This window comes from Dryas octopetala, chromosome 1, assembly GCF_963921425.1.
Source record: "Dryas octopetala chromosome 1, drDryOcto1.1, whole genome shotgun sequence".
NCBI lineage: Eukaryota > Viridiplantae > Streptophyta > Magnoliopsida > Rosales > Rosaceae > Dryas > Dryas octopetala.
The window spans coordinates 20356785-20645142 of NC_141366.1; the positions used below are offsets into that span (position 1 = coordinate 20356785).

The 288358-nt window shown below is 35.7% G+C and overlaps 21 protein-coding genes, 1 long non-coding RNA gene and 4 pseudogenes across 39 annotated transcripts; 15 read left to right on the plus strand and 11 right to left on the minus strand.

The window, feature by feature from the left end:
- Positions 1-12384: 12384 nt before the first annotated feature.
- LOC147298988 (uncharacterized) lies at positions 12385-14253 on the minus strand. Its single transcript, XM_086229449.1, has 2 exons — positions 13608-14253; positions 12385-13314 (listed from the first exon to the last, which is right to left on the minus strand). Exons 1-2 carry the CDS (start codon positions 14251-14253, stop codon positions 12533-12535), a joined length of 1428 nt encoding a protein of 475 aa, XP_086085575.1. The 3' UTR covers positions 12385-12532.
- A 7822-nt stretch (positions 14254-22075) lies between these two features.
- LOC147298989 (uncharacterized) lies at positions 22076-23796 on the plus strand. Of its 2 annotated transcripts, XM_086229495.1 has the most exons (3): positions 22076-22171; positions 22607-22721; positions 23015-23796. In XM_086229495.1, exons 1-3 carry the CDS (start codon positions 22076-22078, stop codon positions 23794-23796), a joined length of 993 nt encoding a protein of 330 aa, XP_086085621.1. The 2 variants fall into 2 exon arrangements, with proteins under 2 accessions (XP_086085621.1, XP_086085620.1); XM_086229494.1 differs by having other exon boundaries at positions 22076-22721.
- Positions 23797-59573: 35777 nt separating this feature from the next.
- Positions 59574-60341, plus strand: LOC147298990 (antimicrobial ginkbilobin-2-like protein). The gene has a single exon (XM_086229135.1). The coding sequence runs from the start codon at positions 59574-59576 to the stop codon at positions 60339-60341; it is 768 nt and encodes a 255-aa protein (XP_086085261.1).
- A 3279-nt stretch (positions 60342-63620) lies between these two features.
- On the plus strand, positions 63621-73820 carry LOC147298991 (histidine-containing phosphotransfer protein 1-like). Of its 5 annotated transcripts, XM_086230151.1 has the most exons (9): positions 63621-63803; positions 64017-64084; positions 65376-65493; positions 68118-68626; positions 69025-69062; positions 69435-69565; positions 69666-69734; positions 71539-71610; positions 72376-73820. In XM_086230151.1, the coding sequence occupies exons 4-9, from the start codon at positions 68557-68559 to the stop codon at positions 72551-72553; spliced, it is 558 nt and encodes a 185-aa protein (XP_086086277.1). In that variant the 5' UTR covers positions 63621-63803; positions 64017-64084; positions 65376-65493; positions 68118-68556; the 3' UTR covers positions 72554-73820. The 5 variants fall into 5 exon arrangements, with proteins under 5 accessions (XP_086086277.1, XP_086086280.1, XP_086086279.1 ...); XM_086230154.1 differs by lacking the exons at positions 68118-68626; positions 69025-69062; XM_086230153.1 differs by lacking the exons at positions 63621-63803; positions 64017-64084; positions 65376-65493 and having other exon boundaries at positions 65507-68626; positions 72376-72448; positions 73397-73820.
- Positions 73821-75167: 1347 nt separating this feature from the next.
- On the plus strand, positions 75168-80003 carry LOC147298992 (NAD(P)-linked oxidoreductase superfamily protein). 2 transcript variants are annotated; one of them, XM_086229665.1, is made up of 9 exons: positions 75168-75673; positions 77091-77175; positions 77378-77494; positions 78033-78097; positions 78185-78273; positions 78378-78457; positions 78876-78987; positions 79408-79527; positions 79628-80003. In XM_086229665.1, exons 1-9 carry the CDS (start codon positions 75355-75357, stop codon positions 79808-79810), a joined length of 1170 nt encoding a protein of 389 aa, XP_086085791.1. In that variant the 5' UTR covers positions 75168-75354; the 3' UTR covers positions 79811-80003. The 2 variants fall into 2 exon arrangements, with proteins under 2 accessions (XP_086085791.1, XP_086085792.1); XM_086229666.1 differs by lacking the exon at positions 75168-75673 and adding an exon at positions 76241-76624.
- A 1321-nt stretch (positions 80004-81324) lies between these two features.
- Positions 81325-91990, plus strand: LOC147298993 (histidine-containing phosphotransfer protein 1-like). Of its 4 annotated transcripts, none has more exons than XM_086251156.1 (8): positions 81325-81454; positions 82263-82331; positions 85885-86514; positions 86912-87036; positions 87127-87195; positions 88833-88904; positions 89695-89767; positions 91756-91990. In XM_086251156.1, the coding sequence occupies exons 3-8, from the start codon at positions 86455-86457 to the stop codon at positions 91798-91800; spliced, it is 444 nt and encodes a 147-aa protein (XP_086107282.1). In that variant the 5' UTR covers positions 81325-81454; positions 82263-82331; positions 85885-86454; the 3' UTR covers positions 91801-91990. The 4 variants fall into 4 exon arrangements, with proteins under 4 accessions (XP_086107282.1, XP_086094061.1, XP_086100778.1 ...); XM_086237935.1 differs by lacking the exon at positions 91756-91990 and adding an exon at positions 89805-90279; XM_086244652.1 differs by lacking the exon at positions 91756-91990 and adding an exon at positions 89805-90279 and having other exon boundaries at positions 86912-86988.
- Positions 91991-100047: 8057 nt separating this feature from the next.
- On the plus strand, positions 100048-105496 carry NFD5 (pentatricopeptide (PPR) repeat-containing protein). Its single transcript, XM_086252141.1, has 2 exons — positions 100048-101332; positions 104196-105496. Exons 1-2 carry the CDS (start codon positions 100232-100234, stop codon positions 105237-105239), a joined length of 2145 nt encoding a protein of 714 aa, XP_086108267.1. The 5' UTR covers positions 100048-100231; the 3' UTR covers positions 105240-105496.
- Positions 105497-108597: 3101 nt separating this feature from the next.
- LOC147298995 (uncharacterized) lies at positions 108598-111491 on the plus strand (annotated as a pseudogene). Its single transcript, XR_015119893.1, has 3 exons — positions 108598-109535; positions 110262-110678; positions 110776-111491. The product of XR_015119893.1 is annotated as an uncharacterized LOC147298995 (transcript).
- A 1807-nt stretch (positions 111492-113298) lies between these two features.
- On the plus strand, positions 113299-117131 carry LOC147298996 (uncharacterized). Its single transcript, XM_086228946.1, has 7 exons — positions 113299-113410; positions 113625-113701; positions 114440-114589; positions 115095-115168; positions 115286-115404; positions 116105-116188; positions 116762-117131. Exons 2-7 carry the CDS (start codon positions 113695-113697, stop codon positions 116811-116813), a joined length of 486 nt encoding a protein of 161 aa, XP_086085072.1. The 5' UTR covers positions 113299-113410; positions 113625-113694; the 3' UTR covers positions 116814-117131.
- A 4287-nt stretch (positions 117132-121418) lies between these two features.
- Positions 121419-144242, minus strand: LOC147298997 (DNA polymerase epsilon catalytic subunit A-like). The gene is made up of 49 exons (XM_086235256.1): positions 144050-144242; positions 143400-143465; positions 143255-143314; positions 143054-143149; positions 141438-141598; positions 141132-141220; positions 140817-141034; positions 140261-140347; positions 139982-140116; positions 139096-139218; positions 138548-138631; positions 137545-137709; positions 137242-137418; positions 135234-135347; positions 134849-134953; positions 134376-134494; positions 134110-134251; positions 133938-134032; positions 133637-133742; positions 133387-133466; positions 133100-133276; positions 132789-132876; positions 132558-132638; positions 132333-132476; positions 131932-132027; positions 131590-131790; positions 130422-130476; positions 130202-130344; positions 129646-130097; positions 128584-128710; positions 128308-128499; positions 128125-128199; positions 127629-127819; positions 127102-127282; positions 126939-127003; positions 126700-126832; positions 126496-126597; positions 126325-126408; positions 126102-126176; positions 125866-125925; positions 125522-125784; positions 125311-125359; positions 124920-125080; positions 124746-124812; positions 124119-124229; positions 123793-123963; positions 123480-123692; positions 122873-122979; positions 121419-122017 (listed from the first exon to the last, which is right to left on the minus strand). Exons 1-49 carry the CDS (start codon positions 144212-144214, stop codon positions 121651-121653), a joined length of 6618 nt encoding a protein of 2205 aa, XP_086091382.1. The 5' UTR covers positions 144215-144242; the 3' UTR covers positions 121419-121650.
- A 2048-nt stretch (positions 144243-146290) lies between these two features.
- LOC147298998 (uncharacterized) lies at positions 146291-148576 on the plus strand. Of its 2 annotated transcripts, XM_086228731.1 has the most exons (3): positions 146291-146620; positions 147605-148071; positions 148339-148576. In XM_086228731.1, the coding sequence occupies exons 1-2, from the start codon at positions 146409-146411 to the stop codon at positions 148056-148058; spliced, it is 666 nt and encodes a 221-aa protein (XP_086084857.1). In that variant the 5' UTR covers positions 146291-146408; the 3' UTR covers positions 148059-148071; positions 148339-148576. The 2 variants fall into 2 exon arrangements, with proteins under 2 accessions (XP_086084857.1, XP_086084856.1); XM_086228730.1 differs by lacking the exon at positions 148339-148576 and having other exon boundaries at positions 146292-146620; positions 147605-148193.
- Positions 148577-150418: 1842 nt separating this feature from the next.
- On the plus strand, positions 150419-151340 carry LOC147298999 (major latex protein 146-like). Its single transcript, XM_086228942.1, has 2 exons — positions 150419-150609; positions 150992-151340. The coding sequence occupies exons 1-2, from the start codon at positions 150423-150425 to the stop codon at positions 151258-151260; spliced, it is 456 nt and encodes a 151-aa protein (XP_086085068.1). The 5' UTR covers positions 150419-150422; the 3' UTR covers positions 151261-151340.
- A 1401-nt stretch (positions 151341-152741) lies between these two features.
- On the minus strand, positions 152742-155437 carry LOC147299000 (large ribosomal subunit protein P2B-like). Its single transcript, XM_086241680.1, has 4 exons — positions 155110-155437; positions 154169-154258; positions 153111-153337; positions 152742-152978 (listed from the first exon to the last, which is right to left on the minus strand). The coding sequence occupies exons 1-4, from the start codon at positions 155327-155329 to the stop codon at positions 152952-152954; spliced, it is 564 nt and encodes a 187-aa protein (XP_086097806.1). The 5' UTR covers positions 155330-155437; the 3' UTR covers positions 152742-152951.
- A 1606-nt stretch (positions 155438-157043) lies between these two features.
- On the minus strand, positions 157044-159586 carry LOC147299001 (uncharacterized). Its single transcript, XM_086240085.1, has 4 exons — positions 159414-159586; positions 158452-158541; positions 157393-157625; positions 157044-157261 (listed from the first exon to the last, which is right to left on the minus strand). Exons 2-4 carry the CDS (start codon positions 158537-158539, stop codon positions 157235-157237), a joined length of 348 nt encoding a protein of 115 aa, XP_086096211.1. The 5' UTR covers positions 158540-158541; positions 159414-159586; the 3' UTR covers positions 157044-157234.
- Positions 159587-161341: 1755 nt separating this feature from the next.
- On the minus strand, positions 161342-163932 carry LOC147299002 (uncharacterized). Its single transcript, XM_086239781.1, has 4 exons — positions 163707-163932; positions 162773-162862; positions 161704-161936; positions 161342-161572 (listed from the first exon to the last, which is right to left on the minus strand). The coding sequence occupies exons 2-4, from the start codon at positions 162858-162860 to the stop codon at positions 161546-161548; spliced, it is 348 nt and encodes a 115-aa protein (XP_086095907.1). The 5' UTR covers positions 162861-162862; positions 163707-163932; the 3' UTR covers positions 161342-161545.
- Positions 163933-167372: 3440 nt separating this feature from the next.
- LOC147299003 (uncharacterized) lies at positions 167373-172337 on the minus strand. 2 transcript variants are annotated; one of them, XM_086227328.1, is made up of 5 exons: positions 172232-172337; positions 171997-172080; positions 170319-170452; positions 168800-170037; positions 167373-168564 (listed from the first exon to the last, which is right to left on the minus strand). In XM_086227328.1, the coding sequence occupies exons 4-5, from the start codon at positions 170031-170033 to the stop codon at positions 167516-167518; spliced, it is 2283 nt and encodes a 760-aa protein (XP_086083454.1). In that variant the 5' UTR covers positions 170034-170037; positions 170319-170452; positions 171997-172080; positions 172232-172337; the 3' UTR covers positions 167373-167515. The 2 variants fall into 2 exon arrangements, with proteins under 2 accessions (XP_086083454.1, XP_086113818.1); XM_086257692.1 differs by lacking the exon at positions 170319-170452.
- An 8218-nt stretch (positions 172338-180555) lies between these two features.
- LOC147299004 (uncharacterized) lies at positions 180556-182913 on the minus strand (annotated as a pseudogene).
- Positions 182914-187698: 4785 nt separating this feature from the next.
- Positions 187699-191756, minus strand: LOC147299005 (uncharacterized). The gene is made up of 3 exons (XM_086249508.1): positions 191679-191756; positions 189027-190159; positions 187699-188804 (listed from the first exon to the last, which is right to left on the minus strand). The coding sequence occupies exons 1-3, from the start codon at positions 191699-191701 to the stop codon at positions 187762-187764; spliced, it is 2199 nt and encodes a 732-aa protein (XP_086105634.1). The 5' UTR covers positions 191702-191756; the 3' UTR covers positions 187699-187761.
- Positions 191757-192883: 1127 nt separating this feature from the next.
- On the minus strand, positions 192884-194301 carry LOC147299006 (large ribosomal subunit protein mL54-like). Its single transcript, XM_086229391.1, has 2 exons — positions 194186-194301; positions 192884-193442 (listed from the first exon to the last, which is right to left on the minus strand). The coding sequence occupies exon 2, from the start codon at positions 193430-193432 to the stop codon at positions 193031-193033; it is 402 nt and encodes a 133-aa protein (XP_086085517.1). The 5' UTR covers positions 193433-193442; positions 194186-194301; the 3' UTR covers positions 192884-193030.
- Positions 194302-198928: 4627 nt separating this feature from the next.
- LOC147299007 (senescence-specific cysteine protease SAG12 pseudogene) lies at positions 198929-200394 on the minus strand (annotated as a pseudogene).
- Positions 200395-201325: 931 nt separating this feature from the next.
- LOC147299008 (pentatricopeptide repeat-containing protein At5g08305 pseudogene) lies at positions 201326-202262 on the plus strand (annotated as a pseudogene).
- A 4390-nt stretch (positions 202263-206652) lies between these two features.
- On the plus strand, positions 206653-216292 carry LOC147299009 (putative disease resistance RPP13-like protein 1). Of its 5 annotated transcripts, none has more exons than XM_086242798.1 (9): positions 206653-210202; positions 211420-211528; positions 211656-211747; positions 212859-212976; positions 214275-214375; positions 214476-214608; positions 214799-215357; positions 215704-215852; positions 215936-216292. In XM_086242798.1, the coding sequence occupies exon 1, from the start codon at positions 206714-206716 to the stop codon at positions 210146-210148; it is 3435 nt and encodes a 1144-aa protein (XP_086098924.1). In that variant the 5' UTR covers positions 206653-206713; the 3' UTR covers positions 210149-210202; positions 211420-211528; positions 211656-211747; positions 212859-212976; positions 214275-214375; positions 214476-214608; positions 214799-215357; positions 215704-215852; positions 215936-216292. The 5 variants fall into 5 exon arrangements, with proteins under 5 accessions (XP_086098924.1, XP_086098923.1, XP_086098922.1 ...); XM_086242797.1 differs by having other exon boundaries at positions 212859-212941; XM_086242796.1 differs by having other exon boundaries at positions 212859-214375.
- A 12658-nt stretch (positions 216293-228950) lies between these two features.
- CYP94C1 (cytochrome P450, family 94, subfamily C, polypeptide 1) lies at positions 228951-230724 on the minus strand. Its single transcript, XM_086255606.1, has one exon. It carries the CDS (start codon positions 230680-230682, stop codon positions 229159-229161), a length of 1524 nt encoding a protein of 507 aa, XP_086111732.1. The 5' UTR covers positions 230683-230724; the 3' UTR covers positions 228951-229158.
- Positions 230725-243239: 12515 nt separating this feature from the next.
- Positions 243240-244799, plus strand: LOC147299011 (uncharacterized). 2 transcript variants are annotated; one of them, XR_015119960.1, is made up of 3 exons: positions 243254-243978; positions 244331-244467; positions 244545-244799. It is a non-coding gene; the product is annotated as an uncharacterized LOC147299011 (long non-coding RNA). The 2 variants fall into 2 exon arrangements; XR_015119959.1 differs by having other exon boundaries at positions 243240-244467.
- Positions 244800-258848: 14049 nt separating this feature from the next.
- On the plus strand, positions 258849-265571 carry LOC147299012 (proteinaceous RNase P 2-like). Its single transcript, XM_086253981.1, has 6 exons — positions 258849-260588; positions 261207-261308; positions 261423-261598; positions 261896-262016; positions 263083-263151; positions 264832-265571. Exons 1-6 carry the CDS (start codon positions 259680-259682, stop codon positions 265102-265104), a joined length of 1650 nt encoding a protein of 549 aa, XP_086110107.1. The 5' UTR covers positions 258849-259679; the 3' UTR covers positions 265105-265571.
- A 14947-nt stretch (positions 265572-280518) lies between these two features.
- LOC147299013 (fatty acyl-CoA reductase 3-like) lies at positions 280519-285899 on the plus strand. The gene is made up of 10 exons (XM_086254956.1): positions 280519-280597; positions 280685-280788; positions 281089-281291; positions 281785-281885; positions 282371-282566; positions 282786-282947; positions 284192-284273; positions 284654-284920; positions 285428-285555; positions 285690-285899. Exons 1-10 carry the CDS (start codon positions 280519-280521, stop codon positions 285844-285846), a joined length of 1479 nt encoding a protein of 492 aa, XP_086111082.1. The 3' UTR covers positions 285847-285899.
- Positions 285900-288358: the final 2459 nt, after the last annotated feature.

A 288358-nucleotide genomic window follows, 5' to 3' on the forward strand; every position in this document is an offset into this window, starting at 1 on the left:
GTGTCACTAGCTAGTTTAGTTTAGTTTAGTTTTTTTTTTTTTAATTTTAGGAAAAGTGTCACTAGTTGAAAGACAAAAATTGTTGTTGATTGGCACTATTTGACACTATAGGTGTATGTTTGAATTGTAGGTATGCGGAAATTTGAGGTGTAAATGGTGACATTTGCATAGTTTATGCAAATTCTTTGGATGTATCATGTATGTATCTATGCAGGCTGATGAGAATATATATTGCTTTGAGAATTTTTTATTAGATAAATTGGTGTGCATGATTATTATTGCAGGACATGAGATTTTGGTGGAAACAAAATTGGAATTCATGTTTGAAATTTAAAAGAAAAAAAACAAAAAGATAAATAAGATGTTTTCATATTTTCAGAGTCAACTAGGAAAAAAAAAGTTTGAAACTTGGATATTGAGGGTATTTTGGAAATTTATCATATATGAATATTAAAAAAATGTTGACTAAGAAATCTAAAAATAGAAAGTTGATGAGTTGGCAAGCAGTCAAAAGGTTTTACTCATTACAAAAACATAGCATGAGTTTTTATAGAAGAAAAATTGAATTTGAAGGGGTTTTCTTTAATTTACTATTTAATCAAACAGTTAAATGGTTTCTGATTTATTTAATATCTGCAAAGTTGTTTTTTACAAAGTTGATCCTTTAAATGAGACTTAAATAGATGATTTCTATTGTCGAATTATAATATGGAATGAGCCCCACAAGAGATCTCTTATTTACCCTTAAGTGAGAGCTAGATCACATATTAGAAGGGCATGTATATGTATATGTATATATTTATGTATGCTTATCAGCTTATGTATATGACATATTGATACCAAAATTTCCCCAAACTAACAATAAAGAGTTTATGTGTACTCATTCCATTGCCTAGTGATATATATATATATATATATAATGAAGTATAAAGTAAAGTCATATATATAACATATTTATGATCTAAAAAATCGATAAAGTTCAAATCTAAGATAACAACTTTCATAATTAACACGCCCGCCTTTCCTTCCATGACTTTCTTCTTTAAGTTCGCTTAATGCTACATTAAGACAATTTTTACAAGAGCTCTTAGAAAGGTCCCCAGTGCATTGAGCCACACCATAAATTATTGAATCTTTTCTTTTGGATAACCCACTTTCCATAAATCCATGAGCAACAAACAATTGAGTATCATGACAAGCTTCAAAAATTAATTTGGTAAATAACTCATGAACTTTTTGGTCAAACATTAAGTGATCACCATTTATGAATTCGGTACTTTTCACATAAATCCCGTTAGTGTTGTCACTTATACCAAAAAAACTTTTATTTGAGTATTTTAGGAGGCAGTCATCATACCAAATTATAGCTCCTTGACTGTAAGGGCAACGTGTACGAAGCTCTTTGATTGCTGCACTCACACAGATTTTGCAAGGTGGGCGGCTAAGTGGCAGCCAACATTGCCTTATTCCATATACAGTTTCATAATTCGTTCCTATACGTTTACCTTTCACACCTTTTTTAAATCCTTTTACAGGAGCTGATAATTCTTTGAGTAAATTATTCAAACTAACCTCATAACTCCCATTGGATGAAAATTCTGGCTCATTAAAACATGTATTCTCTATAAGAAGATCTCCAAAAGCGGCATGTGAAAAAAATGAGAAACAACAGACACTCAGAGCTAGCATTATTAGTTCTGAGCAGTACATATTTAATGTATAAAATTGAAATTTAGTTATACCCTTTTAATTGATCTTTCTAAAAACAAATGCAAAACATTCGTTTGAAGTTATGGGCATATATATGCTTCTATATATATGAGTAGTATGCATATGTTATAAAGACTGGGAAACGCTTAATGTTGGTGTCTTGCAGACGTGTTTTGGCCAACGCGTTCTAGAAAGAGCCATACATTACTATATGTATTTATATATATGAAACAAAATTTTAAAATCCTCTTAATCACTATCTTTTGAAACGAATATTAATTAAAACGGTTATATATATAATCAAAGTACATGTTGTCAAATATATACAATTAAATTAAACTTACGGACAATTTGAGTGGTTGATAGATATATATATATATATATTATTAATTTATTCACTACCACCCTTTTTTTTTTGGCCAAATTCACTACCACCCTTAATTTGCTATTTGTTGAATCAAATCTTCCACCGTTACCAAGTACCCTTTGCTATACCATTTTTGTTCATCTATATGCTATCTACACTATATTGATGTCACACGCTATTGTGACATTTACATATTATTATTTTTTATATTTGTGGCAAATGAACGGACCGAAACGATAACACATGCATATTTCAATCTATGGTGAACTCAGATTTTTGATTATTTGAACATGAAGAATCTCTTTGAGGACTTGGCTTCTCTCCTAACCTATCTCTTTTAAAAAAAAACATCCTAAAGTTTTAACTATTGAATACCACCTATGCAGAATATAAATCCTAGGGTAATATATATGCGTTTCAAAATATTTTTTTAGTGATTCCTTCTCTTCTCCCAACTTGTCTCTTATTTATTTAAAATTTAGCAATCCCCCATGAATATAGGCGTTATTCTAATTTTCCCCCAAACTAAATAATTTGGTCTTAACACTACTTAAATTTTCAAAATGTTCTAATGTGTCCCTTACGTACCGTCAAATTTGTCAACTATTCTGTCAATTTTAATAATGTGTCCTGCACATGACTTTTTTTTTTTTGGGTATTTTTGTCATTCTCACACTGTTTTTGCCTCTTCCCTTCCTCCTCTCTTTTATCTCTTTCTTCGCAACAAGTTCAACGCTTTTGGGCATTTGAAGGTTGTTTTGCAAAACTAGGGGAGATTTGAAAAGAAAATAATTGTGGGAATTTATTGATTCAATAATGGGCTCAAGGTGGTGCACTCACCATATATGTAACTTGTGAAGACTGTGTTAATATTGATCAGAATAACATGGGACCCATATAATGACGGTTTGGAAATGCAAGATATGACATGCACATAATCTTACATTTAGGTATGTCATTTTGTGTTTTGCCCATGTGGCTTATCTGGTTGTTTATTGGAAGTGCTTCATTCCCCGGCCAAAAAAAGAAACTTTTAGTATTTGACTTAATGTGAAGCTATAAACACTAGGGTATAATCATATGATAATGGGGTAGCTAGTACAGTTATGTCGACTTTGTACATCGATCTATAAATAGATGTAATGCAATAGACACAAGCATATCGTTAGTCTGGTGCAGAAAGAAAACGAGAGCTAGTCTTCAAAGAAAATGTCTTGGTAGGTGTGTTCTTGGGAAATACAGTAAGAGGGTATACATGGGTTTTAAGTTTGTGTTATGTTGATTTAGCTCAAAGTGTGACTTGTACTTATTTGGTTTCTCTAATAATCTCTCGTGATAGTAAGCAGGATGAGTTTGGGCCTAGTTTTGCATATTTTTAAATAGGCCAGATATCACAAAGTTAATTGGGTCATTAACAAGATAGGCCCAAACAATATAGGGACTACATATATGACTAAATGGGCCGTGTGTGCACAAGACGAAGCCCAAACCAAGGAACCATGTGAAGTGTCATGGGCCAAGCCTAATAACGACAAAGAAGGATCTGACCCAAAAGAAGCCAATTCCCACTCAAGTAAGGAATCGAGGAATCCTGAAAAATCAAGAGTCATAATAATTCAAGATTCTTGCTGGTTAGAACCTCTTGAAGAATCAATAACTCTTGGGATCCAAGGCACTCATTAGGGTTTCATCACTATAAATAGAAGCCTCAGCTTTCCAGAAAGATAACTTTTGACTCCCACAAAATCCAAAGAAATTGAGAGCATCAAGCATCCAAGTTTTCGCATGATCATAGGTTGTTAATATGTTTCTTTTTATTTCCAGTTTTTAGGCAAGTTCTTGAGAAGATCTCATGGTTTTTCTGAAGAATCTAGGATTAAAACCCTTGTTTTCTTCGGTTTTTTATTGATATTAATATGAGTATGATAGTTTGATTCGCATATCGTTAATCTAGGTTTTATTTCTTGTTATTTACTTTTTGCCTAAAGTAGTTTTATTGTCTTCTTTATTGCTTTCTTAATTAGGATGAAGTAGTGTTAGATTATGCATTTTACAGTTCATACTTGTATTATTTTGATTAGTTTCGAAGATTGCTTGGGTTTTGCTTTTGTATTTAATGTTAGTTGCAATTTAATTACTTGATTTTGATTTCACACCTACCACTCGCACATTCACATTCACTCACCATATCACCATCACACCAACCCCGACCACAAATAATTATATTGTATGCGTGGCCTATGGTCATGTACTTACTAGCATGCCTAACGCATATTAGAAGGACGTGGTTTCCTTAATTGATTCTCAACTTAGACAACACGTGGCTATAGAGATTTTGAGACAAATATTTTTGGCATGCCCAGTGAGACAATTGTAGTGCATGCCCTAAGAGATTTGAGTGAGAGAATTGCAGAGTTAGTGTTCATGAATAAAGAACTTGAGGATCAGATTGCAATGGCACCCAGCCATGCACTAATCATATCAGTGGTCAAACTAGTTTGACCGACGAGCAATTCGAAAACATAATTTCATAATTAATCAACCAAGGCTTCGCTCGGCATAATACGATATTGACCGAGACCCTGAATCAACATACCAACGCCATCAAGGATCTGGCCAGTTAACTCTCAACCGTGATGTGTACATTTCCCGCAGCAAAACAGAGCACTAATACCCACTTTGAGACGATTGCCCGAGCATTGCAGGGAATAAATAATGAGATTAGGGAGTCCACCCATTTTCTCAGATAGTGACAAAATAACAATAAGCATAATCAGCCTAATGTGTCTTAAATATCCCAGCTCCGATAATAGCGACAAAATAGCAAGTGGCCCGGTCATAACGACCGTACTGATAATAGAGCCAGCTAGAGAACTCTTCAAAATACTCAGACAACTGCGGTTCAACCTGTTCATGTTGACAACAGTTGAACATAGGGGGTATTGTGATGAACTCTCAGCAGGCGTTCACATAACTGTTGAATATTCCACATCTCAACAACTTGAGTGGAGGAGTCAACAACGGTCTACCTAGGCCTCACCAAAAAGCCCAAGGCCCATTAGGCCCGAAGCCCGATTTGGCCCGAAATTTGGGTCGGCCCGGCCCGGCCCGAAAGTCTCTTGGGTTAGGCTTGGGCCATCCCCTTGAAGCCCATGGGCCGCCCGTAGCCCGGCCTGTTTAGGCCCGCCCAAAGCCCAGCCCGAAGCCCGACCCAAAGCCCAATTTGGGAATTATAACATATTTAATAGGTTTTTTGTTTGTTTACTCTAATAAATTATTAATATGTTTATTAAGTTATTATATAATACTATAATGTTAGTAAATAGTAATAGTGTAAACTATATAATACCATAAATAATAAAGTAATAAACTTTTAAAATTATATACAACATTACAACTATAATAAAACATAAATGTATATGTGTATATACAACTATAATTAAAAGTTATTAAACCACGATCATCAATTCATTAATTCAACGATCTGAACTGTTCATTTTCTATTTTCATAGTCAAAGATCATTCTTACAAAAAATCGGCTAAATCGGAATTCATCTACTCATTCGATTATCATTAGAAAAACCATGATCGTTCATTAATTCGACCACCGTTACGTCACTTTTATATCTCCGATTAAGCTAATTTTTTGCAAAAATTCTCTTTGAGTGGCGAACTAAAACTTGAACGGTTCGGATTGTTGAAAACACGATCGATATGTAAGCTTCTACATATAAATATACTTGAAGAAGATAATTCTAATAACTTTCCCGTTGAAACATTGTTGTTTCCATAATTATGAAGACCACAATGTGATTTCAACAATCTGACCCGTTCATTTTCTATGTTCATAGTCAAAGATCATCCGTACAAAAAATCGGCTAAATCGAAATTCATCTATCCATTCGATCATCATTAGAAAAACCACGATCATTCATTAATTCGACCACCATTATATCACTTTTACATCTCCGATTGAGCTAATTTTTTGCACGAATTATCTTTGAGTGAATAACTAAAATTTGAACGGTTTGGATCGTTGACAATACAATTGCATCGTTTGTTTATAAAAATATGTAATAAAATATATAATAAAACATATGTACATTTATGTTTTATTATAGTTGTAATGTTGTATATAATTTTAAAAGTTTATTATTTATGGTATTACACTATTATTAACATAATAGTATTATATAATAACTTAATAAGCATATTAATAATTTATTGAAGTAAACAAACGAAAGAGCTATTAAATATGTTATGATTCACAAACTTGACAAATAAATTAGTCAGCTCAGTTGGTTGAGAGTTGAAGCTTGTTATGTGAGGTCTCATGTTCAAATCACAACATAGCCAAAATCCTATATATTTTTTTTTAAGATATATATGTGTCTAAACAGGCTTTGGGCCCATTTTGGGTCGCTTGTTCAGGCCTAGCCTGGCCTGGCCCTCCAAGCCCGCAAGCCAAAGCCCAATGGGTGGGCCTTGGGCTTGTGTATTAAAGCCCAAGCCAAGCCCGGCTCGGCCCGGCCCGAAAGCCCTATTAGGCTTCTATAATTCAAGCCCGAGCCCGGCCCGAACCCAAAAAATTTGGGCCAGGCTGGCCCGACCCGGCCCATTGCCGACCCCTAGGTCTACCCTTACCGCTACCTAATGGTGGAAGGAGAACTCCCCCTAAAGGTCAATTGAACGCGAGCATTCCACCGATCTACCCTTGGAATGTTCCTCAGAGTCTGTCACATGTGCCGTCATTCAATCAGATGGGCCTACATGTTCACCCTGATGGGTACCAATAGTGCCAACAATGCCAACAATGCCCATCTACCTTCCGATCAACTCTTTCATTAGAAGGTAGATGAGAGAGTTGATCGGAAGTGCTAGCTTCCTTTCAAGTGCCGAGTTGATCGGATGAGATAGATCGATGATTAGCAGATAACGGCGGCCAATAATGCCATTAGTGCCGAGTTCTACCAGGACGACCCTGAAGGGCTGAAGTTAAGAAGGTTGGGAGAAAACCTACGGCCTATCATTGTTTCACCAGACAACGTTCTAAGTTTGGCGGCCGCAGAAGAAGAACAAAGGCCTGAAACCTTAGGCTTGGAAGAGTTCTTTGACAAGTTACTTCATGGATAATCTCCACAATAAGGAAAAAAGAGATTGCTGGCCTACCAGACCGAGTGGGTAATACATGAAGGCTCGGTTATCGACCTAATAGAATTCTTGACAAAGTGAAAACCAGGTGAAAAGATGAAGATTAAGGACTTGTGGCCGGCACCGGCCAAGCTTGAGGACAACAAGACAAAAGTCCAAGACCCTGTACAAGAAATCAACCTTGGAACGGCCTAAAGAGCATGACCACTTTACATCAGCAAATGTTTGGTCTTGATCGCTCATTAGTAGAATACCGACTTCAGTTACGGTCGAATTGCAAACCTTTTAGGCAAATACCGCAGAGGTTTTCAACTAAGGTGCAATTAGAAATTAAAGATGAAATTGTACGTCTTTTAAATAGAGAAGAAAGGTGTTGTCCTGTCAGGAGAACTAGAGAAAACCCTAACACAACAGCCTGAAGAAAACACACATGAAAGAGAAATTTCAAAAACGCCAGGTACGACTCGTGCATCTTCTTTAACTCCTCCATCAATAGTAGATGAATCTTCCTTTGAGTCACCTAGAAGAGTAAAATCACTCAGAGATATATATTAAACATGCAACTTCATAACTTTAGAACCTGAAAGTTTTGAAGTTGCAGTAAAACAAGAAGTATAGAGGAAGACTATGGAAGAAGAAATTAAAACAATTAAGAAAAATGAAACATGGGAGCTTGTAGAATGCCCACCAAATAAAGAAATCATTGGCGTGAAATGGGTCTATAAGACCAAAATTAATCATGATGGTTCAATACAAAAACATAAAGCAAGATTAGTAGCTAAAGGCTACTCACAACAGCTAGGAATAGACTATAATTAATGAAACTTTTGCGCCAGTGGCAAGACTTGATACAATAAGAGCACTTATAGCTCTTGCAGCTCAAAAGAAGCGGAAACTCTACCAACTGGATGTAAAATCAGCATTTCTAAATGGAGAGCTTAAAGAAGAAATCTATGTAGAGCAACCACAATGATTCATCGAGGAAGGAAGAGAAGACAAAGTCCTAAGACTAAAGAAAGCCTTATATGGACTTAAACAAGCACCAAGAGCGTGGAACAGCCGCATCGACAAATACTTCATCAATGTTGGATTCAAGAGAAGCAAAAGCAAGCCAACACCCTATACCAAAACTCAAGGTAACTCCATTCTTATTGTCTCTCTATATGTTGATGATATTATCTATACAGGAGACAATGAAAAATTAATTCAAGAATGTAAAGAAGATATCACGAAGACATTTGAGATGAGTGACCTTGGTAAATTGCACTATTTTCTTGGCATTGAGATAATCCAAGAAGAAAATGGAATCTTCGTATGTCAAAAGAAGTATACTGAAAATCTCTTGAAGAAGTTCAAGATATCTGGGTGCAAGACCGTGGCTACACCGCTCATCACCAATGAAAAGCTAAGAAATGACGATGGATCTGGAAAGGCAGAAGCATCAAAGTACAAAAGTCTCATTGGAAGCCTACTTTATCTAACAACAACTCGACCAGACATTATGTACGGGACCAGCCTACTTTCAAGGTTTATGCAAACTCCAAGTTAGATACACTATGGAGCAGCAAAAAGAATATTAAGGTACTTGCAAGGAACTATTGACTATGACATATGGTATATATAGACCTTCTACAGATACAAGGCTATTTGGATTCACAGATAGCGACTGGGCTGGAGTGGATGACTTCAAAAGTACATCAAGCTATACATTCACAATTGGGTCTGGCATATTATCATGGTCTTCAAGAAAAAAGAGACAGTGGCACAATCATCAGCCGAAGCGGAGTATATGTCAGCGTCAAGTTCAGCTTGCCAAGCTATATGGTTGAGAAGAATATTTGAAGATATGGGAGAACAAAAAAATAAAGCTACTAAAATATTTTGTGACAACAAATCTGCTATAGCGATGGCAAAAAATCCAGTGTTTCATAGCAGAACAAAACACATTGCCATCAAGCATCACTTTCTATGTGAAGTTTCAGCAAACAAGGAGATAGAACTCAAGTATTGCAAGACGGAGGAGCAAATAGCAGACATCTTCACCAAGGCACTTCCGAGACCAAGATTTGAAATGCTACGAAGCATGCTTGGAGTATGCCAAATGTGCATTAAGGAGGAGTGTTAAAAAAAGTAATGCACATTTGTGGAATTATCTACACTATTCCACACCAACTAGAAATTTATAGAAAATTCTTTTAAAGCCTATAACAAATTATGCTAGAGAAGTCTACATAATTCTACATAAAATAATAGTCTATAATAAGCTTATATAAGAATGTACTAGAATATAATTAAAAGTGTAGTATACTCTAGAACCTACTAGTAGCGTGTGGCTAATAGATGTTCTAGAGAAGTCAAGTAGGTTCATCTACTCTCTATATATATAGCATGTACCCATATCTAAGAGTAAGCAACTAATAGATGTTCTAGAGAAGTCAAGTAGGTTCATCTACTCTCTATATATATAGCATGTACCCATATCTAAGAGTAAGCAAGAGGCAATACTAAAAGCCACTACTCCTAAGTCCTATTGTCCTAGACATCTACTAAAGCCTTGTATTCCTTCTCTATTTCTAAATAAAATTGTCCTATTTATAACTAAGGTCTCCACTCCACTCTAATACTTTTCACCCAAATTTCTCATATCAAACATAAGTAGTTAATAGAAGCTTACACAAGCCATTAGCTACAAGTGTCCTAAACACCCTCTAAATTTCTAATAGTTTTGAATGAGGGAGAAGAGCACTGTACTGTGATATTTTATTGTTGATGCTTGCCTCTGCTACTTTATGGGGTTAATGGCTTATCACTCTCATCAACATCTGCTACTTAGTCTTACAATGATCAAATGGCGCTGCCTCCGATCTGGAGTTAGCTTCGACGGTGCCTTGTACGACGACAAGCTTGCCATCGGATGTATGAGATTAATTGGTCGGACTTTTCGAGGATGAGGATCGAGCGGAGGTTAGAGTCTTTGATGAAGGGGCTTTGGTGAGCTTTCGAAGGGCACGACAATGGTGGCAGTGAGGGAGGTAGAGGATGGGGGGAGGGAGAAGGTCTGCATTTCTCTCTCTCTCTCTCTCTCTCTCTCTCTCTCTCTCTCTCTCTCTCTCTCTCTCCTTCCCTCTCTCCTCTCACCTAAGAAGACAACCAAAAAAAAAAAAAATTGCAGCGGGTTCGGCGGACCAGTGCTGAACCCGGTGGTTTCGTTCGACAGGTACCCGCCGAATAGAATAGGATTGTTCAGTGGGTACCTACCGAACGAAACCACCGGGTTCGGCACTGGTCCACCGAACCCGCTCCAATTTTTTTTTTTTTTTGGTTTTCTTCTTCGGCGAGCTGGGTAGGTTAGGTGGTTGGCGTGGTCTTGGCGGCTCTGCATGCATGTGTGCAAGTTGGGTGGGGGGAGGAGCGAGGGAAGGGGTGGGCTGTGTATGGAAGTTTGTGGTCTGTGGGGGTGGGCTGTGGGGGTGCGGCAGGGGGATTGGAGGGGGATGGTAGAGGGAAGAAGAGAAATGGAAGGAGAAAAAGGAAAGGAGAGGGGGAGAGAGAGAAGGGAAGGGTTGAGCCGCCGGCAACCCCGCCGATGACCTTGCCAGCGGTGGGGGTGGTTGAGGGAGTTGTCGGGGTGGGGTGTATGTTGTCAGGGTTTTGGGAGGGGTGTGTATAAGTTGAGATATTTTGGTAATTGAGAGGAGTGTGTATATGAGAAATGTTAATTAAGGGAGGAGTGTAGGAGTGTGAAGTGAGAAAAAGTGAGGAAATGGTGTGCAAAAAGAAATTTAGAGGTGTGCAAATAGCAGCACTCAAAATAAGTTGTGAATTATCTATCCTTCAATTAATTAATGGTTCGGCCCTAGAAACTAGGAGAGTGAGAGTTGTTGTATATAACTCTCACTACAAACAACTCATGAGAATTAATCCAAAAAAGAGATATAATCTGCTTGTAGAAGAGGATTCAACCAAGCCAAACCCTCATCAAGCTAAAACATTCATTGGATGCTCACAATCTAACCCAAAATCGGGCCAATATATTCATAAGCCACTAGATTACAACTTTGAAATTGTTGAACAAGAGAAATAGAAGATTACGTACTTAAAGTTTTCCAAATCTTATATTGAAGTATAAATTAAGTGAAGCTATATAGATCATACTACACATATGTGATCTAAGTACTCTTACCATAAATAAATGGATAAATTTCAAATCTAAGATAACAACTACCATAAAAAGCACGCTCACCAGGCGCTTCCATAGCTGTATTGTTGAAGTTCACTGATTGCTACATCAAGACACTTCTTACGAAGAAAGATCCTAAGTGCATTGAACCACACTATAAAGTACTAAATATTGCACAAGGGATTTCATCGCCCAAAAAAACAAGGGATAATTCTTAGAAGCTCTAATACATAAGTGGTGTAATAACGCACAAACTCTATGATCAATGTTATTCTTCAAATAGAACCCGTTAATGCTGTCACTTTTACGAAAGAAATTTGCATTTGAGTATTTTATCACGCAATCATTGTAACAAATTATAGATCCTTCACTATGAGGGTGAGAAGCTCTTCGATTGCTACATGTGGATGGTTCAGATCATCAAAATACAATGTGGAGTGGTCTTCACAAGAGATTCTTTAAATAAGTTTATTTAAGAGATCCCTCAAATAAAATATAGGCCCCTTCCATTGAGAGATCTCTTAAATAATTTTATTTAAGGGATCCCTCATGGGACCCACTCTATATAGTATTTCAACGATCCGAACGGTCTATTGTTTAAGCCCAGTCCATATATATATATATATACCCATTCCGTTGAGGCCTTATTTTAAATATTATAAGATATGGCTTGTGGGACCCAGTTTGCATTGTAATTCGATGATTGAAGCCGTCTATTTCCTAAGTCTTTATAAGGGCTATCATTTAGGAGTTTACGGAATCACTTTGTTCGTCTATTTATTCAACCTCAATTAGATGTCTTAATATTTTCCGATTGACCTAAAAACAACAAATTAAAACGAATACAATTCTATAGCAGCAAAAAATAAAACGAATGCAATTAAATTATTTGAAAATCTCAACAAATTAGCCAATTAAGGCATAAGTGTCCTTTCCTTTTTATTTGAGGGCATAAGTGTCCTTAGCATTCTGCTTTTACAATTTAAATAAAAACTTACATTTATAAAATAATACTATGTATAGTCACCAAATTAACAATATTATTACACAATTGAAATTTCTAGTGCATACAATTTCTTCATGATCGGCCTTTATTTATTATGAGAGTGTAGGAGCTGCTGTAATTACCTCTTACAAACAACTCCACGACCACCCATCCCACTAGCACAATTCATAGCACTAGCATCCTTGAAGTTTCCATAAGAATTGTTGTTAGTAAACTCACCACTAAACCTTGCAACCTCACAATCTGATGCAAAGATACTAGAAGATGCAAATTCTTTGTCACCACCCAAAACAGGCATCACAACACCCATCTTAACCCGAGTCACATAGTTTTCAGCATAAGTCTGGCCCAACACACCATTTACTTCCCCACTTAGAGCATAAAACTTGAAGCTCAAGTCAAGGTGAGCAAAGCAATCCTCCTCTGTAATCCCATATTTGTGTATCAGTGCGTCTTTCTCTGTAATGGGCACCACCACTGCTTTGATCTTGAAGTTCCCTTCAGCCTCAATTTCTATGGCATTCGTGTTTTTCGTCCTGGTGATGCTGAGTCCTGGAAATAAGATTGATTCCCACTTTGCGCCTTTACTGTCGGTCGGGAGGTTTATGGGTTCGTCGTCAATGGCTAAGGACAGGCGGTCTCGGGAATCATCCCAAATTGACGTCGTTTTGGCACCAATGAAGAGTCTGTGGTTGTCAAAGAGGATTCCCAGAGACTGGACCCAAGTGAAGTCCCTCTTCATGTTTTCATTTCTTTTGCCAATGAAGTGGGCGTTGATGTGGAGATTGGAATCAGAAACTATGCAGAAATCTTGCTCTCGCTTACCATGGAAGTAGAAGGTTATTCCATCACCACCAATGAATCTGGGGTCTTGGCACACAGCACCTGGCCTGTTGCAGTCTGATCACATAGTCACATGCATGCATACATTAGTCAAAATAATTATGTTTATCGCTATAAGCTAGCACACAATTATATTTTTTCTGTATAGTTGATGTTTACTTGTTACGTTAATTGTTGGTATTGTTATGCTTACTGCAGTAATTAACCCATCATCTAGCTAATGTGGTCATAATGCAAGTTCCTTACATATGCTAGAAAAAGAAAAGGTTAGAGAAAATCATAGTATCCCTATACGTACATTTCTAAATATATACAATATTATATAACACAAGTAGGTTTTGTGAACTTACTACAAACGGGACTGCAAGTAACGCAGTCAACCTCACATTGCTCAGGGCAACCACTAGGACAAGTGTGCTCCAGGCCGTAGCAGTGAGGGTAATTCTTGTTCTTGCATTTTACTTTCTTTTCACCCGATGCCTCTGAAGAAGGGGGAGGAGGAGGAGGATAAGAAGGTGGTGTAGAAGTAGGGGGTGGCGGAGGGGACGGGGTAGGAGTTGGGGGAGGTGGAGATGAAGGAGTAGAAGTAGGGGGCGGCGGAGATGACGGGGTAGAAGTTGGGGGTGGCGGAGGTGGAGTGGTAGTTGAAGGAGGGGGAGTAGGAACAATCGAAGGTGGAGGTGGTGAACGATGTGCCTTTGGTGGTGGAGGGGGTGAGCGTCTTCGTGGTGGAGGGGGTGAGCGTCTTCGTGGTGGTGGTGGTGGTGGTGGCGGTGGTGGTGGCGCTTTACAAACAGGTTTGCATTTCTTACAATCCACAACACAAGTGCGGGGGCATGATGCAGGGCAATAGAGATCTTTGTGGTAACAATAACGGTACTTCTTGTCTTGGCACTTCACTTTCTTAGGCTTTTGATATTTAGGAGCTCCCTCTACTACAACCACCATCAAGAGAATGAGCAAAAACATACCTAAGCGCACCATAGCTTGAGCCATTTGGTACTCAAGGAATTGTGTTTTTGGAACTCAATTTGTAGATACGAGTACTGCTGCTATATGTGATGCTGGCCTTAATTTCCTTTTATAGAGGTTTTGAAAAGAGAACTACTGTTGCATCAAATCTACATCAATCATGCTTACATTAAACGTAAGGTGTTCTTTACTTTTCATTCCACTTGTGCTCTCACACATGCGCAGTCATAAAGTCAGAAGTTTGCCCTAAAATTAATCTGGTGTTGCATTGCTGGATTAAACGTAAGGTGTTCTTTACTTTTCAAACCAATCTTTCTTTGTACGTAGGTGTTGCATTGCTGGATTAATGTCAGATATTCTGTCATAAATTATATCTCTAACAAATGTGATCGAGGCTCAATTATGTAAGTGGAACGACCTTAATCAGCCAATGAACCAACTAGGTTGGGGGCATGCATGGGATGTGTAAGAATTATTTATATCAATGCAGTAATTTACATTCCGTAATGTAACAGTTGACATCTCATATGGCAGTTCAGATTACTTACTGTGCGGAAGCGTCTTGAATTAGTGTAACCACCACGATGTTACGGCCTCGACGTGCAGTAATCTACCCAGCTGCTGTGGAAACGCAAATCACAACTTCTGTGCACGTTCTTGTGTCTCCAAGGTAAGGGATTTGCTATGAAAGTCAGATCCCAAGATTTCCACGATCCCAAAGCTCCCAGACTCTTTTGGTGAATTGTCTAAGGTTGAGTTACTGTTACTGAAGAGTATATGAACGAGAGTTTTTATATAAGTCTACCATCAGACTTTCTTCTTTTCTTATGGTTTCCTAGAGAGAGAGTTATGGTGAGATTGGGTCTCTGTTTGAATTCAAATTCAAAGACCACAATCCTCATCTGCCATCCTTATCTCTTAACTGAGATATGGGATTTATCCACCCCAAGTGGGCGGATAATTATTGAAATTACATGTCAATAATTTCAGATAATTGTAACAGGATGTAGGCCAGCCCAAATTTTTTTTATAGTAAATTAGAAAACTCCCGTTTAAATTCATATTTTCTACACTAAAATTCATGGCATTATTTTTTCGTGTGTGTTAACTTATCATTTAAATGCATGGGATGTAGGCCAGCCCTTTGACCACTTGCCAACTCATCATTCTTTTTATTTGTAGATTTTTTAATCAGTATTTTTTAAATTTAAACTTGTAAATTTCTTATATGCCATCAATCCTATTTAAGACATTTTTTCCTTAGTTGACTTTTTATTTTTCACAACATTTGTATTTAATTAGTTTTTACAATTTTTTGTGCTTCAAATGTTAATGATTCTTGGACATTTTTTTCAAATGTCAATCATGAATGCCCTGATTTTTTTGAATTATATTAATAATTATAACAAATAAATAACCTACAAATAATTCTCATAAATAAATAATGAACTTAAAAAAAATTCTATATAAATAATAAATATAATGAACATACACACAATTCTAATGAACTAAATCATTAACAAATAAATTACCTACAACAACTAATGAACCTACATACAATATTTTTAGTAATAATAACCTACACAAATTTATGAACCTATATGAATTAAAACACCTACATTATAATGAACTTACAAACAATTCTTAGTTTTAGGTTCCTTATTTGACTCAATTATATATGTGTATATATATATATATCACACACCTTAAATTAAGTGTTTTAATGAATTTTAGGGCATTCATTTTCTAGGAAAATTGGAGAATTAATGGCAATTAAAGAGTGACACAATTTGAAAACAAATATATATTAATTACATAATGGCATAATTTATAATTAACTAGTATAAATCTAATGAAATATTGTTATCCTACGTAAAACATAATTTTAAATATGAGCTTTAACTATTAAAAGAAAAGCAATAGTGGGGTTAAATGTAAGCTTCTTTTTCTCTTGTAACCCTAGCCGTCATCTCTGTTTTCTCTCTTCTCTCTCCTCAAGCCCTCCCACAGTCGCACACTCCAGGGAGGAGGGGAGCTCCCCTCACCCTTCCCTCCCCTCCTCTTCCCTTCCCTTCCCTTCCTTTCTCTCCCTTCCCTTCCCTTTCTCCCCCCAACTCAGGGATACTCTCCTCCCTCAATTGTGAGAGTTTTTCCATACTTCCATTTTGGAAGTCTTTTCTACTACATCTTGCAACTTTATTTTTCTCCTTTATTTTCACTTGTTATGGCTTGTTTGGTGCTTTGATACTCTCAGGATTTCTTGGACGCTCATCTCAAATTGTTTGGTTGGCACTATTTTTGCCAATACCGGTCATGTTTCCACCGATTACTACTGCTTGATCTGCCATTATGAGCTACTATCGGCCTCGATTAAGAGTTGTTGGTAGGATCGTGGACCTTAACGTGATAAGTTCGCTAAGTCCTTCAGTGCCTCACTGGCTCCGTTTGGTGGCTATAATGTCTGCTCAATATCGCTATGATGAGATCGATCTTGGAATTTCTGTGGGCTTTGATGCTTCACTTCTGTAAGCTTTTGCCTTCTTGTAACCTTTTGGGCTCTTTCTTTGTATTTACTCTGCCTTTTGGCTGATCTAATACAATGAGATGCTTTATAACAAAAATAAAAAAATAAAAAAGTAATAGGGTTAGACTCTAAAAAAATTCAGTTTAATGAACTAATATCAAAATCACTCATTTTTTTTTTTATTTTTTATTTTTTTTTCAGTTTTTCCTAAGTTACTCTAACCGACAACCCAGTCTATTGTCAACTCCAGGCTAGTGACCACTATACACTAAGAATAGTACCGCTCAGTCTATTTTGTTCCAGTAGACACTAATCTCCTCTATTCTATGGTCAACAGTGATGTGCATGCGTTTTAGCGATCACACATTTCCTTCGAAGCTTACATTAGTGCATGCACATCAAAAATTAAATAATAAAAGGGACTCATAAATTCAGTGATAGAGTACTTTATTTCCACATTATTGAGTTAAACTCTATTCCTTTATAAAAATTATTATATGTGACAGGCACATGTGATATTTCTTGCACATCTATATAAATAAGAGCTATTTTTATATGAAGACTCATTAGTCATATGTATGTTATGGGAAGATCGAATGTCATATGTAAGGATCAAAAATGAAAATTCATTCTACCTTCATCTTCTTCTAAATAAAAAAACATTAAAAAATAGAATGACAAGTTCAACATTAATTATGGCTTTATCATATTCACTTGCAGTGCATGTGAACAGCCTGCCCGAATTGAAGTAAAGATCAAGTGAGATTGTTATTTTGTCAAGATCATGTGGGATGTTTTTTTTGTGAAGATCAAGTGGGATTATTTGCGATGAAGCTAAGTTAGGAAATTTTCCTTGGCCTGCAGTTGACGACGTAGCAATATGATGCCTTGCCCCAATTCATCAAAGTCTGGGCCTTGGTCTTGTTCTTGCATCTCATCACTTTTTAGTGTGAACTAAGTTTCAGTTCGCTCAAGATGCTTATTAAATGCTAAAGCACCCACTTTCTCTTTAAGACTGTATACCCAAGTAAAGTCCCAAAGAGGCATGTACAGATCTGATTAGTTACGTAATTTATTGCATTGACTTGGTTTCTATATTTTCTTTTGTTATAGTCGATATTAGTAATTCAAACGAAGGAAAATGCTATTATCTCAATTTTTATTCTGAAATCTTTTTTCTTTTTTTCCTTTTTTTCTAACAAATTAATGTAGTACATGATATGCACACTTCGTTATTACACGAGAATTCCATGCATCTTCCGAAAAAAAATTGGAAAGAAAAGTCGGACTAAATAACATTTATTGAGCTTATGATAAAAATATCACATATTAATTAATATCTATTTGATTATATTTAAAAAGAACATGATAGACTATATCTTAGACCCAATCATTTGGTTATTTGGTTATTTGATTATATAGAAAATTAGGATTAAATACTAAATATCAATAATTTTTCAGTAAAGTAGCAACACACTAATTTTTTTAATTTAGGTACTAACCTAGAGTAAGACATTTTGGATTAGGTTACAAATTGGTTTGCTATACAGTTGCGACTATTTCAAATTCATAAAAATTCAAAATTTATAAGAATTTAATGCTTTTAATTTAGGTTTGGGGAATGAAGTCCTCTAACCCAGAGACTAAATATTAAAGGTTAAGACATGCAAATATTGAAAAATAATAAATCAATAAAAAAGTTATGACTATTAATTAAACAACAGTCATAGCTCGGTATAACTATATTTTTTAAATTTGGTACATAAACTGAAATTTAGTATTTAAAGTGAACTGACATAAACGTTTTGGCAATTAAAATGAAAAAACATTATTTGGTACATAAAGTCAACGAACCTATTTTTTTTATTGTAGTGGCATGTGATGTAATATTTATGAATTATAGTACCCTTCACTATATTATTATGTTTGACTTTTCAATTAGTACTTAATCTTAAATATTATTAAATTTTGACATCTAAATTAAAAAACTATTGAAATTTGGTACCTAAACAGACTTTTAAAATAATTATTATTCACTCTTTAAAAATAAAATAAAATTAAAGGACAATGAAAATTTGGAAGAAAACAAATTCTAATTTAATATAATAAATGAATGTTAGGTGCCAAATTGTCTTCCAAAGATAAAATTAGATGGCAAATAGTAAAAAAAAAAAAAAATTGGATAGTAAATGTGCATACCTCCTATATTTTGGGCGGTGTTAGTGCAAACCATTCTATTTTATATATAAAATATCTGGTGAGTTATAACCTGTCGGTCTACATTGCAAGTACTCAACATGAAAGGTCTCTCAGATTAATTGAGGTTATAATAACGGAAGTTTTCCTGTCTAAGAAATCTTTGTTAAGGTCATGGCCCAAAGAAGAAACTTAGTAAGCTGGGGTGCCTCAAAAAGAGGGCTTTCCTTCCAACAGTTGGCTAGCTTCTACCTTTAATTACAACTCTACGCGATTGACCTTTACAACTTGTGGCCGTCAATCCATCAAAACCATAAATTAATGGGTTGCTGGGCTTGCTTTTAATCCTAGCAGTGCATTGTAAAGTTAAGGATTTAAATTTGGTATGTCATGGAGACACGGTACGTGGTGTTACCGGAACATTGAAACATTTATCAAGAGAGAGAATCTCATATTGATTAAATAAAATCTTGCATAATAGAATTTAAAGTCTTTAATAATGTTAGGAAATCTAAATTTGTATTTTAAATAAATATAATGTGTCATTATACATATAAGTAGTTTACTTGTTGGGAAATAGATGAGCCTTGAAGTGGGTCATGTATGAGTTAATGAAATACTGACGTATTATTTGAGATTCAAATTTGAGATCTTTGGGATCCCTAGCACATAAAATTATTATACTGATTGTAACACCACGTGATATGATGATGTGGTGTTACCAATATATTTAAATTATAATACGTATACAAGTTTAAAAGTATTTTTTAGAATTTAGGATTTTAAAAATTAATGATTGAACACGTGTTACAATTTAAGGTTAATTCCAGCAATGACCCCTCAATTATTCCACGAGTGACACTTGGGTCTATTCCGTCAAAACTGTTAAATATTCAATCAATATATAAATGGTTTTTTTTCTAGCAATGGTCCCTTATAACTATTCTAAGAGTGACACTTTAGTCTTTCAATTACTTTTTTAAATTTCTAAGGTCCTCAAACTTTTCCATTTGTCTCACTTTAGTCTATTCCTGTCACTTTTGTTAGTATTCCGTTTAAATTGTTGACATGACAATTATGGATCCCACAAATGAATGCTTACATGAATATAAGCATAATAAAAAAATTTAAACTTTAAAAAGTAATATTAAAATTCAATGATATAACAAAAGAAAACAAAAACAAAAACCAACTTAATGAACTTAGAGAGATATAATCGGGAGAGGGGAAGGAGAGAGGAGGGTCCGCCAGTGGTGGAGCCGACAGCGAAATGGGTGGGTGGTTGGTGGAAGGGATGTAGGGTTATTGTGTTATTTTATTGTTTTTTAATTATACTTTTTAAAGTTTAATATTTTTTTGATGCTTTTGTCCATGTAAGTATTATTTGTGGGACCCACAATTGCCATGTCAACAATTTAAATCGAATACTAACAAAAGTGAGACAAATAGAAAAATTGAAAAATTTGAGGGGCGTAGAAATTAAAAAAATTAATTGAAGGATCAAAGTGTCACTCGTAGAATAGTTAAGGGACTACTGTTGGAGAAAAAACCCTATATATTAACGGAATTGACCAAAGTGTCACTCGTGGGAAAGTTCGAGAATGGACTAAAGTGTCAACCGTGAAAATTTAAAATGTTGAGTTTATAATACTTTTAGATGGATGTGGGATCGGAATCCTTCGTATTAGAAGACTAAGAATAGTTAAGGAACCAAGATGTTACTTGTAGAATAATTAATTAAGGGGCTGAAAGTTTGTATTAGGTGATTTATCTACTTAATAAACTTGATTAAATCCACTGTCAGTAATTGGACCTCAATTTTTGTTTTATATGATCATTCAGGAACTAATCAAGCAGACATAACTCTGACGATACAATAACTAAAATCTGAAAACACAGATTGACCTGTAAAACCAAAACAACTTTTGTAAATACCACAAATCATAATATACTAAAGAATTGAACGACAACCTATGCAATCAAAGGATCCATCAATGTAGGCATCCCAGTGCTATCAACAACTAAAATGGTGTGTTGGCAGATTTATCAAACTTTCATTTAGCATTCAAAAGGTTAAGTTAACATGCTAAAGTGAAGTGTGTGATCTTGTGAAGTAATTTCCAGATTAATAATTCGCAACACAATGGAAATAAACAACAAACAAGGCACAAGATTGTTCACCCAGAAAACCACTAACGATTAAAAACAGGGGGTTTGTTTCAGCTGACCAAGCAATCCAATATCAAGGGTTTCAATACAAGCAATCACACAACAAGCTCAAACACTCTAGTCCTAATACTAAGCGGCAGCTTCTTACCATTGTGAATTCTTGTGCAAACACCTTGAAGCTAGCAATCAATCATTCATGTCGTTGGCAGCTCCTCCTTGAGCTCTTCAACCCACGGCACTGATCGCACCCAAGCAAGTGGATTCCAATGATAATGTAGTGAAATGATATGCAAATTTGGATTCTATAAAAATCAGCCTTCTTAAGCAAAAGACATGAAAAGGTTAATAGAGAATCTTAATCTAAAAATCTAAATGAATGTGTTTATAAATATGTGAAAAGATTTAGAACAACACTCAAACTCATTCAGATTTTAAAGGGTGAAAAACAAGTTAAGAAAATCATTTTAGATTAAGAAAATCAAGCACATTTTCTAACTTGAAAAATGATGAGCACTAATACAAATTACCCAAGCTGAAACATAGCAAGAATACCCACAGAAAATTATGCTCATCAACCCACTCAGATAAAGCAAGACCATTACACGCCTCTACCCCGTACAACACACACACGCTCACCGTGTCTGCCCAAGCCACATGGAAGCCAATCAGTGGATGTCCACAAGAGACAAATGAATGGCATATTCCTACACGATGAACGCCCCAGATTAATTTTGGGGCAAACTTCTGACTTTATGACTGCGCATGTGTGAGAGCACAAGTGGAATGAAAAGTAAAGAACACCTTACGGTTAATGTAAGCATGATTGATGTAGATTTGATGCAACAGTAGTTCTCTTTTCCAAACCTCGATAAAAGGAAATTAAGGCCAGCATCACATATAGCAGCAGTACTCGTATCTACAAATTGAGTTCCAAAAACACAATTCCTTGAGCACCAAATGGCTCAAGCTATGGTGCGCTTAGGTATGTTTTTGCTCATTCTCTTGATGGTGGTTGTAGTAGAGGGAGCTCCTAAATATCAAAAGCCTAAGAAAGTGAAGTGCCAAGACAAGAAGTACCGTTATTGTTACCACAAAGATCTCTATTGCCCTGCATCATGCCCCCGCACTTGTGTTGTGGATTGTAAGAAATGCAAACCTGTTTGTAAAGCGCCACCACCACCGCCACCACCACCACCACCACCACGAAGACGCTCACCCCCTCCACCACGAAGACGCTCACCCCCTCCACCACCAAAGGCACATCGTTCACCACCTCCACCTTCGATTGTTCCTACTCCCCCTCCTTCAACTACCACTCCACCTCCGCCACCCCCAACTTCTACCCCGTCATCTCCGCCGCCCCCTACTTCTACTCCTTCATCTCCACCTCCCCCAACTCCTACCCCGTCCCCTCCGCCACCCCCTACTTCTACACCACCTTCTTATCCTCCTCCTCCTCCCCCTTCTTCAGAGGCATCGGGTGAAAAGAAAGTAAAATGCAAGAACAAGAATTACCCTCACTGCTACGGCCTGGAGCACACTTGTCCTAGTGGTTGCCCTGAGCAATGTGAGGTTGACTGCGTTACTTGCAGTCCCGTTTGTAGTAAGTTCACAAAACCTACTTGTGTTATATAATATTGTATATATTTAGAAATGTGCGTATAGGGATACTATGATTTTCTCTAACCTTTTCTTTTTCTAGCATATGTAAGGAACTTGCATTATGACCACATTAGCTAGATGATGGGTTAATTACTGCAGTAAGCATAACAATACCAACAATTAACGTAACAAGTAAACATCAACTATACAGAAAAAATATAATTGTGTGCTAGCTTATAGCGATAAACATAATTATTTTGACTAATGTATGCATGCATGTGACTATGTGATCAGACTGCAACAGGCCAGGTGCTGTGTGCCAAGACCCCAGATTCATTGGTGGTGATGGAATAACCTTCTACTTCCATGGTAAGCGAGAGCAAGATTTCTGCATAGTTTCTGATTCCAATCTCCACATCAACGCCCACTTCATTGGCAAAAGAAATGAAAACATGAAGAGGGACTTCACTTGGGTCCAGTCTCTGGGAATCCTCTTTGACAACCACAGACTCTTCATTGGTGCCAAAACGACGTCAATTTGGGATGATTCCCGAGACCGCCTGTCCTTAGCCATTGACGACGAACCCATAAACCTCCCGACCGACAGTAAAGGCGCAAAGTGGGAATCAATCTTATTTCCAGGACTCAGCATCACCAGGACGAAAAACACGAATGCCATAGAAATTGAGGCTGAAGGGAACTTCAAGATCAAAGCAGTGGTGGTGCCCATTACAGAGAAAGACGCACTGATACACAAATATGGGATTACAGAGGAGGATTGCTTTGCTCACCTTGACTTGAGCTTCAAGTTTTATGCTCTAAGTGGGGAAGTAAATGGTGTGTTGGGCCAGACTTATGCTGAAAACTATGTGACTCGGGTTAAGATGGGTGTTGTGATGCCTGTTTTGGGTGGTGACAAAGAATTTGCATCTTCTAGTATCTTTGCATCAGATTGTGAGGTTGCAAGGTTTAGTGGTGAGTTTACTAACAACAATTCTTATGGAAACTTCAAGGATGCTAGTGCTATGAATTGTGCTAGTGGGATGGGTGGTCGTGGAGTTGTTTGTAAGAGGTAATTACAGCAACTCCTACACTCTCATAATAAATAAAGGCCGATCATGAAGAAATTGTATGCACTAGAAATTTCAATTGTGTAATAATATTGTTAATTTGGTGACTATCCATAGTATTATTTTATAAATGTAAGTTTTTATTTAAATTGTAAAAGCAGAATGCTAAGGACACTTATGCCCTCAAATAAAAAGGAAAGGACACTTATGCCTTAATTGGCTATTTTGTTGAGATTTTCAAATAATTTAATTGCATTCGTTTTATTTTTTGCTGCTATAGAATTGCATTCGTTTTAATTTGTTGTTTTTAGGTCAATCGGAAAATATTAAGACATCTAATTGAGGTTGAATAAATAGACGAACAAAGTGATTCCGTAAACACCTAAATGATAGCCCTTATAAAGACTTAGGAAATAGACGGCTTCGATCATCGAATTACAATGCAAACTGGGTCCCACAAACCATATCTTATAATATTTAAAATAAGGCCTCAATGGAATGGGTATATATATATATATATATATATATGGAGTGGGCTTAAACAATAGACCGTTCGGATCGTTGAAATACTATATAGAGTGGGTCCCATAAGGGATCCCTTAAATAAAATTATTTAAGAGATCCCTCAATGGAAGGGGCCTATATTTTATTTGAGGGATCTCCTAAATAAACTTATTTAAAGAATCTCTTGTGAAGACCACTCCACATTGTATTTTGATGATCTGAACCATCCACATGTAGCAATCGAAGAGCTTCTCACCCTCATAGTGAAGGATCTATAATTTGTTACAATGATTCCGTCATAAAATACTCAAATGCAAATTTCTTTGGTAAAAGTGACAGCATTAACGGGTTCTATTTGAAGAATAACATTGATCATAGAGTTTGTGCGTTATTACACCACTTGTGTATTAGAGCTTCTTAGAATTATCCCTTGTTTTTTTGGGCGATGAAACCCCTTGGGCAATATTTAGTACTTTATAGTGTGGTTTAATGCACTTGGGATCTTTCTTCGTAAGAAGTGTCTTGATGTAGCAATCAGTGAACTTCAACAATACAACTATGGAAGCGCCTAGTGAGCGTTCTTTTTATGGTAGTTGTTATCTTAGATTTGAAATTTATCCATTTATTTATGGTAAGAGTACTTAGATCACATATGTGTAGTATGATCTATATAGCTTCACTTAATTTATACTTCAATATAAGATTTGGAGAACTTTAAGTATGTAATCTTCTATTTCTCTTGTTCATCAATTTCAAAGTTGTAATCAAGTGGCTTATGAATATATTCACCCGATTTTGGGTTAGATTGTGAGCATCCAATGAATGTTTTAGCTTGATGAGGGTTCGGCTTGGTTGAATCCTCTTCTACAAGCAGATTGTATCTCTTTTTTGGATTAATTCTCATGAGTTGTTTGTAGTGGGAGTTATATACAACAACTCTCACTCTCTTAGTTTCTAGGGCCGAACCATTAATTAATTGAAGGATAGATAATTCACAACTTATTTTGAGTGCTACTATTTGCACACCCCTAAATTTCTTTTTGCACACCATTTCCTCACTTTTTCTCACTTCACACCCCTACACTCCTCCCTCAATTAACATTTCTCATATACACACTCCTCCCAATTACGAAAATATCTCAACTTATACACACCCCTCCCAAAACCCAGACAACACACACCCCACCCCGACATCTTCCTCAGCCACCCCCACCACCGGCAAGGTCACCGGCAGGGTTGTCGGTGGCTCAACCCTTCCCTTCTATCTTTCCCCCTCTCCTTTCCTTTTTCTCCTTCCATTTCTCTTCTTCCCTCTGCTATCCCCCTCTAATCCCCCTGCCGCACCCCCGCAGACCACAAACTTCCATACACAGCCCACCCCCTCCCTCGCTTCTCCCCCCACCCAACTTGCACACATGCATGCAGAGCCGCCAAGACCACGCCGACCCCTCAACCTACCCAGCTCGCCGGAGAAGAAAACCAAAAAAAAAAAAAAAAATTGGAGCGGGTTCGGTGGACCAGTTCCGAACCCGGTGGTTTCGTTCGGTAGGTACCCACCGAACAATCCTATTCTATTCGGCGGGTACCTGTCGAACGAAACCACCGGGTTCGGCACTGGTCTGCTGAGCCCGCTGCAATTTTTTTTTTTTTGGTTGTCTGCTTGGGTGAGAGGAGAGAGGGAAGGAGAGAGAGAGAGAGAGAGAGAGAGAGAGAGAGAGAGAGAGAGAGAGAGAGAGAGAGGAATAATGTGGTGGTGGCTGTTTGTAGGTGGTGCATGCGAGGAGGTGGGGAAGGAGAGGAGGGGAGGGGTGGTCGTGGAGTGGAGTGGAGTGGGATACTAGTACTATGAATTGTGCTAGTGGGATGGGTGGTGGTGGAGTGGTTTGTAAGAGGTAATTACAGCAGCTCCTACTCTCTTAATAAATAAAGGCCGATCATGAAGAAATTGTATGCACTAGAAATTTCAATTGTGTAATAATATTGTTAATTTGTTGACTATATATAGTATTATTTTATAAATGTAAGTTATCATTTGAATTGTAAGGCCATCTATAGCAATGAGATTGATAGTGAGTGTGAGAGTAAGGGGAAGTTTTAAAAATCCCTACAGTGGGCCGAAATTGTGAGAGTAAGAGTGAGTGAGGGTAAGAAGTGAGAGTGAAGGAAAGGTCTGGCTGAGAGTGAGAGTTTATGGCCTGGTTGGGCCCACCACGTGGGAGAAAAACCCTCATAGTGAAGGATCTATAATTTGTTACAATGATTCCGTCATAAAATACTCAAATGCAAATTTCTTTGGTAAAAGTGATAGCATTAACTACAACAAAAAACCTTTTCCATGATGTTTAAAAAACGTCATGAAAGGGTTTTCATGGCGTTTTTCAGGCGCCGCAAACCACGTCCTAGATGCCGGTGCCATAGAAAGGATAGCCCTACCACGGCACCCAAAAAACGTCATCTTAAATAGTTTCCATGACGTTGAAAATTTGTCATATTTCCACACTTTTTATGGCGTTTGATTCGTGTCATGTAAAGTCTTTCTATGACGTTACTGGAATGTCATTGAAAAAGGTTAGCTTTAGATTACTTTCAGTACATGTCATCTAAAGTGTTTATATAGCATGTATCAAATACCATTGAATACTATTAAGTTTATATGGCGTTTAAGACTTGTCATCTAAAACCTTTAGATGACATGTTTAGATTGTCATTGAAAGGGTGTGAAATTAGATGACATTTTCTTAATGTCATCAAAAGGCTTTCCATGACACATTTGAACTGCCATTGAATTTTTGACATTTCCTTTGATACCATTAAAACTTTTGTTATGACATTTTTTAAACGCCATTAAATAATATGAGTTTTTTAAAATAATAATAATATAATCAACTAGTCTCAATATTGAAAGTAGTTTTTTCCCTGCAAAAACAACTCATCCTTAAAAACAATGTTTTCATCAAATTCATCATCCCATTGCATTCCATAGAAATTCAAAAGCCAGAAATTTCATAGCATTCTTTTATTACTTCTAGCAATTAACCACCTTTACAAATATCTTTACATACCTTACATAACAATTCATAATTAGAGATCCAGACAAGCTACAAGAATACTAGATATAGCAAACTACAATAGTAAATATTAATTAAGTACAAAAGATGGTGGAATCCTATATGCTTCAAAAGCAATTGAGTTAAGCTTTTGATACCATATCTTTTCTCGAAAATGTCTGGTATGGGACTAGGAATTGAGTTTCTGCATGATAGAAAAAACATAACATAAGAACATTAAAAGTCTGCTTGAACAACCACTATAGATACAAATTGAAAGATTTGCAAGACTACTTGAACAGCCACTACAGATACAAGCATCATCTGTTTGCCACAAATCTATTTCAAAAAGAAAACAATGTTAGTCATATAAACAAACCTTGCAGCCATAATGTTAAAGAAATAACAAAAGATTTATAACTAAAATGACCAGCCAAGTAACGTATATGAGAAATCATTAAGATGTGAAACCCAGATTAACACACTGACACTTTCAACCAAAATAGAGTATCACCCTATCTCACATTTATGTTACCTACATCAGATTAAGGTTTGCTGTGCAATTCATGAAATCATTCAAACAATATGGACAACATGATTACAAGCATCCAGCAATATCAAGTATACACTCCCATTCTTAAAGCAGCAATAAAACAATGTAGGAACTAATTGACGTTGTTACTTTTGAGATGGTAAATACAATGGCACAAGTTATTAACAATCTACAATCAACTAACTTCTTTTACTGTCTACATGTACTAACAATGGATTAAAAAAAATTGATTTGTTAATTGCTATTAACATAAGATCTATAAACTCAACAATATGCAGTGTTTGAACATACCTTCCTTCCACCGGCGCCTGTATACCAATGACCAGCAACTTGCCCACTCGCACCAAGTGCATTCCGTTCACCAGAAGATAGCTTTCTCTTTGTTTCACTAGTAGTTACAGAATGGCCAATATTAGAGTGTTGCTTCTTTGAGGAAAAAACATATACATATACATATATGTGTGTGTGTGTGTGTATACAATTGAAGACTCAATTAAGGAAAAAACATTACCAGCGAAGTAAAAGCATGCAAGATGGAAGATACGTCTAAAATACAATCCTTTTCCCCTTGAACCTCCCAGAAAGTATGATCAATGCAGTTCCAACATTACTCTTATCCTTATATAATAATGGTTTAGGAAGCACCAGTAAGAGTTAGACCAAAAAAATGAAGCACCAGTAAGAGCAACATAGTATGTGTAAACAAAAAAAAAACAAAAAAACGATATATAATTAACCCCAACCATAACTAAAAATATATAATAAACCAAGTCTTTAGATTAAACTGGTAATAAATACATTTAATAACTCCTACTGATAAAAAAGAGAAACCAAAAAACTGCAAACAAAGAGATGTTTATTAACAAAGGGCTCAGTTGCTTTCTAGATAAAAAAAAAAAAAAAAAAAAAGAGATGTTTATGTTTTTCTCTATTGAAATAGCTTCTATTCTTACAGTCTCCAAAAGTATTGTTCATATCTTCTTGTTAGAAGGCTTAAACAATGAATTCAATAATCACAAAGCCATTACAATCGATTGAAATACCTCTATAAGCGTCTATTCTTACAGTCTCTATTGAAATACCTCTGCTAGTTTAGTGGTCAATTTGTCATGTGATGCTGGGAATTCCCCATTGAGGCTAATTTAGATTTATAATTTAACCCTATGATTCATTTAGTCCATAAAAGAGTGCCATAATAAAACAAGTACACACTAGAAAACATTAATTACTGCATCCCCAGTCCAACTCCACAAGAAAAAATAAATTTATTCAAACAAAACTAAACAAGTTGTACAAATACCCAGGAATAAGGCAAGAGAGCCAACTACAAAACCAAAAGAGAGCACAAACGAACAAATCCCCTTAAAAATAAAAGCAGTGAGGAATGCAGTCATCAAACCATCAAAGCAAAGAAAAATAAGAGGGCTACAAGAATGTGCTTACAATATTTATGGTACTACAAATGAAAACTTTCCACACAGCTTAAAATTGATTTGTACAACAATAACAAGAAATTGAATAACTGAAATAAATGAGAGAACCTTTGTTTCCTATTATTTTCTTGCAACAGTAACATAAAGTTAAACACACAAACTCAATTAAGGAAAAAGAGAATACCAATGACCAAAAGCGAGCAAGATGAAAAGTTGCTTCTAAATCACATTTATCTTCCTTGAACCTGACATTAATAATGATCAACAAAACACTGGGACGATTATGATCCCTACATAATACAAAGAAAGAAAATATATTTCATGGTCTATTAAGTACCACGAAGTAACAAGCAACACAAACCGTGAGTAAACAACAACAAATACAAGACTTTCTTTACAGGCATAAACCTGTAAATAAGTTCTCTCCTTATTGAATATAAGGTAAAGTATCAAATTCATAAGAATCCAAACATAATTTAAAGATCTCACCTCACGTAAATTATAAAGACCAAGTTATGAGCATTTCTAAAGATCTGACCTTTGCATAAATTTGAAAGGCCAACACAGAGTTGTCCTAAATCTTTGGGTCTTCTCAGCCCATGGAGTCTCTATCTCTCAGAGCCATATAGAATGTTGTAAATTTGACTCTCCATCCCTCAGACTATTTTTTGACGCCTCACTATTTTCTTATCCATGTCTTTCTCGAACTGAAAAGCCAACCATTTTTACAATTCCAAATGCATAAATGTAAACATACCTTGAGACAGAAATCGAAGCCTTCGATTCCTTTGCATGTAACCCTAACCCAAACATTCCTTATGGATCTTCAACTTCCCCTTCATCATTTTTATCAATAGCCCTCTCTCCAACATTTTTTCCTCATATTAGAACTAAACTGAAAAGCAATAGCGAGAGATTTCTAGGGAGGAGAGGGAAATCGGGAGGCAGAGAGGCTAAGTCGATTTTGGGTTTTGGAGAGGTCAAGACAAAAGAGCAGAGGATGGTGAGGACGATCGAGCCTGAGAAAAAAAAAAAGGGCGAGGTGAGAGGCATCTTTTGGGTTTCGATGGTGAGGACGATCTAGACCGAGAAAGAAAAGAGGGCGACGGCGACAGCGAGGTGAGAGGGGCGACGGCGAGGTGAGAGTGCGAGGTCGATCGAGGCAGGGAGGGAGCGAGAGAGTTTGAGAGGGAGCCAAGAAGGTGTACTGAAAAAGTAAAAAAAAAAAAACAAAGTGTGATATTTAGAATATATGCACACCAATTTCAGGCTTTTAAGCCAAGCAGGAATCAATCCCGCCCGTTGGAGGCAAACTTTTAGCTTAAATATTTTCATTTTACAAAACATTTGTGGCGTTTTAAGTTATGTCCTAAAATCTAATATCTATGACATCTAAAACACGTCATCCTTATTACTACAATGACATTTTTCAATCGCCATTAATTTTATGACATTTCTCAAACGTCATGGTTTTATTAAAATATCCATGGCATACAAAAAACGTCATCCTTTTTTTTCATTTTTATAGCACACATATGAATGTCATTGTATCAAGATTTAATGACTTTTTCTTTAGATGTCATTATTAATTAGGTATATATTATATTTCATGACGCAGTTTTTAAAAATGTCATAAATGGTTACTTTTCATGACTTTTATTTATAAAACGCCATGAATCAGATGTCATAAAAAGTCAATTTTCTTGTAACAGGTTCTATTTGAAGAATAACATTGATCATAGAGTTCGTGCATTATTACACCACTTATGTAGTAGAGCTTCTAAGAATTATCCCTTGTTTTTTTGGGCGATGAAACCCCTTGAGCAATATTTAGTATTTTATAGTGCAGTTCAATGCACTTGGGATCTTTCTTCATAAGAAGTGTCTTGATGTAGCAATCAATGAACTTCAACAATACAGCTATGGAAGCGCATGCTGAGCGTGCTTTTTATGGTAGTTGTTATCTTAGATTTGAAATTTATCCAGTTATTTATGGTAAGAGTACTTAGACCACATATGTGTAGTATGATCTATATAGCTTCACTTAATTTATACTTCAATATAAGATTTGGAGAACTTTAAGTACATAATCTAGTAGTATGAATTTATTGGGTTTTTTTTTCGTTCTATTTCTCTTGTTCATCAATTTCAAAGTTGTAATCAAGCGGCTCATGAATATATTGGCCCGATTTTGGGTTAGATTGTGAGCATCCAATTAATGTTTTAGCTTGATGAGGGTTCGGCTTGGTTGAATCCTCTTCTACAAGCAGATTATATCTCTTTTTTGGATTAATTCTCATGAGTTGTTTGTAGTGAGAGTTATATACAACAACTCTCACTCTCTTAGTTTCTAGGGCCGAACCATTAATTAATTGAAGGATAGATAATTCACAACTTATTTTTCATGCAAAATTCAAATTAGCCCATTTAAAATTCACAAAAACTTGCAGCATGTTTTAAATTATTTACACCATTACCACTGATATAAAGCAATAGTAAACAACGGCATCACTTCAAAATCTTGTAAAATCAACGACAGTGGCACAATTTTTGGCTATCAATTCACATGACCACCATAGCATTGACTAAACCCAAGAATATCATCATTGACCGACCCTGGTATTGACCATCTCTTCCATTTTTCACTTTCTTGCAAATCTCATCTTTCTTCTTAAGGAATTTAAGCATCTATCTCAAAATTAATTGGCAATAAGCTGAGGAGTAGCTTAACACTCCAATGTGGGGCTGTTTGGATACCAAGAAAATAAAAAGAGAAAGAAAAATCTAGAGTTTTTTATTCTCAATACGTAAGTTATAATTATAAGAATTGAAGCATATATAACCTTGCTAAGCAAACCAACTTAGCTAACTAACCTAATAGCTTAATAGTTGAATGTAACAGCATCACACAACTAACTGAGCTGACTGACGTGGCAATTATACAGCCAGACGAACTAAACCTATAACCTAACTAAATACACATTATGTGAGACAAAGGGTAAAAGCCTTTATTTAACCATGTTAACACCCTCCTTCAATCTCAAGGTGGTACAACCGACCAACTTGAGATTGCTCCGAAGCAACTTGATCTGGGGGGAAGGTAGACTCTTTCTTAGCAAATCTACAACTCGATCTTGTGTTGCAAAGTACTCCAACCTGATATCTCCACGAGTGACTCTCTCTCGCACAAAGTGAAAGTCAATCTCTTTATGCTTTGCTCGAGAGTGAAATACTGGATTTGAAGACAAAGCTATAGCATAGAGAATAGTGCATGATAGGTGGAGAAGGCAAGAATACATGAAGATCAAGCAGCAATTGGCGTAACTAAGCTATTTTAGTAGTTGTGAACATCATTTCCCTATACTATGCCTCTGTAGAAGACCGAGAAACGTACATGTTTCTTTGAACACCATGAGATAAGGTTGTTGCCTAAAAAGATGATGTACCCTGTTGTGGATCTTTTTCAATGGGATCACATACCCAATCAGCATCACCATAGGCTGTGAGATATAGGGTTCCAGATTTAAATTGAATGCCAAAATTCATAGTACCCTTTAGATATCTCAAGATTCAATGCATAGCTTTGTTGTGCTGATCAGTGGAAGCATGAAGAAATGGACATACGGTGTTCACATAGTAAGCTATGTTAGGCCTTGTAAGGGTTAAATATTGTAGGCCTCCCACCAAACTTTGATAAATAGAATGATCAGATAAAGAAACTGTTAGAATTTGACTGATTTTATATTACTTAATTATAGGATCTAAATTGATTGTAACATGATACTGGGGTTAGAGAGTTATTGACTTACCTAGAATAGCTATTATGTATAATACAAATTTGTTGTATTGCTGTCATATTGAATACAAGGAAAAACGTGAAATTCAATACTGTTGTTCTCACATCTTCACCTTCATCAACATATACCTTATTTTCATGGTATCATAGCACCAATCCTGGTGACTCTAATATATATTCCCACAGACTTCCGCAATAACCCATTCTTCCATGGCTATTGAAGAAGACACAGAGATGTTCTCAAATCCCAAACCTTCGGACTCTAAATCAAAGTCTAAATCGAAGTCACAAAATCTTGACACCATTGACATAACAGATCCTTACCACATCCACCATTCTGATCATCCTAGGATGGTCTTAGTCTCTAAACTCTTAGATGGAGACAATTATGCAATCTGGAGCCGCGCTATGACGATAAGCCTTAGTGCAAAGAACAAGTTAGGCTTTGTTGATGGGACACTCAAGGCACCTCCTTCAACAGATGCAAAGTATCCAATTTGGAGAAGATGTTGTGACATGATTCTTTCATGGATCCTCAACTCCGTTAGTGGAGATTTGGCAAATAGCGTGATCTATGCAGACACACTCGCAGAAGTTTGGTCTGACGGACCGTTTCTCACAAGAGAACTCTAGCCATATTTTTCAAATCAAGAAGAAAATTGTGGAGCATAGATAGAACCAACAAGCCATCACGGCATATTTGTTGTATGTTTATTAATATGAAGATCAATTGCTCGCAAGTGCACGAATCATTTGCAGTATAGCTTATGCAAGTGCGAGGTCGTACCCATAGAGATTTGAATAAAGACAATTATTACTACTACTTAATGTCACAACAAACATTAAATAAAAACATGAAATAAAAATGTTGTTTTGATGGGAAAGTAGGACAATAATAAAATAAAATAAAGAAAGTACACCCAGCCTATTTCACCTTCTAGTCTTTCTTCTTATGCTTATTTAGGGCATGAAGTGAAGTCTTCTTTATGGCATAAGAGTTTGGGACATCCCTCTAATATGGTGGTGTCACACATTATGCCTAATCATGAGATTGATTCTTCTTCCTCGAATGCACAATACTTAGTTTGTCAATCATGTTTAGCATGCAAGCTTTCTAAACTGTCTTTTCCCTCTTCTAGTCATAGGTCTATAACCCCTTTTAAGCTTGTTCACAGTGAAGTTTGGAGACCATCACCATCACTATTTTCTTTTCCTGTTGAAGGATATATACAAGTACTATGTTTCATTCATTGATGATTGTACTCGTTACACTTGGATCTTTCTAATAAGTCATAAAAAAAGATGTGTTCACCATATTTGTTTCTTTCAATGCTTTTGTGCATACTTTCTTTTCTAAATCTATTAGAATCTTTCAAAGTGATAGAGGAGGCCGAAAAATATATTAATAAACCATTCCAAATATTTCTTGCCTCAAAAGGTATCCAACACCATATCTCTTGTCCTTATACCCCTCAGCAAAATGGCATTGTTGAGAGGAAGCATAGACATATTGTTTAGACATCTATTACTCTTTTAACATAAGTTAATCTACCTCACAAATTTTGGTTTCATGCATTCTCTACCTCTGTCTATCTCATAAATAAAATGTCTAATGTTTTTCTTTCTCATAAATCACCATATGAATTGTTGTTTGGTAAACCTTCTTCTAATATTGATAACTTAAAGGTATTTGGGTGTGCTTGTTACCCTTTTCTCAGGCCATATACCTCTTATAAATTGCAACCATGAACTAGTCAGTGTGTTTTTCATGGCTACGCTCCTAATTACAAGGGATATATTTGTTATGATCCTACTTTGAAAAAGTTTTATGTCTCTAGACATGTTATATTTGATGAAACTATGTATCCTTTGCATCATAATTTTTTTAAATCACAACCATCTTAATATTCTCTTTTACCATATGTTATTTCTCTACCTATTCCTTCCACTGTTTTCCCAAGCCAACCACTACCTCATCCACCACAACCTACCCTTTCTTCACACTCAGAATCTGAGCTCTCTACTTCACCACCATCCACTCATCTTTCTCATGATTCTAAGGTCTCACCAGTGCCTATGCATGCTTCCTCTTATGATGCCTCAAGAGAGAATGTTTCATTACACTCCCTTGAGTTCTCTCATTCCCTTTCTCACCCTTTAGACACCTCTACTTCCCAAGACCATGCTCAATCACCTCTTGCTCATGTGCCTGCTCCATCACTCTTTGTTGAGCTTCCTCCTTTGACGCACTTCAACAAACATAGCATGCAGACAAGATCTAAGTCTGGTATTCATAAGCCAAAGGCCTTTCATGTTGTTGTTGATGTTACTCAATTTGAACATAAGTTTTACTATTAAGCTCCTAAGATTCCGGAGTGGCAAGCTGCTATGAATAAGGAGTTTGAGGCTTTACAGAAGCAAGGCACTTGGACTTTCCTTTGCCTTCTCATAAAAATCTTGTATGGTGTAAATGGGTGTATAGAATCAAGAGAAATCCAGATTTGTTGCAAAAGATTTCAGTCAGGAGGCTGGATTAGATTATGATGAAACCTTTCAACATACTCCATTGTTAGACTTACTCTTGTACTTGCAGCTCAGTATGGTTGGAAATTGAAATGGTTTGATGTTAAGAATGCCTTTCTACATGGCATTTTACATGAAAAGGTCTATATGGAACAACCACAAGGATTCATTGATTCTACTCATCCTACCTATGTGTGAAAACTTGAGAAATCCTTGTATGGACTCAAACAAATTAAGCACCTCAGGCCTAGAATGAATATTTGTCACTACTCATCTTCCAGGTCTTGGCTTCAAAGCTTCCACAACTGATTCTTCTCTATTTGTGAGGGTTATTGGTTTTTTAGTGGTTCTTCTTCTTTTGTATGTTGATGATATCATCATGACTGGTAATGACATTTCTCTCATTTAGAAGATTATGACTCAACTCTTTTTGGAATTCAATATGAAAGATCTTGGCCTGTGATCTTAGTTACTTTCTTGGCTTATATATATATTACCTCCAATTCTCAAGGTTTATTTGTGTTTCAAAAAATACATTAAGGACTTATTACGAGCGTAGGGCAGGAATGAAAGATTAATTGAAAACCTAGCTCATCTCATTCCTTACCAAATGTCAAGCTTTTAAAAGATGACGATGTTGCTGAAAATAAGGTATATGTTGATGAAGGTGAAGATGTGAGAACAACAGTATTGAGTTTCATGTTTTTCCTTATATTAAATATGATAGCAATACAACATATTTTTATTGTACATAATAGCTATTAGGGCTTCCCTTTGGTTTGGTTTTTATCGAACCGACCGAATTTTTTTGGTTAGGTATACTGATTTTCACAATTCGAAAATCAAAAATCCAAAACTAAAAATATCCGAAAAAAGTTGGTTTGGTCTTGGTAAAAACTGAAAAAAGTTGGTAAACCGACCGATTACCGAAAATTATTACTGAAAGAAACCGAATCAATCATTACCGAAAAAACTGAAACAATTACCGAAATTTAGTTATATATGCTTATATAATACTATTATGTTAGTGGTACAATAAATATTAAACTACTAATATCTTAAATAACTATAAAAAAAATATAATTGTATAATGTTATCATATTAAAATTATCAAAAGTGTGAGTTAAGATATAGGGTCATTCTTTAATAAAGTAAATGTTATTATTTTTAGGAAAATAAAAATCTCTTCTTTAGGTAAGTAATGCATATATATATATATACACACTCATATTTATCGGTATATATACATACTAAATTAATAGGATATGTACTAATACATATTATTAAACTAATTATACTAGTATATATTATTACTAGGGTAAAATACTAGTATTATACTAAACTACCAATACTACTTGTGCAAATATATATTCATCAAACATTATATTTTATGCATCATATTTGATTAAATTTTAATTTGTATTGGTATATAATAATTAGTATTATTATAATTAAACTGAAAATGAACCGAAGTAAATTGAAAATGAACCGAAAATATCCGATACCAAAATTACCGAAATCGAACCGAAAACTGAAATTTACCAAAAATTACCGAACCAAAAAATACCGAAACCGAAAAATATCGAAATCGAAAAATATCGAATTTTTTGTTTTTGGTTTGGTAAACCCCAATACCGATCCAAACCGATCGATGGGCAGCCCTAATAGCTATTCTAGGTAAGTCAATTACTCTCTAACCTCAGTATCACGTTACAATCAATTTAGATCATAGAATTAAGTAATACAAAATCAGTCAAATTCTAACACTCCCCCTCAAGTTGGAGCATGGATGTTTATAATGCCCAACTTGCAAAGGTGTGTATGAAAGGCTACGTTTCCAAGTGGTTTGCATGTTAAAAACATATGCAATTTGTTTACCCCGAATGTGTGTAAGCCGTTGATATCATGCCCGACTGAATCTTTTCACGAACTAGATGACAGTCCAATTCAATATGCTTGGTCTGCTCAGGAAAAACAGGATTGGCTGAAATGTGAAAGGTTGCTTGATTATCACAGTGGATACAAGCAGGTTGCTTATGAGGAACTTTTAAATCTCGAAGCAGATAACACAGTCATGTGAGCTCACAAGTGATTGCCGCCATGGACCTGTACTCTGCCTCCACAAATGACAGCAAAAATGTGCTTTGTTTCTTGGTTTTCCAGGAAACAAGTGAGTCACCTAAGAAGACACAATATCCTGTGATTGATCATCGAGTTGTTGGACATGATGCCCAAGATGTATCACAATAACCTTTCAGCTCTAAGGTGCTACATGATTGAAATACTAGACTTTGTCCAGAGGTCCCTTTTATATATCTTAATACTCGAAAAGTTGTATCTAAATGTGGTTTTTTGGGCTGTGACATGAACTGACTAAGAACTTGAACTGAGTATATTATGTACAAAGGAAGTAGGTGATATGGCTTTAGGTACGGGATAAAGACCTAAAGATGATGCTCCATGTGCACCTATCCTAAATGTAAAAAGATTAAACATCAAATATTAGTCTACAATTTTTATTATGACAAAATTTATGAACAGATCAACAACAAGTTGGCAGTGATCTTGGGAACATGTAGCACATTTTTAAGATGAAGAACATTACAGTTAAGAGGCAAGAAAGAATGACCTATGTTCTGCACACTAACTCCTTCACCATTACCAACAGTAAAAGCATTCTTGCCAGTATATGGTTTAGCATTAGAGAGATTGGCAAGCTCTGAAGTCATATGATTAGTGGCTCCAATGTCAGTAAGCCATAAATCATTAGCAAACTGGTGAGACTGAAGTGTAGCATTGAGAGCAGTGAGTGCCTGAGGAGGATCTTTGCCTTGATAAGAAAAGTTAGCTATGTGAAAACAATCCAGAGCAGTATGACCTTGCTTGGAACAAATTTGAAACTGATCAGTTGTAAGGGCATGAGGAGCAGCCATATCTGAAGTGTTCCTATGGTAACAAGTCTAAGCTGAATGACTTTTCTTCGAGCAAATCTGATATTCAACAACCAGTGAGACAGATGGTGAACCAAGAGTGCCTGGGGCAGATGTAGGTGGACTATAGTATTGAACATGAGAAAACCTGTGATCACCATTACCACCATGAAAGATTTGAAACCCTATATTGTTACCAAAATGCCTATTATTAGAATAGTTCATGTTGTCACTGTAGTTTTGACGACCATTATTGAAGCTTGGAAATAAGTTTCTACCCCCGACCTCTACCTTTAAAGGAAGAGCCATGCTTATCACCATCAAATTTAGAAAACTAGTCATTCTCAGAAAATTGATTTACCAAAGAAGGGTTCAACCTTAGCCATCATAGCTGTAATTGAGTTCATGTTAAACCCTATGGCTACCTGACTTAGAGTCTTTTCTTCAGCTAGAAGTCATAAAAGAAATTCTTTTAGACTTATAGGTGACTTTCTAGCTCCAATAACTGTCTTGATTGTATTATACTTAGCAGGAAGGCCATTGAGAATTAGAATAACAACATCGTCATCATTAACTGTAACTCCAACAGCAGATAGTTGATCTTTAACCTCTTTTATCCATTTCAAATATTGATCTATATAGTATTTGCCCCCCTTTGGATAGTTTGAAAATCAGTCTTAAGTTGCATGACATTCGACCAAGTAACAAAGGAGAACCTTTCCTTCAAATTTTCCCTGACTTCCCTAGATGACTTACTACCAATGACATAGGAAAGAACATCTGGAGAAAGGGTGGCAGTGATTAAGGACATAAAGGATGTATCACAACATTTCCATTCCTGATACTCAGGGGTTAACTCACTAGTTTTACCATCCTTATCAGTGATTTTATACATCATAGAACAAGTGAAAGTGCCATCAATGAAACCAAACAAATCGTGACCTTCAAGTATATATTCTAATTGAAAATTCCAGGTTACATAATTCATATCATTGATCCAAGTGTACAGTAACAAGGATACAAATGTTGGAGAGTAAAGAAATCGGAGGAAGGTAAAGAGAAAGCCATTATTAAACTTCACAAGATAGCACCAAGATCCAAGAATAAAACTAAACCAACTGTGATTAGTGTCAAGCACCAAGAAGTTGCACAAATATAAAGAATTGAAGATATGATCGATTTTCAACAAGAATAAAGATACGAAGACATATGCACAATTGTCTTCAAGCAAGAGTTGCATAAACCAGAGAAATCGCAGCAATCAACATAGAAACAAGAATTTAATCAATAATTTTAGAATCTGTAAATGGAAGAGGCGAGAATTGAAGAAACATGACCACATACTTCAAGAATTAAGAAGCTGAAAAAGCGATTGAAGTCAAAGAGCACCGATCACGAACAATAGTAAGTGACGATGAAGCAGAGATGAATATGAAGATGAAGCATCTAGCATAGAACGTGATCACTTCAAGAATCGAGAAGTTGAGAGAGCGATCAAATTAAGTCAGAGATCGCCGCTCAAGAACAATAGTGAGTGACGATGAAGTAATGATGAAGATGAAGCATCTAGCAGCAGAGAAGCGCCATGGATCATATATAGAGCGTGAGCTTTAATTCAACTCTAATACCATGTTTGGATACCAATAAAATATAGAGATAAAATAAAGAGAAAGAAAGAGAAAAAGAGAATTCTTGATTATGTTACTCTCAAAACGTAAGTTGCAATTACAAGAATTAAAGCCGATATAACCTTGCTAAGCAAACTGACTTAGCTAACTAACCTAGCAACTTAATAGATGTATTAATAGCATCACACAACTAATTAAGCTGACTGACGTGGCAATTATACAACCAGACAAACCTATAGCCTAACTAAATAAACAATAAAGTCGACAAAGGGTAAAAGCCTTTATTTAACCATGTTAATGTTGAATTATTGTTTTCTTAGAAACATTTTGAGGAAGAAAGAAAACAAAGTTGTGAAAGATGGAGTAGCTTCCTTAGCTTACTCACAATCAGTGTGTGAACATATATATTAAAAACAAAACCAATTCTCTTACAAAACTGCAAGGAAGGCGTGTGCCTATTACCTCACTCACTCCACACACACATTTGATCAATAATAAGATATCATCTGTCATATTCGATTACATCATTTTAATGAACTATCTAAAATGCCACATCAGCATTATTTTAACTTCTCATGCTAAAATCAGACTTCCTTCACCCGAGCATCAGTGAAAGCTTTACTTCCAACACTCCCTTCTAAAGCTTGCACTGATTTAACTCCAAGTTTGTTTCTCAAGAAAGAAAAATGATCCTTTGAAAGAGCCTTAGCAAAAATGTCTGCAATCTGATCCTTACTTCTTCAATATAACAGATCAATCACACCTTCCTGCAATGCATCTCTTATAAAATGGAATTTCTTTTTGATATGTTTCAATCTCTGATGGAACACTAGATTCTTGGTCATGGCTATAGCAGAGGTATTGTCACACATAATGGTAGTTGGCTCCACCTGTTCTTCACCAAAATCTTCTAACACAAACCTCAACCAAATTGCTTGAGTTGTAGCTTCTGCTGCACTTATATATTCAGCCTCTGCTGTGGATAGAGCCACACTATGCTGTTTGATAGAGGCCCATGAGAAAGCTCCACTCCCAAACGAAAAAGCATATCCAGAGGTTGATCTCATGTCATCCTCATCCTCATCTCCACTCCAATCACTATCACAATATCCAATCAGAATTAGTGAATCCCCTTTCTGATATTGAATGCCATAGTCTAAAGTACCTTTGATGTATCTTAAGACCCTTTTAGCTGTTCCAAGATGCTTCTCAGTGGGACAATGCATAAATCTAGCAAGCAGGCTGGCAGCAAACATGATATCTGGTCTGGTTGCAATTAAATATAGTAAACTCCCAATGATTTTCCTATATAACTCCTCATTGGCAGGCTTGCTTCCATCCTTTTTTCTAAGCTTGTCTGAGGTGGCCAATGGTGTTGATACAGATTTACAGTGTTTCAAACCAAACTTCTCTAGTAGGGTCATTGCATATTTCTTCTGATGAATAAAAATCTCATGCTCTTGCTGAATTATTCCAATTCCAAGGAAATGATGTAGAAGTCCCAAGTCTGTCATCTCATATCTTTGCATCATGTCTCTCTTCAATTGTTCAATTAAAACTTCATTGTCACCTGTATAAACAATATCATCAACATAGATTGACACCATTAGAGTCCCAAAACCTTCCTTGCACTTCATATATAGTGTAGCTTCACTAGGACTTTTCTTAAATTCACATTCCAGCAGATAAGCATCTATATTGTTGTACCAAGCTCTAGGGTCCTGTTTTAAGCCATAAAGAGCCTTCTTCATTTTGTAGACTTTGTGTTCAGCATTTTCAACCACAAATCTATCTGGCTGATCCACATAGACCTTTTCTTCTAACACTCCATTTAGGAATGCTGACTTGACATCTAACTGATACAGTTTCCACCCTTTCTTTGCAGCCAAGGCAATCAAGGTTCTGATGGTGTCTAATCTGGCAACTAGTGCAAAGGTCTCATTGAAATCCACACCTGGTTTCTGAGTGTATCCTTTGGCCACAAGTCTTGCTTTGTGCTTTTGTATTGTTCCATCCAAATTAAGTTTAGTTTTGAAAATCCATTTCACACCAACAATAGGTTTGTAACTTGGTCTTTCTACCAATTCCCATGTATGATTCTTTTCAATCATCATTATCTCATCATTCATAGCCTTCTGCCATGCCTTATCTTTTGCAGCCTCAACATAGTTCTCTGGTTCAATGACACTGAGTTTGCAGTGTGCAAAAACCTCAGTTAGATTCTTCCACTTCAGTGGTGTGGTGTCATAAGTGTCTGATACCTCAATCTCACTGGTTTCTGTACTTTCAACATCATATCCTTTTTGATTTTGTGCTTCAGTTTCTATATCTCTTCTCTCTGATCTAAGACTTGATCCAGATGAGCTTGGTGACATGGTTTGGACTTGCACAGCTTGTGTTGGAGTAGAAAACTCAACAACAGGATCAACTCCATTTGTCTCATCTTTGTTATCCCAAGGAACAGATACATAGACAACTTCCTTGGTTTCCCAATTCCACATGCCTGCTTCCTCAAATGTCATACTCCTTGAGACAATAACTCTGTCACTGGTCAAATCATAAACTTTATAGCCTTTTTCTCTTGTCCCATACCCTACAAAGACTCATTTCTAGCCTGTTTCATCTAGTTTGGACCTTTGCTGAGATGGAATATGCGTGTAGCATATAAAGCCAAAAACTCTGAGATGCTTGACACCAGGCTTTCTCCCACTGAACTCCTCAAATGCAGTCTTGTTGTCTAAAACTTGAGTAGGACACCTGTTTAAGAGGTAAACAGCAGTATGCACTGCTTCACCCCAAAACTTCCTTGGCATCCTTTTCTCATGTAACATTGTTCTGGCCATCTCAACTATTGTTCTATTTTTCCTTTCTGCTGGGGTGAGTATGCAACATTGAGTTGCTTGTCAATTCCCACATCTTCACAGAATTTGACAAATTCATGTGATGTATATTCTCCCCCTCTGTCACTTCTTAACTTCTTCAGTTTATACCCACTTTGCAATTCCACCATAGACTTGTATCTGACACCATCCTCATTTTCTATAGGAAGAATACATTTCCCAGTTGACTTCACCAACTCACCAGTGCCCATTTTCACTTTACATGTCATTGTTCTGTCAATATCAATGAGCATAACCTCATTGCTAGTCATGTGATTGCTGCAACCACTGTCTAGATACCAGACCTCTTTGTCCTTGTCAACAGAGGCCTTATGACATGCATAGAACATTGCAGCTAGTTCTTGTACCTCATTTGCATAATTCACTGACTGTTCCTTCTTAGGTTGATGGCATTCTTTCATCACATGCCCAAATTTATTGCAATTGTGACACCTCACTTTGCCTTTGAACCAACAGTCCCCAAAATGCAATTTGTCACAGATTCTGCATTTTTGTTTCCCTGCATCACTGTGACTTACTTGCTTTGCACTTCCTGTAAACTTGTTATCCCACTTCTTGGGCTTGCCTTTCCAGAGCTTTTGATTGTGCTTCCCTCCATCATAACCATAGGTCCTGCCTTGGCCATTTCGATTTTTAGAACCAATGCTCATGCTAGCAAAGGCCTTTTTAGAATTCTCATCATCCTCCTCATGCCTACTCAGTCTCACTTCATAACTTTTAAATGATGCAACAACCTCATGCACAGATACAATATTCATATCAACAGTTCTTTCAATTATTATACACATTGGATCATAGATTTTAGTCAAACTTATTAAAACCTTTTGAACCAATCTTTGATGTGACATAACCTCACTATACTTTTCCATTTGATTAGTTAAATCAAAGAAACGACTAAAATATGCCGGAGAGATTCATTATCTTTCATTTTCATGTATTCGAACTCCTTGCGCAAACCTTGAAGCTTCACAGATCTGGCTTGTTCATCCCCATGATATTCCTCTTGCAAAAAATCTCAAGCACCTTTTGCGGTCTCTTGGTTCACAATTCGAGGGAAAATTGTCTTTGATATAGCTCCTTGAATGATTCCAAGTGCTTTGGCATCTTCATGTTCTGATCTTCAAAATAGGCACTGACCTCATCGTCTTCATCAATACCTCCAACCTCTCCATCTTTCTTCTTCTTCTTAGAGTCAGGGACTGTGACCCCTTTCTCAGCTTCCAAAGTCCTTGAGACTTGAAAATTGTTACCATTCTCACCTTCCAATAATCAAATTCTGTTCCATCAAACACTGGAACCTTGTGTTCCATCAAATTCTCACCTCCCATTCGTAGCTCCATACTGCCAGATCCAGACATTTCTGAAAAAAAAAAAAAAAAAAAAAAAAAAAAAAAAAAAAAAAAAAAAAAAAAAACCTTCTGTTTTCTTCAGTTTTTTTTTTTTAAAAAAAACCTTCAATCACAGTAACACACCCAGCCCAAGGTCGAACCCAGGGCTCTGATATCATGTTGAATTACTGTTTTCTTAGAAACATTTTAAGGAAGAAAGAAAACAGAGTTGTGAAAGATGGAGTAGCTTCCTTAGCTTACTCACAATCAGTGTGTGAACATATATATTAAAAACAAAACCAATTCTCTTACAAAACTGCAAGGAAGGCGTGAGCCTATTACCTCACTCACTCCACACACACACTTGATCAATAATAAAATGCCATCTGTCATATTCTATTACATCATTTTAATGAACTATCTAAAATTCCACATCAGCATTATTTTAATTAACTTCTCATGCTAAAATCAGACTTCCTTCACCCGAGCATCAGTGAAAGCTTTACTTCCAACAGTTAACAGGGACAACAGTACTCTACATTCTTACACACCCCCGTATGTGTGGCATCACTTAAGCTTAACACGTGAACAGCTCATACTCATATTGGGCTACATGGAGCACATGTGGTCACTTGACCTAACACATGTAAGTGAATCTATTCTGATACCATAAAGAAATCTAGGCATCCATCTCAAAATCATTGGCAATATAAGGAGTAGCTCAAGAGTCAAGACCCTTATAAGTCAATATGCAAAGTTATAATATTTCAATGTGGGATAACACTCCACATTCTCACATCTTTAACCCTAATGTCAATGGAAGAAGATGTAGATGTGGTGTTGTTATTTAAATGCCATAGTTATAGATTAATTTAAGTAATGTTCTTGAGAGAAATACGTACCATTATACCACAAATTATTAGGTTTCAATAAAATACACTTGGCCTGCAAAGAAATAATAGAAATTTTAAGATAATTGAAGGGGGAATATATCTTGGTTGAGTTGTTCTTGATGCTTATCTTGAATTTGAGATAAGAGGTGTGGTCAACTTCGTCTTGGGACTAAAAAACATTTGCAGGTAGAGAGAGTGAATTAAAACTGGGTTTTGAAGTTTGGGTACGTACTGATCAACTTTTCAGTTTTGGATTTGAGAATCTATTGTTTGAATCTAAAGAAGCCATTAACTTGATTAATAGAATCCTACGTACCAAGTACCATGCAAGGTTAATTTAGGTCTAGACTTGGCTATGAAATAAAGACGAACTTTCTCCTTTGGAAAACTAAATTTGGTATCGAATAAATCCATGCCAAATAAGCTGATGGTCACTCACTTTTTCCTTTTCTTTTTTATATATACTCAAGTAACTCATGAGACTATTAATAAGATCAGAATGAAAAAAAAAAAAAAAAAAAAAAAGTTCTAGCTACTTCCTGGCACAAAACCTCGTGCACAACAGTTTTTGCAAAAGGTCCATAAATAAAATAAAAGTGAAAAAAAACCAAGTATATTTGGGGAATTGTCAAAGTCCAATACCACAACATATATAAAAGAGATGCAAAACCAAGTAGCTAGTACTAAATAACCACATTAATGTTCACATAATAGTTACCGAACTTATTCAAAAGTTCAAATACTGTTTTGGTCGTAAATTTCCCTACGCCACGTAGGAACTACAAAGCTGCCATGTGGAACACAGGAAAGCGGGCGTGCCACCTCCAAGGAGATACGGTCGTAGAGGTGGTGATCAGGTGACTATGGGCCGAGATAATCCGATTGTCTTGGCCGTGGTTCTTTTCTTGCCTAGTGCTGGCTAGCTAGGACTTCACCCAGATGTGCTTACGTTAACTAGCTCTATGCCTAAATTCAAATGAAGTACATAACAATTGGACTTAAGGTATCTTGCTCCAAGTAAAAGCAATAGCCCTAAAATGGAAAACAAATTCAATGTGGCAAGGGTGAGGGCGGTAGCTGATGGTACTTCTTAGAAAAGAATCTGACCATATTTTGCCCTATTCACACCATTCCTGAGAGATAAATATAAAAATAGACTTTTTGTGGTTTTCAAAACAGTAAATTAAATAAATCAAAGTTGGTAACTAAAGAGTGGATCTGGAAATCCAAATGGGTTTTTAACTAGCATGCAATATCCAGAGAATAAAGGTAATCATTAAATGCTTAAAAGAAAAAGAGAAACACAAACCAAACACTACTAATATGAACAATAACTAGTATTTAACTGAAACTCAAACAATAAAGAATAATATCTCTTTCTCACTGTTTATAGCAAAAGCTTACACTGAAAGGAAAGAAGAAAATAAAGACAAGCAACATAAAAACAAAATAAATGCAACAAGACTTTAGCTGAGAATAGTGTTGATCTATTGACTTTTCCTCTTTTACTTATACATGCTCACGGTAGTACAAAAAAAGAGACATGGCGATTTTTCTCTAGTACCAACAAATACCATACAATATATTCCATACAAAACTCATAAGTATTAATCAAGTCGTAAAAATGTTGAATTATATCGTATACTAAGTTGTTGTAATGATTATTGATCTTATTACACGACCAAACATGGTAAAGAAAACATTTGATCATCTGGAGAACTGGAGAAGACATAAAAGAGTGGACAAACCAGCTCTCTTCTTAGGGCGTGGGCATGACCGCATGACCTCATGTTTATAAATGACAATTGACAATACTAGGGTGTCCTAATTTTGTGCCATAATTAATTTAGTGCCCTATGACATGGAATTCCATATCATTTAAAACATTTAAAATTATTAAATCCACCTCATTGTTCATTTACTCAAAGACTATTTCAACTTTTGTTTTAAATTTTAGAAACCTTAATTATGAAAAAAAAAAAAAAAACAATAAAAGAACATTTTCACAGCCCGACCCAGATCAATTTTGATCAATTTAGATAATACAAAAATATTTGTTTGGATAGAAAGTAAATTAGGTTTTCATCCATCGTCAACTCTTCATTGAAGTAGGAAAAATTATGCATACGAGTGGAAAATCCCTCATTTATTGGGATTGGAATACTCATAAACTATTTTAAATTTTTAGGATATTAGGATATTAGCTCTTTAAACTAATTATTTATAGAGCCTAACACTATTACTTTTTTTAATAAGTAAAGCCCATATTCAAAAGGCCAGGGCTATTTCGACTACCCTAAATTACTGAGTTGACCACCCTATTTCAAAATTCCAACTTTACCCTTAAAACAAAAAATTTTAATTTTGTTAGTCGGATTATTTGACAGTTATCTACCGAAATATTTATGGTTATTCGACAGTTATCTGCTGAACATTGGTGGATTATTCGGTGGATAACTACCGAATGGAAATGAAAAAGGCATTCGACAGTTATCTGTCGAAATATTTGTATTTATTCGACACTTATCTGCCGAATATTGATAGATGTTTCGGTAGATGACCACTAAATGGATTTGGATGATTTTATCATGTTTTTGCCATAAAGAGTAAAATAGGAAAAAAGTTAGCAAAAATATGTTAGGGTGGTCAACTCAGCAGCTAAGGGTGGTCTGCATAGCCTCACTCTATTCAAAATCCTATGCCACGGAGGATAAAGATAATTCATTAGTTTCATATGATTTACAAGTTTTGTCATTATGTAATTAATGTTGATTTCATATTTCTCTCTTCGAAAAATCACTAAACTATAGGGAATCATTAAATTACTAGAATTATGAATGTTCGTATTTAAATATATAAAGTAATAGATATGTGAGTTTTTTTATTAGTTAGAGATATTTAAGTACGTATTTTATTTTTATTGGAGATGTGTGAATTTTTATGATATCTATATAGAGTAGCTTTTTTTTTGTTTGATGTTGCAGGTGTCCTCTCTATTGTATATTCATTAAATGTAGGTTCCTTATTCAATAATTCTAATGTAGTTTCCTAATTAAATAATTTTAGACTTATTTTACGATTTACCACCCATAACTATTTTCATTCCCACATTGCACCTGAAAGTTTTTTTATCTCAGTTTACCACCTGTAACTTATATCTGAATACATGGTGTTTGCATCTTTCGGACCAATTCCAGTTCCTCTCTAGCCACTTTATGCCACCGAGCGAGTTTCACTCTTTTTAAGACATACTCGCAGAGGCTGATGAAGCCCTTAAGGAGTCATAGACAACAAAGCGCACCCTACGGGTACCCGCTCGAGCCTTCGGTAAGTATGAGTGCGCGTGCACTAAGAAGTATGCTTTGTTCCATCAACAACTCTGTCAAAAATGCTGACATGGCCGGTGAGCTGGATGTGCGCCATGTGTCACATCTTTTCTTTTATTTTCAAATTTTTTCTATTTTCGTATTTTTATAAAATTTGAAAATTAATTAAAAATAGCTCCAAACTCAGAAAAATACACGGAAAATTCTTACGGAATCGTCTTGACTAGTACTAATTTACAATGGGGTGAAAATACAGATTTTTCCTATGAGTATTTCTAGAAAATTTGGGAAGTCAAAATTTATTTCTAAAAAATTAAAATACTCTAGACTCTTTGGAAATTCATAGAATAATCTCCTGAACTCCAAAAAATACGAGATCTACACCATTGGTCTTCTAAAAACTAACAATACCTTTCTCGTGAACACTTGCTACCCAAAAGACCTCTCGGTCTTAGAGGAAAATAAATTCCCCTCTATAATATAAATTCTAGAATTTCTATAAAGTCTCGAAAGAATTCTCTAAAACATGTTTTTGGTAATTTCCAAGATATTTTTGAGAATTCGCCCGAGACTTTACGAAAATTCTAGAATTTATTTTAATTTTTTAAAAATAAATTTGGACTTTCCAAATTTTTTGGAAACTCTCAGAGGGAAATTGGTAATTTAACTCTATAGTAAATTTAGTACTTGTCAAGACGAAGAGGGAAATTTATTTTAATTTTTTAGAAATAAACTTGGACTTTCCAAATTTTTTAGAAACTCTCAGAGGGAAAATTGGTAATTTAACCCTATAGTAAATTAGTACTAGTCAAGACGAGTTTGTAGAAATTTTTCGTGTATTTGTTTGAGTCCAGAGCTATTTTTAATTAATTTTCAAAGTTTACAAAAATAATAAAATAGAAAAAATCTGAAAATAAAAGAAAATATATGACACGTGGCGCACATCCAGCGCGCCATGTCAGCATTTTTTACGAAACAAAGTAAAATGGGACACGGATAAAATAATTACATGTAGTAACCTGGGACAAAAAAACTTTCGGTTGGTAATGTGAAAATGAAAAACAGTTCTGGGTGGTAAATCGTGAAATAAGCCATAATTTTAATGTAGGTTTCTTATTGAATGATTTTGATGTAGGTTTCTTACCTAAGTTGATTAATCCTATTCAAGAATTTGACTCTTACATCTTACTTGACAATAAACTTGTGAGCTTACTTGCTCTTGACTATAGATGGTTTAGTGAAACTAAATATTAAGAATTATGGATTGTACATTTGTGTTTGCTTTGCAGATGATGTAATTGTGATAAAAATCGGGTTTAACCTATTCACCCCTCTAGGTATAGTATTGGTACATACTTGAAATTTCATTATATATTGAAGTATAGTGTACGGTTAATTATGAGAACATATAATTAAACATATACATGGTCTAATTAGTTGTCTAAACATTAATATATATAAAGCGGTAAAGTTCAAATTTAAGATAACAACTCCCATAATAAGCACGTCCACTTCTCCTTCCATGATTGTCTTCTAGAAGTTCATTCATTGCTACATCAAAACACTTCTTACAAGACGCTTTAGATATGTCCCTTGTGCATTGAGCTGCACCGTAAATTGTTGAATCAATGTTGTTGAATGGCTTTTCCGTCCCATTACTAAACAAATTTTGACTATTATAAGCTCTTCTACATAATCGAGTTAACAACACTCGAGCTTGGTGATCAAACAATGAGGGATCACCATCAACGAATATGTTATTCCTCACATAAATCCCGTTAATGGTGTCACTTATACCAACAAAATTTTCATTTGAATATTTTATAAGACAACCATCATACCAAATTATAGCTCCTTTACTATGAGGGCAGCGTATAGGAAGCTCCTCGATTGCTGCAATCACACAAATTTTGCAAAGTTCATAGGAAAGTGGCTTCCAACATTGCCTTAATCCAAATACAAATTCATAATTCTTTCCTATACGTTCCCCCTTCATGCCACTTCTATAATATCCTTTAGCACGGGTTGATAATTCTTGGAGTAATGCATTCAAGCTAACCTTATAACTCCTGTTAGCTAGAAATTCTTGCTCATTAAAACATGTATGCTCCACAACAAGACCTCCAAAATCCGCAAGTAGAAAAAGGGAGAAATATAATACACACAAAACTAGGATTAGTGGTTTTGAGAAATACATATTGGATGTATAGAATTGAATTTAAATTGATGGATCTTAAAACATACGCGTATATAAATCTATTTTGAAGAGATGGTGATATATATATATATATATGAATTAGAAGCTCTTAATTAATGTTTTGCATACATGTTTTGGCCAATTCATGTAAGATTGAGTCATGCTTAACTATAACTATATATATATAAGAAACCAAGTTTTAAATTCTTCTTATCACCTTGTTTCAAAAGCAGCAAACACTAAAACGGTGATATATATAATCAAAATAGATGTTGTCAATCAAAGTATATATAATCAAATTAAACGTTTGTACTTTGAGGGGTTCAATATATAACTACTTACTAACACATTTTGCATTCTATTGAATCCAAACCTCCACCACTACACATGTTATTTGCAATCCATTTATAGGGAATCATTAAATTACTAGAATTATATATATGGTTGTTCGTATTTAAATATAGAAAGTAATATATATGTGAGTTTTTTTTTATAAGAGATATGTGAGTTTTTATGTTGTAGGAGTTTTTTTTTTTTTTGTCTGATGTTGCAGGCCCGTGTATTAGCTATTGTATTTTCATTAAAGGTAGGTTCCTTATTAAATAATTTTAATTGTAGGTTCCTTATTAAATAATTCTAATGTAGGTTTCTCATTGAATATATGATATATTTTAATGTAGGTTATTTATAGTATTTTTATTAAATGTAGGTTCCTTATAACCTTATATGGTAACGTAAGTTCTTACTGAGTAATTCTTGTTCCTTAATTTTTTTTCTTTTTTATACAACACTAAAATGGTGATATATATATATATATAATCAAATTAGATGTTATTGTCAATCAGAGTATATATAATCAAATTGAACTTTTGTACTTTGAGGGGTTCAATATATATAACTATTTGCTAACACCTTTTGCATTCTATTGAATCCAAACTCCACCACAACACATGCTATTTGCAATCCACTTTTGTTTATTTAGATGCCATTTACATTTTATTGATGTCACACCTCGATCTTGTCACATTTATATATCAATTTTTATATAAAGTAACTTTTTTTTCGATCTTTTTGGTTTTATTCAAATTTGGTATCCAAACTTAATTTGGCTCATATCCCAACTTGGTACGAAGACTTTTATTTGATTTAGTTGAGTGCCCAAACGTTTATTGTGTGTGTATCAATTGCAAGTTCCCAAGCCAATTTCTGTCAAATTGTGTAATTATACCAATATGTGTTAGTACATTTTAATTGTGCCAATACTAGTACAACTAGATAATGGCGAGCCGGGTAAACAACCAATTGTTTTGACATTGCATTCAAGAAAAACAAATAAGATTAAAGTCCTTGAAGTACCGAGAGACTGTTTGTGCGCCACACCTGTGGCTCACTCTCTCCCTTTCAGTTTTGATCTCGTGAAATCAAGGATTTCCATCAAGAATATAAGCAAGACATATTGGGTCATTCGGTCACTCCCTCGTATACGCTCTCCCTACCGCTTTTTGGGCGTACGTGAGAGCTCTATGAGTCCATTCCCTCACTCCCACTAAAAAGTCACCAATGGTTAAATTTATTTCTTGAGAAGGAAATAAAAATATAAAATTACTACCAAAATCACTAGACGTTCCAAGTTCCAACCAATAAAAAACCACATGAACCTAAAAAAATGAATAAAGGCCACACGCATGAAGAAATGGTAGATCAAGCATGCATTGGCAATTTCAATTGTGTAATAATATTCGTCAGTTTGGTCTGGTGACTCTAACATTATTCATTTAAAAACTCAAGCTAAAATTGTGAATTGTAGATGCAGTGCTGAGGACACTTATGTCCTACTTGTTAGGAAATTTGGCATGAGTTTTCGGGATTCCTTAGTCCAAAGTCCAAACCAACGAGCGAAAGTAAAACTTTTAAATAAACACTTAAGCAAACAAGCAATGATGATGAACACACGATATAATGTAGTTCACCCAAGATCAGGCTACATGTGTTTGGTGGATCTAATATTATCAATTGTGTAATACTATTGGTCAATTTGTTTTTAATTAATTTGGTTAAATACAAAAATGGTCCACAAACTTTACAGTGAATCTCAATTTGGTCAACTAACTTTAAAAAGTATCAATTTGGTCCACGAACTTTTCAAGTTGTACCAAAGCAGTACAAATGTTAACTTTCATTAAAAAATTTAACGAAAATTAGTCATGTGCACAGCAAGTAACCACATTTTCAAAAGCATTTTAGTCTGTTCATCACATTTTCATGTGACCAATTCCGTTAATTTTTTGATGAAAATTAACATTTGTACTGGTTTGATACAACTTGGAAAGTTTGTGGACCAAATTGACACTTTTTTTAGTTAATGGACCAAATTGAGATTCACTATAAAGTTCGTGAACCATTTTGTCATTATGTAATTAATGTTGATTTCATATTTCTCTCTTCGAAAAATCACTAAACTAAAGGGAATCATTAAATTACTAGAATTATGGACGTTCGTATTTAAATATATAAAGTAATAGATATGTGAGTTTTTTTTATTAGCTAGAGATATTTAAGTACGTATTTTATTTTTATTGGAGATGTGTGAGTTTTTATGATATCTATATAGAGCAGTTTTTTTTTTGTCTGATGTTGCAGGTGTCTTCTCTATTGTATATTGATTCATTAAATGTAGGTTCCTTATTCAATAATTCTAATGTAGTTTCCTAATTAAATAATTTTAGACTTATTTTACGATTTACCACCCAGAACTGTTTTCATTCCCACATTGCACCTAAAAGTTTTTTTATCTCAGTTTACCAACTGTAACTTATATCTGAATACATGGTGTTTGCATCTTTCGGACCAGTTCCAGTTCCTCTCTAGCCACTTTATGCCACCGAGCGAGTTTCACTCTTTTTTAGACATACTCGCAGAGGCTGATGAAGCCCTTAAGCAGTCATAGACAACAAAGCGCGCCCTACGGGTACCCGCTCGGGCCTTCGGTAAGTACGAGTGCGCGTGCACTAAGAAGTATGCTTTGTTCCATCAACAACTCTGTCAAAAATGCTGACATGGCCGGTGAGCTGGATGTGCGCCATGTGTCACATCTTTTCTTTTATTTTCAAATTTTTTCTATTTTCTTATTTTTATAAACTTTGAAAATTAATTAAAAATAACTCCAAACTCAGAAAAATACACGGAAAATTCTTACGGAATCGTCTTGACTAGTACTAATTTACAATGGGGTGAAAATACAAATTTTTCCTCTGAGTATTTCTAGAAAATTTGAGAAGTCAAAATTTATTTCTAGAAAATTAAAATACTCTAGACTCTTTGGAAATTCATAGAATAATCTCCTGAACTCCAAAAAATACGAGATCTACACCATTGGTCTTCTAAAAACTAACAATACCTTTCTCGTGAACACTTGCTACCCAAAAGACCTCTCGGTCTTAGAGGAAAATAAATTCCCCTCTATAATATAAATTCTAGAATTTCTATAAAGTCTCGAAAGAATTCTCTAAAACATGGTTTTGGTAATTTTCAAAATATTTTTGAGAATTCGACTGAGACTTTACGAAAATTCTAGAATTTATTTTAATTTTTTAAAAATAAATTTGGACTTTCCAAATTTCTTGGAAACTCTCAGAGGGAAATTGGTAATTTAACTCTATAGTAAATTTAGTACTTGTCAAGATGAAGAGAGAAATTTATTTTAATTTTTTAGAAATAAATTTGGACTTTCCAAATTTTTTGGAAACTCTCAGAGTGCAGGGCAAATTTGTAATTTAACCCTATAGTAAATTAGTACTAGTCAAGATGAGTTTGTAGGAATTTTTTCGTTTATTTTTTTTAGTCTAGAGCTATTTTTAATTAATTTTCAAAGTTTACAAAAATAATAAAATAGAAAAAATCTGAAAATAAAAGAAAATATATGACACGTGGCACACATCCAGTGCGCCATGACGAAACAATGTAAAATGGGACACGGATGAAGTTACATGTAGTAACCTGAGACAAAAAAACTTTCGGTTGGCAATGTGAAAATGAAAAACAGTTCTGGGTGGTAAATCGTGAAATAAGCCATAATTTTAATGTAGGTTTCTTATTGAATGATTTTGATGTAGGTTTCTTACCTTAGTTGATTAATCCTGTTCAAGAATTTGACTCTTACATCTTACTTGACAATGAACTTGTGAGCTTACTTGCTCTTGACCATAGATGGTTTAGTGAAACCAAATATTAAGAACTATGGATCGTACATTTGTGTTTGCTTTGCAGATGATGTAATTGTGATAAAAATTGGGTTTAACCTATTCACCCCTCTAGGTATAGTATTGGTACATACTTGAAATTTCATTATATATTGAAGTATAGTGTACAGTTAATTATGAGAACATATAATTAAACATATATATGGTCTAATTAGTTGTCTAAACATTAATAAAGCGGTAAAGTTCAAATCTGAGATAACAACTCTCATAATAAGTACGTCCACCTCTCCTTCCATGATTGTCTTCTAGAAGTTCATTCATTGCTACATCAAAACACTTCTTACAAGACGCTTTAGAAATGTCCCCTGTGCATTGAGCTGCACCGTAAATTGTTGAATCAATGTTGTTGAATGGCTTTTCCGTCCCGTTACTAAACAAATTTTGACTATTATAAGCTCTTCTACATAATCGAGTTAACAACACTCGAACTTGGTGATCAAACAATGAGGGATCACCATCAATGAATATGTTATTCCTCACATAAATCCCATTAATGGTGTCACTTATACCAACAAAATTTTCATTTGAATATTTTATAAGACAACCATGCATCATACCAAATTATAGCTCCTTTACTATGAGGGCAGCGTATAGGAAGCTCCTCGATTGCTGCAATCACACAAATTTTGCAAAGTTCATAGGAAAGTGGCTTCCAACATTGCCTTAATCCAAATACAAATTCATAATTCTTTCCTATACGCTCCCCCTTCATGCCACTTCTATAATATCCTCTAGTACGGGTTGATAATTCTTGGAGTAATGCATTCAAGCTAACCTTATAACTCCTAGCTAGAAATTCTTGCTCATTAAAACATGTATGCTCCACAGCAAGACCTCCAAAATCCACATGTAGAAAAAGGGAGAAATATAATACACACAAAACTAGGATTACTGGTTTTGAGAAATACATATTGGATGTATAGAATTGAATTTAAATTGATGGATCTTAAAACATACGCATATATAAATCTATTTTGAAGAGATGGTGATATATATATACATAAAAGAATTAGAAGCTCTTAATTAATGTTTTGCATACATGTTTTGGCCAATTCATGTAAGATTGAGTCATGCTTAACTATAACTATATATATATAAGAAACCAAGTTTTAAATTCTTCTTATCACCTTGTTTCGAAAGCAGCAAACACTAAAACGGTGATATATATATATAATCAAAATAGATGTTGTCAATTAAAGTATATATAATCAAATTAAACGTTTGTACTTTGAGGGGTTCAATATATAACTACTTACTAACACATTTTGCATTCTATTGAATCTAAACCTCCACCACTACACATGTTATTTGCAATCCAGAATCATTAAATTACTAGAATTATATATATGGTTGTTTGTATTTAAATATAGAAAGTAATAGATATGTGAGTTTTTTTTTATTAGAGATATGTGAGTTTTTATGTTGTAGGAGTTTTTTTTTTTTTTTTTGTCTGATGTTGCAGGCCCGTGTATTAGCTATTGTATTTTCATTAAATGTAGGTTCCTTATTAAATAATTTTAATTGTAGGTTCCTTATTAAATAATTCTAATGTAGGTTTCTCATTGAATATATGATATATTTTAATGTAGGTTATTTATATTATTTTTATTAAATGTAGGTTCCTTATAACCTTATATGGTAACGTAAGTTCTTACTGAGTAATTCTTGTTCCTTAATTTTTTTTCTTTTTTATACAACACTAAAACGGTGATATATATATATATATATAATCAAATTAGATGTTATTGTCAGTCAGAGTATATATAATCAAATTGAACTTTTGTACTTTGAGGGGTTCAATATATATAACTATTTGCTAACACCTTTTGCATTCTATTGAATCCAAACTCCACCACCACACATGCTATTTTCAATCCACTTTTGTTTATTTAGATGCCATTTACATTTTATTGATGTCACACCTTGATCTTGTCACATTTATATATCAATTTTTATATGAAGTAACTTTTTTTTCGATCTTTTTGGTTTTTTTCAAATTTGGTATCCAAACTTAATTTAGCTCATATCCCAACTTGGTACCAAGACTTTTATTTGATTTAGTTGAGTGCCCAAACGTTTATTTTGTGTGTGTATCAATTGCAAGTTCCCAAGACAATTTCTGTCAAATTGTGTCATTATACCAATATGTGTTAGTACATTTTAATTGTGCCAATACTAGTACAACTAGATAAAATTATTTCTTGAGAAGGAAATAAAAATATAAAATTACTACCAAAATCACTAGACGTTCCAAGTTCCAACCAATAAAAAACCACATGAACCTATAAAAATGAATAAAGGCCACACGCATGAAGAAATGGTAGATCAAGCATGCATTGGCAATTTCAATTGTGTAATAATATTCGTCAGTTTGGTCTGGTGACTCTAACATTATTCATTTAAAAACTCAAGCTAAAATTGTGAATTGTGGATGCAGTGCTGAGGACACTTATGTCCTACTTGTTAGGAAATTTGGCATGAGTTTTCGGGATTCCTTAGTCCAAAGTCCAAACCAACGAGCGAAAGTAAAACTTTTAAATAAACACTTAAGCAAACAAGCAATGATGATGAACACACGATATAATGTAGTTCACCCAAGATCAGGCTACATGTGTTTGGTGGATCTAATATTATCAATTGTGTAATACTATTGGTCAATTTGGTTTTAATTAATTGGGTTAAATACAAAAATGGTTCACAAACTTTACATTGAATCTCAATTTGATCAACTAATTATAAAAAGTATCAATTTGGTCCACGAACTTTTCAAGTTGTACCAAAGCAGTACAAATGTTAACTTTCATTAAAAAATTTAACGAAAATTAGTCATGTGCACAGCAAGTGACCACATTTTCAAAGGCATTTTAGTCCGTTCATCACATTTTCATGTGACCAATTCCGTTAATTTTTTGATGAAAATTAACATTAGTATTGGTTTGATACAACTTGGAAAGTTTGTGGACCAAATTGACATTTTTTTTAGTTAATGGATCAAATTGAGATTCATTATAAAATTCGTGAACTATTTTTGTATTTAACCCTAATTAATTTAATTCTATTGAAGGGTATAAGTAAAGTAAGATTTTTGTGTAATATAAATAAATGAAAATTTCCCTGCCTAAGTGTATTAGTCACAAGATGCGTTGTGACTGTGTTATAACCAAAAAGCCGGTAACTAAAATTCATAGTTGTGACTAAATAGGCTATTAGTTACAATAACTTTTGTTAATAATAGTTTTTGCTACAACCGAGGATTTAGTAACAAGAAAAAATTTGTCACTATATCTACATTTAGTCACAGCTTGTGATGAAACATAGCATTAGTTACAAGGTTTTTTGTTGTAACTAAAGAGCCTGTAACTAAAAGTCTGTTTTTTTGTAGTGTAATTTGGTTCTCCATAGATTGAAATCGTGTCGTTGAACCTGTGGATTAGTTTACTTCATATAAGGTAGCTTGTTCGTTTGGTGTTACAACTAAGTTCAACAGAAATTTACTTCCTATAAAAACTTATATATAAATGTGACAATAACATATATGTACATTACTATAGCGTAGATGGAATCTAAATGAACAAAAATATATACCAATGACTAAGTGTGGTGTTGGAGGGTTGAATAAATAGATGGCCAAGGGTGGTAGTGAATACATATATATATATATGGACCACACAATGTACAAAAGTTCAATTTATTATATATATTTTGATTGACAACGTCTATTGTGAATATATATATATATATATCACCCTTTTAATGTAGTTACTTTCGAAAGAAGGTGATTAATTAAGAGGATTTGAAATTATACATATATAAAAATTTTCAAGTAAGGGTGTCCTCATTTAAGAATAATAAGAACATCATATTTCGAGCCTACAATTCAATAATCGAAATCATCTATATTTAGAACATCCTTCAAAAATCTTTCCAGCAAAAAAATAACCCAAATAAAAAATTATTTAGCCATTTGATAACTATCAATATCATTTGAATTTTACCTCATGGACTATGTTTATCTACATATAATTTAGATGATCAAACAATCACTGATTTTGTTATTGTTTTGCACGGATCTTTAAGGAGATACCTAAAAATAGACAATTTTGATCATTAAACTGCATTTTCAAGTGATCTGAAAGAGACTGTTTTCATTTTCTTAAAATGAGCACATTCTCACTTGAAACTCTATATATATATACAGTCAAACATGGCTCTTTCTGGCATAAATTGGCCAAAACATATATATATATATATTTATATATTTATATTGTGCAAGACTAACAATAAGAGTTCTGATTCTTTTATAAAATATGTATACTACTACTGCTAAGTCTACTGTGCATACATAGCACATATATATATGTATGTATATTACTATATTTGCCCATAACTTCAAAATAGTTTTATGCGTTTATTTTAAGATAAATCAACGAAATAAAAGACAATTGAAGTTCAGTTCTATACATAATATGTATTGCTCACAACCATTAATCCTAACTCTAAGTGTCTTATATTTCTCCCTTTTTCTGCACGCCACTTTTGAAGGTCTTATTGTGGAGCATACATGTTTTAGTGCTCCAGAATTTCTATTCAAGAGGAGTCATGAGGATAGCTTGAATGCGTTACTCCAGGAATTATCATATCCTTCTATTGGATATAGAAGTGGCATGAAGGGTAAACCTATAGAGGGTGAACCTTTAGGAACGAATTATGAAATTGTATATGGATTAAGGCAATGTTGGATGCCACTTTCCCGCGAACTTTGTAGAATTTGTATCAGTAAAGCAATGGAAGAGCTTCGAAATTACTGCCCTCGCAGTCAAGGAGCCATAATTTGGTACGATGGATGCCTTGTAAAATACTCAAATTCAAAGTTTTTTGGTAAAAGTGACACCATTAACGGAATTTATGTGAAAAATAACATATTTGTTGATGGTGATCGTTTCTTATTTGATCACAAAGTTCGCAAGTTGTTGACCAAATTATGTAATAGAACTTCTGTTAGTCCACGCTTGTTTGCTCAAGGGAAGCAAGAACTTGGGCCACCCAAAAGCACCAATTTAGTCATTTATGGTGCAGCTCAATGCACGGAGGACCTTTCTAAGAGATCTTGTAACGAGTGCCTTGATGTAGCAATGAACGAACTTCAAGAAGATAGTCCGGGAATGAGAGGTTGGCGTGCTTATTACGGCAGTTGCTATCTCATATTCGAATTATACCCCTTTATTTATGTTTGAATGCCTTAGACCATATATATAGGTCTCTTTTTTTTTTTTGTCAATATTATATGGTCTCTTAACTTAATTTACTTCAATATGTAAGATCTTCCGTTATATGTAATATTAAGCCATGGAATGAGTACTTGAACTCTCATTATCGGTGTGGGGATAAATATTGTATCACTTGGTCATAAGTTTTCCATTAATATATAAAAATTACTAGAAGATTTATAAAGTGTGCTTTTGTTGTCAAATACTTCATAATATATATATAGGAATTTTCTTTTTGCAAAATGTTAAAGAACAGACGTATATATTTTATAGAAAATTAGGATTAAATACCAAATTCTAATAATTTTTTGGTATAGTATAAAGACCATATAATTTTTCATTTGAACTACTAAATTTAAATGTAGTTTTTTAGATTAGGTCACAAATATGTTGGTCTTTTTGATTTAAGTTTTTTCCATTTGACATTTTTGTCCTTTGGCCCACATATGATGGGTGTTAGTTAAAATTTATAAGGTTTTGACAAAATTGTCCTTGAGGCTTTTATATTATCTTGAAAATTTTCTAATGTAGTCTCAACTTCACATTTTGTTGTGATTGTACGACACACACAACTTCAAATTTAGTTGTGACTGAACGACAGTCACATCTAAGTTGTGACTTAATTGAATTTTTTTAAGATAAATTATACTACAGTATAGTATAAATAGAGGTTAAAACAATACTTTTACTCAAAATAATACATAGTATAGTTGTGTGAGTTCTCTTTTTCAATTTACTAAGATAGTCACAGTTAAGTTGTAACTGGTTTGATTTTGTTTTTTATTCAATATAGTATAAATTAATGTAATATTTGTGATGTAATATTTTTTTTATTTTTTTTTTGTAGTAGCATGTGATGTAATATTTGTAAATTCTAATACCTTTTATTTTATTATTTTGTTTGACTTTTCAACTTGTACTTAATCTAAAATGCTATTTAATTTTGATACCTAAACTAAAATGTTATTGAAATTTAGTAGTCTTAAAATCAATGGACCTTATCTTTTATGACTATTTTTTTACTTTTTGATCTTATTCTTGGCAGAGTTAAATACTTTAGGATATAAATCATTAATTGAGATTTGTTCCATGTTTTTTAGTCTTTTAATTTTAAGCTCTCTTTTCTCGGTTAATTTTTACGTTTTAACTCTCAAATTTTGGGCGTGATCGATTTACCATTGAGAGCATTAACCCCCCCCCCCCCCCTCCTCCCAAACTTCCAAAGTTAAAAACACAACTCATAGTTAGAATCTAAATTATAAACTCGAACAATAATTTCATACCCTAAAATAAAGAACCATATACCACAAAATACATACATAAACTATAATGGTACTGACAAGTTTGTACATGAGAATCAAAACCCTACAGGTACATAAGTTCTCCTCTGTTATACAATTTTATACTTCCGTTAAAAGGACTTTTAGTTTTGTCGATATTTACTAACATGATATTTGTACAGTCCACATATTTGATGACAAATACGCCACGTGGACAAAAGGTAATGCCACATGGACCTAATACTGATAAAAAATAATCAAATTTTATAAAAATATTAAAATAGAAATAAAATTAGAAAATTAATTGAATAACACAAAAAACAGAAACCCAATATTCTTCCCCAACCTCCCAAGCCCCGCCCCACCATGCTCCCATCCCTACCTCGAAAATTTATTGGGTGTATCCGATACACTGCCACATGGTGTAACCAATCCAACGTGTAACCCAGTATTATCCGCTACCTCCCACCCACCCACCTCGTTGTTGGCCTCACCATTTTCCAAACTCTTGAATCTCTAGTGGATGACAAATGAACTTTCTCAAGCACTAAGAGCAAGGATGACAGCTCCTCCACTTCTAAGTCATTTAAATTCCTTTGAAAACCCAGGTTCCAATTTGGTTGAGAATTAACTCCCCCTGCCATTTATGCCATTGATAAACCATGATGATCTGACAAATTATACAGCCTTGGGAAACAAGTTTTAAAAGCCTCCTCTCCTCCCCAAACATTCTCCCAAAATCTAACCATTTCGCCGTTCCCTACAGCCAGCTTACAACACACTATAAAGTTATTATAGCCTTTTGATATATCTCTCCAAGGGCTTCGACTTGACCCTTTCCTTACCTCTTTTGAATCCCAACCACTCTCTTGGTTTCCATATTTACTTCTAATCACTTCATGCCATAAGGATTCTCTTTCCAAGGGATATCTCCAAAGCCATTTCCCCAATAAAGCCATATTTTTTGCCCCCAGTTTACCTATGCCCAACCCCCCTAATTGCTTTGATTGAGAAACAAAATCCCATCTAACCAGATTAAACTTTCTCCCTTCCCCAACTCCTTTCCACAGGAAGTTTCTCATTAGTTTCTCCACCCTTTTAGCTACCCCCTTTGGTATTTTAAAAAGTGATAAATAGTAAGTTGGGATACTCCCTAAAACAGCCTGAATCAATGTAAGTCTTCCTCCTCTTGATAATCACCCTTTAAAGATCATCATTCATCTCTGTAAAAAATTAATCAAATCGAAAATCGTTGGTTATGAAACTATTTTTGAATAAACAAAAGAGTGAGTCTAACTGTTACCAAAATTGAATATTTATTTGGTAGCAGCTATATGACCAAATGATTTTCGATTTCGATTTGGTTGATTTTTTTCAAAGATGATCATTGAAGGGTAATCTAATAAATGAACGGTTTCGATCATGAGCTTACACAGTAAAATTACGTACTTTTGATTGATTATATGAAATTAGCAGAGTATCTAAATCCGTATAAAATATATAACGAATGAGAACTTGTGTAGCTAATTATAGAATTTTCTTTTACCAATTTGTCATGCCACTATAGCTATAGCTAGGTATTTTGTAATGGCTTCAAAATACTTGGGTAATTTCATTGAACAACCCTTTTTAATATTCAATAAGTTTTTTTGACCCTCCTCTCCCAAAATGTACATTTTTATATGATTGTTGTTGAATTTGTGGTAGACACATGGTGAAAATTTTGGTTGACACAGGGTTGAATACTTGAATGTGTGTCGACCAAAGATTCGATCCAGTCTATGTATCAACCACAAATTCGACTAAAGGATATTTTGGTCTCAAAAAATGAGAAGCGTTAGAAAAACTTATTTTAGAGGAAGGAAGTCAAAAAAGCTTATTTGGTGTTAAAAAGGGTTATTCAATTAAATTACCCAAAATACTTGTTGTCGAATGGCATATTATTCATTTCCTTAAACTTGAGGGGCAAAATCATCCAAACCTCCCATGCCCAGTTGCCCGTTGCTGCAGCCAAACGACAAAGAAGTAGCCTACCAGAACACACACAGCTCTCTCAAACTGGAAATGGCTATGGGTAATCAGAAAGAGGTTTACTTCGTGGCTTCATTCACTCCATGTATGACGAGGTATCAGTTTCTCTCGGCCTCAGGTTCGTCTTCCTCTCAAATCAATTTCATAGAATTTTGAATGGTAAATTCTATCAATGTTATAAGCAATTAGACTAGCTACTGTGTGGCTGCTCAAAATTTATTCTCTCAATTGGTTTTGATAAATTCTATGCAAAATGCAATTTAAAAAAAAAAAAAAAAACTTATTATACTTGGGTATGGCTTCATTACTTTTTCTTTATTGCTTTTTGTAGCATTGAGCAGGATGTTGATTTTCTTAGCTTCATGTTTCTGCTGGTGAACTGTATACAAAAAGAGGCAGGTAATATTGATCTTCATCTATTAATAAAGTCAATTCAGTTTTCTTTTGATGGTCCAATGAGGAACCTCAAATCATGACTGTAATGCATATATTTGATGAGTATTAGAGAGAGAAGCACTATGGAATCTACAAATATAATTCTGTATCATTTCTAAATTGCTAAATATGTTTCCTCTTTGGGTTTTTCTAAGAACATGTGTGCAATTTATAAATTGTTATATTGTTGTTTTTTATGACTGTTAACTAAATGAGTCCTTATGCAGAATTACAGATTCAATTAGATTGCAGATTTGGATGTTTTTAGGTAATGAAATTGTATCATTCAACCAAAAGGCAGTTTATAAGAGACTCATTTGGTTAATTCTCCAAAGTTAGTTGAACCATCACAATCCGAAAGACTCTTTATCCAAATTAGCTGTGTTGTTAGTTGCCACATACTTCTTCGCATTGCACTCATCCCCAACAATTGTTTGTTTGTTTATTTGGTTTTTTTTTTCTTCTTCTGAATAAATGATTTTTTTTTTGTTGCATATTTCTCTTGTGATCTTGACAACTGTAATGATTTCATTTCATTGTGTTATTCCTTTTGACATGAAATTCTTTGGTCGCAATGTATTTCCAACTCAAAAGTACCAGTCATAATGCTAGTGTTTTAAGCCGAGCTATATACTAATGTTAGTTCAATGAAAATAAATACTTACCTATGAAATATGCTGTTTTTGCTCCATTTTCTTCCTTGTATATCTGCAAAAGTTTCACATTCTCAATGGGAACTGTCTTTGGACCTTTTCTCTTTTCCATTGTTGTCTCAATTTGTATTCCTTTGGCTGGCCTTATATTTTCCAATTCTTCACCCCGTTCTCTCTCTTTGGTATACAACCCTGTAAATCAAAGGGATTTTAAAAAGTCAGAATTTTAGTGTTAGCATTTTCCTTTGTAATTCTTTTATTCAGGGGCCATTTGAAGTGTGGAGAGGAAGTTTATTGACCTAGAGAGTATGCACCGAAGGGAAGCTGGGACCTATCATTTAATAGGTCCCACAAGAACTCAGCTAATAATAGTCTGAGTGAAAACCTAATATGAACTTGTCTTGTAACTATCTGCTTTAGTCTCAGTCTTGGGAACAAGAGAATGTGAAAGATCAATGTTGTTATCTATATGCATTGTCTGTAATGTCGATTGGAATATATAAATTCCTATATGATTTTAGAAATAGCCATGAAATAATGTCTGATGCATGTGAGTGATCTCAAGTCAAACATACTAAATTATGTAAGTGTTCATTATGCAGGAGATCTAGGTGGCAATTCAATTTCTAAGGAATTGCATTGGTGACAATTTGATCAATTGTTTGAAAAAAATCTTGATAATTGCTATTCCCATGGACATCCTAATTTCCATGAAACATGGTAATCTCAAACTCTGGTCTTTTATTCCAGCTGGAAAAAAAAAAATCCCACTTTTTACATAGGAAATGAAAACTCCTATTTTTCTTCTCTAATGAGAATTATGAATATAATGCCCAAAATCATTTTCTATTGAAATCATATTTCATTAAAACTATATTGATAAATGTGTAAGGGTATATTTTTGCATTTTCAAAACTTTAGTATCTAACTTGGTTTTGGGGAGATATGCTGTGATGACAATATTTTGGGTGGTTTTTTGTAAATAAATAAGAGGATTTTTGAGCTAGGGGTGAAAAGGTAGATCATTTGTGGGATAGGTTTGTTTTTGGTCTTCACGTTGGGCTTCGGTATCCTCAGAATTTATAGATAGCTCTTGTCAAACCATCTTTTATGACTGGAGTGTAGCTGTACTTTAGATTTGGTAGTCTATGTCATTTTGTTTTGTTAAGGTTATGGTCGTAATCAGTTCTGATTCTTAGAACAGTGGACACCTTGTTCTTTGTGTACCTTTCCTTTTCTTTAATAAAAGATTGTTTCTCATAAAAAATAAAAATAAAAACTCTAGTTAACATGGCTTATTTTTTTTTATTTTTTTTTTCTTTCGAGATGATGATATAATCATTTGATACAGTAATAGCATGCAAGATGTGGTCTTAAAATTGTGAGAAGCTGAGTGATCTTTTGTGATGGCTTCATAAATTATTTGGAGAAGTAGCTTACTTGCTTGTCATGAAACTTGGGTTTCATTTGGTTACATTTACCAAAAATTAGCCCTGGGTATTCATCAAAGATGGTTTAGCAGTAAGACTCTTCCAAGTTTGCAGAGAAGAAGACAAAAGTTTACGAACTGGTAATGTGTTTTGTTGTGCCTCCTTGTATTTTAGTCAGGTGTTTTCGAAATTGGGAACCTGTAACATGCAAAATATTATGCTTGTAGCTAACCTTGTGATTTCTATTTCAATGGATTTCTAGATGACTTCTGTTGAAAACCATTAAAGTTGTGTTCTTATGGATGCAGCTATTTTCCTTCATAGGTTCCCTCAATGCTATTTTCCATTATAGAAAACTTATGATTGATCCTACATGAAATTGTTTCTCTCATGTTTTTCATATCTAGGGAAATTGTCAAGTTTCTGGAAAGTTTCTGTTTCCATTTACACCCCACGCCCTGAACCAAGAAAAAGTCAGCATAGTAATATATGGTATACCAAACTTCCTGATAGAGCATTTTCAAACTGGATATCAGAGATTCTTGAGATCTAAGGTTTTCAATATTCAGCTGGTACGTAGCACTGTTGGCAAAGAACAGAACCCATTTAGGGTTTGGTGATTTTGGTTTGATTCCATTAAAGAAAAGGGTTTAATTATTTTTCTAGATAATCAAAATGGTAACTAGAATTTCCTTTTAAGTCTATGATGTTTAGCCTCATCAAGTGTTCTTTTCGTTTACTTTGTAAAATTGATAAATCTTATGTGGAAATTTCATGTGAAAGAATCTCTTTTCATTTTCTCCCTTTTTCAGAATATTTTTACTTTTTATTTTGTCTTTAATTGAGAATTTTCTTTATATTTGTTTTGTCATGATTCTATATGGAACTCTGGTTACTTGTCATTAGTATTTTCTGTTTCTGTTATCTTTTAGCATTCAATTTGAGAACGCTTAATTAAGAAATGACAGCTGTCATTTCCATAATTCATTGCTTCTTTGTTTCATTTTTCTTATTGGTTTGAGTTCGGCAATCTAAGGGTAAAGGGAGAAAGAAGATAAAATAAAAAAGAAACAAAGAAGGTAAAAGAAGCAAAAAAAAAAAAAAAAAGAGTAAAGAGAATATAAGGAAAGATTATACGTTGAGAAACAAGGATAAACTAAAAAGGAATAGGATGACAGTTGTGATTTGATTTCCACTGGTTTCTCAACGTAGGCCCCGATCCCTTATTTTTTACTTTAAGTTTAATGGATTGAATTGTTTAGCTTCTTTTGTTCTGATCATATTTTTCATCTATAATTAATTTCCCTAAACCCACGTATTTTTTAGGGTTTACAGTATTTTAATGTACTTAATGCCATTGAATTACCAGGCCCACCCTGAAAAATTTACTTTGCTCCAATTTCGGTTTAAATTTATCTTGGCAAACCTGAGTTTCGTAAATTTAATAATGGGAATAATATCTTTTGGATTAGTTATAGCCTTATAGGACAACAAATGTTATCCAAACACAATAATAAGTGATGTATATGGTAATTTGATCAATATCATGATGATGATAGTTTATCAAAAAAACAAAATATATCATGATGATGGTATTTACGCCTTAAAAGTAATACTTCATTGTTTTTTGCTCCTTTGAAATTAATGAGGGATGGGGAGGAATCGGATTCCTAAATGGGTTCAGATCTTTCCTTTCATCATTATTAAGGAGAATGACATAATAATATAATTTATGTGTGCAATGTAATGGTTGTCATTATATATTTATACCTAGAGTTTGTTTGCTCAATGTTCATGTTCCTTGGGCAAAGTTGCAACAGTTTCCAGAGTATGATTATTTTTCAGTCTTTTGCATTCTGGACTTATCTGGTTTATACTAGTTGTGACAGAGTTATCGGTTTGGATCCTCAATAGATCATGGTGCAAAGGGACAATATCTGCATGAAGCAATTGGATTTAGTGGCTGTGATTATGGTGTGCAACACCATACTCATAAGAAGATTTTTTACAAATAAGAGCTAAAACACCATACTTGTAAAGCCAAGCTGAGAAGTATCTTAGTTCCTTCCATCTGCCATATTAAAGTGCAACTTGGACCAAGTTTTTTCAACCCACACTTAAAAGGTAGTGCTACAAAACTAGTCCAAGCTGACCCATTGTTAGAAATGAGCATGACTTAAGAAGGGTACAAAGCCTATAATTAAACTTGACATTACTAAATATCAGTTAATGAGGTGTTTGTGAATATAAGTAATGCTCCAGTATATATAGCATATCCAGCTCAGCATCTGTAAATTTATTGCCATGTAAGTTTGGAACCTCAAGACAGGTTATGTGACTCTCCTATTCTGCCATGTGGCATGGACCCTGCTTTTCCATTTTGTGTTCAAGGATGGGACAACTGTTATCATTCAGGCAGACTGGTATGGGTCCCACTCCATAGGGTGTAAGTAGCAATAGTTACCAAAGATGTGTCCATTACCATATTTAAAAATATTAATTAAGAGCATTATTTCAGAAAAGAACAAGGAAAGTATTTGCTTTAGCATATGTCAGTGACTGTAGCATAAATGTTAATTTACACACAATAGGTGTTAAATCCATTAGACATCATGCTAAACTCATGCCAGTCTGATGCACATTGTTTTTATCTGTCACTCATTGCCTATAAACCACCCACTGAAGCATATCTCATGCAGCATGGCTCTTCTCTCCATGTTTTAAAGTCCCCCCCCCCCCCCCCCCCCCCCGATCCCTGTCCCTTCTCTAACTGGATTTTGTCACTGTTTCATATCTGAAATGGCTTTATCTATTCTTAAAGGACTTCTCCGAGGATATGTGCAGTCGCTGTTCGATGAGGTGACAGATTTCTCATCAAGTGTTTTTCCATTTTGTTCCATGAGATCTTGTTTGCCAAGGGTCCCCATAGTTCTATTTTGCTTCCTGTTGTGTGTTATTATTGTGTGGTAAATGAATTGCAGTGCTTCTGGCTGATGGAATGCCATTATTGTTCTCTCTGCCTCCTGAGCTTGTTAAGTTATATTTTGATGTCTTACCACATAAATTTTACCTACATCTTGGTAGTGGAGTTTCAATAGCTCCATCAAATGTCACAGAATTCTTCTTTCAAGTGTATTTATTTGTATGAGATGAAGCAGATTTCTTGGTTAGGTAATGTTTGGAAGAGTGCTGATTTGGTTTTATAATGTGGGTTCATGTCATTTTGTGCAGGGGATAGTGAACGATCAATTTTCACAGATTCAGACTTTGAAGACTAAAGAAGAACCTGATGGTGCTTTGCGGTTGATCAATATGTACTTTGTTGATGTTGAAGCAATCTTATCAGAATTGACAAGCTATAGGTACCCCTGTATGCAATACAAATTAAAAGTAGTTTCAATTATGGTAGCTGGTTTCATGGATTCAATGAGTTACATCTCACTCTTGTTACCGTATTTTCAGTGATTTATCTGATGTTGAGTTCTTCAAGTTGGCTGCGCTGGCTCGCCAAATAGAGGAGAGAAGCTCAAGGTAATGTCATTTTATTAGTTTTGATTAGCATTCAGATTGTCTTGACAGTTTTAATCGATTAACATTCTTATCTGTTTGCATGTCTGATTATATATGGTTTATATTTGAAAATGAAAATGAACAGATACAAATCTAAGTGATAAATATCATTCCTGATTCATTATTTACTTTTTCCCTTCTCATTTCAATAGCTTTATACCATATGAATCCTTAAATTGTTAGAATAAATGGTGCATCACTATCTAGGGCATTCTATGAGGCCTGCATGAGTTATGTTGTATGAAAGTTCAGTATTTAGTGTTTTAGTTCCTGTGATGGATGCAACATCACATGGTTATGAGCAAGAGTTATGTTCCTTAAATGTCTCCTCTTCAGACATAATCATCAATCGTTATCAGCAGACTTTTTGCACTGTGACTTTTTATGGTTGTACTTATCTCTTTATTAAACGTTTCATACTATAAAGGATATATTCCAGAGGATCTGCATCTCACCTGAAGAGCAAGTGGTAATAAAATTGAACTCCTTGATAACTCTGGACTGCCCCTCATATTCCAGAGATTTTGATCCAGTGTAACTATGCACACCGCATATGTACCAAAGTCACGCAGAGGATGTTCTGTCCTAGTTATGTTGGAATATCTCCATGTTCCAACAATAGAATTTTTAGTAAGACTGATAATCATGAGTTCATTTAATGAGCAATAACTCTCTCTCCCTCTGTAGCACACATGCTCACAGACATGCATGCACCTCCGTAATACGGACAAAGACATTGGACACAGGTTATGACAAGATACGGACATGGACACGATAACGACAAATCTCAAAAATTTAGGACATGGGCAAGGCATGGACGTTTATAAGTAACTTTATATTTACTAAAAAAGTCCTCAAATCTAGGTAGAAATAGTATATAATTTTATGCTGTCACGTATTTGAGGTGTGTCGTTGTGTCCAACACTTGTCAGATACAAACATGGTCATGTTCTAGAACTTATCATGCTTCTTAGACGCACTGAGACACAAGCACACACATTCAAAATCAAGATCTGGGGTATTCATGCAAATATAGACTACCATAGATCATAGAGAATTTGAAAATATTTCATATTTTATAGTTTGATCTTGAGGCATGAATAATGCAATTCTTAGGTTGTTTTTTCCCTTGTCTTTTTAAGTAAAAATGGTCATTCTGCGAAATTGCTGATTACTTAGTTTAAATGTCATTCTTTGTGTTATTATATATGTGTTATTTAAAATATCAGCTTGATATACTTGTAAATAATACAGTAATTTGTGTTGTTAAAAAAAAAAATCCAAATTAAGTTTGTGGTCCCTTTAGTTTGGGCCAAATTTTTCCAAGGTCTCTGTAGTTTACTAATGGTTGCTATTCAAGACCACATCCTTAATTCAGTCAATTTGTTTGATGGAAATAGCATGTACGGTGCACAAGTGGGAGTATTTTAGACTTTTTGGATTGTTTTTCATTATCACTATTTATTATTTAAAATACCCTCACTCGTGTGTGCCACATGCTATTTCTGTTGACATTTTAACGATTAAATATGAGTCCTCATATTGCAACTTTTAAGAAACTAAAGGATCAGAATTGACATAATAGAAACTACGGGGGCCTTAGTGAAACTTTTCCTAAACTACATTGGATAATTTGACCTTTATAAAAATTTATTTTCATGATAATTAGTGGTGCAGTGATTTTTATTCTCTGTTCTGGCCGTTCCATCCCTCCTTCAACAATCATAAATTGAATATTGTTTCTTTTTTTAATCTTTTGTTACAGCATTGGTGCCGAGCATGTGAGACTTGCATGTGCTGATCTCATTCAGGCTTGCGATCAGATGCACAAACAAAAGTTAGCTTTCTCTTCTCAATCCATTTGTTATGTAAAATCTACGTGCTACTATTTTTGCGTGTTTTACAACTTGTATATATCTGGTATGTAGCATTTGGTTGAACCCACAGATCTGTTTACTACATGGTTTAAAGTCTAAACTACAAGATTTTTCTTCTTTCCTGTTCCCCAAGATCTTCAGATAAATGTCAGCTGCCAGTTTATTGGTTACTTGGATTAGCATCTTCTTGACAATGTCTGAGTCCCTTCGACATGGATCCTATTTTATATGAAAATTTATGTTTCTATTTATTCATGTGAAGGATACAGATTCTCTTGCATGTTTTGATTATCATTTCTACAAGTCAATCTCAGTAATGCAAATTTCATGTAATTTTCATTTTGCATTTAAGATCAATTATTTTCCACTGCCTATACTTGGTGCAATATTCAACTCAGAACTGGATTGTCATCTTCAAAATGTGGGCATGCATATTATGTTGTGGACCACATTGCCATATAAGGTAGAAATGATAGATTTGTTTGTGCAGTAAATCATGTCCTTTTTTGTGTATTGGCATTAATATTTTGGTCTTCCATTATTGTTGAGCTTGAGTGAACTGCTGGCTTTGATTTATATCATGAAAGTAAAAATGTTCTTTTATTACTTATAAAGAAAAACGTGTTGTTATGTTGAACTTTCTTTGCCTTGGCTAAGCCTGTTTTATGTATGCATAATTGAGATGTTTACCCCTTTTCATGTTGGAATAAATGTTTTTGTTTCAGTTTCAACCGAACACTGTGTTGGATAAAGAATGAATTCACTCATACCCGAAACAAGCTGGAGTCCTTTGTTCAGGTTCTGCACAACATGTCAACATTGATTTTTTGTCTTCTGCACTTTCAAGATATGTTTTACTTGGCAAGAACTTTGCATATTCTTCTCTTTCTTGAAAATAAATAACTTATGTCTGACTTTGTCACTATCATCTTTATCACTTTCATGATTTGATGCATTTTCCTTTTTTGATAATCTAGTTATTTATCTGAGATTTTAGCGTTTATCTCAGTCTAAAATAAACTCAAATTTTCATCTTAACAACATTACTAATATAAATATGGCAAGCTGTGCTCAAGTTCTTTGAGCCTTTGCCAATTTAAGGCATTCGCTTGATTGGTGGCAACCTGCTCTCAGGGCAGCACAGTTTATTCAGTAGGATATTATATTTCTTTCAATAGATTTTTTTTGTGATTCTTGGTTTCTTTGGGTTAAATACTTTTAGATTCAACGTTTTGGCATTTTGCTAGTGGTCTCATTAATTTAGGATTTACTGGTTTCCCATAACCAAAAGCGTGAAGCTCAAAAAGCACTTGCATTTCCTACCTGGAACCTTTTTCTGTTTAACTTTTTTCCCTTTTGGCTAATCCCCACTTGGGACCTTGCTTACCCTATTTTGGTGTCTAAGTCTATTTCTTTGTTCAAGCAACTCCTGTTATTATTGTATCATTTTCCCAAAAACCTAGGCTTGAAGAGGCAATTTCAAGCTCTTATACCATACTGAGGCATAGTTTGTAACATCTCCATCTTTGTCCCAAAAACCTACATTGTTGGGGAGAGGAGTATTATCAAACTTCTATACCGTACTAGAGTGTAGTTTATGAGCGATGTGAAATTCTACACTTCTGTTATTAGATACAAGTGAAGGTGATTGTCATAAATTGTTCTTGTAGTCTACATTCATATATATAATTCATTTCTTTCTTATTTTTTTTAATGCATGTTTCTCTCAAACACATTGGTATACAGATGGAGCGGAAGATCATCAGAGTTGAGAGCAAACAAAACAAGTAGAGCTTGTGTCCTGTCAAATCTCCTCCAGGAGTGAGAGTTCATAAGGATTTTTTTTATCTTAAAAACTTATGCAATTAATCTTGGTTGCTGCGTTTGTAATTGGATGCATGTTTCTTCTTGGAATGCTATTCTTTAATCTAATGGTTCATGGTTGGTCTATTTATTGCTTTTTTTCCTAATTATATTTGTGTTGTCGATTCCCACCAGCATAACCATTTAGATAGTTGGACTGCTTATGATTAAGCAGTGCCGGTTATAATATCTTTCTGTTGGACAATTTGTGCTAGCTTTTCCCATCGAGTCAACACTATGGCACTTCTTTCTTTGGGGACAGAAGATAGTGCAAAATATCTCATATATTTCAAACGTGCGTATACCTGTTGAACTATGTTTTGTTTCTCAGTTTGCTCCCGAAACTCATTTTGGCTTGCTTTGTCTTTTAAACTGTCTCGTGTTTTAGCTTTTCTCCCTGTCAAGATTGTCAATTTTTCTATTAGCCAAGTTGATGTGGCACCTATCAAAATTTTGCTTTGTAGCCGCTGCATTATCTTGGTTAACGGAAAAAAATGACAAACTTTATAAAATGAGGCAATTTAAAACATGGGATGGAGTTAGGGAACAAAGTGAGACAAAATGAGTTTCGGATGCAAAGTGAGACAGGAGGCATAATTCATGGGGCATCTATATATTGAGCCTTAGACTCTTAGCACATTTCCTTGTTGAGAGTATATCTCGAATTAGGAAGAGTCTTGTGTTACAATCCATAAAATTTTGGGCCTCTCTATTCTCTAAGAAATGATTTTGAGATAGATGCACTAACTTCTACACTTGAAAATGCATTGTATGAAATACATACTTGTGTAGTATTTTCTTTCTTTTTTTTTTTTTTTTGGTCAATACTTGCGTAGTATGAGTATGAGACAATAAGGCTGCAACTTTTTGGAAAGTAGAGCACAACGTAGTATATTATGAACGAATATTGCCAGAGTTTGAAGTAGTCATTGACTGTCTTCGAGTTTCTCTTATGCCTTTGAGGCTTTGAGAGTGGAAGCTATTAAACGTCATAAAAAAAGAAGAAAGAAGCAAAGAAAAGCTGTTGTCAAAGACTTGCAAGAATGTTAACTTCTTTGTTTAGTGGGCATTAAGCATTCTTGTTACTTACTTTTTTGGTTTTTTTTTTTTTTTTTTTTTCTATATAATGGAATAATTGATTATCTATTTATAAGATTATTTATCCTAAAATTCTCTTCACGTGAAAAATTGAATTTGCGTATTTTCCTTATCAATCTCAGTACTCTAATCTCTTTCTCCTTTCTCTATCATCTCTCTTTAATAAAAAAAAATTAAAAATGTTATAAAATGATTGCTAAAATATTTGTTAATGATAGTATTAAACAGATACATTGATTGCTGGCATCCTTACTCCTACAAAGTGGATCATATTTACCTAGAGGCAAATTTTTCAGTAGACTGACTTGCCAATTATACCTTCATCTCTTCCATTGGAGCAAGTATGGACTTGTGGGTTTCCTAAACCCTGAAGTTTGATTCAGTTGCCCTTAGAGTAGAGTTATGTTTTAGCACCTACAAGGCTGGGGTTGAAGAAGGCATACATCTTTAAACACGAAGGCATGTGAACAGGCATGTCAGGCACACCTTGGCCTATCAAACTGTTATGCCATGTGTGAAATGAATTGGTAATCAAAATTTGATGGTTTCTTCAGAATTATTGTCACTAGCCAGTAGCCACTACTCAATACTCGCTACTAGTCACTAGCTAACTTAGCGGGGTATAACCGTCAATTTTCAAAAATAAACACATCCCACGTACATCCACGGTGTCGGACGCCTTATCCTCTTCAGTTCCGAGTCTTCCGCCTATTGTTTTCCCTCCTTAATTACGTTACACGAAAATGGTAACTTTACACTTACACAATTTCCTGGCCAATCCGACGTCGTTGAAATCCACGCACACCAAGTTTTCAACTCGGCAAGAGTCACGCAGACTCCGAGCCAACTCGGTCGTAAGGTGCAGCGAGTCAACTCAGGTCAGCAGCGAGACCCGCCAAGTCACAGTGAGAAACGGCAACGATTCCTTGGATATATGCCGAGTCCTGAACGGAATGTGGCAGACGAGCGGCGGCTGGGGCAGAATCGACCGAGACGACGCCGTCGAGGCCATGCTCCGCTACGCCGACGCTGGCCTCTCCACCTTCGACATGGCTGACCACTGTAAGTTCAGTGCACTCTCACTCATTCACTCACCAATTCTCTGCAATTTTACAAAAATGCCCCTAGATGTATGTGTATTTTATAATCTAGTACGGGTCCGTCTGTGGAAATGTGTGTGTACGGTTTAAGGTACGTGGATGCAACAACTGTAATGAAGATAGTGGATAAATAGAAAATTGAAGAGATAGGGGGGGTTTTGTGCAAATATGCTCAAGTTTGCAAAAACTCAATATTTGAAAAATAAAAATAAAATCGATGGGGTGGAGAGCAGCATGACCGACAACTGTAAGTACGCTGTTCACTCACTCATTCACTCTCTAAGTCAAATAAAGAAAAACCCCCAATTATATGCTTTTTTACAATAATGCCGCTAGATATATGTATTTTTTGTAATCTAGTACGCTGTAGTTTGAAAAACATGTAACTGTAAGGGACTTGGATGCAACAACTATAATGTAGATAAATAGAAAATCGAAGAGATAGGGGGCTTTTGTGAAAATATGCTAAAGTTTGCAAAAACCCAATATTGAATAAAATCGATGGTGGAGAGCAGCATGTGAAAGCAGATAGGATAAACCGATAAAGTTGTCTGTGTAAAATTGGTGTGGAAGAAGAAATACTGCATTCATTTACTTATTGGGGCTGTCCCATTTGGAATGGCAGAGTTGTTGCACCATAGTTCTTTGAGCAAATTCACCATAAGTTCGATTACAAAAGCAAGAACCAAAAGGATTCAAAAACTCAGTTGGAGGCCAGTTCACTGTGTGTTAACTGAAGATAACCGGCGGGCTTTGGTTAAGAATGGCAAGGATTCGTTGGACATATGTCGGGTTGTTAATGGGATGTGGCAGACGAGCGGTGGCTGGGGTCAAATTGATAGAGACAATGCAGTTGATGCTATGCTTAAATATGCTGATGCTGGACTCACCACTTTTGATATGGCAGATATATGTATAGCACTCAGTTATCTATAGCTCATTGTATATGCGTGTTTGTTTGCTTCATCGATTTCTAATTTCTGTTTGTGTTACATTTAGAGTTTTGTACCATACTTTTGTTGAATAATCATATATGCTAGTGACACAAGTGGTAGTAAGGTTCTCAGTGCATCCGGTTACTGAAGTTTTGCGTATGAATATGGACTTCAATTGGGCAGTTATAGAGCATTTTTGTATCCTAATTTAAAGGCAGTAAACAAGTTCATCATTCTTTGTACTAGTTCTTGGACTGTCTTACATTGTGTTGCTTTGTGAATATATCCATGGCATTCTCTGTAGTACTTGGACTCTTTTACATTGTGTTGCTTTTTGGATATATCCCTGGCAGTCAATCCCTCTCCCCCCCCCCCCCTTTTTTCTGAATTTACATCCTGGAGTTGGGTGGAACTTCATATTGATTGCTTCTATGGATTCTGTAGATGGACCCGCTGAAGATCTATATGGTATCTTTATCAATCGAGTTCGTCAGGAGCGTCCACCAGAGTTCGTGGAGAAGGTCCGAGGGTGAGTTGCTTCCACTTAATTGGGTGTAGATTATGGGTCAAATGTTGTTTTGGAGTCTTCGGCAATTGCATAGAGAATTCCTTTTTGCATCTTTTCTTGGATTATAAACTGTGAACCTTTTTACTCACTATATTATATCTGCGGGAGGGTGTAGAATGGAAAGTCTTACTGTTTTGTTTCCCTACTGTATCATATGATGCAGTCTTACGAAATGGGTGCCACCTCCTGTTAAGATGACAAGTAGTTACGTAAGGGACAGTATAAATGTTTCACGGAAGAGAATGGATGTGGCTTCCTTGGACATGCTTCAGTTTCATTGGTAAGAATTATCTTTCTCAATGCAAATTATTATGGCAACCTTGTGTTTGTGGATTTTTCATGTGTTCTGGAAATATCACTATGTGTTGATGCTCGAATTTGAATATGTAAAAGAGCATGCTCGAATTGGAATCAAAGTTTGAATTTTGATTGATCCAAATCCGTTACTCCATTTTTTTGTTTATTTGGGCAAAGAAAAGTTGCAACATTCCCATTGGTTAGGAATATCTCATTGTATGGACTGTGACTTTATGTTATCATACCAGTTATGCTTGATGTGAGGTGAACTGGGAAATTTATTTCCAACATCAGATTTGTTAATTAAGAAATCGTCCTTGAACCATATTCTCGCTTTCTACTATCTTGTCTTTAGCTTATTCTCCCTTGCTACTATCTAATACATTGTTTATGTTTTAATGAACACTCCTACAAATTACAATTATAATTTATGACTCTTTACATGTAACTGATACTCTTTACAATGAGTAGTATTAAGTGAATGACTAGTGAGGATAAATTTCTTTTTCTACTTGAGATAGGTGGGATTATTCAAATTCTGGTTACATTGACGCACTAAAACACCTTACAGATTTGAAAGAAGAAGGTTAGCGTTTTATCTTTTCAATTTGAAATCAAAATGTCAACCCACAATTCAAAGTTTGATTGCATTACTCCAGCTACTGGTTCGCAGGTAAAATTAAGACTGTTGCCTTGACAAATTTCGATACGGAGAGACTACAGATAATCCTAGAGAATGAGATTCCTGTTGTAAGCAATCAGGTATATGGTTCATGCACTATACTTATTTGATTACTCTCCTGGAAATATGCTTTGTATCTCCCACCTTATGCTTTATTGTCACATCAATATTGCGATGTAATCAGGTCCAGCATTCAATTGTTGACATGCGTCCTCAACAGAAAATGGCAGAGCTTTGTCAGCACACAGGAGTCAAACTTATAACGTCTCTCTCTCTCTCTCTCTCTCTCTCTCTCTCTCTCTCTCCCTCCATCCCTCCCTCCCTCTACCTCTAAAATCATAAACAGGAGCACGCATGCATACACATGCAGAGTGCATTTAATTAGTCAATCATCTACCACTGGTCCACTACATTGGATGTAACTGGGATAGTCCTGTTTTCAACCACATTATATATAGACATTTGTGCTAGTGATTTCCTTGCTCTTGTATGCCAAAGGACAGGTTTTTGATAAAATCATTTCATTATGGTCATTTGGAGGAATTGTACTTATCCCAGAAAGAACTGATCCTTTGAAGGGATAATTAATTTTGTTGTTCGTATTGTTAATAATTTTAGAGCTGCTGGTAGGCTTTTAAGTATTCTCCTGTATTACTTCTGAATTTAATAGTTTCTGTTGCAGGTATGGAACAGTAATGGGTGGTCTATTATCTGAAAAGTTCCTTGACACCAATTTATCCATTCCCTTTGCTGGGCCTCCGTTAAATACTCCCTCCCTCCAAAAGTACAAACGGGTATGGAGTCTTGATCACATTGATGCTGGCAAGTTAATTGGTTTATAATTTTATTAAGCTCTGCCCCAAAATGCTGGGAAATCAGTGTTAGATACAAAATCCAGCAAGGATTATGGTTGTTGCAGTAAACAAGAATATTGTTAATTAGTAATTAGTTGGCATTTGACACTCTGTATAGTTTGTGGAACATTAGGAATGAAATTGGTTGGTAAAAGGAATGTGTGGCATAAAACAGAGTCTTAAGTGTCAATTCCACTGGTATTATTTTGAAAACTTACGGTCTACAATGCTAAGAAAAAATGCCATTGAAGTAATATGTGGCACAGTAATTAAAATTGTAATTCTGGGAATTTGAATATTGTCCTTGTGATATTTATCTGTTTAGATATTGCCTTACTAGATTTTTGTAATGTGTGGCAGATGGTTGATGCCTGGGGAGGATGGAGTCTTTTTCAAGCTCTGCTTCAGACACTCAAAAGAATTGCTACTAAACATGGGGTTTCAATCGCGAATGTTGCCGTGAAATATATACTAGACCAGGTACGGTCGGTTCAACTTGTTACATAGGAAGTTATATGATTTTCTTAACCTTCGAATTTTCTACATCAAGTAAGTCATCGTTTGGCATGTAAAATTGCAGCCAGCTGTGGCAGGATCAATGATAGGTGTTAGACTTGGGTTGTCAGAACATATCCAAGACTCCAATGCTGTTTTTTCACTTGCTCTTGATGAGGATGATATAAACAGCATACAAGAAGTCACAAAGAAAGGGAAGGACCTCCTTAAAGTGATTGGTGACTGCGGAGATGAATACAGGCGTTAGTGAAATTACACCCCAATGATCTTGTCATACTTTTCTTTACAATATGGAGAGTGAACAATTTTCTTTTTTCTCTTTTTCCTTTTTTGAGTATTGGTATAGAATTGCCATGGAGGCGGTAAAATTTAACTTTGTATAACAAAGGTTTATTATGAACTATTTTGGGTGTCTAAGCCAGAAAACTTTTTAAGGCTAATATTTTCCAATGACTTGAAGCTATAATTCATTTAATCATTTCTCAACCATTTAAAAGTTCAACGCTAGACGATTAAACTGCTTCCAAATATAAATCTAATTTGAGTAACTTCACAAGTGTAAGAGCGTAGCAGTGGCCTTACAAACACCATTGTTGCATTTTCGTTGTTTAACATGGTTTGTCCTCTCCTCAAAGCCAATCTCTCTTTCCAAAGCGACCTCGACTCTGTCCCCACACGTCTTCGCCAATACCAGCGCGTTGCAAGCGATTGCACGTACCTCCGATGCCAAGGGGCATCGTTGAAGGTGCTGAAACAGCTCCACAAGGAGCTCAAAGCGCCAAGGTCCGAAAAAAGGACATGGAGAGCACCATAGGAGGATGATTTTAATCAATGGTGAAAACTTCAGCAGCATTTTCAATAATGTATTGCAACATAATATATTATTGGACATTTACTTTACTGCGTGGATGAGTAGGCATTACAATGAAATGTAGAGCAAATTATAATTTACACTCCTGAGGTTTGAGGTGTTTTATAACTTGTATTCTATCGTTTCAATTTTTTCAATTTAGTTCTTAACGTTTTGGTTTATTTACAATTGACTATTGTCATAGTTGCATATCCCACATTTTGCCAACCTGTAAAGCCAAATGACCTCTCTGCATGTACATTTTCAGTATCTCAAGTTTGATATGAATTTTGGGAGGTCGTTTAAAAATCAAAAATCTATATCAAATTGCATAAGCACTTCTTATGGGGGGTCTAGTCAATTGTAAATAAATCAAAACATTAGGTACTAAATTAAAAAAAAATTGAAATGATAGGTTGTAAGAAACCACACAATTAGGGGTGTAAGTTGTAATTTACTGTAAAATGTATGCAACCTTGTTTTCCGAAAGGCTTGTACTTTTTTGAAGCTTACAGATTAACTGATTGACCTATCAGACAACATGATGGACCCAGTTATTTATATGTTTGAGAGCACTACTATGTATGATATCTCCTTATCAACAACAAGTTTGTTGAATATACATGAGGTTTTTTTTTTTTTTTTAATACTTTCAGTTTTTCTTGCATACCGGTCTCAACTTTGCAGCCAACTAATTTTGATTGTTTTGGTTTAAGTTTGGTTGACAGGTTGTTATTTATGGTGGCCTATACTTTAGGGGTATTTTTGCCAAATCAAGTAATGAAATACTTGTTGCTGTATGGCATTTTTGTCATTCCTCAAACTTGAGGGGCAAAAATGCAAAATCATCCCAAGTTCCTAACCCTTCCCATGCCCTGTTGCCAGTTACCCAGTCACCGCGTTACTCCAGAGTCCAGCCACAAAGAAGTAAGCACTGCCAGAACAAACAGAGCTCTCTCTCTCACTGTGAAACTGGAAATGGCTTTGGCTAATCAGAAAAGAGGTTTACTTTGTAGCTTCATTCACTCCATGTATGAGGAGGTATCACATTCTCTCTCCCTCAGCTTACCTTTCATATTCATCTTACTCTCAGTCTGACTACAATAACCTTTTGTTTCCAATCCTGCCAATAACAAACTCTTGCCTGCTTTTTTCTAGGATTTGTTTGCGTTTCCGAAACATATTTTTCTTCTCCAAATCGTTTCCTTGTAAATTCAATAAAATTTCTTGTTGCTGCCTAGTTTTCCATTTTTAGAAACTTTTGGAAACAACAGTTTACGTCTTTTTGACACATTCAAGCACGTGTTGCATTCTGCAAGTTACACCTCCTTTGCTAATTGCTATTTGATTTCGTTCACCGTTTTTGGTCTTATTCTTTTCTTGATTAGAAACAATTTTTGTTCAACATGCAATGCAATATAGTATTTTATTGTCTCCGCTTTCAAAAATTAGTATTGAATATATGTATATTCTTGGAAACTTGGGTGTAAATCTTTTTTGGTTCACAAAATAATCAAACCAAGCCTAAGATTTCAGAACATAGAAGTATTAGTTTGGAAGGATGCTTAAGTTTTTTTTTTTTTTTTTTTAATTAATATTGTGTGCACATGATGATTCTTAGTGTTTGGTGTAATCATATTCGGGGAATTGTGGATGAAGAATTCAATCAACTTCATGTTATGAAGGAAGAAATTAGACTAGACTATGATGCGAAAGCAATTTATTTTCTCAATTGATCTTTTATGTGTATTTCTGGCTATTCAAAAGGCAATTTGTTTTGATAATACTATCTGATTATACTTGACAAGGGTTCCTAACTTCCCTACCTTTTCTTTATTTCTTTTTGCAGCAATGAGCAGGATGTTGATTTTCAGAAGGTTGATGTTTCTGCTGGGGAACTGTATACAAGAACAAGCAGGTAACATTGATCTTCATCTATTAATAAAGTCGATTCATTTTCCTTTTGATGGTTCCACAAGGAACCTCAGATCATGACTGTATCGCATGTCTTTGATGAGTATCAGAGAGAGGTGCTTATGGAGTGTGCTCTTATAATTCTGTGTCATTTCTAAATTGCTAAATATGTTTCCTCTTTAGGATTTTCAAAGAAAATGCGTGAAATTTTTAAATGGTTATGTTGTTGTTTTTTATGACTGTTAACCGAATGACTCCTTATGCGGAATTACGGATGCCAATTATATTGCATATTTTGGGTTTTGTTTTTGGTAATTACGAATGTGAATTATGGCAGTTTATGACATGTGCATTTGGTTAATTCATCAAATTTAGCAGAACCATCACAACCCAAATGACTTTTGATCTAAATTAGCTGTGTTGTTAGCAGTCCACAGCTCCTTGTTTATTTAAAAAGTTTTAAGCTCTAACCAGTTAACAGATATATAGTTCTGGAGAGTGAAAATTTTGTATTTCAAAATTTCCTTCACTTTAATGGGCACGTCGGAGAGTAGGAACTACCTTTTGATCAATCCTACATGAAAGTGCTTCTCTCATGTTTTCTGTATCTAGGGAACTTGTCATGTTTCTGGGAAGTATGCTTTCCTTTACACTCCACACCCTAAACCAAGCAAAAGTCATCATAGTAATATATGGTATACCAACCTTATAGATAAAGCATTCATTTCCAATTTCATATCAGAGATTCTTAAGGTCTAAGGTTTTTCAATATGTAACTGGTAAGTGGTACCTAGCACTGTTGGCAAAGATTCAAAGAACAACGTGCATTTATGGGGTTGGTGGATTTTGGTTTGATTCCAATTGCTGAAGAAAAGAAATTTAAAATTTTTTGGATCATCAAACTGCAACTACAATTTCCTTTTAACTCTGTGATGTTTAGCCTCATCAAGTGTCCTTTTTGTTTACTTCCTGAAGGAACTTGTTCAGTACAAATTCCAGTAAATAGCTTTCTATAATCTTTTTTTATTGTTGTTGCTTCGTTTTTCTGTTTAAATTTTTCTTGGCAAACAGGAGTTTCGTAAATGTAATAATGAGAATAGTATATTTTGGATTCGTTATAGTACACCAAATGTCAGTCAAACACAAGAATAAGTGATGTATGTGGTATATAATGCTCAATATCATGATGCTGAGATTTACATCTTATCAGTAATTACTTGCTCTTTGTTTCTTGCTCCTTTGAAATTTGACTATGATTTAGGGGTATTTCTAGTGATCTTTGAGGTACTTTCTAAATTATAGCTATGCTTCTATTTCTTAAAAGAATATTCTTTATGGTGGTTCTACTTAACATTATCTGTTGGTGAGTTATGCTAATTTAAAATTTATATTACATTGGGACCAGTAATCTTATTGATGTCAGATTGTCTCTATGATCTGGAACCAATCACTTCTTTGTACATGAATTTTCCTATGCTTGAATCCTGTATGTAGATGGGGGTGTCTACTATGCTTTTATCAACCAGAAATGAAAAACAAAATATGCTCATTTCGAACTTTGTACCTGTAACTCAAACTATAAGTCTGTCACTAAGTTACTTTGTAGTTTGTTATAGTGCTCTATAAAGCCTTATTTTTATTTGTGGAAGTTTTTGTTTTTTCGGTATTATTTTTATGGTTGAATAATTTGGCACAATAGCTGAGGTAAGTGTCCATAAGTGTACTCACATAATTTAGTAAATCGATGATTTGGCCAAAACGGTTAGCCTATCATTAAGTTACTTTGTTGCTTACATTAAAGCGCAGTAAAATCTGATTTTTATGTGAGTGGTTTTTTGATTTAATTTCTATTATTGTTTTGGTTGAGAAAGTTGGCATAAATAAGTGATTGAGAAGAATCTTTTTATTTTTTTTTTGAAAAGAAAGAAACTTTTTATTGATCAAAACTCAAAGCAATACACGCAATAGACAAGATGTCCATTATTTAAGAGAAAAGATCAAAAAGAAAAACTTAGAGTTAGGCCTCATAAAGCAGAAACCATTTATCTAAGTGCTGCCTTCCAATCTAAAATTATATCGAATAAATATACACCCCTGAAGTCACTAGTGACAGATGCCCAAAGGGAGGACCAAAGAACTACTCGATCCCACAACTCTTCAACATCTGCTCCTCTATAATCCTCAAAAATTCTTCGATTCCTCTCCCATCCAAATAACCCAAAAAATGGCCATCATTCTGCAATTCCAAAACACCTTGGCCTTCTTAACCCCACCAAAACCAAAGAACTTTTCACTCAACAAAGAATAGCACCCTTCTGGCATTACCCACATTACCCCTGCATCTTTGAATAAATTTGACCACAGCTTTGCTGCTACAGAACACTGAAGGAAAATATGATCAACACTCTCCCCTTGAATCTTATACATAACACACCTGCTTGGAAATAAACAAACATTTGGCATTCTTTTTTGTAGAATATCACAAGTATTTATCTTCCCAAGAGCTACTAACCAAGCCAAAACTCTGACTTTTGGAGGAACTTTTGCTTTCCAAATCAAGCCTGCCGGTAGAAAAAGACTACCATCGCCATGCCCACATAGAAAAGTAAAAAAAGACTTCGAAGAGAAAAACCCTTTGGAGTATTCATTAACTTCTCAGAATGGAATCGAAGGTTCACAAGTGTCTTCAATGTCGACCTTTTGACGTAAAGAAGTAAAGTACTCATTAGTAATGTTCTGTATAAGAATTTAAAACTTTGATTTAAATTCTACGTGTAAAGTACATTTAAAAGTCTTAGAATTGAATTAGACCAAAATCAAGGTTTGATTAAATCAAAAGATCATTTGATACTTTTTTTTTTTCTCATTTGAGATATTATGTGCAATTAGTGGACCTTCTACTGAATCTAATGGGTTAAAGTCAAAGTGTTGGTCATTGTTTGTTCCAAAATATGCAAATGCTTTACCTGTAGACTCACTGAATGAGTCTGTCTCAATTAGGTCTGTTAGTTTTGTCATAATTTGTTTCGTATATGTATTATAAATATTTGTCAATAAATGATGGAAACTTTCCTCTCTCTTTTTTTTTTGTCAATAAATGATGAAACTTTCCTTATTTGAGCAACTCCAAGAAGCAAGTAAATAATTGCTAATCTAGAAAATGACCAAAAATATACTGATAACAAGATAGATATGAAGGAATTTCTTGGAATTGAAATCAATGAGGGTTAGTGAGGAATCCAATTCCTTAATGGGTTGAGATCTTTTCCTTTCATCATTGTTAATGAGATTGACATAATAATATAATTTATGTACAATACAATCATTATTAGCATGAGAAGTGTACAATACATTACATTGTAGTTCAAACTTCAAAACATATAATTTAACTTGACATTATACTAAGTATTGGTTAATAAAGTGTTAGTGAATATAATTAATGCTCCAGTATATATAGAATACAGCAAAAATAGCATAGCCAGCTCAGCATCTCATATTTTATTTCCAAATAAAGAAATTTGGACCCTCTTTACAGGTTATGTGACTTATTCTACCAGGTGGCATGGAGCTTGCTATTCCATTTTGTGTTCAAGGAGATTGATGGGACAAAACCATTACCATTTCAAGAAGATTGATAGGGGGTCCCACTTGATAGGGTTTAAGTAGCATTAGTTACCAAAGATGTGTCCATTATCATATTTAAAATGAATTTTTGATTAAGAGCAGTAATTTCTTTTCAGTGTTTTATTTTGTGCAATTGCCCATATGAAACTATTTATAAGCCTATTGTAGTAATTGCATATCGGATGCAATCGAACAGATCTGGGGTAGGCTGCTGCTTTTTTCTTTTTTCCTTTTGGAGTTTTGTAGTTAACACATGTCAGTGTCAGTTACAGTGGAATAAATGTTAATTTACACATTATGGGTGTTGAATCCATAAGAAGCCATGCTAAACTCATGCCAGTCTGACACACATTGTTCTTATCTGTTACTCACTGCCTATAAACCACCTGCTGAAGCAAATCTGATGCAGTATGGCCCTTCTCTCCGTGGTTTAAAGTCTCTCCCCCCCCCCCCCCCCCCCAAGTCTCTTATTATCCTAGTTCTGTCACTGTTTCATATCAGAAATGTCTTTATCTATTCTTAAAGGACTCCTCCGAGGATATGTGCAGTCACTGTTTGATGAGGTGACAGATTCCTCATCAACTGTTTTTTTTTTTTTTTTAAATTCATTTTCTCTATGATTTATTGCTTTCCAAGGGTTTCTTCTTTCTAGTTTGCTTTCTGTTATGTGTTATTTATTGTGTGGTAAATGAATTCTGGGGTTTCTGTCTGGTGGAATGCCATTATTATTGTCTCTGTCTTCTGAGCTTGTTCAAGGTATATTTTGAAGTCTTAGCACATATAAATCATTCATAGGTATTCTGATTGCGGGATTTTTAATAGCTCTAATTGAATGTCACAAAATGCTTCATTCAAGTGTATTTTGTATTTGTATGAGATGCAGGAGACTTTCTTGGTTGAGTAATGTTTGGGAGAGTGCTTACTTGGTTTTGTAATGTGGGTTCATGTCATTTCCTACAGGGGATAGTGAATGATCAGTTTTCACAAACTTTGAAGAGCAAAGAAGAACCTGATTGTGCTTTGCAGTTGATGAATAAGTACTTCACTGATGTTGAAACAATCTTATCAGAATTGACAAATTACGGGTACCCCTGTATCCAAAACAATTTAAATGAAGTTTATGGGTTTTCATGGATTCAATGAGTTGTGTCTCACTCTTGTTACTGTATTTGCAGTGATTTACCTCATGTTGATTTTTCCAAGTTGGCTGCACTGGCTCGCCAAATAGAGGAGAAAAGCTCATAGTAATGTCATTTTATCATTTAGGATTCACATTCAGATTGTCTTAACGGTATTAATGGATAAACATTCTGAGGAGTTTGCATGTCTGGTTATATATAATATAATAATTATATAAGGTTTATATTTGGTGTTTCTGTCCTATATTAGTATCCCACTATCCCTGCCACCCAAAAATACAACATTTGATAATTGTTCTTTGGAGGTTCAAATTTAATGTGTAAGCTTTCCGTTTCAAGTATTTCTATTAATTTTAGATCTACATGATTTCATATTATTTGATATCGTATGTAAATACTGCTAACTTACATGCATATGCACATAATTATGACCGTGCTCTTTGAAAAGTGACAATGTACTGATACAAATCTATCAATTGATAAATATATATATATATTTTTTTTTTCTCATTATTTTTTCTTTTTCGAGTCTCATTTCAATTGCATCTGTACCATAAAAATCCTTAATAAATTGTTAGAATAAATGGTTTGCCTAATACTATCTAGTTCATTTTATGAGGTCTCCATGGCAATTAATGTTATGTGAGTTCAGTGTTCAGTGTTTTAGTTCCTATGCTGGATGCAATGACATGGTTATAAGTAAGGGATATGTTCCTTAAAGATAATCGTCACCAGCAGACTTTTTGCACTGTTACTTTATTTGGTTGCAGAGGATCTGAATTTCACCTGAAGAGGAACTGGTAATAAAACTGAACTTTTCGAAAACCCTGAAGAGCCCCTCATATCCAGTTAGTTGGAAACAATGTAACTATGCACACGGCATATGTACCAGTCACGCGGAGGATGTACTGTACAAGTTATGTTTGAATATTCCATTTTCCACCAGTAGAATTTTTAGTCACACTGATAATCATGAGTTCATTTAGTGGGCAATCTCTCTCTCTCTCTCTCTCTCTCTCTCTCTCTCTCTCTCTCTCTCTCTCTAGCATGCATGCTCATAGGCTTGCATGCACCTACGTAATATGGAGTAACGGACACTGACACCGGACACAGGTTATGACAAGATACAGGACATGATGATCATAGATCTCAAAAATTTAGGACATTACACGTTTACAAATAACTTTATTTGTACTTCAAAAGTCCTCCACTCTAGATAGAAATAGTTTATTATTTTATGTGGAGACATGTTTGAGTTGTGTCGTCCAAGTATTGTGTCGAACACCTGTTGGATTCAAACATGGTCATCTTCTAGAAGTTTCCTTGCTCTATAGACGCATTGAGACACAAACACACACATTTAAAATTAATATCTGGGGTATTCATGCAAATATAGACTATCATAGATCCTAGAGAATTTGGAAGTATTTCATAATATATAATTTGATCTTTTGAAACATGAATTATGCAATTCTTAGTTTTTTTTTTCTTTTTAAGTAAAAATGGTCATTCTACATAATTGCCGATGATTTTAGTTTGAATGTCATTCTTTGTGTTATTATAAATATATATAAAATATCAGCTGTTCAAGATGATGTACTTGCAAATAATACAGTAATTTAATAAAATAATTTCTTTTTATGATGGATGGTGATGCAGTGTGAATTTTATTTTCTGTTGTGGACGTTTTTAGAAGTTAATCATTCCATCCCTCTTTTTTCTTTTTCAATCTTTTGTTACAGCATTGGCGCTGAGCATGTGAGACTTGCATGTGCTGATCTCATTCAGGCTTGCGACCGGATGCACAAGCAAAAGTTAGCATTCTCTTCTTCATCCATTTGTAATGTAAAATCTGTGTGCTACTATTGTTGCATGTTGTACAACTTTTATATATCTGCAATGTGGTACGTAGCTGTTGTTTACTACATAATTTAAACTATAAGATTTGTCTTCTTTCTGGTTCATCACGATCATCAGATAAATGTCAGCTGCCAGTTTATTGGTTGTTTGAATTAGCATCTTCTTCACAATTCCCCGCAGAGTCTCTTAGATAAATTATGGCCAACTTTGTCTACCTGGACCCTATTTGATGTTAAATTTTTTGTCTTAGTTATTGATCTGAAGGATACAGATTGTTTTGGATGTTTAACACTGACTCATGTAGATTTTATTTTTTACAAGTTAATCTCAGTAGTAAGTATTGTACATTTCATCAAATTTTCGATTTGCATCTAAAATCAATGCTTTTCTACTATATATGCTTTGTGCAATATTCAATTCATAACTCAATTGCCATCTTCATAATTTTGGCATGCATCTTATGTTGCAGACCACATTTCCATATGAGGTAGTACTGATATATTTGTTCGAGCAGTTAAACATGTCCTTTTTGCTTATTAACTTCCACTTTATGGTCTTCCGTTATTATGGCCTTTAATGAAACCTCTGGCTTTTATTTATATCCCAAAATAAAAATATGCCTGCATTATCTATAAAGAAATGTGTTGTTATTTCGTACTTGCTCTTTGCTAAGACCGTTTTCTATATACATGATTGAGATATTGACCCCACTTTTTCGTGTTGAAATAAATGTTTTTGTTTCAGTTTCAACCGGGCACTGTGTTGCATAAAGAATGAATTTACTCATACTCGGAAAAAGCTGGAGTCGTTTGTTCAGGTACTGCACAACATTTTTTTTTTTTTTTGGCCAAGAGGTACTGCACAACATTGATTTTGGTCTTCTGCACTTTCAAGATATGTTTTACTTGGCGAGAACTTTGCATACTCTTCTTGGTCTTGAGAATAAATAACTTAATTCTTTGACTTTGTTATTGTTATTGTTCTTTTGAGAGGAAAAGTGTTGGAGATTGGTGTTCATCCACTTTCATGATTTGATGCATTTTATTTTTTTTTTTTATAATCTAGGTATTTATCTAAGATTTTAGTGTTATCTCAGATTACTTCACTCATGTTTATTCCATTGTGTTGGTCTCTATAAATAAGGCCATTGTGTTTCATTGTTGGTAGACTTATGATTGGATAAACCTAAATTCTTTCTAAGTTTATGTCCCTCTCTTTCTTCTTCTTCTGATTTCTTCCTTCTCTTTGCTTTTATCTCTGTTCCTTTTCTTCTGTTCCTCTCTCTCTCTCTCTCTCTCTCTCTCTCTCTCTCTCTCTCTCTCTCTCTCTCTCCTTGGTTCTTCAATTTCGCTAACTGTTCTGTTCTCTTTGTCCTACATCAAAAAGTGTGAAGCTTTGATTCGTGAAACTGAACGCTTGCAATAGGCGTATTAGTTATTTTATTGTACACGTTTTGTTTCCTCATAAGCTCCCTTTTATTTTTCTATGATGAAGTTTTAATGAGTTTGCGAGGGTTTATGGTTCTAGTGGTAGAGGGCATGTACCCTACACAATGCCAGAATTTGAACCTCCCCCTTTTGCCTTTGTGCCAAAAGAAAAGCATTCCTCCATGGAAAACCTGCCAAGAGAACAAATGTCAAATGAAGGGTAGGATTGCAGATTCTGCTTCTTTGAAACAAGCCAATAAATATTCCTGAAGAACCATCAGTGTAGTTCTTGAATTCACTCTTTAATTATTGGTTCTTTTGATATGGAGATTAGTCTGACTCTAAATAGATATTTATATTTTTTTGCGTGTAGATGAATAATTTAAGGAATGAATTTTATCTAGTTTCAAGATTTATGAAAAAGAGCCATCTGAAATATCATTTGGCAAAAAGAATGGAATGATAGGGCGAAGCAATGGACGGGCTATGTCGTTACAATTTTAATAAGCAATATTGTGTATCCTGCTTTATAATATTACTAAATTTACATTAGCTCATCTGTAGTATAAGGGCTTGTTTGTTTCTCCACAGCACCCCCCATACCTTTTATTGTTCTACATTAGTTAAAGTCTAAAATGAACTCAACTTTCCCTCTTAACAGCCTTACTAATATAAAAGTGGCAAACTGTGCTCAAGTGCGTTGAGTTTTTGGTAATGTAAAGGAATTATATCATTTCATGTTGCCTGATTGGCAGCGACCTGCTGTCAGGGCAGCAAAGTCTTTCAATAGGATATTATATTTCTTAGAGATTTTTTTTTAGTGATTCTTGGATTCCCTGAGTTAAAGACTTATAGAGTCAATGTTTTGCTAGTAGCCTCATTTATTTCAGGTTTAGTGTTTTACTGGTTTTCAATAACCAAAAAGTGCAAAGCTTGAAACGCACTTCCTCTCCATACCTGGAACCCTCTTACTTTATTTTCTTTTCAACTGTTGGCTAATACCCACCTGGAACTTTGCTTACCCTATTTTGGCTTCTTAGTCGATTTCTTTGTTCAAGCTCTTCCTGTACTGCTCATATCATTGTCCCAAAGAACCAGGCTTGAAGAGGCAATTTCAAGCTCACATACCATACTCGGGCATAGTTGTAACATCTCTATCTTTGTCCAAAAAACCTAGACTGTTGAGAAGAAGCAATATAAATTGTATACTGTACTAGAGTGTGGTTTATGAGCGAGGTGAGGTTCTACACTTCTGTTGTCAGATATAAGTGAAAGTGATTTTTTAATAAATTGCTCTTGTAGTCTACCTTCAAATCCATAATTCATTTCATTCTTATTTTTCTGTATACATGTTTTTCTCAAACACATTGGTATACAGATGAAGCAGAGGATCATCAGAGTTGAGAGCAACCAAACCAATTAGAGCTTATGCGTGGTCAAATCTTCTCCAGGAGTGAGAGTTCATAAAGATGTTTGTTATCTTAAAAACTGATGTAGTGAATCTTGGCTTCTGCCTTTGTACTTGGTTGCATGTTTCTGTTAGGATTGCTTTTCTATAATCAAATGGTTGGTCTATGTACTTACTCTTCTTCTCTCTTCAATTACAAGTCTCTTATTTTTCAAATTATATTGGTGTCGACGTGTCGTTGATTACCGGCATCACCATTTTGATAGTTTGATTGCTTATGATGAAGCAGTGCCAGTTATATTGGGGGGGACTTAAAGGACTAGTTCCATGTCCACCTTCAAGTTTTCATCTCCACTAGTGTATGTATGTCTAAAATGGAACAGAAACCCAGACCCTTCTTGTGGGATCTTCTAGATTTCTAATGCCCTCGACCCTTTTTGAGGCTGAGGCTTGAATCCTTTTCCATACGCTTGTTTGGTAAAGAAATTTTTGAAGGACTATTTGTGCTACCTTTCCAATTGGGTAAATAGTTGGTACACTTTTTCTTTGGGGACAGAACATAGTGAGAGAAAAAAAAAATTCATATTTTAGAATCCCAGCGCTTTTCCTTGAACGTTACAGTAGTGACTGTGAGCAAGGAATTAAATTTTGAATTCTGAAATAAATTTTGATTTCGTTGAGAATTTAAATTAAAACAATTGAAATTTTTAACAAAATTTTGATAATATTTTGAAACTTAACAAAAAGATATGAAATTTAATTTCATGACTCTGAGTTTGAAGTAGACATCGATTTGATTGATTATCTTTGAGTTTATGTCATTGACCATCTTCTTTGTTTGGTGGTGGCATTCAGCATACTTGTTATTTATTTCTTTATGGGATGGTCTATTTAGAATTTGACCCACCTTTTTACTCATTGTGTCTATCCCTTTGATTAAATTTAGGATTTCAATTTGTTCCTAATGTAATTTGATAAATAAAGACATACACATATTTTTTTTTAAAACAAAATATCCACCCTCATTCCTACACATTACACTCTCAAACCCAACACTCGTCTTCTTTTTGAATCTGATCCCCAAATTCATTTTTTGGGTATCAAATGGGTATAACCACAATGGGCCGGAATGTGATTTTTATAATTTTTTAGACCCAAAAACTATCCCCAATTTTGAATATAGATTATACCCAAAATTAAATTAAATGGCTGACCCACCAACAAATAAAAATTTATAGAAAAGCTCATAATGTCAAGGCTGCATGCGGACCCTCACAATTAGAATAAAGGAATGGATAGTGATATGATGGGTGATTGAAAAGCAATGACTCATGCATGAAGTTTTGACTTTGTTTTGATTTACAATTCATGGCCCAGATCTACGTGCTATTGAAAATCAATGGCCTAAATCAGTTAAATTAATTTTTTTTTTTTAAAAATAATAATAAATATAGAAAAAATTGAAAAAAAATGTCAAAAAAATCTGAAAAGTTTCACAAATTTTTTTAAAAATTCACTTTAATTAAAATCTCATACTATCTTACTACATAATACATTGATGCAAATAGGTGTGTTTGAACATAAGGGTCACCAAAAAGCCCAAAGCTCGAAACCCGCCCGGCCTATTGGGCCCGAAGCCCGATTTGGTCCGGGCTGGGCTTGGGTCATCCCCTTGAAGCCCACGAGCCGCCCGAAGCCCGGCCCACTTAGGCCCGCTTGAAGCCCGCTCGCTTAGGCCCGGCCCAAAGCCCATTTACACACAGTATATCTTCAATAAAAAAATAAAAAATTTTGGCTATGTTGTGAATCGAACATGAGACCTCATGGAACAAACTTCAACTCTTAACCAACTAAGCTGACTGATTTATTTGTCTAATTGGTGAATCAGAACATATTTAATAGGTTTTTCATTTGTATACTATAATAAATTATAAATATGCTTATTAAGTTATTATATAATATTATAATCATATAATGTTAGTAAATAGTAATAGTGTAAATTGTGTAATACCATAAATAATAAACTTTTAAAATTATACACAACATTACAAATTTACAACTATAGTTATTAAAGTTATTATAATAAACTTTTATAATACAACTATAATTAAAGTTATTAAACCACGATCGTTCATTAATTCAACGATCTGAACCGTTCATTTTATATGTTGATAGTCAAAGATCATTCTTTCATACTCGTTCGAATGTTCAATTATCATTAGAAAAACCACAATCATTCATTAATTCGATCATCGTTACGTCACTTTTACATCTCCGATTGAGCTATTTTTTTGCAAGGATTCTCTTTGAGTGGGGAACTAAAGTTTGAATGGTTCGGATCGTTGAAAACATAATCGATATGCGAGCTTCTATATATAAATACACTAAGACTATAATTCTAATAACTTTCCCGTTGAAATCTTGTCGTTTCCATAATTATGAAGATTACAACGTGATTTCAACAATCTGACCCATTCATTTTCTATGTTCATTGTCAAAGATCATCCTTACAAAAAATCGGCCAAATCGAAATTCATCTACCTATTCGATCATCATTAGAAAAATCACGATCGTTCATTAATTCGACCACCGTTATGTCACTTTTACATCTCCGATTGAGCTAATTTTTTGCACGAATTATCTTTGAGTGATGAACTAAAATTTGAACAGTTCGGATCGTTAAAAACACAATTGCATCGTTTGTTTATAAAAATATGTAATAAAATATATAATAAAACATATGTACATTTATGTTTTATTATAGTTATAATGTTGTATATAATTTTAAAATTTTATTATTTCTGGTATTACACTATTACTAATATAATAGTATTATATAATAACTTAATAAGCATATTAATAATTTATTGAAGTAAACAAACGAAAGAGCTATTAAATATGTTATGATTCACAAACTTAACAAATAAACTAGTTAGCTTAGTTGGTTGAGAGTTGAAGCTTGTTATGTGAGGTGTTATGTTCAAATCACAACATAGCCAAAATCTTAAATTTTTTTATTGAAGATATATATATGTGTCTAAACAGACTTTGGGCCCATTCTGGGCTACCCGTTCGGGCCTAACCCGGCCCAGCCCTCCAAGCCCATAAGCCAAAGCTCGATGGGCGAGCCTTAGTCTTATGTATTAAAGCCCAAGCCCAGCCTGACCAGGCCCGAAAACCTTATTGGGCTCCTATAATTTAAGCCCGAACCTGAAACATTTGCCCCAACCTGACCCGGCCCATTGCCGACCCCTATTTGAACATATAGATGCTCAAATCATGATTTTGGGTATCAAATTAAGTATGACTCCTTGGCCAAAAAAAAAAAAAATTAAGTATGACTCATTCTTTTTAGTGTAGTTAATTTTTATGTCTTTATTATAAATTTGGAATCTCAAATTTTCGGTACATTAGTATGTGTTGCAAGAAATAATTAAACTATGTAGTGTCAATTCGACAAGTGCCAAAAGGCTTAGAAACAAAAAATTTCACAAAAAAGATTAAGGTGTTCCGTAGATAATCACCAAACAAATACCACCGTTGGTGTTCGACACATTAGGACCAAGTTATTAAATTTTGAAATTTTTCGCCAAAAATTTCGTTTTTTCAGGGTTCCGAAATCGAAACGCATGTTTAATAATTTTTCAGGAAGATTTCGCCGAAATTTGGGCAAATTTACCAAAATTTATCGAAATTTTAATATTTTTTATTTTCTCCAACTTCAGAAATTCACCAAAAATAGCTCAAGACTCTAAATAATTCACCGAAAAATTTTACAGACTCGTATTAATGAATACTAATTTCCTATAACCTTAAAATAATCAAATTACTTTCAAAAAAATTATGAAAAATCCTACTCTTATAATTTAATTCTGAAAAAATAATAATTGTCAAATTCTTGAATTTTCATTTTCATTTTCTAAAATTCATTTCCACACAACTAAGCTCTAGAACCACAACCAAATGTCTAAGTTAGTTAAAATAAATTTAAAGAAAATTTTAATTCCTTAAAACAAATTTGAAAAATTTAAGTAACAAAATTACCATAAGCCAAAATTTGGGTTGTTACACTTAGTGAAGACAAAGCTTGGATAGGTGAGAGGCATGAGAAAAAAAAAGACTGTAGAGAAAGGCACGAGGAAAAAAAAAAGTAAGGAAAGAAAAAAAAAAAAAAAAGGAGGGTGGGTTTGGGCCTTTGGGCAATTGGAAAGAAAAAAAAAGTTTGGGATTTCGTTTAGTTATTTTAAACTTTAGGCTTAATTATCGATTTACCACCCAAAACTGTAACTCATTCCCACTTTGCCACCTAAAAGTTTTTTTGTCCCAGATTACCACCTGTAACTTACATCCGTGTCCCATTTTATCTTGTTCCGTCAACAATTCCGTTAAAAATGATGACATGGCCGTTAATGATGACGTGGCACACTGGATGTGCGCCACGTGTCACACCTTTCTTGTATTTTCTGATTTTTTTTTGTTTTTCTATTTTTATGAACTTTGAAAATTAATTAAAAAATAGCTCCGAACTTAGAAAAATACACGGAAAATTCCTACTGACTTGTCTTAACTAGTACTAATTTACTATGGGGTCAAAATGCTAATTTTCCCTCTAAAAATTTCTAGAAAATTTGGAAAGTCCAAATTTATTTCTAGAAAATTAAAATACTCTAGACTCTTTGGAAATTAATAGGATAATCTCCCGAACTCCAAAAAATATGAGGTCTGCACCAGTAGTCTTCTAAAAACTAACAATACCTTTCTCGTAAACACTTGCTATCCAAAAGACCTTTCAGTCTTTGAGGAAAATAAATTTCCCTATAAAATAAATTCTAGAATTTTTGTAAAGTCTCGAAATAATTCTCTAAAACAGGCTTTTGGTAATTTCCAAAATATTTTTGAGAATTTTTCCAAGAGTTTACGAAAATTCTAGAATTTATTTAATATAGGGAAATTTATTTTAATTTTTTAGAAATAAATTTGGACTTTCTAATTTTTTTTTGGAAATTTTTAGAGGGCAAATTGGTAATTTAACCTTATAGTAAATTAGTGTTAGTCAAGACGAGTCCGTAGGAATTTTCTGTGTATTATTCTGAGTTCGGAGCTATTTTTAATTAATTTTTAAAGTTTATAAAAATAAAAAAAATCCGAAAATAAAAGCAAAGATGTGACACGTGGCGCACATCCAGCGCGCCACGTTAGCATTAACTGCCAGGTCATCATTTTTAACGAAATTGTTGACGGAACAAGGTAAAATGGGACACGGATGTAAGTTACAGGTGGTAATCTGGGACAAAAAATCTTTCAGGTGGCAAAGTGGGAATGAGTTACAATTTTGGGTGGTAAATCGATAATTAAGCCTAAACTTTAATACATTTCTATATAAAAAAATAATTAAAAGTATCCTAAAGGGCCTAAAATCTAATATCTTAAAGAATATAAAGTATATTGGGTTTAATGTATAGATTATATAGTATAAAGAGGATTAGGGTATATAGAATATATAAAGTATTATAGTTTAGATTTTAGTGTATAATTAAATTATGGGGGAGGCTATTCAGACCACCTTAAAATATTGAGTTAACCACCCTAAAATACTGAGTTAATCACCCTAAGATTTTTTCCCCATTTTTTCCTATTTTACCCCTGCCCCTACTTTTTTCCCCATTTTTTCCTATTCCAACTAATTCCGACCAACTGCCACCACCACCCCTCCCCATATTTGGTTCAAACCAATCTAACCAACAGCAAGAACACAACGAGAGGATCGAAAACCATACATGGATCGACCCAATTCGTCGTCGGAATCTGTCGGAATTGGCGACGAAAGCCGCGGAGCGTCACGACGTCGATTAGCCGCGCACGGTGGTCGGATGAGCAAGGGAAGACCAGCGTTGGACTCGCCATGACCTGGGGAACAAAACCCAAGTGGTCCGGCTTCTCAACTCTGCCGGAAAAGGAAGATCGCCGACGAAGGGGCCGATCAAGTCTTCGCCAGGGTTCGAGTTTTCCGGGCTTTCCTGGTTTGAAGGCTACCATGGGGAGAGAGAGGAGAGGTAGGCGATTTAACTGGTGGTGGTCTCACCGCCACTGATCGCCGGACGACGGCACACTGAAGAGAGAGAGTGACTGGTCGGGTCGGGTGGGTGGGAGGGATGGGGTTTTGTGGTTTTGTGGTTTTTTTTTATTTACATTAAGGGTATATTAGGAATATTTGTAAAATAAATAAGGAGAGTGGTCAATACAGCATTTTTGAGTGGTCTGTATAGCCTTCCCCTTAAATTATACAGTATAAAGAATATACTAATTTTGTTTTTTCATTATACTAATTTTATTTAATAGTATTTGCTCCAGCGCGCATTATATTCACCTTATATGACATGAAACCTATTATATAATTTGATTTCTTCAATATTTTATATTAATTTAGTAGATAATATGTTAAATAAACATATAGTAAAGTTTCATTAAAAATTTTCCTATTTTGATAGTAATTTCCGTCGTTTCCGTCTAATTTTTGTCGAAATTTAAAAATTTTCAAAATTTTCATCAAAATTTCTTCGAAATCCAAAATTTAATTCCTTGATTAGGACCAAAGAAAACCCAATTTCTCATCCGCAATTTCCACTTAATTACCAATCCAATTTCCATTTATTTCTTTATTCCGACAAAAAAAAAAAAGGCATAAATTCAATTTAGACACATAACTATATATGTTATTTCAACGGGGTCCACAAACTTTCAAATATTTCAAATATACACCTGATTTATTATGTAAATTGAAAAATGAAATTTCGTCCATCAATTTATTGAGAGATCAGTTAAATGTCAGCTTGGATTTTGCTAACGGAGATTAATTGGCAACGTGGCACCAACTCAGCATACATTTCCCGCCAAATGAGCAACACATGTCCACTTGACACGGGCCCACATACCCATCACCTCTTTCCCGCTCGTCAAACGCTCTCCTGACCATTTAGTCTCCAAAAAACATCACGTTTTCCCCCAAATTCGAATATAAATCATTCACTTGTGTTCAACGAGCGAGAAAGAGATGATGAGTTTGTGGACCCATGTCAGGGGTTAGGTGGACCTGTGTCGCTCATTTGGCGGGAAATGAGCGACACGGGTCCACCTAACCCCTGACACGGGCCCACAAACTCTCTCTATTATTATTAAAATGTGGGCCCGTGTTGTTCATTTGGTGGGAAATGTTTGCTAAGATAGCGCCACATCGTCAAGTAATCCTGGTCAGCAAAAACCAAGCTGTCATTTAACTGATCTCTCAATGAATTAATGGACAGAAATTCATTTTTCAATTTAGATAATAGATTGGGTGTATATTTGAAATATTTTAATGTTAATGGACCCTATTGAAATAGCTTATATAGTTACGTGTCTAAATTAAATTTATGCCAAAAAAAAAAAAAACTTATGTGTTTAACTGTTTACGCCGTTTGTGACTTAGGCCCCGTTTGGGATTGCAGTAGAGGAACCAAAAGCTGCTGTGAATGACAATTCTCAATCACCTACAGCAGTTTTGGTGTTTGGTAAAAAAATAAAAAACTGCTTTTCCCCACAATTCTCAACTCCCCACAACAAAAACAAAAAGCAGGTTTCTATGTATTTTTGAAAGCTGCAGTGACTCACAGCAATAATGAATATTTTATTTTACCCATAATACCATCATTGATTTCTATGATTTTTATTTGTTTATTTTAAATTAAAAAATATGTCCATTCTTAGTTATATTTTATATTGTGATAATTAATTATAATATTTTATTTATAGAATTAAAATTATAATATACCTAAAAAAATAATAGGCATACTTATTTAATAATGTTGTTCCTAAAAAAATTAATGCTAATAAAAATTTGTAGTAAAAAATTTTAAAAACAAGTAAAAAATATATATTATTTTTACCAAACAAATAAATGAAATACACTTTCAACATTATGTCCATTTTAGTAATTATATACAATCACAACATTTTTATATTAACATTTACCAAACACTTTGATACTGTATTTTGCACTCATAACACTTTTGAAAACATAGTTTACCAAACACTCAAATATTTTATTTTACAGCTGACTTTACTTCACAGCTATTTTACTTTATAACTGTTTTTTCTCACAGCAACATCAAATTGGCTCTTAAAAGTTGAAAGTTAAAAGCGAGTTTTAATCTCATCCCTCGTGAAATAATATACCTGCAGGCCCAGCCGAGTAGCCCACATATCCATCTCTGTCTTCCTCTTTCTCCCTCTCTCTCACTCACAGGCTCAGCAGCACAACCCCATTCGACGCCACCACCTCCCTCTCTTTCTCAGTCTCAATTTCATTCCCAAGTCTCACAATCTTCTTCTCATTTCCTTAATAAACTTTCAATTTTCGTTTTTTTTGGGTAATTGTTTAGAGTGAATTTCTTTCATTCACAGCAGAAACATGAATTTGAGGCACTTAGTTTCCAGGCAAACACTAAGCAATGCCTCCAAACTCAGTGGAAGGTTGCGACCACCTTGTGGTCACCGTGGTCTCACAACTATGGCAGACCCAATACCTCTTTCCTTTCACTCACCAAGCCATGGCGGCTTTAAACCTCCCAAAAACCCTAAATTCTCAAATCCCATTTCATCGTTTAACAGATACATTCACTCTGCCCAAGCGGGTTTGGATGACCCAAAACCCGATTCTGAGGATTCGGAGGAGGAAGATGGAGTCATTAACGAGTTCTTGTCCCGATTCGTGTGGATAATGCGCCAGAAGCTCAATGAAACATACCCAGATTGTGATAAAGAAACCATTGATGGGATGCTAATGGTGATTGTTCAGAAGGTCGTTTCGGAGATGGAGAAGGGCGGCATTGAGCAGATGCTCGGTGCAACTCAGTCCAGTTCGTCGCAGGATTTTAGTGAGGATTTGTGGAAAATGGTGTGGGAGGTGAGCAATATGGTTTTGGAGGACATGAAGAAGGAGGTGAAGAAGGAGAAAATGAAGGGGTTTCTGCAAGAGGAAGAGGTAAAGGAGATGTGTAGGTTTGCTGGTGAGGTTGGTATTCGAGGGGATATGCTCCGAGAGCTCCGATTCAAGTGGGCTCGCGAGAAGATGGAGGAGGCTGAGTTTTATCAGAGCTTGGAGCGAATTCGAGAAGAGGACAAAGCTCAAGAAAAAGGGGAGGGAGCAGAGGATGTGCAAGCTGAAACCACAGGTGAAGAAGAGGGTGAGGAGAAGCACTCTAAGGTTGTTTCTCTTCCCAAGAGAAGAGGGAAGATAAGGTACAATATTTATGGTCTTAATCTCTCTGACTCAAAGTGGGCAGAAGTGGCTGATAAAATTCATGAGGCAGAGGAGGTCATTTTACCCCAAGAACCAAAACCCATATCTGGGAAATGCAAATTGGTTACTGAGAGAATTCTTCAGTCTAATGAGGCAGATGACATGTCTCCACTCTTGGCTGAATGGGCAGAGCTGCTTCAACCTAGTAGGATAGATTGGATCAACTTGCTTGATAGATTGAGAGAGCGGAACACTGGCTTGTACTTTAAGGTACACTACTCTGTTTTTTCTCCTTCATTGGGTATTATTGCTGTATTTAGTTAAAACCATTTTCAGGATAACTTATGCAAGAGATCAGAATAGTATATTTTGGATTTGTTATTAGTACAAAAAAAAAAGTTAGTCAAACACAACAATAAGTGATGTATATGGTAAATAATGTTCAATATCATGATTGATGAGTTTTTCATTTTTTAATGCTCCTTTGATGATGTTCCACAACGATAATTAATTACTTGTTCTTTGTTTCTTGCTCCTTTGAAATTTGACTATGCTTTGGAGGTATTTCTGGTGATCTTTGTGGTACTTTTCTAAATTATAGCTATGCTTCTCTTTCTTAAAAGAATATTTGTTCTGTTGTTTCTACTTAACATCATATTTTGGTGAGTTATGCTAATTACGGATGCCAATTAGATTGCATATTTGGGGTTTTGTTTTTAGGAAATAGGGATGTGAATTAGGGCAGTTTATAATTTGTGCATTTGGTTAATTCACCAAATTTAGCAGAAGCACCAGACTTTTGATCTAAATTAGCTGTGTTGTTAGCTGTCCTCAGCTCGTTTTTTTTTTTTTTTTTTTTTTTTTTTTTAAGTTTTAAGCTCTGACCAGTTAACAGATATATAGTTCGGGAGAGTGAAAATTTTGTATTTTGGGTTTATGGGCATGTCGGAGAGTGGAACTACCTTTTGATCGATCCTACATGAAAGCGCTTCTCTCATGTTTTCTGTAGCTAGGGAAATTGTCATGTTTCTGGGAAGTATGCTTTTCTTTACACTCCAGACCGTAAACCAAGCAAAAGTCAACATAGTAATATATGGTATACCAACCTTACTAATAAGGCATTAGTTCCCAATTTCATATCAGAGATTCTTAAGGTCTAAGGTTTTTCAGTATGTAACTGGTAAGTGGTACCTAGCACTGTTGGCAAAGATTCAAAGAACATGCATTTATGGGGTTGGTGGATTTTGGTTTGATTCCAATTGCTCAAGAAAATAAATTTAATATTTTTTCGATTATCAAACTGCAACTAGATTTTTTTAACTCTGTGATGTTTAGCCTCATCAAGTGCCCTTTTGTTACTTCCTGAAATTGATAATCTTATGGAAAATTATTGCACTGAAAGTTTCATGTGAGAGGAACTTTTTCAGTACAAATTCCAGTAAATAGCTTTCTATAATCTTTTTTTATTTCTGTTGCTTCGTTTTCTGTTTAAATTTTTCTTGGCAAACCGGAGTTTTGTAAATGTAATAATGAGGATAGTATATTTTGGATTTGTAATAGTACAACAAATGTCAGTCAAACACAACAATAAGTGATGTATATGGTAAATTATTGTCAATACCATGATGATGAGATTTACATCTTATAAGTAATTACTTGCTTGTTGTTCCTTGCTCCTTTGAAATTTGACTATGATTTAGGGGTATTTCTGTTGATCTTTGAGGTACTTTTTAAATTATAGCTATGCTCCTCTTTCTTAAAGGAATATTCTTTATGGTGTTTCTACTTTACATTATCTGTTGGTGAGTTATGTTAATTTAAAATCGTAAATTTATATTACACTGGGACCAATAAAAGGATTTTTGATGATGTGAGGGAGGAAGATGTGCATATTCTGTGGGAGAGAGTTCGATTATGGTCTTCTTTATGGGCATCAGTTACTCCAATTTTTAGGGATTTTTCATTTTCTATAATCTTGTCTAATTGGGGGGCTGTTGTGTTTTAGGGAGACTTTCTCATAACTTTTGTATGATTGGTGTATTATCTAGGAAGGTGTAGATTAGTGGACATCTTGTTCACTGCATTGCATGTTGTATTGTTCTTTTTTTTTTTTAATGAAAGTTTGTTTCTAATAAAAAAAAAATGTAATCTTTTTCATGTGAGGTTGTCTCTATGATCTGGAACCAATCAGTTCCTTGTACATGAATTGTTTTGTAAGCCCATCGTTAAGTTTTTCTTTTTTTCTTTTCTATTATTTTGTTGGTTGAATCATTTGGCATAAAGAAATCATTGAGAAGAATCTTTGTGAGTATTCATTAACTACTCAGAATGTAATTGAAGGTTCAAAAGTGTCTACAATCTCAACCCTTTGATGTAAAGAAATCATTACTAATGTTCTGTCTAAGAATTTAAAAGTTTGATTTGAATTTTACATGTTTAGTACATTTAAAAGTCTTATAATTGGGTTAGACGAAAGTCAAGGTTTGATTTCTTCAAAAGATCATTTGATACTTCTTTTTCTTCTCATTTGAGATAGTTTGTGTATTAGTGGACCTTCTACTGAATCTAATGGGTAAAAGTCAATAGTGTTGGTTGGTCATTTTTCGTTCCAAAATATAAAATGGATTCAATACAATTACTTTGTTTATTTTCTTAAAAACAAATATTTGCCATATCTTGGTAATGGGGTCTTTTGTTTTAAGACAAAAAAGCTGACTAGTAGGGCTAAAACAGCAAACTTCTAAAGCCAAGCTCATCATTATCTTAGTTCCTACCATCTTCCATATTGAAGTGCAACTTGGACCAAAAAATTTCAACCCACACTCAAAAGGCAGTGTTAGAAGTTTAGTCCAACCTATTGTTAGAACTGATTGAGCATGACTTGTTTAGCATAAGAACTGTTCATATATTATTCTGATGAATATATGCTAACAGTGTGGTGTATTAAGAGGTTTTATGCATGTCTGTGGCATGAAAGATTCCTTTAGATAGTTTTTTAGGATCCGTATTTCTGTTTCTAATGTTTAATGTTGAGTCTATACAAATTCAGTGGTAATGGAAGTTCTTACAGTGTAGCCTTTAATTTCATATTGGCCATCCAAATTTAATTAATGCTGAAAAATTTGTTTTGTAGGCAGCAGAACTTGTATTGAATGAGAAATCCTTCCAGACGAATATTCGTGACTACTCTATGCTTATCGATGCTCATGCCAAGGAGAACCACCTAGGAGATGCTGAGAGAATTTTGAAGAAGATGTATGAAAATGGTATCGTACCTGATATATTAACAGCTACTATTTTGGTTCACATGTACAGCAAGGCAGGTAATCTTGACAGTGCCAAGCAAGCATATGAGAGCTTGAGGAGCCAGGGCTTCCAACCAGACAAGAAGGTCTACAAATCGATGATCATGGCATATGTAAATGCTGGCCAACCCAAATTGGGAGAGTCATTGATGAGAGAGATGGAAGCAAGAGACATCAAACCCACAAATGAAATTTACATGGCATTGCTTCGGTCATTTGCCCAACGTGGTGATGTTGGTGGAGCTAGTCGAATTGCCTACACTATGCAGTTTGCAGGGTTACAACCAACTTTGGAGTCTTGTACGTTGCTTGTTGAGGCATATGGGCAAGCTGGTGACCCTGATCAGGCAAGGAGTAACTTTGATTACACGATAAAAGTTGGGCACAGGCCAGATGACAGGTGCACTGCAAGTATGATTGCAGCTTATGAAAAAAAGAATTTACTAGATAAAGCGCTGAATCTGTTGTTGCAGCTTGAAAAGGATGGATTTGAGCCGGGAGTTGCTACTTACACTGTTCTTGTAGATTGGTTGGGTAAATTGCAGCTAGTTGGTGAGGCTGAGCAGCTATTGGGAAAAATTGTTGAGCAGGGTGAGGCTCCTCCATTTAAAGTTCAAGTAAGTCTTTGCGAAATGTATGCTAAGGCTGGAGTTGAGAAAAAGGCCTTACAAGCTTTGGGAGTGTTGGAGGCTAAGAAGGAGCAATTGGGTGCAGATGAGTTTGAGAGGATTATAAAAGGCCTTATAGCTGGTGGGTTTGTGCAGGATGCTCAAAGGATCTATGGGCTAATGGGGGCCCAGGGTTTTGGTGCTTCAGAGCCACTTAAGATGTCCATAATGGCAACTCAAGCTTGGAGGCGTACAATGAGATAGTTTGATGGCCATCTGCGGATGCTTCACAGTCTATTGGCTGTGAGACGAATGCTAAGATGTTTTTGTAGTTTTAGGAATTCATATCTGGTTGGCCACTTGTATTTGATAAAAGGAGTTAGTGTAGGCTGTTCATCGCTTTATCATCTCAAGTGTACTGATTTTACGATATATTTACCTTGTTTCTCATGCCCATTTGGACAGAATGCAAGCCTGATTTTTGTGCCAAAACTGATAATAAATTAACTTACATTACATGGTCTTCCACTCTTCCGTTATTTTGGACCTTCAATGATATACTGGCTTTTATTTATATCCCAATATGAAAATGTGCCTTTATCATTTATCAATGATATACTGGTTTTAGCGTTCTTCTGGTTTTCAATAACCAAAAAGCACTAAGCTCGAAAAGCACCTCCTTTCCATACCGAGAAGAACTTGCATATCCGGGATACCAACAGGTGGTATCTCTCACTCTCTCTCGTGATACCACACAGGTGGTATCCCCGGATACCTAAGTTTTTTTTCTTCCATACCTGGAACCCTTTTCTTTTCCCATGTTGGCTAAGCCCCACGTGGAACCTTGCTTACCCTATTTTGGCTTCTTAGTCTATTTATTTGTTCAAGCTCTTCCGGTACTGGTCATGTCATTGTCCCAAAAGCCAAGGCTTGAAGAGGCAATTTCAAGCTCATATACAGTAGAATCCCTATAAATTAATGGCCAGACTATTTCAACCACCCTAAATTGTTTAGTTGACCACCATATTTTTAAATTTCAATTTTACTCTTAAAATAAAAAATTTCTATTTTATTTGTCGGGTCATTCGACACTTGTCCGTCGAAATATTTATAGTTATTAGGCATCTAATTGTCGAACATTGGCGAAGTTTTCAGTAAGTTACCACCGAATGGAAATGAAAAGGGCATTCGACAGTATTCTGCCTAATATTGTCATTATATTCGGACGTAGACTGCCGAACTCCTTAGTCTATTTCGGTAGCATGCTGCTGAATGGGTCTAGGTGATTCCATAATTTTGTGCAAGAAAGGGTAAAATAGGAAAAATTTGTCCAAAATATATTAGAGTGGTCAACTTAGCAATGGAGGATGGTCGGAATAGCCTACACCTAAATTAATACTATTGGGACTAATAAAAATTATTATTTTATAGAGGTTAGTTATATATCAATAAATGAATAATTTATTAATTTATTGATAAATTAATATTTATTAACTTAAAAAGAATTTTATGTTTTTTTTTTGTTCATGTATTATTATATTTATTTTTTTTGACAAAGATACGTGTATCTTATAAAAATGGAAAATAAAGATACATGTATTTTAAGGATAATGTTCAATTCATTTTAGGTACAAAGAAAAAGCAAACGACTTCAGAAGTATATTTTGAAAAATAGCTGAATTGAGAAAATAAAAGTTGTTAAATAAAAAGTTCTTTAATATGTAATATGAATTTTTATGTGCTATTTCTTTTATGTATTTCATCAATTATTAATTTATATATTCTGGGCCTTAAAGAATTTTAAGAAAAATAATTATCTTATGTATTTAGCGAGGTTGTTATTTTTGTACACTGTTCCGAGTTGGAACCAAAATTTTTTACTATTTAACCCAAGTTATTAATTTATCGAACATTTATTTATATGGATTTTATTGTATTATACTCGGGCATAGTTTGTAACATCTCTATCTTTGTCCAAAAAACAGTATAATATAAATTATATACCGTACTAGCTAGAGTGTAGTTTATGATAAAGTAGCCCAAAATAACCCATAAATGGGTTTCAAAATAGCATGAAGAATCTATTGTATCAGTTAACATGGTGGGTAAGGCGGAAAAAGAAGGGCAAAATGGTCCTCGAAATAGATTCCGACATCCCTGTTTAAACTTTAAAAGGCCTATTTGATAGGCTTATTCTCGATTTCTCGGTATAATCACCAAAAATAGAGCTTGAAGAGGGCGTACTTAAAAAAATGAACCGAGAGAGGTGAGATCCTACACTTCTGTTGTTAGATACAAGTGAGTGATTTTTTCATAAATTTTTCTTGTCTACATTCATATAGATAATTCATTTCTTTCCTATTTCTCTGAATACATGTTTTTCAAACACATTTCTTTACAAATGAAGCAGAGGATCATCAGAGTTTAGAGGAACCAAACCAATTACTCAAATTCTCTGAAGCATGGATACGGCATTTTGGACCCGTATCCCGTGTCGGATACGGATACGCATCAGATACGGACCGATACGCCTTGGATACGTATCCAAGTCAACGGATACGTATTTGACTCGTTGGATACGTGTATCCTCTGCTCTCGACACGGGTATCCGATTTTTTGGATACGTATACGCCCAATTGAAGAAAACAAAGAGATTTGGCTGAAGGATACGAAGAGTCTCTACCTTGAAATCATGAAAACGTCGAGGACTCTGCGTGTCTGCCACAGTGCCACTTCATCTTCTTCAGCCAGACAGCCACTTCTTCAATCTTCAGTTATTCTTGCAAACCCAAATTGGAAACCCAAATCGGATGCGCAGAAAGTCAGAAACCCACGAGCAACGATCGACCTGCACCGCACCGCCGACGATCGACCGGCGCCGCACTCGATTCATCTACTGGTAAGCGCAGAAACCCACGACTGCGCCGCACCTGATTCACCGCCGACGAGCGAAGATCGACCTGCGCCGCACCCGATTCAGAAACCCACTTCATCTCCTTCAACGGCTTCAGCCACTTCATCTCCTTCAGCGGCTTCAGCCACTTCATCTACTGCCCTACTGGTAAGTGCGTACCTACTGGCGTGTTGGTTAACTTGGTTTTGGTTTGGTTTTTTGGTTGATAATAAAACTGATTACTGGACCTACTGTTGCATACTGGATTAGTCTTGTTTGGTTGATAATAATAAAACTGATTATTTCATTATTTGATTCATTGATTGTAATATAATATAATATAAATGAGTACAATGTGTATAATATATATATGTTAATAATACAATATGTAATATTAGTTAATATATATGTTACCCAGCCGTGTCTAATATTAGTTAATAATATATATGTTTCGCTTGTAATATGTTTCCAAATGAGTTATGCAATATATATTTTTTTATGTTGCTTATACTGTATAAATTATTCATGTTCAGGAAAATGAGTCATCTGGATAATAATGCAAATACTAATGCTAATCCTACTGAGAATACTGAAAGTTTGGTAGATGATCATGCTCCACTGTGGAAGTATGTTAAGAGGCTTGGAAAAATGGGAAACGGAGGAGGCAACACTATGTTTGAATGTAATTTTTGTCAGAAAACTTACAGAGGATCCTACTCTAGAGTCAAATTTCATTTGTTGAAAATGTCGGGAAATGGGATTGCAAGTTGCAGCAAGGTTAATGATGAAGTTTATGTAGAAATGAAAAAACTTGTGAGAGAGTGCGAGTATAGGTTGAAAAGTGCAGCTCCAAAACAAGTTTCTTTGCCCACAACTGGTTCTATGGGTTATTCTTTGCCTGTGCATGTTCAACAAAAGAAGAGACAAGCAATGAATGGGCCCCTTGAAAAAGCTTTTCAGAAGGAGGCTAGAGAAGAATGTGATGCAGAAGTTGCAAGGATGTTTTATACAGGTAGGTTGTCCTTTCACCTTGCACGGAATCCACATTATCGAAACTCCTATCTTCGTGCTTCTACACTTCCAGGATATGTTCCACCAGGTTACAATGCATTGAGAACTACTCTTTTGCAACAAGAGAAGAGCCACATTGAGCGGTGCTTACAACCAATTAAAAGTACATGGAGCACTAAAGGTGTAAGTGTCTGTAGTGATGGGTGGACAGATTTGCAAAGAAGACCACTTATCAATGTTATTGCAACTTGTGAAAGCGGGCCTATGTTCTTGAAGGCGATTAATTGTGAAGGAGAGTACAAGGACAAACATTGTATTGCCAACTTTTTTATCGAATCCATTAAGGAAATTGGTTATCAAAATGTGGTTCAAGTAATCACTGACAATGCACCTGTTTGTAGAGCTGCTGGATTACTTGTTGAGGCCAAATATCCCAACATCTTTTGGACACCATGTGTGGTTCACACCCTTAATCTTGCTTTGAAGAGCATATGCTCACCAAAACTAAATGATGATTGGCATGATGAATGTAGTTGGATTTCAAAAAAAGCTGATGATGTTTGGTTCATAAAAAATTTTATTATGAACCATAGTATGAGATTGGCTATGTATAAGGACCACTGCAAATTGAAGTTACTCTCCATCGCTGAAACAAGGTTTGTTTCTAACTTTCTAAGGTCATCTATGCATTGCTATAATATAATGATATATGTTCTTCTCTGCTACTCTGCAAATTAGCTTTTTTAATATATGTTATTAAAATATTAACATTACTGGGTAAGTGGGTATATGTTACCCACTTACTTTGTATATGTTAACATTGCTCTGTTTGTTTCACTAAAAAAGCATCTTTAGAAATCAGGTCGTTTAATTTTCTCAATCTGACCATTGACCAATCTAATTAATCATATATGTTAATAATTTACCCACTTACCCACGGCGTGCAATAATATAATGATATATGTTAATAATATATATGTTACCCACTTACCCAGTACAATGTATATAATATATGTTAATAATACAATGTGTAATATTAGTTAATAACTTAATATATATGTTATGCAGTACCATGTCTAATATTAGTTAATAATATAAATGTTTCACTGTGGGCAATTATTTTATATGCCCATGATTTTATATGCCAATTATTTTATATGCCTATTATTTTACTGTGGGCAATTATTTTATATGCCAATTATTTTATATGCCCATGATTTCACTGTGGGCAATTATTTTATATGCCCATGATTTAACTGTAGGCAATTATTTTATATGCCCATGATTTTATATGCCAATTATTTTATATGCCATGATTTCACCTCACGTCAACCCCCTTTATTTTAATGCAATGATATTTTGACTATATGTATCTATTTCAGGTTTGCTTCAACACTTGTGATGATTAGAAGATTTAAGGAAGTAAAGGAAGGTCTACAACAAATGGTGATTAGTCCAAATTGGTCTTTATATAAAGAGGATGATCCGGGCAAAGCAAGAGCAGTGAAGCAAAAGATATTGGATGAATACTTTTGGGATGAGATTGATTATATACTTTCCTTTACAGCTCCTATATATGAGATGATTAGGATGGCTGACACAGATAAACCATGTCTTCACTTAGTTTATGAGTGGTGGGATACCATGATAGAGAAGGTGAAGACAGCTATCTATAGGAATGAGCAAAGGCAACTACATGAACATAGCGACTTCTTTGATGTGGTGCATATCATTTTAGTGGAGCGATGGACTAAGAGTAGCACATCACTACACTGTTTGGCTCATTCTTTGAATCCTAGGTAAGTATTATGTGCTTCTTTCTTTTTAAAGTCTTTAAAATTTACTTTTACTTTTTTTATTATAATTTTATAAAATGATATCATTCTTTACTTATAGGTATTATAGTCCATAATGGCTTCAAGAAGATCCTAGCCGTGTTGCTCCACACCAAGATGTCGAGATTACAAGGGAAAGAAAAAAGTGTTTTGAGAAATACTTTTCGGATGAGCAAGTTAGAAGAAATATCAATGTGGAGTATGCCTCTTTTTCAATGTGCTTGGGTGACTTCGGAGCTATTGATGCTATGAATGATAGGTTTCTCATGGAACCAATGGTGTGGTGGATTGTCCATAGAGCTTCCACACCAACTCTCCAATCCATAGCTTTGAAGCTACAGCTTGGACAACCTTGTTCCTCCTCGTGTTGTGAAAGGAATTGGAGTACATATAGTTTCATTCACTCTTTAAGAAGAAACAAGTTAACACCACAAAGAGCTGAAGATTTGGTATTTGTGCATAATAACCTTCGTCTTTTATCAAGGAAGAGCCCAAGCTACAAAGAAGGTGTTACTCAAATGTGGGATGTTGGAGGAGATACATTTGATAACTTGGGTCAAGAAGGTATTAGGATGCTTGAAATTGCTAGCCTTTCTCTTGATGAACCATCATTGGAGGCTACTTTATTTACCGGGGAAGACATTATGAATATTGAAGTTGATTGAGACTTATGTTTTTTAATTTTCTAGAGTTTGGATATTTTAAATTTGGATGATCTTTTTAAGTCTTTAGAGTTTGAGTGAAATGAATTTGAATTTTTATGTTATTTAAAGTATGTTTTAAATTATTCATATTTTTATTATTATATATTAATATATATTTTTATTTTCCGTATCCATGACGTATCGTATCCTAGTTTTTAGAAATTTGCCGTATCGCCGTGTCGTGTCGTATCGTATCGCCGTATCCGTATCCGTATCGGTGCTTCATAGCTCAAATTAGAGCTTGTGTGCGGTCAAATCTGCTACAGGAGTGAGAGTTCATAAGGATGTTTGTTATCATAAAAACTGATGTAATGAACCTTAATTGGTTGTACTTGATTGCATGTTTCTATTAGGATTGCTTTTCTATAATCAAATGGTTTGTCTATTTACTTGCTCTTGTTCTCATTTCAATTATAATTCTTTTATTTTTCTAATTATATTGGTGGTTTTGATTACTGGCATATCACCATATGCATAGTCTGATTGGTTATCATGAAGCAGTGCCAGTTATAATAGGGAGGACTTTGAGAACTAGTTCCATGTTGATCCATCTTCAAGCTTTCATCTCTGCTATTGTATATGTCTAAAATCTAATGGTAGAGAAATCCAGACCCTTATTGTGGGCTCTTCTAGATTTCTCATGTCCTCAACCCTTTTAGAGCTTTACTATTTGCAATACCCTTGCTTTTTCCAATTGAGGTGCTCTTTTTCTTTGGGACAAAAGGGAAAAAAAGAAAAAGAAAAAGTAAAGCTCGTTTGAGACTATGAGCATTAAGTAGTCCTTGACTGTCTCTGATTTTGTAGAGTTTATTATGCCAAGGGGAAGGGGAAGGGAAGCTGTTGTCCGAAGACATGCAAGGTTATCCTCTTTGTTTGGAGAAATTATTTCATACATCCGATACATCATGTGGCATATCCTAATGGTATATCGGACCAATAATGTTAAGCCAAATGGTATATCCACTATATACATATTAAAAAACTTATTGCATATTAAAAAAGATTATTAAATTAAACCCTAATTTCTTTGTTGCGAAATCTCTCATGCTTGATGTCTTGCAGGAGAGCAGAGCTTTGCATATGACTATCATTTGATCTTATAACCCTTTTTTTTTTTTTGCCAATAAGCCCTCTTGAGTTTAATGAATTGAGGAGTAAAGTGGAAAATGACCGAAATTGCATGGACCAAATTATTTGTCAACGATAATAAACTACAAAGACTTTATTGTAAGAATTAAAACCATGAAGATGAAAGTGAAACTTAATACAAAAATTGAAAAATAACCCCATTTCTCACCAAAAAAAAAAAAACAAAGAAGTGAAAGATAAACTGAAGGCGCAGGCTATTCCGACCACCCTATTTTTAAATTTCAATTTTATCCTTAAAATAAAAAATTTCAATTTTAGTTGTCAGGTCATTCGACACTTGTCTGTTGAAATTTTTGTGGTTATTCGGTACCTAATTGCCGAACATTGATAGAGTTTTTGGTAAGTAACCACCGAATGAAAATGAAAAAATCATTCGGCTGCCAAATTCCTTAGTATATTTCGGTGGCATGCTACTGAATGGGTCTAACTGATTTCCATAATTTTTTGCAAGAAATGATAAAATAGGAAAAACTTATCCAAAATATATTAGGATGATCAACTCAGCAATAAAAGGTGGTCGGAATAGCCTCCGCCTAAACTGAACTATAGGGATCCGCATTATAGGGAAAGGAGGCTCTGCAACCCTAGAAATTCCCAGCCTGCTCTAGTGGCCCTGGCCCTAACTTCAAAGTTAAAATTGGGTGGGCTGAGGTCCAGCTTTCCTGGCCCACGGCTAGCCCAGTTAAAATATGTTCTCCGAAAAAACAAGTGAAAAATAAAAATAAAAGAAACAAACATTTTTTATTTTTTGGCCATGATAAAAGAAACAAACATTGACAACAACCAAACAACAACAACCAGTGTGTGGCTTGAACGTCTGTGCTGCCATTTCTGCTGGAAACGGTTCTTTTCTCACTCTCTTTTAACCTTATACTAAGTTAATGCACATGGTACTTTACCCATATTTTTTTTTTGAGTGAGTTGTTCTCTGCTTTAACTGGGTTCGGACATTGCTTTCAATACGTTTGATGAAATGCCGCAATTGATGTCACCCTTCACATAAGTACTTTACCCATTTTTGTTTAATCTTGTTTCTGTTTTCTTTAATGATTTCCAGGTTTCAATTGACCTTGAGTACTCAAGTCTGCATTGGGTTTTGGTAGTGGAAGGTTAACAGGAACGCAACCATGGATGGTATGTGCACAAACTGCTACCTTCTTTGGCATTTCTGTGTGTTCATTCTGATAATTTTACTTTTCGTATGTGTTTTTTTTTTTTTTTGATGAATCAAACCTTATTCAACCGCTTTAATGCCCATACTACTTCCCCCACGTTGTCTCAAACTCATTACATTCAAGATAGTCTCAATCTTATTACCTGTATAGTAGCAATGTTGAGACTTGAGTTTCCATTTGGTTATTTGATGCTTAGAGATTTTAGTTCTGGTGGGTTAGAAATAAAATTTGAAAAAGAAAAAAGAAGAAAAGTCTCCTAGGAATGCACAAGGCCTAAATCCTATTCCTATGAAGCTCACATCTCATAGGATACTGTGTCTAAGGTACCCGAGCCACGTCCTTAATTCTATATCATCCATGAGGCACACACATGATGCGTAGTTGGAAAGTGGGGCTGTTGTAGAATGAGAGGAAGAGTTTTAGAATTCATTTCCCAGAATCTGGTACTTGATGACAACTTTTCTACAATCTGATTGATTGGTTATACAATTTGTCACAAGCTCTTGCTTTGAGGTTTACACCGCAATCAATTGAGATCCAAATACTTCATGTTATAACTTTTTATCTTTATTTTTCTTTTTCTTTTTCTCTTTTTCTGTTGATGACAATGTCAGAAATTATTCAACCAAAAGATTATTGTTTGTATTAGGAACTGAGTTATAATCAGGATTTTATTGTTATCTTTTTTGGGCTTCAGTTGATGCACAGCCAACTATGGAGGAGACTATTTTGGTCGGTGATGATCTAATGATGGGCCCACCATCACCAGTTATTCCACCAGAAATTGCTTCTCATGTGCTTGAAGGTGTAGATTTGTGTGATGGAATTTTGAGGAATCTATTTCTGTGTAAGTTCTGTGCTTTGATATCTGTGATGGATTTAACTCATTTCATTCTATGCGTTATATATTTTCTGAAAATGCAAAGAGAAAGTATTTCAAATGCATAGTCTTTTGGCCATCACTGTGTTAAGTTTTTTTTTTTTGGTTGAACACTGTTAAGTTTTTAAAATAACTGGAACTGGCAATATCCATAGTCCTTGTCAATAACCCCGAAATGCTGTACGTATGTCAAAGGTGGATCTACACACAAAATTGCCAAAAATTTGATTTGAACACTTTTGTTCTGTTTCCCCCTTTTTTTTCCTATAAAATAAAAGGAAAAAAAAAAAACTGGAATCAGTTTCCTGACTGTTGGAAAAATTATTAAAGAGGTTTGTTTGATGCATGGTATAATAGTTTTTAGTTAGAACAACTCTGGCATAACATAACTCAAAGATGTTATCTTGTTAATTTGGACCATAAATTTTTGTTAGTAGGCAGTGTTTTATAGTGATTTAGTGTTATATTTTAGGTCTGCAAATCAATGATATTGAGCCATTCTGTCAAGATGAGCTTGCTATGTATCGACAGTGTGCTGAAAAAAGGGTGAGATGTTTAATAAAAATTTCACTCTTCACACACCCTCCATTGTTTATTTCTTGTATGGAGGTATGATTGATTTTTTGATTTCTGCTATTTCATTTTGCTTGCACCGAGTTGCAGGATAGGGAACTTAGGAACCGACTTCAGGACAGTGAGCGCAAACTGGGGTTGTCAATGCCTTTAAATGAAGCAAAGGAAAGAGCTTCTCAGCTTGAAACAGAGGTCACATCATTAGATAGGTATGTTCTGAAATGATTAGTCATGAAAGTTCTTTGCTCGATAGTGGTAATTGCCAACTCAAGAAATGGGTGGTAAGCCCCACCTGCAAACCTTTCCCACATTAGATTTTTATTGTTAGTCTTCTAATGTTGTAAGTTTTGCTTGAAAATATCTTATTTAATTGCATGCTAAATTCTTCATGTCTCTACCAAGTCTATACTCTAGACTTGCATGCATGAGGTCATCTTTCAGTCCTTAGGTTCTAACACAATATTATGTTCCCTATATGATTTACTGTAGTTATACGTTCATCAAGGTTGGCACTGTGCATATTCTAATGGGTTTATAATTATTTCACTTTCTATGGTTAGTTTAATCACTTGGTGCAATTTTTTTCCACTATATTCTATTTAAAATTTAGGGGGATGGGAAAAACTTAGGATTCATATATAATCTTAAAATTATATCAGAACTTGTAATGACTGAAAAGTTTTTGCTGGTTGTCTGCCTAAGCCATACCCTTCTCCAAGTTATATTTATAATCTTAAAATTGCGGTTATCGAATTACATTCCCTGAGGAACAGTCTTTTGGTCAGCCAGTGCTATCATATTGTTTTGTTTTGTGCATTCTACAACCATAATTGTTCACCTTAGTTTCTCACCAATAGTTTTATGATTTTCAATGACTTAATTATCTTTTAAATCAGTATACTTTTGTAGGCGCTTGATTCTTGCTAGTGGCATTGAAGGCATGGAAGGATTTCGCCAAAGGTGGAGTTTGCACGGTCGTCTTACTGATACCAAGTATGTTATCTTGCAAATAATTGCATTTTCATGGAGCAAGCATGAAAGGTTTTTTTGTTGTCTCCTAAGATTCTTGATTGCTCTCCACTTGGGAGTATCCAAACAATTCGAGTGACGGACCACTTATTTGATTGGTTTTAAAAAAAAAGTAAGACAGAAATGTTCATAAGTGCATATGAAAACTGGAAGCTATTTATTCTGATTAGGTAATTGCAAAAGCCTTCTAGTTTTACCTGATGGCTAAATGTTTTGGATCCCTTCAATATGCTTTACTTGTGTGGACATGTATTGGTAAAGGATGATGTTTTCTAGACTTTTTTTTTTTTTTTTCTTTTTAAACTGTGCAAATTATCATTCCCATAGTTCATATTCATATTTGATAAAATATCATCCATTGGACATGAAGTTTTGCAAATTTTCTTTTTCTTTTCCTTTTAAATAAATGTGGATTATTCATAATTTGATGAACTATCATCCATTGATCTTTACCTTCTAACTGATGTATGGACCTGTATCCTCCATCACATTGCAATTGTTGCCTGCAATCTTTGACCTGCATCACTTTCTGTGCAGGAAAAGGTTGGAGTCCTTGAATCAGGGAATGGAAAATAGGAAAAAGGAATAACTCGCTGAGTGGTTGACTATCGTAATTTGGTTCTTCTGGTAATGTTTCATGCTGCATTTGTGTGATGGAATTATCAGATGGACTGCCCGACAGCCTGCAACAATATACATCAAGCTCTTGATATGCCTATCGTGGTTTGAGTCAGAGTGTTCTTTTGGCCCGTGGTTTGAGTCTTAATTAAATTGTGTCAGAATGTCTTTCCCTCCTGGAGTTTTTGAAGGATGCATATTTTTGAGAAAACCTACATCACATATGCTTAATGAATATTATTATAAGTCAAACTCTAGACGATTGTGGTATGATGTGCCTTTTACAAACCACAGTGAAGATGCGAATGGCCAAAGTAGATTAGCAAACATCTTGAATGATTTTGGAATTTTATTATTTTAATTGGGTTTGTATTTTGTAATCAATGTAAACCTGGAAGCCTATTTCAGCTGTGACATTGTGAAATACATTGGATGTTCGATATTTCCATGCAAGACCAATACAAAGTTAGGCTTCACCTGCATCTGATTCAAACGTATCCCCCTCCAAACTCTAGAATACTTGGGAATGAATCTCTATGTATAAATCCCCATATTTTTTAACCATATTTCTAATTTCAGCGGCTTCAACGATATTTCAATTGGCACAAATAAGAAATAAATTTAAAAATAAATTAAATAATGATAATCTGAATGATTTCAACAATATTTCAAAGGCCCAACTTAAAATCCATAACTATGGAAAGAAAATTTTAGGGTTAATTATAAAATACCTACATTAACAAGTGTCACTTTCAATTTGGTTCATAGTTTTAAAACTTGACAATTAAGTACAGAACTTTTGCTCAATTTGACAATTATATACCTTTTGTCGCTCCTCTTGTTAGATTCGTCGTTTTCTGCTTACATGTCCATGTTAAATACCATGTGGCACTAAAGCGACACATTTTTTCGACATTTTGGATTCCAGCTTATTCTTTTTCGCCCATCAGATGAATATTTTAGATATAAGAGTGAACTGAAATACCCATCTAATGGACATGAAAGAGTGAGCTGGAATCCAAAATATCGAAAAGATGGGTCCCACTAGTGCTACATGATATTTAACGTAGACACAAGCAAAAACGACGGATCTAACAGGAGAGGTGACGAAAGGTATCTAATTGTCAAGCGGAGCAAAAGTTGTGTACCTAATTGTCAAGTTTTGAAACCCATATACCAAATTGAAAGTAACACTATAATTGATGTAGGTATTTTGTAATTGATACAAAATTTTATATATACCCTAAAATTTGTTCTCCATACCCTACAACATCACTTTTTAAAAGACGTTATACCCAAAAATGAGTTGATCATAAAGGGCAAAGGATGAACAAAAAAAACCAAAAAAAAAAAAAAAAAACCAAAAAATCCAATCCAATCCTACAACAGCTGCCTACAATCAATACCCAAACCCTTCATCTCTACTCTCCTTTTTATTTTCACTCTCCATCCTAACTCTAAACCCCAACAATACCTTGATCCCTTTTGATCAAAATTTTTTTTGACAAATAGAAGGTGAAATCATCCCTTGATCGCCTCCAAATGAGGTATGACTTTATATTTTATGCATTTTTTTGAAATTTTCCATGCATTTGGGTGACTGGTGTTATGTTTCATTCGGCAAAGTCTAGAGATGTCAAACGGGCCGGCCCAGCTCAATCCAACCCATTTAAGTTGAGCTCATCATGCTTTTGTGTCATGCTCAGGCCGACCTATATAGTTAAGACCTAGGCCCGGCACGGTCCGCAGACCATTCATGTTCATGTTGTGCCTTAAACGGGCCGGCCCAAGGGCTTTTTTTTTCCTTTTAGTTTTTAGGGTGATAAAACTAATCTTATGATATTTTTTTTCTTTATAATTAAATATTAATAATTTTTTTGCATGAAAATTGAATATTTTTGTTGAAAAGTTTTCTAAAAATGAAAAAAATAAGGTTAAAAGAGTCGTGCCTAATTTGGGCTTATTTCGTGCTCGTATCGTACTTAACCCGTGTTGTGCTCGTGTCGTGCTTAATAGGCTAAAAACGTCGGCTTGGCCCATTTACTTGTGTTGTGTCGTGTCGTGCCTATTTTAATTGTGTCATGCCATGCTCGGGTTGGCCCGTTTGACATCTATATGGAAAACCATAACATGATACCAGTTTTTGGTAGGATTCAACCAAAATATGAGAACTATTTGGCGGGAAGCAGCCATACACTTCATAGAAAAGTGCTGGGTTACAGTGTGTTCGGCGAGTGGCTACCAAATATAACTTATATGTTCGGCCTCTGTTCTCTGAACAACTCAGTTATGTTTGGCTGCCTCCCTCCGAACGCTTTACTTTTAAAAGTTATTTAAATTTTATGTTCAGTGACACCCCCCTCAATACTTGACCATGTTTATGTAGCCTCAAACAAAATATTGTGTTTTCATTCGGTTACCTTTGATCAAACATTGAAGTTTACTAAAAAATCACTGTTTTACTTTGCAGACTTTGCAGGAGCAACAAGAGCGTGATGCCTCTTCTAGATTACCCAAAAAAGACCAATAGTTACCGCTGTCCAGTACTTCTAGAGATTGTAGGGGTGACATCCACTAAAATGTTATTCTCTGTTGCATTTGCTTATATTGATTATGAGAAGGAAGACAACTACACATGAGTTTTGACTAGATTGAAGGCTAGGGTTTTTTGGATGATGATTGCTGATTGTTTTTCCGGTGTGATTGTCACATATTGAGATTTAGCACTCATGAATGCCATCATTAAGGTATTTCTTAAGCGCGACAATTATTGTGTAGATGACACATTAGTAAAGAAGTGTTGGATAATTGTAAAAAGATGTTTGTGGCAACTGGCAAAGGGTGAATGGAAAAATTTTAATTGTGCATGGCATACCTTGGAGAATTCGGCTACGGAGGACGAGTACATGAGTTGATTGTATGACATTGAATCTAAGTTCTAGGGTGACAAAGATGTCATTAAGTATTTGAAGGATGTTTGGTTAAATGATCATAAGGACAGGTCTGTGGCTGCATGGACACACACTTGTATGCATCTCGATACCACGACCTCAGTCAAGTAATTTGTATATTCTTCTTTTTGTATCTATTAGCATAATTTTCATTCCTTTTTTGGTTATAGTTGATTTCACGCATGGGCTATAACTTATTGTTATGTATAAGGTGAAAAGTGTCCATGCAAGGCTGAAGCAACAACTCGGGTGTAGCCAACATAGCTTTGATATATTTTAGAACCATATTCATTCATTGATAGTGTTGGAGCAAATAGAAATTAAGGCATCTTTTGAGAAGAGTCGTTGCATTATCCAACACAATTTCAAGCATGCGGAGTTAAGAAAATTAGTAGGCTTTGTATCTATTGCAGCCTTGACTATAATTGTCTGCGAGTTGAGGAGGTGATAAAATCCTTTTTTATGGTACGTACTTATTGAATCTAATGTATGTTGTTACACACATACTGACGTATTTGTGTGAATAGGGCCAATTCGGTTGAGGGAGATGTCTTATCGTGTGCATGTACAATTTGACGACTCACAAGTAGCCATGTAAACATGAGATTGCAGAGTATAGAGTCTATAGACGTTGTAATCAGCCCATTCATCACTTGATTCTATTCATTCTCACTGGAAGAAGTTAAATTTTATCTATGTGCCAAAAAGTAGTAACTGCCCGACCCCTTCATTTTAGGCACACATGGAAGAATGACAGAAGTGGTACGAACAACAAGATGATGACACAAGATGGCACGCATGGTGAAACTAGAGGAGCTTAAGAATTCGAGTGCATTTAACCAACACCCCATGCATACTCACTAACTACATCAAGATCTCGGAGTAGTCTAGGATACACCACATGTTATTGGAAAACAATCGTAGGTTTCTAAGAATTTTAATACAACTATTATAGTTTGCAAGCCAAAGGAAAAATTGGAAGTGGCAAAGTGTGGTACATGCTGGTTGATGACAGTAAACCTACAAAGTTGGGATTGTCAACTGCATTCTTTAATGTTGGCTGTTGGTTCTTCCAGTAAATCCCATCAGTTAAGGACTGCACAGTTCTGGCTTGCTTATGTACATTTTGTCATGGCTGAGACACCGAAGGACAAATTGTGGTGTTTTTGCATGCAAAGTGTGAGTGTATTACTTTTTGTTTTTTTGAAGGTTGGAACATGGGAGGTTCCCTTGATGAGGGTGCTGGTTCGTGAATTTATTTTTATATTGCTGTTTTGTTTTAATCCTCGGTTTAAGAAAAAATTATTGAATATAATCGATATACCGTCACGTAATGTAATCAATCCATCGTATAAGGATATTATTAGACGGTATATTTATATTTGTAAGATATAATATTAATAACATTCCCTTATATTATGACACAAATTAATTATACCACATAACTGTGTATAGATTATATAGAATAATTTCTACGCTTCAAGAGGTTGATAAGACTAACTCTAAGATGTTGTAGTGCCGCACAAAGATTGAAAACTAGAAGAAAGTTTAATCCCTGTAACACTAAGCATGGGTTGGTTTGAAGCTACTAAAACAATTGTAGTCTTACAGAGAGATATCAAAGCCATTGTGATACAGAGAATACTGAGAAACAGTTGGTCTGTATCAAAGTTCCTTTGAATAAATAAAGCTCAAACATTCTAACTTTATTTACACTGTTTACAAATAATACATTAGTAACACAATTAACATTATACATATGTGCAAATAAAAGAATGATTTGCTTTTCTTTCCCGTCCTTACATTTTGACCTATAAGAAAATTTGGCTGCCACCTAAATGAACTGAAGAGCATGGGTTAAGAGTTAACAACTTCTAAAATCCATGCGGTGCATTCTTGGAGAATTTGAAATTTTTGATGAATGGCAATCTTCAAGAACAACTGCATCTGTCTGAGAAATTCAGTTATGTCTTCCATGCACCTAAATAAGCCGGCGCATGAACATCTATCTGCTAAATGTGCAGCTTTCACTTGGCCACACCTAAGGCACACCAGATCCTGTATATGGTAGAGACGCTCTCTCTGCCGTACAATCTGAAGAAGAGCATTCTCGATCATCGCCAGGTCATAAGGCTGCCCGCAGTGTGGCACAGCACAGCGCCAATCCCGAGCTAGTATAGCTGAGTCACGGCACAAGTCCAGATCTCTACAATCATTGCAGTAGCTGTCAAAAAAAGAAACAAGGTTAACAGTAGGCAGCTTGAGAATTTTGATATTGTTTACTGGATCCAAGAAATTAAAGAAAATTCAGGAAGATCATTTTAAAATTCTTGACAAGTAAATTTATTAAAACATAAAAGGAAATAGAGATGATGTATAAGTTTGACAAGCCACCATAACAGTTAAAGACGATTCAATTTGCTAACCAACCAACTTCAGTAATTTACATAATGTTACAACCAAGATTCATAATTTTTATCAAGAATGGGAAGGAAAAGACTAGCTGCGCCACTTTTGATGGTAGTAATTAAGGATGAATATCCGACTAGTGAAATTTGTGAAGACCATCAATTAACCCTTTGATTTCTGCTTTTGTCCAAGAATTAAATTATATTTAGAAGAAAATTCCTTCTCCTTGTGACTCAAAAAAAAAAAAAAAGGGCCTCCTTTGACCATATATTTTACAATCCTCCCCACTAAATGTTTGACACTTTCCAGTATGAGTGTGTATGCAGCGCACACAACGGAATCAAGAAGTATATTCTGCATGTTCAATGGTTGCAATTCAATTTTAAAAATGAAACACTGGGATGAGTTGTGATTTTTAAAATTTTTGCATTTACAGTTCTGAACCTTTAAAACTATTGTGGAAATCTTTGGGGAACAAAGTGAAGAACGTCCACCTAATCAGATGCCTTCCCACAGAATAATACCATCAACCAATACAATTTTTGTATTTTACTCAAGACATCACATTCATGCAATTTCCTCATGGCTTGGCAATGCATGAGTCCTATTAGAAACCATACTACAAGTGCAATCTGATAAATATAATAGGCAATGCTTTAAACTTCCGTACCTGCAAATGACATTTGGTAAGATGATGGATGGGCATGGATCACGAAACTCAGCTTCAGGAGCAAACTCTCTCACACGCACATATCTTAAAAGATTCTTTCTCATTACCTGTAAAATTAAGACACAAAGCGAAAGCATCAATTCACTGACAGGAACTAATATAGAACCGCTTACATAATGTAGCAAAAAGTTCAAGCAAATGGAAGTGTTGATAATCTTCAGTTGCACATTAGACAGTTTGAAAGAAATAGATGATAACCCGAAACTAGTACAAATAAAGCAAAGTACTTCTACTACAACTTTAAAATCATAAACTATACCACATTAATAAGTTAATGTTGTAAACTTCAAACTGAAGAAAACCATAAAAAGTCACAAGTTAAAAAATCTCATAAAATGTTTCCCTTATAAAATTGACCCCGCATAGATAATGATTAAATGAAAAAAGGAGGGGGAAAGGGGATAATATTCAAAGAGAAGAAAATATAAAAAAAGTTTGTATCTGCTTATTGGATTTCTTTATTCATCTGATAAAATTAAAGCATCCAATTGTTGTGCAAAATATGATTCAGACTACATTGCATAAGATTCAGTAGAACAAGTAATACCAGAACATCATGCTGAACATTTTGGTCAAGAATCAAAACAGCACAGACAAACTTAATGAACTCCAGCGCTGCATCCCCTTTGTGGATATTATCAGCAAGTTGTGGCAGCCCAGGAGATGTCCGATGCTCATTCTCAGATTTTTTCAGTTCCTTCATATGAAGGATAGTATCCCGAACAATTCCCAAAAGTTTGTCTGTAAAGTACGAGCTGATCTGTGGAACATAAACCGGAACTACATAAACCAGATCCACAACTAACATAGGACAAGAAACCAAAAGTCTGCACAACCTCAGCAAATATTAACCTTTATACCTGTCCTTTAAGAAAATCTGTCATATGAGATTCAAAAGTATCAGCAGCCGCAACAGTAATTGATGGCGTGCAAGTATTGCCATCCTGTAAAGATGTTCTAACTGCTGCCTGCTTCTGTGCATAATTCCAGGGAATATACAGAAACTGAGAGACAATAAAAACAAAATGATCCTGCAAAATGCCAGAAGATGAATGAAAATATTAGAACCCTGGAAGACCATCCATCCATGATCTCATGATTTACTGCCTGAATTAAAACATAAAGTACGAATATGTTCCTTCTGCATGTATATTATGGCAAATTTATATATTACTCAGTAACTAACCTGAATTTTCTTGGGTAAGTATTCAGCAATATTCCAGCTTGATACAATATCCACTTGAGCTTCCCCATTCACGCTTTCATCACCTCTAGCCGGAATTCCACCATAGTTATACTATCATAAAAAGGTATGGTGACAAGAAATGGTTGGAACTTATTACTTGAACCATTAAATGTATAAAGTATCTAGGAAACTTTAGAATAAATCTTAATTGCATAAATGTAAAATACTTTAAAATCCATGAGTATCTTTATGCTTTCCCTAGGAATTTAATCCAGAGTTATCTACTAACACGACACAAAATTTAAGAAGTGTTAACAAGCCCATTAGAGATGCAGCATATACCCCCTGATAATTGATATCCATGGTAGAAATGCAACTTATCTGTTACTAATGAGTGCCATTTATAAACTTATGTACAATAGAAAAATCTATAGTTTTTCTTATAACTTCAATATCCATTTATAGGTCATTTTCTAATTATAATTGAAATATTATTTTACTTCCAAAAAGTAAAGAAACATCAAAAGAGTAGTCTGTGTATGGGTAAACAAAGAGAGAGGGAGGGAGGGGGAGAGGGGGAGAGGGGGAGAGAGAGAGAGAGAGAGAGAGAGAGAGCAGTGACCGAACCTGATCCATGAAAAGCAAGGAATGCCAGAAGTGCAATGGTTCAAGCTCAATCCATTCAAATAGTTCTCTACGTATCAAAGACAAAGGAATTACATGGCAGATGAAAAGAAATTACACAAACACACACACACACATATATATACCTGTGGATACAATTCCTTATCAAATACCAACCTCATTTGCAGAGTTTTAAGCAAGCTATCACAATAAGCTTTGGCTGCTGACAGATCAAATTTTCCTGTGTCTATAATGACCTTGTAGAAATTCGCAAATATGATATTTGCACCCAATTTGCGGAACTCAGCCAATAAAATCGCAAACACCTTTTTCATGACCTATTCAACCGTAAACCAGTTGATTAGGCCCATCTTCAGACACAAAGAACATATATTTGTCTAATTAACATGTTTTACAAAGAATAAGAACTATGAGAAGACTGCTTAACTATTGTGAAAAGGCATGCATTAGTTAGCAAACAATCTATCTGGCAATGCAAGCCTAATTTCATCCGAAGATATCCATACAATGTTTTAAAAACACTTGATGTTATGAATCAAAGCATTACCTTGTGAAGTATGCGGTGAAGAGCTGGATCATGAAGTTTAGACTGGGGGCTGCATTATGAAGGAATCAGTAAGTATATGAGTCAGAACTAGAGAAACATGTGACCAAATGGGAACCAGAAATCACACAGATCAAAACAAGAAGGCATATCTTGTAAAATGGGGTAATTATACGAGACAAAACAGGAGGTGGATGAAACAAGGGATCACAACCTGCAAATCCATCGATATAGATGTTGCAATAGTGCATCAGCATACACATTTCCAGACGTAACTGCATCAGCAAGAACCCTCTGGATCAACTGTTTCAGGACACGAAATGCAGGTGCACACGAGGTAGCTTCATCAAAGTCAACCTGTGCATTAAAAGCATGTGCTCCAGAGTTCATGTCTTGTTCAAATCCTAGCAAAGCACCTCCTTCCATTTCATTCACTTGGTTGCTTTTCAAAAGAGCATCTACAGCCAGATGATGTATCTACACAAAAACATGTGTTTTTATGCAACTGTCTCAAAGTAAAACAACTTGGAAAAGAAAGGGTTCATAATAGTTCAGAACCTTTATCTCCACAGTGACCTTTCTATATGCTCCGGGGCGTGTATGAACAGGCTGATGGACCTGTTTCATGAAAGCCACTAATTAGTTTATAAGAGAACAGAGAATAAAATAATTGCTTACTGAGAAACATTTAAAACTTAAATTTTAGTTAAATCCATCATGAGTGGAGATAATCCGATTTGCTTTTCTTGCCACCTTAATGCCCTTGTGTAGTAATTTGTCAGATTGAGACTAACCTCATCGGCAAAACATGTATCTTCTTCATTAATGCCTCCTAGATCTGGAATACCATCATCAGATATCCAAAGTACCTGAAATAATCAATATTCAAGAATAAGGATGGGAAAATGTTGTAATAAATCATCCAAACAGTCCAGAGACATGCATTACATGATATGCAAAAGCCTAATGCCAATTAGTGTTTCTAAAATATAAGATTGGCTCAAAGATTATTTATACCTGTTTCTGATCACGTAATGCTCTTGAAAAGAAGATATCTGCTGTATGTATAAGCCAGTCAAGTTCGAAATTACCCAATGGCACCTGCCCCAATAAGTTTGAGAAATTGATTTATTATTGACAAACAAATTAACAGAAAACTATTGTTGGCATGGAAATAAAAATTATTACATGAGCATATCTTGAGAGAGAAATCCTCCCATTCAACCACTGAGAAGATGCAGCACAACGTTGCATGCCAATTTTTGCCGCCACTTGTTGCCACCCAAGAACCTGTATAAAGCAGCAAAATGCATTCAATCAGATGCATAATAAAAGTTGAGACGCAAAGCAAAAATGCATGTGAAGAGAGAACTCTTAGTTCTGAAAAACTACCTGATAGTGACTATCACGAGCATTAAAGGGAATGCTCACACAAGGAAAATCATCAAGAGCTCGTATGCCCGACTTCATCAATTGAAAATTTGGGCATTCAATAAGAGCAATTGTAGGTCCGTGATGTTCATGTCTGTCAGACATCAAAACCACATAAGGAATTAATCAAGAATCCAAACCAAAATGGAGTCAAACCTTTGCATAGCATTGCTACAATGCAAACCAATATAGAGTCAAACCTGTGCTCATTAATTGCTCGGTGCAATATATTTTCAGCATCCTTGACATATCCAACATAGTCCACCTAAAATCCATACATGAGAGAGAGAACAAAGATAAGAGCCATTGCAAGTAGAAGAAAACACCAGGAAATCTGACACCCAATGAAACAGACAAGTTCACCTTGACAATGATGCCATTCCTAGGAGGCAGCTGAATTGATAATGCTTGGCAAGCTTCACGAAATTGTTTTTCAAGAAAAGATGGTGACAAATCTTTATTTTGATAAGGATTTACCACCACAACATTCATTGTTCTTGGTGCAGCAAAATACGCAATAAATATAGCGCGCCCTTCAGATATGCTGACATTAATAGCATTAACATTATAATTGCTGTATGCTTCCATAAAAGAAGATAAAGTACAAAATAAAAATGGGCTCTGAAAACAAATTGTGATTATAAATGCATCAATTCTTGTTAGTAACATCATAAGGCAAATAAATTATTGAAATTGGCTCATAAAGAAGATAATAAGGCAAGTTACTCATGATTTAAAACAACAATAAGGGAAAGCAAAAGTGCAATATATTAAAAAATAAAAAAGTGGTCGAGTTAAAATACTTTGCAGCCAAAGTTCAACATGGAGAAAGTGATTCAAATAATCAAGCAACCGTTTTACTGGTAAAATAATATTGTACAAATAATTACCTGTTATACAAGTAAAAGAAAGAGATGGACTGGTCCAGATATGAACATTCTGTTGTTGTCTTCCTGTGCAGTTCACTCACACTCCATCCATCTTGGACGTTTCTCTTCTTAGCAGTTTTATTCACTTTACAAACACAACCAATCTGAATGATTGCATTGAACTCCAAAGGCACCTTTGTTTCATATAATCCCTGAACAAAGAATTGAGTTTGAATCAAACTGAAATGTATCTAGTGAAATTACTATGACACCTACCTAAAATACATAATCCTATCTTTCCATTGATTGCCAAGCAGAAGAAAATACTAATTTAGAACTATAGAAAAGAAATCCTAAAAAAATTTGGTTAAAAGGCATAATCATAATATAGGTTAATCACACTGACGGAAAATCAGGAACCTTAAGTCATCAACAAAGTAAAACATGACCAGTACAAGAAATCATGTGAGCTTAAGAAGAGGGAAAGAGATGATTGATGTGAAAAGTATGTACTGACCTCAACTTCTGGATCAGCAAGATGAGCTGCAAGGTCTTTGCTTTTTGTCCTAAACTGATCCTCATCAATTTCAACCTATTAACACTCATACAAAATAAAAAGATATTAAACCTCAAAAGCCTCTCGGAAAGAAAATGGGTAAAGAACCACATGAGTTCTTGAAAACAATAACACCAGAAGTACCTCATATAGGTTATAGTTATGCCTTCCATGAGGAAGAGTCTTGTTGACATGCTTTCCTGGTAATTCTATAGGTGCTTTAGAATTGATGTAATAAACTCTTGGAACAGTTACAGGAATCTTAAGCATGATTCCATCTATAACAACCCAAGCAAAAAATTGGCCACTCTGAGAACTCGGAACTAGTTGTAATATCTGAACCATAGAAGATGAGCAGTCATAAAGAAATTATTCCAGGCTTTCCAGCAAAATGTGTGAATTGAATGAGAAATACATTACCTGCCAATGACAGCGTGTTAGGGCTACTTCATGCCTCCTAAAATATGAATTTACACCAATTTTTCCTTGACCATCTTTGTGATTTCTCCCACCACCAAGCAGCTCGTTATTAGGATGGTGCCCAGACCTTGAATTATTCAATCCGTCAAATCAGATGGCAATTTGCCTAAGCATTAGTTCATTAACTCCATTAAGAAAAACTTATCTAAGCGCACATAAGTACAATTCACCCACAAACACAAATAAACTAATGAAGGTGTTGACAATTCAACTGGGAAACTGGATCAAATTGGCAAGAGATGAGACTGACAAGTGATTTCACATCATCAAGACAGAAAACAGAGCCGATGAGGTTAATGTTACTTTAAAAGGAGATCAAGATGGAAATCATAGTCTCTGGTTTTCCCATCAACTTGCATTGGCTACATTCATGTAGTGCCTAAGCCACAAATTCATCCTCTTCAATGGGGCAACCAAAAAATGTCCAAGCACTTCCTTAATTGATTGAATAGGAACACATTTGGGAATTATCGAGATTATTTTTATCTTGATTGCTACAAATTTTGAATTGCCCAATTCAAAATGATACAATTTCTCACAAGTTATCACATAACATGTACATCCAAAGAGGTCCTGTCTCGGCTTTCATTTATGAGCCTTCTCAGGGCCAATGGAATTCTGAGAGTCACTTGTATGGCAGGTATTCCCTCTAACAGCCCCTAGAGACTGACAAACACAATTGACCCTTATGAGAACCTATAGGTTACAGATAATGATAAGAAGAGTGGCCCTAAAGTAGTGATCAAGGTACTAGTTATACTACAAAATTGAACAAATTTTGTACTATCTCTACTTCAAATCCTCAATGAAACCCATAGAATCCATCCCTATATGCACACAACAGTTGCTAGAGCCAGCATCTCTATATGCACCCCAAATGCTTTCAATTTTACCATTCTACAGTTAAGTAAGGAATCTATCTCAATACAAAGGGAGGTATTAAGCAAATTTCTAGAGCTGCCAGCCTAGGCCTTATGTATGTAGGTAAAGAGAAGAATGTACCTTTGCCTCTTCCTCCTGTCAAGAGTACCTTTCCATTTTCTCTTCTTTATTTCAAGCCATCCTTGATAATCTACATTTCTGTCAATATTTTCAGAAGAGATGGCATTTTGTTCTTGATGCTCATTTTCTTTATTAGTTCGTTGTTGACAGGAATCTACTTGGCCAGGTGTCTTCATTGATTTTTGCCCTTTATTAACTTCATAAGAACGAACGACTGGTCTGGGTCCACTTATGGAACTGCTTTTGTGTCTGAAGTCTTCCAAATCTTCAACAATCTCTTCATCAATCACAAGGTTTGAGTTTATAGCGTCACTGCTCTTTTCCACCAACTGATCCCTGTTCAAAGACCTGAAGATATCAACCATTTTCCGTTGGCGAAATTTATCCTCCTTCTCACGAACCTTTTTATGTAGCCAATCAGGATGAGCCACCCTAGGGACAGGATTTGCAACCTGAAAAAAATTAAACTGATTTCAAGTACACACACACACACACATATATATATATAGAGAGAGAGAGAGAGATACAATAAACAACAATTCACATGAAACAGAACCTTTTGCATTGCAGCCGGAATGGTGACAATTTTCTGAATTGCTGAACCAAGACGTTGCTTGTAATAGGACCAGTCAATAATGGATCGAATGCCAACATCTGATGAAACCTTGCACCACTTCCGTACATAGAACTTCATAATTTCTGATAAGTTGAAATGGGATCACTTTTAGAATAAGAACAAAAAAAATGCAATAAAATAAATAATAGCAGAACTTTACCCGCATCTGTTTCAAATATTGCAACTGGAACAGCACGCTCACTTACAGGTGTCCCCTATTTGAGTTAATATCACCAAAAAAAAGTAAGAATCACATGACCCGAAGTTGAACAGAAATTAAAAAACCAGTAGAATGGTGATACCATTTTCTTTTTCTAAGTTACTAGAACAATCCTATCTAAGAGAGAAAAGAGAGACCATGCAAGCTCAGGAAAACAAAATTTTAAAGAAAGTCCGTAACTTTCAATGTTGCAAAAAACTGGTCCAAATTGCCAAGAGAGTCCACAAAGATAGATTTTTTTATTTTTTGAGAAGAACAAAGATAGATTAAATACAAGAAATCTATCGAAGCACAACTGACTACAAAGAACAACAATTAAATTGCAATCAATTCAAATGAAACCCAAAGAGAAACTAAACATCTCATTTTTCCCCCGAATAATGTTTACCTCCTTCCTCTCACCCAAAATTCTTTTATTTGTTTCCAATTAAACAGCCAATATAGAAGCCAAAACTCCATAATCGCCTAAGGGCCAAAGCTTTCTTCTAGCCCAACACCCAAAAAATTCCCGGCCAACAAAGAGAAATAGTTTCTCGGCCAAGCCCACACAAAGCAAACAAATGCATCAACCACTCCAAATTTTCATTGAGGAGCAGTGCAAAAAATTATAATCATTCAGCAATCTTTGCACAAAAGACGCCAATAAGGAAATAAAAAAGCATATTGTCTTCTTTTTCTGGAGAATATCGCAAGCATTGATTTTCCCATGTACCACCAACCAAACAAGAACTTGAACTTCGTAGGTACACCAAACAGGGCCACTTGGATTTCCAAATATAATTGAAAATAAATAAATAAACAAAAGGATCCCAGACCCAAAATGAGATAATATTAATCTGAGACAATAAACTTAAGAACACTATGAATTCCCTATCTTTCAGATTCCTTCTAAAGGTTAAGTTGCAAAGAAAACTCAAGAAGGTGATAAAGAAGGGACGAAATGACCATGCTATAATTCAATTGTCCTCATCTTCTTTCTTTTTCTTTTTTATGACAATACTTGAACCTAGGATGTACCCTTAACCACGACACCCCACCCCTATGCATCACTAGTTCTCTCAAATTCGTGATGATGATCATCCAAAGAAAAAGTTTTCAACGTATGTACCTTTGGTTCACATGCAACTATATACTGGCAACGCAATCCTTTATCTTTGACCATCGTATCACCAAGAAAATCAGCAAGACGTCTGGCAGTGGTCACTGCACATGACTTTTGCCCTCCATAGTCTGCTAAAGACTTGCTCATGGTGCTTGATTCTGATATATAATCAAGTAACTCACTGTCTGCAATATCCTTGCCTTGATTCTGAGAGATGGGGGTATAAAAGCCAATGAAATTTTAAACAAACCTTTTTTTGAATCTTGAAATAACCAAGCAACTTTTAACATCCTTGAATAATACAATTTGAAATAATGCAATGTTTTGAACAAACCAACTTTCACATACATCAAGAAGATCAAGCCAGCGGTTGGCGACAGAAGCAACTGCTGAGTAGCATTCCTCTATGGTAGACCCATGAAGGAACTTGTCGAAAAGTTCAGCCTGTAAACAAGAAAGGTATTTCACACATGGGAAAAGACAAACATCATTTTAGGTATTCAAATATAAAAAACATAAATATCTAATACTAAGCATTAAGCACGTAAGACATCAAAATCCAAGTTATGATTTAAGTTTCCACTTACAAGAGCAACGAAAATTAAGGAGTCATTCCATTAACAATTGAGGAATTGGAATGTATTTTAAAGATAGCTCTTTTGGATGGTTCAGTTCAAGACTTTGTTTTTGCTTTTTGCTTTTGATTGTCTACTACATTTTCATGGAAATATCATAAGTAAAAGGGATACCTGGAAAACTTTGATGAGCTTCAGCTCACCTCTACGCTTGATTTCAAAACCTTTAAGTTCAGCAAGGGTCCCATCATCGTTAAAAACAGCATATCGCTTCTTAATTAGAATTCCTTCTTCTTTAGAAGCAGGAAGAATCATTGCCTGCTTGAAAGCAATAACTTAGTAGCAAATTACATGAAATAAATAGTTGAAATAATATAAAAACATACTACTCTGTGTTACCTTATATGGTCCATCCACTTCGAATTCAATTGAACATTCACTATGAGTTGTATAACTTTTCTTAATAGAATCTGTAAGAGTCTGGTAAAACCGTAAAGTGGTGGTAAGAACATGGAAGAATATTGTAGTTGCATAAACAAGGAAAACCAAACTTTACTATACTAAGCATTTTTGGCAGTGCAGTTCACAACACATTGGACATAAGCAATTTAGAAAATGTTCCAAGCTAACCTGGTATTGATCATTTGTATTGTTTCTTGCCACATCAACATTAAGCATAACACAAGGATATGAGATAGTCAGCTTCTTCTTCAAGTCTCTGAATACGAGTTTCCCATATATTAGTCAGAACCTTTAGATAAACATTTATAAATATTTTACAAACTACAATGGAAGCTAGCATCCGACATGAAATAAACCAAAAACACCTAGATTATTGTTGTTTAAGTAAAATAAATGGTTATACAAATACTAAGGTGGCTGTGGTGGCTGTAATTATGGTATACAAATAACCAAGTGAATTGTTAAGAGGAAAATCATACTTTGTTTTGAATGTAAAGTTCTCCGGAAAAGATCCAGGGAGTGCACACCAGATACCATCTGTGTCTAATTCAAGAGGTTTTCCAATTTTTTCAACCAGCAAACGAGCATTCTGAATAATTTTCGCTCCAGTATATGTAACTACTCCAGCCATTTCCATTGAATACCATCTCGCACCTCTGGATAAACATGTAAAAGCATCACCAAATGATAACTAGAACACAAAGGCCACGTTAAAAGCAAATCCATCTTATAAAAATTCAAAACAGATGGAAGTCACCAAACTCACTTGCGCATGACGTAACCGTAAAAGGAATTAAGTATGCACTTATGCGCAAGTTGTAATGAATCATAAAGCACTACCATATCCTGCAATTATCAATAAGTCAATCCAAGCAAAAGGAGACTAGGTTGGTGAGAATAATAAAATAACTGTGCTAAAATTGTTCAACAAGCTTATGTACTTAATAAAATAAAATAAAAAAATCCAAAGCAGAGACAGAGAAGGGGAGGGGGGAATTATGAAGAAAATTTCATACTTGTGCTTCCTGGATTTTTATAGAATTTCCACCAGCCTTGGCTTCAGAAAACTTCCCCTTCCAAACCTTATTCAGCCCTTTGTACTCATACCTTCTATCTCGAAAGCTTGAAACAGATCATAAAAACATGTGATTAAGTGCAAAAGAGAAAAGAGAATATCAAACGAAAAGAAAACAGGTAATCTGTAGTTTCCATACAAAGAGTTTTCTTCCAGGTTCTTAGTTCTTAAAACAGAAAATGACGGCCCTTTTTAAGATGCAAATAGAAAATTTATAAAATAACAAAATACAAACTGCTAACCTGCGAACTGTGTCAACATAGAATGAATTCTCCCTCATGCAGATCCCTGCTTCCCGAAGTTCAGTAACTGGTTTGTCCACTACTCGTTTATACGCCTATCAAAGAAACCCAGAATTAGAATGTCAGACATTACTTAAGAAAATAATTTGTTCAAAGACAGTAAAGAATATACCTTCTGACAGTATTTCTTTAGACGCTCTTTGAGCCTTGATTGTTGCTCCATTTTAGGCAACTCAAGAAAAGATTTTGACATCCGGGAATTGGCACCATCAACAAACTCAGACTCAATTTGCTTCTTCAAATGATAATAGTCACTGAAGTTGTTCAACGTTATGTGAATAAAACATCATTAATTAGTCTGTTGATAATAGACCCAGAGAAAAGTATAGAAAGATGAGAAAAAGAAGAAAAGGGAAAAATAATTGACTGAAAGAATACCTTTTCTTTGCCATGAAAATTTCTCCACGCCAAACCCATTCAAGCTTCCGAAGACAAGTTTTTCCTGGACGGTTGAAATCGCAAGCAGTGCAGACGTCGTCTGTAACTATTGATGATGGCTGAAAATAAACAACTGGTTGTCATAATTTACATTCATGGAACTTCAAATAATCTGAAAATGCAAATGGATGAGCATACATTCATGCTGACAATATTGGTGATGATCACCACAGATGTATTTGGCAAAAAAAATAATTTTATGTAAAATGTTAATTGGTTAACATGTCCCTAACAGAAACAAGATAACAGAAAGCAGTATCAACAACCTAGATCAACAAATCTTTTTAACGGACACTTTGCAACAAAAATAAAAGGCAAGCTGCAATTATAAACTCAGAAAGAAATATGAGATGCGCAAATCATAAAAAAATTGTAATCTGCAATTTCTGAAGGTAATTTATTAACCAGCACACCTGAAGCCTGTTTGTTAAAATAATGTTTGGATACATTGCAGCTACATCCAGATGATAAATGAGGGGGCATTCTTCACGTATAGGTTTATCTCGCAACCTCACAAGCTACAAACAAGGAAAAGAAGTTCTGATGAGAAAAGAATGAAAAGAATATCTAACCACCTTATGCTTATTTCATTGAACTGTCAGTTTTGAACACTAGGTGAATAAATAATTAGTAAAAGATTTATATCCGAAGCAACAGGTAGTTTATATCAACCACAAAAGACTGACTTTTTGGAATGATAAATCATATCAATGAAATTCACAAAACATACTTAGACATGTGTCCAGGAAGCAGCCCAAAAAAATAAAACATAGGCTTGAAAATAAAAATGATCAGCACCTTTTCCAAGATAGAACTCTTCACTTCATCGTAATTCGACACTGATTCCAAGTCCATCTTACCCTCTACTCTTATAGCATATTGAAGATCTCGATCAAGGTTGCTGATCAATAGCTGGAAATCAAAATTCCCCCTCAGATTAAATGTATAATAAATGTTCCTATCAAAAAATTTATAATAATAATGTCATTATTTGGCATCTGTAGTTGAGTAGCAATGGTAGTTCCCCAGGGGGGGGGGGGAATTTACACAACTACCAGGAAATATTGCAAATAGTAAAAGAATCAAACTTTAGAAAGTTATCCTAGAGATATATACAGAACCAAATTAGTAACATTACATGATATATTTTGTGGGCAATAATTAAGAATCAGCCCATTAACACCTGAAAATACCAAATTTACAGGATGAGGGCACACATGATGCACCATACCACCACCAACAAACTGTTTTGGGTAATAAGCAATGCTTTGGATTAAAGAAAAATCTCAATGTGATTAGGATACCTAGAACTTTCCAAGTTTTCACAAGAAAATCAAACCTTATTGATCGAAATAGTTTAGTTGCATGAATGGAAACATTGATTCTAAATGCATAAATTAAAGTTAAAATCAATGACACAATAATACATATTTCTAGGGGGGTTTTCCTCACTCTTTTATAAATTTATTTTGCTTTAACATTCTCAGTTTAACAAAAGATTGTTGAGACTGAAAGATTTATGGATTGCTTACCAATCAATTTTTTTTTTTTTTATAAGAAACAGACTTTCATTAAAAAAGAAAAACAGATTTTTTTTTAATAAGATTTTTTAGGCTGAAAGATTTATTGGTTGCTTTACCAATCAAAATTTAACGGCTTCAAAAATGTACACAGGTTTCAAATTAAATTCTAAAATCACTGACTCAATTTTATTTTAATAAAAGATCAAATAAGCTAAAAGCATCCCTTTTGGCACTGTAGATCAAACCTATTGTTAGTGCTTGTCGTACATCGTGCCTATGATAACAAATTTTTATTAGTTTAAATCATACGTAGCGATGAACCCTGTATCCTAGAGAGAAAAAAAAGAAAAGAAAAACAAAATCAGTCCCAGAAAAGAAAAGTATCTGATCTTTGGGTTTCAGAAAATTGAGTCGATGAAAACAAATCAAATTCACTAGATGTCAATGTGGTTGTGAATGGTATATAGAGAATGAAAAAAAAAAAAAAACATAAAAAATATGAGCTTCTGGTCATATGAAATGAATGAATCACTTGTTTTTACATTGTCCTATTGTACTTTCCTTGTGGCGGAGGCTGTTCAGGGAGGGTGGATTGAGGTGGGAGACTCCAGTTTCTTGTGCTGCTTTTCTGTCGGAGAGATTGAAGTTCTTTGAGGTGAAGAAGAGGGGTGTGATGTTGGGAAGATGAGCAGTGTTGACTGTTTGTGGGTAATCTGGCTGGAGAGAAATAGAAGGCTTTTTTATGAAGTTAGGGGAGAAGAGGTGGATAATCTGTGGGAGAGAATTCATTTTTGGGCTTCATTATGGGCGTCAATCACTCCAGCATTGAGGGACTACTCATTTCATACAATTCTGTCTAATTGAGAGGCTGTTGTGTGTTAGGCTTCATTATTGCTTTTGTACTAGGGTCTAGAGCTTATGTGTTTTTTAGGGATGTTTTACTATGCTATTGGTATCTGTAGTGTTTGGTCTGTATAATATCCTAGAGTTTTTTTTTATAGGATATTTTAAGTTGGTGGACGTCTTGTCCACTGTATTGTATTATGTTCTTTATTTTCTTCTAATGAAATCATGCTTCTCATAAAAAATTAAAAATATGAAATGAATGAATATTCAGAGATGGTCTACCACTCTTTGGTAAGAAGTGATCTCAAGCAAACCATAGTCCACAATCACCGAAAATATAGAAATGATGGTCAACCAATTAATGAAACCAGAGAAACTAAAAATTTTAAAAAAATGGAAAGAAACATTGGTACTGTAAAAGGATAATGAAAGCATACCTCGTAGGCAGATGCATCAAGCTTAAAACTAGTTGGAATATCAGATCTAAAAACACCACTTTCAAGGCATTCCACGTGGCCACCTATATAAGTCTCACTCTCTAAAAGGTGATTTTTATAGAACTTTTCTGGGTCAGATTGGTGTTTGTTTGGGCAGATGACATTTGCCTTGTATGCCTGTAGAAAATGCAAAATGAAACGTGGAACCAAGAGAAACTTGATAGCTCAAATATCAAAGATTTATGGAGGACTTTGCTTGAAACAATGCAGAAAAGAATCAGCACAGAGTGCAAAACAACCCACCTGGACCATTAGAAGCATTTCACAAAGGGTTCCACTACCCTTGCGCAAGACCTCATCCGGACACATTGGAATAATAGTTGCAAGAGAGAAAATGAATGGATGAACATAGGTCATATACAAGTAATAAGTTGCAACAGCATCAGAAACTGAATAGGATGCCATCATCTGTAATTACATATTCAACCAAACGAAAAAATAAAAACATTTATCAGAAATGTTCCTGCCAAAGAAATGTACAAAAGCAAACAGAACCTCAATTGAGAATACACACACACTGACATGTAATGGATGACAAAGATGCATATCAAATGACAAATTAATACAATGCTAATGGATGAACATAAGTCATATACAAAGATGCACCCCAGAAATTTGATTAAACAAAGACAGTTGTGTTGTGGGATCTTTTACACTCGTTGGGTCATACATAGATAGTCTAAGGTTCAGTAGTGCATTTTGAAGGTTAATGTAACAGGCTACAGTTAGTTTATACATCTGCCACTCAATTAGCCTCTCTGCATAGATTAAGCATGGTTCACATACTAATCTCAATCAAGTTAGTAACTCCAGTACCCTGCTTCATCCTTGACTAAAGGGGAAAAAATCTACAAAGAGAAAAACAAGAACACTGCCAAAGTAATGAATGCACTTTCTGCCTCATAAGATCCGCATATAAAGAAACCCTCCTTCATCCCCGTAGAGAGAACATGGGCATGCAAGCCTGCAGTCGATAAACTCTATAAAGAGAAAAAACAAGAACACTGCCAAAGTAATGAATGCACTTTCAGCCTCATAAGATCTGTATTTAAAGAAACCCTCCTACATCCCCGTAGTGAAAACATGGGCATGCAAGCTGTAGTCAATAAACTCTACGGAACTAAAAGTAGTTTTCAGTTCATATATCAAGTGATCATTATTAGTTATACAACATTTTCTATCTCAAATAAACTATGCCAAAGATATTTATCACACAACAGAAAAATCATTTCCCACTCATTCATACCTGAGGCTTTTCCTTTGCAAAGCGAACCATATCCTCAGGATTCACCTCCAGGGGGTGATAACCCAACTTTGCCTTCGTAACAGCCTGAAATAAGATTACAAAATATAGATATTTAAACTTTCCATCCAAATAACAAAGACTAGGAAACAAATGAACATACATCTTTACATCTGGTAAAAACATTGAACCCAATACCACCATATATTTTTACAATTAGGAAAATATGGCATTCAAATAATTTTCTTTCCTCATAAGATTTCAGAAGTCTATAATGGCACACAATAAAAATGTTAGCAAGTCTGCTTTCAGGAAAAACGTTTCTACATAGAGCTTTAAGGGTTTTCTGCAACAGCAGTGACAAAAAGACCTTGAGCAATTAGTATACAATAAAATAAATCAATAGCCCCACCTATTGTGAAACAGTAATAAAGAATGAAGAGGTTAACCATGAGAAATTAATATGCAACAACATAAATTGAGTAACAACACAGTAAACACCAATTAAATTAAGAAGAAGAAAACAATGAACATGAATTTGACTATCATACCTTAAGGCCTTGGCTCCCTTGAGGAAGATAACTATCACGTTTGACCCAAGCAAAGCAATCAAGATGGCAAGAAAATTTAGCTCGACATTCCCCCTGATTCTTGTCACATTGAAAACCAACCTCCTGCAGGTGAAATTTCCAGTAGAATAATCACACAAGCCCATTGTGTTGCGAAATTTTGTTAATGGGTAAGACGCACAAGTATTCTTAGATAGCAATGTTTTTGAGAGTTGATTCATGATTTTCATGTCAGCATTATACCTAAAATAATCTAAATTGAGTGATCTTTCTCGACTATTAATATTGTAATTTTTTTATATGATGTGAATGGAGAAAGATAAATAGCATCACTACACAGAATTTTTAAGTATGATGGTATGATCTGGGATAAAAACAAAGAGAAAAAAGCTTCATATACATATCAGATGCAGTTAAACGCATTAAACATAAACATGAGCAACATGCACTGTGTTCCATATGTAAAGCTTCTAGAAAACTGTATTGTAGTTAAAGCATGCATTTAACTGGAAAAGCAGAGATTGATGAAAATATAAATTAATCAATATGACAGTCATGTCCATAGGTTTTCTGATTGGATAAGTAAAGAAATTTGGCTGAAAGTTACAAGCCATATCCAACTCTAGATCAATGGCCAAGTATCATTACAATAATATTTATATCCTTTTTGTGTTAATGAACATAGAGACATTAACGAATAAATGTGATTGCTATTATTTACATTATAATAGAGAATAAGCAACTTCCGCAAAAACTCAAGACGAATATATGTTCTAGTCTTCTTGATAGTTATTAAGAGCTTACAAGCTAGAAGTTTAGGCTCTTAATGTTGTTCAACTAAATGCAACTCACAGAATTAGCAACATACATCACTCATTTTTAGCCCATGATGAGCAGCTCTGGTTTCCAGGAAAGGCCAGTCGAAATAATCACCATTGTATGTGACATAAATTCCAGGCTTTACCTCCCGCATATGGGCAAACCAATGTCTAAGAAGCTCTACCTGCAACAACGACCATACCATATGTAAAATTAACATGTAATTAGCATTCTAAAACCCCTTATATAACTAAACCAATTAAAATAGCTGCATCTGTGAGTCTGTGTGTGTAGGGAGGGGGGATCTATGGATATGTTTACGGATTACCTCATTTTTCACATTTGTCACCTTGAAAAACCCTTCAAACTCTGGTTTTGGAGTGTACTCCAAATCCTCTATATCATCCCCAACACACTGCAGATAACAAAGAAATAAAACCTATCAATCCATACATTTAAATCAATGGTGCAAGAAATAAGAAAAATGGTGCCTACACCAACAGAAAATAATGTTTGTAGAAGGCAATTGCAAATTTGCAACAATAGCTTTAAATAGATGCAAAGCAAAAGAACAATGAATAAGCTTGCCAATAAAGGAGAAGATTTCAAAAGACAAGACCTCAATGCCATCTTTTTTTAAAGAAAATAACTCTAATTTCTTTCACATCATTGCCAAATGAGCACACAAGCCGTTTATTAGATAAATTAATGCACTCAACAGGTCCCAAAACCAAGAACAACTTTAAACTGAAGCATATAAACTACTAAAATATCAGCAGCAAGCATTTATAAAAACATATGCACTCTTATTTAGCCACAGATGAGGAATCTCAAATGCCAAACTTGAACATGTGAAGAACTTATTAAAATATCATAAAACCTACCTCTCTGTTAATAATCAGGTACCCTTGTCCATCAACCATGTAAGAAATCATCATTATCAAATCATATTCAGCATCTGGAAATTTCAAAGGTAGCTTAGTTGTCTCAATATCAAATGCACAAACATGAACTTCAGCACGCTGCAGAAGATCTGTCCTCCTCTCAAGCATAACACCAGTACTGGATACACTAACATCATACCACTGCCCACATCGTACATCTGAGTAGCAAGAAATTTTAAAGCGGATGAACTTCATTTCAACTTCAGAAGCTTTTAAAAATGGTCTAGAAAGCAACAGGATGTAGTGATAAATTACCATTGTCAATGGCAAAGCGAACATGGTATGGAACATCATATTCACGAAGATCAACAATACAATCTAGAAAATCTTGAGGCCTTTGTTCTCTACAAATCATGCACCAAAAAAGTATCAGGATCAGCAAACAAATACAAGTTACAGTGCAGTGTAGTTGGCCAATGCAACAGCAAACCAAGAGCTGCAAAAAGGAGAAAAAACACAGGGTACCTTCTAACCAAATGAGCTACCTACAAAAAAGAAATTAAGCCAAACAATGTGCTGCGCCATCCAACGGGAAGAAGAATCAAGACAACAGAACCTTACCGTTTCCCTATTAATAGTGACTCATAAGCTTCTGCTGCATCAAATTTTGCACGGTTTCTTTCGACGACATGCAATAGATCACTCTTGACATTCATTAGTTGTTGAACAGTATCAAATGATAGCTTTAGATATGATTTGTGCAGGCCAGACAAATGGTTTTTCTGTCAGGGAGTAAAGAAAGATATTAGGATGCATACATGGGGAGAAATATATAATTGAACATGTAATTAACTGAAGCACCACAATAACTAATATCAGCAAAGATAGGATAATTGAATAAGCAATTTAAGTAACCCACTATATTCATTAAATTTTGAAGCAACATACTCAATTATAAGATGCTCAATCTTGAATTTATGTTAGGAAGTGTTAAATATCAGAGTTATTGTACTCTCATGAAATATTTTAATATATAGCAGGTGTAAGCGATAACTTACCCTTTCACAAAATCTCTCCCCCCCCCCCCCCCCAATCTCCTTTCCTCCTCCACAAACATAACCTAACATTAGGAACAGCTTAGATTTTGGGAACACAATTTTTTAAGATTATAGAAGGGTGGGAGTGATGAACTTCAGGAACGGATTAGATTTTGGGTGGCTTCGGTCTCGGCAGATTTTAAATTTTTAAGGAGCATTCTCTTTCTACTATTCTTTTAGATTGGAAGGCTACTGTGAGTGAATGTCTGTTCTTTATTAGGTTCAGGAGATGGTTCAGTTTTACTGCATAATAAAGGCAGATTAGAGAGTTTCTGTGTTGTACTTAAGAGTTGGATTTCTTGTCTACAACTCGTACAATTTTTGCACTTTGACTAATAAAATTTTATTCGATTCATAATAAATAAATAAAAAACCTAGTTAAAATTATTCTAATGGGATCCACTTTTATGTATTGAGCTCATCAAAGTAACTTTAGGAAGGGTCATGGTACAAGGTTCAGAAGCAACAAAGAACATGACCAGTGCTTGAGAAAAGTTTGGCAACAGTCTAGGAAAGGATAACTTCTTCCTCAAGTGAAGTTGAAAATGGGCCACCTAAGCACATCAAGCACAGGCATTCTCCCAGCACCTAAAGTTGAGACTTGACCCAACAAATGGATCTTGAATAGAAATAAGACAGAAATGTGTAGAAAAGAAAATGTAACTAAGAGCATGTCAGTATCAAACCCAATAATTTGAACATATGACTAAATAGAAAAAGCTTTGATGCCAAATTGGTAAATTAATTTTCTGAAAAAAAAAATAAATAAATTGAAAGGAAATAGGCCAACTATGCATATCAAGCTAACAAGCATATCATAAAAAAAAATTTAAGTGAATCAGAAACTTCTCATGGATACAAATAGCTTCTGTATAAGAAAATACTTGCTACTAAACTAGAACTGAAAAGACCCCTTTAACTAGATAATGACTAAAAAAAGGTTCTCTAAGTTGATGGATCTCAAGCAAAACATGCCTAAGGCTCAATAAAGAATAGCTTCATTTCACTCAATTGTCAGTATTGAATGTCAACAGAGTTAATAAGGGGGAAAAAACAGAAACTACCAAGGATTAACAAACACTGCCAAGTTTTATAAAACGTAGTGGCTATATAAGACTAGTGATGGAGGAAGTTGCTTACAAGATCAAGGTCTTCTTTCTCTACTATTTCAATATCAGCAACTTGACTTTCATAACGCCGTCTCAAATATGCTTCAACATCCATTTCCATTTTGTCCTATAATAAAATAAATATTATCACTGTAAAGACAAGTAATGATTGAACTAACACTACAAACAGAAAAATTTGCAGAAACAAACATATAAATAGATTGATAGACACCTTTGTGGCTGCATAGAAATAAGGGCGAAACTTGTATTTTGACTTGAAAGTAGAACCATCCTGCAATTAAACTAGAAAAAAGTCAAACAACTAACAACCAGAAAACAAAACTAATTATGTTAAACATTTATTTAGAACAGTTTACCTGTGAAACGAAATACAAATCAACACAACTATAAGCTTTATTGGTTTCTTGATCCTCCCAAGATGACTGCAAAATTACAAGGAAACATACATAACCAAATGCCAATAATTAAGGTATTTGAACTCAAATTCACAGCCATGTGGTTGCACCAAAATTTTGAAAATAATAATCATAGTAATAATATTAATAATGATGATGATGGTGACGATGATGTTGTCAATAATAAATATAACTGAGTAAGTGTAAACAAAGTTGAGCTTTTCAATTTTTGAAGTAAATTGTCTTTGTTTCCTAGAAGGTGAGTATCACACCAGTTAAGCATACTAGTTAATTAATGATAGTGGTTAGGTTTTATACGGAATGCAGAACAAATTGCACAAAGTATCTAATACCAAGATAGAAATGTTTCAAATGTCAGTTTTCGTACTTCACTGTTACAAATTAAACTAACTTTACTTTTTCAAATACAAGTAATTTCTTCCATTTTTCATTATAAAATCGCTTCCAAAACACAAATTAAACATTCAAAACCCAAAATTCCCACTTTCTCCTTTTGCTTTCTCAGTAACCAAACAGACCAGAAACAATGAGGACACAGATTCAGGTGAAATGGAAGAGCGCAAAAATTGATGGATATAGAATCAACTTACGGATGCGAAGGTGAGTAACCATCCGAGCCTCTTGTCGCCTTCGGAGAATGCATCGAACCCTAGCTTGGACTCGAGCTCTTCTTCGGCGGTGCGCAGAAGCTTCTTCTGCTTCTTGGAGCTCCATGAGTCTTTACGGTCTCGTTTTCGGCTCTCGAAGCCGCTCATTGCTTTGGGAAACCTCTGTGAGATTGGTTCAGAGTTCAGACTTGAGACTTGAGACTTGATAATTGAGAGTGAGGGTTTGTGATCTCAAAGAGGTACCGCGTTTTCCCGCGCTTGTATCTACTTTATTCATTTGGTCTCAATGACATAAATGACCCTTTACTTGAGCATAAATTCGAATGGTGCCACTGTTTGAAATTATTCGCGGTTGGGAGTTGGGACTGTACATGAAAATGGACATTCCGGCCTGCTGGCATGATTGGTCCGGGCCTCCGGCCCTTAAGTAGAGAAATTTAATGGACAAATCCTAAGTGCCTAACAAAGTCCACTTAATTAGTTTAAAATCCATCTTTTAAAAAAACTGGTGGTTTTCGACCAAAAATAAAATAAAATTGGTGGTTATATATATAGTAACGATCACTCGCTCACCATAGAGCGGTTCCCCGCTCACCTAACCACCCAGTAACGAATTTTAATAATCGGAACTGTCCATATTTTATAGCATCATTCAAAGATCACCCTTGCAAAAAATCAGCCAAATCGAAAACTGTTTAGCTAATGTATTACTGTTAACATCATTTCAACCTTATTTGACGAATTGTATTTGTCTGCAAAGTTTGGAGGACCACACAATTATCGATTTGGCTGATTTTTTACAGGGACAACCCTTAAAGATAGACCTAAAAAATAGACGGTCCCGATCATTGAATTCTCTACTCTGTTATGAGCGAGAATTCCCCGCTCTATGGTGAGGGAGTTATCATTTTTATATATATATATCTCTCTCCATCTCCTTCTCCGATGATCTCTCTTCATCTTCTTCTATGATCTCCTTTCTAATATTTGTCTTAATTCTTTTTCTTTGCTTTCTCTCTCTAATCGTCTGTGATCTCTCTTTTTATGTCTATTTCTCTATCCCTCTCTCTCTTCTCTTCACCCATCGTCGGAGCCTTAAAGAAGGCCAGCAACCTCCAATCTGGAAGTGTTGGGCGAGATAAGTGTTGAGCGCGATCTAGAAGTATTGGGCATGATTTGGAAGTGTTGGGCGATTATTACTGTCAAACAGTAACTATCTGGGATGATAATTACCGTTGGACAGTGGTAATGATTTGTAATGATTGAATAGGATTTTTTACTCCAAGATTTGAATTTTTGTTTTTTCTGTATTTTTGACATGTTTATGCATGAAAAAGACAGAAGATTTTATACAAGTTACTTTGTTTTGGGTGTTGCAGTAACTATAATTATCGTTGGACAGTGACAATTCTACATGACGTGGGAAAAAAAAAGTGGTGCGTCTTGGGCTCCGTGCACAATGCCTTTTTTATGTAATTTCATCAAAGTGGACTATATTGGGATCTGGTTTTTTATAGTGGACCTTAAAAAAGCCTATTGTCTATGATGGGCTTAAAAAAAAAAAAAAACCCTATTTCTTATTCCAATTATTTATTTTAATTTTGTACCCAAATTTTTATTTTGTCCAAAGTTCCAAACTTAGTTATAATATGATTTTCGTCAAATAATATTAATAAAATTTGGTTATGTGCCTTGCACATGCTTTATACTCAAGGTCAATTTAGTTTATCCACAAACTTGAGTTGACTAAAATATCTCTAACTTTGATGCTATTTGTTAGTATTATTTGACGGAAGTTACATTATATATTTAAGGGAGACTTAGAGTCCAGTTCATTAGTAGTGATTTATGATTTTTAATTAAGTCATTTTATTTATCTTCTTTGACGGCTTTATATTAGGTTTTAACTTCAAGATTTTGGGTACAAAGTCCGAAAATACCCTTCAAATAAAGAGAAATACCCTTCAAATTGGAAAAGAACTTTATTATGAAATAAAAAGATTTTCTTATAAATTATTATAAATTAAAAGAATTTTTTTATAAATTTTAAAATACCCCTATTTTAATCTAAAAATTATTTTTTTAAAGAATTTAAGTCTAATTATCGGGACAAATAATAGTTTGGACAATTGTAAATTTGTAACAGTGGCTTGAAAGTTGAAAGCCTTGAATTCATGTACCCAAAAAAAAAAAAAAAACCCAAATTCTATTTAGAAGCCTTTCCAGGCCTGGTCCGATTAGCATGTGTCACGCTTAAATGACCGTAGCCACACGAGGATCGGTGTTTTGAGGCGGAGTGCTGTGACTCTGTGAGCGTAGACGTTAGACCAGAGCTAGAGAGATGAGGAGTTCAAGGTTGTTATTGGTAGCACCACTACTAGTCATCCTGCCATATTTTCTATGTCTATGCAACGCGATCGAATCACCACAGTACACAGTGGTTCACTCAGAATCAGACTTTGAGATCAGACTTTACAGAGTCGCCTCCTGGATGTCTGCTCCTGTTAAAGACATCATCTCCTTTGACAAAGCCACCAAAAATGGCTTCCACAGGTACTCCCCCACTTTTATACCCACCATAGATTTTGATTTTACTTTCTGGGTTTTTACTTTTATCGAAGAAGTATGTGATTAACCACCATGAAATTCCCTTTCTTTGATCTGTTGGTTCTTTTCTTAAAGATGGGTTTCTAATTGTTTGGACCAAACATTGTGAAATACCCACCATCTATTTCTCACTGCACCCGCGAATTACCTCCTCAATGAGTAAAAAAATTCAATCGTTTTCCCTGTGATGTTTGACATATGTTTCCTCGTTTTATGTTGGTTTCATATGATGCAATGCAACCTCAGTTCTTGAATAATAAGATGAAATCATAGCATGTAACAGTACACTCTGAGAGAACAATATGCTATTTATGGATAAGTAGAGAATTATCTTAAAGATGCTAAAAGCATGGAAGGCTAATTGAGATGGATTTGATCTTTTGGGAGAAGGCATGATGTGATAAAGATATTTCTTCGGATATACTTATTAGTATGCCACTTTCCTTGATTTAATTAAGCTTGATATTAGTTGCCTACATCACCATCACAGTCATGTGCGACCCCTTTAGTGTCAGATACACTGAGTCACTGACTTTTAACTGTAGGTAAATGCTGGCAACAGCGTGAGTGATCATTAGCCGTTGCTGTATGTGCGAGAGGGACTGTGAGTCCCTACATCAAATGGCTGACAGCCACCGGGTGACTGTCCAAAGCTTGCTTACTGTTTTCCGTCAAAATAGAGCCTCACTTGCTGGAAAAATATGCAGTTTCTTGTAAACATAATATCAATCATGCAATAACAGGGCTGCAGGGGCACATATTATGCAACCCTTTTGGATATGCTTTTGCTAATGTGTGAACTTGGCTGTCCTTGATACACCTTTCTTAACAGTGTTCAATCTATAGCTGCTATCCATACTTCCTTGGTCTATCTCAATTTTAAACTAAGATGTCCATTGCACTTTGCTTATAATTTCCTGATATTCACAGGCTGTTCCAGTACATACAAGGTGCCAATTTGAATTTCTCTCGAATTGCGATGACAGCTCCTGTGTTGACAAGCATAGTCCCAGGAGCCGGCCCCCTTCATTCGTCGGCCTATTTTGTCAGATTCTACTTGCCTGAGAAGTTCCAAACTACCCCGCCCACACCCCTTCCTGAACTCAACTTGGAACCCTATACGTGGGGCAGTCATTACATTGCCGTCAGGAAGTTCTCTGGATTTGCAAGAGATAGTAACATTGTGGAAGAGGCAGAGAAACTCGCCACCAGCTTGAGCAGGTCTCCATGGGCAAACTCTACATCAGAAGGAAGGAGCCAAGCTTACTCGATTGCACAGTACAACTCCCCATTCCGGTTTATTGGGCGTGTGAATGAAGTTTGGGTAGACATCAATGCATCTGGATTAGATGGCTATGAAAGCAGTGAAAAAGCTACATATTGAGATTCTACCATTAGTAAGTGTGCTCGTGTAAATTTCTGTAATCAAACCTAAGGTTGTGAACTATACAGAAATTGCTACATCCTAATTTACTTATTTGTATCTGTTACCTGTATGTATGTATATGTGTTAACTATAGTACTTGTGCAGAATATATGTCCTTTACAACCTGTACTTAAATGTCTCCTCTTTAATTTTTGTTTCAGGATGGTTTCATGGCCTATTTTCTCCATGTTTTCAAATTATTGGGGTCAAGTGTTGACTTTAGCTTTTGAATTTTCAGATGCTTTGGTTGAAAACTGAAACAGAAGAAACTTAACAAAGAAAGACTTCGAGAAAGAAAAAAGATGCTATAGAATCAATTTTTTCCCCAGTTTATGAAATGGGTTTCACAATATCACGAGTCTCACTCCATATGGCACATTGGGAAAAAAATAAAGAAAAGTTGAGAAAAGAACGTGGTTCTAAAGCATTTTTTCTTATGTAATCATCTGGTTGAATAATGTACAAGGGACTAGACTGCTGTTACTTTGCTACCAAATATTTGGCTGCAGGAAATAATCTTCAAAAATCTGTTATGTAAGTTTGTCTCTGGTATTTCTAAGAATTCACTTTCTGATGTGTACCACTCAATCTTTAGGACAATTTCCTATCCAAAAAGAAAAAAAAACTTTAGGATACTTTAAAAGAAACGAAGGTCCATATTAGCCTTGATGCTACAACTACATTCAGACCCCAATATCTACCCTTTTTCTTGTGAAAATTTAGAACCTGGCTATGAACTCAGGATCAGACAAAGACATGATAAAGGGAAAGTACAAGAAGCCACTTCAGAAAAAACACAAAACTGATCACCATTATTAGTGGTCATACAAACCACTTGCAGTGGTCACACACCCCCCACTTGACAATATTCTGAAAGCTCTGAATGAAACCATTCTATAAAAAGCCATGCATGAGCCTCTCTTTAATTTTTGTTTCAGGATGGTTTCATGGCTTATTTTTCTCCATGTATTCAAAGTATTGGGGTCAAGTGTTGACTTTATCATTTAAATTTCCATTGATGCCTTTGTTAAAAACTGAATCCGAAGAAACTAAAGAAAGGACTCCGAAAAAAGAAGAGAAAAAAGATATGCTATAGCATCCATTTTTTTCCCCATTTTATGAAGTGGGTTTCACAATATTATGAGTCTCACTCCATGTGGGCAAATTAAGAAAAAAATAAGTTGAGAAAAGAATGTAGTTCTTCTTAAGAATTGTGGATCAAATATAATTATCATAATATAGATAAGTGATTGTCTATCATAAGATATTTTCTTAAGTTGTATCGAGGCGTTTTGAGATAAAACCCACACCGGCCTGGATGGATCAATTGGGCTTGCTATCACCCATGTTGGACTTAGGTGGTAAATTAAGTAGGGGACAACATTGGTGCAACCTGAGAGAGCCTGGTTGGATTGGGATGCATGCCCGTGATCATTATTCAAGCTGGAGCCGGCACATGGTCAATGTCAGACTCAATTGCCCAATAGGTAGGTGTAGCAAGCTAGGCAGAACAAACTCAAGAAAATACTTATTTCCCTAAATTGCACCGAGGCCTTTTGAGGGGACGAAATACATGGGACTCCAACAGTTCTAAAGCATTTCTCATTATGTAGTCATATGGTTGATGAATAATGCATTAGGGTTTAGACTGCTGAAGCCCCTAATAAGTTTGTTGAATACTCCCAGAGTCAATTATATACATGAATGATACACCACATTTTTAACTTTAATCGGATTCTCTAAAAATCTGTTTTGTAAGTTTGTCTCTGGTATTTCTAAGAATTCACTTTCTGAGATGTGTGCACCATTCAATCTTTAGGATAGTTTCCTATCAAAAAACAAAGAAGAAATTTTTAGGATAATTTGAAAGGATTAAAGGGCCTATACTAGATTACTTGCCTTGATGCTGAAGTACATTCACACCCTAAGATTTACATTTTTTCTTGTATGAAAATTCAGAATCTGGCTATGAACTCAGACAGACAATGGAGATGCGACTGTACTCCAAAAGGTTGAGAATGGGGGTTGGAGATTTCAAACTCGAGACTCCCGTACAGAGTTTTGATACCATGTTAGATAACCATTAGACCAAAAAAACTTAAGTTGTTAGTAAATAAATTAACAATATATATCGTGTTAACAACTACTTCAAGAAAAACACAAACTATGCCTTCGTTATTAAGTGGTTACGCAAACCACTGACAATATTCTGAAACAATATTCTGAAAGCTCTTAAAAAAAACAAAAAACAAAAAACAAAAACCCATTCTATAAAGAGCAATATATGCATGAGCCTCAGTCTCAAACACCAAATTGCATCTCATGGCTCAAATTGCCAAGCTTGAGGCCCAAACAGAGATAAAATCGTCAGTAGATGAGTTCTATAGCTTCTTTAAGAGCAACATCGGTTCTTTGGTTCAGATGTTCCCTAAAATCTTCAAGAGCTTTGAAGTGGTAGGAGGAGGTGACATCAGAGCTGGCTCGGTTACTTGCTGGACATATGACCTTGGTAAGCTTATAATCATTAAGTTTGAAATTTTTTTATTTTCTTCGGAAATCTTGTTCTCATGTCAGTAATTTTGTTTTGTTACATGTCAAAATTATCTATATTGGATTACAAGATCATGAATGACTTTTTCACAAATACAGTTATTCAAATCCTGTACATTGGAAGGGTACTAGTACCACGAGGCTAAATGGTAGCCATCAATCAATAGTTGAATGTTTCAAATACTGATTATTCAACAATCTAAACTCCACTGTTAAAAAGTGAACTCGTCAAATTCAACGGTTAAACAAGTATTTGTATGACATTTAAATTCGTATTATATTTTTTTTTCCGAAGAAATTGTATGTCTCCCACTTATGTTTTACCTTCTAACTTGTTACAGGAGGGGGAGCAATTACATCAAAAGTCAAAATCCTAACGGATGATGAGAATAAGTCAATGAGCTTCGTTGTCCTTGAAGGAGATATATTGAAGATCTACAAGAGTTTCAAGGCAAAACTTGAAACAATAAAAGCAGGCAATGGTGGCAGCATAGCGAAATGGACATTGGAGTTTGAGAAGGCAAATGAAAATGCACCGGATCCAAAACTCTATGCCGACCTAACAATTAAAGTGTCCACAGGCCTTGATGCTCACATTAGCAGGACTTAATATGATAACTTGTAATACAAACTTTAAATCTCTGTAATAATAAAGAACGGTGACATTTCAATGAGAGCCTAATTTGATCATGTGCAACCATTAAATCAGATACCAACGACTAGATGAACAATGAATGAGAGTGGATAAAATGCCTCTCAACTGTCCATATTTGATCCAAATGGTAGAAATGCAAATCCCAAGTTAAGTTTTTAACTAAAATCACCATTAAATCCTCTCCACAATAAGGATTACATAAAGTGTGAGAGTTCATGACCTCATGCAAAATAACCAAAATATCCCTTTTTCACATCTGTCTAGAACTGCCATGTAATTTAAATCCCATTTAGTTAGCGGATTTGGAGCATGAAAATGAGTATGAGATTCCATTCTCATGTTTGGTAAGCACATTCATAGAAATGTGTTATATTTTACATAGGAATAAGATACCCATAAAGGGACAATTTAAAATCTTTAGCCTCCTTGAGTTTGCTATTCAATAATGTTAATTGTCTCACCTTTTTTTTTTTTTTTTTTTCTCAATATTTGTATTTCACCTTATAATGCTAATTGTCCCACATTTTTTCTCTTTTCAATATTTGTATTTCACCTTATATGTTATTATTTTACTGAACATACAGGTTATTTCTGTATGAAATTATGATATAAAAATATAATAAATATACTATTACTGCTAGGCTGTTAGCTATTCTCATCACTTGAAAAAGCATTTACTCATTACATGAGGTTATTATTGAGAGTACTTCGCATTACCTTCCCTGTAAGTCTATAACATAGTAAATGAAGTTAATATTGGAAAACAAGTTGCAGCAAAAATAGAAATGGTAATCGTTTCATTGTTACCATTCCCAACATTTTCAAACACAATAATAAAAATTATTCATTCTCATCCGTAATCCCCCAAAAATATGGGTAAGACATTCCCAAAGAACACATTCTACAAATCAATCGGAGACTAACTGTTAAAAAAAGTGGACAAAACTACAAATTTGAACTCAATGACAAACTAAACCATAAAGATTTGATTGAAATTTTCTGATGACACAGTCTGGCGCACACATTACACTAATGCATGCCCCGAGGAAAGTTCTAAAAATAGTACGATTCAGGAAATTTATCACTCCATGATTCAGGAATTTTAACAATACTTGTTGCTCAAAGAAGACTAATACGACCCATGGGAGGTCAGATTACAAAAAAATCTGTACGCAAGAATTAAAGAGCTGACAAAGCAATTGGAATGCCTAAAAGGGCTGTGGGATAGTTAAAAACATTTTTAATACCATTTGGCAGAAAAAGATAAAAAATGTATTTGGTTTATAAAAGCACCTTCTAAGTGCTTCCTCAGGAACCACTTTAATGTGCTTCTTCCAAAAGAAGCTACAGAACAAAAATACTTTCTACATAAGCACTCACAAACAGACCCTACACAAAGTCTTCCACACCTTAAAAACAACCAGCAAGCAATCATAAGTCATAAGACTCATATCTTAAATATATAAAATAAAACAAGAAACTATTTGAGCAATGCCTTCCATCACTTGCATATATCTAAACAAAAATTTTAAAGATTTAAACAATATCCAACTACAAACTGGAAACTTAGTAACATATCCTTGGCCTAAAAGTTTCTAATGAGGATAAGAGGTTTTGATGCAGGCAAACCACCATATGAAAATCTCTTAGTCAAAGAGGCTGAAGCCCATATCCTGCAGTAAAGATAATTTAACAAGTCAACCGCTATAAACATTCAAAACAACAATGTAATTAGAAACATGCAAGTTATACAAATAAAGAAGCAATCTAGATACAAACTATGGCTGCATTATAACAGAACTTACATCATCAGACTCTTCCTTCTCTTCTACTTTCTCTTCCTTCTTCTGCTCGGCGGCAGCAGGAGCTGCAGCACCAGCACCAGCTGCAGGTGCGGAAAGTGCAACTGCACCACCACCGGAAGGAACAGATGCCAACTTCTCCCTTCCAGAAGCAATTAGTTCTGTAATATCTTTTCCCTTGACTTCAGACAATAACAACTCAATCCTATCACCATCAGCCTCAGCTCCAACTGTACATAAACAAGCAATTTATTTATCATATGCATGTCAAAAATGTTACAGCAACAAACAATTATAAACAACTCTTGCTTTCAAGTATTTAGTAACATGGATAGCCCAGTGTTAAGCATATTTCTTATTTTATTTTTTTAAATCATAATTTTTATGCAAGCATTTCTTTGCCAAGACTTCTCATAAAATGTGAAATGTATCATATCTGGCGTTCTTTCCTTCATTACTTGTAGAAACAGGAAACACGTACGACATGTATAAAAGCTTCATTTCCAAATAATAAATGATAAATATGCCAATAAACCATCTTCATTTAGATGAGACAGAAATTCAACTATGAATAGCCATATATATTGTTAATTGCCAAAATGCCAGGCCAAGATAAAGTTACTATGCACAAATGGAAGGAAAGAGCATTATATAAGACCAAAAAAATGCGTCCAAGATTGTTTTAACATTATCTAAATCAAATGATTATTTTGATCCACGAGAGGGGGAAGACAAGACTCAAACTGTTGTCATGGGTGTGGGGATAAAGTTCTCTACAACTGGAACAAGAAACCTCTGCATCTAAAACAGATAACTAAACCAATTCAAGCTAATGGCATTGATAACTTGATTAAGAAGTTAAGATATATACAAAACCCCTAAATAGACTTTACTTATATTCACTGCACGCTATTAAAATCACAAAGCAATTACAAAAATCAAAACTAGGTCAAACCCACATATGGCCATCCAAATTTAAACATGAAAAATTGAATAAAACAATAAAATTATAAAATTTTGAGTCATACGAATGCTTTGAAGGTTTTTAAAAATAAAATTACCTGATCCGAGAATTTTCTTCAAATCATCACATGAGGGACTGGTGTTCCCTCCCAAAACAGCCAGCAAATATGCAGCAACTACCTTCATCTCTGCCAAAGCAAAAGAAATCACAATGAATCAAACATATAAGAGGGGAACTTAAGATGTGCACTAGAAGCAAAGGTTGGATTGGAGGTGGATAGAGCTTTGACTCCCAAGGTTTTCAGACTACACTCAGCCAAACATATTTGGCCCAATAATGAACGAAGAATGTGAGATCATGAGATAGTGTGTTGACCGAAAAACCATCCGAGCACCCAGAACAAACTAAGCAAAGGATAATACTGGAATCCAATCATCTCTCACAACACCATATTCTCAGCTCACAATCAGGCCCAAAACCATGAAAAGTATCTATATATAAGCCTCACATTTAGCAGTTTTCACTAACAAAAGCCGGACATTCAAGTTAAAAATGAGAATTCACATATAGCGCTCCCAACAATTTTACTTTATAAAAAAATGCCAAAATACAAAAACCACAATTTGTTTATACGAACATCAGTAAGCTTATGATGATCAGCTAATAGTAATATTTTGATCAATTGCTACGTATCGTGAGCTTCAGTGGCCTTTAAATCTAAAGAAGATATAAAAAAATAAAAAATAAAAAAAGCTGTACGACCCAAAATTTAAAAATAGGGTTAAATCGGATTAGACTGAAAATGTCCACCAAATTTGTCTCAATTTACCTCACCAACCAAAGTTCAAAAATGGGTCGTGGATTCTATGGAGATTTTGAGAATCTGAAGCTCAGATAGGAACTGATACTACAATACAAAATCATGAACTAAAAGTACTCAGATTCAATCCACTACATGATCCACTGAAGAGGAGAATAAATGGAAATAGTAGGATATGAAGAGAGAGAGAGAGAGGAGTGAGTTTGAAGAGAACTTACCGTCTATAAATGGATAAAGAGAGCTTGGGTAGCAGAGCTTCAATGGAGGATGAGAGGAGTGGTGACTGGATGTGTCGATGTGAGAGAATGGCGGCAGAAAGAGAAGGTTCGAGAGGAAATAACAGCGAGCGAGACTTGGGTTAGGGTTAGGGCTCCTGCAAATCCACTTTTTTCTTTGTCGTTTAAGCGGAAATTTATTGTCGTTTGATCTGACCCACATCCGATTTGGGTTTCAACTTTTGTCAACCCGACCCAAACTTGATTTGCGTTTCTAGAGTCTCCGCACTTCCACTACGGAGTAGAAGTGCCACGGAACAACACAAATGAGCTGATTTTACACCTTTACTTTGAACAATTATTGAAATAAAATTTAGGATACATAGTGCTTCATAGAGCTTCAGGTGCGAATGTATGTACCATTGCCAAGTACTTGATAAGGGATGTTGAGTGCTCTACACTGTTTTTCTAAAATAGTTGGTAGTTTTTTGTAAGGATTGGTCCAAAATTTTTGTGTTAAAATTTAACATAAAGTTGACAAAATTCAGTTTTCCAAAATTTACATTACCAAATATATGACAAGACGAAACAAGTGCAAACATTCGCACTTGAAGTGACTAACATAGTGATTATCTATATAAAAATTATTCAAATATAAAATGTTTTTGGAAGAAATTGTGTTTTCCAACTTATGTTTTACTGTCTAACTTAGTATAGGAGGGGGAGCAATTACATCAAAAGTTAAAATCCTAACGGATGCTGAGAATAATTCAATGAGCTTCATTGTCCTTGAAGGAAATATATTGAAGATAAGGGTTTCAAGGCAAAACTTGAAACTATAAAAGCAGGCAATGGTGGCTGCATAGCTAAATGGACATTGGAGTTTGAGAAGGCAAATGGAAATACACCAGATCCAAAACTCTATGCGGATCGTACAATCGAACTGTCCAAAGGCCTTGATGCTCACATTAGCAGGACTTAATATGATAACTCTTTTTCTGTAATACAAACTTTAAATCTCTGTATTAAGATAGAACGGTGACGTTTCAATGAGAACATAATTTGATCATTTGTAACCATTGATCATTTGGTATAAAACATCCATCAAGGGAGAATTTGAAAACGTTAGCGCCCATAAGAAAGCATTTACTTATTACATGAGGTTTTTATTTGGAGTACTTATTACCGCATTACCTTCACTATAAATTAAAAATATTATTTTAAACATAGTAATTAGTAAATGAAGTTTGGAAAACAAGTTGCGGCAAAAAAAAATTATTGGAAAACAAATTTCAAATTCAATTACTGCACAAACCAAAAATTGAAATGGTAATAATTTTATTATTAACATTCCCAACATTTTCGAATACAATATTACAAATTATTCATTTTCATCCCCCTAAAATATGGATATGACATTCCCAAAAGAACACATTATACAAATCAATCGGAGCCTAACTGTTAAAAAAAGTTGACAAAATTAAAAATTTGAACTCAATGACAAATTAAACCATAAAGATTTGATTGAAATTTTCTGATGACACAATATGACGCACACACAACACTAATGCATACCCCGAGGATCAGGGTCTAAAAAATAGAATGCAGGATTCAGGAAATTTATAAACTAGATCGATATAAAGACTAATACGACCCATGGGAAGTCAGATTACAAACACATCTGTACGCAACAATTAAAGGTCTCCTTGACAAAGCAATTGGAATGACTAAAAGAGCTTCGGGATAGTTAAAAACATTTTTAAAACCATTTGGCAGAAAAAAGATAAAAAGTGTTTATGGACTAAAATTTTTTAATGTGCTTCTTGCAAAAGTGCTAGAAAAACCCTACAGAACAAAAATGCTTTCTACATAAGCACTCCCAAACAGACCTTAAACAAACTCTTCCACACAATAAAAACCACTAGCAAGCAACCATAAGTCATAAGACCTCATAACTTGAATATATAAAATAAAACAAAAATATTTAAGCAATGCCTTTCATCACTTGCATATATCTAAACAAAAATTGTAATGATTTAAACAAAATCAAACTACAAACTGGAAACTTAATAACATATCCTTGGCCTAAAAGTTTCTAATGAAGATAAGGGGTTTTGATGCAGGCAACTTAGTCAAAGAGGCTGAAGCCCATATCCTGCAGCAAAGATAATTTAACAAGTTAACGGCTATAAACATTCAAATCGACAATGTAATTAGAAACATGCAAGCTATACAAAAAAAGAAGCAGTCTAGATACAAACTATGGCGCATTATGACAGAACTTACATCATCAGACTCTTCCTTCTCTTCTACTTTCTCTTCCTTCTTCTGCTCAGCAGCAGCAGGAGCTGCAGCACCACCGCCAGCACCAGCTGCAGGTGCGGAAAGTGCAACTGCACCACCACCAGAAGGAACAGATGCCAACTTCTCCCTTCCAGATGCAATTAGCTCTGTAATATCTTTTCCCTTGACTTCAGACAATAGCAACTCAATCCTATCACCATCAGCCTCAGCTCCAACTGTACATAAACAAGCAATTTAAATATCATATGCGTGTGCAAAAATGTTATAGCAACAAATAATTATAAACAACTCTTGCTTTCAAGTATTTAGTAAAATGGATAACCCAGTGTCAAGCATATTTCTTTATTTTTTTATTTTTAAAAGCATATTTTTTATGCAAGCATTTCTTTGCCAAGACTTCTCATAAAATATGAAATGTATCATATCTGGCATTCTTTCGTTCATTACTTGTAGAAACAGGAAACATGTACGACATGTATAAAAGCTTCATTTCCAAATAATAAAAGATAAATATGCCAATAAACCATCTTCATTTAGATGAGACAGAAATTAAACTTTGAACAGTCATATATATTGTTAATTGCCAAAATGCCAGCCCAAGATAAAATTACTATGCACCAACAGAAGGAAAGAGCATTATATATGACAAAAAAAAAAGCGTCCAAGACATTATCCAAAACAAATGATTATTTTGATCCATGAGAGGGGGAAGACAAGACTCGATCTCTTGTCATGGGTGCAGGGTTAAAGTTCTCTAATACTGGAACAAGAAACCTCTACATCTAAAACAGATAACTAAACGAATTCAAGCTAATGGCATTGAAAACTTGATTAAGAAGTTAAAATATATACAAAACCCCTAAATAGACTTTACTTATATTACTGCACGCTATTAAAATCACAAAGCAATTAAAAAAATCAAAATCAGGTCAAACCCACATATTGCCATCCAAATTTAAGCATGAAAAATTGAATTAAAACAATAAATTATAAAATTTTGAGTCATACAAATGCTTTGAAGGATTTTTAAAATAAAATTACCTGATCCGAGAATTTTCTTCAAATCATCACCTGAGGGACTGGTGTTCCCTCCCAAAACAGCCAGCAAATATGCAGCAACTACCTTCATCTCTGCCCAAACAAAAGAAATCACAATGAATCAACTACATATAAGAGGGGAAAGTACTTAAGATATTCATTAGAAGCGAAGGTTGGATTGGAGGTTGATAGAGATTTTGACTCCCAAGGTTTTCAGACTCTACACTCAGCCAAGCATATTTGGCCCGAAAATGAACGAAGATGGTGAGATCACGAGATAGTGTGTTGACCGAAAATCCATCCGAGTACCCAGAACAAGCAAGGCGATGTATAATACTGGAATCCAATCATCTCTCACAACACCACATTCTCAGCTCACAATCAAACCCAAAAACATGAAAAGTATCTATATATAATCCTCACATTTAGCAGTTTTCACTAACTAAATTCGGGCATTCAAGTTTAAAATGGAAATTCACATTTAGTGCTCCCAACAATTTTACTTTATGAAAAAAAAAATGCCAAGATACAAAAGCCACAATTAGTTTATATGAACATCAGTAAGCTTCAGATGATCGTCTAATAGTAATATTTCAATCAATTGCTACGTACCATGAGCTTAAGTGGCCTTTTTTTTTTTTGACAATTGAGCTTAAGTGGCCTTTAAATAATTAAATGTAAGGAAGATATGATAAAACTGTACGACCAAAAATTTAAAACCAGGGTTCAATTGGATTAGACTGAAAATGTCCACCAAATTTGTCTCAATCTACCTCACCAACCAAAGTACAAAAATGGGTCATGGATTCTTTGGAGATTATGAGAATCTGAAGCTCAGATAGGAACTGATACTACAATACACAGTTATGAACTAAAAGTATTCAGATTCAATCAACTAAAAAGGAAAATAAATTGAAATAATAGGATATGAAGAGAAAGAGAGAGAGAGTTTGAAGAAAACTTACCGTCTATAAATGGATAAAGAGAGCTCGGGTAGCAAAGCTTCAATGGAAGATGAGAGGCGTGATGACTGGATGTGTAGATGTGAGAGAGTGGCGGCAGAAAGAGAGGGTTCAAGAGGAAATAAGAGCGAGCGAGACTTGGGTTAGGGTTAGGGCTCCTGCAAATCCACTTTTTTCTTTGTCGTTTACGCTGAAATTTATTGTCGTTTGACCTCACCCACATCCGATTTGGGTTTCAACTTTTGTCAACCCGACCCAAACTTAATTTGGGTTTCTAGAGTCTCCCCACTCCCACTACGGAGTTGAAGTCCCAAACAGGACAACACAAATCAGCCCAGTTTACACTTTTACTTCGAACAAGGCAGTGTTATTCCGACCACCCTAAATTGCTGAGTTGACCACCCTATTTTAAAATTTCAACTTTACCCTTAAAATAAAAAATTTTAATTTTGTTCGTCGGTCATTCGACAGTTATCTACCGAAATATTTATAGTTATTCGACAGTTATCTGCTGAACATTGGTAAATTATTCGGTGGATAACTACCGAATGGAAATAAAAAAGGCATTCGACAGTTATCTGTCGAAATATTTATATTTATTTGATACTTATCTGCTGAATATTAGTGAATGTTTCGGTAGATGACCACCGAATGAATCTGGGTGATTTTATCATGTTTTTGCAATAAAAGATAAAATAGGAAAAAAATTAAAAAAAATATGTTAGGATGGTCAACTCAGCAGCTAAAGGTAGTCTCATAGCCTCACTCTTCGAACAATTATTGAAATAAAATTTAGTATACATAGTGATTCAAAGAGCTTCAGGTGCGTAAGTATAGAAGTCCCCAAAGGACAACACAAATCAGCTCATTTTACACCTTTACTTTGAACAATTTGAAATAAAATTTAGGATACATAGTGATTCATAGAGCTTCGGGTGAGAAAGTATGTACCATTATCAAGTGATCGATAAGGTATACCAAGCGCTCAATAAGAGACGCCAAAAAAACAGCCGATAGCTTCTTGAAACGATTGGCCCAAAATGCTTGTGTTAAAATTAACATATAAAATGACAAAATTTAACGCTCCATAAATTTACATTACCGAGTGTTTGACAAGATGTAATAAATGCAAATGTTTGCACCTGAAGTGGCCAGCATAGTAATTATCAATACAAAAATTATTTAAATATAAAAATTATAATTACATTAAATTGTAAATCATAATTATTTGTTATTTAAATTATTAAATTGATGAAGATTCTAAGTTTTCAATTTCTTGCTCGTAAAGTAAAAACACAATATAACAAATGTATAAACCCACACTTTAATAATTAATTGTCACATAACTAACATGTAAATATTGTGAGTAAGTAGATGTATACACTTGTTACATGTAAGTTTTTTACTTATCATTAAATATGAAATATTTACATGGCCCATATTATGTTAGCTAACATGTACTGGCATAACAAAATCATGAACTAGAAGATCACGAAATACACCTTTTAGTCTTTTTTCTGCACTAATGCATGCCCCGAGGATCAAGGTCTAAAAATAGTATGCATGATTCAGGAAATTCATCACTCCATATCTACAAGATCAATACTTGTTGCTCAAAGAAGACTAATACGACCCATGGGAGGTCAGATTACAAACACATCTGTACGCAAGAATTAAGGGTCTTCTTGACAAAGCAAATGGAATGCCTAAAAGAGCTTTGGGATAGTATTTGGCAAAAAAGATAAAAAGTGTTTTTGGCCTATAAAAGTACCTTCTAAGTGCTTCCTCAGGAACCACTTTGACTTCAAGGAAATTTTTAATGTGCTTCTTGCAAAAGAAGATACAGAACAAAATGCTTTCTACATAAGCACTCACAAAAAGACCCTACACTAACTCTTCCACACCAAAAAAACCACTAGCAAGCAACCATAAGTCATAAGACTCATAACTTAAATATATAAAATAAAATAAGAAAATATTTAAGCAATGCCTTTCATCACTTGCATATATCTAAACAAAAATTTTGGAGATTTAAACAATATCCAACAACAAACTGGAAACTTAATACCATATCCTTGGCCTAAAAGTTTCTAATAAGAGGTTTTGATGTAGGCTAACCACCATATGAAAATCTCTTAGTCAAAGAGGCTGAAGCCCATATCCTGCAGCGAGAAAATTTAACAAGTTAACGGCTATAAACATTCAACATGACAATTTAATTAGAAACATGCAAACTATACAAATAAAGAAGCAATCTAGATACAAACTATGGCTGCATTATAACAAAACTTACGTCATCAGACTCTTCCTTCTCTTCTACTTTCTCTTCCTTCTTCTGCTCGGCAGCAGCAGGAGCTGCAGCACCACCGCCAGCACCAGCTGCAGGTGCGGAAAGTGCAACTGCACCACCACCAGAAGGAACAGATGCCAACTTCTCCCTTCCAGATGCAATTAGCTCTGTAATATCTTTTCCCTTGACTTCAGACAATAGCAACTCAACCCTATCACCATCAGCCTCAGCTCCAACTGTACATAAACAAGCAATTTATTTATCACATGCATGTGCAAAAATGTTACAGCAACAAATAATTATAAACAACTCTTGCTTTCAAGTATTTAGTCACATGGATAACCCAGTGTTAAGCATATTTCTTTATTATTTAATTTTTTTTAAAGCATATTTTTTATGCAAGCAGTTCTTTGCCAAGACTTCTCATAAAATGCGAACTGTATCATATCTGGAGTTCTTTCCTTCATTACATGTAGAAACAGGAAACACATACGACATGTATAAAAGCTTCATTTCCAAATAATAAAAGATAAATATGCCAATAAACCATCTTCATTTAGATGAGACAGAAATTCAACTATGAACAGCCATATATATAGTTAATTGCCAAAATGACAGCCCAAGATAAAACTACAATGCACCAATAGATGGAAAGACCATTATATATGACCAAAAAATAGCGTCCAAGATTGTTCTAACATTATCCAAATCAAATGATTATTTAGATCCACGAGAGGGGGAAGACAAGACTCGAACTGTTGTCATGGGTGCGGGGTTAAAGTTCTCTACAACTGGAACAAGAAACCTCTACATATAAAACAGATAACTAAACCAATTGAAGCTAATGGCATTGAAAACTTGATTAAGAAGTTAAGATATATACAAAAGCCCTAAATAGACTTTACTTATATCACTGCAGGCTATAAAATCACAAAGCAATTAAAAAAATCAAAACCAGGTCAAACCCGCATATGGCCATCCAAATTTAAACATGAAAAATTGAATAAAAACAATAAAATTATAAAGTTTTTAGTCATACTAATGCTTTGAAGGAGTTTAAAAATAAAATTACCTGATCCGAGAATTTTCTTCAAATCATCACCTGAGGGACTGGTGTTCCCTCCCAAAACAGCCAGCAAATATGCAGCAACTACCTTCATCTCTGCCCAAGCAAAAGATATCACAATGAATCAACTACATATAAGAGGAAAGTACTTAAGATGTGCATTAGAAGCAAAGGTTGGATTGGAGGTTGATAGAGCTTTTGACTCCCAAGGTTTTCAGACACTCAGCCAAACATATTTGGCCCGATAATGAACGAAGAATGTGAGATCGTGAGATAGTGTGTTGACCGAAAAGCCATCCGAGCACCCAGAACAAACTAAGCAAAGGATAATACTGGAATCCAATCATCTCTCACAACACCGCATTCTCAGCTCACAATCAGGCCCAAAAACATGAAAAGTATCTATATATAATCCTCACATTTAGCAGTTTTCACTAACAAAAACCGGAAATTCAAGCTAAAAATGAGAATTCACATTTAGTGCTGCCAACAATTTTACTTTATAAAAAAAATGTCAAAATACAAAAACCACAATTTGTTTATATGAACATCAGTAAGCTTCTGATGATCAGCTAATAGTAATATTTTGATCAATAGCTACGTATCATGTGCTTAAGCGGGCTTTAAATCTAAGGAAGATATAAAAAAAACTGTACGACCCAAAATTTAATACCACGGTTCAATTGGATTAGACTAAAAAATGTCCACCAAATTTGTCTCAATCTACCTCACCAACCAAAGTTCACAAATGGGTCGTGGATTTTATGGAGATTTTGAGAATCTGAAGCTCAGATAGGAACTGATACTACAATTAAAAGTTATGAACTAAAAGTACTCAGATTCAATCCACTATATGATCCACTGAAGAGGAAAATAAATTGAAATAGTAGGATATGAAGAGAGAGAGAAAGAGAGAGGAGTGAGTTTGAAGAGAACTTACCGTCTATAAATGGATAAAGAGAGCTTGGGTAGCAAAGCTTCAATGGAGGATGAGAGGAGTGATGACTGGATGTGTCGATGTGAGAGAATGGCGGCAGAAAGAGAGGGTCCGAGAGGAAATAAGAGCGAGCGAGACTTGGGTTAGGGTTAGGGCTCCTGCAAATCCACTTTTTTCGTTGTCGTTAAAGCGGAAATTTATTGTTTTTTGACCTGACCCACGTCCTATTTGGGTTTCAAACTTTCAACTTTTGTCAATCCGACCCAAATTTGATTTGGGTTTCTAGAGTCTCCCCACTTCCACTTAGTGGTGGGTTCGGTTCGGTTACCGAACCGATTGGCCAGAACCGACTCTGGTGAAATGTCACAAAACGGAGTTGCCACCGTACCGCCGGCTGTCGGTTACCAACTGTTTCGATATCGGTTGGTTTCGGTTGAGAGAGAGAAAGAAAGGGACATAGAGAAAGAAGGAGAGAAAGGCAGAGGGCAACAAGAGTGGGAGACAGAGGTGACGTCGATGGGTGGAGGTGGTGCCGTAGTGGTGCTGGGTGGTGCTGGTTTCTAGGTTGGTGCTGGTTTCTAGGTTAGTGGTCGATGGTGGTGGAGGAAGTGGAGGTGATGGAGGTGGTGGTGCGTTTCTAGTGTCTGGAGATTGATCAAGAGAGTGAGAAAGGAGAGAATGAGGGAGAGAGAAAGGCAGAGGGCAACTAGAGTGGGAGAGAGAGGCGACGGTGATGGTTGGAGGTGGTGCAGCGAGCAGGCACACGGGAGAGAGAGACTTGCTGTGGAACTCGGCGCCGACGACGGATGGGAGGACAACGGTGTTGCAGCGAACACTGAGCAGACACACGACAGAAGAAGAAGGTATATCGGTATCCGACGGTTTGAGATTTCCACAACCGCTACCGATTGGCGTCGGATAGGTAGAGAACCGCCGCCGGCAGAATGGGTTGTCGCCACTTCGATTGATTGTCGGATTTTTTCGGTTGATTTTGCAGTTTCTTTCAGTTGTTCAATTGTTTTTCCCAGCCCTACTTTCATTATGGAGTAAAGTCCCACCAGACAACACTTTACACCTTTATTTGAACAATTATTGAAATAAAATTTAGGATATAGTGATTCAGGCCTTTAGAGCATCTCAAGTCCTTTTTCTATATTTTTCTTCGATTTGAGAATAATTTAGAGAAAAAAGTTAAATTTGGAGAAAGATTCTCCAATGCTAAAGATGAAATTTTCTCCATATCTTTTTTTTTTTTTTGGTTTGGGTTTTTAGTCATTTGATTATTGGAGATTTGAGGAGCCTCATCCATTTAATTTGATTTAGAGAAAATTTTAGAAAAATCTCAAATTTAGGAAGATTTTTGAGAATAGTTGGAGCTCTGTTTAATATCACTTTTCCCCAAATTTAAATTTGAGGGAATGTTTAAGGAAGAATTGAAGATGCTCTTACACTGTTTTTCTAAAATAGTCGGTAGCTTCTTGCGTCGAATGGCCAAAATTCTTGTGTTAAAATTTAGGGTTAATTTCAGTTCAATATAGTAATTTTGCTTCAAATTTCAATGAAAAGGAAGAGAAAAGAGAAAAAAATGATAGAAAGAGAAAGAGAGGAATAGAAGGATAAGTGAAGATAGAGAAGAGGGAATGTGGGGTTGCGTTGGCTGATGGGTTGGGCGGGGTAGGGAGGGGAGGTGCAGCAGCAGGGTGGGGAGGGCGGTGTGCTCAAAAAGCAGAGAAGAGACATAAGGAGAATAAAGAGAGAAATAGAGGAATAGAGGGATAGATGAATTTTTTTAATTAATTTTTTATGTTTTTATTTTATTTTTTCAATTTTAATTATTTTTTATGTCACGTGACTTGTTTTCAGACCACGTGACATCCAGTCAGCATTATGGGAATGCCACGTCATTTAACGGATCCCTTAGCGATCATATTGACGGAAGTATTAAATTACAACTAATTGGAAACATGAGATATGAAATTGCAAGATTGATTTTATACATGTGGTACTAAATTGAAATTTAAAGCAAACTTAGATACTGAACTGAAATTAACCCGTTAAAAATTTAACATAAAGTCGACAAAACTTAGTGCTTCAAAATTTTACATTACCGAATGCTTGACAAGACATAACAGGTGTAAACATTCGCATTTGAAGTGGCCAGGATAGTGATTATATACATAGAAATTATTCAAATATAAAAAATATAATTACACTAATTTGTAAATCATAATGATTTTTTATTCAATTAAAATCGATGAGGATTCCAAGTTTTCAATTTCTTGCTTTTAAAGTAAAAAAAACATTCTCTCGTTTTTTAAAATATTAGGGGTGAGATTTTTAACCGAGAAACCTACATAACCAATATACGGACAGAAATCAAACCGACGGTTATCGATATCAAACCGAGAGCTCGCCGAATTCACCAAGAGCTCACCGACTCAACAAGTGCTCACAGGCTTCCCCGAATGCTACTTTGTACCTCTATATATAGAGTCACTGCACTCAATTGCTCACCACTGCCCTGCAGGTTGCACATTCTCTTTCTTCCTTCCAAACACTATTTAGTTTTTTCCCCCAAATCTGCTGAGAAAAGGAAAAAGGAAAAGCCATGGCCAATCTACCACCAAGAAGAGGTTAGATCAGAGCTAACATTATTGAGGATTGGGCACAGACTCTTTGAACACTGTAGCAGTAGCAGGAGCAGGAGCATAAGCAACAAGAAGAGGAGGAGGAGGAAGAGTACGGTAGGCCCATCACCGATCGAGACCAATAGATTCAGTAACGGTTTCGAAAATGCTCATTCCAATGGTCATCAGTTTGGGCATATCGGTTCAGTTACCTAAAGAAGAATTGAATTCCTAAATTTCGCGCACAAAAAAACCCAAAAAAAAAAAAAAACTAACAAATGTCTACAGATTTAATCAACAAAGTTTAAAGTTTTTCATAACAAAATACTAAGTCTTGTTTGATACATATAATCCACATATAATTGGATTAGATAGGATAATTTTGGCTAAATTTATGTGTATTAAAGGAAAAACTTCTAACTTGAAAAAAGAATATGGACTAATCATAAGGAAAAACTTATCCCTTCTAATCCCCCAAAAAATGGTGGGATTAGTGGAGATAAGTTTCCCCTAATAGCTAATCTATTTTCTTCCTATCTTCTTATTTCAAGTTAAAAGACACTTTTTATTTTCTTTTTTGAACACACACGAATCTAGCCATATATCCTATCAAATCCAATCATATGCATCAAACGAAACCTAAAAGTATAATAACATAAAAATATTTAAGGATTAAGAGATACCTGATTTAATCAACCAATACTGAAAAAAGAGGGAAAAAAGTGAGCAAAAAAGATGAAGTTTCAGATCTAAATTGTGTATGTAACGAGTTAGAAACTAAAAAAGGGAAACTGGGATACTAGATCTACGAGTTCATCTGGAAACATGATTTATGATGTGCTGCTGAAGAACAATATTGAACAACTGGGATACTAGATCTAAATTGTGTATGTAACAAGAACCCAAGTTGTAAGATGAAAAGCACAGGGTATTGTGATCTTGCATTGTTTATCACTTCAATCCCTGGTTCTGTGTCATATCATGTAAAGTACTGTTAAGTTTGTGGCTCTGTGTTTTGTAGCTATAGTAATTGTGTTATATCAAACTAATTGAAAAACTCATGAAGATGTAGTTGTGCGGCAGATTCATCGAAATGAATCATACAAATAAGAACAGAAAGAGTTGAGAAAGGTACAAAAACACATTGTATAATTGCTGTACATAAACGTTATATTTTAAAACAAATCAAATATTTGCAGTACAGGTCTTCTTATTATGTCGTCCAACCGCACCACATCGGCCACATGTAATGGCTCTTGAAACTTCATCAACAGGTTTAATCGTTTTAGTCTTTGGGGTACCTCGAGGCTTCTTAGAAAGTGGAGGTAGAATAACAATATCTTTTGAGCCCTCATTCATTGCATTCTTCAGGTCCGGTATGGGAGAAATAAGAGTTGCATATGAACTTCTAAAGTAGCTTGACTTGAAGTAATCATCAATATATTCATAAATGCAGCCAGAATTTTTTTGAACAGCAATATGAGCATGAACACAAGGAAAGCCTTTCATTTGCCACTCGTGACAGGAGCAAAAATGATTATCCAAATCAACTATAACAGAATCTTCAGCATGCACCTCAAAGACAGAAGCACTAGAACGACTAACATTCCAATGCCTACCAACCATCAACATTTCGTTCAAAGTTCTCTCTATCTCAGGGCATAGAATAGAACACCATTGCTCCGCTTCACAACTCCTTTCAGCCATCATTACCATGAGTTTAATCCTGATGCCATCAACCATTTGACAGATAGGCAAAGCACATAGCTCCAAAATCCAAGAATAAAATGATCCAGAAACATCGTTACACATTTCACCATATCGATTGCCCTTAAAATAGGCATATGACCAATTTTCCTTAGGAAGATCTTCTAGAAAAGTCGTAACTGGAGCACCACCCTCATGTTTTAAATTTCTCATATTAAACTCAAAAGCAGCTTCCGTTGGAGCATAAGCACATTTCATAAAAAGATCAACAATTCGATCTCGGAAAAATTTACCATGTGTAGCAGGATATTTAGATAAAAGGTTCTGTTTCAAATGGTCCAAACAAAATGCATGATGGGATGTTGGAAATATGTTTGAAACAGCCTCAATCACACCTTTGTTATGATTAGATACGAATGTAATCGTCCTACCTTGTGGAGTCAAAACTTTAGCTAAATTTTCAAAGAACCAGCTCCAATTTTCCTTGTTTTCGGAATCCACAACAGCAAAAGCGAAGGGGAAAGATCCTAAGAATCAATAACATAACAAGACAATGGATGAGTAATCTGGTACTTCAAAGATATATATATATATATATATACATGTATGCAACTATGTATATATGTACCTCATAAACAATCGCATTATATCTTTAAACTGTCGACCAGTTTGATAACTACGTACTATAGAGTCTTTTTTCTGTTCTTCAAAGACATATACAGATCAACAATTCACAGTAATAGAAAATAAATAAGACTATACCTTGGTTTCCATTCTTCCCCATAGCACCAACTAGCTGCCCCTTATACCTACTTTTCAGTAAACTTGTATCTATGAACAACAGAGGTCTACACCATCGAAAGCCCTCAATGCAAGCACCAAAGCAAACAAACAATCTTTGAAAGCGAGAAGTCTTTGGATCACACTCTAAGACACAATGTGAACCCGGATTGGTTGACATTAAAGTATCAGTATACCAAACTAATTGTCTATAAGAGAAGGATTCATCACCATGAACCTCGTTCTTAGCCAATTCTTTCGCATGCCAGGCACTATGGTAAGAGATATCAAGACCGTAGGACTGCTTAAAATCCTTGACAATATCTATTGGTTTAATCAATGGTTTCTCACGGATTTTATCCACCAGAACAGAAGATATAATCTTTGTACTCATCATCTTACTTTTCTGCTCAGGGATAGCAGTCGTGCAAGTGTGAACGTTATTTAAAGTCTTTATATAGAAAAAACCATTCGCTCGACACAGGGAAGCATATACACGCCAATTACAACCATCTGAAATCTTGTTAAAACATTCAGCAGTAACACGGAACTTATCATTCTTTACATACACAAAACGGAATCCCATCTCCAACGCATACTTACACAACTTGTCACGAAATTCAGTTACACCCCCCTCAAACTTCTGACCTTCATGACTAATATATTCCCTCCAATCCTGAAACAAATGCACATTGCCTTCATGCAACCTGGAGTTCTCCAAATGTTCATTCTCTCCAATGGCACTACTTTCTAGCATGCATGACGAAGATGCTACATGATTAGACACTACATCATTTGATATTGCATGATTAGATGCTACATCATTTGATATTGCATGATCAGATGTTGCATGATTTGACGTTACATCATTTGATATTGCATGATCACGTGTTGCATGATTAGATGTTGCTTGATTAGATGCTGCATGATCACCATCCTCATTATTTGAACTCACAAGATCCTTCACTAGTATATCAACAAAACTGCTCTTCAACATTGATAAACACATTAGCATCAACCGCACATCCATGTCGGATTGCAGCAAACACCTAGGATGCTCAGGAAGAGAATATGTCAGCTCAAAACTCCATACTTTTGATTCCTTAAACCTTGAGCATATCTCTTTACAAATATCCGTATATTTACTATGTTCAAACAAGGGAATGAGGACAGTTACTCCATGATAACTACACCTTGCTATTCTAGCACTCTCCATTTGCCTATAAGTAAAAATGAACAAAATAAATTAATGATTAATAAGTCAGAAACCACCATTGTAACTACAATTAGGATAAATATGTGACACATATTGTAACTGACATACAGTAACATATCAAACTCCTCAACAAAATTAACAGGTAAAATAAAAAATAAAAAAAATACAAAATCAAACATAATGTAGTGAGTGCGACTGTCTTGCAGTTATACTACTCCCAAAACAATATAATGCAACAACTGTAATGAAGAGTGATCAACCAAACAAAAACAAAATTCTTATTACCTTGCCAAGGATTTGTATGAATTTGATCAACTACAAACTCCAAAATGAATGAAGGCTCTGAGATAGAGCTTCAAAACCAACACAAGTAATAGAAGAAAAGAAAACCCTTAATCCCAGAACTCAGTAAGCACAATCTGAATGAAAAAAGAAAATGATAAACTGAAAATCAAAATCTCATATGAATGAACCAAGCTCAAATCTCTGTAAATTCAACCGGAAGATCGAAAAAAAAAAAAAAAAAAACTTTGAAAAAAGAATCCCACAATTTGTGCTTTCCAAAATAGCAAACTTGCTGATAGATTATGGCTAATAAAAAATATCAATAATTGCCAAATCCGATTTTGACCAACACCAAAGAAGAATTTTAGGAAATTTTTGTTTTCGCAATTACTTTTAGCATGCACATAATTTTGAAATGTTTGCATTAATTATTAGACTCTTGTAAAACTCAAATCTTTTCGTTTTGAGTAAATTCCAGATTCTTCTGATTTTCTTCCTATTCCATTTTCTTTTATGGTAATCCAAATTGAGATTCTATTGTTTTAACGTGATTTTAACTTTATAATAAGATTATAAGGAGTAGATTTTGATAATATTGGAATAATAAAGAGTTTTCCCTTCATTTCATTCCTAGTCCGCTAGTATTCTTTGTAAATCAAGAAATTTACAGAAGGCCTTTACTCTTGCTATTGTCTATTGAGAATCAACATATCTTAAAGGTAGATTGTGTTTTAATTGCACTAAAATTACACATAATCTTTGTAAAGACACAAGAATGAGATGGGTGTTTTGTATCTCTATTTATAACTTTTGTGCTTTTAAAGGAGGGAAAAAGGCCAAAGCTTTATGCAGCTGTTGTGTGCTAGCTTTTTCAGGGTGATTTGACTGGAAAGGAATTTTAAAATTTTCGGAGGAAATTGTGGGGAGGTAGATTTCTTGTGAGATAAACTGCCCTTTTGGGCTTCAAGGTGGGCATCGCTTTCTAAGCTCGAGACATGCATTACATTTTCTTTTTATTTATGTGGATAAGCTGTTGTTTCCTAAGATTTTTGTGCTTTATGTAATATGTATTTTCTATATTAGTTTTGAGCAGCTAGCTGGTCCTTACATATTTTTATTGTACCTTCAGTGCACTGTTTATTCATGGTTGTACATTTTCACTTTATTTTATTTAACGATCAATTTTCTTTTCTGATAAAGAAAAAAAAAACTTGGCCACCATGGTTGGAATGGCCATTATCTGGCCATTGTTCCTGGCCAAGAAAGAAGTAGCAGATGGCGCCTCCTTTAAATTGCAAGAGGAGGCACCTCCGTTGTGCACGTTGTGCAGAGAGGAGTTGACCCACCAACTCTCCAAGTTTATTTTTTGATAGAAAAACTTCATTTCAAGACAAATCTCTTCTCTTTTACTCTTATTTCTCACTGGGAAACTACTTCTCTTCAAATAATTAACTTCCTTAAAATCTTTCTCAATAAGACTAACCAATACAGCAACAAGAAAATATAAATGAAAGCGCCCTGTACCCGTTTAAACCAAAATTCTCAACAACGCTACACTAAGATAACCCAACAATAAAATCCCAGACTTATACAGAAACTCAACATGAATTTCATGAAACCCAGAATTCAAAGCCAACAATTAAAATGAATAATAAAACAAAGAAGTGTTTGAAATTACCAAATGTAGGCCTCCCCTCCCCTCCTCGATACCCAATCAAAATGGCTGCACTTCAAGCTCAAACTAGTAAACCCAGTCAACTGCCTGCAAATAAAATAACCAAATAATCAGTAATTATTTTAATTTTTACATGTGTGGAAAGCCCATATCAATTGAAAATCAGGGGAACAAGAGCAAGAGACAGAGTCTGACATAGATACAGAGAGCAAGAGGAAGAGGGAGGGAAATTACTTACCCACTCTATATCTGTGATGGTTGTGTTGCGAGAGAGAGAGAGAGAGAGAGAGAGAGAGAGAGAGAGAGAGAGAGATATATATATATAGATGAGAGGTACGGGGTGAGCTCTGAAATTGAAAAAGAAAGAGGGAATGCTGCAGGAAGTTAGGATTCTAGCAACACAGATGATTTTAATAGTATTTCTTAGAAAAAATACTTTCCAAAATATTCGAGTCCAAAGTCCGACCCGTCCAAGTCCAGCGGGCCAGAACTCAACTTTCTCTAAACTTACTTTATATTTGGACAAATTATCATTATACGAACCAGGGGTGATACTCGGGTGGGTTGGGCGGGTTAGAAGGACAATCCAAGCTTTATACTTAGGGTTTGGGTTGAAATTTGGATATGATAGAATTTGAGTATTCAACTCAAAATTAATTGGTAATGGGTGAAGAGGTCCAAGACCTTATAAGTCGAAGACCCAAAATCAATTGATATGGGTGAAGCTCATATCAGGGGAACAAGAGCAAGAGACAGAGGTTGACATAGATACAGAGAGCAAGAGGAAGAGGGAGGGAAATCACTTACCCACTTTATCTGTGATGGTTGTGTTGAGAGAGAGAGAGAGAGAGAGAGAGAGAGAGGTACGGGGTGAGCTCTGAAATTGAAAAAGAAAGAGGGAATGCTGCAGGAAGTTAGGATTCTAGGAACACAAATGATTTTAATAGTATTTCTTAAAAAAAACTTTCCAAAATATTCAAGTCCAAAGTCCGACCCATCCAAGTCCAGTGGGCCAAAACTCAACTTTCTCTAGACTTACTTTATATTTGGACAAATTATCATTATACGAACCAGGGGTGATACTCGGGTGGGTTGGGCGGGTTAGAAGGACAATCCAAGCTCAACCATGCTTTATACTTAGGGTTTGGGTTGAAATTCGGATATGATAGAATTTGAGCGTTCAACTCAAAATTAATTGGTAATGGGTGAAGAGGTTCAAGACCTTATAAGTACATATGTTAAGCTTTACTTTTCCGATGTGAGACATTGCTTCACATTACTCTAAACAATCGGATTGAGAATTAGTGAACCCGACCTAAGCCAAGGCGAACTCATGTTACACTTGGGTTGCCCAATTTCCATAGAGTTTGACTCAACTTGCAAAAGAAAGGCATCAGTTGAACATGACAGTCACATATATATTTTACGGAAAATTTTAGCAAAAGGACTCCAAGTATACCTCATGTCTCTATTTAGGATATGAATTTCACTTTGTGTTAACTGAAGACTAAAACTTTTATTTTGTGTCAATTAAGGACTTTTTTTTTTTTTTTTTTTTTTTTTTTTTTCAGTTTTTATCTCAACTTTGACCTGACATTGGACCCACCAAATATAAAGTTATGCATCTCCTCTTTACAACCATATAAATATCACTCAAATTGGACCTCTACAACTCTATATAATCGGCCTCAAAGTAGGATATCCGAAACTATCTAATTTTTCAAATAAGCGAATAGATAACCGACCATTGGATTTAAGCCGAAACGATCTCAGCCATTCATACCAAAGATAATTCAAAAATTGTTCTGTTTTATTATATAGATTGAGTGGGCTTTTTGGTGGAGCTTTGTTAGGCTGCTAATGTAAAGTGGACCGGGCTTGACAGATCAACATGTTGGAAACAAAACTCAACCCAACTTCTACTGCCATTCTTAATTTGCCAATTTGGAATTATTATTTCCCTTTACATAATTATAATTCATATGGTTGTCACTTGATTTGGTTTTTACCAAATCGACCTCGACCAAATTTTTTTGTTTTAGTAAATTGATTTTCACATTTTGATCAAAATTGAAAAAAGTTAGTTTAATTTTGGTAAAAAAACAAAAGGTTTGATTTTACTGATTACCGAATAATTATTACCAAAAGATAGAATCGATTATTTTCGAAAAAAAACCGAAATATTTATTGAATTATAGAAACTTAATAATGCTTCTATGTATATTGCATATATATGTTTATATTTAAACATACATATATAAAGAGAGAGAGAGAGAGAGAGAGAGAGAGAGAGAGAGAGAGAGGCTGGGTTTGGAGAGAACATAATGACAAAGTTTGAGCTTTTACATGAGTATTTATTGTGAAGATTTTAATTAGTAGTTTGCTTCTATTTGTTTCAGTTGAATAATTCCTCTTTGTTAGGGAACTAGTAAGTGTTTGAACAAGTCTTTGTATTTAAACGCTTTTTTAGAAGAATCCCATGAAGTTAGGAGTTGTTAGTCATGGGTTTCATCTTTTTGTTATTTCAATGTTGTAAAGGCTTTATAAGCCAGTCTTTTCCTTATTCAATAAAAACAAAGGATTCTCCCTAATTATCTACTCTCAAAGCTAAAACACTTGTTGACTTAACATCTAGTATCAGAGCTTTCACACGGGGCCTGACCAACAAAGAAGCCGCAGTCTTCTAATTTATAGTAGCAAGTATCAATGGCAGCAGAGGGGAGTAACTTCGTGCAACCTGCAATTCCACGATTTGATGGCCATTATGACCATTGGAGCATGTTGATGGAGAATTTCTTGAGATCTAAAGAGTACTGGGGTCTAGTGGAGAGTGGGATCACACAATATCCTGAAAACATTGTCTTAACCGAGGTCCAACTCAAAGCTCTAAAAGAACTGAAGCTGAAAACCAAGAATTACCTGTTTCAAGCCATAGATCGAGCCATACTGGAGACTATCATGAAGAAAGACACATCAAAAGATATTTGGGATTTGATGAAGAAGAAGTATTAAGGCACAACTAGGGTCAAGCGTGCACAATTGCATGCTCTTTGTAAAGAGTTCGAGATGCTTCACATGAAGGTGGGAGAATCTGTCAATGACTATTTTGCAAGAACACTGTCAGTAGCCAACAAGATGCGAATCCATGGAGAGAATATGTGAGATGTGGTGGTCATTGAGAGGATTCTAAGATCGATGACACCTAAGTATGATTATGGTGCGCTCTATTAAAGAATCAAATGAGATAGATGATCTTTCAATTGATGAATTGCAAAGCAGTTTACTTGTGCATGAGCAAAGAATTAATGGCCATGTAATGGAGGAACAAGCTCTGAAAGTAAGTCAGGAGAATCACTCACCTGGGAGAAGAAGAGGCGAGGAGGATATAGAGGACGTGGAACAGGAAGAGGGAGACAAGGATCATTTGACAAATCCATTGTTGAGTGCAATAATTGTCATTAGTTAGGGCATTTTCAATATATATGAATGCCCTCAAAAGGAGAAGAACACCAAGACAAATTTCATTGAGACTGAAGAAGAAATGCTGTTGATGTCTTATGTGGATGTAAAAAAATATCATTTAAATAGCTTATGGTATCTTGATTTTGGCTGTAGTAACTATATAAATAGAGATAAGGAGCTATTTTTAACTCTTGATGAAACATTCAGAGAACGAGTAAAACTGGGGTCAATTTCAGTTTATGTGTCACAGGAAAATGAGACATCAAGATTGAAGTGAATGGAGCTGTACTATGTATCTTTAATGTGTTCTATGCACCAGAGTTGAAGAGCAATCTCATTAGCCTTGGTCAACTGCAAGAAAAAGGATTGGTTATTCTCATGCAAAAGAACACATGTCAGATTCATCATCCTGAGAAGGGTTTAATCATACAAGTTGAGATGGCATCGAATCGTATGTTTCCACTGCAAGCACAACTCTCATGTGACAATAAAAAAAGTCTCAAATCAACCACTCAAGATGGTAGCTGGCTGTGGCACTACAGGTATGGACATCTGAATTTCGGTGGTTTAAAAACTTTGCAACAGAAGCACATGGTGATTGGACTACCTCAGCTACAAACTCCCTCAAAGGTTTGTGAAGAATGTATGATTGCAAAAGCAACATCGTGAAACATTTCCTCAGAAGAGCACTTGGAGGGCCTCACATGTACTTCAACTGGTTCACTCGAACATTTGTGGACCTATTAATCCCATCTCCAACAACGGCAAAAGATATTTCATAACATTTACTGATGATTTTAGCGGAAAGACTTGGGTGTATTTCTTATCTGAGAAGTTTGAAACTATAAGTATTTTAAAGAAATTTAAAGCTGTTGTTGAGAAAAAACTAAGGTGTTTATCAAAGCATTTCACACTGATCGTGGAGGAGAGTTCACTTCACAGGAATTCACCAATTTTTGTGAAAGAAATGACATACATAGATAGTTAACTACAACTTATACACCTCAGCAAAATGGTGTTTTAGAAAGGAAAAATCGCACCATTATGAATATGGTACGTTGCATGCTTGCAAGAATGAAGGTGCCAAAGACATTTTAGCCTGAAGCTGTAAATTGGAGTGTTCACTTTCTAAAGAGATGTCCAACGTTTTCTGTGAAGGATGTTACTCCAGAAGAAGCTTGGAGTACGTGGGAACAAACCAGGAGTTGCACACTTCAAAGTGTTTGGATGTTTAGCATATGCTCATGTGAATGACAATCTCAGGAGTAAACTTCATGATAAGAGCGTACAATGTGTTATGCTCGGAATCAGTGATGAGTCCAAGGCTTACAGATTGTATAATCCAATTACCAAAAAGATCATAATCAGTCGAGACGTGGTCTTTGATGAAGAGAAATGTTGGGTTTGGGCAGATGAAGGACAAAAAGAGATTGATGTGGATCCTAAAGCTCTTGAGGAAAACTTAGCTGAAGGTACCATCTTAGCTAGAAGCCTCAGAAAATGAATCAGCTGAAGACAACTCAAACGAGCATAGAACCAAAGAGCCAAGATTAAGGAGAACTCCTGGATGGTTGACAGATTATGTGAGTGGAGATGAGTTATCTGATGATGAAAATACTACTCAATTAGCCTTGTTCGCTACTGCTCAACTAGCCTTGTTATCTGATGATGAAGATACTGCTCAACTAGCCTTGTTCGCTACTGCACAACTAGCCTTATTCATTGACAGTAATCCAATCACCTTTAGTGATGTTGTGAGAAGCTTAAAATGGAGGAAGGCCATGGACTCATAAATCGAAGTAATTAAGAAAAACAAACTTGAGAACTTACTAAATTACCAGTAAGAGAAAAGACCATTGGTGTTAAGTGGATATACAAGACAAAACTCAAAGAAAAAGGATGAAGATAAGACCATTAGTTGATGAAGATACTGCTCAACTAGCCTTGTTCGCTACTGCACAACTAGCCTTATTCGTTGACAATAATCCAATCATCTTTAGTGATGTTGTGAGAAGCTTAAAATGGAGGAAGGCCATGGACTCATAAATCGAAGTAATTAAGAAGAACAAACTTGAGAACTTACTAAATTACCAGTAAGAGAAAAGACCATTGGTGTTAAGTGGATATATAAGACAAAACTCAAAGAAAAGGGAGAGATAGACAAGTACAAAGCTAGATTAGTGGCTAAAGGCTACACACAAAAGTATGAAGTAGACTATGAAGAAGTTTTTGCACCTGTAGCCAGACATGATACAATTTGGTTGGTGATATCATTGGTAGCTCAGAACAACTGGTCCATCTACCAACTCGATGTGAAATCAACTTTCTTGCATGGATAACTGACAGAGCATGTTTTTGTAGATCAACATCTAGGCTATGCACAGAAGGGAGAAGAGCAGAAGGTTTACAGATTAAAGAGGGCTTTATATGGACTGAAACAAGCCCCTAGAGCTTGGTACAGTCGTATAGAATCTTACTTCTCAAAAGTGGGTTTCACGAAGTGTCCATATTAACATACTTTGTCTTTATGTGGATGACCTTATATATACTGGAAATGATGAGGAAATGTTTGATGAATTTGAGAAGTCCATGATGGATGAGTTTGAGATGACAGATCTAGGGAAAATACATTATTTCCTAGGTATTGAAGTTAAGAAAACAACTAGTGGGATTTTTATTGGGCAAAAGAAGTATGCTCAGGAAGTGCTTGAAAGATTCCAAATGAGCAACTGTAATTCGGTTCAAAATCCGATGGTACCAGGAACAATGCTCACTAAAGATGTTGATGGCATTAATGTTGATGGCATTAAAGTTGATAGCACTCTCTTCAAACAGATTGTAGGTAGCTTAATGTACTTAACAGCCACACAACCTGATCTAATGCTTGTAGTGAGCTTCATTAGCAGATTTATGGAGTCACCTACAGAGCTACACTTCCAAGCAGCAAAAAGAGTTTTGCGTTATCTAAAGGGAACTATCGATTTTGGATTGTTCTATAAAAGAAAATCATAAGCAAATTTGGTGGGATTTAGTGATAGTGACTATGGTGGTGACTTGAAGGATCAAAAAAGTACTTCAGAAAGATAAAACACTTGTTGACTTAACATTTATATCAAGGGTGTTTTAGTCTTATCAAATGAAAAAAGGGTTAGAAAAGTAAGAATTCTTCCACCTAGGCTAAACAAGTAAGAGGAGCATCAAAAGATGTGATTTATTGTAATTTCCCCACTTCCTGTCACTACACACCCACTCTTTAAATTTTTGAAATTACAAATTTTATCCAATATGAAAATGACAAAAAGAAAAAAAAAACAACAGATCCCTTCCTGATCATCCCAACCCTTCCAGCCAACCATTGCCATTATCACCGGCAGTGACCTCTAACACTCTCTTCCCCTCTCTTCCTCCCCCTTCCTTCTTCGCACCATCTCTCTCTCTCTCTCTCTCTCTCTCTCTCTCATGTCCCTCTTTGTCCAATTAGTTGCAGAGGTCGGTTACCTTGCCGGCCTCCAAATCGAAGGTCCTCGACCTGTACAACAGAATAGACATATAGGGATAAAGGAGAGAAAAGAGAGAAAGAGACAAAGGGAAGAAGAGAGGGAGAGAGAGAGAGAGAAGAGAACGGGTGGGTTGAACTGCTAGCGACCTTGCCGGCGGCGGGGGTGGCCGAGGGTGGGGTGTTTATGTTGGGTTTTGTTGTGTAATGGGAGTATTTCAAAAATTTTAGAGGTGTGAATTGAGAAATTAATAAAATTAACTAGAAAAAATGGTGTAAGGTGAGAAGAGTGTGTAATGAGAGAAATAAGGGTGTACATATATAGTGTATATATAATGAGACAAATTCCTAAAGATTTAATCAACAAAGCTGCAAAATTTAACTTCAAAATTATCTAAAGTGTATAAAAATCACATACTAGGAGAGAAAAAGAGAGACATGATTTAGTCAACAAATACAAAGAAATAGAGCAAGGAAGCAAGGAAAGATAAAGTTTCATATCTACACTGTGTTTGCATGATGAGGGAGTAAAAGACGAGACTGGGATAATAGATCTACCTGGTGCGTCTGGAAAGATGATATCTAATGTTTCATTGAAGAACAGTGTTGAGGGCAGGAAGATAGAGCTCAAAGAGTTCATGTAATTTTCTGTTATGTATCACTTATTTCTTATATACACTAGGAAAATCATTGAACTCAATTTCTATCCCTTGTTCTCCAAAAACTGTTTTCTTCATATGGAAACCAAATGCATTGTACCCATGCTTTTCGTTTTGCAAACCAAAAAACCTAGTCCTAAGACTAAAGTGCAAGGTATAATGATAAAAGTATTGTTCATCCACTGTTGTGTTATACCATATACTGTAATGTTTGTGGCTTTGTGTTTTGTGCGACCTTTTACTTTAGTAAGATTTGATCTACTTATTTTATATCTAGTTCAATTTTAATCTACGATATTTTTTAAGTTCTGTTTTGATCTACTAATTGTTTCATTTGTTAAATAAATGTCCAGATTTGTAATTTTAAATCATTTGGTTGTGTTTTCTTCAATTATAATTGAAGTATAAGTTATATTTCATCATTTCTTAGTTATGAAAACAAATTTGGAGTATTAGAATCTAAGAGAATTGAGATTGGGTGAAGTTTGAAAAATTGACAGTTTTGGATACCCTACTATGAGGTCAATTATCTTGAGTTTTACAACTTCAATTTGAATGTTCTTTATATGGTTGTAAAGAAGAAATACATAGCTTTAAAATAAGTATATATTTGCTGAATTTGAGTGAGATTTAATAGGGTAAAAGACAGACCAAATTTGAAAAAATAAATCTGAATCTTTATTGAACAAGTGAAACAATTAGTAGACCAAAACATAATTTAAAAAAAATTGTGGACCAAAATTAAATTAAGTATAAAATAACTAGACTAAATCTGTAATTTTCTTTTGTGTTATATCTTACTATTTGAACAATTCATGAAAAAGTAGTCATTGGCAGTTTCTTCAATTTGAATCATGCAAATATGAACAAAAGAAGTGGAAAAAACTGCCAACACATTCATATATTTGATGTACACTACAACCAAAAAAAAACTGCGAAACAAAATTAAATATTTGCAGTACACGTTTTCTTATTATGCCCTCCAACCGCACCACATCGACCACATGTGTAGGCCCTAGAAACTTCACCAACTTTCATCTTTTTAGACACTGATCTACCTGGAGGCGTCGTAGTAAGTGGAGGTAGGATAACCTTATCTTTTGGACCCACATGCATAGCATTCTCAAAGTCAGGTATGGGAGAAACAAGAGTTGCATACGAATTTCTAAAGTAGCTTGACTTGAAGTAATCATCAATATATTCATTAATGCAACCAGAATCTTTTTGAATAGCAGCAAGCGTGTGAACACACGGAAAACCTTTTGTTTGCCAATCGTGGCAAGAGCAAAAACCGATTGTCCAAATCAACCATAACAGAATAATCAGCAGAAACCTCAAAAACCGATTGTCCAATGCTGAGCAACCATTTCTTTCAAGGTTTTCTCCATTTCAGGACATAAAACAGAACACCATTGCTCCGCTTCATGACTCCTTTCAGCCATCATTACCATGAGTTTAATCCTAATGCCATCAACCATTTGACAGATTGGAAATGCATATAGCTAAAAAATCCAAGAATGAAATGATTCAGAAACATTGTTACACATTGCACCGTACCGATTGCCCTTAAAATATACATTTGCCCAATTCTCTTTAGGCTGATCTTCTAGAAAAGTCTTCACCAGAGCACCACCCTCATCTCCTAAAGCTCTTATATGAAACTCAAAAGCAGCTTCAGTTTGAGCATAAGCGCATTTCATAAAAAGATCAACAATTCGATCCTGGAAAAATTTACCACTGGTAACAGGATATTTAGACAAAAGGATCTGTTTCAAATGGTTCAACCAAAATGCATGATGGGATGCTGGAAATATTTTTGAAACAGCTTTAACCAGACCTTTGTTATGATTAGATACAAATGTAATTGTCCTACCTTGTGGAGTCAGAACTTAAGCTAAATTTTCAAAGAACCAGCTCCAATTTTCCTCATTTTCCGAGTCCAAGATAGAAAAAGCAAGGGGGAAAAATCCTAAAACCCAATGACATAAGAATAAAATAGATCAGTAACACGGTATTTCAAAAATATATCGTGTAACTTACTATAAAAAATCACAATATACAAACCTATAGATGTAACTGTTTGATAACTAAATATTAAAGTGCCTGTTTCTATAATCAAAAGACACATACAGTAATTCATCAACCATCACAGTAATAAGAAACTACTAAAAGTATACCTTGGTTTCCATCCTTCCCAGTAGCACCAATTAACTGCCCTTTATATTTACTTTTCAGAATAGTAGCATCTATGAACAACATTGGTCTGCACCACCGAAATCCCTCAATGCAAGCACCATAGCAAACAAACAATCTTCGAAAGCGATTAGTCTCTGGATCAGACTCCAAAACACAATGAGATCGACCCCGGATTGGTTGACATTGAAGCATCACTATACCAAACTAATTGACTATAAGACAAGGATTCATCCCCATGAACCTTGGTCTTAGCCAATTCTTTCCCGTACCATGCCTTTTGGTAAGAGATATCAAGACCATAGTTCTCCTTAAAATCCTTGACAATATCTACTGGTTTAATCGATGGTTTTTCACGGATTTTATCCAAAAGAACAGAAGATACAACCCTTGATCTCATCATCTTACTTTTTCCTTATGCGACACAATTGTGCACGTGTAAATATCATCCAAAATTGTTATGTAAACAAAACCATTCACTCGACACATCGAAGCACATACGCGCCAATTGCATCCATCTGAAATCTTTTTAAAACATTCAGCAATAACACGTTCCTTATCATTCTTTACATAAACAAAACGGAATCCCATCTTAATGGCATACTTACACAACTTGTTACGAAATTCACTTATACCCCTCTCAAACTTCTGACCGACATGATTAATATATTCCTTCCAACCCTGAGGCAAATATGTATTGCCTCCCTGCAATCTGGAGTTCCCTAAATGTTCATTATTGTCAATGGCACTGCTACTTTCCAATGTGCATGAAAGAGGCGCTGTATGATTAGATGCTACATGATGAGAATCTTCATGATTTTGTCCATCGTCCTCTTTATTTGAACTCACAAGACCCTTCACCGATATATCAACAAAATTCATCTTCATCATTGATGAGCAAATTAGCATCATATGCACATCCAGATCCGTTTGCAGCATACAGTGAGAGTGCTCAGGAAGAGAATATGACAGTTTAAAGCTCCCTACTTTCAGTTCCTTAAACCTTAAACATATCTCATTAGAAATATCTTCATATTTACTATGTTCAAACAATGCAATGATGACAGTTACTGCACGATAACTACACCTTGCTATTTTAGCGCTCTCCATTTGTCTACATCTAAAAATGAGCAAAGCAAATGAACAGTAAATAAGTCAGCAACTAGAATTATAAGTGTACGAGAATTAGAATAAAGATGTAACACATATTGTAACTGACATACAGTAGATATCAAATTCCTGAACAAAATTAGATGTAAAACTACATTAACAAATTATATTACAAATACAAACAATACAAAACCAAATGCAACAAGGGTGGCTGTCTCACACTTACAGTTTTTCAAAGCACTAGAATGCAACAATCATCCGATCTACTTCAAAACACAACTTATACAGACACTGGAACACAATCATGCAACGACAACAATAACAAATAACCATAAGTACAAATACACAACAAGATACAAGAAAAGAAAACAAAATAAACAACTAAATATAAACCCAGAAATATAAACTCCCACAGTTTATAGCTATTGAACTTAACAAACAAAAAAATGAAGAACAAATTTAAAACCGAACAAAAACAAAATTCTAAATACCTTGTCAATGATTGATCAACTACTGACTCCAAAATAAATGAAAGCTAGCTTCAAAACCAAGACAAGTAATAGAAGAAAAGAAAACCCTTAATCCAAAATCTCAGTAAGCTCAATCCGATTAAAATCAAAATGATAAATTGAAATCAAAATCTCATATGAAGGAATCGACCTGAAATCTCTATTAATTCAACCAAAGATGAACGACATTTATCTCACCATCTGTGCTTCCAAAATAACAAACTTGCTGGTATATTAAGGGTAATTCGGGTATTTCATATTAAAAAAAGTCAACAACCACAAACTCCAATGTTGACCAACACAAACGAGTGACTTAATTTATTAAATTGCTGAAGCATGGGACCACATCATATGAAAAAAAATATACTAGTGTTTTTCTTTTCAAAACAAAAGCAACTTGCGCTGGAGGACCGCATCTAATTTTCTAATAATTAAAAGGTTATTATGTGCATTACCACAATACAAGCTTGTGATTCCATGTACAGCTCTCTAGAAGTAGAGTAATGGATTCTAGTTTTGCATCATGCAAGAAAGAGAATAATTGAAAACAAATCAACAATTCATCCAAAAATGTTTATCTTTGGGGGCAAATCAATGGATGAAATGGAGATTAGGGCTTGAGGGCTTAAGGTGATTTTTTTGGGTAAGAGAACAATTCATCGTCTAAATCTCTGTGAGACAAAAATGATTTGTTTATCGTAATACAATAATGCTAGTTGTCCCATATTTTTATTCCCACATTTGTATCTCACTTGATGTGTCATTCATTTACTGGAAGGGTATTTCCTTTTTCTTTTTAAGTTTTATTTTTTAATTTTTAATGTTCAATGTATGAATGCCATGTAAGATGGTATGAAATTGTGATATAAAAATATGATAGTGTAGCATTACTGATCGTAATATGTAATATTTTTACTGTAGCATTGACTTAGTCTCTTAGTGGGCAAAATATGTTGAATTGGAGTGGACTACTAGGTTTTGGTTGGGGTGGACTACATTTAGATATAGTTAGAACTTTTTCTTTTGTCTACAAAAGCTACCTGGGCTACAGTCTATGGTAGCCTTGTATGTGGCTATGCACTTGCTGATAGAATTCAAAGCTGAATATCGAAAGTTTTGCATTAATTATTAGAATCTTGTCAAACTTAAATCTTTTCGTTTTTGGTAAATTCCAGATTCTTTTGACTTTCTTCCTCTTTCATAATTTTTTTTTAATGGTAATCCAAGTTCAACAAGGAATCACATTTTTTGGTCATGGTGAAGGAGCGAACTCTTGACCTATTTTAATCCTAATACATTTTTTGGTCACTAAATATATTTTAATCCTAATAAATTTTTATACTAGCAAATAATAAGAGTTTTCTCTTAATTTCATTCCTATACCACTGATATTCTCCATAAATCGACGAATTTATAGAACCCCTTTACTCTTGGTATTGTCTATTGCCAATCAACAAATCCTAAGGGAAGGTTGCTTTAAGTTGCACTAAAATTATTGCATAAGATTTTCAAGAGGCAAATTGAGTGTCAGCTGTTTGTAGGGTGATTTGGTTGGAAAGGAATTTAAAATTTTTGAAGCAAACTGTGGGGAGAAGGTAGATTTCCTGTGAGGTAAGTGACCTTTTAGACTTCATGGTGGGCAACAGTTGCTAATGAGTTTAGATATATACATTGCATTTTCTTTTGATTTATGTCGATTGGAAAGCTGTTGTTTCTTAACTTTTTTGTACTTGTGTATAACGTATTTTCTGTATTAGTTTTGAGTAGCTAGCCAGTTGGAAATTTTTATTGTATCTTCGGCAGATTTTTTTTTCACTTCATTTTTTTTTTTAAAGTTGTTCTAATTCTTCGTTTCCACTGCTGTACTTCTCCTTTCAAAAGAAAAAGGAATAATGCTTAAAGTAAGAACAAGTACCTATTTTATATTTTGGGAGATTCATCACCAAACAAATCCAAATAACTAGAAAGGCCAACAAAGTGGAGTTACCAAATATTTTATTCAACTATAAATGCAAAATCAGCTTCAATTTTGCACTAAAAACGAAATGAATCAACACAACCATCCAATAATGAATCCAAAATAATTTACAACACAAACTCCTGTAAACTCTACAATGAAAAAGATACAAGAACCATGGAAATCTGTAGAACACAATGTATATATTGGTGCACATGCATGTTTGATAAAATTAAACAAAAAAGATAAAAGCTTATAAGGATGATGCTTATATTAAGTAACAAATCTTGAAAATGTAAGAACGAAATCAATTAACAGCTTAAGAAGAATGAAAAAAATTCAATAAATAGTAGAGGGAAACGAAATTACCCCAACTCCATGGTCGGCTACATATTTGCAAAACCTGCGCGCGAGAGAGGAGATTAGCAGAAGGTAACCGATTGTCAATGTCAAGTCTAGTGTACTCTTTGTGGGTAGGGGTGGGCGCGGTGCGGTTCGGCCCGGTTCACCCTCGAAACCGTGCGCCCGCGCCGGACGTTCCTATACGGTGCGGTTCGGTGCTAAAAACCGGAAAGGGAGTAGAAAAACCAAACCAAACCAAACCAAACCAAACCATTCAAAGTGCGGTGCAGTTCGGTTTGGTTCTCCACTACGGTTCTGAGTTTAATGAGTTATTATTCATATTGGCATTTTTGGGGAGATTGAGATTTCGTTTGGGGTTTGAGCAAATTTGGGTTATAAGTTATAACTATATATAAGATTATATATAACTATTATAGAGTAATGAGTATAGTATATACTAGTATACTACTATAATTATATATTACTTATATAGTTATATATAACTATTGTAGTATGTATACAACTATATACTAAGTTACTAACTATATAGTTATATATAACTAACTATACTAAGTTTATATATAACTCTATAAGCATAAAACATTATTATATAGACTATAGACTATAGAGTATATAGAAATAGAATATACTAATTTTATTATATAAGATATAACTAAAATTATATACGAAAACATTATTATATATATAATATTAAACTCATAGGGTTATATAAAATATATTTTAGGGTCAAAAATAAAAATGTATAAAATGTGTATAAAAATGTATAAAATGTGTACAAAAATGTATAAAATGTGCATAAAAATATATAATTATATTTTTAAAAAATTACATGGTTTAGTTCGGGTAAAATGAGCATGAAACCTGAACTGGAACCATCCATATACGGTTTGGTTCGATTTTCTCTTACAGTGTTGACTTTTTGGTCAACTCGATGTTTTTCAATTTTTTTACGGTTGGTTTGGTTCGGTGCGCTGGTTATTATACCCACCCCTATTTGTGGGAGCTTTTTCTGGGCCTGTGGGGTAAATGGGCCGGGTTGGACAGGTATGGATGATGGAAACAAAAGCCCAGCCCAACTGCTACTATCTTTGGACGACAACCCATGAGTGATCTTTGACACCCAGCACGGCAGTACCTAATTTTTTTGTCTGATGTTTCCAACTTTACCCCTATAATTTATTTCATTTTTAAAAAATTACATTACAATTTTGTGAAATTAAGAAAAGTGAGCAAAACAAAAAAATCTGAAAAACACCCCGGGGGAGGGGTTTTGGGGGAGGAGGAGTCAGCCACAGACAGCCGGCCACATAAGTGGGGTGTATGGGAGGTAGAAGGGTTTTTTTTTTGTTTCAATTTTCATAAAATAATATTTTGAATTACTTTAAAATTTAATAAATTATAGGAGTATGGGTGGAAACTACTAGACAAGTTTTGAGACAATTTTGAGGCCTTTGGATCTAGTCATTTCCAATGATTAGGAGTAAGTGTGAGATGGTTGTTTTACTTCCAAAAAACGGAAATAACTTCTGACTAACCTAGGGTTTTTCTTAAGGCCAAATGAAAGGCCCCTCAGCACAAAATGGAACAATCTGTTTGTTCAGATATAAATTTCCCTACAACAGGAATATAACTGATTTGGTATCTTAATCCAATAACATAATGACACCTATACTTTTATACTTCATCACATAACAATTTCTCCAATTTCAAAATAGAATCTATCAACCTCTATCCCTGTTAAATGTAAGTTTTTCTCATTCAGTAAACATGCAACCAATACAGCAAAATAGAGCAAAGAAAGTGAGGAAAAATACTGTTATGTATGTGGCTCTGTGTTGACCATTCACTTTGGTAATTGTGTTATATCTTACTAATTGAATAACAACTCATAAAGAATTAATCGTGTGACAATCTCTTCAATATGAATCATATATGAACACAAGAAGATGAAAAAGGTACAAAAACAAATTATAATTTTGATTTATACAATTACACTACAACAAAAAGTGCAAAACAAAATCAAATATTCGCTCTACACGTTTTCTTATTATGCCCTCCAACCGCACCACATCGACCACATGTATAGGGCCTCGAAGATTCACAAACAGATTTAATCGTTTTAGTCACTGGTCTACCTAGAGGCTTCCTAGTAAGTGGAGGTAGGGTAACAATCTCTTTTGGACCCTCACGCATCGCATTCTTAATGTCAGGTATGGGAGAAATAAGAGTCGCATATGAACTTCTAAAGTAGCTTGACTTGAAATAATCATCAATATATTCATTGATACTACCCGAATCTTTTTGAATAGCAACAAGTGCATGAGCACATGGAAAACCTTTTATTTGCCACTCGTGACAAGAGCAAAAGTGATTGTCCAAATCAACCATAACAGATTTTTCAGCATCAACTTCAAAAACACAAGCGCTGGAACGGCTAACATTCCAATTCTGACCAACCATTTCTTTCAAGGTTTTCTCTATTTCGGGACATAAAATAGAACACCATTGCTCTGCTTCACGACTCCTTTCAGCCATCATTACCATGAGTTTAATCCTGATGCCATCAATCATTTGACAGATAGGCAATGCATATAGCTCCAAAATCCAAGAATGAAATGACTCAGAAACCTTGTTAAACATTTCACCATATCGATTGCCCTTAAAATAGGCATTTGACCAATTCTCTTTCGGAAGATCTTCTAGAAAAGTCTTAGCCGGAGCACCGCCCTCATCTTCTAAAGCTCTTATATTAAACTCAAAAGCAGCTTCCGTCGGAGCATAAGCGCATTTCATAAAAAGATCAACAATTCGATCCCGGAAAAATTTACCATTGTTAACAGGATATTTAGATAAAAGGATCTGTTTCAAATGGTTCAAACAAAATGCATGATGGGATGCTGGAAATATGTTTGAAACAGCTTCAATCAGACCTTTGTTGTGATTAGATACGAATGTAATCGTCCTACCTTGTGGAGTCAAAACTTTACCTAAATTTTCAAAGAACCAGCTCCAATTTTCCTCATTTTCCGAGTCCAAGATAGCAAAAGCAAGGGGAAAAAATCCTAAAAACCAATAATATAAGAATAAAATAGATCAGTAACACGGTATTTCAAAGATATATACATGTGACTTAGAATAAAAATAAAAAAAACCACAACATACACAACTTATAGATATAGATGTAACTGTTTGATAACCATACTAAAGTGCCTCTTTCTATTCTCAAAAGACATATACAGTAACTAATCAACCATCACAGTAATAAAAAATAACTACAATTATACCTTGGTTTCCATCCTTCCCAGTAGCACCAACTAACTGCCCCTTATACTTACTTTTCAGAAATGTGGCATCTATGAACAATAAAGGTCTGCACCACCGAAATCCCTCAACGCAAGCACCATAGGAAACAAACAATCTTCGAAAGCGAGTAGTCTCTGGATCACACTCCCAAACACAATGCGACCCCGGATTGGTTGACATTAAAGCATCAGTATACCAATCTAATTGACTATAAGACAAGGATTCATCACCGTGAACCTTGCTCTTGGCCAATTCTTTACCATACCGTGCCTTTTGGTAAGAGATATCAAGACCATAGTTCTGCTTAAAATCCTTGACAATATCTATTGGTTTAATGGATGGTTTTTCACGGATTTTATCCAACAGAACAGAAGATACAACTGTTGACCTCATCATCTTACTTTTTTGCTCCTGGGTAAAACTTGTGCACGTGTGAACATTATCCAAAGTTCTTATGTAAAAAAAACCATTCGCTCGACATAGAGAAGCATATACACGCCAATTACATCCATCTGAAATCTTCTTAAAACATTCTGCAATAACACGGTCCTTATCATTCTTTGCATAAACAAAACGGAATCCCATCTCAATGGCATACTTACACAACTTGTTACGAAATTCAGTTACACCCCCCTCAAACTTCTGACCAACATGATTAATATATTCCTTCCAACCCTGCAATCTGGAGTTCCCAAAATATTCATTCTTGTCAATGGCACTGCTACTTTCTAATGTGCATGACAAAGGTGTTGTATGATTAGAGACTTCATGATTAGACTCTCCATGATTAGATGCTACATGATGAGAATCTTCATGATTTTGATCATCGTCCTCATTATTTGAACTCACAAGACCCTTCACCAATATATCAACAAAACTACTCTTAAACATTGATAAGCACATTAGCATCATACGAACATCCATATCCGTTTGCAGCAAACAATTAGGGTGCTCAGGAAGAGAATATGTCATCTCAAAGCTCCCTACTTTCAGTTCCTTAAACCTTAAACATATCTGATTACAAATATCTGCATATTTACTATGTTCAAACAATGGAATGACGACAGTTACTGCACGATAACAACACCTTGCTATTTTAGCGTTTTCCACTTGTCTACATGTAAAAATGAACAAAGAAAATAAACAGAACTGTATGAGAATTAGACTAAATATTTTAGCATTTTCCACTTGTCTACATGTAAAAATGAACAAAGAAAATAAACAGTAACTAAGTCAGCAACAATATCGAAAGAATTGCATTAATTATTAGAATCTTGTCAAACTCACATCTTTTCATTTTTGGTGAATTCCGAATTCTTATGGCTTTCTTCCTTTTTGTAATTTTCTTTTATGGTAATTGGAGTTCAATAAGGAATCGTATTTTTTGGTTACATTGGAGGGACCAAACTCTTGACCAATTTTAATCCAAATCTATTTCTCCACCCTCCCAATAAGAAATCATATTGTTTTAACGTGATTGTAACTTTATAATAACAACCTTTATAGCCTAAAGCAGCAGATTTCATACTATTAAATAATATGAGTTTTCTCTTAATTTCATTCCTATTCCGCCGGTATTCTCCATAAATCAAAAATTTACATAAGCCCTTTACTCTTGGTATTGTCTATTGAAAATCAAAAAATCCTAAAGGTAGGTTGGGTGCTTCCAACTTCTTGTGTACCTCTACTTATCAAGGGCTTTTGTGATTATAAAGGAGTACGAAAGGACAAAGTTTGAAGTGTCAGCTGTTTTTAGGGTGATTTGGACGGAAAAGGAATATTAGAATTTTTTAAGGAAAATGTGGGGAGGAGGTAGATTTCTTGTGATATAAGTGCCCTTTTAGACTTCACGGTGGGCATCTTTCTAATGAGTTTAGATATAAACATTGATTTTTTTATTTATTTATGTGGATTGGAAAGCTGTTGTTTCTTAAATATTTTGTGCTTGTGAATTATGTATTTTCTGCATTAGTTTTGGGTAGCTAGATGGTTGTTACAAATTTTTATTGTACCTTTGGTGGACTGTTTTTTCACTGTTGTACTGGTTCACTTGTTTTTTTTTTTTTTTCTCAAGTTGTTCTACTTCTCCCTCTTCACTCTTGTACTTCTCCTTTTAAAGAAAAAGGAATAATTCTTAAAGTAAGAACAATTACCCTATTTTTCTTTTGGTCACCAAAAAAATCCAAATAATTAAAAATGCCAAGAAAGCTTATTTCATACTTAAAAATAAAGGTGGAGTTAGCAATCATTTTATGCAATTATACATGCAAAAGCAGCTTCAATCTTGTAATAATAAAAAAAAAAGGATTTAGGGTCCCTAAACCCTAAAAGAAATTAATCAACACAACTATCCAACAATGAATCCAAAATCCATCATAAACCACTGTACATTCAACACTGAAAACGCTACAGAACCATGAAAATCTGTAGAGCACAATATATATATATATATGCATGCGTGTATATTAGTGCATAGCCATGTTTGATAAAATTAAACAAACGAATAAAGCTTATTAGAATGATGTTTATATTAAACAAACAAATTTTGAAAGCTTAAGAACGAAACCAGTTATTCAGTTAACAGCTCAAGAAGAATGGAATAACTGAAAAATGTTAGAGGGAAACGACATTACCCCAACTCGATGGTCGGTTCCATATTTGCAAAACCTGCGCGCGAGAGAAGGGATTAGCAGAAGGTAAGCGATTGTCAGGTCTAGCCTACTCTTTGTGGGAACTTTTTCTGGGTCTATCGGGTTTGACAGGTAAAGTTGTTGGAAACAAAAGCCCGGCCCAACTGTCACCTTTTTTCCTTTTTGGACAGTAGCCCAACTGCTGCTAAACATTTTTTTTTTTTTTTGGGAAATGGCTACTAGCATTCTTAATTTTACGGTTTTCTTTTCTTTCCCCATTTTTCCAATTTTAGCCTCACTTCTAAAAAAAATAAAAAACAAAAACCAAAACCCGGACTGCTCATCTTTTGCCAAAACCCGAAAAAACAAGTGAAGTTCTCATCTCCTACTGTACAAGATTGAGATGGAGGAGGTCATTTGGATAATCAATCAAAACCCTTACCTCACAAGGTTGAGATGGAAGAGGTCCTTTTGTATCTCTAATTGATTTCTTTCTTTCTTTGTTTTTTTTTTTTTTTTGTAAGAAATTGGTGGACTTTATATCTTATTAGGGTCAGGATCTATGGCCATTTTTTTTATAACACAAATTTAGGATGCAATTTTGAGGCCTTTAAATGCAATCACTTTCAATGGTTGTGAGTTGTGATTAAGTGTGGGAATATGGTTGCTTGATTTGTGTTAGTTAAAAGAGGCCATAGATCCTGACCGAAAAATAAATATTATAATTATATTAAACTGTAAATCATATTAAAATAAATTATTTTATCAAATTACGGTTGATGAAGATTTTAAGTTATATGTAACAAAAAAGAAAAAGATTCTATTGTGTGCTTAAATGTTTTGGCATAACAAATACGTGAACCACACATCATGAAAATGGCCAACAGCATTGGTTTGAAGTTGCGTAGCTAAGTAGGTTGAGGTGGGCTTAAAGTACTCTTTATGGCAGCACCAGAACTCCAACATTTTGCACATTTCTTCTGTCAACTTAAATGCATTTTTTTACACTGAATGCAACATTAGCTCCTAGAAACAGATGTTGTAGCAAAAACACATTTTTCAATAGCATCATGCTCATAGTTTGCTGCCTCATCAATTTAATCTGCCTTTTGATAGCTTAAGCCAGTTTTGGAGTCCTTTTCCATCTACTCTGGAACCTATCTCATAGTATATTTGTAGGAAAACTATCTCTAAACAGGCAACCAATACAATTTAAATCTAGGATTGAGATTCCTCATAAGTTCATAACAAGCGAAAGACTATTTCCAGAGAAGCACATCTAACAAGCTGCCTTTTCCATGATACCAATAGTGAATTTCAGTTCATTTCTTTGCAAACAAAAGAGATTATAACAACTAGTTCTTGGCCTTAAGAGAGTTGTTCTCCTTGATACTTCTTCGGTTATCCAGCTTAACAAAGCGTTTGAGATCTTCGTATGGGAGAGTTTCAATGTTCTTCCGGCTTAATTCACTCAATGCCGGGCGTTTATCAAGTAGATGCCACAGCCAATCAGGGTACTCAGAATCTGGCAAGATTTTAGGATCTGTTCCGTCCTTGAGGATATTGGCTCCAACCACTGTAGTAGACTTGATTTCTTTGTTCAGAAGTGATGCTTTTGGTGCATCACCATGAGCACCACCTTTGGCACCCTTCTTTGCTTTACCGCCCCCAACAGCAAATGTTCGCCGTGGAACTATTCCGACTGCTTCACTGGTATTGATAATGACTCTAAGTGATCTGACATGCCTAATAGCCATAACTTTATACCTACAGTATTGGTTGAAATGATTAAAGGAAGGTGTTTCAACATCAGACGGTAATCAACATATGAGTTTCAAAGGAAGCTAAATACCAATCTAAACCAACTACATTCCAATTTCCTTATAGAACAAAACCAGAAATACTCAATTGCAACTCTGAGAGAGATTTTTCAAAAAGCAAGACCTATTCCTATTGCTTCATAGGAACGGGTCACATGGATACGGATCGAAATTTGAATCCACACACCAGATAATAAAGTCTAATAATAAAAGCATTTAATCATTCTTTTAGAAAAAAAAAAAAAAAAGAAAGCATAAAATAATTTCAAAGCACCCTTCAAGTTGGATTTTTTCAATAACACATACATGATTGTATTCGATCAAACAAATTATCACACACATCAAACTACAAGTTCTCTTTTATTGATATTGAAAAAGGAAAAAAGACTTGCATGTAATATGGGAACCAGTTCACGCTTCAAGCTGACACAGAATCGAAACTCTAAACAAAACAAAAAAAAAAAATCTCAAACATTGTCAGAGAACTGAAACGCCTAAACCCCCACGCAATTTATACAAATTTCCATATCTAATCACAAATAACTCTCTGAAAACAAAACCCAGTTCATGGATTCCCTTCAATCGGACACAGACAAGAGAGTGAGCTGAATCAAACAAAGATAATATAACATACTCTACTAAATAAGTTAACAAAATCTCTAACACAGAGAGAGAGAGAGAGATTTGAACCTTAAAATGAAGAGGGATCGGACGCGATGGAGCTTCTCGTCGACTTGAGTCTGCCTGAAGACCGAGATGAAGAAGAGACTGAGAAATGTTAGGGTTTCCCGGGCCTCGTCCGGAAAAGTAAGTGGATCGGGTTTGATAGACGTAGATATTGGAAACAAAAGCCCAGCCCAATTGGACTTTGGCAGACCCAATAAAGGGATTATATGTACAATTGTTCATCGCCAGGTGGTCTTTGTATACTCCTAACATTTTTTAAGGGTCTGTTAACAATAAGCAATAGAACTACTAATTTAATTACTTACAAGGACAAGTGGACAACTGTTTTTGTTATTCCGTGTCAGGACAAAAGGCAATGTTGAGTGCTTGGCGACTGCATCTGCATCTACAATTTTTTTTTTTTCATCGACATCTACATCTACATCTACATATACAATTAATTACAGCTACACTATATATTTTTAATAAAAAATATTAACTTTAAGTCTTCAACCAATAAATCAATTAAAATACACTTAAACATATTATAAATTTTTTTAATCAATTCCTCAAATATTAAAATTCAAGTAGAAAAAACGATCGGCAACTGTAGATTTAGATGCAGCTGCTACAGTTGCGTTGTACATGCTCGAGCAATCATCAGCTACAAATTCGCTGACCCACACTGAGAATTTCCTTATTGTTATGTTACATAATTGTCCATTTGAGTAATAAATCAAACTTATGTCATTTTAAGTAATTTAAGGAACTTTTAAGCCTTGGAGGGTAAATATACTTTTTTTAACCGGAAGAGTTTAGTTGTTGAACTTATTTTTTTGGCAAACCGATATGTGAATTTTATAATTGTGTCAAAATAGCCTTTATTGTCAACTCAATTAAGAATTTCAAAAAAAAAAATTTGTCATATGGTGACCAATTACACATAGCTATTTTCAACTGATCAAATACAATACAATCAATTTGAATCAATTAGAGTCAAATATTAGGAGTTATTTACACATACACCCTCTGAAGTTTATCGTATTTTCACATATACCCTCTAGAATTTCAAAAATTACACATACATTTTTTGATATTTCAAAACTGTTGCACATAACTCTGTGAGATTAAAAATGATTAGAATGTATGCAAAAAGGCATGCTAAGAAGATGAAATGACCTAATAAGATTACTCAAAGTGTAAGGTCCAACCTTCATACAAATATATTTTCTTTATTTATTTATTGTTTTATGTTGCAGAGGGTTATATGCAACAGTTTTAAAACCTTAAGGGGTATATGTGTAATTTTTGAAACTCTAAGGGGTATATGTAAAAATACGATAAATTTTAGAGGGTGTAAGTGTAAATAACTTCAAATATTAGAGTAAGATAGCTAAAAGTTCTACCAAAGCAGTTTGGAGCTTTCAAGTTGGGAATGATTGAGAATTTTAAATTGGTTCCATAAAGTATCAATTAGATGAAAATAACATTGTATAAGTACTGATCATGTGTGCACCACATTATCATTTTTTGACTGAATTATTGATTGTGACGGCAATGGTTATATTGCACACAAAAAATAAAGTTTAGGGATCGATTTGGCAAAATAAGAAAAAAATTAGAGACCAAATGGGATCAAGGGTCAAAATTCTAGAACCATTACTAATTTTTTCTTTAATTTTATTTTAAATGATAAATATACCCTTATGTAAATTCCCATAAAGGGTTCAGTATACTTCTAAAAAGAACCAATTTTTTTAGACATCCAAATTGTACATCCCCTCTAAACCTAAATTGCATAAACACGTACATCTCTCTCACTTCCTAAACCCTAATTCACATAAACGTTACCCACATTATGGTTTTCTTTGTCAATATGGAGGAAGAAATCATCATCTATGACGATTCTGAAGGAGAAATGGTAAAGCCTTTTCTTTATTTTTGCATTAATAGTTTGATTTTTGGCTTTCAAAATGTCATGCCTCAAACTTGGGCCTAAAAGTTTTTAGGCATTTTTTCGAATTTAGGGAGTGATTTAAAAATAAAGTAAAATAAGATTGCTAAATACTTTAGGGGCTTTTTAACACTCTACTCACTTGAATTTTGACCCGTTTTTCACTTTACTGATTTATTTACCTCAATTTGCACCTTAATTTTAAAAAAATATTTCAATATCAGACCTCGGGTACATTTCGTCCAATTTTTTATTTATCAAGAATTAGCATTTTACCCCTTTTTTAAAGGGCATTTTAGTCGTTTTGGGTCCTCATCAGATTTTGTTGGTTCCCAAGTGACCTATCTTTCTTTTTCTTTCCTTATTTATTTCTTTCTCCGATCTGCAACTCGATCCATACTTAGAGCCCAAAGGAAGGCTGGCGCGCAACCTTGCCAGCCTTCAAATCGGAGAAAGTATTGCACCTCCGATCTAGAGGCCACCAAGGTCACTAGCATCTCTTTGGGCTTCGACTGGGGAGTTGTAGAGAGAGAAATAGAAGAAAGAAGAAAAACTTAACATCAAGACGGCAAATTAACCAGTGCCAAGCTCTAGGAATAAGAAGAAAAGACATTGCCGAGTACTCCGCAGTCGCTACCAAGCACTCAGCTCGGAAAATCCATGAAACAAAAATGCGGCTATCCACCCTAGAGGACTATATATATATATCTTTCTCTTTCTCTCTCTCTCTTTGGCTGTAATTACTCAATTCAATTTGTTGTGAGAGTCGACGACCTAACTCCCAAGCTAAGCTGGGTATATATGTATGTCTCTTGTTAGCTTACACATATTATGTATATCTACATATATATATATATATATCTCTTTGGCTGTAATTACTCAATTCAATTTGTTGTGAGAGTCGACGACCTAATTAACTCCCAAGCTAAGCTGGGTATATATGTATGTCTCTTGTTAGCTTACACATATTCTGTATATCTCTTGTTAGCTTACACATCTTATTTCCTTTGTTGCTGTAAATATCCCCAATTACACATGTATTTTACTTTGGTCGTAATTACTCAATTCAATTTGTTGTAAGAGTCGACGACCCAACTCCCAAGCTAAGCTGGGTATATATGTATGTCTCTTGTTAGCTTACACATCTTATTTCCTTTGTTGTTGTAAATATCCCCAATTAAACATGTATTTTAAAGGAAAATTTGAAAAATACAATTTGTTTCATTTAAAGACTTTTAACCCTTTTTCTATAATTTAGAAATCTAACATTAGTACTCGAGTCACCGTGATGATATACCATCTTTGCCACTTTGGAAGTCCATATAATTGCAATTGTTTCATGAAACCTGTGGATGTTGAAAGCGAAAGTTATAAAAATAAGGGCTAATTACAAAGTTACCCTCTCAGGTTTAGTGTCATTTTCAATTCCCCCATAAGGTTTCAATTTTTCAATGTGATGCATATAGTTTTCAATTTAAGTCAATATGCAAACATAAAAACTAAAAAAAACAGAAAAAAAATAAAAAAAATAAAAATATAAAATGACTCAATTAGCCCCACCACCCCTCACGTAGCCCCGTCGCATCCCCCTCCCCACCACCGTCGCCGACTCCCCCTCCCCTGGCAGCAACCCTTCTCTCCCTCTGCACCAACTTTCTTCTCTCTCTTTGGCTCCCCTGGCATCAACCCACCACCATCCTCTCCTTTAAAGACTAGTCACAGGCCATTCTGCCAACTTTGGGTTCAAATCGGATCAACAAACACCAAGCAATCAACGTTACACACCATCACATACATTTTTCTATCTTTGGATTCTCCCCCACAAAAAAGATCCTTCACTCTTTTTTTTCCTTCTCACCTATTTTTTTACGAGTAATCCAGGGAGTACACAAACCACACCATAATTACCCATTTGTTCATTGGCGGAAATACACAACAACAAACACGCCACACACAAAAATAAATTAAATATGAAGAAGATTAATTCATAAGCCTGGATAATTAATTAAAGGAGAGAGAGAGAGAGAGAGAGAGAGAGAGAGAGGGGAGAGAAGGGTCGCTGCCAGAAGAAGGGGGGAGTCGGCAGCTGTGGTAGGGAAGGGGATGCGATGGGGCTGGGTGGGGCTAATTGAGTCATTTTATTTATTTATTTTTTTTTTGTTTTTTTAGTTTTTCTGTTTGCACATTGAGTTAAATTGAAAACTATATGTATTACATTGAAAAAATTGAAACCTTATGGGGAGAATTGAAAATGACACTAAACCTGGGAGGGTAACTTTGTAATTAGCTCTAAAAATAATCTTTCCTTAATTGAGATGTTATAATGACCCTTTAAACTTGCATATATGCTACATATTTAACCACTAATTTGTTCTTAATTAAATTTAATTAACGAAGACATTGTTACATTTTTGAATGTACATGCATGTCCTTAATTTGCAGGATCACACAACCCGTGATTTTGATGGGGTGGTCCGGGTGGATATAGAAAAGGCCCATGGGAAAAACCTCATCGATCTATATATGAAATTAAATAGTAATATATATATGTTATATATGAGCCTTGCTAGTTCAAAATAATGTTTACTACATCAAGCTAGCTAGCTCAATGGTTTGTATTTTAATTAATAGTACGTAGCAATTACTAGCAATCAACACCTTGTAATTAAGTTGTATAATTAATTACAATATCATATATATCCTAGACTTTTTGAATATTAATGTAGCAAATTAAACTAGTAATAACATATATATGTCTAGCTAGCTCTCTCTCTTCATAAGAATACAATTCAAGCTAGTAATACTGATAGAATTTATAAGAATACAAGTATATCTGAGTATATGTATATTACTAATACTACAACAATATAAGGCAAACTACCTATTATATGACTTTCTGTTTTTGATGCCATTGAAAAATAAGGTTCTAGTACTGGAGGTTCTACTAGATCATAAGGTTCCACTGGAGGTTTTACTTGATAATGAGGTTGCATTGGAGGTTCTACTGGATAATAAGGTTGCATTGGAGGCTGTACTGGATAAGAAGGTTCCATCACTGGATAATAAGGATGCATTGGAGGCTGTACTGGATAAGAAGGTTCCACCACTGGATAATAAGCTTCAATAGCAATGCCACAAAGTCCCTCCTTGGCAGGAATATCTCTTTGCATCTTTATATATCCACTCTCCCCCCATTCTGTGCCCCAAGAATTCTTGGCTAGCCAATACTTAGTCCCATCACTACTAGTCCCGTATCCAACTATAGTAACAGAATGGTCTAAGGTTGTTGTACCACATGTGCCGGTGAACACGCCACTCCAATAAAACTGGAACTCATAACTACTTGAATCAATGTCAACAGCAACTGGCTGGTTGGCAACGGCCTGCAATAGAGCACTTTCGTCGTTTGTAGGCACCTTCTCGTACCCGGATATGGAGACTACTTGGGATGCAGGCCCGGCCGCCTTTCGAGTCTTCTGAGTCTTGCAACTTCCATGTACACCTTGGTAGGGGTAATTAGCTTCAGTTGAAAGGCCCTTGTTGTGTTTGACGAATTCGAAGGCACTATGCACAAAACCTTCTTTACAGCCACTTGAACCTGCAGTGTCACAATCAACAAGCTCTTGCTCTGATAGAGGAATCAAGTTTCCAGTTTTGATCTGGTTAACCCCTTCTACAGCTGCCACTGCTGCGAACGCCCAGCAAGACCCTATAATAATGAAACATGAACACAAGTCAGTATCATCGATCCAACAATAGCATGTTATGTTATCAAAGTTTGCACGTTATTAATAATTCTTGATTAATACTTACCACATCCTCCTTGGTTCTTGATTGGGGTCACAGCGCCCTTTTCTCTCCAATCCAGAGAAGGTGGCACATCGGTGACATTGCGATATCTAAAGCTTGTTGTAACTTTCATGGAGTTGGACATCATCACTTTGGTGGAATCTTGCTTCTTCTTGTAGCCGGTGCGCCTTGCCCTAAACTCCTCATTGGTTAGGTCTGCAAATTCATTGATGCTCAGTGTGTACTTTTGGTCATTCTTTTTGTTGAAAGCTTCAATGAATTTCACATTCTCTTTGAATATCATGTGGCGTTTCTGTTTCTCTTCTGCATCTTTATAAACGCGTCCAAATCGAGCCATCCAGTGCTCATGCCTCTTCAACATGACTAATTTCTCATCATCAAGTTGGCGACAAAGTGCTTGGGAAGAGGCCAAAATAAAAAGAATGAAGGCCAAGCAGAGGTATTGGCGTAATTGGTTTGTGTGAGCCATGTGTGTTCGTATGAATATAAATATATGGTATCTTTGTACGGTAAAAATATTTATCTTTGGGTGGGCATGAGATTTTATAGACAAAAACTTGTTATAAGGTTGTGTATACCTTTCCTGATAGTGATAGGATATGGAAACCCCAAAATGTTTGGAATACAGTATTCACTGGGATTCAAAGTATATTGTTAAGTCGGTTACTGCAAGTACTTGCCAGCTCCTACAGTACTCCTAATTAAGTCCTAACTAAAGGCGGAACAAAGTTTAAATTAAATAGAAAGTCAGCTCTCCGAATTAAATTTGGTGTAGTACATGGTTATTATTAATCCGTCTGCCAACTTGAACAGAATTGCTGATTTGTGCTTAATTGAAAAACATTTTAAAGTGCATAGTATGATTAGCAAAATTAAAACTATATATATATATATATATCTTAAGTAGAAAATAGTATGAACTTTTGGGACCAAAAACATAATGATGGGGTAATGATCATTATCACTCCAAGAGGCCAAGAGAAGATGAGGCCAATTCTCTCGACAACTTTAAACAAAAAAACAAACTTTAAAAATCTCAACTGATATGCTAATTTTATATTTATTTATTTTTTAACTCATTTTATACTTTAATTTTAAAAACTGACATGTCATGTATCACATTAATTGGTGACTAAACTTGCTGAAATAATTTGGTGTTGGGCGACGTTTGAAAAAAAAAAAAAAAGAACAAAATTGTGCGAATTGCACAATAACCCATCACTACCAATCTCTTTACGTGGAAGAGGTTGACGTCGGTGAGCCTGAACCGACAATCATATCTGCAGTGCCGCAGTGGTCAAATATATTACTACACCACTTGAAATGTTGAATGTAACATGTCCAAGCAAAAATACTAGTATAATTCAAACGCTATCACCCTTAGTGAAAAATGCAAATCAATGTTTGAGCTCAAGCAAATACATGCTTTGCTCATCACTGTTGGCCTCTCCCAACAACACTCCTTCACTTCCAAACTCCTCTCTTTCTCTGCGCTATTGGATTCGAGTAACACCGATTACTCGTATCGGGTTTTGTCACAACTCTCCGACCCAACTATCTTTGATTGGAACACAGTCATTAAAGGCTTCTCCAAGAGCAAAAACCCGAACCGTTCGGTTTCGGTCTTTGTGAAAATGTTGCGTGATGGGGTCTCGCCGGACCACTTGACGTGCCCTTTTCTCGCAAAGGCGTCCGCGCGTTTGTTGAAGCGAGAACTTGGTGTGGCTGTGCATGCCCACATTGCTAAAAATAGGTTTGAGTCTGATAGGTTTGTGAGTAATTCTTTAATTCATATGTATGCTACACGTGGGGATATCGTGTATGCACGTAAGGTGTTTGATGGAATTCTTGTGAGAAACTGTAATAGCCCCAAAAAAAAAAATTATATATATATATAAATGAATAATAATTATAATAATAAAATATTAGTAAGTTAAATAGGATAAAAATATATATAAGTCTTAATATTATATTGGATAGGCCTATTTGATGGACTAGTAGATAGTTATTAACCACTTTCTTATACCCTCCTCCGCCCAAATCAATCAATGGATAAAAGCCCATATATATATATATATATATATAGCACTACTGTAAGGGACTACTGTAAGAATTAATGCCAGGGGTAAGAATTTGTGGAAGAGAGTCACCTATCCAATAGTAGAGGTAATGATTACCTAGGGTATTTTGCAAAGATAAAAACTATGGGGTGAGGGTGGTGTACGTGCAGAAAAAATAGTAGAAGAAAAGTGAAGGGAGAGTAAGAGAGAAGAGGGAGGAGAATGAGTAGAAAGCTAACAGTGCTCTATCTTGTTGACTGTAGGTACTGCTTTTTAACTTCAAGTTTGTTTCTTGTCTTTTCTTTTATCTGTTAGATATATAGTTACACTTCACTCAAGCCAACCATTGAAGCATGTCATTTTCTTTCACTTTATACACTTCAATAACTATTATACACTAGTACATAATCTGCTTATAGTTGAGTCTCCTTTATAGTAAGGCAAGAAGCTAGGTGACTCACAGCTGCATGTCGATCTACACTATTGATTGCAAACACTGGGGCTGCCACATATATATATATATATATATACACACACACATACTAGGGCCCTTTAGATATACTTCCATTTTCAATACCTCGTTTTAAAATAGGCCCATTAGGTAAACAAATGTGTGTGAGAGGTTTTTTTTTTCACGTCAGATAATGGTTTAGGCCTGAATTTGTGAATATTTACAAAAGATACTATTGTTCTAATTTGAGCAATAAATTAAAAATCCATGATTTGAGGCATTAATTTATTAATTCTAATTTTGAATGTTTTTATTGATAAAATTTCATAATTTATGCATATAATTAAAAAAAAAATGGTTACCAATTATGAACATCAAGATATAAACACTCAAATACCAAAAAAAAAAAAATTAAACACCCAATATACATATAATATACCTATGCTATAGATTAAAAAAAATGAACACAGTAAGCCTTTACTTTGGATAAATAAAAAAGAGAAAATCTAATAAAAATATAACAAATCCAATACATTACAAACATATCACTAAGTAATTAGTACCACATAGAGCTTCTATGAGGTTCAACGTGTTCACCATCTTCGATCAGTATCCTCATGTGCAGAGTAAGTGTACTGCGAAACATAATCACCCCATGATACTTCTCCAAAATAATTTTTCCTAATAATAAAAAGACATACACAATAACTATATAATTGTATAATTGTTTAATCTTTCATGGACTAATTGTATAATTTGTATTACATAATTTACATGAATATTAAGAGGGTATAATTTGCATAATTTGTCCATATTCTATAACTTGCATAATTTGCAAAGACATACTGTCACATACATAATTAATAACAAATGATGTTTAATTGTTCATGGTGACATACTAAATTTTCTTTAATTTGTATAATTTGTCTATATCAAGAATTTCAAATTAATTCATAAATAACTTCATACTCTATGATTTATCCATACTCTATGTATAATTTGTCTATAACAAGATATAAGTTGATTTATATATTGATCTTATGTTTCCCAAAACGTCATATAACTCCATAGTCCATACTCTATGATTTATCCATATTCCATAAATTAATTCCATATAAGAATTTCAAATTCACAAATTTCAAACCCTAAAATTTCAATTTCACAAATTCTGCAAATTGGAAAACCAAACATTAGGAGAATGAAAGCCCATGATGAGGAGAGGGAAACCCACCAAAATTTTTGGTGATCGGAGGCTGGAGGTGGCTGGAATAGGCGAGACAAGCCGGCGGCAGAGTTGGTGTTCTCGAGCAGATCTGCACGCAGGGGGAGGATGGCCGGCTTCGAGGTAGCTTGGGGGAGGATGGCTAGCAGCTGGGGGTCATGCCGGTGGTCTTAGGCTGCCAAGATTTGGCTAGAGATTGTGCTCTGGTCAAGCGCCAGGGAGGGGGGCAGAAAGAAATCACAAGGGAGAGAGAAAATCCCTTTTAAAAGTCGAAATTTTCACCAAAATTTTTGAAATTTCCCAAAACATTGCTCGAGATCAATGTAACTTGATCTCGAAATTTTTGAAATATTGAAAAAAAAAAAAAAGTTTAGTGTTAAAATTTCTATACCCCGAAAAAATGAAATTTCGCCGAAAATTTCAAAATTTTACTCCTCGGATGTCAATAAAATGAAAACAGAAAAAAAAAAAAAAGTAAATAATTGTAGTTAGAAATTAGTGAGGGGATTGCGGGTGAGTTATGGTGATACCAACTATGATAAGAATTTACTTGTTAAAATATAATTAATTCGGTGAAATGACATCTTTTTATATATATATATATATAATTACTCTGGTGAATATATATATATAATTCTTGAAGATTACCTAATTTATTTATTGAATTAGTTCTTTTATTAATATTATTTGAATTAGTTGAACTCAATAAATTATGGTATAACAGATGTATATATTTATAAAAATGCTCTAAAACTAACTGGTTAGTAAGTTAATACAAAGATAACCACCTTATTGAGCCCACTGTACAATGTAATCTCAAAATCCGAACCGTTTATTTTTTAGGCCCTACTTCAAAGATCATTCTTGTAAAAGATCTCCAAAATCTGAAGTCATTTAGCTATTTGATTATAATAACAACTATTCAGGTGAAGTATATTCACACGCTGTGATAGCGAAACTTTTTATTTTATTTTTATTTCCTGTCACCACAATATGTTATTGAATTAGTTGAATTCTCATATGTTGATTGGAATAAAATTTATACGTAATGGATATACACATTTATTGAGTCTATCTTTTTTTTTTTTTTTTTTTGTTAAATAAATGAATTTATAAAAGCCCAAAGGAAACAAGAGAGAAAACCCCCATCACAAAGAGAAACAAGAAAACAGTAATGCTACATTTATCACATTTTTATACCACAATTTCATACTATTTTACATGACATTCATACATTGGACACTAAAAATTAAAAAAAAAAACCTAAAAAAAAAAAAAAAAAAACCCTTCTAGTGAAGTAATGACACATCAAATGAGATACAAATATGAAAAAAAAATGTGAAACAATTAGCATTATTGAAGAACCAACTAAGAACCTCCAACAGCAGAACAAAGAACAACACAACAAGAAATACAATCAACACAGCAACCAAAGCTATGAAGACCAAACTAAGAACCTCCAAAAGCAGAACAAATAAAACCACCAATCAAGGGAGCCAAACCTCTGTATTATATCTCTCTTATTAAAAGTTAGGTCATCACACAGAATAAGATGGATAAATATTATTTATTTATTTATTTCTGTGCATGGCTCATGGCTGGCTCAGGCTGAGTGCTCATATAAATTAATGGAATAAGTGTAAAGTGCTCTCAGTCCCCACAATATGTTTGATTCTTTGATTCTTTTTGTTTGATTCGTTGTGGCAATTTACCTGTACTAGTGTAATTACTGTTTGTCACCTAAAAAGCAAATCTCAATCTATCTAGCAATAAAAGGGTTTGAGGTTTTATTTGATTCTTTTGAGATTTCGTTTAGTTATCTTTAAATCTTAAATCATAATACATTTGTATATAAAAAATAATTAAAAATATTCTAAATGGCATAAATCCTAATATCTTATACCATATCTTAAAGAATATAGAGTATATAAGATTTAATGTAATATTAGGGTATATAAAGTATAGGGTTTAGTGTATAGATTATAGAGTATAAAAAATATAGTAATTTTATTTAACAGTATTTGTTTCCAGCGCGCATTATATTCATCACATATCACATGAAACCTAGCTACCATATAATTTGGTTTCTTCAATATTTTTTATCAATGTAGTAGATAATATGTTAAATAAATATATGGTAAAGTTTTATTCAAAAATTTCGTATTTTGATAATAATTTCCGTCGTTTCCGTCTAATTTTTGTCGAAATTTTCATCGAAATTTCTTCGAAACCCGAAATTTTATTCTTTGGGTATAACGGATGTATACATATATATATAATATATAATATATTGTGTTCATCTCTATCGCTATATGCTTTAGCATCATTTCAATTTTCATGGATGAATGAAATAAATAAACAGGTGAAGTATATTCACACGTTGTGATAGCGAAACTTTTTATTTTATTTTTATTTCATGTCCCCACAATATGTTATTGACTTAGTTGAATTCTCATATGTTGATTGGAATAAAATTTATATGTAATGGATATACACATTTATTGAGTCTATCTTTTTTTTTTTTTTGTTAAATATGAATTTATAAAAGCCCAAAGGAAACAAGAGAGAAAACCCCCATTACAAAGAGAAACAAGAAAAACCCAAACAAAGAACAACACAACAAGAAAAACAATCAACACAGCAACCAAAGCTATGAAGACCCAACTAAGAACCTCCAAAAGTAGAACAAATAAAACCATCGAGCCAAACCTCTGTATTATATCTCTCTTATTAAAAGTTAGGTCATCACACAGAAATAAGTTGGATAAATATTATTTATTTATCTATTTCTGTGCATGGCTGGCTCAGGCTGAGTGCTCATATAAATTAATGGAATAAGTGTAAAGTGCTCCCAGTCCCCACAATATGTTTGATTCTTTGATTCTTTTTGTTTGATTCTTTGATTCTTTGATTCTTTTTGTTTTATTAACCAGTACTAGTGTAATTACTGTTTGTCACCTAAAAAGCAAATCTCAATCGATCTAGCAATAAACTCATGCTCTGAACTCTGAAATCTCATTCTCATAATTCCATTTGCAACCGAAGATCGAAAATCATGGCTTTGGAGGTGGTTGGAGGAGCTTTTCTCTCTGCTTTCTTTGAGGCGGTATTTGACAAGATGTCTTCTCTGGAGGTCCGGGACTTCATCAGAGGGAAGAATCTGGAGGGTGGATTACGCAAGTTGAGGACTGCTTTGTTGTCTGCGAATGCTCTTGTGGATGATGCTGAGGAGAAGCAATTAAGTAACGATTTTGTGAAGCAGTGGCTCTTTGATCTTAAAGAGGCCGTCTATGATGCTGAGGACCTGGTTGCTGACATCAAGGCAGAAGCACTCAGACGCAAGCTGCAGAAAGCTGATCATCATGATCTACCTGGATGTGCTGACACAATAACTAGTAAGGCTCAGCAACTCATCTCTGCTTGCTTTCATCCTTTTGACAGATCAGTAGACCCCAAATTAAATGAAATTATTGAGAGACTAGACTCCCTTGCAAACCAAAAAGGTCACCTCAATTTGAAAGAAGGTGCTAAACATGCAAGACTTTCTACTACTTCTCTGGTGGATGACTCTGGCGTGTATGGAAGGGATGAGGATACCAAGACCCTTATTGAATTATTATGTACGGACGATGCCACTCCCGATAAAATAGGCGTTATTTCCATTGTGGGCATGGGTGGCCTCGGAAAGACCACCCTTGCTCAGCTTTTGTACAATGATGACAGAGTGAAGCGACTTTTTGACTTCCACGCATGGATTTGTGTTTCGGAAGAATTTGACGTTCTTAGAATAACACAGACAATTTATAAGTATGTCACTTTGAAAAGTTCTAAGGATAAAGACCTAAATGAACTTCAAGTTAGCCTCAAGGAGGCTTTGACGGGGAAGAAATTTTTCTTTGTTCTTGATGATGTTTGGGACGAGAAATGTGATCTGTTTTCTCGCTGGGAAGACTTAAGGCTTCCCTTTGCATCTGCAGCGAATGGAAGTAAGATCATCGTCACAACACGCGATGAAGATGTTGCTTCTAAAATGGGTACTTTTCCAACTCACCAATTAGAGAAAATATCTGAGGAGCATTCGTGGCAGATATTTGCAAAGCATGCCTTCAACAATACAACTAGTAGTGCACATCCAAATCTTGTAGTGATCGGAAGACAAATTGTTCGAAAGTGTAATGGTCTTCCTTTAGCTGCAAAATCACTTGGGGGCCTCTTACGTTCTAAATTAGATGTGAAGGAATGGGAAGAAGTATTTAAGAGTGAGATATGGGGATTGCCAGATAACAAGAATGACATTCTACCGGCTCTACTGTTGAGCTACCATTATTTGCCTCTACATCTCAAGCGTTGTTTTGCTTATTGTTCAATGTTTCCCAAGGATTTTGAGTTTAAAAAATCAAAATTGATTTTATTGTGGATGGCCGAAGATCTTTTACAACCCACAAACGAGAAAATGATAGAAGAAGTTGGAGAGTACTACTTCAATGAGCTGACCTCAAGGTCATTTTTCCAACATTCATCAAGGGATGATGACCATTTCACCATGCATGACCTTATCAATGATGTAGCAACATTTGTATCTGAAAAAATTTGCGTTAGGTTGGAGAACAAAGACTCAATCAACATTGGGAGCAAAACTCGCCATGTTTCGTATGTAAAGACACATTTTCACAGCTTTGAGAAATTTGAGGCTTTGCATGAAGCTAAGCATTTGCGCACCTTCCTACCATTATCATTACCAAGAATCTTTAGCAACATCAATGGTAATGTTGATCTACTGCTCAAGCTACAATGTTTAAGAGTGCTTAATTTATCTGAGTATGATATTAGGGAGCTGCCAAATTCGATTAGCAAGTTAAAACTTCTCCGGCACTTGGACCTGTCTGGGAGTCTAATCAAAAAGTTACCTAACACATTGTGTAGTCTGTACAATTTACAAGTATTATTGTTGAAAAGTTGTAGAGAGCTTACTCAGTTGCCACCCGACTTGAGAAGACTAATCAACTTGCGCCATCTTGATATCAGACATACAAGGATAGAAAAGATGCCCCCACATATGGGCAAATTGAAAGATCTACAAACTCTGAGAGGGAAGTTTGTCTTAGACAAACACAGTGGAGATAATATTGTAGAGTTGAAGGAAGTTCAGTATTTGCGGGGAAAGTTTTGTATTTCAGGGCTTGATAATGTTGTTCGTGTGGAGGATGCTTTGGAGGCCAATTTGAGGGAGAAGAAGTATCTCAAGGAACTGGTTTTGGAATGGGGAGATCTTAGTGACGATGCACAAAGAGATAGGGAAAGAGAAGTGCAGGTGCTCGACAACCTCCAACCTCATACAAACCTAAAAGCACTCGAGATTATTTCTTATGGGAGTACGAGATTTCCAAGTTGGGTAGGAGATGAATCTTTCTCAAATCTAGTGTCTGTTCGACTTAAGAGGTGTGGATATTTACCATCATTGGGGCAGCTACCCTTGCTTGAAAAGCTAGAAATTGATGGGTTAAAAGAAGTGGTGTCAATAGGGCCAGAGTTTTATGGTGACAGCTGTGCAATTAAGCCATTTACATCTCTACAAGTCTTGAAATTCCAAAACATGCAGAATTTGCAAGAGTGGTGTCACCGTGGAGGTTTTCCTAATCTTTGTCAGCTTCGTCTGGAGGATTGTCCCAAGCTAAGCGGGAGATTCCCGTTAGACTACTTCCCAAAGCTTGAAAAGCTCAGAATCAGGAACGCTAATGTAGAAGCCCTTACTACTTCCCAATGCCCTAAACTCCTCCTATCCCTCACTGAATTGTACATAGAGGAATGCCCAAATTTGGTGTGTTTTCCCGATGGAGGGCTACAAGCGCCCAACTTGACCAAGATGGAGATCCGCTTCTGTAAGAAACTGAGGTCACTGCCAGAAGAGATGCACACCCTTCTCCCATCTCTTGAGACTATATTGATACTACATTGTCCAGAATTGGAATCATTTCCGGAAGGGGGATTGCCACCAAAATTAGAATCACTTCGTATCTATGATTGCAAAAAAGTGATTGCAAAGCGTATGCAGTGGGGTCTACAAAGACTCACCTCTCTCAAGTATTTCAGTGTCGGCTTCGAAGGATGTGAAGAAGTAGATTCGTTTCCGGAGGAGGGGCTGCTGCCCACCACTCTCACTTCTCTCCGCATCTACCATTGTTTGAATCTTAAGACCGTGAACGGCAAGGAGTTGAGACACCTTACCTCTCTTGAAACATTGTATATTTGGAGTTGCCCTGAGCTCCAGTGCTTGCCAGATGAAGGGCTACCCACTTCTCTTTCTAATCTACGAATAATCAAATGTCCTAAGCTCCAGTGCTTGCCAGATGCAGGGCTACCCACTTCTCTTTCTCATCTAGGAATCTCGGATTGTCCTTTGCTAAAACAACGGTGCCAGAGAGAGACAGGGGAAGATTGGCCCAAGATTGCTCACATCCCCAACATAGAAATCGATTTCGAACAAATATGATCGATGTGCGACGTCCATGATTGGGTCCCACTTTAATTATTCCATCTCAGTCAGGTACTAATTCTGCAGTCTATGCTTGTAAATTTCATTTTTCAGCAGCGAATCTAAAAGCTCTTACAATAGAGTTAAATTGCAGGAATGCAGGTAATGACAGTTATTCTCTTAGGTCATATGTACAATAGAGCCCTTAAATGTAACAAATTCTATGTTAAATTCAATCAATATTCAGTGACTACTGCCTAGGAAAACTGCATAAATATCATGTTCCACTGCCTTTTCTATTAATTGTCCAATTAAAGTTTTCCATTATATATTGAAAAAGTTGACAAATTAAGCTCTACTCAAGTTCCACTCAGGACCCTGTTGTGATGCAGGATGCTTGAAACTCACTCTGCATGCACACCCATCCACATATTAGGAAATCCACAGTTAGAAACCAGCATGAATGAGCTAACCATATTTCTCACAATAAGTTCCTTAAAATTCAGAAACTAAGTAGATCCAATAACTGCATAGACTCCTCTAGTTTAAGGTTTGTTCAACTTCCAATGCAAGTCTTAATTGCATTTTAGATTACTGTGACTTAAGGTTATTCAACATAAGATAAGTTATGTGCAAGATTCAAACTCAGGTTTAGAAGGATTGCTAGAATATAAGAAGATATGAATTCAAGAAACACTTACTTGGTAGGCTAAGCAGATTAAGAAAAAAGTGAAGATTGAACCTCTTAAGAGATAAAGATAGAGATTGGATTCACACCTTCGCAGAAAGTTAGAGACCAGAAATTTTTTTGATAACAATTTGCATTCATTAATTCATAACTTGCGTTCAGGCAATTACATATAAAGAAACCTTTGGAATTCCTAATAAATACCTGGTGCATGTAAAGCCTAATACATGTTTGTAGAAAAGTTTGGAAACTCACGAATGTATTACAACTGAGGTGATGCTTGTAATTAAGAAATCTAAAAGTCTCTAGTGGCTTGGGCTGCTGGAAACTGTAGAAGAAATAATGATGTGAACTTAGTCCAACCTCAAAGATAGAGTAGGATTACGTGACCTCTTTTTCCATCTCTTTCGCTCATAAACCCTAAAGGGTTTGGCAGTGATGTCCTCGTCATGTTGCAGTCCTAGTTAAGATTTCTGGTTGGGAATCTTCTGTATTTGACACAAACATATGCCCACATAAAAATTTAAAGGCACATTGCTACAATGAGAAGAGGAAATCTTTAGATTCTTAACTGACATATATAGTACATTATATTGCACAGCATGCTCTGGTTGGACAAAATCTGATCATAATTAAGAAGAAATCAAGTGCAGTTTGAAAGATCAATCAATACCGGCTGGTACTGAACTTGGCTGTTTACATTTCTAAAGGTCAGTCACCAAGTCTCATATGTTTTGTATGATTTTTTGATAAAATATGTCTGATATCATTTCATCAATGAAGAAATGTATTGATTGTACAGTTGATGAGTATCTAATGTTTTTCTGTCAACCACAGGCTGGTGCATCATCTTGTTTTTAATACACAATGCCCGGGGTTTTTTTCTTGGTTAATGCTCAGATACCTCTGGATCCCTTCTTTTTATACGAGTAAGTCTTCCATCGTGGATACAAAAGAGTTTTCTATTGTGTTTGAGATTACATTGAATTTCCTGTTGCAATCCACAACTAAAGAGTTTTGTTTTGATGTGAGTGAATAAAACACAAGAAATTAAGTATACTTAATATTTTCTAGTCAATGCATGCCTTTTATATTTTGTCACCAAGGTACCATAGTAATTGTGTTCCTGCTAGATAATTAGTCCATGAGTTGATCATATTGTTGGCACCCAACGATTGATATACTGCACTGCAAAGCTTGAACTTTTCCTCTGAAGCAGCCTGCAATGACATAAATTACACTTTAAGCAAAATTAGATTGCCATCCTTGATAAAATCCGTACATATTATATGCTTCTTGTTCAAAGAATATTGGGTTTAAACTGGAGCTTTAGTAGCTAACAAATATGAAAATTAAGGCCAATTATATTTTAAATGCTTCTTTGTCAATATGAATAGGTTTAATGTCTATGAACGCTGACAAATCTACCCATCAATTTTGTTACATATTGATTATTCAAGATATAAATTAATAGATTATCCAATTCTCTTTCGGATACGTTTTCTGCAGTCCATTCTTCTATGTTTAATTTTAGTAGTGAATTACGAAGCGTTACTTCTTTGTCATGCTGAAACGTATTGAACAGATAAGATGCCCTGTTCCCTTAGCCTATTTCCTTTCAACTGCTTTATATGAAATTTATAATATACCTGCTATTGGTTGTCTACCTTGTATTAGTTTTCTATTTAGTCTAATTTGTGCATTGAATTTCTTTAAGGATTCTCTCTTCTTCTTAGTTATAACATAAGCTTTCACTTTCCTTTCTTTAGCATAGATCAATGAGATTTTGTGCTATGCTTCATTACCAAATTGCTTGATTATTTTGAGTCTTCTGAACAAACTCTTAGTATTTATAACAGACTGTTATAAAAATCATAAGATTGTGTCAGATAAACAGTAACTGCTGTTTAATTATAGTCTCCATGTTTTGATGTTAAGGTGGTTAGTGTTTAAGATTTGACCGAGTTTTTTAGACCAAGCTGATTAGTCATAGAATTTGATAAGTTTGTTCAATCACAATTTTGTATTCTGACTTGACAGCAATCAGTAATTGGCAAATCGAAAATGCTGATGGGTTCTACTCAGTAGGCTTCAATCCCAACAAGCCTTTCAGCTATCTTCAGGTTGTGTCTCATTCTCATTATGTGGTTTCCACTAGGCATATTTTCTCATGAAACCATTTCCATATCTTGTCAGACTTTGTTGAAACTCATTTTGATGGAAGCTTTTGTCAGTTTTTATCTGGAATCTTCTTAGAGAAATTATGTCTTGCGGTGTATTCTTTCAGTTATGCTATGTATCTGTTTACAAGCTCATTATTCACATGTCTTCAACTTTTATGTTTTCCCCCTTTTCTTTTTTAAGCTTCTCCATACTATAAATTTTGTGATTTCAGTAGGAATGGTAATCTTTTGAATACTGGCAAGGTAGTTGATTTTGGTACAGAGTAAGAAACGCATTTTAGTATTATTTTATTTTGTTGTTTAGTTGAAATGAAACAATAGTGGTCCTGTAATTTTCAATTTTGATTTTGTTTCTCTTGTTAAATTGTCTTTGAGTAGAGGGAGATTTGAATTTTTTATTAACAATTTTGCACAGTTCATCTTCTCAGTCATATTCAAGTCTTAAGAGACACTTGAATTAAGAATCACCTTATTTTCGTAAGTATATGATTAGGAGTGAAAAGTCATAATACAGAATACTAATAGGCATGTAACTTCCCAAAAGCTGTTTTTAGAGTGATATCCTTGTTAAAGCCCTAGTTAGTAAGTACATGTGTTATACGCATACGTATTTGAGAAATACTTTTGTTTTCCCTGCACTTCTTAATTATGTCAGTCAAATAGTAGTTGTTGTTTACCACTGACACCCCTCTTTTGAATCTTTAGACTTGCATACCTTTGAGCTATTAAAGGGGACAAATGGAATATTATTATCATTAAAAGATTGTACTATCCATAAGGATACCGAAATAGAAATTTGCTTCATGTTCTCATCTGTTTATTTCTATACAATAGTATATGAAAATGTTTGTGTGATGGGACCAAGGATCTTCTTAATATCATGCTAGGTTCTCTTATTTTTTGCAAGAATAAAAGTACATCTGTAAGGTGTTTGTCTGCACACTCACAACATGTGTCTTTACTTTTAATGCTTGTTTCTTCCTCCCACACACGCACGCACACACTTTAAAAATTGTTATATCTATCCTATGCTTCGTTCTTTCTTTGCACTAAGAGGAGTTGTGGCACATATGACAACACATTGGAAAAAATGTCTGTTGAATGTTTTCTACATGTCAAGATCTCAAAGCTCACTACAACTTTGATGAGGTTTTTCAAAAAACATTTTTTTTATAGTTCTAATTTTTTACATTTATGTGCTTGTGAGTTGTGACGGGATATGTCCAATGATTTATTGTTTTTACTTACACCTCTACCTTTGAATTCTTTCCAGATGCTTGAATTGACTAGGTTTCATGTTCTGTGTCATTCTTTAATTGGATGATACCACTTCTGGAATATTGGTTACAAGATTTTCCATCACTGACGGACAAGGTTGCTTCAACTTTCTTTTCTTCTGAACTTATGCATTGGTGACCATCAGATCTGCTGTTGACATTTATGAGGCTGCTGAACACAGTTTATCTCCTTAAAGTTTCAGGTGCTGAATTACTTTGTGGGACTGCACTGCCTGCCTTCCCACGAAGTTGTTTTCAATTTTCAAGATTCTCTCTTAGCATAATTGGCAGAGGAATGTTTCCCAGTGTAAAAATGGAAAGGTTTGCCAGGTAATGCTCAATTCACGCATCCCTGTATATTGGTCAACTAAGATGCATAAGGGGTTTTTAGTTATTGATTATAAGCATCAAAATGTCTTATTCCAAGCCTGGTTTGTCTTTGTATCAAAATATGTATTCATAGTATAATACTCTTTATAATCAAATTTTGACAGTTTTTTTACAATCAAAATTTTCACAGGTTTCTGTAGTTGATTTCTTCATCGTTGGTGAAGTTGGAGCATTTGAATGTATGCAGCAGTGATCAAACAACTGTAACTGCAGACGGCGCTACGTTGGGCATCAACTTCCATATCACCTGCAGCTATATTCTCTTTTTATATCCCCTATTTTTTATGCTAAGAAATTGAGGTCACTGCCAGAACAGATGCACACCCTTCTCGCATTTATTCGGTTTATGTCCATAAAAAGGTTGTCTAGAATTGGAATCATTTGCGGAAGTGGAATATCCGTCACTAGTCAGTCCAGCTTCAAAGAATGTGAAGAAGTAAGATTCATTTCTGGAGGAGGAGCTGCTGTCCACCATTCTCGCTCCTCTTCATCTCCAATCAGTTGAATCTTTAAGTACATGGAGTAAAAGGCGTTTCGACACCCAACTCTCTTGATTAATTTGAAATTTGGACATGCCTTGAACTGCAGTGCTGCTACCCACTTCTCTTGATTAGCCCAAGATTGCTCACATAATAATTGATGGGGAACCAATATGATGTGCAATGTCTTGATGGGTCCTAGTTGTAATTGTAAGTATCCAATTCTCTCTGAGTCCGCTCTTCTGAGTTTAATTTTAGTAATGAATTTTAAAGTGCTTACCTCTTTGTCTTGCTGAAACATATTGAACAGATATGAGTTTAATTTTAGTCGAATTTCAGCATTGAATCTATTTAAGGATTCTCTCTTCATATTAGTTAAACAATAGGCTCCCACCTTCCATTCTGTGGAGTAGCATATATGGCTCAACATATGAGATTAATTATAGTCTCCATGTTTGATGGTAAGGTGGTTGGTGTTTAGAATTGGACAGAGTTTTTTATACCAAGCTGATTAGTAGTAGAATTTGATAAGTTTGTTCAATCACAATTTCTACAGGTTTCTGTTGTCATTTCTTATCATTGTCAAGGTTAGAGCCTTCCAACTTGACAGCAGTCAGTAATTGAGAAATTGAAATTGCTTGTGGGTTCTACCCAGTAGGCTTCAACCTCAACAAGCCATTCAGGTTACCCTCTGGTTCTCTGTAGGTTGTGCCTCATCCTCCTTTTAGACTGCTATGTGAGTTTCCACCAGCCATCTTCTCATGAAACCATTTTCGTAACTTTGTCAGGCTTCGTTGCAACTCACTTTGATGGATGCTAGGCTTTGAGTCAAACACTCTTGAAGCTGCAACATAGCTCGAGTTAATGGAGGAAGTGAAATTGGACCTTGCTTGAGTTAATGTGTGAAATGTGGTCTTCAGGAACCGTCAATGCAATTTTGTCACACACACTCTTGCACATTTTGACACACGAGAGTGAGGTTTTTATTTTGAGTTAGAAGATGGTCATGTGTGGCTTATCAAACTCTATTGCTTATGACAATGTTGTTAACATTTTACTAGGTAGATTCTCCTGTCTAAACAACTAGACATGTGCTTCTAGACATTGTTGATATTCAAATCAATTTAATAAACCAACTTCCAGCAGCCGAGTCAAAAGAGCAATTCATAGTGTAAAAGTGCTTCAATTATTTACAATTTATTGCACCATCAGATGGACGCACAAACACACATGAGAAATAAGAGAGAGAGAGGGATGACAACCAAACATTAGCCCTGTGCTTTTTCATGCTTTGTGCGTAATGGGTATCTAATGAATTGATTAGTGGTGTTTTGAAGTGAAAATGACATCTCTGTTCTGTTTCACGCCTTCTACCAGACACTTCTATTGCTTATCATCTCTAATGTAAATTGTGGAACATGTTTGGTATATATTATTAATTCATTGTATTTTCATCTACAAAATTGATAGAACAATGGAGCGTCAATGGTATATATATGAAAAGTTCTTGTTAGTCTGCCAGGGAAATATTAATTAATTATTTAAATTTTTGTTTTAATGTGTACGGTTAAATTGACAATTTAACAACAATATAACAGAATATATATGGTAAGAGAAAATACTCTCAAATGTGTTAATTGTGCAATGACATAATTGTGTGAATGAAAATGTATATTGTAAAACTAGTTACAGTACAAATGGCACTTCATAAATTATTTAAGGCATAAATTTAATTTAGACACATAACTATATAAGCTATTTCAACGGGGTCCATGAACTTTAAAATATTTCAAATATACACCCGATCTATTATCTAAATTGAAAAATGAATTTCTGTCCATTGATTTGTTGAGAGATCAGTTAAATGACAACTTGGCTTTTGCTGACCGGAATTAATTGGCGACGTGGCGCTATCTTAGCAAACATTTTTCGCCAAATGAGCGACAGGGGCTCACAATTTAATAATAATAGAGAGAGAGAGAGTTTGTGGGCCCGTGTCAGGGGTTAGGTGGATCCGTGTTGCTCATTTCCCGCCAAATGAGCGACACAGATCCACCTAACCCTTGACACGGGTCCACAAACTCATCATCTCTTTCTCGCTCGTTGAACACAAGTGAGAGATTTATATTCGAATTTGGGGGAAAACGTAATGTTTTTTGGAGACTAAATGGTTAGGAGAGCGTTCAACGAGCGGGAAAGAGGTAATGAGTGTGTGGGCCCATGTCAAGTGGACATGTGTTGCTCATTTGGCAGGAAATGTATGCTGAGTTGGTGCCATGTCGCCAATTAATCTCCGTTAGCAAAAGGCAAGCTGACATTTAACTGATCTCTCAATAAATTGATGGACGAAATTTCATTTTTCAATTTACATAATAAATCAAGTGTATATTTGAAATATTTGAAAGTTTGTGGACCCCGTTGAAATAGTATATATAGTTATGTGTCTAAATTGAATTTATGCCATTATTTAACGTACGCAACTAACAACAATTGTGATGTTATCATCTTTCTGAATGCCTTTAAGCATCTTGTGAAACTTCAACATGCATGTGAAAATCATTCTTGAACCGTACAAGAATAATGAATTTTTTGAGTACTCAAAAAGCTATATATATATATATATATTTTTTTTTTTCAAACTCAAAAAGCTATATATATAATTGAGATGGAATATTGGAATAATCATCATATATAGGAAAAAGTAAATAATATCTACATCAGCTAGCATTATTATCAATTTTCTATAATTACTTAACTTCAACTTTCAATGAATGCAATGATATATATACAATGCAGAAAGGTAAGGAAGCTTTGCAGATGTTGGAGTAGCAAAGTTTAAAGGCCCATAAAATTACTCATCGTGCACTCAAGTTCTATTTCCTTCCCCTCAAATAAAAAAAAAAAAAAACACATTTTATATTAGTCCTATAATTCAATGATTAGAACAATTTATATTTTAAAACATCCAATGCGAAAAATCCATCAAAACATAAACTATTTAACTATTTGATTACCGTCAATATATTATTTTAATTTTTTAATGAATGTGTTTATCTGCACAATTTAAATGACTAAATAATTATTAATTTAATTGATTTGATACATAAATAATTCTTAAGGAAAGACCTAAAAATTGACTGATTCTAATAATTAAACTGCATTTTTTTTTTAAAGAGAACATTTTCATTGAAAGCTCCATCATATTATGCGTGCCATATAAATTAACACCGAGAAACCTATAGTGAACCAACAAGATGGTTGATGCGCTAGGTAACTTTTTCTTCCTTGGGCAATGACTTGATGAATCGCATATATAATTTATGGTCTAGCCAAAATAAGAGAACCATGATAACATTCACAACTAAATCATAAATTTAATGTGAGCAATTATCCTTTAAAGCCTTAATTTCTTTGCTTAATAGATTCATTTATAAGGACCACTAGCGAATGCCTCTTAAATAATTTATGAAGGAGGTTCAAATATGGATATCTTTACTTAAAAAAAAAAAAAAAAAGTAAGAATATCCTCTATGAACCTACAATACAATGATCAATTGTCTATATTTTAGAACATCATTCAAAGATCAACCTTACAAAAAATCAGCAAATTGGAAATTGTTTTGTCAGTTTATTACTGTCAACATCATTTTTATATATTTTATATGACAGATTATGTTTGTCTACACAGTTTAAATAACTAAGTAGTACCGATTTGGCTAATTTTTTACAAAAACAATCTTTGAGGATGGACCTAAAAAAATGGATTATTCCAATCATTGAACTGCATTGCTCAGTGGTACTTAGATGTGAGACCATGTATATTTCCCAAATTTTACTTGAGATTTTATTTTGAAATTTTGGGAATCTATTCGAGAAATAAAATGTTTTGGATAATTTTTACAGTGATTTATTATTTCAAACATTTTGGGGGAATTTTACAAAATTATTTGTTTTATTTTAAAGTTTGACCCAATTTTGACCAAATTGAAATATTTGGATTTTGACTTTGATTTTGTTATGGTTGGGTAGTGCTTGGCTCTACGAGCAAGTACACGTGAACCGTGAGTGAATCGGAGTCACGGTTTAAAAGTTACAAGCGTTTCACTTTTGGGGTCATTTTAGTCTTTTTACACATTAGGGTTTTAGTATAAATAGGAAATTTTTTGAAAAATTATTTTATTTTCGTGAAAACCCCCAACCCTCCACCATCTCTTTTTCTTCTCTCTCCTCCTTCTTTCTCTCGTCGTCCTTCTACTTCAGAGCATGCGCTGTCGTCCGACAACCGTTATCGACGATTTCGGCGACGACGGGTTCCTCTCATACTCCTCTTCTTTTCCCTACCGTCTAATCACCCAAAAACCTGAAACCAACCCAAACCCAGTTCAAGCCCCTCGTTGTCGATCTGTCTTTTTCCTGTGGCGTCGCAAGGCCGAACCACCAAGGTTTTGTTCTTTTCGTCACAGCGAGCATGGTGGTGTGTTTGGATTATCCAACAAACCACCATGCGCGGCAATTCGAAGTCGAGAAACCCCGCAAAATCCCTTCGTTGATCCTGGCTATTCCGACGGCAGATGACGGCGATTCCGGTCTCGTTCTTCTACTCTCTTCCAAACCACTGATGTCTCCGCCGTTCTCAATGTTTCCGGCGGCAGCCCAGGATGATTTTCTTCCATTTTTTATGTTGTACAACTTATGGATTATCTTGGGCTATTTTAATTAAATAATTCCTCGGTAAAGATGATAAATGTATGTTTGAGAACTATTTGATATAATCGTGTTCTTAATCGGTCGGTTGAGCCATAATTTAATGGGTCGATTGGTAGCCAAGATACAGTTAATGGGCCGGTTGGGCCTAGACATAGTTTGGTGGGCCTTTTGGCCAAGAGACAGTTTGATTTATCGGGTCATGCCGGGATCAGTTAACGACCTCCGGAAGGGTTATACGGATGGACTAGCACGATTGTCCTAAGGGGAAACCTAGTTTAAGCGGTATAACCAGTGAAATAAATACTCTCGCTACCAGTTCAGTTTTTACTGATGATTTGAGAAAAGAGTAGTTGGCCACATTAATGGTTCGGTCGTCGGATTATATCTAGGAGATTGGTATCCCAGTGGACCCGTTTGGGGGTCGATTTGTAGGTGCCTTGTTGTGATACGAGTACTCTGATTCTACCTCAGCTATCTAGGTACGCTTTGTATGTGTGCTTGTGATGCTGGATGTGAAATATCATAATTGATTGCCATTGTCTTACGTGTGATAACCTGGGTGTTGAACTCCGAAAATGAAATTCTCAGGGTGCTTGAATATATTTATATATTGGCTTATGACACTCTTGTTGGTTATTGTTATGACTGAGTGTCGTGTTCAATTTATTTTACTTGAGCATGAGCTGCTTTTACCCACACGAGCTTCATAACTTACTAGGTTTTACATGTAACCCAGTGCACTAACCATGGTGTAGGGGTTTGTTTTGCATATTATAAATTAAGGAGGCAGCGTGAGAAGGACATGGCAGTAGCAATGGGAAATCAAGAGTTTTCATATTATTCCTTTCATTTTTATTTTGTGTTTCGATTTGTAAATCTTTTTATTTTCTCATTGGCTCATTAATGATTCAGATATTTTACGAGGTTGCATCTTTTAATATGTGTAACCTCAAGGGGTTAGTTTTATTGTGAAATTTTTATTTAGGAGAATTTTAATTTTCATTGCTTATTTTATCTCTGATCCAACCCAATTTTTAAATTAAAGACTTAATGTATTCTAAGAGACTTGAGATTATGACATTGACGGCTTAGTGTTGTATACATTCTCGGGATACTTAGGATACGTGTCACTGTCACATGTCCGGGGTTCGGGGCGTTACATTAGAGATAATGTTATTACTTTTCTTTAAGTAAGAAATCTTTACTTGAAGCTCCCTATATATATATATATGGAAAATTTTCAAGTAAGGATGTCCTTACTCTAAGAAAAGTAAGAACATCCTCTATGGAATTATAATTCAATAATCAGAACCGTCCATATTTTATAACATCATTCAAATATCACCCTTGGAAATTATTAACCAAATCGAAAATTGTTTAATCAGTTTATTATAGCCAATATTATTTTAATTTTTTCGACAAATTATATTTGTCTGCATAGTTTAAATGGTCAAATAATTATTGATTTGACTTATTTTTTTAAAGAAATGACCTTTGAGAAGAAAACTAAAAAATGAATTGTTTTAATCATTAAACTGCATTGTTTGGTATTGTACGAAAAAGATATTATATCTTTATTTGAATCAGCATGTATATAGTGGTAGGCTAACTGCAAACCTGCAACTGCTACATTAAATTACAGTCAATTTGTCACTATATCTCTTGAAAAACTATACAAATGATATGACTGTCAAAGCAAAATGGAAAAGCTATTTAAAAGGGTGGACTAAATCTTCCATGGGCATGCGGCATGCCCCATTGGGAGAGTCTCTCAAAAGGGTGTGGTCTGGACTGTGGAGAATTAACTCATTCTTGTTGGCTTATGAATTAAATTATTAAAGTACAAATATCTCTCCATGTCAAGCACTCCGATTATACCAAAGTCACCCATCGAGCGCTTTCATCTCAATGCTGCTTGTAAACTGTAGAAACGATGGAGAGCTGATTTGCTCACCACCAATTTCGTCATCCTACTATTTAAGGTGGTGATGATGCTCCCTACTAAATATTTGACACATGTACGTCATATATATATATATTAATTGTAATTGACTTTGATTAATTATTTGAATTAATATATTAATATATTAAAATATTAATTTTTATGTTGAGAGATAAATATAATTTAAAAATAAAAAATAAATAAAGCTCATCAGATCCAGTCATCCAATCCACCACTTCCCTTGGTCATTTTCCAGCAACCCCTCCTCCAACACGGCGACGCTTCTCCCCAAGTCCGGCTGGCCACCACTCTCCCATCCTCTCTCTTTTTACTTTTTCTTTCTCTCTTTTTCTCTTTAACTTAATTACTAGAGTATCATTAAAATAATGAATTTTTGGATATTATTTATTAATTGTTCAACTTCTAATTAATATACATAGTTGATACGTGAAGATTCCCAAGCCCAAAAAGAAATTTAAAGCTATCTGCTAGACTTATCAGTTATCAATCTCTGGTGCTTGCAATTGAGATTTGAGGTATTGCAATGTGCCAATGCAAAAGGCTAGCAATGTCTCATTTTGGAAAATATATATGACACATTTTTCTATACCTATTATTTATTTATTTTTCCATACCATGCACATTCACAGATGCACTTATCGGTTATATTAATTTTTAGGTCCAATTAATACAGATGAGTCGACACTATGCATGCACTACTGCAGACAATTAGTAAAGATCAAACGAATAAAACAATTAGTAGGCAACGTGTTCATCTAGCTAGCTAGCTAATAAGTCGATCAAATAAAAGTCACTTTTTTTTTTTTTTTTTTTACCATAATCATTAATCATAAAGAGTGCGTACATACATCAATACTACAGCGTGCAATGAACCTGGAAAACAACAAATTTCTACTATATAAACACACGATTTTTTATTTTTAGATCTTAATGTACGTACAGGTTGAGTACATTTTTTTATTCTTAAGATATTATTTTTTTCAACGTTAGAATAAATGAACATAAAAATAAAAACACAACTTAATTTATAACAAAGAATGTCAACAAAAGGTTATATATTACACACGTACATAGGTAAATATTACCTATGTGATTCATATAACTTTAATTCAATTAGCAGAAGCAAATTCAAAACATGATTATAAATTACTACTGCTTACTAATTAATAGTAATGAATTTTCATGTAACCTTAATGAACACTACTAATTAATAAATTACTCATAAAATCTGAAAACGCATACTTGAACTGAAAGTAACTTGCATTACACATATATATCAGTTGAAGCCTAAATTACAAATCATTCTATCAGTTTCCTTCAACATTCTTACAACTAGAAGCATCTAAAACAATTAAACTTGGTCATGCAACAGCTCCAAACCCGCTACAAAATACGTAGATACCCTGCTAGTTTTCACAAAAAAAATGACCAAGCGGTCACCGTCAATATCATCCCCTTCAAGATCCCTCTTCACGAACTCAAGATCCTTCAATACCATCAATCTCATAGAACTACAAAATGAAATTTCTTTAATTGTACCACCAAAATAAATATATAAATACCCCGATAATTATGTACCTTAAGCATGCAGCTTTATCCTCTTGATTTGTTGGTGCTTCAGTAGTAACTCCTTTAGCTTCAAGAACACTATTTACAAGTCATAGAGCGCATATCTATTAAATTTATTGATAAACAAACTTTTTTGTTGTACTTATATAGAATTAACCAACAACAATACTTAGCCATTGTGCATCATCTAAAATCTACACAAATATATACACCAATATATAAACCATGCAATGTTGAATGTTCCATATTGATGTAGGATAAGAAGTGGATTCGAAGCTTGAGGACCAGACTTCTCCTTAGAGGATCAGATCTTCAAAAACTCACCATTGAAGCCATGAAGTTGAGGACCAGACCTCCTTCTTGAGGTTCGGACCTCCAAAACCTCCAGCAGCTCCCAATATTACCATGAAGACCGGACCTCGTTATTCTCCTTGCTGATGCCTCTTCCACACTTTAATATCTTCCTCTTTCCTTTTTTATAATCACTTTCCCACTTCTTTGGTCATCTCCCATCATTCTTTTCCCCAATAACTCCCCCACCTGCATTTCTTAACCAATTCCCACAACCCCCATGCTTCCATTTTTCTATTCTTCCCCCATAAACTAGCCTTAACTTGTCTACTTTTTGAGAATGTCCGCTAGACTACCAGCAAAGAAGAAACTTCAAAGTGCACAGAGAACTTCATTTCTGACTTAAAATTCCTAGCCCCTAGTGCAGCCAAGGAAAAACCATATCATGTTTGTCTGCATATTCCATCAATAGAAGAGAAATTTCAAATTAATTTTTATTTGTATCTAGATATTTATATGATTGATTTGTACAATGGACTAAGAAAATAACAGGATTCCAACATCATACTTTTTTCCAACACTAAGTATGTATAGACAAAAAGAAAACATTAAACATACAAAGATGATAAACCTGAAGGTGATTTGATGCAGCAAGTAAGCATGTGTTCTGCAACAGCTTTTGGACCATGATCGTGAGCATTAGGCTACAAAAGAAAGAATAAACCTACTAACTATTATTAAAATAATCATTAGATATTCTTGTAATATTTAGAAAAATTAGATTTGAAAAGAGAATACCAAACTAAAGTGCATCAACACATATGTATAAATTAATGAGCAATATACACAATGTATAAATCTTGGCCTCCCTTAGCAAAAGTCCTTTTTATCTACTAAATCTCCATACGATGTCATGCACCACCCCCTCACCACATCTACTTTGGCATATGCAGAGCAAGAGCAGTTCTTCAAGCACTCCTCCTCACATGCTTTCCAACTCAAAGTACTACAGTTTATTGTTACCTAATGAATTCAGATCATGAAAATAATTTATTCAAACCATCATGTTAAAATAATTGATCACACATAGCTAAAGAAGACTAAGAAATTAAATCCCAATATACACAATGTAAGTGAGAAACCTATATAATCCATAGTTTGCACTCTATGCCATATACAACATCCAAATTACTTGGACAGAAGTAGTGTCGATGTAGATATATAATACCAACAATCTTTCTTCCCCGGCCCTTTTAGAAACATGAGAATTAACAATTGTTCTTACTACTATTGGACAGTTAAAATAGATAGAAAAGATATTCAGCTTACCTCATAAATAAAATTAGACAAAACTATACGTGTTGACATCAGCCATCTCGCCTCAAAATATACACATCTAAGCTATCAGATAAAATTAGACAAAAACAATAAACAACTAAGAATTTAGGAGGCATAGCAAAATCTGATACTTCAAATTCCTTTTGTGCCTTTGAACAAAGGGTGAGTTCTTGGCATCTTCCTCTACAAACAAATTAACAAATACAAAATGGGTCAGAGAAATAAGTGTTTTGATTTGAAAAATGGAAAAAAAAAAAAAAAAAAACTGATCGGGCTGACTTGAAATAAAAACCTGAATAGAGGTTACTCAGTACTGATGTTGGAATAGTTTTTAATGTTGTCCATAATCGGCAGAGGAAGGTCGTGGATGTTTGGGTTTCGAACGACCATGTGTGGCGTCTGAATGGGTTGGGTGTTTACACAATTGAACTCAGCTCACCCAGGGGAAGATTTTGGGACCAACTCGACGTAAAGAGGTCGCCGGAACTAGTGACCTATCAGAGAAGAAGGCCGGATCAGGTTTGGTGTGAATCCATGTTTCCATTGGGTTGTTGAGCAATCAAAAGGCAGAGATAGAGAGAGAAGGAAGTGACTATTTGATTGAGGTCCATGTCGCCGGCATTGGCTGCTGGACGGCGAAGAGATGGCCAGAGAGAGCTCAAGGCAGAGGAGAGAGAAGAAAGAGAAAAAGAATACGGTGTGCGGCTGCTTCAGGAGTAAAATGAGAAGAAAAATGCTGAAGTTAGGTCTTTATAAACAAACGCTATCTGAGGAATTGACTAAATTACCCTTTCACTTAAAATACCTAAAACTTGATGGTCGTAACTTCTTTTCACGTCTTCTTCGTGTCTACATGCTTGTAGTCCCGAGCCCTATCCAACTAGACCAAAAATTCGTTTAAAATATAAACATTTAATTTTATCAAAATAAAACCTTAAAACAATTTATAAAAACTTTTTTTTTTCAAAACAAACAATTTTATAAATTGAAAATTAGGATTAAATACCAAATTCTAATAATTTTTTGGTATAACATGAACACCATATAATATTTCAATTGAACTACTAAATTTAAATCTAGTTTTTTAGATTAGGTCACAAACATGTTGGCCCTTTTGATTTGAGCTTTTTTCATTTGACATTTTTGTCCTTTGCCCCACATATGATGGATGTTAGTTAAAATTTATAAGGTTTTGACAAAATTGCCCTTGGCTTTTATATTATCTTGAAAATTTGCTATGTAGTCTCAATTTCACATTTAGTTATGACTGTACGACACTCACATTTAGTTGTGACTGAACGACAGTCACATCTAAGTTGTGAGACAGTCACAATTAAGTTGTGACTTAATTGAATTTTTTTTTTGAGAAATTATACTATAATATAGTATAAATATAGGTCAAAACAATATTTTTACTCAAAATACATAGTATAGTGGTGTGAGTTGTCTCTTTCAATTTACCAAGACAGGTCACAGTTAAGTTGTGACTGGATTGATTTTTTTTTTTTTAAATACAATATAGTATAAATTAATGTAATATTATTTTTATTTTTTTATTGTAGTGGCATATGATGTAATATTTGTAAATTCTAATACCTTTTACTTTGTTATTTTGTTTGACTTTTCAACTAGTACCTAATCTAAAATGCTATTTAATTTTGGTACCTAAACTAAAAAGTTATTGAAATTTAGTAGTTAAAATCAATGGACCTTTTTATAAATTCATAAAAAAATAATTTTAATGAAATATTTTATAAATTCATCCCTAAACCCAAAATGTCAATTGTCACTTTCTCAACTTTAGTTTCAAAGAAAAGAGGCCTTGTGCACAGCCACCATTACAAATTTAGTTTGAGTTAGGGGTGGGAAAAGAAAAATTATCCCACTAATCTCCCAATTTGGTTACTATGTTTATGGAGCTACCAAAAAATCAACTATTTTACAAATTAGTGGGTCTTAAGGCAACTATTATCTCCACCATAAACATAATAATCACTAACAATAAGTATTAGTGACCACCTCATTTGTCAATAGACACCCTCTCATCTATGGGTGCAAAAAATAGTGGCCTTTGGCCATATTTGTTGTAGTGGTATTTTTGGATATTATTTATTAATTGTTCAACTTTTAATTAATATACATAGTTGATACGTGAAGATTCCCAAACCCAAAAAGAAATTTAAAGCTATTTGCTAGACTTATCAGTTATCAATCTCTGGTGCTTGCAATTGAGGTATTGCAATGTGCCAATGCAAAAGGCTAGCAATGTCTCATTTTGGAAAATATATATGACACATTTTTCTATACCTATTATTTATTTATTTTTCCATACCATGCACATTCACAGATGCACTTACCGGTTATATTAATTTTTAGGTCCAATTAATACAGATGAGTCGACACTATGAATGCACTACTGCAAACAATTAGTAAAGATCAAACGATAAAACAATTAGTAGGCAACGTGTTCATCTAGTTAGCTAGCTAATAAGTCGATCAAATAAAAGTCACATTTTTTTTTTTTTTTACCATAATCATTAATCATAAAGAGTGCGTACATACATCAATACTACAGCGTGCAATGAACCTGGAAAACAACAAATTTCTACTATAGAAACACACTATTTTTTATTTTTAGATCTTAACGTACGTACAGGTTGAGTACATTTTTTTATTCTTAAGATATTATTTTTTCAACGTTAGAATAAATGAACATAAAAATAAAAACACAACTTAATTTATAACAAAGAATGTCAACAAAAGGTTATATATTACACACGCACATAGGTAAATTACCTATGTGATTCATATAACTTTAATTCAATTAGCAGAAGCAAATTCAAAACATGCATGATTAACAACAAATTATAGTATAAATCCTGTGGGGAAAGAAGTTGATATGCATATAGATTCATAGAGTCCACCAACTACTTAAATGTGGCTTTCATAGTTCAACTATAAATTAAGAAATTAATATGTTAAGAGATATCGCATGATACTTTGTCCAAGGAAGTGATTTAATAATGCAAATCATGGGGCGGTAGCCCACCTTATCCATGGCAATGCATCTGATTGCTTCAACGTGTAGCCTAGCTTTCTAAAAAGTTACAAGTACACTGCACCTGCTCATAAATATATGCAACTCCTCTAGTTTATGTATATATAATACCAGTTCCCAATTAATATATCTATGCACGCGCGCATTATAACTGTTCAGTTTTTCTTACAAGAAAATAAAACACTGTATATCAAACTATCACATTTTTTTACGTTAGTTCTATTATCCCTTACAAGTAGAGTTATAAATGTTACAACATACATATTAGTTTTCTCACAAAAATTTTAAGATGCAGGTTAAGAAATGAATCAATAGTATATATTAAATTAATACATTTTCTCACGTACATATAGTTCTATTATGATCCCTTACAACAAGAGTTATGTTAAAACATAACTTAATCACAAAACCAAAACACCCCAAATGATGAGGCTAGGGAATCCTCTTAAGTTTTTTTTGTTTGTGTTTTTTTAACACGCAAATAGCAAGATCACACACAGCAGACTCATCACTCATAAATAGGCCATGACAGAAGCACTTAACTCTATCATACAGGCATACAGCTTATATATATAGATCGAGGCAAAAGGAATGAAATACTACTTAAATAAGGCATGAACGTCACAGAAGATAATTAACTAAGCACAACAAAGTAGTGATATATATATATGGATGGAAGACTACTACGTACGTACATACATTCATTCATATGGTCCATGCTCCTCAATAGAGTACCTTGCTAGAGCTTAAATATATATTTAAGCTAGCTAAAATGAGGGATGAAAACCCTCCATGAGAAGCACCTAACTATATATATATCTAACTTAATTACAGTATGATAAATAGGTCACGCCCACAGCCCACTGATAAAAAACCATGACATAAACACATAGCCGTTTCATCCATTAGATTATGTGCATCAATTTTGTGACTTTATGTTCATGGTTAAACCATATGTGGGTTAGTACAAGTTAGCATTTTTCTACCGCTACATGCTAACGTGCCCCCGCAAGGCAAATTTGGGACCATCTTGGGAGTATATATATAAATATATTGATGCATGAACCATAATGTTGCTTTGATGATCATCCTTCTCTTTCTTGAATTCGAACCGGCAGGCCGCCCCTCACGGTGGCGGTGAGGCCGGGGACGAATCGCGGTGTCTGGTCAGGTTGCAAGACCGGCATATCAAACCTCCGAACGAGGGCAACCACAACACTTTTCATCTCTAGGAGCGCCAATTCCTTGCCCAAACAAACCCTCTCCCCGGCCTGAAAAACCGGGTACTTATACGGGCTCTCGGGAGAGAAAAGCCCCTTCTTCAACCACCTCTCGGGCTTGAAATCCAGGCAATCCGGCCCCCAAATCTTCTCCATCCGGCCCATTGCATATGGGTGGTACGTAACCCTAGTGCCACGTGGCACAAAGGTACCATCCGGAAGCACATCATCCTCTTGACAAAACTTGGAGTCAAATTGAACTGGCGGGTAGAGTCTCATGGTCTCATACAGCACTGCATGCAAGTAATGCATTTCCCGCATTTGTTCAAAACTCGCAATCCCCGACCCGGCCCGACCCATGACCCGATCCGATTCGTCCCGGATGGCCCGTTTGACTTCTGGGTGCTGCGAGAGCAAATAAAAGAAGCTGGTCAACCCGGCAGAGATAGTGTCGCGGCCAGCAAGGAGAAAGCTCACGACTATGTCTCTCAAATAGTTGTCGTCGTCAATATTGGACATGAACCGAGAGAGAAGGTCTTTTTTTTCCGAAAATGTCCCCATTTTGCGACGCCGTTCGATAATTTCCTTGGCCAAGTCATCCACCATTTTAACGGCCTCCTTCAGCTGCCTCTCCGAGCCGACGTTCATCAGCCGCTTGATCTTCCACACCAGCGGTGACGACGTCATCGCCCGTTCCGCCGAGAGCTTCGACGCGATGTCGAACGCCATGGCGAAGTCCGACACCGGCAGCGACAGGTGGAGGCAACCCGGGTCCAACCCGAAAGAGAATTTACAAATGGTGTCGAAGGAAAAGCGCCGAAACACATCCTGTAAATCCAAAACGACGCCATTTTGGGCTTTGGCCGCGGTCAACAGCGGAATGAGCCTGGACTCAATCTCCGCGTTGACTATCTCGAGCGCGTAGGAGCGGACGGAGACGCTGCCGAGCTCAAGGCTGGCCATTTTCCTCTGGAAGAGCCACGTGTCCCCGTCGACGTTGAAAATGCCGCGGCCAAGGAGGTCGCCGAGGATGGCGGTGAAGGGCTTGCCCTTTGGGTAGTTGGGGAAGTTGGTTTTGAGCACGTGCTCGACGTTGTCGGGGTTGGCGGTGATGATGTTGCCGAGCACGTGCACGTGGATGGTCCCCGTGGGAGACTTGCGGAGGAGGTGGGTGTAGTAGTCACAGAGGTTGTCGAAGTCCCTGGCCCAGCTGGAGGTCAGGAAGCTCCGGCACACGTGGCAGTTGCACCAGAGGCGGAGGCGGAGGATGAAGATTAAGAGCGAGAACACGGAGAAGAGAGCCGTGAATGAAAACAAGAGAAAGCAGAAAGTGGCGCACATGGAGTCCAAGTTACTACTGCTCACAACAGAGTACTCTTCAAGAACCATTTTGGAAAACAGAGAGTTAGAGAGAGAAATGAGAGAGAGAGAGAGAGAGGAAGGTGCAAGGAAGTTATGAAGTGGAAACTAAGAAAGAGAGGGGTTTATATATTTGGAAAAATTGACTGGGTTTTAGAGTTTTGACACGTTGGACAGAGAGAAAAACGGCATGACAAACGCGTGCGCAAAATAACAATGGGGGCGTTTGCCGCTTGGACGTCATGCCCGTGGTCACTCTTTTAACGCACGTGGTGGTTAACTTTTTGCCTTTTTTAGTTTGTTTTTTTTCTTCTCCTCTTTCTATGCGTTACAGTGTAACAGCTGCTGCCTGCTGCTCTCTCTCTCTCGGCTTTTGCGTGTGATGTCGGCTTGGGTTTCTTTTTGTCTTTTGGTCCAATGTCTGATGTCGACTTTATCAGCAACTTTGGCACGAGGTTGCTACTTAAAATATGTTGGCTCAATGAGGAAATTTTTTTTTTCTATCTTCTCTTTTTTCTTGTTTATTTAGTAGTATAATCTTATAATCAGAAATCCTTATTTTCAAGATCATTCTTTAATGATTATTTCAACAAAAATGAGTTTATAATTGTGATTGTCTGACAATGTCTGAATTTATGTAATATGTTAAATGAGTTTATAATTGTGACTGTCTTATAGTGTTTAAATTTATATAGTGTGTGGTTTGTGAAACAAAACAAAAAAAAGTGAATGTATTTTAATATGTGTCATGCACTCAGGAGAGGCAAAAGAGGCTCATAAAAAAATAACAATATATGCTAAAATCCTAAATAGTGCTTGTCCTTTCAATATGTGTCATGCAGCCATGATAGATAAAAGAAACACAATAAACAAAAAAATATTGCAACATACAATGAGATTCACATTAAAAGAAAAAAAATGTTGCAATGTATGAAGATAAAAGATGGACAAACATGCACAATAACTAATAATGATTTTTTTTTTTTTGGTTTTTTTTATTACATTTTGACATGTGTCAACATAGAAGTGGGTTTTGACTTATTCAGAATTCTGATAAATTCCACATTGACATCAACAACATAGGAAATAGTGGCAGTGGCTGTAAGTAATATCTGCCTTTTCTTATGTCCAATTTTGTAATCTTTATAATTTTTTTCATTCCATTTTGGTTAATGGTTACTGTTATGATATTTTGAAATAGTTTATTGACTAATGTGTAATTTTGAAATTTTTTATTGATTTATTTGTAATTGGCCCATCTATTGTAATTTTGTTTTTCCATTTTGGTTAGGGCTGGGGTCGGTTCGGTTATTGAACCGCCAGCTCAGTGTCGACCGACTCCCTATCGGAATGGCCAAATCATAACCGCCACCAACGCCAACAATGTTGGTAAACCGATGGGCGATTTCGATTGTTGTATGTCAGTTTTGGTGGTGGTTGTGGGATGGTGGTGGTGGTGGATGATGGTGGTTCATGTTCGTTGTGGGATGCTCAAGAGGAGAAGAGAAGAAGAAAAAAAGAAGAAAGTCGTCGGTTCGATGTCGGTGGCCAACAGTTTGTGTTTTCCAAGCTGCCACCGCCATCGTTGGTTCGGTAGGCGCACCGCTACCGACTCTTCGAACCCTCGTTGGACGGTTTTATTTCAGATTGGTTGTGTCGGTTATTCGGTTTTTTCAGAAGAACCGACCCAGCCCTAATTTTGGTCGATGGTGACTAAATAGAATTACAAAAAAAAAAATTAAGTAACATGTAAATATGAAAATATTTAGCGATTCATTTATAAATAGCCCTTCAATTTATTAACTTATAATAATTTATATTTAAAAAGGCTTATTGACACCCATATGGAGAGGATATAAGAAGAAAACTTGCGAAATTGTGCATCTTTACTTTTTAGGTGGGTGAGCAAACCATTTAACAATAAGGCTAGAATAAAAAGAAAACGGAAAAACTTGTTGGTAAAATAATTTGTCATAACACATATGAGCATGGCACTTGTTAATAATAAATGTAACTTTAGAAAAGACCCAATTTTGAATTAAAAAAATGTAAGACATCGATCTTAATTAAAATGATTCACAGGAGCTCACTAACAGCTTTTACAAGGTAGAATTGAGAGGGGACATTGACGTACGTATGTACTCGATTTTGAAGAAGATCCATGGGCTGCTCAACCCCTTTTCTCACATTGGTGGGGCGTCGTACGTGAAAGGAACAAATTGTGTTGCTTTGCCAATGAAACAGATGTTGTGAGTGAAGAATTAAGTTGAAAGACCCCAAAATTTCTTGTTTGTTCTCGCTTAAGATAATCTTCCTTGTCCTTCATAAGTTTTAATTAGGTAAGATGAATAGATCTGGTTTTGTGGTTTCTTTCAAATTAAGTCTCTATCTAAATCTAGGCAAAAGATTGCCCTTTTTGTGTTTCATTTGCTTTGAGGTTTCCTTTTAAAAAAAAAAAAAAAAAAATTTTATCAATGCTTTGAGCTAGGTTTCCTGTTTGTTCTTTTTTCCTAGACTCTTGTTTTTGGACTCTTTTATTGGAAGTCCTTTGCCGCGAAGAAAAAAAATTATTTAATGAGCATAATTTGGTAAGTCTAGCGTATGTAGTTATGTACTCTTAAATTTAATAATGTATAAAAGTTTTTATTTTTTATTTTTTGTGAAACTATGTCCTACATCTTAATTTTGATGTACAGTGGACAACATCAAAATTTTCCATTTACTCTTCGTTTTATACATATATAAAAATATTATATAAAATTTATAGTTAAGTACAAAAAAATCCACTTTTAGAGCCCTTTGTACAAAAAAACTCATCTAAAAAGTTGAATGACAAATAAATCCACTTGTACAAATAAGTCCATGTTATGTTTTTTTTCATAGTTTAAAAAAAACTAAGCAAATTGTTACAGTAACAAATTGCCAAACAGTAGCAATTAATAGTTTATTTTTGTAATTTAAATAGTTACTGTTCCACAGTAATAATTTTTAAAGGTATTGTAGCGCACTACAGTAATGCCGCTACAGTAGTACCTGATTTTTAAAAAGTGGGCCGGCTGAGAATTGGACTTTCGCATTTGAGTTTTTTAAAAAGTGGGTCGGTTGGGAATTGGGCTTCCGCATTTGAATTTTTTAAAAATTACTTTTGTCAAAATGGACTTATTAAAAAAGAAACCCTAAAATTTACTTAATTTTATTATAAAACACTAAAACTTTAAAATAACCTCATAATTAAAAGGGGGTGCTAGCAGAAGACTTTTAAAACCCAAAAAGAACAACGCCTTAGAACCTACAAAAGGGCCATTGAATTCATAACAAGATACTCGTAGGCCATGTTTGCAATGCCCTAGAGGTCTTAACAAGGTATCCATCAGTTCTAGAATAATCTCCAATGCCTTAAGTGACACGAAAGTTAATCTATTGACTTTTTTTGGTCAATAAAAAGAAAATAACTAATGACTTAGGAACAAGAAATTAAGAAGATCTGACGCGATGCGTCCCCTTCTCTAAATGAGCCTAAATTTAGGAGATAATGACTTTTCGCAATTCTCATGTCCTGTGATTTCTTGTTTATAGAAGACTTTTATATCTAGTAAGGATAATGCTCTTTAGACTTTAGCTCAACATTAATGTCATCAACGTGTTTTTACCAACTTCGGTGGACAAAGTTTTTTCATTTATTTTTTCTCATTCTTAACACTATTCCCTATAAGGTGTAGATCGAATGACTAAATATTAATTAGGGTTAATTTCAGTTTAGTACATCAAGTTTGCTTCAAATTTTAATTTAGTACCACATGTTTAAAATTTTGCATTGTTATACCTTATCTTTCCAATTTGTTGCAATATCATACCTCCGTCAGTATGACTGTTAAGAGATCTGTTAAATGCTGATGTTGCACTTACATGACACTCGCACAATTCTGACTGGATGCCACGTGGTCTGACAACATGACACGTCATGCCAGGTGGCATAAAAAATAATTTAAAATATATAATTTTAAAAATAACTGTGGCATGATGTGCCATGTTTCTAGATTTTTAATTATTTTTATGCCACGTGGCATGACGTGGCCTGTTATCAAATCACGTGGCATCTAGTCATCATTCACTACAAGAAAAAGGTATTTGGGCGACGAAACTTTGGGAGACGAACTCAAATTTGTCACCCAAAGAGGTTTTGGGCGACGAATTCAAATATTTGTCGCCTAAACCAATAAAGGTTTGGGCGAGGAATAATTTCATCGCCCAAACTGACTTTGGGCGACGAATATGATGTTCATCGCCTAAAGAACTTTTGGGCGACGAATACGGTGTTCGTCGCCTAAAATTATGCGCCAAAATATTCTAGGCTCACATTTTGGGAGACGAATCTACATATTCGTCGCCCAAAGTGACTTTGGGCGACGAACAACATATTCGTCGCCCAAAGTCCGTTTTGGCGACGAAATTATTCCTCGCCTAAAGAGACTTTGGGCGACGAATATATAGATTCCTCGCCTAAAGTCACTTTGGGCGACGAATTCATGAATTCCTCGCCCAAAGTCACTTTGGGAGACGAATCTATAGATTCCTCGCCCAAAGTCCAGTTCATTTTTTATGTGCATTTATATTTAGGTATAAGAATACGATACGATCGTGTTTTCAACGATCTGAACCGTTCATATTTTAGCTTCCTACTCAAAGATCATCCCTACAAAAATTGAACTCAATCGAAGATGTAGAAGTTAGGTAACGGTGGTCGAATTGATGAACGATCGTGGGTTTTTTAATGATAATTCAATGGCTAGCTGAATTCCGATTTAGCTGATTTTTTGCAGAGATGATCTTTGAGTATGAACATAGAAAATGAACAACTCTGATTGTTGAAATCACGTTGTGGTCTTCACAATTATTGAAACGACAAGGTTTCAACGAAAGAGTTAATAAAATTATATTATTTAAGTGTTGAAACCGTTCATTTATATGTAGATGGGCATATCTTGATTGTGTTTTCAACGATCCGAACCGTTCATTTTTTAGTTCCCTACTCAAAGATTATCCGTGCAAAAATTTAGCTTAATCGGAGATGTAAAAGTTAGGTAACGGTGAAATTATTTTATATTTGTATATATTTAAAATTATAAATATAATTTAGTAATTAAGTTAAAATTTAGAATCGTATTATATATTGTTAAGTATACAATCTTATTATATATATATTTAAATACTAAAATATAAATTATCAATTAGCAAAAAAAGGGTATTAATTAGGGCCATACTTTGGGCGACGAAGCTATATATTCATCGCCCAAAGTGATTTTGGGAGACGAATCTATATATTCCTCGCCCAAAGTGACTTTGGGAGACGAATTTATATTCCTCGCCCAAAGTGACTTTGGGAGACGAATATATATTCCTCGCCCAAAGTCACTTTGGGAGACGAATTCATATATTCCTCGCCCAAAGTCACTTTGGGAGACGAATCTATAGATTCCTCGCCCAAAGTCCAGTTCCTTTTATATGTGCATTTATATTTAGGTATAAGAATACGATGTAATCGTATTTTCAACGATCTGAACCGTTCATTTTTTAGTTCCCTACTCAATGATCATCCTTATAAAAATTTAGCTCAATTGAAGATGTAGAAGTTAGGTAACGGTGCTCAAATTAATGAACGATCGTCGGTTTAATAATGATAATTCAACAACTAGCTGTATTCCGATTTGGCTGATTTTTTGCAGGGATGATCTTTGAGTATGAACATAGAAAATGAACGGCTCTGATCATTGAAATCACATTGTGGTCTTCACAATTATTGAAACAACAAGGTTTCAACAAAAGAATTAATAGAATTATACTAATCAAGTGTTGAAACCGTTCATTTATATGTAGATGAGAATATCTTGATCGTGTTTACAACGATCAGAACCGTTCATTTTTTAGTTCCCTACTCAAAGATTATCCCTGCAAAAATTTAGCTCAATTGAAGATGTAGAAATAAGGTAACAGTTAGGGCTCACCAAATAGCCCAAGGCCCGAAGCCCACCCGAAGCCCGCCCAGCCCATTGGGCCCGAAGCCCGATGTGGCCCGACATTTGGGCCGGGCCGGCCCGGCCCGAAAATTTTTTGGGTTGGGCTTGGGCCATCCCCTTGAAGCCCACGGCCCGCCCAAAGCCCGGCCCGCTTAGGCCCGCTCAAAGCCCGCCCAAAGCCCGGTCCAAAGCCCGGCCCGAAGCCCAAAGCCCAAAGCCCAAAGCCCGAAGCCCAAAGCCCAAAGCCCGTTTAATATCTTCAATAAAAAAAATATAGGATTTTGGCTATGTTCTAAATCGAACTTGAGACCTCATAGAACAAATTTCAACTCTCAACCAACTGAGCTAACTAGTTTATTTGTCTAATTGGTGAATCATAACATATTTAATAGGTTTTTCGTTTGTTTATTCTAATAAATTATTAATATGTTTATTAAGTTATTATATAATTCTATAATGTTAGTAAATACTAAATAGTAATAGTGTAAACTATACTATGTAAGTATGTAATACCATAAATAATAAACTTTTAAAATTATATACAACATTACAAATTTACAACTATAATAAAACATAAATGTATATGTGCATATACAATTTTTATAATACAACTATAATTGAAGTTATTAAACCATGATGGCATGATTGTTCATTACTTTAACAATTTGAACCGTTCATTTTATATGTTGATAGTCAAATATCATCCTTACAAAAAATCGGTCGAATCGGAATTCATTTACTCGTTCGATTATCATTAAAAAAACCATGATCGTTAATTAATTCGACCATCATTACGTCATTTTTACATCTTTGATTGAGCTAATTTTTTGCAAGCAATCTCTTTGAGTGGGGAACTAAAACTTGAACGGTTCGGATCGTTGAAAACACGATCGATATATGAGCTTCTACATATAAATACACTTGAAGAGTTGAAGAGTATAATTCTAATAACTTTATCGTTGAAACCTTATTGTTTTCATAATTGTGAAGACCACAATGTGATTTCAACAATCTGAACCGTTCATTTTCTATATTCATAGTCAAAGATCATCCTTACAAAAAATCAGCAAAATCGGAATTCATCTACCCATTCGATTATCATTAGAAAAACAACGATCGTTCATTAATTCGACCACCGTTACGTCATTTTTACATCTCTGATTGAGCTAATTTTTTGCAAGGATTCTCTTTGAGTGGGGAACTAAAACTTGAACGGTTCGGATCGTTGAAAACACGATCGATATATGAGCTTCTACATATAAATACACTTGAAGAGTTGAAGAGTATAATTTTAATAACTTTCTCGTTGAAACCTTATTGTTTTCATAATTGTGAAGACCACAACGTGATTTCAACAATCTGAACCGTTCATTTTCTATATTCATAGTCAAAGATCATCCTTACAAAAAATCAGCAAAATCGGAATTCATCTACCCATTCGATTATCATTAGAAAAACAACGATCGTTCATTAATTCGACCACCGTTACGTCATTTTTACATCTCCGATCGAGCTAATTTTTTGCATGAATTATTTTTGAGTGAGAAATTAAAATTTGAACGGTTCAGATCGTTAAAAACACAATTGCATCATTTGTTTATAAAACATATGTAATAAAATATATAATAAAGCATATATTACACATGTAATAAAATTAAAAAATCCAAACCCCATCCAAACCCCATCCAAACCCCATCCAAACCCTGAAACCCCATCCAAACGGACCAAACCCCATCCAAACCCCTAAGCCCAAACCCCAAAATACCCTAAACTAATAAAATATTAAACCCTAAGTCATAAGTATATAAACGTCTCACACTCTCACTGTCTCACACTTTCACTATAACCCTAACTCTCAACAGTCGCCGCCTCCTTCACACTCTCAACATCAGTCATCAGTGATCTGTGATCTCGCCAAACTTCACACTCTCAAAGTCTCAAACTTCTCACTTCTCAAACCCTCTCGGCCTCTCCATCATCACCATCATCACTCTCGCCATCTCGCCACCTCGCCATCTCGCCATCCACCTCGCCACCTCGCCATCTCGCCACCTCCGCCTCGCCATCTCGCCATCCACCTCGCCACCTCGCCATCTCGCCACCTCGCCATCTCGCCATCTCGCCACCTCGCCATCTCGCCATCTCGCCATCCACCTCGCCATCTCGCCATCCACCCTCTCGGCCTAACCCCTAAGGCCCTAACCCCATCTCGCCATCTCGCCATCTCGCCACCCTAACCCCGATTCACCATCTCGCCACCCTAACCCCTTCAACATCAGACTCTCAGACCCTCTCGGCCTCTCCTAGGGTTCACTCAGTCTCAGCCTCTCTCCATCATCACCATCATCACCGATTCACCATCTCGCCACCCCCAACTCCGATCGAACCCAGGCTACCTAGCAACCCAGCCTCTCTCCAGAAAGCAAGCCCAACCCACCAAACTCCGATCGATCGGACTCGATCCGATCAATTAATGATCAGATCGAGATCTGAACTGCGATCGGATAGTTGATAGCACTATCGCTCAGACAGTCCGAGCACCACCGCAACGCCACCTTCGCACCAGCGACTCCGCCGCAAGCTCCCTGCCAGTTTGTCTCCCTTTGCGTGTAACTGTGTAAGTGTAAGTCATTTTCCTGCCAGTTTGCCTCCCTTTGTCATTTTTGTGATTTCAGCAAAAAATTCATCACTGTTTCACTAATTGTGTTTTTTTTTTGTTGTGTGTGTAGCTGTGGTGAAGATTAATAGCTTGTGGTGAAGCTGTCCTGTGTAGGAGTTGGCCTCTTGTGTTGGTGCTGGTGCTGGCTGCTGTGTGAGTGGCAAATGGCAATTTGCTGAATTTCAGTTTATTTGCATTTTGCTGGTATTTTTTTTATGATAAGATCTGGTGTTTATGATAAGATCTGGTGTTTATTTGCAGTTTGCTGGTATTTTTTTTTGCTGGTAGTGTTATTTGCAGTTTGCTGGTATTTTTTTGCTGATAGTGTTATTTGCTGGTATTTATTTGCTGGTAGTGTTATTTGCTGGTTATTTGTTGGTAGTTTTTTTAGGATGTCTACTCACCCAGAGTCTAGTGTAATTGGAATCCATGAATCCATTGGTTCCCCCCCATCCACACCCCAATCTAATTCTATTCCTAAATCCAGTAGAAGTGAAGTGTGGAACTGGTTTGAAAAAGTTGTTGAAATTGAAAATGGTAAATCTGTTACAAAAGCAAAATGTGCAATATGTGGAAAAAAATTAGATGGCAGTTCTTCAAATGGTACTACTCATTTAGCTCGTCATTATAGGAAACATCTTGAAAGCCAAAATGTTAATATTGGTAATCAAATGCTTTTACAATCAAATGCTGCTGGTAATTTGTCAAATTTTGTTTATAAAGAGGAAAATGCTCGAAAAGAAGTAGTTGATTTTATAGTTAGGGCAGAATTACCTTTTACTTTCGTGGAAAAACATGATTTTAAAGGAATGATTCAAAGAGGCTTTACTCCACAATATAAAGGAATTTCTGCCACAACTTGTAAAAGGGATGTTATGAAACTGTTTGTTGAAGGAAAATCTCAATTGCTGTCTTATTTTGAAAAATATGAAGGCAGAATTTGTTTGACTTCTGATGTTTGGTCTTCTAGACAAAAAATTGGTTTTATGTCATTAACTGCTCACTTCATTGATGCTGATTGGAATTTAAATAAAAGGATTATTTGTTTTAAAATGATTGAGTATCCACACAGTGGACAGTCACTTGCAACTCATATACATGAGGAACTCAACTCTTGGCGTATCCACAATAAAATTTTTTCAATTACACTAGATAATGCTTCAAATAATGATGTTGTTGCTGATTTGCTGCCTTTATATCTTATGATTGATGATGTGCCTAGACAAATGTTTCATGTGCGTTGTTGTGCTCATGTTATGAACCTGATTGTGCAAGATGGTTTGGCTATTTTAGGTCCTTCTATTGATAAAATTGTTGCAATTGTGCGTAGTTTGAATTCTTCAAATAAGAGACATGAAATTTGGAAAAAATGTTGTGTTGATGTTCGTTTGGATAAGAGAAACATAGACAATGATGTTCCTCATAGGTGGAATTCCACATATGCATTGTTAGAAGTAGCGATTCAATATAAAGCTGCCTTGCATAGATATGTTCAGACAATAAATCAATCAACTAGAAGTTCTACTTTACCGATTCCATCTGAACATGATTGGCTTGTTGCTCAGTTTGTTTGTGGTTTTTTAAAGACTTTTGATTCTTCAACAAAAATATTATGTGGTGTGTATTATCCTACTTCTAGTCGTGTGCTGACTTGTTTGATTGATATTCATTGTGCATTTCAATCATATTCTCATATTAATGCATTTGAAACTGCTATGGTTGCTATGAAAAGTAAATTTGATAAATATTGGGCAACTTTTCCTAAATTGTTTTGTTTTGCTACTGTTATGGATCCTAGGTTCAAAATTTGGGCAATTAGTGAGTGGTTAAATGTTATTGGTTGTGAGGAAGATGACATAAAGGTAAAGGTAGATGAAATTAAGTCTTCTCTGTTTAAATTGTATGACCATTACAAGACTAATGTGCCTGCTGCATCATCACGAAACTCTACTGAAACCACAACTAATCCTCAAAGTACTGTTTCTGGTAGTACTAGTTCTTCCCCAATTTCTATTCCTAACTTTCAAAACAGTGCTATGAGAGCCTTGAAAATGGCAAAGGTGCAATCCTCTGTTTGTTCTACTTCTGATTTGCAATACTATCTTGATGCACCGGTTTTAGATGATGTTGATGAAACTGCATTTTCTGTTTTGGGATGGTGGAAATCACATGATACACAATATCCTGTGCTTTCCATCATGGCCCGTGATTTGCTAACTGTTCCAGCTTCAACTGTTGCATCCGAAGCTGCTTTTAGTGCAGGTGGTAGAGTGGTATCGGAGAAGAGGGCTAGCTTGAGTCCGAACACTATAGAAGCTCTAATCTGCGTCAAAGATTGGCGCTTAGCTGAGGCAAGAATGCAAGAGGCTGCTCAAGAGGAGGATTGGGCAGAGGATCTAATGAATATCAAGCTATCAAGACCTGAATTTGTTGAAGAAGAGAGCCTTTCCCCTGCTGAATCAGCCACCTGATTAACTGATTTTATTTTTTCAGTTTCACTATTGGTTTGTAATTTGTAAACTCCATAAGGAGTTAAGCACCATAACTCATAACTGCATATTGTTACTTTTAGTATAATTAAATCAATACATTTCAGTTTTGAGGGTTGTGTATGTGCCAACCTAGTTGGGATGTACATGTGAAATGCAAATGATAGATAGGTTGTGTAGGTGCCAACCTAGTTGGGATGTACACATTCTATAGTGATGCATTTCCCCCTCTATTTATAATTAAATTATATGTTGTTAACTTGTTAAATTGTGACTTTGAGAGCTGACATTGCAAAATTTTGGCAAGTTAAAACCAATGAATTAGTCAAAACCAATGAATTAGTATCTGCTAAGTTTTATAACTAGACATAAATTAGGCAATAAATTAAGCAATTTGAGAAGCCAAAAAAGCCTAATTTGGGCTGCCCGTTCGGGCCTATTGGGCTGCCCGTTCGGGCCTAGTCCGGCCCGGCTCTAAAGCCCGTTAGTCTCAAGCCCGATGGGTGGGCTTCGGATTTGTGTATTCAGGCCCAAGCCCAGCCCGGCCCGGCCCGAAAGTTCTGTTGGGCTCTTGTAATTCAAGCCCGAGCCCGGCCCGAGCCCGAAAGATTGGGCCTGGGCCAGCCCGGCCCGGCCCATTGCCGACCCCTAGTAACAGTGGTCAAATTAAAGAACGATCGTGGGTTTTATAATGATAATTCAACGACTAGCTGAATTCCGATTTGGCTGATTTTTTGCAGGGATGATCTTTGAGTATCAACATAGAAAATGAACAGCTCTGATTGTTATTCACAATTATTGAAATGACAAGGTTTCAATAAAAGAATTGATAAAACTATACTCTTCAATTGTCGAAACCATTCATTTATATGTACATGATCACATCTCGATGTGTTTTCAAAGACCTGAAACGTTCATTTTTAGTTTCACACTCAAAGATCATACATGCAAAAAATTAGCTTAATCAGAGATATAGAAGTTAGATAACGATGAAATTTTTTTATATTTGTAATATTTAAAATTATAAATATAATTTAGTGATTAAGTTAAAATTTAGAATCCTATTGTATATAATTAAGTATACAATCTTATTATAATGATTTATTATATATATATTTTTTAAATACTAAATATAAATTATAAATTTCAAAAAATGGTATTAGGGCCATACTTTGGGCGACGAATCTGTAGATTCCTCGCCTAAAGTCATTTTGGGCGACGAATATATATTCCTCGCCCAAAGTCAAGTTCATTTTTTCTGAATTTTGCTCAAAAAAATTGGCGGGGTCAACTCGCGCAAAAAATTTCACAAACTGAGGCGAGGAAGCTGATTTTGTCGCTCAAAGAGAGTTTAGGCGACGAAATAGAACCATACTCTCTTTGGGCGACAAAATTAGCTTCCTCGCCTAAAGTCTTTTCGATTAACACTCCCCAGATCTGGTATTTCTTCTTCTTTATTTATTTTTTTCCTTCTCTCCCCCGTATGTCTTCTTCCTCTCCCCTGCTTCAACCCAAACCCAGTCACCCATCTCCCTCCGTGACCGCCGCCCTCCCCACCGAAACCCATACCCACCCCCTCCTCTTTCTCTCTCCCCGAAACCCATCCCCTGCTATGTCTTCTTCCTCTCCCCTGCTTCGATCAACCCAGACCCAATCACCCATCTCCCTCCTCGACCACCCATCTCCCTCCGTGACCGCCGCCCTCCTCACCGAAACCCAACCCAGCTCCTCCTATTTCTCTCTCCCAGAAACCCATCCCCACCCCCTCCTCTTTCTCTCTCCCCGAAACCCATACCCACCCCCTCCTCTTTCTCTCTCCCCGAAACCCATCCAATTTCTTCTCTTTTAAGTCTCTTTGGATCTGATCCCTGTTTAACTATTCCAATTACACTTCTCTGTATTTGCTCATTTTGGTGTTTTCTGCGTATGTTGCGTTTGTATTTTTCTTGAATTTTTGGGAACTGGGTATCAATTCGTATTTCTGGGATTCTAGGATTTTTAGTGGGAATTTGGATTTCGGTAGTAAGAAGCTATTTTCATGAAGTGCTTTGGAGAATTTGGCAGACATTTTTGATAAGGTGGTTTCCGTGCATCGCATTGTTATCGTTTTGGATGACCTGAGATTTGTCTGGTTTTGTTGGTGTATTTAATTTTGTTGAATGAGGTACTTGTTTTTCCTGAAGAGAGGTTGTTAGTTAGTCCTCTAATGCTGGGTCCATAATTCTATTATATTGTTAAGCTCTTAATGTTGTGGTTTTATTGTGCCTCCAATGCGTCTATTTGATTTTGTTTTGTCTTCTCTTCAGTTGAATTAGTTATTGGATCACATCAGAGCTATGCATTATTGATCTTGTTTTTCCATAGTGATGGCCTCCGGGAACTTAAAATTATCCCCATTTAGTAACTCATAAAATGATCTAATTGTATCACTGGATCATTATTTAGAAAAGCTTTCACATTTTTTTAGTTGCTTTATAAGGATGTTTTACATTTCTCTGTGATTTCACCTGCTGCAGGTTCTTGGTGGTGGCTAAGAGGTGCAGATAAATTTCCTAATTGCTAGTTTTATCTATGTTTGGAGGTCTTGCGACGGCTTCTTCCAATAGTCCGCACTTAAGAAAGTCTGGTAGCAGAGCTGTTGTCTCTGATCTGGGTACATTTAAGTCTTCAAGTTATGAAGTATAAGTTTTTATGGTTACTATTTATAGTTAAAATAAAAAAATCTTTCAGGTACAAGTGAGCTTGAAAATGGTGCTGAGGAGGGTTTCTTGCATCTGATAGAGGCAAATGATATGAAGGGTGGAAGTATACCATTGAGTACAGCTGCAATAATGCCGTCTCCAACTTTGTTATGGAGATTCAAGGTTTCATTATTTATAATATGCTAGGGTCTTTATAATATTTTATTTTTCAGTTGTTTTCTTCTTCTTTTTGCTGAATGATTGTAAAAGAAATTTTGGATATAAATTTATTAATTTTATGTTATATACATTTTGGATAAAAAATATTAAATAAAAAAATAATTTTTTTTTTTAAATAAAATAGGTTTAGGCGACGGAATTCTTTGTCGCCTAAATATACTTTGGGAGAGGAACTACTTATTCGTCGCCCAAAGTATGTTTAGGCGATAAAATAATTCGTCGCCTAAATATACTTTAGGAGAGGAACTATTAATTCGTCGCCTAAAGGCTATTTAGGCGACGAAAAATTCCGTCGCTTAAATATACTTTGGGAGAGGAACTATTAATTCGTCGCCCAAAGTATGTTTAGGCGACAAATTAATTCGTCGCCTAAACTTGCTTTGGGCGACAAACCACATGCCTTAGGAGACGAAATAAATTCGTCGCCCTAGGTATCTTTGGGCGACGAACTTGATAAGTTCGTCGCCCAAACTCTTGGGCGACGTGTTTTAGGCGACCAAATACTCGACGAACACATTTCGTCGCCCAAAGTTTTGGGCGACGAAAATCAACTTTGGGAGAGGAACTGGGTTCGTCGCCCAAAGTGTTTTTTCTTGTAGTGATTGTGGGAGTGTTATGTAAGTGTCATTCAACTTTTAATAGATTTCTTAACAGTTATACTAACGGAGGTATGACATTGCACCAAATTGGAAAGATGAGGTATGACATTACAAGATTTTAAACATGAGGTACTAAATTGAAATTTGCACCAAACTTGAGATACTGAACTAAAATTAACCCTATTAATTAATTGACACTTGCATCCTATATTCATAGCTTTGTTCTAGGATAAACATTCGGATATGAGTTATTTAATGAAACTCAATATTGTATCCATTTTTTTCTTTGAGAACATTACAGATTTGGTCCACTTACTTCATAAATAGTTTAGTTTTGGTCTATGATCTTTTTTAAGTTCGGTTTTAGTTCACTTATTATCTAACTTGTTCGGTTTTGGTCACTTATTATCTAACTTGTTCAGTTTTGGTCCATTCCTCATAACAATTTATAAAATAAAAAAAACAAACAAAAACAAATTAAAACAAACCACCCACCACTTTCCCCAGCCCTTCCCGTCCACTCCCACCCAGCCACCACCCTCTTGCCCTCCCAACCCAACCCAACCCTTCTCCTCTCGCTTTTTATTTCTCTCTTCCTTCTCTTCGGCCACCCCCCCCCACGCCATCACTTCCTCTATCTCTCTCTTCCCTCTCTCTCTCTCTCTTCCGCGAGTGCTAGGGTTAGGTTGGGTTCGCAAGTCTAGGTGCTGGGTAGGGATGGCAACGGGGCGGGTCGGGGCCGGGGGTGCCACCCCCATCCCCCGCCCCCGAAATGTTTTTAATCCCCGAATCCGCCCCATATCCCCGAGTACTTAAACGGGGATTCCCCGCCCCCGACCCCGCCGGGGAGTGTCTTCCCCGAACCCGCCCCGAATCCCCGACCTGTTTTCATGTTGAATTCTAAGTTTTTCTAACGAATCCAATCACAATTAAATTCTCTCCCTTTCTAGCTACTTTCCTCAATTTTCCCAGCAACCAAACGGATAAAAAAATAACTAAAGAAAAATCACAGTAGATCTACTGAACACACAACATTTCTCAATCACCAAATATTCTCAATTTCCAAAAAAAATTTCTTATTATACAGAGTAAACATGGATTGACAAATACATGAAAATGAACTTGAATGGCAAGGGGTCAAATACATGAAAATTAACTTCTGAGTTTCTAAGAGAAGAGAGAGTGGGCGAGAGGGCCGCGAGACAGAGGGGCGAGAGGACCGCGAGACAGAGGCTGGAGTGGGCCTCGATGCCGAGCTGCTCGCCGCTGAATATGGCTCTGTTGCGCAGCTGCTTCTCCTCGTCGCCGTCGTTGAAGGAGATCGCGGAGAAGGAGAGTGAGAGATCGCAGAGGAGGACTGGAGGAGAGTGAGAAGAGGTAGAGAGAGATCGCAGTGAGGGAGAGCTGAGAAGAGGGAGAAGAGAGAGAGAGGCGGCATGTATGAACAAAGGAAAAATTCTGATTTGTGATTTAGGGTTTGGTTCTTTTAAGTTTTAACTAATAAAAAAATAATATATAAAACTAATGAAACATATATATACCAATAAATATATACTATAATTACATGCTTTTTTAATATATATATATATAAACATATATTGATACTATATAAACGTATTTGTAATTTTATAAACATGTAAACATACTAATAAACTAATTTTTCTAATAAACCCTAAACCCAAATTGGTTATAACTTTAATACAAATAGGTTTGATACTAATTTAATAAATAATTATATATATATCCTTATAATAAACCCTAATTATATATAAAAACTAATTAAAAATACCCTAAACCCTCTAAACCTTATACCCTATACTCTATAACCTATACCCTATATCCTATATCCTATACCCTATACTCTAAACCATATACCATATACCATATATTCTATACTAGTATACTCTATACCATATACCATACATACTACTATATATAAATTTAGTGTATAGAGTAATTAATAGAATTTAGGGTTTAGGGTTTAGGCTTTTAGGGTATTTAATAGAATTTAAGGTTTGAGGTTTAGGGTTTATGGTTGGTTTAGGAGTAAAGGGTTTAGGGTATAGGGTATAGGGTATAGGGTTAGGGTATAGGGTATAGGGTATAGGGTATAGGGTATAGGGTATAGGGTTTAGGGTTTAGGGTTTAGGGTATAGGGTATAGGGTATAGGGTATAGGGTTTAGGGTATAGGGTATAGGGTTTAGGGTTTAGGGTATAGGGTATAGGGTATAGGGTATAGGGTATAGGGTTTAGGGTTTAGGGTTTAGGGTTTAGGGTTTTATTATTTAAATTGTGTATAAATATATAAATTGGGATAGTGTACTCATAAGAACTTGGTGGTCTGATGGTAAGGAGCTAAGGGAGAGAGTTTGAGGTGCCAAGTTCGATTCCCAGCATAGCACTTTCAATGTTAAAATTTTAGTTATATATATATTTGGTGTAAACGGGGCGGGTTCGGGGTCGGGGGAGCCAAAACCATACCCGCCCCGCCCCCGACTCGGGTCCCCGCCTAAATCCCCGAATCCGAACCCGGCCCCATTTATCTCCCCCATTAGGGTTTTAATCGGATCGGGTCCCCGCGGGGATTCGCCCCCGCGGGGATTTTTGCCATCCCTAGTGCTGGGGTTAGGTTGGGTTCGCGAGTCTGGGTGCTGGGGTTAGGTTGGGGTCGTGGGTCTAGGTGTTGGGGTTGGGTTTCGGGTTATAGGTGCAGGGCTGGGTGCTGGTGGCGGGGCAGAGAGAAAGGAAGAGGCAGAGAGAAGGAGGAAGAAATAAAGAGCGGGAAGAGAGAGAGAAATGGTTGGGAGGGGAAAAGGGTGGTGGCTGGTTTGTTTTAATTTTTTTATTTATTTCTTTTTGTGTTTTTTTATATAATTTTTTTATGATAAAATTACATATTTGCCCTTCAAATTAACAGCATCCATCCAAAATAGTCGGAATGGACCAAAACCGAACAAGTTAGATAATAAGTGAACCAAAATTGACTAGCTATAAAGTAAATTGACCAAATCTGTAATTTCCTCTTTTTCTTTCTTATTTGTTTTGATTTTTTAAAATGTCTTAGTTAAAGCAACATGTCTCAAAAGTTGAGAAGAAAGATAAAACAATTGGTAAAAATGTTGAGCTAAATTTAAAAGATTCTTCATCGGTAATCAGTTAGTACAAAGAATGAAGAGAACATCGTGAAGTAAAATGTTGGGGAACACTTTATTATGAAAATTCAAAGGTAATAATCACATTTGCATTCTTCAAATTTGTTTTTTTTTTTTAATAATTTAGAAGAGAGGCCAAGAATCAAACTTAGGTGCATTGATACAAATTCTACTATCTTTTCAATTATGTTGTCCTAAAACTGCAACATTCTTCAAAAGCTAATACTTTAGCGTAAGAAAGTATAAAATGGGAGTTAGCTTCCAATTTCTTTTTTGAAAAAAATAAGCTTCCATATTCAAACGTGTTTGATTGTTGCACATTTTCTTATTCTTATCTCATGTCTGAATCGGCAGCCGCATTGTCCATGCATGCTTATATATGCATTCAAAACATTGGAATTTGCAAAAATATGGTGAGCTTTGATTTCCTATTTTGTCGGCCATATCACAATCTCTGTCTAGAAGGATTTTGTGTGGACTAAAAGCTAAAGTATATGTACTTTGTACCTAAAAAAGTAAAAAGAGAACTACTAATATTTAGATAATTACAAATAAATTAATAAAATATTTTAAAATTACAAAAAACTAGGTCAATATCAAATTTCCTATCCAATTTTAGTCAATCATATCATTTTATAAATTACTTTTTAATTAATAGTCTTGCGGGCTTCAGCACATTACTGGTTTTTCTTTAAGTTTGTTTTACTATTTTACCTCAGCTCATTGTTTTTATTTTAATGACAGTAGCTATAATTTTTAGTATTTGTTATGTCCTCATTTGTATAATGCATAATTTCATTTAATTCATTTTAGTCAATGATGACTATTTTGGGATTTAGAGAATGTTTATTGACCTATTTGTAATTTTAAAATGTTTTATTAACTTTTTTATAAATAGTCCTAATTTCAAGACTGTTGCTTGTCATGTTGTCTTTTTCTTCTCTGTCTCTAACGACCTCTTCTTTCACTACTTATTCCAACATTATCGGATATTTTAGAAGAGATTTCTATTAATTGTAATATTATAGCTCTACCAAGTTTAATCAAATATATTATTGAAATTAACTATATGAAAATAATAGGAAACATATTTGGATCACTAATTCATATTGCTTCTACTTAATTATTACAAAACGTCATTGCTTGCTGGATGTTGGTGAGGCTTTTTTTTTTTTGGGTCTGAAGGTAGGTGAGGCTTAAGAGAGAGATTGAGAGCTAGAGCGATGCATTATAATTAAATGGATAAGAGAAAAGTAGAGGAGGAAGACATAAATGGTACATTTCGCTTCTATTTATTTAATTTTTATTTCTGTACTCTCCTATATTATGAAGATAAATATTATTAAATCAATAGCTACTATTTTATTATATAAAAAATGTCTTTAAAACTAAATAATTTATTCAGAGTACAAAATAAGTTATAAAATTTATCTATATATTACATATAAATTCTTCGAGTTGCTTGGGTTGAAAACCTCTGTTTTCCATACTTGTCCTCTACTCAAAAGGTTGGTCGAATTCGTCCAATCCAAACCTTATCAGCTTTATAATAATACTAGCTAGAGACACAAAATATTATTCTAATTTTTAGTTATTAATTAATTATGTAGTAGTTGACATGTTAATTTCTTATTTTTTATAAATAAATGAGATATAAAATAAATTAGTACAGATATGAATAAATAAAATACTGCTACATCATTTAAAATTTTTAAAGTTAGAATAGTATTTAGTGCGGTTGGTGCCTGCAGTAGTAATCACTGGCTTTGTCTTACAACCCAAAACCAGGCTAGTGTGAGTTGGATGCGAGATACAAGTATTGTGGCTGAATAGATACATGGGTGTTTTTTGTTTTCTGCTGGAAGCTAAGTGGGCTGGTCATACTTATAGTGCAACTACTTCACTTCGTTTTCTTATTAATATTTTGGATAAGAGTAAAAGACTAACCATTCCCGTCTCTATCTGCTGGGCCACCCATGTCTCTTGCTCCTCCTTAATTTCTGACTAGTGACTTGTGAGCACGACATCCTTAATTCTGGTTTGTTCCCACTAGAGAGAGAGAGAGAGAGAGAGAGAGATTGACTGACTGCACAAACATGCATGTTCATTTAATTACTTAGTACTTTCAATGTCATGTTACTTTTTTCATGATGTAAAACTAGCTGAAAGGTACATTTACATGGGAAGCCGCAGTCAATATTTTTGCCGACTTCTTTTGATAGAATTTTGTTTAGACATGTTTTCCACGTTTTAAATGTCGAAGAATTGCGTGGGTCTCACACATGCAACTTACAGCTTATATATAGAAAACAAAGAAAACGAAGAAGCCCATGCACATTTGTGAGTGACTGGCGGAGCTCACGTAAGGACCACAGTTTTTCTCTTATTTTAATTTTCTTTTGGGCTATAGCCTATAAACACATTGTCAATGCAAAATGGCCCATTTTCTAAAGATAGTACAAGCATCGGAATGACATTTATTGAAAATGAAGTGGTGCATACTTCGGTTTTTACTTTATTGTCGTGGTTATAATTTATGGGTATTTTAATAATCTTATGTTGTGATCGAGTTGAGTAAATTAAGTTTTTTTTTCTTTTAAAGAAAAAATTGTGGAGATGGAAAAGTAGTTGAGTAGAATGAACAAGAAGACAAGAACTTTTTTGCCGATTTTTTTTAATATGCTAGATGGATAGTCGAATTTGAAATTTCTCAAATATTTTTTTTTAAAATAGGCTCAATTACAAATACACCCGCCCACCAACTATATGTGGTATTTCAAATTGATCCATAAACAAAAAAATGTTTCAGATTGGTCCACTAACTAATAGAAAGTTACAAAATAACACATGTATTATGAATTCCGTCAAAAAAGATAATTAAATGCCACTTTGGACAACGATAATGTGAATTTTTTGAAAGATGTGGATATATAGTAAATTTGCTCCACATGGATTAATAAGGTCAAATTGATTAAAAAAATTTAAAAAAAAAAACTAACAAAACCTTTAATCCCTCTAAAAATAAAAGTTAATTATGACATCATTAATCCATGTGGTTTAAATTTAGTGTCCACATCATTCAAAAAATCTATGTTAGCATTTTTTACACTGTCATTTAACGTATTTATTAACAAAATTTGTAACGAATATACTATTTTGTAAATTTCTATTAGTTAGTGTACTAATATGAAATATTTTTTTATTCATAGACCAATATGAAATACCACCTATAATTGGTGGGTGCATTTTGTAATTGAGCAAAAAAAATACCACTAAATTTATAATAAGTTGGTAACTTTTTAAACCTTATTCCATTAGGATTTGCAATTACTTTTAAGAGTGTGTACTTAAAATAAAGTTGGTGCATAGTCTCAAACACAATCTTTTGTAATCTTATAACGTATGACATTAAAATTTCCTAATCAACTTTTCAATGTTAAAGCAACACAAATGTCAAGGTGCATGCTTCCTTAGCTAGTAATTAATTGCATATTATCTAATGAGTAAATTACAATTTACACCCCTGAAGTTTGGGAGATTTCACAAATTGCATATAGTTTCAATTTTTCCACTTTAGTACCTAACGTTTTGATTTACTTACAATTGACTACTGTCATATTTCTGACTGTATATTTATATGTCAATTGATGACTTAACAGTTGCGAATCTTACATTTTTGCCAACCTGTGAGGCCGAATGACCTCTCTGTATATACATTTTTAGTACATCAAGTTTAATATAAATTTTGGGAGATCGTTCAAAAACCAAAAATTCATATCAAACTGCGGAAGTACTTCTTATGGGGTAGTCTGAGAGGTCGTTCGGTCTTACAAGTCAATAAAATATGGGACCTGCAGCTGTCACGTCATCAATTAACGTCTAATTAGACAATAGTCAATTGTAAATAAATCAAAACGTTACCTATGTATTAAATTAAAAAAATTGAAACTATAGGGTGCAAGTTGTGAAACCCCCAAACCTAAGGGGTGTAAGTTGTAATTTGTTCTTATCTAAATAAGGATTTGAGACAGAATCACGTCTTCAAGAACGTCTACTTAATTAGCTCATGTTGTTGATAATCTAGAGGAGTAATTAAATCAATGTCTTATGAACTTTGCTCCTATCTCACTTTAGTTCCAAATTTGACTTACATTTTCCCCCCTTAACTTTATTTTATGTATTAAGATGACGATTTCTGTGAAATTTTTTATATTTTCCATAGACAATGGTCACGTGCGATTTTTCAAAAGTATTAAGATAAAAATAACCAATACAAACATTCCCCCTTGAAATAAATTTAGGTTATAAACTGATGATTATACCTTTGAAAAAGCGCGCAGGTGACCATATAACAAGTGTATGGATAATTAATGACCATTTTATAACATGAAATGAAGTTTCGGTGATGTGCGTCAAATGAAAGTTAGGGAAAGTAACATATATATGGGGGCGGATTCATAACACCATATTTTTTACACAAATTTTGACACAAATTTTTAATTAGGCTCATTTCATATAGGATCTTAATGATCCAGATCATCTATTTTTTAAGTCTTTATTAAAGGATCATTTTTGCAAAAAATTAGGTAAATCGGAAACCTAAATATTTATAAAAATTAAATGGTCAACAAAATAAACACTTGAAATATTGACCATTTAATTTTTGTAGGTAAATGATTTCAGATTTACCTAATTTTTTGCAAGGATGATTATTTAATGGAAACCTAAAAACTAGATGGATTGGATCATTGAAATTATATATAAAATAAGCCCCATTAAAAACTTGTGTCAAAAATTTAGTGTCATGGATCATTCTCCTATATATATATAGGTCCATTATTGATGGATTCTTTCAATAATTTTATTTAAGGGATCCATATGGGCCCCATTCTATAATTTAATGATCCGAACTGTTTATTTTGTAGGTCTGTATTCCAAAATAATTTATGCAAAAACTTAGACAAATAAAAAACTATTAAGATATGTAATTTTGATCAAATAAATAGAAAAACAAAATATTTTTCAATAAACACTTAAAATAGTGACCATTTAACCAATGGTCAAATAATTTTCGATTTACTTAATTTTTTGCAAGAACGATCCTTCAATTGACAAAAAAAAAAAAAATAGAGTACAATATGAAGTGGACTGCACAAAAGATCCTTTAAATAATCTTATTTAAAGAAGGGAGACTTAGAGTTCAGTCCATTTTATGAGTTTTTTTTAAACTAAGACCAGTAGCGATTTAGGGTTTTTAATTAAGTCATTTTAATTTTCTTTTTTGACGGTTTTATATTAGGTTTTAACTCCAAGATTTTAGACTCCGCCTAAAATCTCGGAGTTAAAACCTAACATGCAGCCTCTACAAAACCCACTCTACACCCTAGGAGGGGAAATACCCTTCAAATCGGGAAAGAACTTTATTATGAATTAAAAAAAATTTCTTATAAATTATTATGAATTAAAAGAATTTTTTTATAAATTTTAAACTACCCCCGATCTCCATCTAAAAACTGTTTTTCTAAAGGATCTAAACCTAATTATCTCTTTAAAGAATCTTTCAATAGAAGAGACCTGTATAGTAAATATATAGTAATGATAAATAGTAAATAGAAGGGGCTTATTTAAAGAATCCCTCAAATAGTAAATGGTATATATATATATATATACTATTTACTATTTGAGTGCTCTTTATGTATATACAGAGAGTTTCAAGTGTGAAATCTCATATTTGTGGGATCCCAATGTGGGGCCCACTCCACATTATATTTCAACGATCCGAACTATCTATTTTTTAAGTCTATATTGAAAGATCATCCTTACAAAAGGTTAAGTAAATCGGAAACCATTAAACTATCAAACTTTGATCAAATAAATAGACGAACAAAATATTTTCAAGAAACATTTAAAATGGTGATCATTTAATTAACGGTCAAATGGTTTTCGATTAACGTAATTTTTTGCAAGCACAATCTTTCAATGGAGACAAAAAAAGTAGACAATTCCAATTATGGAAATACAATGTGGAGTAAGTTCCATGAGCGATCTCATAAATAAGCCTAAATGTGAGATCCCACTTCTGAAGAGATCAAGAGCAAAGAAATTTGCATGTCAATCTTTCACCGTTCGTTCAAGTTAAAGATACTTTTTTCTTTTCTTCTAAAAAAACATCTTAAAAAGAAAATGAAACTTTCAAATTTTTAATATCAGAATATCTGGTCCTTATATTAGCTATTGTCGACCTCTGTAAGCAGTACCAATTGTTTTGGTTGAGTGTTGTACACTAATCTTACACCATATGTATAATTGCATTAAGTGTAAGTGAAATTATAAATGTTCTCAAAATATGATTCTCCTTGATGTCTTTATCATCTCCAGCTAACCAATTGATTTGGTGTTGTCCACCATTAGTCATGCCTTCAAGACAGATAGTCTTCTATCAATAGGAAATAGCCTAAACCAATTAATAGGCAATGCGATTATGCGGTAGTGTACTTGTACATAAAGTCAATATCAATTTATTAATTGAATTGCACATGTGATTGAGAAAATGTATTTAAATGTCTTTCTGCGACCTTTTGGAAGTATTGATTTATGTATTATAATACAAAACAACGACTAGCTGTGAGTTCAAACCAAAGGTTATCCTTAATGTATGAACAAATTTAGACATCAAATCAAAAATAAAAAAATCAATTGATAATATAGTCAATGATAAGGTGCTCTAATTTTGTGCCATAATTTGGTGTCCTATTCATTTAAAACATTTAAAATTCTGAAATCCACCTCATTATTCATTTGCTAAAAGACTATTTCAATTTTTTTTTATTCTTAGACAAGCTAGTTAACAGAGCTGCTGATGCAGTCTCTAGGCTAGCCAAATGGAGGATGTGTTGTTTGGAATGAGTCTCTGCACTCCATCCTCTATCCTGGGCATTTTGGTGAGTGATGGGCTGCCAAGTGACTAGGTTCTATCCTTTGCAGTTGTTGTGGGGCTTACTGCTATGTTGTTTGATTCTAGTTTTGTTTGCTTTACTGTGGTGAGCTGTTAGGTTTGTTTTGATTGCTTGTAGTATGCTACTTTAGTTTTTCTGTTTTATTGTTTGTATTGTCTGTGGGCTTTGTTCTTTAATGGATTTCTTCACTTGGCCAAAAAAAAAAACCTTAATTATGAAAAATAAACAATAAAAAAAAAATTCACAACCCCAGATCAAATTCGATCAATTTAGATTATAAAAAAGAGGCCTGGAGCCTTCAACTTCCATAGCAGATGAGAGAATAAGGAGATATATGGTGATGATGATGATGATGGCAGATCGAGATGAAGTTTGTCTCAAAGAAAATGATGCCATGGTGACTTCATTTCACTTTGATTTTGATAATTTTGATGTTTCTGATGTCAGAGAATCACAGGAATAAATACATATAACAAGTTTGAGATCAAAGAGAAAAATTGATTTTGGACTGAAAGGGGCATAATTAATTTGGGGTTTCTTTTCAATGGGTAAAATTATTTGTCGATTAGTTGATCTAGTAAATAATAAATCAATAATTTGATGGGAAAAACAACATGAATTTTCCATGTCTTAATAATGTGTGCAAAATTATTTTGACACATACAATTAGGAGGAGGTGGATGCACGAAGGATTTGTTAAATGAAGGTTTACGGTGGCGAGTGGGTTGGCGAGTCAGTATTTATCATGATAAGTGGCTGCCAACTCCTCATCATTTTAGAGTGATTACTCCATGGTTGTGGCGAAATGGTAAATTCCAGATTTATTTTTGTATGCCAAGGCTGTGTTATCAACCTCAAGAGTTTTGCCAGTTTGCCTATTTGTGCTGGGGGCAATGGAATACACGTTGTATTTTTACAGCTGCACTGATTTCGCAGATGTACTTGTTGTATTTTTATAGATGCACTGATTTTTTTGTGCAAATACACTGATTTTGCAGATGCATTTACTGTATTTTACAAAAAAAAAAAAAACAATCGAAGTATCATCTACGCGCCTCTATCTCATCCAAATAATGATGTCGTCCAGATAGGTACGTTTGACAAATGAAATTGAACTTATGAGGCCAGCGACTCAGCTGACATCCAGCTAACTAGAAGAGTAGAGAAAAACATATATTTAAGTTTGATTGCAGCCAAACTGCCGACACTGAATCAACTGCTGCCAAAGATGTAATTGCATACGTAATGAAAAGGTAGTGAGAAACTGAGAATACATGTGATAGAAGTGATCGATAATATATGGCTTTTGAGGTGTGTTATCACTTTTATTATTAATTTAAGGTGTTATATGTTCCCATTTGTATATAAGAGTTTACTAACTGGTACTTGAAAATTACCTCTAAAATTACAATCAAACCTGGACAACAAAAACTAAAACATTCTTTAGAATACTGAATTTAATAATTGTGTGACTGCAAGAAAATGACTGGAGTACATAAGCCTTGCATCTCTTCATCATAGCCATTTAATTGGGGTCACAGCTTTTCATCATATATTTTGCCTTCAATTATTTTGTATTTGGCCTTACGATTTGATTTTTTATATCAATGGTTCTCATTTATTTGCATGATTCAACTCTATACTTATGTGACCATTCGATGGTTGATCAGTGTCTAGAGCGTGCCACTGACATTGACCTACAACGTGTTCATACCCAAATAATCATTTAAGGAATCATTTATGAGAACATAAGAAGGACCATTAATTCATAGTACCCGAAATGTCATGAATCGTTTTTTTTTTTTTTTTTTTTTTTCCATTTTCTCAGTCGTACCCAAATGAGTCTCTTATTTTATTTCTTTTTTGTTATAGGTTTGGCCGGCCCAAGCCCAAGGCGAGCAAGGCTCATGCCTTGGACCACCATTTGGGCAGAGGCCTCATCTTGTAAGCCAATTTTATAATGAAAGCTTCTAATAGACCCTCAAAATATTTTACCTAGTTAATTTTTTTCCTAAATCTTTTAGTTTTGCATATACTTATACATATATAGATATATGAGCATTTTAAAGTTAACTGGTTAGCAAGTTAATACGAAGCTAACCACTTTTTTGAGCTAACCACTTGACTATTCTCATAATTCAAACCGTTCATTTTTTAGACCTCACTTTAAAGACTATCATTGCAAAAAAGCAATCAAATCGGAAATCATTTAATCATCTAACTATGATCAAATAAATAGACCAAACACAGTTTTCGATAAAAAAAACATCTAAATGATTGTTATTATAATCAAATGACTAAATGACTTCCAATTTTGGAGATTTTTTTACAAAGATAATATTTTAAGTGAGACTTAAAAAATGAACAATTGAGATTATGAGATTACATCGTGTAGTGGGCCATGTTATTTTCACATTAACTTGCTAACCCGTTAGCTTTAGAGCACTTATATGTATATATATAAATCTCTTCCATTAAGGGTTCCCTCATTTAAAGGTAAATGAGGGATCTCTTGTTACCCGAGCCTACTCCACATTGTATTTGATGATCAGAACCATCCATATTTTAGGTCTTCGTTAAAAGATCATCCTTGCAAATATATTGGCTAAATCGGAAACCATTTATCTGTTTGATTAAATGATCATCATTACAAGTGTTTATCAAAAATATTTTGTTCGTCTATTTATTTTATCAAAGTTAGATAACTAAATGGTTTCCGATTTGTCTAATTTTTTGCAAGGATGATCATTAAATAGAGACCTAAAAAATAAACGGTTAATTCAGATCGTTGAAATACTATATGAAGTGGGCCCCATGAGGCATCCTTTAAATAAGATTATTTGAGGGATCTCTCAATGTAAAGGGCCTGTATATATATATATATATATATATATACAAAAATGCTCTAAAACTAAATGGTTAGCAAGTTAATACGAACCTAATCATCTTTTCGAGTCCACTACATAACTAATCTCATAATATGAACCATCCATGTTTTGAGCCCTACTTCAAAGATCATAATTGCAAAAAATCAACCAAATTAAAAATTATTTAGTTTTCAAATTATGATAAAATAAATAGACGAACATTATTTTCGATAAAAGCATATAAATGATTGTTATTATAATCAAATGGCTAAATGACTTTCGATTTTGGAGATTTTTTACAAAGATGATCTCTGAAGTGGAGTCTAAAAAATGAACGATTCAAATTATAAGATTATATCGTGTGGTGAGCCCAAAAATGTGATTAGTTTCATATGAACTTGCTAACCAGTTAACTCTGAAGTAGCGCTCCTAATATATATATATATATAATAAAACTCTAAAGTTAACTGGTTAGCAAGTTAATACGAAGTTAACCACATTTTTGGGTCCACCACATGAGTAATTTTAGAATCCGAACCGTCCATTCTTTAAGCCATACTTCAAAAATTATCATTGTAAAAAATTAATTAAATAGAAACCATTTGGTTATCTAACTGTAATCAAATAAATGGACGAACATTGTGTTTTGATAAAAGCATATAAATAGTTGTTATTATAATCAAATGGCTAAAAAACTTCCAATTTATGAGATTTTTTACAAAGATGATATTTGAAGTGAGGCCTAAAAAATGAACGATTATTTAATGTCCGAAAGATGATCTTTGAGGATTTAGGGTGGAAAGAGAAACATATATACAAGGGTATTTTTATCCGAAAATAGGCAAAAGAGTAAAAAAAAATTAAGTTGGGAGCTAAGGGTTAAAAAAGTTAGTTTTGTATTAAAAAAGTTAGTTTTGTATTAAAAAATGTTATTTAATAAAATTTCCCTTTATTTTATTACAATGACAACTTTGTATCCCTAATAAAATAGTACAAATTATAAATACTATACCCATAAAGGGTACTCTCTCACATTCAAATAACTGTTTTGTTTTTTTGCCACCACATTCAAATAACTGTTAAAAACTGAGAAAAGTCATTATATGGCTACATCACCTGCAACTGCACTGCAGTGACACCCAAATAGAGCGTTGGAGCCTTGGAAGGGTGTTTTGAAACAAGTGCAATAAAAAAGCGAATGCTGAGATGAGACTAATGTTATCCAATCTAAATCTAATGGCCCAATGTTATTTGTAACAGCCTCTAAGCCCAGCCCATACGGATTTAAACATTCCAAAACCAGTAACCGCCGATTTTGTACAATTCTATTTCCCTTTTCCCCAAACCCTAGTCCAGACTCTACACTCCAATGGGGACCCCAAAGAAGACGAAGAAGCAAACCCCCGAGACCCAATTCCACTCCTCCCTCACTCTCTGCTCCAAGAACAAGGACCTCAACGGCGCAATCTCGCTTTACGAATCCGCGGTTTCGCAGAACACGCGGCTCAACCACTACCACTTCAACACCCTCCTCTACCTCTGCTCCAACTCCGTGCCCGCCGATGACCCCTCGCTCAAGCAATTGGCTCTGGACTATGGCTTCCGCGTGTTTGACCACATGTCGGCGATCGGCGTCGTCCCAAACGAGGCCACCATCACCGCCGTCGCCCGGCTTGCCGCGGCAAAGGGCGACGGGGATTACGCTTTTGAGCTGGTCAAGGGTCTGGAGAAGTACAGTGTGGCGCCGAGGCTGCGCACTTGTGACCCGGCGTTGTTCTGCTTTTGCGAGAAGTTGGAGGCGGAGAAGGCGTATGAGGTGGAGGAGTATGTGAATATGGTGGGGGTGAGCTTAGAGGAACTGGAGATTGCGGCACTGTTGAAGGTGAGCGCGGAAACGGGAAGGGCGGAGAGGGTTTATGGGTACCTGCATAAGCTGAGGAATGCTGTGAGGTGTGTGAGTGAGTCGACAGTGAAGGTCATTCAGGATTGGTTTAGGGGTGGGAGGGCTTGTGACGTGGGTGAGGTGAATTGGGATTCGGGTCGGGTCAGAGAGGCAGTTTTGAGGAATGGAGGAGGGTGGCACGGGCAGGGGTGGATTGGGACGGGGGATTGGGCAGTGCGGAGAGCCAATGTGGATTCGAGCAGCAGCCGGTGTTGTGAATGCGGTGAGCGTTTGGTTTGTGTGGACATTGATTGTGCGGAGACGGAGAGGTTTGCGCAGTCTGTTGCTGCTTTGGCAATGGAAAGGGAAGCTAAGTCGAATTTCAGTGAGTTCCAGGTGAGGCAAAGTCTTTTAATAGTAAAGTTTGCTATTTGTTGTTCAGACTTTTATGACTTTGAATTCTTGTGTTGGCTAGAGACTAGAGTAACACTTTTTAAGAGGTATATTCATGCGTATGCCAGATTTTTTTTTTAATCCTTTTGATTATTACAATTGATTTACTTATTCAGGAAAAAATATCATTTTTTCCAGGATAAATTGGTTAAATTATGAAAATGGGAAGACGAAATATACGGGGTTTGTACTGTAAATCCTTAATGTTTGATTGCATATTTACTATTTGGAAGAATGGAAAATGGAAACCTTTGATAGCATCGAGATGCTTGGGTAAAAGCTTTTGGTGGTGTTTCTTCAATTTTTGTTTGTCTTGGCACTTGGTCTTTCCACACTTGTTTTGTCTTCAAATAGTTCCATTGGTGACAAATTAAAAATTTATGAAGTGAAGTAAAGTAGTTGAGGCTAAGAAGAAGATGAAAGTTGCAAAAGCAATGCATTTAATATGTTCTCTTTCATGATTTTTGGATTAAAACTACTCTGCAAACTCTTATAAAAATAAGTACTTTGCAAACCTACCCTAATTATTCTTTTTCTTCCTTTTTTCATATCATAATAAAGGATTGGCTGGACAAGCGTGCTGATTATGAAGCTATAGTGGATGGGGCTAATGTTGGGCTCTACCAGCAGAATTTTGCAGAAGGTGGATTCAGTCTTTCTCAGGTTGTAAATCTGAAAATGGTGGTAGCGCTTTTATTTTGTCTGTCTCCTTTTATTTTATAGTCCGTTCAGTCGTGTGTAATCATGACATTATGTTTCTGTTCTATAATAGAGCAGCTTGATGCTGTTGTGAAAGAATTGTACAGTAGGAGTGGAGAGAAATGGCCACTTATTGTCTTGCATAATAGACGCTTCCGGGCACTTTTGGAAAATCCTTCCCATAGAAAACTTGTTGAGGAGTGGATGGATAAAGGTATTCTTTATGCCACACCAAACGGTTCCAATGATGATTGGTATGCACCTGCAATTTAGTACTCCCTGAATTTTATTGCTTGTTTCCTTCATTTATGTTGAATGAACTTTTTTTTTTTTTTTACACTGATTGTTCTCTTTCCATCTCTATCTCCCTTCCTCTCCCCCTCCCTCTTTGTTTAGAAAAAACCATGTACACGGGCATATACTTACCATTTGATGAAAATATTGATTTATGAAGTACCATTTATTGCACTCCGGTGACCCGTGTTCATCATTTTAAGCATCATGACTGATATGTTTGGAATACACGAATTACATTTATTTCTATGACTCAGGTATTGGCTCTATGCTGCCGTAAAGCTCAAGTGCTTGCTCGTTACAAATGATGAAATGAGAGATCATATTTTTGAACTCCTAGGGAGCAGCTTCTTTCTCAAATGGAAAGAGAGGCATCAGGTATGTGGTTTGTGACAGTCTCATCCAACATATTTTTACATATGTTCTGGACTTTCTCATTTCCACCCCCCTCTTTTTTTTTCCCCTAAGGCTTGGTTTATATGTGCTCTTCACATTGTCATCTAACAGATCATTTGTAGATGTTGTCTTTTTTGTTTACCTTAGAAATCCTAGCATATCAAATAGTTTACTTTCCAAAATTGAAGAATTCATATGGTTTTGCATGATATGAAACTCTGTTTTCTCATAATGCCTAATCTTTTTTGTTCTATCAAAGGCCATGGAGGAGTGTGATTTATTGAGCAAAAGTCTTAATTGGTCTTATAATAAGTTACTAAGATGTTTTGCTTTGCTCATTGTTTTTTTTTTTTTAAAATTAATTGTTATTTTATTTCTTATCAAATGAAAACAACTCATATCTCTCTACCTACATTTCTTATATCCCTCAAACAGATTTCAGGCAAGATGTCTTGCATGTTATTTTAGGTTTGAATTTTGGTACACCATGTATTTGATGTTAAAGAATCCCTTATCCCTAAACCTCTTCAACTCCTACCCTCCTTATCTCTCACTATTACTTTGCCTGCAACTGTGCCCCTTTAGCAATTCTCTTTCCCATGCAGTGATGTCTCTTTCTTTCGATCTCCTTTTCTAGCCACTGTAGGTGCTACCATGCTTTGATTTGGATAAATTAAACACAAACACAAAGTCCGGAGTTTTGTTGCTTCCCAGATTCCCCACTGCCAGATATTTAATCAAGCTCTAGTGACAGTATAAGCAGAATCCTTGTTATTGTATTGAATATTTATTGTGGTTGATGGAAATTAGAGAAACTTGTATTAACCTCTTTGCAGCAAAACTCCACTCCCCATTACAATAAACAAAATGAATCTGATCCAATGTTTCTGCATATTGGTTTTGTGATATGTTTTCATAGTTTCTTTTGGTTTTAATTCTTAAAATCTCAATTGATTGGGCTTTGGTTTGCCTCAAATATGAACCCAACTGATCCATACACACTCATGAATTTTCTATATTATAATTTATCTTGCATCATGTTTTGCAGGTTCGATATACTTTTGTCAAATGCAATCTGAAACTTCAGATGCCACCCCCATATTCTTCAGTCATCCAGGTACCATTTTCAATTTTTCATTTTGGTTACGTCTGATGGCATGTTCTTACTGTGACTTTCACATCAAATTCCCTATCTAATCTGATTGATTTACTATCACATGTTCTCATACCTGATGGCATGTTCTTATGGTGATGACCATGTTTTCATGTTCAAGCCTTGAGGCCAATAGTTCATCGTATTAAGGATGTGTTTGGATGGAGAAATTAAACATGGTTTTTAGGAAATGACATATTATTACTTGTTGGGTTATAAACAATTACAATTTTAAATTCAACGTGGAGAAGAAGTCATAAGTCTTAAATAGGTGTAAATTTCTAAATCCCAACACAGTGAGATTTCAAGAAAAAAGCCACATCCACCACCATCCCACCATCATATCTATTAAATAGCTCTTAGATAATAAGAATATAGGTTCAACAAACAAAAAAAGATAATAATATAGTGCTTAATTAGGGTGTGTTTGGATGAGGAGATTGAGGTGGGATTCAATGTTAGCATAGGATTTAAAATCCCATTTTGCTAAAGTACTTTTTTTGGGAACTTAATACGAGATTTGTGAATTTATGAAGGGATGTAGAGTTCAAAATCCCATCGTAAAATTTCACATAAATAGGTGTTATTTCCAAATCTTGTCAATAGGATATGAGCCTAGACATCTAGTTACAAACCCCATACTTTGGACCCAGACCAAACTGTAGGCACAAACCTGGACCCATACGGCCCCAATACAAACTTGGGAGTATCTGTTGACTTTTGACACATTTGACAAAAGGGGCTAGGGTTTTTCTTTTCTAATGATTGTCTATTAAAGAGCAAAAGAGTAGAAGAAACAGAAGAAAGAGAAGAAAAAAAAGAAGAAAGACTCACTTTTCCAATGATTGTCTATTAAAGAGCAAAAGAGTAGAAGAAACAGAAGAAAGAGAAGAAAAAAAAGAAGAAAGACTCACCTTACACATCACTGCACTAAATTATTTATTATTTAAATTATTTTTCAAAGTATATACAATATATACTACTTTAATTGTCCTATCCTTGCTGTATCTGTATCCTAGTTTTTGGAATTTTGTTGCGTATCGTATCCTTTTCTATCTCGTATCCATGCAATATAGCCTATGACCTGGCCCCTAGACTCTACGCTGAGCAACTGACGCCTGACGCTGCTCCAGACCCTATAAAGTTAAACCTCATCATGCTTAATAGGTTAGCCAAATAGGTAAGTTTACATATCCTTGGACCTTAAATTCCATCTTTACAAATTTCATCGTTTAGAAATTCCTTGGTACACCCAAATACCTCATCCAAATGCAACATTACACATTATTTTATAGTCAAATGGACTTGAACTTGGTCAAAAATGAATATGATCCCTAAATGGCGCCTCAAATGGAACTTAATCAGTATAATTCTGTTTTGGTTTGCCTTTTTATTCCCAGCCTTTGAAGCTGGAAGAATGCTTTCGAGTGCTTCATGCTTCATTCAAATGATTTTGAAATAAAATCTTAGTTGTACAACAAAATGAAGACAATCTTCACGAGTTGGATTGTTATTGTAAATATTTAAAGGCAAAGCACGGCCTATCAGTGCATAAATTCTTCATTGCTTTGGTAATTAGCATTGGTGAGAAACTTATCTAGTTATAATTCTACTATGGAGTATTGAGATACCATTCTATTTCAGGAATCAGAAAATGGATCATGGCATGTGCCTATAGCCAATGACAGCTGTCAGGAGTTGGCAAGAACCTGGCTCTGCATTAGCCGGCCAAGTGTATCTAAAGCTTTCGGTGAGGTTTCACAGAATTTGCCAGCATCTCAAAATGGTCTCTGCAGCAACCATGAATTACTCAACTCATGCACGTCAGAGTTTGTTGCCAGTCACAATGATAAAGCCACAACTGTCACAGGTAAAAGGAAAGAGAGGTCCTCATCTCCTTCCCACCTAATTGCCTAAATCTTACCCCCCCCCCCCTGCATAGCACTATCTGCAGGAGCCTTCATTTGTCTCGTTGTGGCACTACTATTGGAGATGGTTGTGGCCGAGTAATATGAGGTAGGACGAGCAGGATGGCCTGCTATAAGTTATAACAACGGCCCCTCATCTGCCATGCTTGGGTTTTGACACCCAGCTTTCCCTTTCATGAGATAGTTTCTCTGATGTTGTACTCTACGTCAAATGTACCGCAAGTTTTGCTCCCTACAAAGTTTTGTAGTGCTCATTATTGATAGTCAACTTAACAAAACAAATAAAAAAAAAAGAGGCTGGCTGAGACATGTGATGCTTGTTAGGCTGGTGGGGTGTGGTTTGGGTAAGAATGGCAATAAGGGTCTTCCTATTTCTCACCCTCGTTGTTTGTGATGTAAGCACTTTTCCTTGCCTGCGATTTTATTGAATAAATACTTTTATGTTTGCGTGTTAACCTTTATTTTCTATTTATTATTTTCCTTACCTCAATCTTAGCTGTCTATTCCTTGGAAAATTCTAAACGAACCTCCTCTATTAACTCACTGCATACTCAAAAACTATTTTGCAGGGAGTTTCAAATTTACCCTTTAAAACCAAAGGAAAAACAAAAAAAATTAATAATATTAAATAAAACTAAAAAAATATTACAGCCGTGTACATGTTAAAACAAATAAACTCGATCACCTACACAACTAACTCACGCGCTTGACTTGACGACTGAGAGGACTGAGGAGCGTGTACATGTCTAACTATTGTTTTCTTTAGTAAATTACATGACATAATTCTTGTGTCATATCTTTTAAATCATTACACTATATTACTAGGTGGTCCTAACAAAATACGCCTATCATTCTACATAATTGTTATTGCAAATGTTAATTTGCAAAAAAGGTAAATATGGACCATCAGTACGGTTTTTTGTTTTTAAGGAAACAACTGATTCATTAAGAAGCCTAAAAAAGCAGAACCTTTCAAAGAGAAAAACTCAAAAGGCAAAACCCAACCTTACAAAGAGGAAAACCCAAAAGGCACAACCCAACGACTAACATAACAAACACAAAACAGAAAAAAGAACAAAAAGATAAAAAATCAAAACACATAGACCACAAGAACACAAGCAAGAACACACAGACCACAAGAACACAAGCAAGAACTTTAGCCAAATCAAAACCCAGACAAAGTACCAAGATCCACCAACAAAGCATTGGTTTTTTTTTTCTCAAACCTGCTAGGTTTTTTTTTCTCTCCTCTCTCAGGAGTACTAGAGTTAGACTGCAAAAAAAAAATAATAATAATAATAATTGTTTGTGGGAAAATCCACATCAATCCGAACAGCTAATCACAGCTCGACACGTGGCTGGTCAACATCCACTTCGGAGTTGACTCTCAGTGGTCAAAACTTTGACCCCCACGTCATCACCACTCGTCATCGCCTCTGCCAGCTCAGACCGGATCTCCACGCCGGCCCTCCATGTTCGGTCCGAGCCGAACCGATGATCTTCCATGGGATCGAGTGTCCATCTTCCCACGATCATCCCGGTCCGGCTCGGCTCGGCACAGGAGATGGCCTCTTTTCGGGTTCTGGCGTCGACCAGTTAGAGCTCGGAAAGACCCCCAGTTTATGGGACCGGCTCGGCCTGGAATCCCATGCCCGATCCGACCACACATGGACTTCGTGTCTTCACATGAAAACATGTGTTCGTATCGGCTCGGCTCGGCTCTCCGCCGCCATTCCCAGGAAGATCACGATGGGACGAACCGCCACACTTGAATGCACCTGACACAATCTTCTGACAGACAGAATATCAGGCTTGCATTCATGACTGCTGGACAGTTTGCCTGGACCTTCCAACCTTGCATTTAATGCAGCATTCAATGCTGAGGAAGCAAGCAGCTGAGCATGCAACTAGGTCTGACCAGGTGCGTGGGTCTCTGGCAACCATTCATTCACATGCAGGTAACTTATTCATTAAGTTTTCCTTTGCCTATATAAGGCACCACATATGCACAAAATGAAGCATCTAGCAATCTATCAATACACACGCTAAACACTTTGCATTTCCATCCAAAGAAGAGCCTACCCAACTTGCTGAGAATAACCCAGAACATTTGCCTTGTTCTTCCCATTCTCCCAAGTTCTTCCTTTGTTCTTCCTCATCCACCATCAAACACCACCACTGATTTCTTCATCGGAGTGTGTTTGGCTGGTACCACACCGGTCCATCTCCTTTGATCTTGTTTTTATCTACAGGAAGATCTCAACCAGCATCCACTTCATCATCCAGCGAAGCACTTGATCAGCCAGATCAGCATATCTAAGTTGTTGCATCTACCTTACGAGAATTTGCATCAACAGATTGGCGCCGTCTGTGGGAAGCTGACTTCAGCCGTTGTGTTCATCACCGCAAACGCTAAGCTCTTCCTCCACGCAAGTCATCATGACTACCATATTTCGGGACACCAGTTCTTCTTCAGGAGCGTCTCAGAATGATGAACAACATCAGCCTGAGACACCTGAGAAAACGAGGGGAGCACAACTCCCCAGGACGCCAAAGTCCAAAGGTCCCTCCAAAATCCGAGCCGCTCACAAACTCCTTAAGGAGAGTCAGCGACATCTGGCCGCTGAGAATGCACTCCTGAAGCAGAATAATGAGCTGCTCGCAAAACAGGCCGAGCTGGCCGGGGAACTTGCACGCCACCGTGCTCAACTCGAGAATAGTGGACGATCGGGCTTCCGATCACACCGGACCCGAACCGAGGAGGAGGTCCTTTCACCATCTCCTTCTCGGCAAAGCACTCCTGCCGAGCCGAACGACCAGACCGATCGGCAGGACTCGGATCACGTCTTCCCGGGCTTCGAGGACATGCCCCCGGCCGAACAGGCCGAATGCCTGAACGCCCACCGTCTTCTTCAGCAAAAACAGGCGGCTTTCGGGAAACGTGCCCCCAGGAATTCGGGCGGAGACCGTGCCGACCCGAATACAAATCGACGACCCCCGGCCCAATCAAGGTTGGGGGCCAACAGTCCTGCCGGTTCGGCCGAAACCAGGGGCCCGATTCGGAATAGACTCGGCCCTATCGCCAGTCAGGATCCTTCCCCATCAGGAACTTACTCGGGGAGGCGATCAGTGAGCGACCGACTGGGGTCCACCATGATCATGTCAGATCGACAACCGGCAAGCGAGAGGCTCACTCGTCAGCCGGTGAGTGAGAGACTCGGCAACCAGGCCGAGTGCTCAGGGGAAAATGCGGCCGAGCCGACCCCGCCCAATGTGGAAAATCTTGTTCGGACTTTGGTCCAGGACCAGATCCGAAGCGTCCACGATCGGCTCGGACATGTCGAGGTCTCCAGGGGGTATACCGGTAGAGCCGACCACGGGGAGGAACTTCCCCTCCCGTACACCAGCAGAATCATGGATGCTGAGGTCTCCCGCGACACCAAGCCCCCCAAGATGGATCAGTATGACGGGACCAAGGATCCCTACGACCATCTTGACAGCTTCAGATACGCCATGGAGGCCCGCCAGGCATCTGAAGCCACGAAGTGCAGAATCTTCCCTTCGACCTTGAAGGGCTCGGCTCGGGGTTGGTTCCGAACCCTCCAACCGAACTCCATCGACTCCTTCTCCGACCTCCGGAGGGCCTTTCTGGCGAGATATCGGGTTGTATCCGAACGACTCTACAACTTGAACGATATGTCGCTCATCAAGCAGCAGGAGGGGGAGAGCCTCAAGGCCTATCTGATCCGCTTCAACATCGAATATACGAAGTGCGACGATTGCGACGATAGGTCAGCTAAGAATGCCCTCATGCAAGGCCTGCACGCCGGGGGACTCCGCTCCCACTTGATGAGGAACCCTCCCTCCACCTACGATGAGCTTTCTGCCGAAGCCACTAAGTGGGCGCGAGCTGAGGAGTGGGATGCTCAGGTGGAGGCCCTGAATCCCAGGCCGACCTCGGCCAAGAGGAAGGAGGGAGAGGTTGCAACTCCCAAACCCCAGGTCCAATCCAAGAAAACCAGGACCGAGGAGCCACGCCAACTCCTAGGCAAGGGACCCAAGTTTGTCCAGTACACGGAGTACACTCCCCTCAACGCCGGTCTGGAGACAATCTACTCCAAGATCAAGGACCAACTCCCAGTCGCAAGGGAGATCAAGGGACCACCCCCAGACAAAATCAAGGAGGGCGTCTTCTGCAAGTACCATTCCAATCACGGCCACGTCACGGGTGATTGCTACGCCCTCCGCGACGGGATTGAGACTCTTGCCCGGGCGGGTAAGATCAATCAATTCCTGGCCGGTGGGCCTAGGGTACCCAAGGCCGCGCCGAAGAAGCCCACCAACACCATCGAGGTCCAGGATGCTGCCATCGGATCAATCGGCGGGGGACCAACCTTCGTGGGGAGCTCGAACCGATCCCAGAAGGAGTATGTCAGACAGGCGGCTCAAGCTCACGAGTCCTTGTCGATCCAGGCAGGTCAGCCCAGCACTTCCAAAAGACAGCGGAAGGACTGGGCACCGGTCACCTTTGAGCCAAACGAGGCAAACGAGATCATCTTCCCCCACTATGATCCGGTCGTCATAGTGGCTGAGGTCGCCGGGACAACCATCGCGCGCTCCTTCGTCGACGGAGGGAGCTCAGTCAACATCCTCTACCACTCTGCGTTCGCGCAGATGGGCATCGGCGAGGATAAGCTGGAGACCGATACACCTGCCTTGGTCGGGTTCGGGGGAGAAGTGGTTCAGCCCCTCGGACACATCTACCTTCCCCTTTCGCTCGGGAAGGGGCCGATCAAGAAGACCTGCATGACGTACTTCATTGTCGTCAAGCGGCCGTCAGCCTACAACATCATTCTGGGCAGACCGGCTCTGGTCGACCTTGACTGCATCGTCCATTACGCCAACCTCCTCATCAAATGTCCGGTGGGCGACGACTGCATCGTCATTCAGGGGGACCAGTGCTCGGCTCGGTCATGCTACGCCGCTTCGATCAAGCAGAAGGGTCAGCTACCGGACTCACAGGAACTCGACTCCATCGCTGATTCGGGCAGGTGGCCGAGGGCGGAGACGTTCGATTTCACTTCCGAGCCGAACCCAGAATCTCGGCCCCTTCCCGCCGAGGCCTGGGAAGAAGTGCCGATCTCGGCCGAGACACCGGATCGGCTCGTCCGAGTGGGGACTCAGATCAGCCCCGAGCAGCGCTCCGCCATAATTGACTTCCTCCGTGCCAACGCGGAAGTGTTCGCCTGGTCTTACGATGACATGCCAGGCATATCGTCTGACGTGATCACCCACAGGCTGAACACTGACCCGGGATGCAAACCGGTCCGTCAGAAGAGGAGGTCATACGATCCGGTCCGATACGCCGCCATGGCTGAAGAGGTAACCAAGTTGCAAAACAACGGGTTCATCCGGGAGGTTAACTACCCCGACTGGCTCGCCAACGTGGTCATGGTGAAAAAGAACAACGGGAAGTGGAGGATGTGCGTGGACTTCACCGATCTGAACAGGGCTTGTCCCAAGGATAGTTTTCCCTTGCCCAGAATAGATCAGCTCGTCGATGCAACAGCAGGACATCAGCTCCTCAGTTTCATGGACGCCTACTCTGGATACAACCAGATCCTGATGCACAAGTCCGACCAGGAAGGCACATCTTTCATAACGGATCGCGGCATGTACTGTTACAAGGTCATGCCCTTCGGCCTCAAGAACGCCGGAGCCACCTATCAAAGGCTGGTCAACCACATGTTCAGATCTTCCATCGGCAAATCCGTAGAGGTTTACGTGGATGACATGCTGGTCAAAAGCATCAAGGCGGACGATCACGTCAGGGACCTCTCAGACATGTTCGGAGTCCTGAAGGAATATCAGATGCGTCTGAACCCAGCCAAATGTGTCTTTGGGGTTCGGTCAGGAAAGTTCCTGGGCTACCTGGTCAGCCAACGGGGGATTGAAGCCAATCCGGAGAAGATCCAGGCTTTGATCAACATGAAGTCCCCAAGGACACGCAAGGAAATCCAGAGTCTGACTGGAAGAGTTGCCGCCCTGAACCGGTTCGTCTCAAAATCTACTGACCGGTGCCTCCCTTTCTTCAAAGCCTTAAAGGGAGCAGGGAAGAGCATAGAATGGACCCCCCAATGCGAGCAGGCCTTTCAAGATCTGAAAAGGCACATGGGGGAACCTCCCATCTTATCCAAACCAGAAGAAGGTGAAGAACTTTTTCTCTACCTCTCTGTCTCTGACTCGGCTCTCAGCTCAGTTCTAGTGAGAGAGGTCGGCGGTGTACAACACCCCGTCTTCTATACGAGCCGAGCCCTCGCCGATGCCGAGACCAGGTATCCAAAATTCGAGAAGATGGCTCTCGCCCTGGTTAGCTCGGCTCGGAAATTAAGGCCCTACTTCCAGGCTCATTCCATCGTTGTCTTGACGGACCAACCGCTCAGACAAATCCTGGCAAAACCAGAGACTTCGGGTCGGCTCATCAAATGGTCAATCGAGCTCGGCGAGTTTGACATCATCTACCGTCCCAGGACGGCCATCAAAGGTCAGGCCATGTCAGACTTCATCTGTGAGTCGACCACCTCGACGGAGGATCCACCACGCACCGACGCTATGACAACAGCAGCCGATCCGAACACAATCGGCGAACGCGGCCAGGTTGATCTCCTCACCTGGACTCTCTATGTGGACGGATCTTCCAACGCCATGGGAAGCGGAGCCGGGCTTGTTCTGATCTCCCCGGAACAAGTTGTGATGGAGTATGCTCTTCGCTTCAGATTTCAAGCGTCAAACAACGAAGCAGAGTATGAGGCACTCATCGCCGGGCTCAGATTGGCAAAGGAGCTCGGCGCGACCAAACTAAACATCTTCAGCGACTCTCAGCTAATCGTCAATCAGATTTTGGGAGAGTATGAGACTCGAGAGCCTAGCATGACTGCTTACCTCGAGAAGACTCGTCTGCTACTTGGAAACTTCCACGAATACAGAATATCCCAAATCCCGAGGGCAGAGAACTGCAGAGCCGACGCCTTGGCGCGCCTGGCTTCGGCCACAGACACCGGATCCGCCAGGCATGTTCCAGTCGAAATCCTGGACAGACCTAGCACCGTCGAAACCGAGGCCACGGTTATGCAAACCGATGCCGAGCCGAACTGGATGACGCCGATCATCACCTACTTGGTCTCCGGGATCCTCCCCCCAGAGAGGGATAAAGCACGTCTCATCAAAACGAGGTCGGCTCGGTTCAGCATGATCGATGGTCAGCTCTACAAGAGGAGTTTCTCCCTGCCTTACTTGCGGTGTGTCACTCCCCAAGAAGGTCAGGATGTGCTGAGAGAAATCCACGAGGGGATATGCGGAAACCACTCGGGAGGAAGAGCCCTTGCCTACAAGACAATCAGACAGGGTTACTTCTGGCCAACACTGAACAAGGACGCAGATCATCTGTCTCGCGCTTGTATCAAATGCCAGCAATTTGCCGCGGTTCCCCATCAACCTCCCCAGTTGCTGACCTCCATATCCAGCCCCTGGCCGTTCGCGCAGTGGGGACTCGATCTGATCGGCCCTATGCCGAAGGCAAAAGGGCAAGTCACCATGGCAGTGGTAGCAGTCGACTACTTCACCAAATGGGCCGAGGCCGAGCCCCTGGCCACAACCACAGCCGAACGGATGGAGACTTTCGTCTGGAAGAACATCATTTGCCGGTTCGGCATGCCGCACACCATCATTGCGGACAATGGCAAGCAGTTCGACTGCAAAAAGTTCAGGAGTTTTTGTTCACGTCTGAACATCAACTTGCGCTTCACCGCGCCCTACCATCCGCAGTCGAACGGACAGGTCGAGGCCATCAACAAGATCATCAAGAAAACCCTCAAGACTAAACTAGATAAGGCTAAGGGAAATTGGCCTGAACTCCTGCCAGAGGTACTTTGGTCCTACCGAACTTCCTATCGCAACTCCACGAAGGAAACTCCCTATGCGTTGGCGTTCGGAACTGACGCTGTCGTCCCGGTCGAAATGGGGACTCCTTCATTCCGGACCGGCACGTACAATCCCGAGACCAATGACGCCGGACTTCGGCTCGGCCTAGACATGATCGAGGAGAGGCGAACCGACGCCGATCTCTGCCGAGCCGCCTACCAACAAAGGGTAGCCAAATATTACAATCAAAGGGTCAGACCCAGAAGCTTCGGATTGGGCAATCTCGTCATGAAAAAGAATCCCCTTGCCATCAAAGAGAGCTCATTCGATCCGAACTGGACCGGACCATATAGAATCACGGGCATAGTCAAGCCCGGCACTTACAACTTGGCCACTCTGGCTGGGAAGCCTCTCAAGCATAGCTGGAACGCTGAACACTTGAAGACTTATTACCAGTAAAAATGTAGTTAGGATCGGGGACTGTCCGACCTAACACCCTTTCCAATCAATGAAAAGATGGAACATTTTTCTACTCATTTTTCTTCTTATTTTTCGAAGCAAACACTGGGGACTCTACTCCTATACACTTCTAACAAAGAGGAAAGATCTAAGTGTTTCCTTCGAAAAAATAGTAAACCCATGTGCCGAGCCGAAGTGCCATTTTCGGCCCGACGCTCGGTGCATTACAGACTCATCAGGTCTATAAACTCATGTGTCGAGCGGGCGCGCCATTTCCGGCCCGATGCTCGGCATATTACAGACTCATCAGGTCTATAAACTCATGTGTCGAGCGGGCGCGCCATTTCCGGCCCGATGCTCGGCATATTACAGACTCATCAGGTCTATAAACTCATGTGTCGAGCGGGCGCGCCATTTCCGGCCCGATGCTCGGCATATTACAGACTCATCAGGTCTATAAACTCCCGTTCCGAGCTAGCGCGCCACTTTCGGCCCAACGCTCGGCATGGTACAGACTTATCAGGTCTATAAAAATCCCTGTCTGAGCCGAAGTGACTTCCTACAGTCCTAACGTTCAACAGGATATTTCTAAAAGAAAAATATACACTCCAACCAAAACTTTCATCGTGCATGCCGAGCCGATCTGAAAGTAGGTTTGAATATTTTTCTCAAAACACTACATTCCTAAATATCTCAATGGGTATGCCGAGCCCATCCGAGATTTTTACATTCCTTAAATTTTTACTTATCTTGGTCATGCTTATCAAGCTGATCCGAAAACAAGTTCTAATTTATTATTACCATCCATTTTCATTACGATCGGCATGCCGAGCCGATCTCAAAATGCCTTGATTTTTATTATGTTTTTCACTTTTATCATTTTCTTGTCCATGTGTTATTGGTTATGTCTTTAGCTTAATTTCTGAGCCGAACTGACAGCAACTTGTATCATATAAAGAAAATACTGATAGATAAATAACATAAAACCAAATACAAATTGTTCCAAAAACAATTAAACCCGAGCCACACTTCGGCTCGGGAACAAAAAACAAAAACAAGACAACATAAAAGTTAAATAAAATCAGCCATCATGCAGATCGCTCGGCAGGGCCCTCCTGGATCGGCTCGGTAGACTCCTCGGGCGTCTCCTCGCCGAGCTGCACCACCTCAACCCCGCCGATCTGCATCTCAGCATTGGGATCGGATTCGGGGACCGGGGGAATCGGGGTCGGCTCATATGCAGGCAGTGGAGGATCTTCCGGAGTCGGCTCGACTTCGGCACGGACTTGGCGATCGAGAGGAGGAAGCTCATCCTGTTGACTTCCCTGGGTGTCTTCGTCGTCCTCGGACTCGCCAAGGAATGATACATCCCAGTCCGGCCTCTTCGATTTGATCGCCTCCAAAAGCTCCTGATACCCATCAAAATGGGCATCAGCCAGTGCCTGGGCGCTCGGCACTTCAGATCGACGTCGGAGTTCGACATTCTCGATCCTCCGTTCAGCGGCCTCGATGTCTCGCTGGAGATCGCCGACATAATGCCTCAAGTCCGCCACATTTTGCTCCGAGGAGGCAAGCTCCTTGCCGAGCCGACCGACCTCCTCCTCCTTCCTGGCCAGCCTGGATTGCAGACCCTCCGACCGTTCGCGCTCGGCATTGACCGTACGCTCGGCCTCGGCCAACTTCTCCTTCAGCTCTACGACCCGTGCCCGAAACCTCTCCAGTTTCGCCTCGGCATCGACGGCGGCCTTAGCAGCTTCGAACTGCCTCATGGCGAGCTGCAAGAGAAACAAATTCATCATTAGTCCGAACCGAGCGAATAGACAAAATCCGAAGTAAAGGAGACTTACCAACATGGCCTGGCGGGATGCGATCAGAGCCTGGTGGCTGAAGCCCGGCTCGCCATGATCGGCCCACAGCCCCTCCTGCACCCTCGCGGTCATCACGCGCTTGAGGCCCGTGACGAACGGCTCGAGGCCGGGGACTACCTCCACCACCTTCAGGGGCGCCGAACCGGACGCTCCGGCACCAGAACCGCCGGGCTCGGCCCGAGCCCTCTTCTCCACCGGGGCCTCGGCCTGGGGAGCCTTCCTCTTCTCTGCCTGCCGAACCGGTCTCGGCGCAGGAGATCTAGGCTGAGCTGCCGCCGGGGCAGGAGCCTGGACCGGCTCGGCAGGGGTCCGCCCCGCTGCCTTCTTCTGGACGCTCCGAGCCGCTTTCTTCCTAAGGCGAACCTCCAGTTCGGTGGGCGCCATTCCCCTCTCGGCTCTAGGATTCCACCTGGGCACAAACCAGGAGATCCCGCTCTGTCGGATCTGAGTCTCCCCGAGCAGGAACTTGGTTGACAAGTACTCTCCTGGTGAGTCCCTGATCGCGGCGATCTGGTCCTTGAGCTCGCCTCGGAGCTTGTACTTGCCCCAGCTGACTGCGAAGGCGAAACCAAAAAGAGTTAGACAAAAATATAATACAATTATCACAAGACATATGCAAATTGTCCTCGGACCGGCCCCAAATTCCCAATGCCCACCTGGAATTCTAAAAGCTCTGGGCACCCGAGCCGAGGTGATTCTGTTCGGATCGGCGAACTCCCAATCCCCAGAGACAAAGAAATATCTTTTCTTCCATGTCTTCTGGGAGGAGGGATTCCCACCGAAGAGTGGCCCCGAGTACGCCTGGAGGTTGTAGAATCCGAGCTCGCTCTGCTTCGACCTCAGTGCGTAATTGCAGAACAGGATATCCTTGTGTGGCACACACTTGTGCACTTTGTGCCACAAGATGTGCATGGACAGGATGATCCTGTACACGTTCGGGTTCAGCTGGTGTGGCGCCGCGCCGATCGTCGCGAGCCAGTCCTGCAGGAAGGTGTGCAGGGGAAGCCGAACCCCATTCTCAAACATCTCCGGGTACATGGTCACCCATCCTATCGGGGGTCGGCTCGGCTTCTCCCCCTCGGTCGGCAACCTCATCAGCACGGAGTCGGGGACTGAGTATCTACTCCTCAAATCCCTGAGATGGTACTCGGTCATCTCATTGGGGATCTGATCGGCCTTCCACGGCAGTTCCTCGTAGAAGTCCGGGTCGATCGGACTCCCCGTCACCCCCTGAGCCGAGGTCGACGCCTCGTGCCCCCTATCCCTTTCATCCGAGCCCGAGGTGAGTCTGCTCGGAATGGTGGCGATCGGCTCGACGTCGAGAGGTTCTTCGTCACCTCCTTCGACCGTCCCTTGTTCCCAGTCGGAACTCAGTATCTCGGGGTTTTCCTGATCCCCTCGGGCTCGGCGCTCTCCGCCCGGATTGCGGTTCAATGCCGAGCCGGCCTCGTCCAACTCTTCGGACAAGCCATCCCAACTCGCCTCACCCGCAGGTGGGCTTCGGCTCGGCTCGGCCTCACCCACAGATGGGCTTCGGCTCACCTCGGCCCCACTGTCTCCCTCGAAGGCTTCCCCCGATCCGAGCCGACCACTCGAATCAGTCTCTGACATTACTAACAGTTTTTTCTACTTTCTCTCTCTCACTTTATGGATCAAAAAGTTCTTTTTCTCAAGAACACCAAGAACACACCCAGAAAAACCCGAAAAACACAAAAACTCAAGAATGGACAGAATCACTTACTGGTTTTTGTCCGGCCAATCCCTCCACCCCTCACACACTCGGAATGGCTTCGTCTATGACTACGCTTGCCCGAAACCGTGACCGAACTGCTGCACTAACGACGGAGGTAGGAGGAAATTCACGGCGGAGGAGGGAAGAGTTTGCAGAGAGAGAGTGGGAGTTTCTGAAAAAGTTGGAAAGTGAGAGGGAAGAGAGAGAAAGGCATGATTTATACCCCCATGCAAACCGATCTCAGCCCTTCATTTCTGGCGCTTCATATGCCAGATCTTGACACCTGTCAAGCATTCAAAAAATACCCATAACGAGGTGACCCTTACGTTCCCCCATGCAGAAATCAAACGTCCCTTCACCTGCCCCTGAGATATTTTGGCCAATCACAAGTCACCACCTGCTCGGATCTTCAGAAACGTAGATATGTCGGGTTCGGCTCGGATCAAGCAAGCATATTATCTTTGGGAAGGTCATCGCACTTCAGCTTCCAATCCACCACTGTCCGCTCGGCTCGGAAGCTGGGGGACTCCTGTTTGTGGGAAAATCCACATCAATCCGAACAGCTAATCACAGCTCGACACGTGGCTGGTCAACATCCACTTCGGAGTTGACTCTCAGTGGTCAAAACTTTGACCCCCACGTCATCACCACTCGTCATCGCCTCTGCCAGCTCAGACCGGATCTCCACGCCGGCCCTCCATGTTCGGTCCGAGCCGAACCGATGATCTTCCATGGGATCGAGTGTCCATCTTCCCACGATCATCCCGGTCCGGCTCGGCTCGGCACAGGAGATGGCCTCTTTTCGGGTTCTGGCGTCGACCAGTTAGAGCTCGGAAAGACCCCCAGTTTATGGGACCGGCTCGGCCTGGAATCCCATGCCCGATCCGACCACACATGGACTTCGTGTCTTCACATGAAAACATGTGTTCGTATCGGCTCGGCTCGGCTCTCCGCCGCCATTCCCAGGAAGATCACGATGGGACGAACCGCCACACTTGAATGCACCTGACACAATCTTCTGACAGACAGAATATCAGGCTTGCATTCATGACTGCTGGACAGTTTGCCTGGACCTTCCAACCTTGCATTTAATGCAGCATTCAATGCTGAGGAAGCAAGCAGCTGAGCATGCAACTAGGTCTGACCAGGTGCGTGGGTCTCTGGCAACCATTCATTCACATGCAGGTAACTTATTCATTAAGTTTTCCTTTGCCTATATAAGGCACCACATATGCACAAAATGAAGCATCTAGCAATCTATCAATACACACGCTAAACACTTTGCATTTCCATCCAAAGAAGAGCCTACCCAACTTGCTGAGAATAACCCAGAACATTTGCCTTGTTCTTCCCATTCTCCCAAGTTCTTCCTTTGTTCTTCCTCATCCACCATCAAACACCACCACTGATTTCTTCATCGGAGTGTGTTTGGCTGGTACCACACCGGTCCATCTCCTTTGATCTTGTTTTTATCTACAGGAAGATCTCAACCAGCATCCACTTCATCATCCAGCGAAGCACTTGATCAGCCAGATCAGCATATCTAAGTTGTTGCATCTACCTTACGAGAATTTGCATCAACAATAATAATAATAATAAAATATATCAACTAATCATTCGAAATTTGGACCATCAGTAGGTTAAGTTGTCTCTTTACTAAATATGTCTTCAAGTTTACGATCAAACAACATAACTATGTAATATTTCTAGCAAGATATATAATTCAAGCAAGATTATGTTTCTGGCAAGATAAGTATGGTTAACCACTGACAATTAATTATTGCTACACCTATTGTGTTGTTTCTTTCACCATCAACCAATATTTCTGTATATTAATTAATGTAAGGATACAATGGTACGACATAGATGAAAAGTGAGAATAGCCATTTAATGTTTGATACGTACAAGTAGTAGTCTTTCAAACATTATTTTAGCGATACATCGTTGATGGGCTCAAGTAATTACGTACCTAGACCACTTAATAAGCCGAAAAGTAAAAGAAAGATGTCATAATCAGGTTGAGTGACTTGAGTTTTGGAATTTCCTGTTCGGCTTCTAGAAAATTTGTGATACATAAGTTTTTGTTTTGTTTTTTTTGTTCAATCAAGAAAAGTGAAGTTGACAAAAAAGAATAAAAAATATATTGTTGGGTTGCTTGGCAGGTGATAGATAAAATTTAGGGGTTAAATCAAAGAGAAGACATAAGATGTGAGTGTGCACATTCGCATCACAGCATCACATTTTCCACACCCATGCGAAGCAAACCCATGTGTCTACCACGTAACCTTATTTTTTCCAAATAGAACAAAACTTTCCTATCTCTGGGATGCCACTTGTGTGGTATCACTAGGGAGAGAGAAAGAGAAAAAAAGAGAGGAGAGAGATAGAGAGAAAGGGGATGAAGGGAATACCACCTATTGGTATCCGGGGTAGGTGGTATCCCTGGGGTAGGTAAGTCTCACTCTTCCAAATATGTGACAGAAGTCAACCAGCTATAATCTTACTATATATCTTCTACCCACTATCTGCTACTCGATCTCTACCTAGATATATATTGTTAGCTGTATTTAATTAATGTGTGCATATATGTGTTTCCTTTGTCTTGCGGTGACCTAGTCGGTACAGTAATATAAGGCAAATGACCATTTTGGTCATATTAGTTCGGTGGTTATTTCACTTTTTACACATTTTAAAATTTTTTTAATTAAATCTTTGTAGTTTAAGTGTTGTTACAATTAAGTCTAAAATTAAATTTCGTCCAAATTTGATGGTAAAATCATTGCTTTATCAACGTGGATGTGCAATATCAGAATTTTATCACCGTTTTTCTTTAAACTCGCAAAAATTAACATTACGCGTTGTTTTCACATGCAAATTTTAACTAAAATTTGGATGAAATTTTACTTTTAACAAAATTCAGACTACACGAAGATTTGATTGAAATAATAAGGACTAAAATTAAACAAGGGCCAAACTTATGGACCAAAATGGTCATTTTCCCATATAATACCTCAGTTACAATTCCTAATTAAGTAGGTTGGTACATATGCAGCTGGATTGAGTATATATTTTCACCGAATTGAAATTAACTTGGATTATATCGAATGATACTTTTTGGTGGTCTTAATATTATATCGAGATGATAGGCTATATATTCTCTTTGATTTTAACCAAGCTTTTGAATTTATGCAAGGACAAAAGCATCTAAATTTTTGTTTAAGTAGCACACTCAACCAGCATTTCACTCCATCACTATGAATCCAAGAAAGCTAACTAGCAAGCATTCTAAATTTTAGTCTATAAAGTACGTACCACTAGCTTCTCGATCAACCAATTCACTTCTCTCTATCTTCTCAATTTTAGTACCAAGATATATACTTCCCTAGCTGTCTCTCTGAGTTTTTACTCTTAATTAATTTCTACAATGGAGTTGAAGAGCATACTTGGATATCTGCACAATAAGACCATTTTAGTTACTGGAGCCACTGGCTTCATTGCAATGGGTATGCTTCCACCATCTCTCTCTCTCTCTCTCTCTCTCTCTCTCTCTCTCTCTCCTAGTAACTTTGTTGATATATGCATGCATGCAGTATTTGTGGAGAAAATACTAAGGGTTCAACCAGATGTGAAAAAGCTCTATCTTCTTTTAAGAGCTTCCGATGCCAAGTCAGCCACATTTCGCATGCACAATGAGGTTTATATACAAATTAATATATTATTCAATGATCTTTATCTTCGATCTGCTTCTTTTTTCTCTATTTATTTTTACTTCTTTTAATCATAGTTGTGTATTTTTTATTCAAGAATATAAAACAAATGATGAATGAAGTTACATAAATCCTTATATTTATATTATATGATTTGAATTGAAACAGATAAAAATAGGACAAGCAGAGAATTCAAATCTATTACTCAAAACAAACAACACTTTCATTTTCATGTAATTTTGTAAAGAATATTAATTTATTTTATTCTATATATATATATTATGAAGATCATAGGGAAGGAGCTGTTCAGCGTTCTCAAGGAGAAATGGGGCGCAGATTTTGATTCCTTTATATCAGAAAAAGTTGTTGCTCTCCCGGGAGATGTAACTTCTGAAAATATGGGCATCAAAGAAGTCAAGTTGAGGGAAGAAATGTGCAATGAAATACAAATCATATTAAATTCTGCAGCAACCACCAACTTTGATGAAAGGTATTCAAACACATATGTAGAATGCATACATATATAATTAGGGAGCTAGCTTCCAGTAAGGGATTTTTCAATTACTTTAAGAAATAAGGATATCTTATCTCGACACTACAATTTAATAATTGGAATTCGTCTATATTTTAGGAGATCATGGAAAGATCAGTTTTACAAAAAATCACTCAAATAAAAAGTTGTTTAAGTATTTTATTACCATCAATATCATTTTAATTTTATCTAATGAACTGTGTTTGTCTATACAATTTAGATGACTAAATAATTATTAATTTGGCTGATTTTTTTACAAGAATAATCACTCTTGAGTACGTAGGGACTTAAAAATTTGACGGTTTAATTATTGAATTGCATTGCTGAGTTATACTATGTTCTTACTTTTCTTAAAGTAAAACATTCTTATATATATGAAGCTCCCTCCATATACACATGTAAATATCATCTTCTAAATTAATAAAATGAACATGTATATCGCTGTTTGCAGGTATGATATCGCGCTGGACGTCAATACATTTGGAGTTCTGCATGTGTTGAGCTTTGCAAAGAAATGTTTAAAACTTGAGATGCTTCTCCACGTATCAACTGGTTAGTGTTTTATATTGTTTTCCAAATTAATGCTTGGCCTTTCCTTTTTCTTTAGCCTTACCTTTCTTTGTCCTATTCTCCTTTCCTCCTCCTTTTCTTATTTATCCTTGATTTTTTTCATATGACTATATAATTTTTTTATTTATCTTATTTAACTTTTAATCATAGTTATTTATTTATTATCGAAAAGTGTAGAACAAAAGATTAAATATATTCTTACTATAAATTTTTAAAATTATAGTACACAATCAGGATTGAAATAAGCAAAAATAAAGAAAACAGATAATCTAAATAACCAAAAAGACAAACAAAACAAGAGGAAAAGAGAATTAGTTAGGCCCAGAAAAAGATATGTCGTGTTTTATACTTATGTAATTAATTAAATTTTAATTTTTTTCTAAGTAGCATCTGTATATATTACCTCAATTTTTTTCCTTTTAATGATCGACCTCGGATTTGCTTCACTGATAGCGAGTGTTTTTCAGCTTATGTGTGTGGTGAAAGGGCAGGGCTCATACTAGAGGACTCTTCTTCAATGGATAAGATGATAAAGGAGACCGCTAAATTTGATTTCAAAGAACTAGAAACGAGCTTGGTGGAGGAGAAATTGAATGAACTAAAAGCACAGGATGCATCAGAAGAAGTTATTACAAACACAATGAAGGATTTTGGCATTGAAAGGTTTCTGAGCATCCATTTAACTGTGGATATATAAACCTTCAAATATGATTCTTATTTCTGGACTTACTTTTCTGCAAATTTTGGCAGTCAAAACTCAAGAAAAAAATTGCTATTGCATGTCCATAGAAATCTAACATTTCAAACATTCACCCTACTTATATTATGGCATGGAAATTTTCTGGACTTATCTAATTATTATTGGTTTTCTTTTATACTTAGGGCTAAACTGTATGGTTGGCCAAATACCTATGTATTTACAAAGGCAATGGGAGAAATATTTCTAGGAAGCTCGAAAGATAATCTACCTCTTGTCATCATACGTCCAACTGTGGTTACCAGCACATACAAAGAACCATTTCCTGGTTGGATTCAAGGTTTCAGGTAATGAGGAATATGCATGCACCTTATATCATTAAGCCCTAAACTTTAGGACCAATCATAATATGATCATAAATTCCTAGGTTTGTAAATTATGTGCATGTAGTTTTCAAAAGCTAGTCCTTAATTTATGTTAGTCTCTCATTCTCTGAACTTGTTCAAAGATGAATGGATATACCATCAATAATTAATCACACACATTATTTTGATAATATATGTGTGACAAATACATTCTCCTTACTTCTTCAAACATCAATTTTTTTTATTTTTTTTATTTTTTTTATCACGAATCTGATTTGATAGATATGGACAAATGTTTTCCATACTAAATAGTAAATACCAATTTTATGTCAAACGGATAGGTTGAACATTATGACATTTGAACTGAACCTTGAAAAAATTACTTATATATATATTTTTTCTTTTTTTGCACTGAATTATACCTAATACTTTGATAACTATAAGAATTTTTTTTAAAGAAAAAAAATGTATGGTCCACCCACAAAATTATATAAGCAGACGAACAATGAGTAATCAAATCCTAAAGAAAAAAAAGACGAATTTTACTTTTGACCAAAAACACGTATAATTCAATTTTATATGAATTTGAAGCTTATGCATGTGACATTAGAGCTAAAACGAAAGTTTATACGAGGTTAATGATCTATTTCTCAAAAAAAATTTCTATTTGTCATTAGGACTAGGGAAAAAAACAGAAAGTAAATAATTAATTGTGGGTATTTAATTTGTCTCTATGCCTACATTTTAAAGGATCAAAGTTAAAGAGTATAATGATTTTTATTTGGTTTGGTCCTTAATTAGGTTATAATTAACAGTCTAAACTCATATACATATTATTGAGAGAAATCTCACATTGAAGATGTGAGGGCCTTGCTAGTGGCTTATAAGGGTTTGGGTTACTCCTCCCATAGCCAATTGGTTTTGGGATGAATGCCTAGATTTCTTCATGGTATCAGATCGAGCAAGTTATCCACGTGATGCGCCTAATGGCCACACGTACTCCCACGTCACCCAATATAAATTGTCCACGTGTTAGACTTAAATGATGCCACACGTGCGAGGGTGTCTTAAGAGAAATCTCACATTGAAGATGTGAGGGCCTTGCTAGTGACTTATAAGGGTTTGGGCTACTCCTCCTATAGTCAATTGGTTTTGAGATAAATGTTTAGATTTCTTTACATATGTGTGTGTGCTTCCTTTTTTTTATTTTTTATTTTTTATTACAGGACCATTGATAGCGTAATTGCTGGTTATTGTAAAGGAAAGCTGACATGCATACTTGCGGATCCCATGTTAGTATTTGATATGGTGAGCTTCAACAGCATGGCTCCACACACGCATGCATGCATTCTATGTGTATATATATGCATTTTGTGTGTGTATCAATGTGCACGAACATAAATCTCTCTATGAATATATATTGACACTCTTCCTTTTAAATATTTATTTATTGCACAACATAAACCATTTGATTATCCGTTTAGCAATTATGTTCTCTCTTTATTAAAAAGAAAAAGGATTATCAAGAGCTAGTGAATTTTAAAATTCACTCTGGCATATTTCTTTGCTGTTACATTCCTTTAATTTTTTACATAATTTATTCTCTCAATCATATAACCATCAAAATATTGTTTTCTAATATTTATGTACATCTAAAGAAGCATTAATTTTTTTTTTTTATTATGCAGATTCCTGTTGACATAGTGGTAAATTCAATAATTGCAGCCACAGTGGTGAATGCAAATAAATCTTCTTGCGTCATCTACCATGTGGGAAGCTCATTGAGAAATCCTATAAAGTTCACTGATATTCACACTTTTGTATTCCGATACTTCACCAAAAATCCATGGGTTAATGAGGATGGAACCTTTGTCAAGGTTGGCAAATGTACAATGTTCAGGACTATGGCTACTTTCCGCATGTACATGCAAATTCGCTTCATGCTACCCTTGGAGGTTTTTTTCTAACTACCCTTTCTTGATGGCAATATTGCTATATTTATATAGAGAAAAGAAATAAATATAAATTTCCCTGGCTAATATAATTGGGATTACAATTATGGGTCATCCTTGCCATACACTATGTCACTAAGCTTGAAATTAATGGGGAAAAAGTTGAAAAATTGGCCACAGTTTGTTCTATTTAAAGACTTAGCTTTTTTCTTTTAGAATTTAGAAATCCAACTCTTGAGTAGTGCTTAAGCTCCCATCGAGAAGTACTCAAATCTTATCAAGTAATATCTGTGAGGGATCGATTTGAGCACTTCTCGATAGGAGCTCGAACACTACTCAAATGTTAAATTTCTAAATTCTAAAAAATAAAAAGGATTAAAAGTCTTCAATAAAAACAAAAAATGGTTAGTTTTCAAAATTTCACAAATTTATGTCCCTTCAATACTGGTTTCATTTCTATAACACTAGTATTCTTGCTCTTTATTAATTACTTTTCCTTCTCTTTTCAAGGGATTAAAGTTGATGAATAAAGTGTCTGGCCAATATTTCCAAGACCTTTATATGAACTATAATCGGAAACTCACACTGGTGATGCGGTTGGTTGAGCTATACAAACCCTATATGCTATTCAAGGGCATGTATGTATGGTTTAATATTTTAATTTGGTGATTTGTTTTTGGTCAATTTTTAATTTGGTGATTAATTAAATATAAGAATTTCTTCATTGTAATCATCCATGCATGCATTGACATTAACTGGTTTTAATTTGTAGTTTTGATGACACCAATTCAGAGGAGCTGCAGAGTATCACAAGTGCAAATTACAAAGACGCAGACATTTTTAATTTTGGTCCGAAGTGCATCGAATGGGAAGACTATATTATGCGTACTCATGTTCCTGGCCTCAAGAAACATGTTATGATCAAATGACGATAATTGGTAGAACCACACATTTCATTTCCGATAGTATATGTATGTGCTTGTGAGCATGCATATGTCTTAAGTTTGTATTATTGTTTACCAAGCTGCGTTGTGATAAAATTCATCAATAGTGTTAATTGTATCGGTATGTTCTGCCTATTATCTACGTGGCAACTACTAAAGTATTAATTAAATGCTCTCAGCCAAAATAATTCTCTTAGCCAATGACAATACTTAGCTACAGGGACGGATCCAGGAATTAGAATTGGGGGGGGGGGGGGTGGGGGGCGCTAAAAAAACTTCGACGGTACGAGAAAATTTCATTAATAAACATAAAAGATATACCTAGTCAGGAGGGATATAGTGAGCCTTACCCCTCAAAATGCGTATTCATACAAAAACATAGACGAGAAAAAAAAAAATATCACAATAAGTAAACAATGAAACATGCAATGCAAATATAAGATAATTAAGTCTATGAAAATTGAACCTTGCACTTCTTCACAACATAAAAATATTTAATTACTGAATATGTATCTATACTATTAGAAAGTTCTTTTTCAATCTTAAGAGCTTATTTGGTTTCTAAACTTGCACTTTCAATAATTGAGATTGAGCTTAAAAGCGATCCACATCAACAAATTACACTTTCAATATATATTACTGAATTTGAGAGAGAGAGAGAGTACGTTTAAGCGATCACACATCAACAAATTACACTTTCAATATATATTACTGAATTTGAGAGAGAGAGAGAGAGTACGTTTAAGCGATCACACATCAACAAATTACACTTTCAATATATATTACTGAATTTGAGAGAGAGAGAGAGTACGTTTAAGCGATCACACATCAACAAATTACACTTTCAATATATATTATTGAAGGCTTTTTTACCCAAATACCACCTGAACTATAGGGGGTGTGCTCTCATACCACCCAAACTTTTTTTCTTGTCAATTTACCACCTGAAATTATCAATATGTGCTAATTTACCACGTAACATCCATTTTTCTGTTAAATCATCAAAAAATTTCCTAAACTTCCCATTTTGTCCTTGAATACAATAAAAAAATAATATTATTTTTAAAACTTTTTTAAAAATATAATTATAAAAAAACTTAAAAAGTAAAAAATAGAAAATGGAAATACCTTTTTTTTAGGGGGTTTACTTAGATTTTTTTTTAATATTTAAAATGCTTTTATCATATAAATTGACGAAAATACCCTTAAAATAAATAGAAAATTTAACTAAAGTGACGGTAGGTGGTAGATTGGCCAATATGTGAAAGTTCAGATGGTAAATTAACAAAAAAAAAGTTTAGGTGGTATTTGAGCACACTCTCTATAGTTCAGGTGTTATTTGAGTAAAAAAGCCATTATTGAATGAGAGAGAGAGAGAGAGAGAGAGAGAGAGTGAGAGAGAGAGAGAGAGGGGACACAGGAGTGGGGTGTGGGGACAGAGGAAAATTCTACTTTTTTTCATTGGGTAGGCTCGGCTAATTAGTAGGTGCAATTTTTTTTTCTTTAAACATAGGGTGGGCTTTAGCCCTCCTAGCCCACAATGTGGATCCGTCCATGCTTAGCTACTTGAGGACTAGGCAAGTGTAGGGATGGCAACGGGGCGGGTCGGGGCCGGGGGTGCAACCCCCATCCCCCGCCCCCGAAATTTTTTTCTTCCCCGAATCCGCCCCATTTCCCCGGATACTTAAACGGGGATTCCCCGCCCCCGACCCCGCCGGGGAGCCACTCCCCGAACCCGCCCCGAATCCCCAACCTTGCCTTGCAACAAACCCCAATTTGGATGAACCAATCAACTTTATACTCATCAAATACTCTGTAGCTGCGCCAATTGAACACACAGAAACACTCAACAAATGACCAATCTATCAAATACCCATTTGCAAATATTCCCAGGAAGACCCAAGACAGAACTAGTTCAAAACTTTGAGAAATCTAAACTGGGTTTGCTTGAAAAGTGAAGAAATATAAGAGCTTGAATTCATACACTGTCTTTGAAGCTCCTTTTCCAAGGATTTCATTGTACTGCAACCAAAACACACAAATAAGAAACTAAAACTCCAAGCAGATGAAACACAGAGAGAGAGAGAGAGGCAGAGAGATCGAAACAGAGAGCCCTCAAGATGATGGGCTATGGACGTCTTGATGAGAGGATGGCGAGGGGCGAGGGGCGAACGGCGATGGCGAGCGGCGAACGGCGATGGCGAGCAGAGAAGGAGATCGTAGAGAGAGGGAGAAGTGAGAGAAAGAGGGAGGAGAGGGAGAGAAATCGCAGTGAGGGAGAAGAAGGGGAAGATTGAAGAGAGAGAGATACAGGCGGCATGATCTATGAATCATGAAGAAAGTGGAAAAATTGTGTTTAGCCTTTTAGGATTTGGTTCTTTTAACTAATAAATAATAAGATATAAACTAATTAAACATAGATACTATAATTACATACTTTTTTAATATATATATATATATAAACATATACCAACTAATTAAACATATACTGATACTA

What these genes read in the sequence shown, in the direction of transcription:
- LOC147298990 (XM_086229135.1), top strand. Translation starts at nt 59,574, where the DNA reads ATGTATTGCTCACAACCATTAATCCTAACTCTAAGTGTCTTATATTTC.
- LOC147299006 (XM_086229391.1), bottom strand. Translation starts at nt 193,432, where the DNA reads ATGGCTATTAGGCATGTCAGATCACTTAGAGTCATTATCAATACCAGT.
- NFD5 (XM_086252141.1), top strand. Translation starts at nt 100,232, where the DNA reads ATGAATTTGAGGCACTTAGTTTCCAGGCAAACACTAAGCAATGCCTCC. An exon ending in ACACTGGCTTGTACTTTAAG is followed by an intron (nt 101,333 to 104,195) that starts GTACACTACTCT and finishes TTTGTTTTGTAG; the next exon opens with GCAGCAGAACTTGTATTGAA.
- CYP94C1 (XM_086255606.1), bottom strand. Translation starts at nt 230,682, where the DNA reads ATGGTTCTTGAAGAGTACTCTGTTGTGAGCAGTAGTAACTTGGACTCC.
- LOC147298993 (XM_086237935.1), top strand. Translation starts at nt 86,455, where the DNA reads ATGTCTTTATCTATTCTTAAAGGACTCCTCCGAGGATATGTGCAGTCA. An exon ending in TGCAGTCACTGTTTGATGAG is followed by an intron (nt 86,515 to 86,911) that starts GTGACAGATTCC and finishes CATTTCCTACAG; the next exon opens with GGGATAGTGAATGATCAGTT. An exon ending in GACCGGATGCACAAGCAAAA is followed by an intron (nt 88,905 to 89,694) that starts GTTAGCATTCTC and finishes TTTTTGTTTCAG; the next exon opens with TTTCAACCGGGCACTGTGTT.
- LOC147299009 (XM_086242796.1), top strand. Translation starts at nt 206,714, where the DNA reads ATGGCTTTGGAGGTGGTTGGAGGAGCTTTTCTCTCTGCTTTCTTTGAG.
- LOC147298997 (XM_086235256.1), bottom strand. Translation starts at nt 144,214, where the DNA reads ATGAGCGGCTTCGAGAGCCGAAAACGAGACCGTAAAGACTCATGGAGC. An exon ending in AGCTCATCAAAGTTTTCCAG is followed by an intron (nt 132,028 to 132,332) that starts GTATCCCTTTTA and finishes TCTTGTTTACAG; the next exon opens with GCTGAACTTTTCGACAAGTT. An exon ending in TTGCTGATCCAGAAGTTGAG is followed by an intron (nt 127,820 to 128,124) that starts GTCAGTACATAC and finishes TTCTTTGTTCAG; the next exon opens with GGATTATATGAAACAAAGGT.
- LOC147299000 (XM_086241680.1), bottom strand. Translation starts at nt 155,329, where the DNA reads ATGTGGGTCAGATCAAACGACAATAAATTTCCGCTTAAACGACAAAGA. An exon ending in TCTTTATCCATTTATAGACG is followed by an intron (nt 154,259 to 155,109) that starts GTAAGTTCTCTT and finishes TTGCTTTGGCAG; the next exon opens with AGATGAAGGTAGTTGCTGCA. An exon ending in AGAAGGAAGAGTCTGATGAT is followed by an intron (nt 152,979 to 153,110) that starts GTAAGTTCTGTT and finishes TCTTTACTGCAG; the next exon opens with GATATGGGCTTCAGCCTCTT.
- LOC147299012 (XM_086253981.1), top strand. Translation starts at nt 259,680, where the DNA reads ATGGGGACCCCAAAGAAGACGAAGAAGCAAACCCCCGAGACCCAATTC. An exon ending in CGAATTTCAGTGAGTTCCAG is followed by an intron (nt 260,589 to 261,206) that starts GTGAGGCAAAGT and finishes ATCATAATAAAG; the next exon opens with GATTGGCTGGACAAGCGTGC. An exon ending in CATATTCTTCAGTCATCCAG is followed by an intron (nt 263,152 to 264,831) that starts GTACCATTTTCA and finishes ATTCTATTTCAG; the next exon opens with GAATCAGAAAATGGATCATG.
- LOC147298998 (XM_086228731.1), top strand. Translation starts at nt 146,409, where the DNA reads ATGAGGAGTTCAAGGTTGTTATTGGTAGCACCACTACTAGTCATCCTG. An exon ending in ACCAAAAATGGCTTCCACAG is followed by an intron (nt 146,621 to 147,604) that starts GTACTCCCCCAC and finishes TGATATTCACAG; the next exon opens with GCTGTTCCAGTACATACAAG.
- LOC147299001 (XM_086240085.1), bottom strand. Translation starts at nt 158,539, where the DNA reads ATGAAGGTAGTTGCTGCATATTTGCTGGCTGTTTTGGGAGGGAACACC. An exon ending in GAAGAAAATTCTCGGATCAG is followed by an intron (nt 157,626 to 158,451) that starts GTAATTTTATTT and finishes GTTTATGTACAG; the next exon opens with TTGGAGCTGAGGCTGATGGT. An exon ending in AGAAGGAAGAGTCTGATGAT is followed by an intron (nt 157,262 to 157,392) that starts GTAAGTTCTGTC and finishes TCTTTGCTGCAG; the next exon opens with GATATGGGCTTCAGCCTCTT.
- LOC147298999 (XM_086228942.1), top strand. Translation starts at nt 150,423, where the DNA reads ATGGCTCAAATTGCCAAGCTTGAGGCCCAAACAGAGATAAAATCGTCA. An exon ending in TTGCTGGACATATGACCTTG is followed by an intron (nt 150,610 to 150,991) that starts GTAAGCTTATAA and finishes AACTTGTTACAG; the next exon opens with GAGGGGGAGCAATTACATCA.
- LOC147299002 (XM_086239781.1), bottom strand. Translation starts at nt 162,860, where the DNA reads ATGAAGGTAGTTGCTGCATATTTGCTGGCTGTTTTGGGAGGGAACACC. An exon ending in GAAGAAAATTCTCGGATCAG is followed by an intron (nt 161,937 to 162,772) that starts GTAATTTTATTT and finishes GTTTATGTACAG; the next exon opens with TTGGAGCTGAGGCTGATGGT. An exon ending in AGAAGGAAGAGTCTGATGAC is followed by an intron (nt 161,573 to 161,703) that starts GTAAGTTTTGTT and finishes TTCTCGCTGCAG; the next exon opens with GATATGGGCTTCAGCCTCTT.
- LOC147298996 (XM_086228946.1), top strand. An exon ending in TTTGAGGAATCTATTTCTGT is followed by an intron (nt 114,590 to 115,094) that starts GTAAGTTCTGTG and finishes GTTATATTTTAG; the next exon opens with GTCTGCAAATCAATGATATT. An exon ending in GGTCGTCTTACTGATACCAA is followed by an intron (nt 116,189 to 116,761) that starts GTATGTTATCTT and finishes CTTTCTGTGCAG; the next exon opens with GAAAAGGTTGGAGTCCTTGA.
- LOC147299005 (XM_086249508.1), bottom strand. Translation starts at nt 191,701, where the DNA reads ATGGAACCGACCATCGAGTTGGG. An exon ending in GAACCGACCATCGAGTTGGG is followed by an intron (nt 190,160 to 191,678) that starts GTAATGTCGTTT and finishes TTTTACATGTAG; the next exon opens with ACAAGTGGAAAACGCTAAAA. An exon ending in TGGGAAGGATGGAAACCAAG is followed by an intron (nt 188,805 to 189,026) that starts GTATAATTGTAG and finishes ATTGGTTTTTAG; the next exon opens with GATTTTTTCCCCTTGCTTTT.
- LOC147298989 (XM_086229494.1), top strand. Translation starts at nt 22,076, where the DNA reads ATGGCTCAAGCTATGGTGCGCTTAGGTATGTTTTTGCTCATTCTCTTG. An exon ending in TACTTGCAGTCCCGTTTGTA is followed by an intron (nt 22,722 to 23,014) that starts GTAAGTTCACAA and finishes CTATGTGATCAG; the next exon opens with ACTGCAACAGGCCAGGTGCT.
- LOC147298991 (XM_086230151.1), top strand. Translation starts at nt 68,557, where the DNA reads ATGTGGCATGGACCCTGCTTTTCCATTTTGTGTTCAAGGATGGGACAA. An exon ending in TCAGAATTGACAAGCTATAG is followed by an intron (nt 69,566 to 69,665) that starts GTACCCCTGTAT and finishes CCGTATTTTCAG; the next exon opens with TGATTTATCTGATGTTGAGT. An exon ending in GATCAGATGCACAAACAAAA is followed by an intron (nt 71,611 to 72,375) that starts GTTAGCTTTCTC and finishes TTTTTGTTTCAG; the next exon opens with TTTCAACCGAACACTGTGTT.
- LOC147298992 (XM_086229665.1), top strand. Translation starts at nt 75,355, where the DNA reads ATGGTAACTTTACACTTACACAATTTCCTGGCCAATCCGACGTCGTTG. An exon ending in GACATGCTTCAGTTTCATTG is followed by an intron (nt 77,495 to 78,032) that starts GTAAGAATTATC and finishes TACTTGAGATAG; the next exon opens with GTGGGATTATTCAAATTCTG. An exon ending in CCCTCCAAAAGTACAAACGG is followed by an intron (nt 78,988 to 79,407) that starts GTATGGAGTCTT and finishes AATGTGTGGCAG; the next exon opens with ATGGTTGATGCCTGGGGAGG.
- LOC147298988 (XM_086229449.1), bottom strand. Translation starts at nt 14,253, where the DNA reads ATGGCTCAAGCTATGGTGCGCTTAGGTATGTTTTTGCTCATTCTCTTG. An exon ending in TACTTGCAGTCCCGTTTGTA is followed by an intron (nt 13,315 to 13,607) that starts GTAAGTTCACAA and finishes CTATGTGATCAG; the next exon opens with ACTGCAACAGGCCAGGTGCT.
- LOC147299013 (XM_086254956.1), top strand. Translation starts at nt 280,519, where the DNA reads ATGGAGTTGAAGAGCATACTTGGATATCTGCACAATAAGACCATTTTA. An exon ending in ACCACCAACTTTGATGAAAG is followed by an intron (nt 281,292 to 281,784) that starts GTATTCAAACAC and finishes CGCTGTTTGCAG; the next exon opens with GTATGATATCGCGCTGGACG. An exon ending in GCTTCATGCTACCCTTGGAG is followed by an intron (nt 284,921 to 285,427) that starts GTTTTTTTCTAA and finishes TCTCTTTTCAAG; the next exon opens with GGATTAAAGTTGATGAATAA.
- LOC147299003 (XM_086257692.1), bottom strand. Translation starts at nt 170,033, where the DNA reads ATGGAGAGTGCTAGAATAGCAAGGTGTAGTTATCATGGAGTAACTGTC. An exon ending in GGGGAAGAATGGAAACCAAG is followed by an intron (nt 168,565 to 168,799) that starts GTATAGTCTTAT and finishes ATTGATTCTTAG; the next exon opens with GATCTTTCCCCTTCGCTTTT.